The 243,793-nt window shown below is 40.9% G+C and overlaps 1 protein-coding gene across 7 annotated transcripts; it reads right to left on the bottom strand.

Annotated features, from left to right (window-relative positions):
• Positions 1 to 17,745: 17,745 nt before the first annotated feature.
• On the bottom strand, positions 17,746 to 197,497 carry RPS6KA5 (ribosomal protein S6 kinase A5). Of its 7 annotated transcripts, none has more exons than XM_047080216.1 (17): positions 197,120 to 197,497; positions 146,698 to 146,769; positions 125,248 to 125,466; positions 94,949 to 95,064; positions 91,911 to 92,018; positions 67,338 to 67,421; positions 65,296 to 65,399; positions 46,181 to 46,331; positions 42,559 to 42,720; positions 40,536 to 40,661; positions 39,539 to 39,672; positions 38,751 to 38,844; positions 35,049 to 35,219; positions 31,306 to 31,497; positions 23,301 to 23,460; positions 21,093 to 21,256; positions 17,746 to 19,585 (listed from the first exon to the last, which is right to left on the bottom strand). In XM_047080216.1, the coding sequence occupies exons 1-17, from the start codon at positions 197,217 to 197,219 to the stop codon at positions 19,346 to 19,348; spliced, it is 2,397 nt and encodes a 798-aa protein (XP_046936172.1). In that variant the 5' UTR covers positions 197,220 to 197,497; the 3' UTR covers positions 17,746 to 19,345. The 7 variants fall into 7 exon arrangements, with proteins under 7 accessions (XP_046936172.1, XP_046936173.1, XP_046936174.1 ...); XM_047080217.1 differs by lacking the exon at positions 197,120 to 197,497 and adding an exon at positions 196,769 to 196,785; XM_047080218.1 differs by lacking the exon at positions 197,120 to 197,497 and adding an exon at positions 196,738 to 196,783.
• Between the last annotated feature and the right edge of the window lie 46,296 nt (positions 197,498 to 243,793).

Genomic DNA, 243,793 nt, shown 5'->3' with positions numbered 1-243,793 from the left:
GCCTCGCAGAGCTGAAGTCCGAAGTCCATCTCACTGGTCCAAATCAAGCGATCAGCAGGCCTAACTCTTCTTGGGGGCTCGTGGGGAGGATCCGTTTCTTCACCCTTCCAGAGACCACCCCGCGTTCAGGCTTGGGAGCCCTTCCTCCCTCTTCAAAGCCAGCAGGGCACGCCATCTCCCCCACTCTCCGGCCTCCCACCCCTCTCATGGGGAGACACCACGACCACACGGGGCCTCCCTTGGACAATCCAGGACAATCTCTCATCTCAAGACTCTCACCCGAATCCCACCAGGACGGTTCCTTTACCACGTGAGGGGCCATCTTCACAGGGTTTGAGATCAGGACATGGCCGTTTTTCTGTCTACTACAGGGTGGGGAGCAGGAGGACAGACAGAGTGGCCTCCAGCTCAGAAGCTGGCACTTTTTGTGCCAGTGTCCAGCTTGGCTCATTCCCTGACTCAGCCAGGAGAAGCAGAAGATATGACTGCAGGGAAGCTTCTAGCACTGTGGGACAGTCCGGGCAGTGGAGCCGGTGGGGGTGGGGGGGGGTGGGAGGGGGCGGGGTGGTGTTCAAATGACAGCAGCCAACATCCTCATCCTGACTGAAACACAAGAGACTCAGATCCGAGCCAGGACCGTCCAGCTAAGCTGCTCCTGAATTCTGGACCCATAGGAATTGTGCAATAATCGATGGTTATTGCTTTAAGCCACTGCGTTTGTGTTGTTCCGCCGCGACAAGACGCTCATACGGGACCTGGGCTTCCACTCATTCCATCAACGGCTGCTGCCCCCAAATAATTGAATCGGGTCACTATTTCCTTGGAAAATCGAGAGAAGCTGGCCTTGAGGGATGGCAGGTGGGTGTTTCAGAGGATGAAGTGAGGGATAAGGGGCCAGAGGAGCCGGGGGAGAGTCACTTCTCACGGGGGGGGGAGGTCTGAGTCCCAGAAGATCGGGTGGGTGGTAGCAAGGAGCCCAGGGAAGCAGCTGCCAAGAGTTGTAGTAATGGGGGCGCTTGGGGGGCTCAGTGGGTTAGGCGTCTGACTCTTGATTTCAGCTCAGGTCATGATCTCACGGTTGGTGGGATCAAGCCCATGTCAGGCTGTGCTGACAGTGTGGAGCCTGCTTGGGATTCTCTCTCTCCCTCTCTCTCTCTGCCCCTGCCCCACTTGCACTCTCTTTCTCTCTCTAAATAAATACTTAAAAAAAAAGTTGCAGTAACGAAGGCTGAGGCACACCTCCGTTAACATCTGCTGGGGCTGGTTCCTTCTGGAGCCCCCAGGCCACATGACAGGGGTTCTAGGAGAAAAGTGAAGGTGGACAGGCAACCAGAAGACCAGACCTTTAGAGCACGCTGCGCAGAGAGAAGCTTCCACGCTTTCCAGAGGCTGCAGAGAGGAGCAGACAAGGATGGTTAAGGGAACTCGGCCTTCAGTTAGCGACACACGGGTTTAGCACAAGTTAAGGGGAGTCATTCTTCTAAGACATAGAATTATGGATATACACTGTTGTGTTTCTTTAAGCATCTTATTTAATGCCAAAAAAAAAAAAAAAATCCCACAGATCCGAATCAGGTGTTTGTACATTGACAAGATTTTTCTTGTCTTAAACCTTGGATAAATACATCTTTACACACACACACGTTGGTAAAAAGTAAACCCTTACTGCTTTGTTAAAAGTAAAACCCACACACAAAAAACTTTTCTGGCCAAACACCCAAAGTAAGAAAACATCACATGTCTACCAAACAGCCACGTTGGGATATGTGTATGCCTTCTGGTCGACACCACTCATCCAGACCTGCCCGAATAAAGGGAGAACTGACTTCAAGACCAGGAAGGGAAAACATACATGCCTCTTACAAGTGTTAAAGACAAGTAGCTGCGGAATTCTGAAAATTCCCAATAAATAGCTCATAGTATAAAAATTCTTAACTCCATATTGTTTACCTTTAACCAATGGCAGTACCAATTACCGCGACTCGTGAGTTCGAGCCCCACATCAGGCTCTGTGCTCACAGCTCAGAGCCTGGAGGCTGCTTCGGATTCTGTGTCTCCCTCTCTCTCTGCCCCCTCCCCCATTTGTGCTCTGTCTCCCTCTCTCTCTCAAAAATAAATAAAAACATTTAAAAAATTAATACTTGATGATTCTAGCCCAGCTAGAATTAATCAATTTTTTAAAATCTACCATAAAATATTATAAATATAGGATTCAAGAAAGCAGCTAAAAAAAAAGCTATTTACTAAATGCAGGAGGCATCAAGCAAAAAAAAAAAAAAAAAGAAAGAAAGAAAGAAAGAAAGAAAATGCTACTCCCTTGGGGGAGAATTAATACTATAGTAATACTAATAAAAATAATAAAAGATGGCATACAAGGCAGATATAAATCCTTGATGTGAGAATATTTCTTGCATTGTAAGAATTGGGTCTTCTAGAGAATTACGTCCTTCTAGAGAGACTTAGAAAAAAAGCCATGCAAATAAAATTCTAATTACATGCCAGCCGAGTGACTTTGTCAAAGGTTTGCCCCAGAAGGGTTTTTTTTTTTTTTTTTTTTCCAGAAAGGTCCCATTTGCCATCCAAATTGATGTTTACAACCAACACAAGACGTCACCAACTTCCAAAGCAAACCCTATCTGGAGACTTTGCTTAAGAGCGAACAAAGAGGAGTTTCCCAGATTCCCATATTGGAAAACTGAGAGAGCAGGAGAGAAAGACACAGCTGTGCAGGTCAAGAACCTCATTAAGTCAGGCAGAATTTGGGAGAGATCAAGAAGGGTGCAAGTCTCTGCAGGTTGACTAGTCCCCCTCCTCGGCGGGGAGTGAGTACTTGGTCCTAGGCAGGAAGGCTGCACAGGCAGCCTGGGAGTCTGAATATAATAAATGCTCCTCTCATATTTAGGGAATGATGCATTAGCTACTGCTTATCAGGCAACTAACGGAGCCAGAAACAAAAAGGTTATGAGGACACCTTCAGAAACAGCCCTTTGAAACTGGAAACGAGTTTTGGCCAGAGAATAACCCACTCCGGTCAGTGATTCTTCTGCCCCAAACGCCACCTGGGACTGCTACACAGCTGGTGTGGTTGGACAGCAAGCAGCTGTTCAAAACTGTCTAAAATTATTTGGCGGCTACACGCAGACAATCGCTGCTGCAGGGTTTAGAGTCTATGGCTGATTCATCTTAACGTGGTAACCTGCACTGAGCAAGATCAAGCACAGCTTCCCTTGGAAAGGTGGGAGGGGGCACCTGGGTGGCTCAGTTAAGCATCCGAGTTCCCCTCAGGTCATGATCTCACAGCTCATGAGTTCGAGCCCCACGTTGGGCTCTGTGCTGACAGCTCAGAGCCTGGAGCCTGCTTCAAATTCTGTGTCTCCCTCTCTCTCTGCCCCCTCCCCCGCTCACACTCTGTCTCTCTCTCTCTCTCAAAAATAAATAAACATTAAAAAAAAAAAGAAAGGTGCTAGAAAGCAGAAGTAAACTGTGGGGGGGGGGGAAGGGAGAGAGAAGGAGAAATGATAACCAAAAGAAAAGAGTCAAGTGATTTACTTTGTTGCCAGTTACAAATTTGGGCCAGTTAGCAACACTGAGGTACCCTCATTTCTCAAAGATGGAACAAAGGGTGGACCTGAAAGTCAAGGCTAGATGATGTCCCCACCCCTGACCTGCTAAAGGAAAAGTCAGCAAACTGTTTCACAGCCTTCCTACCCAGCTGCTGGGTCTACACTAGAAAGCCATGTCTGTTGGAAGTATGCTCCTTAGAAGGAAATACAGCCTTAGGGCATTTGGACACTCTTCTCTACACTGGGGTGTCATGGCTCCCCCTTCCTCAGAGCTCCTGGTATCGCTTACCAGGCATTTACCTGAAAGGAATAGCTTCTAGTTTTAAAGGACCTTTAAGTAAGAGACAGTAATCAAGCCAGTTGCCATGTAAGACAAGAACCAAAGTCATGATTTCAGTCTATTCTAAAAATAAACAACATGGGGCATCTGGGTGGCTTAGTCAGTTGAGCATCTGACTCTTGATTTTGGCTCAGGTCACGATCGCTGGGTTGTGGGATCGATACCCAAGTGGGGCTCCACACTGAGCATGGAGACTGCTTGAGATTCTCTCTCTCTCCCTCTACCCCTCTCCCTGCTTATGTGCACACTGTCTCTCTAAAATAAAAAATAAAAATAAAAAGGCGTGCCTGGTGGCTTAGTCGTTAAGCGTCAAGACTTCAGCTCAGGTCATGATCTCGCCATTCTGAGTTTGAGTCCCTTGTGGGGCTCTGTGCTGACAGCTCAGACCTGGAGCCTGCTTCGCATTCTGTGTCTCCCTCTCTCTCTGCCCCTCCCCAGCTTGCTGTCTCTCTCTCTCTCTCTCTCTCTCTCAAAAATACATAGCAAACATTAAAAAATAAAACAAAAATAAAAATAAACAATCATTGGGACACCTGGCTGGCTCAGCCGGTAGAGCATGCAAGTCTTGATCTCAGGACTGTGAGTTCGAGCTCCACATTGGGTATAGAGATTACTTCAATAAATAAACTTAAAAAAATTAAAATAAACAACCCTTCCCTCCTTGCTACCATAAATGCCAAATTGAAGACGGTACAAATAAGAAGGGAAGAGAATATTTTCAAATTATTAAATGAAGAGAACAACCTCATCAATGGGAAAACCATGAAATGAAAACCAGAAAATATTACAAACCTAGGTCCTTTAAGAAGATGGTATTCAATTAAAAATTTTAAATGCTCACATGTTCTAATGTAACACCTGACTAGTTTCAAGTTTTAGGAAATTCTTGAACAAAAGATACACATCAAAACAGCAAGGTATGGGGCGCCTGGGTGGCTCAGTCGGTTGAGCGTCCAACTTCGGCTCAGGTCATGGTCTCGCGGTCTGTGAGTTCGAGCCCCGCGTCGGGCTCTGGGCTGATGGCTCGGGGCCTGGAGCCTGCTTCTGATTCTGTGTCTCCCTCTCTCTCTGCCCCTCCCCTGTTCATGCTCTGTATCTCTCTGTCTCAAAAATGAATAAAACGTTAAAAAAAAATTAAAAAAAAAAAAAAACAGCAAGGTAGGAGCCTGCTCCCTTCCCCAAAGAATCCCCAGTAAGAGGCCCCACGAGCCCCCGTCAGTGATGGCACCAGAAGGAACCTTGCCTCTGATAGGCCCTGGGTGAGCTCTAAGGTTACTAAGCTCTAAGATTCTAGATAAGCTAAAAATACTGCTATGACGATAGTATGATCTGATCCACTATGTAGCCCTCTGAAATAAACAAAGTTGGCTCAAATAATAAGACCTTCTACAAATTAGCCCAGTGCTAATACACTTCAAACCCACACTCAGAACTATAATATACATTATAAATTTTTACTATTTGATGGCCCAAAACATTAACAATCTTTTAAATTAAATTTAATTTTTTTAATGTTTATTTACTTTTGAGAGAGAGAGAGACAGAGGGTGAGCGGGGGGAGGGGCAGAGAGAGAAGGAGACACAGAATCCGAAGCAGGCTCCAGGCTCCGAGCTGTCAGCACAGGGCCGAACACAGGGCTCGAACCCACGAACTGTGAGACCATGACCTGAGCTAAACTTGGATGCTTAACTGACTGAGCCACCCAGGCGCCCCTAAAAATCTATTTAATTTTAAATCTACCTATTCTCAGTTTCTATTTCAATATACTAATTGATATTCACTATACAGAACCAGGCAAAGACACTTTTAAAATTAAGTTGCTATATAATAGAGAGCCTTCATTATTCAACAACAGCTACATCTATGTTCTTCCCATCTTTGGGATCAAAGCACCTGATAGAAGTTTTCCTCTTCTTTCCATAATTTGGCTATTGCTGAAAGTGCTAAATGTCCATCAACTGATGCATGGTTAAAGAAATTGTGGTTTATGTACACAATGGAATACTACTTGGCAACGAGAAAGAATGAAATATGGCCTTTTGTAGCAACATTGACAGAACTGGAGAGTGTTATGCTAAGTGAAATAAGTCACACGGAGAAAGGCAGATACCATATGTGTTCACTCTTATGTGGATCCTGAGAAACCTAACAGAAGACCACAGGGGAGGGGAAGGGGAAAAAAAAGAGAGGGAGGGAGGCAAACCATAAGAGACTCTCAAAAATTAAGGATGAACTGAGGGTGGATAGGGGGGTGGGAGGGAAGGGAAGGTGGGTGATGGGCATGGAGGAGGGCACCTGTTGGGATGAACACTGGGTGTTATATGGAAACCAATTTGACAATAAATTTCATATTAAAAAATATATATATATGTGTGTGTATATATATATATATATATATATATATATATATATATATATAAGTTTTCCTCTTCTTTAACTGATCCTTCAGTGTGCTGGTGAGGCAGGGAAGGACGGGTGGAGTTATTCCCATTTTATGGCTGAAGAAATGGAGGCAGAGAGAGGCTAAGTGACTTGCTCAGATTGATCAAGTCTGTGGCCAGTCTGGAAATATGGGACCAACTTCCTGCCCACTTCCTTTCATAAAGCCATCAGCACTACTGATGGGAAGCGCCACACACAGTGCAACATGCAAAAACATAGCTGGGGGGCGGGGGGGCATGGACCACACCCGACCTGGATGGCGAGCTGTGCTCACTGCCCTGCCTCCCGGCACTTGGGTTCTCGCCAGGGGCTCGCTGCACCAGTCACTTTGCCTCTAACTTCACCACACAGTGTCTCCCGTGGTCTTGGGGCTTTTCCGAACACAAGAGATATAACTTAGTAACACGTTGGTTGATACAAGGAAATAAATACTACTTATTCAGTAACAGTCCTAGAATATAGACACAGAGCATTATGCCCAAGATTCATCGGCAAAAAAGTTAAGAATGGAAATTTCACCTAAAACTGTTCTTCAAGTCTGTGGTTCATGGGCAAATAATTAATTTCCAATGTCTGAATACCTTTAAAGGGGCAAATATTTATGTATCAGTTCAATCACAGGAAACCCGCCCACCCACTTGACTTTCCAAGTCAAGAGCCATATTTAACGCACATGTGCACGCTGTTAGCACGGCTGGTATCTGATGCCGAGGTGGGATACTGTACCTTAGAGTTTGCCGTGTGAGAGGCACATATGCAACTTTTATTTTCTCTGTATTAAAAATATTCATCTTTAAACAAAAATAACCAGTCACGGCACCTGGGTGGCTCAGTCAGTAGAGCATCCGACTTCAGCTCAGGTCATGATCTCATGGTTCATGGGTTCGAGCCCTGAGTCGGGCTCCGTGCTTACAGCTCAGAGCCTGGAGCCTGCTTCGGATTCTGTGTCTCCCTCTCTCTCTGACCCTCCCCTGTTCGCACTTTGTCTCTCTCTCAAAAATAAATAAACATTAAAAACAACAACAACCAGTCAGGCTCTTTTCAGTGAGGAACATTAACTTTGCAAAGCAATCACAATGAAAAGAAGCCTAGTGCTAGCAAAAAGTGCTAGATATGCTTGTCATTCTCTATATAAGATGAGTTTACTATGAAAAAAAAATTCCCTGTGATGCTTTGCTTAATTTCCCTATCTCCCAACATAAGGGAGTAACTCATACCAGAGAGTATTCCAGTACAGGTGGGGATCGCAGCAAGGCAGATAGATAATTTGAAAAATTATGATCCAATTATAAAAATTTGACATTGTAACTTAGACTTTAATAGTTCCCGGATATGCTACTATATTTAAAACAAAACCCTTTACTATAACCACCATAATGTGCTAACATTTGAAAAACGTAACATGAAACTAGTATAGAAACTAATTAAAAGAAAAATTCTACATGATAAAGACTATACATTAAGTATAATAGTCACAAATACTTATCATTTTCACTTTCATAATATACCTAGGACACAACTAAGTCATTTTAAACTCTAATTAGAATTTCTGAACACTCAACTTTTTCCCTGAATGTATCATTAGATACACCATTAGAACAAGTTTTCTGAATTTTTAGGTGAGTAGAATTTGATTATTCTGACTTTAGAAAGCCAACACTCTGGGGCACCTGGGTGGCTCAGTTGGTTAAGCATCCAACTCTTTGTTTCCCCTCAGGTCGTAATCTCACAGTTTGTGAATTTGAGCCCCACATTGGGCTCTGTGCTGACAGCATGGAGCCTGCCTGGGATTCTCTCTCTCCCTCTCTCTTTGCCCCTACCCCTCATGTGCTCTCCCTCTCTCTCTCTCTCTCTCAAAATAAATAAATAAACTTAAAAAAAAAAAAAGAAAGAAAGAAAGCCAACACTAGGCTCAAAAGCAAGGGCACTGAAACTTAAAAATTGGAATACTTTTACAGTGGACTTTACTCCCAAATCTAAAAAAGATATATTAGACTGGGGGTACCTGATCGACTGATAAATGGATAAAGAAGATGTGGTATACCTATACAATGGAATATCACAGCCATCAAAAAGAATGAAGTCTTGCCATATGCAGTGATGTGGATGGAGCTAGAATGTATTATGCTAAGTGAAATAAGTCAGTCAGAGAAAGACAAATACCATATGATTTCACTCACATTTGAAATTTAAGAAACAAAACAGATGAACATATGGGAGGGGGGGAAAGAGAAGAGAGGGAAACAAACCACAAGAGACTCTTAATGATTGAGAACAAAATGAGGGTTGATAGAGGGAGGTGGGTGGGGGGATGGGCTGGATGGGTGATGGGCATTAAGGAGGGCACTTGTTGGGATGAGCACTGGATGTTGTACGTAAGTGATGAACCATAGAATTCTACTCCTGAAACCAATACTGCCCTGTATGTTAACTAATTAGAATTCAAATTAAGAAAAAATTGGGGTGCTTGGCTGGCTTGGTCAGTGGACCATGTGCCTCTTGATTCCGGGGTTGTGGGTTTGAGCCCCTCATTGGATGTGGAGTTACTTAAAAATAATAATAAAATCTTAAAATAAAAATAAAAGCTGCATCAGCATCACTCAGTAAAATAATACTATAAACAAATATTTATCTTTCCAGTCCCTTCTTGTAAAACATATATACCATTACACTAATGATACAAAAAAATACTCCTACTAGCTCATATATTTTAGATAGGCTTTATTCTAACTATTTTAAGAAAGAATTTTCAATAGCTAGTTTTTATTTAAAAATATCTTCAAAACATTTACCATTCAAAATATATAAAAAGTACTGATATTAGTGTGCTATTATACTCACCACATAAAGATTTTAGGTGAAATAATCTGCAGTTTGAAACAACTTTATTTTACATTTGCCATAAAAGCATTTTGAAAATTTCAAAGTCTAATTATCTTTCTTCAGTACGGTTCGTCATTGCCAGAAACAAAAGCAGTTTCATGTGATGTCTCAGTTAGTGAATAAAAAAATTTATAAGTTCTCTCATATTGATAAAACTTTTACCTTTAATGAGTATAAATAAATTATCCAGGGGTGCCCGTGGCTCAGTCGGTTAAGCATCTGACTTCAGCTCAAGTCATGATCTCACGGTTTGTGGGTTCGAGGCCCGCACTGGGCTCTGTGCTGACAGCTCAGAGCCTGGAACCTGCTTCAGATTCTGCATCTTTCTCTCTCTCTGCCCTTCCCCTGCTGGCGCTCTGTCTCTCTCTGTATCTCAAAAATGAATAAATGTTAACAAAATTTTAAAAAAACAGAGAGTAACTGAAATGATTAGGCTTTAAAACAATTGTCGAGGATACAGATATTTTCACCATATACCGTGGAGTTAAGGGAGACAATTGACCTCTGACTACTTGGATGGCAAAGTCAAGAGTGATGTGACTTGCAGATATCTCAATGGCACTATGTTTGAGAGTAAGACAACTGCTCCAAATGATTTCATGAATGAATAAAGTAATATTTCAGCCAACCGCACACATGAACCAGCTTCTGAGAGAGAAAGGTAACATTGGTAAGGCAAGAGAGAGTGGAGAAAAATATTCACCAAAGAAAAATGTATGCAACACAAGAGTCTGGTGGCCCCATTAGGACAATGAAGCCAAAAGCAAGAGATAAACCTTTAGAGCGGAGATCAAAGTGATGATAAGCTGAACGAGACCATCGTCAAAACACACAGCATTTTGGTATCTACCGAAACGTTACCCAAAACTGGGAGGTGTCCCCTGGTAGGCTGCAGTTTGGGGGTTCTCTGCAGGCAACACATTCACTCTGTCCCTCAAAACTTAATTTCTCTTTTTAGCGAAGACTCTCCAGCCATAGTATTAATTATGCTTCAAACAGGCTTGTTGCCACTTCAACGACAGTGGAGATGGCTTTGTCGGAAGAGCAAGGTGTTAGCACTGACTACATCAACATGACTCCATCTTCTCTGGCTGATAGTGAGTGTGTGCGTGCGTGTGTGTGATTTTTTAAAAATTAGGGTAACGTTCACATAACAGAAAATTTCCCATCTAAAGCGTACAGGTCAGCGGTTTGTACAACCATTACCCTATTTAATTCTGAATGTGTTAATCACCCCCAAACCTCACCACCTACATGCATTAGCAGTCGCTCCCCATTTCTGTCTCCCATCATCCTCTGGAAATCTCTAATCTACTTTCTATCTTGATGGATAGGCCTGTTATGGACATTTCATATACAGGAGCTAACACAGTAAGTGGCTTTTTGTGTTTGGCTTTGTCTACTTTATTTTTTTATTATTTAAGAAAATTTTTAATTGTTAATTTTTGAGAGAGAGAGAGACAGGGTGTGAGCAGAGGAGAGGCAGAGAGAGAGAGGGAGAGGGAGACACGGATTATGAAGCAGGCTCTAGGCTCCGTGTGTTAGCACAGAGCCTGATGCGAGGCTTGAACCCACGAGCAGCGAGATCATGACCTGGGCCGACGTCAGATGCTCGACTGACTGAGCCAACCGGCGCCCCTGGCTTTGTCTATTTTAACTGGCAGTTCGTAAACCATTCCAAAAGGGTTGTAATTCCCAGGGCACCACATCACAGGTGTTCAAGATTCTCGGTCTGTTCTCATGGGTGTAGTCCAGCTTCTACAGAGCTACTATGCATGATGTTCTAGTTCCTGGACTGCCTTTTGATCGCATGAAAATGGATTACAATCGGAACTACAAATTACCATTCCCCAGAATATGTGAAGTTTCTAAAGTGGGGAAGAATAACAAAAAACAGGACTAAAATTCTTGATTTGATCACAATATCTTAACAGTAACATATGCTCAGGTTATGTTTTTTCTCTTGGTACCAGTGACATTTAAGCTATTCTGGAAGACTGGGAAAAGCAAGCCATATCTTTTACTATTTTCAGTATTTTTTTTAGCACTTAATAAGTGCTTTGTAGCATGTGAAATGTTTGGTAAAATCCAAAGTTAAAATGAGAAACCACAAGTGGGCTGACTGGATCACATATGGACACTCACGGAAGGATTCGCTTTCAGAGCTATGTTTGTTCTCCCTGAACGAGCTCCTGGAGTTTTAACTAGAATTGTCACTTACTTCTGCTCCAAAGTAAGTCTCTCAAGTGTTTGTCTTGTCCCTATGATGTAGAAACTCGCAGATAGGGAGGTAGGCATAATGCCTTAGCTTTTCAAAAGATTAACCCACTGTGAAGTGGGTTAATCTCTGCAGAATTTTTTAAAAGCCTAAAAATATTTTTATAAACTCGGAAGGCGTTGTCATCCTAAGGGCCTTGAGCTCCGTCTGTCTCTCATTCACCCACACACAAGAAAAAATCTTGAAATAGTACAACACAGAAACCCTTTGGGAGCAGTCCTTCTAGGAAATGAGAGGCTCTAGCTCCCAAAGTGGCCGAAATCTTATTTCCTGCTGTATTACCCATGTCGAGAATAGTACCTGGCCTGAGCAGGAGCTCAAAAAGACGTGTGTGAAGGAACAAATGAATAAACTGGGTTTCCTCCTATGTGAACCCATGACAACCAAGTTATCATTGCAAGAAGCCACTGTGGGGAAAATGACTTTGGTGACTGAAAATGATTACCATCAGATTTCTGCTCTGGGCCACAACAGAGTAGCTTGTGTGTTTATTCCAGGATGCAACATTTGAAAATCAATTACTGTAATTAATCACTAGATGAGAACGAAAGAGAAAAACCACATGGTCATCTCAGAAGAGGTAGAACAAGCATTTAATTAAAACTCTCAAAAAACTAGGAGAAAAAAAAACCCTTAATTTGGCAAGTGGTATCTATTAAAAAATTTACAGCAAACATCATATTGAATGGTAAAATACTGAGTTCTTATTTTGAGTTTATGAACTAGCCAAAGAGGTCCACTGTCACCATTCTATTCAAGATTTTGCCAGAAGTCTAGTCAGCTCAGTAAGGGAAAAAAAGAAAAATTGGAAACAGAGAAGTGAAACTACCATTATTTTTAGGAGATATGAGTGTATACATGAAGAAATACAAAAGAATCTATAGAATAAGTATAATTAAAGTGAAGTTAGTAAGGTTGAGAGATGCAAAGGCAGTATAGAAAATAATTATGTTTCTACATACTAATGAACAATAATTAGATAATAACATATAAATATCAAAAATCTAAAGATAAATCTAACCTCCACATGTAAATCTTAAAACCTTGTTGAGACAAAGTAAAGATGATTTAATTAAATAAAGAGATATACCATGTCTGTGGATTACAAAACTCAAAATTGAGAAAATATAACTTCTCCTGAAATTTATCTCTATAACTTAATGCCATACCAATTAAACCCTAATAGGTAACCTCCCCAAGGAAAACAACAACCTGTTTCTAAAACGTGTATGGAAGGGGTGCCTGGGTGACTCAGTCGGTTGAGCGTCCGACTTTAGATCAGGTCATGATCTCACGGTCTGTGAGTTCGAGCCCCGCATCGGGCTCTGTGCTGATGGCTCAGAGCCTGGAGCCTGTTTCAGATTCTGTGTCTCCCTCTCTCTCTCTGCCCCTCCCCCGCTCATACTCTGTCTCTCTCTCTCTCTGTCAAAAATAAATAAACATAAAAAAAATAAAAACAAATGTATACGGAAATGCAAAGGGTTAAAAATAGCCAAGACTATCCGGAAGAATACCAAAGTTAGAGATCTTACATTACCAGATGGGAACACTGTAAAAATTACAACTGCAATGCACTGAGATTTTCAAGACACTGTGCTAGGTCAAGTGAACACTCATGGAATAAGTAAACTTTTATAGTATCCCACACCATGCACAAATACGAGTGCTAGATGGATCACAGATCTAATGTGAATGATAAAATAAAGCTTTTAGAAGAATAAGAATCTTGGGGTAAAGATTTATGAAACAGGACACAAAAATCACTAACCATAAAAAACAGGTATACTGCACTTCACAAAAATTAGAACTTTCTGGTCATCAAAAGGACATCGATTGGAAAGTGAAAAAGCAAACCAAAGAGAAGAGATTTATAACAACACATCAGACGAAAACTTCATACCAATAAAATATAAAGAGCCCCTGCCAACCAATAGGAAAAAGACAGACAAGCGAATAACTATAACTTGTTAAGTGACTTGAGTAGGTGCTCAACAAGTGAGAATGTCCAAACGGCTAATAAAGATATAAAAGGGTGCTCTACTTGTCGCTGCTTCTCAGGGAAATGCAAATTAAAACTACAACAGAATCCACAGTTGCCAGAATGCCTAAAACCACAAGGAAATACAATTTCGCCAGAATGGCTACAACCACAAGGAAATACAACTTCGCCACTCACACATTGCTGGTGGGAGTGTAAATCGGTGCGACAGCTGTTGGAAACTATTTGGCAACATCTTTAAGCTAAATATGCATCCATCCTATGATTCAGTGAGTTTCATCCTTATGTATAAACCCAAGGGAACGAATGTACATATCCACCAAAAGTTACGCACGGGAATGTTCGTGACAGCTTTAGACAGAAAAGCTAAAAATTATGAACCCAAATGTCTATCAACATTAGAATGGATAAATAAATGGGGATATACTCATCTGATGGAATAATACACAGCAATGAAAAAGAGCCACTATGGCTGCACGCACCGACGTAGTTGAATTTCACGGATACGATGGTCATCAAACCCAACCAGACACAAGGGCAGGCAAACAAGTCTACGGGAGACAGAAGCCAGAAGAACAGTAGTTAAGTTTGAGTATGGAGTGGGAGCCCTATCTTGACTGAGGTGATGGCTATGAGGGTACATACATAAGTTAACGTTCACTGAGCTGTCCACTTAAGATCTGTGCACTTTATATGCTATACTGCATTAAAATTAGAAAAAAATTTGTTTATTTATTTTTGAGAGACAGAGAGAGAGAGAGAGACAGACAGACAGAGTGTGAGCAGGGGAGGAGCAGACAGAGAGAGAGAGAGAGAGTCACAGAATCCCAACCAGGCTCCAGGCTTGGAGTCGTCAACACAGAGCCCAAGGCAGGGCTCGAACTCACGAACTGTGAGATCACGACCTGAGCTAAAGTCGGACATTTAACCGAGTGAATCACCCAGGCGCCCCTAAAATTTTTAAAGAATATGATCACTACCTACATGTACCCTTAGTGCTCCATTTGGACTGGTCTCTTTGGCCACGGAACGTCAATGGTCTCCATGGCAGAAAGCAGTAGGAACAGTTGGAGAGGGAACAGGGAAAGAGAGGAGAAAGCAATCACATGGGCCTCCTAGCAAAAAATAACCATCTTACAAAGCCTGTATAGACATGCTAAATAAGTTCACCTACCGACCCAGTAGATACAATGATTAAAAGAGATTTATACACATGGCTACTGAAATGGCCTTTTTGTAAAGTCACTCTCTGTCCATGTTCATAGCAATAGTTTGTACCTCCGAGATGTAAAGCTGCTCATTTTCCCACAGGGCCAGTATTTCCCTTTTCCTACAGCCCTTTCATCCCCAAATGTTCCCTTCTCTGCCCTCATCAAGGATTTCTCTGATGTTAATTACAATCCATAAACATTAGTCAACACATGGGTGTGTTAAGAAGTGGGGAGTGAAGTATCAGTGTAGGGAAACGCTCACGTGTGCGGTTGTACCTTTGGAAAGCAAGAGAAAGTACAGTCGCTGCAGTCCGTGAAGACACCACAGATGGCGATGGGCGGAATGGCATTCGTCTGAGTTGTGTGACACCACTGTCCCCCTTAATCGTTCACACAGAAGAACAACAATGTTTCTCATCTTTTTATATCCCACTTACTTTCTAGGAAGACAAATTCTTATCTTTATGAAGGCTGTGGAAGAATTTACATAATTACGTGGATTACTGTAGCTTATTTTCAGCAAGTTTTCAATTCCACACCCAAGGATGCATACATACCCCTTGAGACAGAAGTACACCTGCTATCCGTTAAAATGCCAGTCTTTCAAAAATTTTTCTAAGTATGTTCGAATGTGCTTTCCTCTTCTTCTTTTTAAAAATTCATGCGGTAAAGTTCTTAGGGATATTTTTCAAAACTTCAGTACTAAAGCGTTACCTTTACATGTAATGTGGCACCCTCTGTATTTCCCTTCTTACTCATCAGGAGAATGAGAATTATTGTACACTTAATCTCTCCTTTTACTGGTGTTTATAACTTCAGCAAATAGGCTAGCACTACAGCACCTAAAATAAACTGTTATGAATGACCTAAGGTCTACACAACCAGAAGGTCTTTCATGAGGATAATTGTCACATATATTTCAACACGACAGTGCACATTTTGCGTGACCAGCCCCATAGAAAGTCAAAAATAAAACCGCAGTTAAGAATGTCATGTTCGTCAACCTTCCTGGATTTTAAACAAAGGAAACAAGAGAAACAACGATTTCCCCATCTACCTACAAGCAGGAAAACAAAGCTGTAGCATTGGGTTCATATTTAACTTACATTTCCTTGTCTTTTTTTATTTAAAAAAAACTTCTTTTTTTTTAACCTTTATTTTTTTTTTTTTTAATTTTTTTTTCAACGTTTATTTATTTTTGGGACAGAGAGAGACAGAGCATGAACGGGGGAGGGCAGAGAGAGAGGGAGACACAGAATCGGAAACAGGCTCCAGGCTCTGAGCCATCAGCCCAGAGCCTGACGCGGGGCTCGAACTCACGCACCGCAAGATCGTGACCTGGCTGAAGTCGGACGCTCAACCGACTGCGCCACCCAGGCGCCCCTTTTTTTTTTTTTTTAATTTTTTTTTTCAACGTTTATTTATTTTTGGGACAGAGAGAGACAGAGCATGAACGGGGGAGGGCAGAGAGAGAGGGAGACACAGAATCGGAAACCTTTATTTATTTTTGAGACAGAGAGAGACATAGCATGAACGGGGGAGGGTCAGAGAGAGAGGGAGACACAGAATCTGAAGCAGGCTCCAGGCTCTGAGCTGTCAGCACAGAGCCCTATGTGGGGCTCGAACCCATAAAACCTGGTATTATGACCTGAGCCGAAGTTGGACGCTTAACTGGCTGAGCCATCCAGGTGCCCCAAACTTACATTTTAAATGTAGGCCTTTACATAGTTTTTTTAAGAAATCAGTAGCAATATAAAAAAATGAAAAAGCAGCTTTTCACAGGTAAATGAATCTGCAACTCTAACACAAACAATCATGTTTGAAATGAACTCAGGAGGCTTGATTTTTTGTTCCAGTGGCTCATTGACTTATTATTTTATAGAGGTTTGGAAGAATTAATGAATTTCAAAATAGCTAATTTAACTCAGTCAGCCACAGGATCTGGCATAGTAGTTAGAAGAAATGGGTCTTTTAAAATTTATTTCCTCTACTACTTTCCTTTTCTTATTCTTGCCTCTCCATTAGCCATATACAGTTACAAAATATTTGAATCAGGGTCTATGATGGTATGAAAACGACATGCAATAAAATCAATAAGGGAAAAAGGAAGGGGTGATTTCGCCTTATCTCCAAAATTAATATTATAAAGAGAAATTAATGTATTTATATATTGGGGGCTTTTTTGGATCTACTTCTACTCTACTCCTAATACTAAGAAAGAGTTCATATGAAGTATTTTCATATAAAATATTTCTTAGTTTACTTCTGATGTGACTAAGTGAAAGTGTTGTGAATTTTAGAATACAAGTCACTGGGTGGTGACGGTCTGCACACAGTGTAACCACTGCAAACTTAGCATCAGAGGCTGTCTTTCTGGAATTCATAAGCAGGGTGGGGATGAAGGTATTTGACATGGGGCACCACCCCGAGTGCTTTTAGGTCTTTTCAAAAGCCCATTCTAGATTATTCAGAGACCCTCATTGCGATGGATTAGCTCTCCTTCCTTCCTCTTCTTACTCTGCCTTTTTACCCATTTCATTTTCTGCCAAGTCCTTCTGAAGAAGAGGCAATGAAAATAAATGAAAATGAAGCCCCTCAATTTCAACATCCAGGAGTCAATGACATCTTCAATCATTACACTGACCATTTTTCTAGATCGTTTTCCATTAGCAACAAAGTCCGTTTAGTTTATACTCTGCAAGTAGTATTTTCTACTAGGATGCACAGTTAAAAAAAAATGACCTGAAGAGCGAACTCAGACATTTCCAAATCTATTTAACATAACTATAGATACAAACGGACATTTTCTTGGTTATTATAATTCCGTGCCTGAGGAAATCACATTTTGTGAATTAGCTATATGGTGGTAATAATTCATGTAAGATTTCCCATCATTACCAGGAATGACCGAAAGCTAGGAGCACAAAAGTTTCATTGACTCGTGAGAATTATATAGCCATTTGGGCCGCTAAAAAGTATAAAAAGTCATTTCCAATAACCTTCACGGACAAAAATGTGAACAGAGTGATACAGTATTTTGAAAATATTTTAATATTTGCCATTTTTTGCCTGTGCTATTAATATGTACATTGATTTAGTAATAAATATACTACTATTACATAGAGTGCAATATTTTTAGTATTCGTAACTGTTTGAAATTAATGCTGCTATTATCTCAAGAAAGGAATAAATAAATATCATGCCCAAATTCCAAACCAATGCTCAAGAGATTATCACTAACAAAAATTATAAAATAAACATGTTGGGCATTATCTTTTTAAGCATGATTCTTGTAAACACAGCCAAGATCACTTTTCTCAGTCCTGACATTTCCTGTGATGGCTTTAAAAGAAAATACAACGTACAAATCCTATCTTTTTTTTTTTTCTTTTTGCATAGGGAATGAATTCATTGTATTTGAAAAGGAAGCAATCTTTTGGTGAAAGGTCTCCATCACATAGTACTTGCTTTCTGTAGGAATTCAGAACTTTGGAGCAACAAAAGGGCTCTGCGGAAGTTTATAAAATATGCTCTCTGCATTTAAAATTTAACAGAAAAATTTCAAGACAAGTCAGAGTCATGATTCTAAAATAGTATGTACATAATATCCGACTCCGGGAGGGCATGCCTCGCTGCAGCACAACGCAGTACACAGATGTGAAGCACAGTGTTTCATAGAATTTTCCTTTAGATTTTCTTCGCATCGGTGCCTAAGTGGATCGTGATTATGCCCATTCCGCTTGTCGCAGACAAGGTAGAAGGGGGACGTGAGGACAAATTTAAAGCGGATGATGGAAAAACGGGCAAAAATGCAGCACATGTGCTTTAAACGGTGCACTTTATAAAATAGTTTGCTTTATCCATAGTCTTTTACAAAGTGCAGTATTACTTAAAACAGAGACGTGTACCTCAATATTTGGCAATAACCATTAAAACAACCTGCCAGGAAAGAGCAGTGCGAAATTAAAACCGTACGTAGCTTAGCATGCATGTCAGACGGGTCCCCAATACAGAGTATGGGACCTTACGTTCCTGTATCTTTTTTTTTTTTCTTTTACTTTTTAGAAAAGGACTCATAACAACAGGTTACCATCGTAGGCAACCATAAAACAAAGACAATAAGTTAAAACCCTCTCTCAGGAAATGAGCGAACGCCACGCATCAAATTCACTACACAATCTCTGCACTGCTCCGCGGGGGCCCATCTCTTAAAAGGCCACACGGTCCCCGAGGCAAAGCAAAAGGCATCATCATCACCGTACGTGTGACTCCTGCGGGCGGACGTCTGGAACACCCGAGACTCGTTTTGTAAGCAGCTCGAACCTGACCCGCCCCTAAGTAGGTTTACAGACACCCCTGCTCTTTCAGGAACAGTCCTGTTGGCGTCACGCCAGGTCACTCAACAGTAAAACGTGTGCTCTGTTCACAGTAACATTCTCCGTGCAGTGCTTTTTGGACACGGGCAACCAGTTGGGTTTGCCTGAAAACAACTCCCTAAGAGGCAGGTTCCGCGAAGACCAACGGGGCACGTTTTTAAAAGCGCACGACGTCACCTCAGGCACAGGCTGAGGGCACGTGGGTGCGATGGGTCGTCGGCGGCGACAGTCCTGCCCTCCGCCCGCCCGCGCTCAGTCCGAGAAGTGGGAGAGGGTGTCCGGGTTGCTGCCGTCAGCGGGGTGGCCAGGCTGCAGTGTCTTCGTCGGGGTGGTCTTCCCGTGGGACTGGGAGGAGGACGAGTGGGAGCTTTCGCTCGAGCTGCTGCGCGTCTCTGTGCTGGTGCTGGTTTTCTTCATTTTCCTTCTCTTGGCCAGAGGGGCCTTATCGACATTCTGCAGGCAAAACCCCTCTCTCTTGTATTTGTTAAAGGCCTAGGGGAGAAAGAGAGGGAGCCTCTGTGAAGGCAAAGGGGCTGACGCTTTCCGGCACGTCTGACTTCTAGAAGAAGACAACTTTCGGTTGGCAACCACGGCTCCAAGTTGTTTTGGGAACAAAGTCCTTAAAACCGGTACTTGCCAACCTCCTGGCAGGACGCACAAGCTCAGGGGAAGAGTCCCCAGGGCTCCGCGTAAATCAAATCAGGAGTCCTGATTCTTCCTCAATCTTTTGATGAGGTCAGCGCTACCTCTCAGTGAAAAACACTAACCACCCCCCCTCCAACCCCCATTACTTTTACTGGTCCTGCGTCTGAGATTTAAATCCAACCACAGGGGCGCCTGGGTGGCTCAGGTGGTTAAGCATCGGCTTAGGTCATGATCTTATGGTTGGTGGGTCCGAGCCCCGCATGGGGCTCTGTACTGACAATTGATGAGTCTGCTTGGGATTCTCTCTCATTCTCTCTCTCTCTCTCTCCCCCTCCCATGTCTGTCTCTCTCTCTCTCAAAATACATAAATAAATAAACTTATAAGAATAAAATAAAATAGAATAAAATAAAATAAAATAAAATAAAATAAAATAAAATAAAATAAAATAAATTCTGACCACAAAACCCCAATACAGAGCAGACCTGATCCATTACGGGCCCCTGCTCTCCACTTCCAAGTCGGGGTAATCCGGGTGGATCTTGGACACTTCATCTACACAGAAAGGCTTGGCGCCACATGCCTCGGCCTGGTTACTCCTCCCAGCAGCCTGTCCCTACTTTTCTTGGTCTCCAGCTTGGGTGTCACTGGGGCTACTACTGATCACTTTGCCTCAAATACCACCGGGAAGATGGGCGACCATCTGCTACAACCTTCGCAGTCACTCCCTGCGCACCTCAATGGTATCCTCGTTCATTAATTTTTGAGCCACGTCTGCCGCTGAAGAAGAAACTGTCCTTTTTCCTCTCTCAAGATGATCCCTTCAGAGGTAATTGTACTTCTCCGGAACTCACCTATTCCTTATGCGATTATCTTAAAGCATTAGCAGCTGCTTGGTACAAATGCGTGTACTCTGACGACACATCCCCCGCAGCCTCGAGGATATGTGATGTGTCAATGGTTGTTAAGTGAACAGACTTTCACATGTGCCTTCGCTCCTAATATTTATTTATGGCTTTCAAAGAAAATGATTCAGCTTATTTGAGAGAGAAAAATTCCAATATGAAGCCTATTGTTTTCATGATCTCCCGAAAACTTTCCACTACTCAAATGTCACACGACTGCCCCATCTCACAAGCTCATTCTAAATGTCATATGAGTGCTTGTGGGTCAGCAGTGACTCTGATGCCCCACACACTTTGTGTTAATCCATGTGTTTATATCACGAAGGGATTTATAAAAACATACCTAAACTTAAAAAAAAAACAACCGCATTATTTTCAATGCACCACTAAGGATGTGTCTCTGAGGTCATGATTCAAACCCGCCCTATGTGTGCAGAGCCCAGGGCCTTACGTGGAAGGTGGCTTTCACACAGGTTTGCACAGCAGCCCCTGAAGATCCTAGAATGTCTGGAGTCATCAGAGGATTTGAGGACAGCTGACTGCCATCTTGAAGCCATTCATTGTGTCTCAAGCCTGACATTTTAAGCCTTTTATTTGGATCGACTGTGAGAAGTCCTATGGGAATAATTGAGATATTTTTATTTTATGATTTGTTGCTTCAGACATAAATCTCAATGAGGTTCACATGACACAATGGTTTCTATAAGGCTTCAAACTCCTACTAAGGTAATTACATTTTCATATACATTAAAATCTCCTAGTCGGGGCGCCTGGGTGGCGCAGTCGGTTAAAGCGTCCGACTTCAGCCAGGTCACGATCTCGCGGTCCGTGAGTTCGAGCCCTGCGTCGGGCTCTGGGCTGATGGCTCAGAGCCTGGAGCCTGTTTCCGATTCTGTGTCTCCCTCTCTCTCTGCCCCTCCCCTGTTCATGCTTTGTCTCTCCCTGTCCCAAAAATAAATAAAAAAAACGTTGAAAAAAAAAAATTTAAAATCTCCTAGTAAATGCTGGGTGCTAATTGATGATAAGGCCTACAACAGCCTATGTCTGCTGTAGGCTAACTGGCTTCTTGATCAGGAGAAAATTAGCACCCAACATAAAGACACCCACTGGCGAATGGGAAGCTCCAAGGGAACAAAGAGCACCTAGATGTACTTCATTTGTGTACAAACAATCCTTTTTTTAATGTTTATTTATTTATTTTGAGAGAGAGGGAGCGTGCACGTGTGTGCTCATGAAGGGGGGAGGGGCAAAAAGAGAGGAAGAGAGAGAATCCCAAGCAGGTTCTGCACTGTCAGCTCAGAGCCTGACGTGGGGCTCCATGGTGTGAACTGTGAGATCATGACCTGAGCCCAAATCAAGAGTCGGACGCTTCACTGGCTGAGCCGCCCAGGCGTCCCTTGTGTACAAACATCTTGTACAAGTCAGTAAGTGCCGTAAGGCAGGGGAGATATGGAGATGGAGACACAAAGAGGAGCTCTGAGCTGATGTACAGACAAAACCAACTAGGACAGCATCAGGCGACAAGCGCAACAGCAAAATCCCCAGGCACAGTGTGTTAGCCGCCCAAGGGAAGGGCTCTGACCAGAGAGTGGGGGCACCCCGGAAGGCTTCCAGAAGATGAGTCCTGGGGGGATGGGTACAGGTGGGCTCAATGAAGAGGGATGCCCCAGGAATTACAAAGCGCCAGAGTAAAGTCACACAGGAATCTGAGGGCCGGCACATTTGAAGAATTCAAAGGCAGAGTAAGGGTAACAGGAAGCATAGGCAGGCAGGGCCAGGTCACCAAGGACTTTGAATCTCAAATGCTCCCATATAGGAGTCTGACCTGAAGCTAACAGGGACTCTCTGAAGGATTTTTAACAGAAGAGAGGCATGAGCACGTCTGGATACGAGGAAGGTCGCTCTGCTGGTCGATAACGGACAGGTAAAGTCAGAGGAAGTGAGACAGGCTGAAAGGATGGTGTGGGATCTCAGGAGAGGAAGGATGGCAAGACCCGAGGGCGGCCATGTGAACCGCAGGAGGTGGTGAGGAGAGACACCGAACCTGCAGCACTGAGTGGCTGCGGAAGGTAAGGAAGGTGCGGGACGTACGGTGACGTCCAGGTTTCTGTCTTGGTAATTTGGCTGCTTGGCAGTGCAAGAGGGGGATGGGAAGAGGCATATTTGGGGGGAAAGGATAGTAAAATAGTGTCAGTTCATTTTGGAGGTGTTAGATTGAGACACTGCGGACCCTGTGCATGTGGGTAAGACTACTAAGGGACAGAGTTCTGATAAGAAAAAAAATAAGGCCGGGGCGCCTGGCTGGCTCAGTCAGTTAAGTGCTGGACTTCCGCCCAGGTCATGATCTCGTGGTTCGTGAGTTCTGGCCCTGAGTCCGGCTCTGTAGTGACAACTCAGAACCTGGAGCTCAGAACCTGCTTCGGATTCTGGTGTCTCCCTCTTTCGCTGCCCCTCCCTGGCTCACACTCTGTCTCTCTCTCAAAAATAAATATTTTAAAAAATTAAAAAAAAAAAAAAGGTTCAGTAGACTAACCTGGAAACCTTTTAGAACACATGTAAGCTCCATGAGTAATTAACAAATAAATATATGCACAATGAGTATGATTCCACTTTAATCACTACACATCATACAAAATGTAAAATTGCATCAGATTCTTACCTTGGATCAAATCTTTAGCTTCTTGGGATACATTCTTCCAGGCTTCTCCTTCAAAGGAGAAGTCTCCCTTTTTAATTTTCTTCATGATCTCCACTGCACTGGTACATGTCAAACTTTTGTCGTGAGATTGGAATGGGACTTGCCCTGACAACATTGTATACTATCAAGAAAAAAAGGGAACAGAACAGAATGTCTGCCAAAGTCATTGTCAAAGCCACTCCAGTAATCTCACTACTAACTTCATCAGCATAGTTTACCAAATACAATAACTAGCCTTACTGGGTTTAGAAGATTATGTAGACTTCTATCACTGAAGCAACAAACACATTTCAAAGCCTTGTAAATAAAGTGAGCCGGCTTATTATGATACCAAGATTTAAAGAGCAAGAAAAACAAAACAAGGATAATCCGGCTGCTTCTGAAAAAATAGTATTCGTGTTAACAGAGAATTGAGAGGGAGCAGAATGCCTCAACAGCTATTTTTTAATGCAATTGTTTTTAGTTTATGCATTTATTTTGAGAGAGAGAGAGAGAGAGAGAGAGAGAGAGAGAGAATAAGTGGAGGAGGGCAGAAAGAAGCAGAGAGAGATCCCAAGCAGGCTCCATGCTCAGTGCTGAGCCCAAAGCAGGGCTCGATCTCATGACTGTGAGATCATGACTTCATGACCCTTAACCTACTGAATCACCCAGGTACCCCAATAGCTATTTTTTTCTATTCAATTCCACACATCCTTTCCCTAGGACATTTTTTCTTTCTTTCTTTCTTCTTTCTTTCTCTCTCTCTCTCTTTCTTTTCTTTCTTTCTTCAACTTTAATGTTTTTATTTATTTTTGAGAGAGAGAGAGAGAGAGACAGAGTGTCAACGGGGGAGGGGCAGAGACAGAGGGGAAACACAGAATCTGAAGCAGGCTCCAGACTCTGAGCTGTCAGCACAGAACCCAACGAGGGGCTCAAACTCATGCCATGAGATGATGACCTGAGCCAAAGTCAGATGCTTAACTTACTGAGCCACCCAGGTGCCCCGCAAGATCCTTGTTCTAAGGAGGGAAATGCTAGGACACCTGAAGAACAATGCCCGAACAATCTAAGAAAACCAGAAACCTCCCTAAATCTTCTTTCCTTCATCCTTCCTGCACACCGGCAACGTTCACACTGCCGACGTCTTTTCCCGAAGTTTCCCTCTTCAGACTCCTACACTGGCTTCCCGACATTCACCGGGCACCTTTCAAGCTCCGGCCTCGTCTTCCCTCCTGGGCTCAGCCTCTGCAGTAGCCGTATTCCCACCCCCTATTCCGCACCGACAGTTCCTAGGCCTCCTGGACTGCGCACAAGCTACTCGGTCCCCTCAGAAGGCCATTTTCTTTCCTGAGCTGGCAGAGGCCCACCCACCCTTCGGTGTGACTTTCCAGGATGTGTAACGAGGGCCTCCGCCATCTGTCATAGTTACTCCCGAGAGAAGATAGGCGGTAGGAGGGGAAAATGAGCTTTAGCGTCAGACAGACCTGGTTTGCAACAACTGCTTTTTTACTTACTAGCTTCTGTTTTCTAGCTTTTTAGTTTACTAGCTTGGGTATGTTAGTTAACCTCTCTTAGACTTTTTCTTCATCTACACAACAAATGTAACAGGATCACACAACCCATTGCACGTGGTAACAGCGGGAGCCTGCTCACTAATATACCAGGCTTCACTCCGTTCTTCCTCCTCTTTCTCTGGCTGGAAGGCGGCAGGGACCCCATTTTCTCAACGGAAGGTGGGGAATCAGAACAGTGAGTCAGGCGACTTTACAGCCCCTTCCTAAAGGTCTGCTTTCTAGATCACTGGAGGCTCCAACACTTCAGCATGGGTTCCCCAGAGAGCAGAGTCTAAAGCAGAAGTGAAGACACAATTACATTCCTGAGCGGGAAGAATTGAGAACAGGGAACAGTGTACACACCAAAGGAACTGCAGGGATCAGCTGCCATGCTGAATGCGGTACAAGTCAATATGGTGCTGGCATCGATAAGCACCTATTGATCTGGTCAACAGATCGTTCTTGATCTCTATCAATAGGAAGGATCAAAGCAGTAGGTCTTCACATACCAAGGATAGCATTCACTGTCTTGCCCAAGAGCTGTGTGACCTCTCCTGCTCTGTTATAATATAGTCTGTTAGGACCTTGATCATCTCGACATTCTCAAGAATCCCATGCTGGCTCTCTATACTGATGTCTTCATTAAGTGAGACCTGGTGAGCAGGAACTAGCAGGTATCCCAAATGCCTTATAAGCACACGAATGTCAGAGGGACGGAGATGAACTCCATAAACGTTCAGGGGACTATCACATTGGTAAAGACTTTAGAGCTCCAATGGTTAGGGGCATAGAGACATTTCCCCTGAAAGATAAATTGCTGTACCTTGTCCCACTAAGAAAGAGGTGCAGGACTCAGTGGGCTTCCTTGGATTTTGGCGACAGTGTACATTGCACTTGAGAATCCTGCTCCAATCCATTTATCAAGTGACCTGGAAGGCTACCAGTTCCAAGCGGGGCCCAGAGGCAAGAGGGCCCTGCAGCAGGTCCTAGCTGAAACACAAGCCGTCCTGCTACCTAGGCCATAGGATTTGGTTGACTCGATTGTGTTAGAGGTATCTGCGAAAGGGAAGAATGCTGTGTGGAGTCTCTGGCAACTGCAACAGAGGAGTTGTAGAGCAGACCTGAAGGATTCTGTGTGGGGTCATGCCTTCCATGGCAGAGAACTACTCTCTGAAAAGCATCTCCTGGACGCTACTGGTTCCTAGTAGACTATGAATGCCTATAGAAGGGATACCAAAAGCAGTGCATCTTATACTATGATCAGCACTGATTCACAAAGCCCGAGCAGCGATCCAATGTACTATGGACACAGCACACTTAGAATCAATCCTAGGAAGTCCAGAAGGCATGAGCAAGTTACATTCACAGGTGCGTGCCACCTATCTCTGTTGCACCAGCACTTCTTCCTCAGTTCAAGCCAATGGCCTCATTGAGGAGGGGTTCTCTAGGATTTCCCTCCTCTATGGAGGAAGAAAGGAAATTGAGACTGCTCGATGGGTGGCCTGCTAGAGCGTGAAAAACTCAGTGAAGGCAGCTGCTCAGGACAATACCCCGTGGGGTTGGGGCTCTGTCCCTGAGGATTGTGTTGAACCACTGGCTGATCCATTGGTGCTGGATCCCCCACATCTGATTCTGTGAGTGGAGGATTATGTTTTAAATGGAATTAGCTGTCACCCCACAGGTATGTTAAATGTACCCGTGGGGTAGCATACGATCCTAGCCCATGTAAATACTGTGTGTTATGGACTGAATGTTTGTCTGCCTCCAGAATTAATACGTTGAAGACCCAACCCCCAACGCGCCTGTATTTAGAGACAGGGCCTTTATGGAGGTAATTAAAGTTAAATGAGGTCATATGGGCGGGGTCCTGATCCAATAGGATTAGTGTCCTTATAAAAAGAAACACCAGAGAGCTTGCTCATGCTCTCTCTCTAAGCATACACACTGAGGAGAGGCCATGTGAGGATACAGAGAGCAGGTGGCTGTTTACGACTCAAGGACAAAATCCTCACCAGACACCAGCACTGCTGGCATCTTGGTATTGGAATTCCCAGCATCCAGTCTGTGAGAAAATATATTTCTGTTGCTTAAGCCACCTAATCAGTGGTATTTTGTTATGGCAGCACCAAGCTAAGACACCGTGTAAGCTCTATTTTAATTAAAGTCCCGTATGTTTGTTTAAAAATTTTTTTTAATATTTATTTTTGAGAGAGACTGTGTGTGTGTGTGTGTGTGTGTGTGTGAACAGGGGAGGGGCAGAGAGAGAGGGAGACACAGAATCCAGGCTCCAGGCTCTGAGCTGTCAGCACAGAGCCCGACGTGGGGCTCGAGCCCACAAACCACGAGATCATGACCTGAGTCGACGTCAGATGCTTAACTGACAGAGCCACCCAGGCGCCCCAAAGTCCTGTAGGTTTCTGACAGGGATTGCATATCTATGAGGTAGACGGGGGTTGTAATCATGCCATATGATACTACATGATGCAGCTTCCTGGAGTATTTGTTTTACTCAATGGGGGTAATATAAATCATTTTCAAACTATAATAGCTACATTCATGTTTATTAGATACAACATACAAAAAGGCCATAGATTTCCTTTCTTTTTTTTTTTTGTTTTTATTTTGTTATTTTTTTTTTTTATAAATTTTTTTTTCCATGTTTTTATTTATTTTTGGGACAGAGAGAGACAGAGCATGAACGGGGGAGGGGCAGAGAGAGAGGGAGACACAGAATCGGAAACAGGCTCCAGGCTCCGAGCCATCAGCCCTGAGCCTGACGCGGGGCTCGAACTCACGGACCGCGAGATCGTGACCTGGCTGAAGTCGGACGCTTAACCGACTGCGCCACCCAGGCGCCCCAATTTTGTTATTTTTTTAAAGATGTTATTTTTAAGTAATCTCTACACCCAGTGGGGCTCAAACCCACAACCCCGAGATTAAGAGTCACATGCTCTTCTGACTGAGCCAGCCAGGCACCCCAAGGGCCACAGATTTCTAAGGCAAATCAGGAGACTCCAAATAAACTTTGTGCTTGTTATGGAATAACTCAGGCTTTGTATCTAGATCCTTTGAAGATATGCATTTATTCATGTAGAAAAGTTCACAAAACACTCTGGGTTTTTTTTTTTTTCACAGTTTAAGGTGTATACTAACATTCTGCATACGTATTTCATCGTGTATCTCTAAACGGCAAAGATCTTTTAAAAACCACAACAACACCATTATCACATCTAAAAAAAATTAGCAGTAATTCCTTTATATCATTCAGTACCCAATCAATATCCAAATTTCTCCATCTGTGTTATATACGTCGTATGTATCTATTATAATTATATCTGGATGACTTAGAGTTTGAACCTAATAAATAGCATTAAAATTAGAATTTGCTTGAATCAGAATTGAAGTAAGTGTAAATATTGTTTCCTAAGTGTCTTTTAATCTGTAGGGTCTCAGGCTCTTTTCTTTTTTCTGGGAGAAACTGGGTTGTGTGTCCTGTAGAACGGCCCATAGTTTGGATATTGTGACCGTACTCCTGTGGCATCATGTAAGCTGTTCTTTGCCCCTTGCTTGTCTTAGAAACTTGACAAGCAGATCTAGAGAGAAGCATGGCTTCCATCCGTGCTGTGACACACAGCTATTTCCATAGATGTGGCATTCGGAAGCTCTAAAACACTTGTCCACATCTCTAAGACTTTTTTGTAAAACTTTAAGGAGCATGATGATTAAAACTGACCTGTATTTAAAGTAAAGGCTCTTTTACAAGGGGTACTTTTATATTATTACTAAAATTGGAAAGCTCCCCTTTATTTAGACTAATTTTTTCAGAGAATGTTAATGAAAATGTAATCAGTTTAAGCCCTTAAACAAAACTCTCAAATCTATAGCAGTTCGTTGTTTATTTTTATTGAAAAAACCTTATTCATAAATATTTTCATTTGAAAATTATAAATGATGAGTTAAAATTGCTGAAATAAAAACCATATAAAGCTTAAAAATAAAAGAGGAACCATCCTGCAGGGACAACTGGTTAGCCACTGTGGGAGAATCGACACCAAAATAAATCCCAGATGGAGTGCAGATTTAAGTATAAAAATAAAATATAATTCTGGAGGGAAATTTGGGAGAATATTTTTATAATCTTGGGTTGGGGTAGGGGTGTGTGACAATCTGACATCAAAACCACATGTCACAGGGGCGCCTGGGTGGCTCAGTCAGTTAAGCGTCCTACTTCGGGTCAGGTCATGATCTTGAGGTCTGTGAGTTCGAGCCCAGCATTGGGCTCTGTGCTGACAGCTCAGAGCCTAGAGCCTGCTTCAGATTCTGTGTCTCCCTCTCTCCCTGCCCCTCCCCTGCTCATGCTCTGTCTCTGTCTCTCTCAAAAATAAATAAACATTAAAAAAATTTTTAAAAAACACATCATAAAGGAAAAGACTGATGTCTTACTACAGAGAAATAAAAAATTTCGCCATTTAAACCCTGAAACACAAGTGAAAATCCCATGATACTATAAACAAAGTTTTCAAATGACAAAATCCGAATAAAAACATCTCCACTATCAATGGCAGACAAAGGATTAAAGTCCTTCACAGAGCTTTAAAATGGGCAAAGCTCATAAACAGCAATTCATAAAAAAGAAAATACAAGTGTCCAAATACATGAAAAGATGCTCAAAACTGAATATTCATCAAAGAAATGTATGCAAATTACAACAGTAGAAAATAATTTCAGATTGAAATTGATAGTATCCGATGTATTCACATACAGTTGATGGAACATGATCTGGTAAACCTTCTAGAAGGAATTTGAGGCACAGATGTCAAAATAAAGATGTGTGTGCCCTTCTCGTAGGAGTTTATTCCAGGGAAATGAGACAAATGCAGCCACGTCTATTAAAAAATAGTCATTTGTGTAGTTTGTAATTAGTGAAAAACTGGAAAATGCTAACTGCTCATTATAAAGAAAAGGTTAAATGAAGTTTGGAGGCTCAAACTACATGTATAATATAAGCTCATTTGCTAAAAAACCCAAACAGCTGTACACGTAAACAGAAGAAGCAGAAAGCCAGAAAGCACACGTAATATGGCGGCGGCAGGCAGTGGGCTAGAAGAGGGGGAGCTCACGCACATCACCTCCACACAATGTCATGAGTGAGTCTGCTTGTTCCTCTACTCTTTCTGTATTGTCCGAAAATTTCTCCCTAAGATTATGCATTACAAGCTACATGCAGAAAAAGTAAAGCTATTTTGAGAAGAAACACGCCAAGATTATTTTTCTAGCTTAATGTTCTGTTTCTGATCACAGCAGCCCAGGTCATTTTGTGAAAAGCATGTTTACCACGATTACTATAAGTTACCATAAATATTTCCCGCTTTATCCATTAATTTGTTAACTTACCCTAAATCATTGTCTTTCATTACATTTTTAGTCTGAAAATCTCATAGAATATATATATGTGTGTATATGTGTACGTATATATATATATATAAGCTTATATATATATATGTATGTGTGTGTGTGTATATATATACACATATATATATATATAAATATATATATATGTATATATGTATTTATTTATTTATTTATTTATTTATTTATTTTGAGAGAGGGGGCATGCAGGTGTGCATGTGAGAGAGTAGGGGAAGGGCAGAGAGGGAGAGAGAGAACCCTAAGCAGGCTCTGTGCCACCAGGGCAGAGCCAGATATGGGGCTCAAACTCACAAACCGTGAGATCATGACCTGAGCCGAAACTAGGATGCTTAACCAAATGAGCCATCCAGGTGCCCCCTCATGGAATATATTTTTTATTTTTTACTTATTTCATTTATTTTTTTTAAGTTTTTTATTTTTTTATTTTTTTTTTCAATATATGAAATTTATTGTCAAATTGGTTTCCATACAACACCCAGTGCTCATCCCAAAAGGTGCCCTCCTCAATACCCATCACCCACCTTCCCCTCCCTCCCACCCCCCATCAACCCTCAGTTTGTTCTCAGTTTTTAAGAGTCTCTTATGCTTTGGCTCTCTCCCACTCTAACCTCTTTTTTTTTTTTCCTTCCCCTCCCCCATGGGGAATATATTTTTTAACGTTTTTCTATTAATAAATCACTTTGCTATTTTCATATTATATCTGATATGCATCTTTTGAAAATATACTATTGCGTCTTTAAAAAAAATACTATATAAATTCTTATGCATATAAAACGCAATACCTTAAATATTTCAAAATAAACCAAAATAAAAATTCCTACATTGTCTCCGATGTAAATTTTAAAAAAGGGAAATAGCCTTTGGTCAGACCTTTACTTGGTTGTGCCGAAAAGAAACCAATTTGTCATTATCCCCTGCAACTTTAAGAAAAACAGTAGGAAGAGATAGGTAAGAGGCCATCCAGGAACTGACCAGGTTTAACGGCTCTAGTGAAATGAACTCACCAAAATGACGCCCAGGCTCCAGAGGTCACAGGACTCGTCGTAGCCATTCTGGTTCAAGAGCTCCGGGGCGGCATAGTGCAGGGTGAAGCAGGGTGTCTTGAGAGGCTGGTTATCAGGCGGCTTTAAGCGCGCAAACCCAAAATCGATTACTTTAATTTCCAAATTGTCGTTTTCATCAGTGAACAATAAATTCTGCAAGATACAAACACGTAAATTAGTCTCCCGTGACAATGTCCTGGGACTTGGTGACACCATGTACATAACGTTGTCTATCTCTATGCTGATACAGGATTCGGACACGGAGAGAGGTCTGATGGAGAGGGTTGGGGAGCTGGACGACAGTGTACTGTTCTTCTCTGGCTTACGCTTGTTTATATTATTTCAATTTTACAATGTCTTATGAAACACTTTTCGATTGCACCACGCCTCTTCCTGTGTCAGAGCCTTTGTCTACATTTTTCGGATGGCGTTTGTCCTCTACCCCCTCCACCAACCTCGGTACCGACCAGGCCCACGTGCCCCTACTGCTTGCTTAGAGATACCGCCCTCACCCCCCCAAACGTGCCACCGCACTGAAGTTAGGACTTTTTCTATTTTCTCCTAGCATATTTGCTTTCCCTTTCTGGCACTTGGCATCTCGGCATTATTAGTCCACTGTCTTCTTCCTCATGAGTCCATACTTCTCTAAGGGCGGGGACTATGTGTCCACCTTATTTATGACTCTATTCCCCAAACCTGCTGCACTCATATAGTAGGTGCTTTGGTAAATATCTGCCCACTGAATAAAGTCATAAATAAAATAGCTGTATCCAGTATAGCTTATTAAAGAAGACACGGTAGGCTGGCTTCCAACTGGCTGGCTCAGTTGGAAGAGTGTGTGACTCTTGACCTTGGGGTCGTGAGTCCAAGCCCCACCCTGCATGTAGACATTGCTTAAATAAATTAAAAAAAAAAACAAAAAACCAAGAACCTTTAAGAAATAAAAACAAATTAAAGAAGACATGGTAAAGACATACATTACATTTCAGAATATTTTCTCCAAAACAGCTAAGACTTAAACATTTTTTGGATGCTTATGGATATTATTCCTCAATTATGCACACAACATTGTTCTCTTGAATCCCTCATCTGCCAAGCCTTCTCAGTCACTAAGCTTTTACTGTACTGTTTTCGTGTTTATCACATGTTTAATAAATGCTAACTGTACTGAGGCATGATCATCACTTTTATTAGTCTATCAAGCTAGTAGCCACGGTAAGCGAATCTGATTATACTGTCTTCAGACACGCTGACAAAACCTGTTATGTCTTTATGTTCATTAAATTATTCCTCAGATCTGGAACATCATTTTTTTTTTCGTTAATATTATTCCCGCTAAAATAAAAGACATCACAGAAGGCTTCATTCATACAAAGAAGAAAACATCTTCTACACCTTCCACCCAAAAGTTAAAAATGGGTAAAGTGGGGGGAAAGAAAAGCAAAACGATTAAAAAGTTTTCTTAAATTTTCTATCCTAGGATGCTTGATCCTGAACGTGTGATGGAATTAAAATGTGGATAAAATGTGGATAAAAACAGAAGCCCAGCTGGGGTTCACACGCCATAGCTCCGGGCAAGTCTTTCAGCGAATGACTTGTGAGCTCCTCTGCGGCGCAAGCACTGTGATCTGTACAGAGGACCGTGGGGCACACCTGGCCCCCGTCCGCACGGAGCCTGGCAAGTCTTGGGAGGTGGTTTCCGTTTATTCTCTGCGAGGACTTCCTTAACCGCAGTTCTTGAAATGAAGGAGAGGGGGCGCTCCCCCTCTCGGCTCTCCCGATGGGGCTGGGTGCGCATGGGCGGGAGTGGCAGGAAGCAGCCGCCTTTCAGCCTCCTCTCAAGCTCCACCCTGAAACTCATCGATGTCACTGGTCTCTCATCTCTCAGGATGGGGACCGGTTTGAAAAGCACAAAGCAGTCCACTAAGAATGTCAGCTAGCTTCTAAGTTTATCTGCTTCTCACCTAGAATTTAGGAGTTTGCCCATGCCGAAAGCAAAAGCCACATTAATATTGACCAAAAGATACACCATCAGGTCTTAAAATACATCAGTGGGAAAGGGATTACACTTTGGGCCTGGGAGTAACATACTCTGCCATTTAAAAGTCAAAGTGAAAGTCATTTTATTACGAAGATGTTAGTACGAAGGCACATTTTCATTTCTCCAGAATCTATGTTGATTTAGGACTATAAATGTAGTAGAATGTCCTAACTCATCTGACAGGTGTTCATTTCAAACGGCTACTTGAAAGAAAAGGTTGGTAACAAGAAGAACGAAGCTACAAGTATCTCTGTATCGGTAAGATGGGAAGGCAAATTTAAATTCTGTTGGAAAGGACAGTTGCATCATTTGAGACTCATGGGATGACAGATGGCCGGTTATCAAAGAATAAAACATGTGAAAATGAATTCTATACAGTCATGGAACAGATCTCTTCAATTAAAAAAATTACATGCTTGTTCCTTGTCTATCAAGAAAACATTTAAGTGGTGTGCTTTTGCATTTAAAAATAGATTGCTAATCTCCAATGTACAGAGCACCATACTGTCAGTGGGCGTTCTGTAGGAGAGTGAGAACTCGGAGGAAGGAAGCAGAGGGAGAGCTACCACAGTTGCAAGTTCATGAAACACAGTTCACTTTTGATTAATTACTAGTAATATGGATAACAGTAATAGGAAGTCCAGGGACAGAAGTTTATGTGCTTTAGAATCAGTTGATTACACTTGGATGCACAGAATTCCACTTTTAAAACACCCTCTTCCTACCAATGATCCAAGATACTTAAAAAGGCAAAAAAAAAACAAAAACAAAAACAAAAAAAACGGTGCTTTTGGAGACATAGTCTTTTGTGGTCTAACACAAAAAACAGACTCCAAATAAATTATTATTTTAAGAATATTTGAAAATGCTTTATCAACACGTGGTAATTACAAATGAATCTTTTAAAGAGGAAATATGTATAATTTTGCAGATGGTAAAGGATGAGTCACTGTTGTCCTTTTATAAATCACTGGGTTTTGCTTTTCAATTTTCATTATTATTTTGATGATTTCCTAAAAGGGGGGGATTTTCATATTTTTGATACTACAAAGGGACATTCTAGAGCTAGAACCTTCTTTACTAACCTTTTGACAGAAGAAATATATAAAAAGCTGCTACTTTTGCATGGCTACACAATTCTATAAACACAGTACATGAGCAAAGACATATAAGGTTGGTATGGCTAATTAAATCAAGACAATTCTTTATGTTTAAGTACTTAGAACAGAATTCTATACATTCCTATTCATGAGCTAATCAATTTGATTACAAAAATGAGAAACAAGCTTTCAAAATACATCATTAAAAAAATAAACCTCTAAAATGGTACACATATAGGAGGGATATTATTTTCTGCTACAAAAATTTCCATAGCTATTTTTAGCCCACAACTGTTGCATAAAGTATTTCTTCCATAAAAGGCTCTCACACTTACAAATATAACCTCAAGATGATCTGCTGGCAAAAAAAAAAAAAAAAAAAAAGACAAATTTATTTTAGACTAAAATAGAAAAGAAAAAAAAAAAATCCCAGAAACAGGATATCTGCAAGTATCTATTTAGCAGGAAGCCCTAAAAACAAAACAAGAAAAGCCCACACATACTCGGGGGGATATTCAGTAATGAGGCGAGGCTGAGTTACACGAGAGCACGTCACTTTATACCTCGGGTTTCAGGTCTCTGTGCACCACGCCGACATCATGCATGTGGCTTACAGCTGAAACGAGCTTCCGCATGATGTAGCTGGCTTCGGTCTCACTGAAGTGCTTCTTTTTCTTAATACGTTCAAACAGCTCTCCCCCGTTCAGAAGTTCCATCACCAGAAATGTGTGAAGCTAGAGAAGAAAAAAGATTAATGTGGAGGGCTTTCATGAAGAGAAGTGTATTTATGTATGAAACATTCCTTGACTATTAACTATCACCAATACATTTAGAGAATCCCTTGGTAAAATAATCAACAGCAGTCCGTAATATTTTAGAGGAAAGAATCGAAGGGTAATGTGGCTTTTTTAGAATTCTATTTTGGTAATGGAAAATTTCAAGTACTGCAGTGAAATCTTTATATATCCTTTCCTTGACTAATTCTTTCATTTGAATGCCATTCCAACCCTCTTGATCAAGTTTACATAGCTTTCTTTTTAAAGTGTGACCTGGCACTGATAATAATGTGAAACCGTCTGCTTTAAATAATATAGAAGATTAATGACAGAGAATGGGCAACTGCCCACGGGAGGCCTGACACACCCAATGAATAGCAAATTTATCTTTTCAAAAAGGTGTTTCATGATGTCACTTTGAACCTCCTGTCAGACCTCAACAGATTAGTTTCAGGGTTCCTTGTTAATACCCACGGCAAATACCCATAACTCACTGCCTTTTTTTTTTTTTAAATAATTGCTTTGGATACCAATGGCATTATCTTAAAGAGTTTAAAAAGTTACTTATTTACTATGCTTTACACACATGTCCATAAAGAAAATAACTCAGGAGCAACTGAAAAGCAAAAGAACTGTATCAGCTCTCAAATGAACACAAACATGTTGTTTAAAGAAGATAGCCAATCACTAGATTCAGGTGCTATGCATTACAGAACCAACATCACTTGACAAATATGTTTCTTTTCGAATTAGCAAAATCCTCCCCGGAAGAAAAAGCTTCATAATTATCCTGTACAAACTGGGCGAATTTTAAAAGGAGAACATTTTTAATAAGAGAATTGCTTCCAGCCTACCAGAGATCAAGCTAATTTGAGTTTCTACGTATGACAAACCAGGTCAACACTGAAGGTCTGTTACAAACATCTGCCAGTGACTAACAAACAATGGAATGGTTTAAAAGATGGGCTTTAGGGGTGCCTGGGTGGCTCAGTCGGTTAAGTGTCCAACTCTTGATTTGGGCTTAGGTCATGAGCTCCTGGTTCGTGGGTTTCAGCCCCGCATTTGGCTCCACACTGATGGTGTGGAGCCTGCTTGGGATTCTGTCTCCCTCTTTCTCTGCCCTTCCCCTGCTCTCTATCTCTCTCTCTCAAAATAAATGAATAAACATTAAAACATTTTTTTAAAGATAGGTTTTAGAATCAACCCTGGATCTGAATGCTGCTTCTGCTACTTACTTATGACCTTGGGGATGCTACTTAACCTCTATAACTTTAGGACCCTTGCCAATAAAATGTAGATAACAGTGAGAAAATGTTTATGAGACAGTTGACTAACGGCCTTCCAGAGATGTCCGTGTCCTAATCCCCAGAACCTGTGGATGTTACCTGATATGGCAAAGGGATTTTGTGGACGTGATTAAGGATCTTGAGCTGGGAGGACTGTCTAAATTATCCATCAGAGCCAACAGTATGGGATGGGACTATGGAAACAAGAGATTGGAGAGATATACAGAAGGGTCACGAGCCAAGGAAGGTGGGCAGTCTCCAGAAGCTAAAAAAGGCCAGCAGATGGATTGTCCCTTGGAGCCTCCAGAAGGAACCAGCCCTGCCAACACCCAGATGTTATACCAGTGAGACTGATTTTGACCTTCTGATCTCCAGACTGCGAGATTATAAATTGGTAGTGTGTAGGTATGTGGTAATTTGTTATAGCAGCTATAGGAAACGAATACAAATCATCGCACACAAAGTGAACTACATGCTGCACACCCAGAGGCTGAAGACCCACCCTAATCAATTTCACCCCTCCGTCGAAGAGAAGACTGTGTGTACTTGGGGATGATCTAGGCAACTGTGTCACCAACATGGAAAGAAATCACCCCAGGTATCAACAACTGGGCAGCAGAATGATTATATATTTGTACTAGTAGATACAAGGTCACATCGTGAGACAACTCACATTCAGTAACTCTTTAATATAAAAATAGCAAACAATAAATTTAACCTGTGGCATAAGTAACAAGGGAGGGATGCAGTTCCTGAGATCTGACATCCGCCAGAACATAAGAGCTGGGATGGAGCTGGGCCCAAGTGCAAACACCAGAGGGGGGTGTCGAAGGTCATCCACCAGTCCCTTGACTTGTTATGTGAATCATCTTCAGGAGGAGACTGTCCGGGCTCCTTTTAGGCACCTCCAGTGGATGGGGGACTCACTACCTCCACTGCAGTCAGGTGGCCCCATGAGGTGGCCGCAGTAGGAGCACGAGTCCTCCTCTCAAAGACCTGCCTTTTCTGACTACGAGAGCCAAAGAGAAAGGAGATGACGATGTTATTTTTGGGTGCTCGCTCACCTGCTGGGAGAACCGGGCCATGTTGCTGCCTCCCCTAAGGCAGCAGAGCAGAGTAATTAAAAGCTTGTTCTGCAGTCGGACTGCTTGGGTTCAGAGCCCGGCGTTACCACTTACAAGCTGTGAGATCCTGTTACTTAACTTCTCAGAGTTTCAGTTTTCCCACCTGGTGGAGTTACCTTATATAAGGACTGAATCGCGCATGTGGAGTCTGGGACGGTACCTGGACCATGTAAGGTATGCAATACTAAAGGGCGGCAGTCACTGCGGCTAAGCTGTATCATTCCAGTGCTCTGGGAACTTTCAGTGTGGTGGAGAACTGGGCCTCGGCCTACCCAGGACATGCTGTTACAGCAGCACAGTGGAGGTGGCCCAGATTTTCCCGACTAGATGCTTATGGCCCTGCTGTGTGACCATGGACAGGGCTCATGACCCTTCTGAGTCTGCTTCTTCTTTGGTAAAGCTAGGGTCAGCTGCATCCAGGACTGGTATCAGCTTTTGTGCTTAGCATGCTGTCTCAAGTAGGACTGTGTCTCCCCCCCCAGTCTCAGGGGGAAATGTGTCAACAATGGAGCAACTATTGTCATGGAGGTTGGCGGTGGAGGGGCTGAGGAGACACGGACTTGACACATTCCTCCCACATCCAGAGGTACGTGCTTCTGCGCGGGGTCCTATTGCAAAGCAGGACCTGGCCTGTGGTCTGAGTGAACGTGCCATCTGGAGAGGAAAGGGGGTACCCTTGCCCTTCTGCTTCATCTTTGTTCTGGAGCTTGCATTAACTAGGCTTAAACTCTAAATCCTATTCTAGAAGTGAAAAGAAAGTCAAAGGCTGATCGTTAACTGACTACTGAGAAGTCCAGGGATTAAGCTGCGGCAGGCCGCATCTGAGCCGGTGGGAGGCCCAGCAGCTGTGACCCACCCTGCCCTCTGCCCTTCATCCATGTCACATATGCCCATGACTGAGTGAGAAGAGCAGAAGTGAAAGCGTGCACTGGTTTTGGGGGTGGGTAAGAAGTTTCTCTGCCCTCTCTGGTGGCCGGGTCGTATCCCATTATCTCTGACTCTGACCCCGGCAGTTGCAACTCAACTGGAAAAAAGAACTCTGTGTGAGTCAGTAGGGACAGAAAAATAGTGTGAGATACCTGGTCGTGGAAAACTTCATGCAGCTTCACGATATTGGGGTGTCCTTCACAGAGTTTCAGGGCTGTTATTTCTTTCTGAGTATTGGCCTCCATCCTGCAGGGATGAAAGTGATTAGTCTCCACGTACGTACCTTCTTCACCAAGTTTTCATGTCCATATTATCCCAGCCCTAGTTTTGTGTTTATTTACAGCGTGTTCAGAATGTAAGTGTTCAAGTATCACAATGAGGTTTCCATGACAGTAATGAATCATACCACCCACCAGAACAAGTAATGCATTATTCCTGAGAAAATGATTACTTCTGAGTCAGAAAAGAGCCCATCATGAAGAAATGGGTGCCTCACTTGCCTGACATTTTGGTAGTAAGAATACACAATCATGGAAGTAATAATGAGTTCCCAAAACAACTAGCTGGCTCCCAAAAGCTGCCAGAAAATTGCTAAGTAATTTCAGGAAAAAAAAATTCAGATACACAACTATTAGGAGTGGCAACAGCTGTCGAAATGAATGGGGCAAGTCTGATTATCACTGCCACGGAAAATGTTCTCACGGTAGACTCAAAAGCCTGTCACGCCATGATTTACGTCCCAAATGGATTACTTTACCAGCAAACATCTATTAGAGTCAGAAGATAATGGATCAGCTAATGAGCTGAATGGCTACACCCAGGGTTAAAAAGCTTTGCAAGAAACCACTGATTTCAAAATAAAAATCCTAATTTACAGAATTCCTTGACCAGGATGAGTCCATACAAAAGAATGCCAAAGGATGCCAGAAATGGTCCCTACCTTTTGCTGATTATTTTGACTGCGAACGCTTGGTTACTTTTTTTGTGTATGCACTTTCGACATATTGAGAAACTTCCCTCTCCCAGCGGCTTGTCCTTCAGGTCTAGGTCATAGTGTTGATAGAATGGGGAGTCCTGATAAGAAACCAATATCATTTACCTTAAGAGAATACTAGGAACTGAGGCGCCTGGGTGGCTCAGTTGGTTGGGCATCTGACTCTAGATATCGGCTCAGGTCATGGTTTCACGGTTTGGGAGTTCGAGCCCTGCACTGGGCTCTGCACGGACAGCATGGAGCCTGCTTAGGATTCTCTCTCTCTCTCTCTCTCTCTCTCTCTCTCCCTCCCTCTCTCTCTGCCCCTCCCCGATTGTGTGCTCTCTCTCTCAAAATAAATAAAAAGAAACTTAAAAAAAAAAAAAGAAAATACTAGGAACACAGAGGGATAAATAACAGAGTAAAAGAACATTATTATTTCTTTTAATATTTATTTTTGTGTGTAAGAGAGAGAGAGAGAGAGAGAGGGCATGAGCAGGGGAGGTGCAGACAGGGAGGGGGACAGAGGATCTGAAGTGGGCTCTGTGCTGACAGAAGCGAGCCCAACACAGGGCTCGAGCGCAAGAACCACAAGATCATGACCTGAGTGGAGTCGGATGTTCCAGCGACTGAGCCACCCAGGCACCCCTAAAGAACATTATTAATGTTAATAGATATGCATGGAATATATTTATATGCTTCCAAGATTCAGCTTGCTTTAGATCATTTCTACTTTCATCTGTATAATTTTTTAAGATATATAATTTGCTATCACTGTAAAAAGGAGTTCATTGAAATGGATGTGACTAATTCTCTAGGGCAAACATTGCTATTTCCATTTATTCATTTCTTAAAATTGCACCTTACTCAAATGGTAAGCCTATTAAATTCATTGGCCTTGACAATGTTAATTAGCATTGGTATTTAAATCATAACTGTATCATTTAATTAAGCACATGTATACCTTCATCATTGCGCTCCTGGCGACACTCGTCACTCCAGGACGATCAACTCCTGTGTGGAACTGAAGAGGATCTATGACGGCCGCGTTCCGCTTGAACAGAATGGAAGGAGCGACAAAGGAATAGCCCTAAGAAAGAAAAGGAAGAGTAAGGAACAAGGGTTTGCAATTTTCCAGTTTAGCACAGTCCAGATTGTAATAATGTTTTTCACTCTCTGTGAAAAACATTCAAATATGTGTGGAGATGAATCTAATTTTATTTTATTTGCAATCTAAAATGCAAATCAATGGAGATTTCAAATCAATGGAGACAAACTTTTCCGAAGGAGATAATGCCATCTTCTGGTAGAATTAAACCAATTCAGAATTAAAGGCAGAAAAACCTTCTGTCCAATTCCACTCCCAATATCTGACTCAGAGATGGAGTTCTTTCGCATTGCTGATGAAAGTTCACTTAGGAACGCAACTAGCTTCTCAAAAAAGGTACAGTTAAGGTATGAAACAAAGTGGCCCAAGAGTTATCATTTTTCAAGCTCAAAAAATAGCAAGTTTCACTACAGCGAGTTTCTAATTTAGCAATTATTTGACTCTGATTAGATTTCCTTAGACTAAAAATTTCAAATGGAGTTTTGGAAAAGAAATAAAAATCAAATGGCAGAACGACGTGCCAGAATGAACCAAAAGTGGTATAATGACAGATGATAAATCTGCTCAAGCTAGAACACTCACTAGTTCAAAGAACATTTTTGAAACATCTACTATGTGCTCAGCCACGTGCTAGACATTAGTGTTATTAAGGTCCGGAGACACAGCCCAGGTGACCAGATGAAGCCATACTTATGGCATACTTATGGGGGTCCAGAAGTGAATCTCTGATAGCATTTAATAGTCTTTAATGGTTTTAATAGCTTTCTGATACCATTTAATAGTATAGGTCTGAGAAAGACCTTTTTCTCAGTATAAAATCTTCCCTAATTCTTTTTTAGGAGTTGGAAAACAGTTAAGATTTCTCACTGAAGATAAAGAATAAGATAACACTTTTTATGAACCGAAGACAATTTTATATGCTAGAGGTAAAATGAAGTAGTCTTGTATTTTTCTATAAAAGAAACTGAAGAGAAATAAAATTTCAAGTAAAAAAATCAACACTTCTTTACATAAAGAACTTGGAAATGCAAGCTGGTGCAGCCACTCTGAAAAACAGGATGGAGTTCCTCAAAAAACTAAAATAGAACTACCCTACGACCCAGCAATTGCACCACTAGGTATTTATCCAAAGGATACAGGTGTGCTATTTCAAAGGGGCACATGCACCCCAATATCTATAGCAGCACTATCGACAATAGCCGAAGTATGGCAAGAGCCCACAGGTCCATCGATGGATGAATGGATAAAGAAGATGTGGTGGATATAGATATAGATATAGATATATAGATATAGATACAATGGAGTATTGGCAATCAAAAAGAATGAAATCTTGCCATTTGCAACTACGTGGATGGAACTGGAGGGTATTATGCTAAGTGAAATTAGTCAGAGAAAGACAAAAATCATACGACTTCACTCATATGAGGACTTTAAGAGACAAAACAGATGAACATAAGGGAAGGGAAACAAAAATAATATCAAAACAGGGAGGGGGACAAAACCGAAGAGACTCATAAATATGGAGAACAAACTGAGGGTTATGGGAGGAGTTGTGGGAGGGGGATGGGCTGAATGGGTAAGGTGCACTAAGGAATCTACTCCTGAAATCAGTGTTGCACTAGATGCTAACTAATTTGGATGTAAATTTAAAAAAATAAAAAAATAAATGGAAAAAAAAAAACCAACACGTAAGTAATATCTACTATGTCACAGACCGTAAGCTTCAGTTAATAATTTGCAACATCTCCATATTTAATCATTTTGAAGAGATTAGAGAATCTTGCTTTTAAGACGCCAAGAACACTTATATGGGAAAATTGATCTTTTCTTTCACAGCACATCCGGCCGCCGCACAGGAGCGCCCTCTCTTGGAGATTACCTGAAACAGCCTCTCGGAGCTCTGGGGCAGCGCAGCAGGGGAGTACGTGGGATCCATCTCTGTGAACTCTTCTGCAAAGTTACTCACATCTAATTCATCTCGGATGACCGGCTTAAATGGGGCGGGCACTTTTTTGGCAGCTAGATCGTCCCAATTTATTTTCTGAAACAGAAAAAGAAAATGGGTACAAAGTAGAGACCAGCAGAGTGGAAATATTTTCTGAGACTAACACAGATGGATTAGGATTTTAATTAGTCAACAGGGAAAGGGCACATCTTTCAAACCAATGATTATAAATATGTTTTTTTCCCAAGCATGAGCACATTTTCTGACTGCAGTTTATTGCTGCATTCAATGCTATGCCTGAATGAGGAGGCTGCCTTCCGTCACTGTGGGGTCTGGCCGTATCCTCCGGGGGGCACCAGGATATCCTAATTCACCCATAGGGAAAACAGAAAAATTACTTTTGTCCTGAAGGTGTGAGGCCAGAACAAAATAAAACTGAATGATGACAAAGGGCTTTTCAATGCTCTATGAATATGAATGCTGACTCTAATATTCCTATTTTCTAGAGACAAAGTTAGGTAGCTTTCTTCCTAGACCTGCTTTTCCTCCTGGTCATCTGGACAGACTAGAAAATAAACTCACTATAAGTCATGCACTTGTTTACGTCTGTAAGTTTAAATGATCCTATCATACTGATATAATCACCCTTTTCTCATTTAAGTCTGTATCCTAGCTTTTTAAATACTGCTTCTTGTCTCCCCCATGGGATAATCCAAGCCCCCTCTCCCCCCATGCCAGACAATTGTTGTCTGATAAATAGAGGCAACTCTGTGCTCTATTTTCTTTGTGCTCCTTCTGTCACTTAAAACAACCTCAGATAATACTTATTGAATCAAATCCCACAGCTATTCTATTAACATATTTCTTCAAATCTAAGATGTCCTCATTCATAGTGAGATATGCCATGATTTCATGTACCATGAAGAAAGAAAAGGCATTATGAAGTAGAATGGTTAAGCTGTCCATTGTAAGACGCATTCTGATTTCAGATACAGTGGATGACGTTCAGGAAGTTTAATCAACTAACGAAAAAATGTTTTTATTATGCCCTCTTGTGGAGGCAATGGAGAAAAAAAATCATTAGATTACAGATCTTCAAGTTTTTCAGCCAGCGTGGGCTTTAGAGACCAATTAGCTCATCTCCTTTAGACCCAGATGGAAACTGAAGCCTGAAAGTAAGAACTAACCTTCTCACTTAAACATTAGCTCATGGAAGGGTCAGTCTCTTGATTTTCTCGTTAGCGCTCTGTCCTCCGTGTGGCTGTAATGTTTTCCATTACAAGCGTATGATTTGTGCTTGGCTATTTATACATACATTAAGAGAAACTTCTAGAGGAAAGGGGTAATTTAAAGAAATATATTGTTAGCAGGAGAATGTTTAGTATGTAGAAAATTGATCGCTGTTATGTTCCTCTCCACGTCCTCTCCATTTAGGTCTTTACAAGTTGGATTCTGGTCTTTCCTAAAGAGTCCTTGTCATTTAAAAAGCAAAGCCAGGGGCGCCTGGGTGGCGCAGTCGGTTAAGCGTCCGACTTCAGCCAGGTCACGATCTCGCGGTCTGTGAGTTCGAGCCCCGCGTCAGGATCTGGGCTGATGGCTCGGAGCCTGGAGCCTGCTTCCGATTCTGTGTCTCCCTCTCTCTCTGCCCCTCCCCTGTTCATGCTCTGTCTCTCTCTGTCCCAAAAATAAATAAACGTTGAAAAAAAAAATTTAAATAAAAAAAATAAAAAAAATAAAAAAGCAAAGCCATTAAAGAACCTAAAATTACTATTTCAAGCTATAGAAAAATTTCCGTAATATGAAAGACATATTGTAGTATTCACAAATATAGTGAACTGTAGTGAAAAAGATCCTAGGAAAATATGATGGGGGTATTTTGCTTGAGCACTTTCTTGAATTTTACATTGTTAAATTTTCAGCCACATTTCTCAACAAGGTATTTGAAATAGTTTGTTCAACTATTAATCTTTGTAAGCCATGCTAATTTATGAAATGTACACATTGAGAAGTTAATTTTATTCTAAATGTATTTGTTACTGAACTTCTGTAAGATGTGTGGTAACATATTTTTAAATGGGTTACAACTGAGAGACTGGTGCTCTTTTTTTGAGTATAGAAATACAGAGAGGGGGGCTCAGTTGGTTAAGCGTCCAACTCTTGATTTTGACTCAGGTCATGATCCCAGGGTTGTGGAATCAAACCCCCTGTCACACCCTATGCTGAGCATGGAACCTGTGGAATTGTCTCTCTCTCTCTCTCTCTCTCTCTCTCTCTCTCTGCCCCTCCCCGCCACTGTGCTCTGTCTCTCTCTCTCTCTAAAACAAAATTTAAAAATACGTCACACACAAAAAAGATAAGAAATACAGAGAGGTAATTCTTATTCTCAACCATTACTTGTTTTTCTAGATTTAAAAAACAATAGACAACACAGAGGTTACTCTAGGGCAGTTTTCTTTTGTTATGTTAGGCGTTTTCATTTGCTCTGGTGATAATACTGTAAAAGCTCAGTTTGCAGAATAAAAATAAAACCCAGATGGTCCCTTTAGACCATAAATATTTAAGTCATGCTTACTGAGGTGATGAAATTTTTTAAAAGTCCTAAGTTCAGGGTTTTAAAAACTGAGGTCATAGTATCCTGGGTTGACTACTCAGACTTAAATAGCTAGCCAACTCAGCCAATTTAATTCTTTTCCCCCAGTTATCTAAAATTTTGGAGTTCTTTTGTTCGTTTTACTAAAGTGAGCAAACTAAGTTAAGCAGATGTATTGGTGCTCTGTAGAATGGTCTCATTAGGTTTCTTCAGAATAAGCAATAAGTAAGTAAGTAAGTAAGTAAGTAAATAAATAAATAAATAAATAAATCTATGTTACAGATACGTAACTGAGAAATAGGTACATTTTAAATTTTCTGTGATTGCTCCCGAGAAAAGGAGAAAGCATGAAATCACTGTCTAAAGGGCAAAACACACTGGTGGGAATGGCTCGTGAACTGAGAGAAAAGTAAAAAATAAAAGCTTCTTCAGTCCATATGCCTAAATTTCAAGATCATAAATAGAAACCAATACTCAAAACTCGAACCAATAAGCATATGGAAGACTGAACGCCATTATGGTCCTCCCCACTCTCACTTCATTTAGGCAGAAAAAGACCATTTAGGTGTCTCTAAGTAGAATTCTTTTTTTTTTTTAATGTTAACTTATTTTGAGAGAGTGAGAGTGAAAGCGGGGGAGGGGCAGAGAGAGAGGGAGAGAGAAGCTCCCAAGCAGGCTCTGTGCTGACAGCAGAGAGCCTGATGTGGGTCTCGAATTCACAAATTGTGAGATCACGTCCTGAGTCAAAGTCAGACGCTTAACTGACTGAGCCACCCAGATGCCCCTCCAAGGAGAATTCTGATCCTAGGATTCCTACAGGGTCCCTGCTATTTAAAAAAAAAGGTACAGTGTATGTGAAGATAGGGAGCAAATGTCTCCAAAAGGGGCCATGTTCACTCATTTCATGAAGAATGCCAAGCACCCTGCAAATAGGCCATATAAAACCATCTGTTCAATAAATTTCACCTGAAAAAAGAGATGTTCTTTGATTTCATCCGCATCACGTGGACCACATCCCAATCTTTTCTTGGGATCTTTCATCAAAAGACGCTGAATCAGGTCTTTAGCTAAAGCACTCATTTCTTGAGGATATGGAGGCTCGCTTTTTAATATTCTCCTGTTGACAGATAAAACTTGCTATTAAAACAACCAGAGGATGAAGTTACAGTGACGATATTCTTAGCAAGACAAGTACTGTGCCACACACTTTGAAACTAAACTGTATGTGAAAAGCAGAGCATGAGTATTTAAAATGAGATGCCATGAAATCGAATTTCCGAAACTAAGCAGAGACAAAAAGCGTTGGATCATTTTTTCAGTGTAAGTCGCTCTTAATGGGGAACCACCACCCCAAATATTTAATTGGGGAAAAAAATGAAGGCTTGGGACAGGTTAGACCTTGACTCGACTCTCTGATGAAAGATTTCCCAATGGAAACAACTCCTAATAAACTCAGAGAAGTCAATCCAGCACTCAGCTCCAACCATCATACCCTTCTCTCTTCCCCTTCCCTGTGTGCCAGGGAACAGCTGGGCCCGGCGGGAATGGGGAGGGAAGGCAGGCCAACGCAGGTAGGGTCACAGCCACCGGGACATGGCTCCACTCCTAATATCTGAAAACGAGCACCAGACCTGGGGCTGTTCATGGGATGAGATCACCTGCTTCATTATCTCCCACTATAAAACAGTCAGGTAAGCCCTATAAGGAACTCAAAGGTAAAGTCTACTGTTTACTATGGAAGGTGAAACATTAAGATAATCAAGTTTCTTGATGAAATATTTGAATATATGCTAAGGTCATGGAAGAAATCAATCCAATCCAAATGTACCTCTGCCTCTGTGAAAGGGCAGATGAATAATGAGAAAGAATAATGAAAGGGACGGATTGAAATTAAGAAGCTTAACACGGTATACACGGAGATAGTTATTCCTTTATTCGGGTTTGTAAAAAGATTCCCTGTTGGGCATTAAAATATTAATAGCCGTTATGGAACAAAACCAGGTAACACATTTGTAACAGACAGCACAGTGTGGTTAAGCACACGGACTCCGGAGCCGGACCGATTTCAAACTCTGGCTTGCTGCTAACTGGCTGTGCGACTCTGAGAGTTAATGAACGTCTTCACACCACGGTCTCCTTAACCTAAAATGGGTATTATGATGCTTAAGTGAGCGAAGACAGTGCTTAGCGCTGCACCGGGAACATTGCAAGCGCTTGACCTGTGTGCCCCTGGCTCCCTTCGGCTACACCAACCACAGAGAAAACCACAGCCAGTAGCCACTGAGAACCAGTGAAATGACAGTGGAACTGTAAGTTTTCACTGGAAATTCTAGCCGTCTTGTTCATTTCAAAGCTAATCCCGCTTCTGGCACTCCATCCTGGGGATGCAAGAAAACCCGGACAGAACAAGGGAAAAAAAAGAAGTACGCTTTTTCTCTTTAGGGTTCTTTAGTGTTCCCCCAGGGCTCGCTGCTCGTCAGAGTTTTCTGCATTGGAGGGAATCCTCTCCTGGGACCAGGCACAGGCGTCTCTGAGAGACACTGGCAGCCCGGTTTCTGAGGGAAAGCTAAGCAGAGACTTTTCCATTTTCCCCACCTTTCATGTGCTTTTAGCAGGCAGGGACTTTTTGTGTGAAAGGATCAGGCAATAGATACCCTGTTGCTGACATTCACTTTGGCTGAGAAATAAGCACTTTGGCTGACGTCGTCGGAAGGTACTGATTCTGTAGGTCCATACACCTGAGTCATCGGCATTTGCTGGAAGTCTACTCCGCACAGGCACTTAGGGAAAGCAACGGTTATGCCAACCCTGGTGGTTCATCCACAAAAGGAGGGGCATCGAGAGAACAGGGAGCACCTGGAAACAGGGACAGACCCACTGAGATGCCAAGCTGGGAAGAGGGGCGGGAGACTCCGCGTACAACTTGGGGCGGAGGTCTGAGCACGCAGACAGCACTGGTGGGCGACCGATGGCCACAGCAGGTGCCACACGCAAGGAACTAGAGCGTGACATTGGAGTGAGGCAGGGAGCACATCAGGAAGAGACGGAGTGGAAATCTGAAGGGGTTTCTCGGAGCAGTACTGACAAGGGGACGAGAGGGACCACCAGCGGTGGCCCCAAAGCTTCCCTTTTTCCTGGCCGCAGCGAACACGGCCAGAAGCAGCCGGAGGAGGTTGGTCAGGCAATGGTGAGCACACACCCCAGCTCGCAGGAGTGAAAGCAGGGGCCACACAGGAGGTAGCACAGCAGGACCGCTTCTTAGGCTCCTTGTCGTCTTGGTAAACGGAGTGGCACGGGGCTTCCTCAGTACGTGGAGAGGTTCTGAAGCCTAATCCCGCGGAGAACCGTAGGGCCAGGAAGAGGACCAGAAATGGAGGTGCGCTGGTCAGGAGAAAGAGCCCCCAGCAGGCTTAAATCTCTTCTCCAGGGGAAGATGATCTCTTCCTCTTCTGCCTCCTTGAAACGTACGGGGCCGAGATGCATGTGCAATGACAGCTGTGCCTGGTTATCGCGAAGTCACCCCTGAGATGTGTGAGCAGACACGACTATTTAAAACTCAGAGAACACAAGTTTCTGGGTGTTGTCTCTTACCCCAAGGGTGTCCTTGGAAGGGGGGGAGCGGTGGAAGCTGTGCACAGAAGAGTAGTACGATGCAGTCCCGTGGTGGCCTTCCCATGTGGGGGTCACCCATCCACCTGTTCTCATCACTAATGGCTGAGTGTGCCCTCTGTGGGCTGGCCAGCCAGGCCTGGTGACTGCAAGGACCCCTGATGAAGAGGTGCTTGATGCTGTCATGCTGATACCCATGTTTCCTGATCTGTATCTCAGGAAGCTAAGTAAAACTGGTGTCAAATTAGAGCCTATTGTGACCTGTGAGTATGAATATCAGTCTGAAGTTCAGACCAGCGCAGTTACGCAGAATGCGCACTGCAGAAAGGGGGACGCAGGTGGAGGATGCTCATGGACCTTTAGCCATGACAATACCAGAACATCCTGCAACAAGGGCAGGGAGACATTTCTCAGGTGTTGTTGCCACTTGACCTCTTCAAATGTTCTAGATTTCTGAGTTGGCAATGACCCAGAACTCTTTCTTTTTAGCTCCAAAGGGAATCTGGGAAACTTGAGAAATGAACTGTAATGGGGTGGGGCCCAAACAAATCTTTTTTTTTTTTAATTAATTAATCTATTTTTTATACATTAAAAAAAGTTTTTATTTATTTATTTTGAGAGAGACACAGAGAGAGAGAGAGCAGGGGAGGGGTAAAGAGAGAATCCCAACTAGGGTGCACTGCCAGTGCAGAGCCCTATGCAGGGCTTGAACTCATGAACTGTGAGATCACGACCTGAACTAAAACCAAGAGTCAGATGCTTAACCAACTGAGCCGCCCAGGAGCACTGAGCCCAAATAAATCTTAGAGCTCTCTGGAAAATCAGAACAGGCTCTGAGTTGACATATCACATTAAAAACTTCTTGTGTTTGTTATCATTTAATCCATACAATAATCCTATCAATAGGCAGCCACTATTATCCCTGTTCTAAAGGTAAGGAAAGATTCCTTTCAAATCAAGACATACACACAAAATTTTAACTTGATATTCCAGAACATAGATGCTCCTAATATTTTTTTGCAAGAAGAAGCAAATAACAAAGCTAAGAAAATTTTGAAAAATAAAATAATTGGAAAAGATCTGCCTAGCCACATGTTAAAATGTATTATGAAACAAGATTGTAAAAGTGAGGTGCTAGCAAAGTAAATCGACAGCCAAATCACATGAACAGAAGAGACAACTTGAAAAACATCCAGGCATATACACAAACTTACATTGTTTTTGAAAAGGGACCAGCCAACATGGGAAATGCCACATTGTTTGACAAATGTGCTGGGGAAACCAGCTATTTGGGAAATAAACGAAGCAAGACCTTGCCCCATACCACAACCTGAAATGAATTCCAAATGGATTAGGAATTACATGAAAAAAGAAAAATCAAATAAAATTAAAACCAGTAATATAAAAATGAATATAAAATTTCTTTCTATTCATGAATGTTAAGTTTCTGAGAACCTCTGTGGTGAAAGAAATTCCCATCTGATTAGCTTAAGAATGTATGGATTGGGGGGCCTGGGTGGCTCATAGGTTGGGCATCCAACTCTTGATTTCAGCTAAGGTCTTGATCCCAGGGTCATGGGATCAAGCCCCACATTGGGCTCCATGCTGAGTGTGAAGCCTGCTTAAGATCCTCCCTCTCTCTCTCTCTCTCTCTCTCTCTCTTCTCTACCCCTCTCCCCACCTCATACACACACACACTCTCTCTCTCTCAAATTAAAAAAAACCAAATGTATGAACTAAAGAGTACTAACATCGAGATTAAAATTAAAACTATGATGGGGAGCAAGATGGGCAGATGGGTAGATATAGAACAAGCAAGGATCGTAAAATAGTCAGGTAGCATCATGGCAGTGTGTGGGCAGGTTTCCACTGTGACAGGTATTCGAACATTTTCATATAAAGTGTGGTGGAAAAAGTGAGCTCATGAAAGTGTGCACGTGTTTCTTATGATCACAACAATATAACAATACGGAACTGTCTCAACAATGGTGTTAGTACAGTGGGCAGTGCTCACCTGTCACCCCACTGAGGTCCTTGCTCAAGCGTCACCTTATCAGAGCAGCCTTCTGGAACCATCCGAACAAAAATACCTATTTCCCCACCTTAGTCATCCCTCTCCTTTCTTTTCTTTTCCTCCATGGCATTTAAAGACTATTTGTATTTACTGATTGGTTACTCTGATCTCTCCCAGCTAAAATGTAAGCTCTGAGGGAGGAGAGATTCGTTTTAAAGGCAATTTTGTTCAGTGCTTTTTTTCCTGGGGCCTAGAACACTGCTTAGCATACAGCAAGTCCTCAACATATATTTCCTGAATAAATTATTTTCCATTTACGATACCTTGCTCACTCAGGATCTTTCTTCCTCAGTTGCAACAGATGCCTGCAGATAACATCTTTGTTTTTTCACCAATAGCATATGCCTTCTCTTGGGGTGATTCTATTTGTCCTCCATTTCAAAGTTCACAATCTTTCCTATTTTGTGACTTAACATTGTTGATTCTCCCTTGCTGGTTCCCATGTGGTCCCAGAATTACCAGACTACTTATATGCCTGCCTGAGTTAGGAAGTTTTCAGTAAACTTCATTTACTCTAACTAGATAAGAATATTATGGTGCGTCTACTCAATGGTATATTACACAGCGATTGCAAAATTATGTGTACAAAGAGTCTGTATACATGAGAATGTGTATAACTTTAAGCAAAAACTGGAAAATATGAAGTTATATTTCTAGTATAAGTACAACATTATACAGATGTAAAAGACTAAAAGGAAATACATCAAGATATTGGCAGTGCTGGTCTCTGGGTGTTATTACAGTTTTCCCTTATGTACGTTTTAAACTATAGTGAACGTTACTTTTAGAACAGGAACAACAGAATGAACTTGATTTATAAGATCACAGACCCACGGAGACCAGCACAAGCCTGGCATGGGGGCTGGGAAGTCTTGAACCCTCTGTGGGTATTTCCCACTGCCCAAAAGGCCTTCTTTTCTACCTTCAGCCTCTGCAAGCCTCTGGGTCCTCCTGGCCCAGCCCATGCGGTCTCTCCATCATGAACGCTTCCCTGACACTCTCAGTCCCCAAGGGTCCATGCCGCCTTTGTATTTCCATGGCAGTCACCTCACCACTCCAATACTTCCCCAAACTCCTGGTATTATGAATTGTCATCCTTTTATTCACATCTTCCTGAACAGTATACAAGTTTTCTTAGGACAAGAATGTTGCCTCTGTATTTCTCCTCTGCCTTAGGAGGTAAAAATCACCCAGCAAATATTCCAGAGATGAATGAATCAATCACCCTGTTGTCTGGGCCAGTACTTCCCAATCCCTTACCTGAAATAAGCATTCAGCTCTAGGAAAGAAAACAGCAGCACAGAACCAAGTGTGAGCCATGGGACAGCATGAAGCAACTTTCCAGGAGTCATTTTGTACTTGACCCCAGTCCCAGCGCCCAGTTGCTCTGAGTTCTTAGGCAAGACAAGCCTCAGTTTCCTTGTCTATAAAACAGCACATGCAGCTACCTGTTTTCCAGGGCTGTAAGGATTCCAGGAAATGCTATGTGGGACTTCTCGGCACAGAGGCTGGCACGCGGCTGTGCCCCGGGGAGCCTCCCCCTCTGTGGGGCTACTCCAGGACTGTTCCTGCTCTCAGACACTGGCTGCCAGAGGGGACACTTCCCTTTGGCTGTTACCAAATCCTTCCTTGATCCACCTACCCTGTCTTTCTTTAGACATTGCCAGTAAGAATAATAAAATGAGATTCTTTACCAACTCCTGCAAAATCCGGGACTCTACTCAAAATCTCAGCCAGTAATCCCTGGGAGCCCCCAGGGCATGTCTTAAGTGAGCTATAAATACTCTTCTTCACTCTCACATAAAGCATCTCCTTTCCTTCTCTTGCCTCACAAGCCACCGGAGGGGTGCTCACTCCTGCCATGGCTTCTGGTGCAGAAGAGAGAACATTTCTGTTCCCCGTGAGGTTTGAGGACGTAAAGATGTATGCACGATCTTGTAAAGATTTTGGTAAGAGAGCTTTCTTTTTCTTTTCAACGTATAGCATCTTCTCCCTAAAAGTGATGGATACAACCTAGACTTGCCACCCCCCCCCCCCAGGGCCAAGGCCTCTGAGGACCGAGCTGATCTGCCTGGGCTCCTCCTCCTTGCACTCTCGTGCACTTAGTGTGTCTACCAGACGGCTTTATCAGACATGCCTGAATGTGTCTTAATCACGGGGTGGGTGCAGATTTAGGCTAAAGCTGGGACCCCACTACACTGACTCTGGTTTTTGTTGGCAGACCTCATCCCTGTCCCTCTTCCTTTCTCCCTTTTCTGTGACCCGGACGATGCTCACGAAGCTTTTACTTCACCCACTCCATTATCTCTGCTGGAGCACCTTTCCTTAATGGGCAGGATGAAAGGGATGCGAGAAGGTGGAGAACCACACCTTGGTGATGTAGGACCAAGTGGCTGCAAGGGACAGTAAACTAAAAGCAGTATTTCAAGTAAAGAACAGAGTAAAATGCAAAGAATTTCAAAGAGATTGCTAAAGGGAAAAGAGCCAAGGTCAGAGAAAAGAGCCAGTACAGAGCCAAGAGTGCTTTCGGGTGAAAGGTTTGAGGCCCCTCCCGGGAGGTGCTGGAGAACCATGAGCACCTAAGGAACAGTAAGATTACTCCAGAAACTGAACCAAATGAGTCACAAAGGCAGAAGGCCACCTCCACAGCCTCTCCCAGTACGGATGAGGCTGACCTTTCAGACTTCAGGTGGATGGGACCAGTGGAGAGCCGACTGGGTGGTAATGAGAGGTGGTGATAAGTACCTCCACAGAGCCTCACCGGGAACAACCCAAGGCCAGGTCTCAGGGGGAGCACTGACAGACTACAGTAACCATTCTAATAGCGCCTCTGGCGGGTCCTTCCCACAGTTGGAAGGATTCTTCCTATGTTCTGTTCAGGGCTCTAAGCCCTCCAGTGCCCTAGACAGTGAGTGCTTCAGAGGACAAGTTCATGATACAGCAGGATTCAACTCTATCCCCACACGTCATGCAAGGGCAGCAGGAGTAAGCCGAGCTGAAGGACGACGTAAGGCAGTTAAGACAGAAAGCTGAGGGCAGGGTCATGTCCATCCCATTCCTCTCCCAGCTGCAGCCTCCCAGCACTGGACTCTGCCCTCCAGCTGCTGCAATTGTGTCACAGAGAAGAACATGTAGATGAATCGCTATTGTGACACACGTCATCGGATTTGGGGGGGGGGGACTAGTCAAAACCACCTCAAGAAACACAGATGCTGCTACTGGGTACAAAAATACAGAAAATGAAGAAGAGAAGAAAAAAATGAGCAGCACACTGGGAATCAAGAAGCCTTTATAAAATACGCTGATAAAGGATTTTATCATGAAAATGTGAGAGAGACACGGAAGCCATGGGGGAAAAAAATGATCTCTTAAAACAGGGCAAGAAATAATAATGCTTGCCAAAGTTATTCTATGTGTAACTCTAAAAGCAAGACATTCGTAAACAGAACATTTAAAAAAATACAAATGAACTAATTCAAGGTGTTACTGACTAATCAGCATGCATAAAAGAATACAAGAAAACTACTACCTTAATTTTGTTTTAGAAGACTATAATAAGGCCACACAAAATCAATGTAATTCCCTAAAGACAGACAATCTTTCGGAGGACAAATAAGAAATTAATCACCTAAGGCAGAGGTCAGCAAACATTTTGTAAGGGCCCATGGCACGCAGACTTCTAAGATGGTCTCCAGTGATTGTGGTCTCCTTATATTCACAGCAATCTCCTTGGGTCATCCCCTCCCTTCAGATGTGCGTGGGACCTGGTAACTTGCTCATAAACAATACTATCAGTAAAGGTGACAGGATACCGCTTTCATGATTAGGTTACAAAACAGTCCAGCCACCTGGGAGACGCTTCCCGTTCCTTCCCGGTTTGCATGCCATGAGGAAGCAAACGGCCATGTTAGATAGGCCCAGGTGGCAAGGAACTGAGGGTGGTCTTTGGCCCACAGCCAGCCAGGACCGGAGGCCCTCAATGCAACAACCGCGAGGAACTCAATCCTGCTGACAAGCACACGTGCTTGGAAGCAGATCGTCTCCCAGGTGGGCCTGGAGACAACGACAGCCCAGCACTTTGCAGCCTGTGAGTGACCTGGAAGTGGAGGGACTGGCTGAGCTGTGCCCAGATTCCTCATCCCCAGGAACTCTGAGAGAGTTAATGTATGTTGTTCTAAGCCACTGAGTTTTCAGGCAGTTTCTCACTGGGCAATGGATGACGGATAACAAGTGGAAGGCCAGACAATAAATACTTCAGGCTTTGTAAGCTACATAGTCTCTGGGCCAAATATTCATATCTGCTGCAGTGGCCCCCAAAGCAGCCAGAGGGGATACCCCAATGAAGGAGCCCAGCTGGGTTCTAATAAAATGTTACTAATGGACAGTGAAACTCAAAATTTCATAGAATATTCACATGGCACAAAATATCGTTCATCTTTTGACTTTTTCAACCATTTAAGAATGCAAAAACCAGCTCCCAGGCCACAAGAGAACAGGCAGCAGGATGGATCTGGCCTGTGGGTTGTAGTTTGCTAACCTCCTGACCTAAAAGGTACAGCAAGAGCTCTGTTGAGTATTATTTTGATAACACTTACACCTGAATTTATAGAACACTATGCTATATACAACGAAACACACTAATAAAGCCAAATAAAACAGATAATGAAATGCCAAATAAACATCTCATGGCAAATATTTTCTACATTTCAGAGTCAGAGAAATTGAGGCAAAGAAACACCCCTGTCAGAGATGACGGAAGAAGTGCAAATAGAACCTGTATGTCCCGATTCTCAGGTGAGGACACAGGATTCAACTACCATGGGTAACAAAGCCCCAGTCAAGTAAAGAGGAGGCGAAGACAGAACTGATGGAGATACTGTGATCGGGTGGATCCCTCCCCACAGAGCCCAGGAGAAGTTCTACACAGAAGGGGAATAAAGGCTAGTGGGAGACACACATGGAAAGCACACGCCACATACATGAACTAAAAATAAGACACGGACTCAGAAAAGCTAATGAAAGGTTTATCCTAGATAAAACTATCTTCACTTCCCTAAAGCGACGTCAGGAAGAAACAACAGAACTACTCTATGTTCTTTAAATTTTTTTGAAGCTTATTTATTTATTTTTGAGAGAGACAGAGACAGTGCAAGTGGGGAAGGGGCAGAGAGAGAGAATCCCAAGCAGGCTCTGTGTTGCCAGCTCAGAGCCCGATGCAAGGCTTGAACCCACAAAACAGCAAGATCGTGACCTGCGCTGAAACCAAGAGTCAGAAGCCTAACCTACTAAGCCACCCAGGTGCCCCAACTAGTCTATGTTCTTTAGAGGACAGAACCAGGATTGATGGGCAGAGGTTAGAGGAAGCTTATTGCAACTTACGTTAAGGGGGCAGGATTTTATACAAAGTTGTTCATTAATGGAAGGGGCTTTCTTGAAAATACCTTATACAACTGTGCTCACTGCTCATGGATGGCGTTCAGACAGAAGGCAGAGGACTACAGGACCCTGTTGAAGGGACTCTTACATCAGGGAGAAACTTTTCCTATCATTCTTCTTCTTCTTTTTTAAAAATCTATTTGGGGGGGGGTACAGGCATGTGCAAGTGCACGCAGGGGAGGGGGCAGAAAGAGAGGGAGAGAATCTCAAGCAGGCTGCACGCTGTCAGTGCAGAGCCCAACACAGGGCATGATCCCACACACCGTGAGATCATGACCTTGAGCTGACATCAAGAGTTGGACACTGAACCAACTTGAATCACCCAGGTGACCCCTCTCATTCTTATTACATTTTGAAATTTGACATACCAGAAAAACATGCCTGCTCTCATTTTAGGCTATGTCTAGACAAGAGCAGGTAGATAACTTGGATAAGATGTTCTTTTGAAGCACCTCAAGTCAAAGCTCTAGAAAGTATACGGCATTCAGGGAAGATCACAAAAATTCAGGAATGGAAGGGTTCAATGATGAAGAAAGTCCTTGGCTAATTAATACAGGGGACAAGATAATGATATATTTATTTGAATGGTACATTTTTTTCCACTTTTTAAATTTATGTGTTTTTTTTTAATTGAAGTCAAGTTGACACCAAATGTTATGTTAGTTTCAGGTGTCCAGCGTAGTGACAAGACTGTATGTTATTCTCTGCTCACCACAAGTATAGCTACCTACATACATTATTACATTATTACACTATCACTATTACTACAACACTATTATACTACCATTTACTTATTCCCTATGCTGTGTTTTTTTATCCCTGGGACTTATTCTTTCCATACTCGAAGTCTATTATCTCCTCCCCCCTTCACCCATTTTGCACCCCCCCCCACCCCGCCACTTATCTCCTCCCCTCTGGCAACCATCAGTTTGTTTTCTGTATTTATGGGTCTGTTTCTGCATTTTTTGTTTGCTAGTTTGTTTGGCTTTTTTAGATTCCATGTATAAACGAAATTATATGGTATTTGTCTTTCTCTGACTTACTTCACATAACATAATACTCTCTAGGTCCATCCATGTTGTTGCAAATGGCAAAAATATCATCCTCTTTTACAGCTGAGTAATATCCCATTGTATATATACTGAATGGTGCATATTTTTAAAAGAACATACTATGAAAGACTTTATACCAGGAAGACAATCAGAATGATTACTTTGAAAGGAAAAGGTAGTTTAGGATAACTGAATGATGACACAGTTTATAAATTTCAGTAACAACAACAAAAACCCCCAAACCACGAAATCACGGGTCAACACTAAGCTTTAAAAAAAATTATTAATAACATGACCAAATGGATAACTGATTAAAGGGAAAGAATGTTATCTAAGTTCTTGAAAAATATTTTCTAGTTTTAAGAATTTAGACACTCTGATTCAGGCTCTTTCTCTTTCTAAAACCAGAATGTCAAATGATTGACCTAAAGGCAATAAAATCAATTTAAATTTGAGTATCACATGGCTCATAACATTCCTGCCATCATAAGCAGCAATATACCTCTCTGCAGGCAGACCTGTGGAGGAAAGGAAAACTGGAAAAAGGAGACTGCTTGTGGATGTGGAATCATAAAGTGGGGAATCAGTCAGAGGAGATACTATTTAATATCATCAGATTAAGGCTAGCTTTGCACCTGTCACCATGACAGGTATGACCTTGCAAAGGAACCCAAATTCTCAAGACCATGACCAAGGTTTCCTATAATCCTGAAGCATTTTCAGACTGTCAAAAGGACCATTTAAAATAAGCATAGTAATATTTTAAAATTTTAATAACAGGCATGACTTTAACTATGATTTTAACAAGAAATATTACTGATCACTTCACTTCAGTATTAAACAAATTGGAACAGTGAGAAATAATTTCCTTCCTAATCTGTCCTGTAATAAGCATGTTAAGAAAAATTTAAGTTTTACTAAGATAACGGTGATGAACAATAAGCTTCTGACATAAAGAGTGTGCCCTTTGGTAAGTTCTGACATATGTATACACCTGTGAAATCATTGCCACAAAGTAAGTGACATAGATAGCCAATCACCCTCCAAAGTTTCCTGGTGTCCCTTTGTCATCTCTACTGCCCTTCCCCAATCAACTGGCCTCAATGAATTCCCACATTTGAGCCAGTTTATATCCCCCAGAACCTCTTGAATGAAGGGAAAGATGAGTCACCTTAAGGAAGGACCCTGAAAATTTATACTGTTACTCTTTCTCCCAGCCTTCCCCAAAGGGGCCCACAGCTTTTTAATGGAGGAACTGTACATTGGTGAGAAGGAAATAACCAGACTTCTGGGGCCTACTGGACTCTGGCTCTGAACTGGCACTAATTCCAAGAGATCCCTGTGCCCACCAATCAGAGTAGGGGCTTATGCGGTCGTGAGTTCAAGCCCCGTATTGGGCTCCGTAGTGGCATAAAGCCTAATTGAAAAAAAAAAAGTTCCCACCAAGCAAATTAAAACAAACAAAAAACTTATGGGGTGCCTGGGTGGTTCAGTTGTTTTGAGCATCCAACTCTTGATTTTGGCTCGGGTCATTACCCCAGGATCGTGGGATGGGGCCCCCCATCAGACTCCATGCTCATTATAGAGCCTACTTAAGACTCTCTCTCTCCCTCTGCCCCTCCCCACCATTCATGCACGTGTGTGCATTCTCTATGATAAAACGAAAAAAAAAAAAAAGAGTAGGGACTTATGGAGATCAGGTGACCAATGGAGTTCCAGCTCCCTCTATGATAAAACGAAAAAAAAAAAAGAGTAGGGACTTATGGAGATCAGGTGACCAATGGAGTTCCAGCTCCATCTCATGATGACTTCAGTGGGTCCTGGACACCATCCTGTGGTTATTTTCCCAGTTCCAGAATGCATATTTGGAAGAGACATATTTAGCAGCTGGCACAATCCCATATTAGTTCCCTGACCTGTGGAGTGAAGGCAATTATAGTGGGAAAGGCAAAATGGAAGCCATTAGAACTGACTCTACCTAGAAAAATAGTAAAACCAAAAGCAATATCACATTTCTAGGGGACTGCAGAAATTAGTGCCACCATCAGAGACTTGAAAGATGTAGGAGTGGTGATTCCCACCCATCTCCTCACCGATTTGGCCTGTACAGAAGACAGATGGATCTTGGAGATGACACTGGAGTATCGTAAATTTAACCAGGTGGTGACTTCAACTGCAGTGCTGTACCCGAATGTGGTTGCATTGCTTGAGCAAATTAACACACAGCTGGTACGCAGCTACTGATCTGGCATATGTCCTTTCCCCACCACTGTCCATAAGGCCCAACAAAAGGAGTTTCTTTCAGCTGGCAAGGCCAGCAATATACCCTCCCTGTCCTACCTCAGGGGTGTATCAACTCTCCAGCCTGATGTCATAATTTAGTTCATAAGACTCTTGATTGCCTTTCTCTTCTATAAGATACACACTGATCTGTTACGTTGATGACCTTATGCTCACTGAACCTGGTGAGCAAGAAGTAGCCACTACTCTAGAGTGATTGGCAAGAGAGTGGAAAATAAATCTAACTAAAATTCAGAGGCCTTCTACTTTAGTGATTTCTAGGGGTCTAGTGGTGTGGAGTGCATCAGATACCATTTCCAAGGTGAAGGAGAAGTTGTTGCATCTAACCCATCCTACAACCAAAAAAGATGCACAATCCCTAGTGGGCCTCTTTGGATTTTGGAGGTAACATATTCCTCATTTGGGAGTATGGCTCCCGCCCGTTTACCAAATGACCTGAAAAGCTGCTGTTGAGGGGGGCCCAGAACAAGAGACGGCTCTGCAACAGGTCCAGGCTGCTGTTCAAGCTGCTTTGCCACTTGGGCCATATGTTCCAGCAGATTCAGTAGTCCTTGATGTGTCAGTGGTAGATACAGATGTGTTCAGAGCCTCTGGCCCCTATCAGTGAATTGCAGCACAAAGTCTTAGGATGTTGGAGCAAAACCCTGCCATCTTCTGCACAAAACTACTCCCGTTTTGAGAAACAGCTCTTGGTCTGCTACTGGGCCTTAACAGACACTGAACACTTAACTATGGCCCTCCAAGTTCCACTGAGACCTGAAATGCCCATCACTAATCGGGTGTTATCTGATCCATCAAGCCATAAAGTTGGGTGTGCACTGCAGCCCTCCATCATCAAATGGAAGCAGTATGCACCAGATGGGGCCTGAGCAGGCCGCGGAGGCACAGGAAGTGACATGAAAAAGTGGCCCAAATGCCCAGTCCCCACTCCTGCTACGATGCCTTCTTCCTCTCAGCCTGCATCTCTGGCCTCATGGGTTGTTCCCTAGGACAGCTGACAGAGGAAGAGAAGACTCAAGGTCTCGTTTACAGACTGTTCTGCATGACATGAAGGCACCGCCTGAGAGGGCCGGCTGCAGTGCTACACACCCCCGAAGGACATGCTGAAGGGAGATCCTCCCAGTAGGAAGAGCGCGGGCAGTGTACCCGGATGTTCATTTTGTGTGGGAGGAGAAATGGCTGGACATCCAACTTTATATTGATTGATGGGCAGTGGCCAATGGTTTGGCTGATGGTCAGGGACTTGGAAGAAACAAGATTGGAATACTGAGGACGAGGAAATCTGGTTGACCAAGATATCTGGGGAAGAGGCATGTGGATAGACCTCTCTGAATGGGGAGGAAAAAATGTGACGATATCTGTGTCCTATGGGAATGCTCACCAGAGGGTAGCCTCAGCAGGGAGGATTTTAATAATGAAGTGGATAGGGTGATCTGTTGTGTAGACAGCAGTCAGTCTCTTTCTCCAGTCAACCCTGTCATCATGCAGTGGGCCATGAACAAAGTGGCCATGGTGGTAGGGAAGGTTATATGTGGGCCCAGCAATGTGGACTTCTACTCACCAAGGCTGACCCGGCTACGGCTACTGCTGAGTGCCCAATCTGCACCAACACTGATTGTCCAAGATGGCACCAATTCCCAGGGTGCTCAGCCAGTTACGTGGTGGCAGGTTGATTACATGGGACTACTTCCATTACGGAAGGGGCAATGTTTCATTCTAAATAGAACAGACACTCTGGATGTGGATTTGCTTTTCCCGATGAGCTGCTTCTGCCAAAACTACCATCTGTGAACTTACAAAATGCCTTATGCGCTGTCATGGTATTCTACACAGTGTTGCTTCTAATCAAGTAACTCACTGCACAGCAAAAGAAGTGCAGCAGTGGGCCCATGCTCATGGAATTCACTGGTCTTACCAAGTTCTCCACTATCTTGGAGCAGATGGCTTGACAGGACAGTGGAATGGCCTTTTGAAGACACAGTTCCAGTGTGAGCTAGGTGGCAATATGTTGCAGGAATCTGGCAAGGTTCTCCAGAAGACTGTCAATGCTCTGAATCAACATCCAATATATTGTGCCTTTTATCCCATACCAGGATTCATGGGTCCAGAAATGATGGGGTAGAACTGGGAATGGCACCCCTCACTATTCCCCCCCAAGTGATTCACTAGCCAAGTGTGTGCTTCCTGTTCCCATGACTTTATGCTCTGCTAGTCGAGAGGTCTTAGTTCTAGGAAAAGGAATGCTTCCACCAAGAGACACATAATGATTCCACTGAGCTGGAAATTCAGACAGCCACCCAGCCACTTTGGGCTCCTAAAGCCTCTGAAGCAATTGGAGGGGGTTCTGTGCTGGTTGTGGTGAATGATCCTTGCTACCAAGGAGGAAATTGTGGACTACTACTCCCCAGGGAAAGTAAGGAAGAGTGTCTGAAATGCAGGAGATCTCTTAGGGTATGTTAGTATTACCATGTTCTGTGATTAAGGTCAATTGAAAACTACAATAACCCAATCTAGGTAGAACTACTAAAAGCCCAGATTCTTCAGGAAGGACTGTTTGGATCACCTCAGAAGGTGCTGAAGGCAAAGAGAATACAAAGCAGGTAGTAGAAGCAGGTAGTTATAAACACCAGCTATGACTCCATAACCAGTTACAGAAATGAGGACTGTGATTATTGTATTTCCTCATTTAGTTATGAATATATCTGTGTGGTTGTAAGTGTGCATAAATAATTTAAATGTATATATTTGTTACAGATATGTCTTTGTTTTCTTCCCTTTCTTATTCCTTTATCATGTAAGATAAGATGTACTGACTTTATGTCATGGTATTTAAGTATTGTTAATTTTTTTCACAGTATCTAATATGGGATTTCAAGAAGGGAGAATATCACTTAGGGGTTGTATGTAAGGGGTTAGTGGGTTTTGGTTGTATGAGGGATAACTGTATCACGTTAGGTGGAATTAGGACCTTGTTATTGCCTTTATGGAGACGAAGACAGTTTGAGGAGATGTGCATGGCTGCCAAACTGACGAGAGGGGGACATGTGATGGTTAATCTGAAGTGTCATTTGACCGGGCTACAGGTTGCCCAAATTAAACTTTCTGGGCATGTCTGTGAGGGTGTTTCTAAATGAGATCATCAGCATCTGAACTGGGGGATTCCAGTAAAGCAGAATCCTCTCCTCAGTGTGGATGGGCAGCAATGAATCCCTTAAAGGTCTGAGTAGAAACAAAAAGCAGAGGAAGGGAGGATTCAGTCCCCCTTGCTGCCTGCCCGCTTGACACCGGTCACTGGTCTTCTGCCACTGGACTGGGTTTTACACCATGGATTCCTCTCGTTCTCAGGCCTGGCTCTCCTGGGTCTCCGGCTTGCAGATGGCAGATCATGGGACTCCTCAGCCTCTATAATCTTGCGAGCCGATTCCACATAATACGTCTCCTTTTATACATACTTGCGTGCACATGCGTGCGCGCGCGTGCACACACACACACACACACACACACCCTATTGGTTTTGTTCCTCTGGAGAACCCTGATACAGTCTCACTCTCTATTTGTAGCCATTCTAGTGACTACACAGTGGTATCTCACTGTGGTTTAGTTTGCATTTCCCTAAAGACTAATGATGTTGGTCATCTTTTCACGTGCTTAGTTACCACTCATAGATCTTCTCTGGTGAACTGTTAAACTCTTTTGCCCATTTTTCAAAACAGGTTTTTTTTTTCCCCCTTGAGTTTTGAGAGTTATTTATGTATTCTGGAAGCCAGTCCTTTATCATATCCAGGATTTGTAATTTTCTCCCAGTCTGGGGTTTGTCTTTCCATTCTCTTAGTTTCTTTTGAAAAGCTCATGCACGCTATGTACTTAATTTTGAGGAAGCCCTATTTATCAGTGTTTTCTTTGATTGATTACACTTTTGGTGTCCTAAGAAATCTTTGCCTAACCCAAAATCACAAAGATTTTCATTTGTTTTCTTCCAGAAATTTTGTAGTTTTAGGTTTTACGTTTAGGTCTGTGATCTATTTTTAGTGAATTTTTCTATACAGTGCAAAGTATTTATTCAAGTTAATTTTTCCCCATATGATAGCCAATGGTTCTAGCATCTGTTGAAGGGACTATCTTTTTTCCACTAAATTGACGTTGTGCCTTTGTTAAAAAAAAAAATCAGTTGCCTATATTTCTGTGATTCCATGTCTGGGCTTTGTATTTTACCGATGATTTGTCTATCTTAATATGAACACCACAGTGTCTTAATTACTGTAGCCTGCAAACCTTGAAATCAACTTTGGTCTACTTTTTCAAAGGTGATGTGGCTATTCTAGGTCCTCCACATATCTCTATGCATTTTAGGTTGTCAATTTCTGTAAGAAAAAAAAAAAGCCTGCTGGGATTGGGATTGTGTTGAATCTACAGATCAGTTCAGAGAGAGATCACATCTTAACTATACTGAGTAGCTCCCAAACACATGTGTGTTTATCCATACTTCGCTGAATACTTTTGGGGTACCTTCTGCAAATCTCTGGACTTCTCTCTGGACTCTGCCCTGCAAACTCTAGCTGCCTGGTCTTCCTGGACTCTCACTTCCATCTCCTCAACTCTGCCTGGGTTTCCCCTCCCTGTGCTGCAGCCTAGATACTCTCTCAAGGCAGTAAGCTGGGCAATCATAGCGCTCACCTCGTTTATTTTCCGTCACTGTGTTCACTGTCCTTCATTGCTAGATGTTCAATGTCTTCAATATTGCTGTTGCATACATTTTGCCCATTTTAAAAACTGTTTCAGGCAGGAAAGTAAATCCGGGTCCCTGTTATTCCATCTTGGTAAGGAGTGGAAGTCTCAATTTTTTAATTTTTAATGTCAAATCTGTTCTCAAAGTTATAAAATTCAAGTAAAAACAGGACAAAAACATAACTAGTAATTAGTATAAAGTTTTATCACTGTTCGTTTATTTGTTCATTAACTCATTTCATTCCAAAAATATTTATTGAATTCTGCATAGTAAGCACTGTGCTAGCACGTGAGCATACAATGCTGAAGATCAAAGCCAGACATGCCCCTTGCTCTCACAGAGCTTACAATCTAGTGGGACAGACAGACATTAATCAAATAACTATGAACAAAAATGTAACACTGCAATTGCGATAACTGCTATGACGGAAAAGAATAGAATAATGCTATGATAACCTATAAGAGGGTGGTTTTATGGTATTTGTTTCTACTGAGAGTATGTAGCCAGGAGTTGAAGAGATCACTACTGTTTCTTTATTTGCAAAGAAATTACATTCAGTATACAGTGGGAAAAAAGTACCCAACAAATACAGTTCTCAATATATGATGTACTAGGTTAAGACAATATGCTAAGTGCTTTGGAGCACACAAAAATTTTGACACTATCCTTATGAGACTTAAGATCTAACTGGGCACAAAAAATATAGAGAAATATAAAGGCTATGTATCTACATTCTATGTGAATATAAATGAAAATTTACCACGAACGTTATTTTGTCTATCTTCATTAAAAACATTATCTTTTCTATCAGCCTATAATTGCAGAAATTTGGTTAAGTTCCTTTGATAAAACAATATATTTATTTTATTTTGTTAAGTCTTACCTAGATATCTCAGCTTGGGAATTCTTCTCTCCATCAACAGTGAAAGGAGACGCTCCAGTTAGTAACTCATACATTAGAACACCTAAACTCCACCAGTCAACTGCCTATAAAACAACAATGTCATTTTATAGAATATGAATATATATTTCATAAGACAAAATGAACAAAATAAAGCTATATATTTGGAAAATATTTTAACCAAAAGGTTTTGTATATAACTTTCTGTGTAAGGAGTATGAAATTAAGCACTTGCACGAAAGACATTTAGAGGACAAATATCGAGGTATCCTCACAAAAGAATGTAAACATAGTAAAGTCAATTAAGGGGCTAAAAGTGTTTTCATTATTTCCTAACTCATTAAGTAATAGTTTCAGTTTGGTTAATTTTTTTAAAATTTCTATTTATTTTTTAACTTTTTTTTAAGTTTATTTTGAGAGAGAGAGAGTGAGTGAGTGGAACAGAGCAGAGAGAGAGGGAGACAGAGAATCCCAAGCAGGCTCTGCACTGTCAGTACAGAGCCCGATGCAGGTCTCGAACCTGTGAACCGTGAGATGATGACCTGAGCTGAAGTCAAACATGTTAAATGAGCTACCCAGGCACCCTAATTAAAAAAAAATTGTAAATTTAAAATAAATTTTAAAAATTTTAAGTAAAATCTTTACACTTATGATGGAGGGGAAAAGGGAGCATTCAGCATTATTTATTTGTTTTTGAGAGAGAGAGAGAGAGGGCACATGAGTGAGCGAGGGGCAGAGAGAGAGAGAGAGAGAATCCCAAAAGGTGAAGAGAGAGAGGGAGATGGAGAACGGAGCCCAGAGTGGTGCTCAGGCTCACCCAATGCGGGGCTCGATCTCACGAACCAAACCATGAGACCATGACCTGAGACAAAGTCAGATGCTTAACCGACTGAGCCACCCAGGCGCCCCATTCAGCATTTTTATTGATTATTCTGCTCCAATAAGTATCATGAAATTCCTTGACCTTAAAGGGCAAAAATGAAAATGGTTGTTTTCATAACCACATAAATCAATTCCTCTTATAGAAACATTCACATACATCTTCATTTGTGTGAGCCACCTTTTTTTGGGAAGCATGAAGACACTTAATACAAAATAAAAGGAGATCTAAAAAAAAAAAAAAAGCAATCTAAATTGGAAACCAATTTATAAATGTAGTTACCTGAACTGAGAGCATACCAAATTATATATAATTTAGGAATTTTGATATATTGCAAATTAGTTCTTTTATAATTAGGCAAATCAAGATTTCAGTAATTTCTTGAACACACAAGCTTATACCAATGAGATATTAACTGGATGCTAAAATGTTTAACTCTGTGTCCCAACTTCAGGGCAAAGGTTTCAGAGATATGATGCAAAATTTATGAACCTAGAGCTATTTTAAAGAAAATACATAACCATGACATATGAAACATGATCAGGCAGACTGCAATCATAAAAGGAACAGTGTGGAGGCAGGTACGTTGATAAGCACTTTGCATATATTGTCACACTTAATTTAACTCAAAGTTGTCAAGCTGTTCCATGAATGGGAAAGAGTATTTATTGACTAGCTCTATTCTGGACCTCAGGTATGTAGGAATTCTAGGAGGTTCTAAAAGGTTTTCTTTCCTAAAAATTGGTTACTTAGGATGGGACTAAACAAATCTGTACCCTTTAATACAGGAAAAAATAGATTTTATAACAAAACTACTCAGAATGCTTCTTCTACAATCTTCGTTTTGCACATACAAAGGCAAGTGAGGTTTTTAGAGGGCTTAGGAAAACAGACTATCTTGAATCCTTGACTATCTCCAAGGATTGTTAGTATGCTTATTTCTGCTGAAGAGATAATCAACAGTCTTTTTCCTCTAAAACACTAGATACCATAATGTGTTCACGTATACAAAGCAAAGGAGAGAAAACAATGAAGGTAAGACAACACTAGAAAGAGGGCTCTGTTGAAGAGACTGTACTCAAGTTATTAACTAGGATTCTTACTGTACATTTTATAGAGATATATAAAGAAGTATGGAACATACCTTGTCATGTCCTGAATCTCCCCCTCTGACAATGTCTGGTGCCATGTATTCGATAGTTCCACAAAAGGAATATGCTCTTTCACCCTTAAACAATCAAACAAACAAAAAGGCATTTGATTTCAAACTAGTCTGACAAGTGACAAAAAAGGAAAGTTAATACTACATGTTACTGGTCAAGATAAACCACAGTAGCAAAGTAGTGGTAGAATCTGCTTGACAGACTCTCCCCCGCTTCTCACCAGGACAGATCATCACCTGTATAGTCAGTCCTGGGTGAACGTCCTGTTGAAAGACTTTGAGGCCTGAAATCTACCATCATCCATCCATCCATCCATCCACCCACCCACCCATCCAGCCGCCCATCCATCCATTCATCTATCTGTTCTTCTTCTTTGCTGTATGTAGTATATTTCAATTAGTGGTTTCTTGTACGATTCTCTTTGTAAAACTTCAAATAGTCCTAGTAGGGTACCAAGAACTGTCTAATACTTTACTACTTTATTTCCAGATCAGCAACATTGAGAAAACACTGGGAAACCTTAAGGAAAAAAAAAAAAAAAAAAAGACAGAGACCAAATGCTAAGAAGGGAATAGGGAGCCCAGAGATGAAAAATGATGAAAAAAATTCTTCCTACCTTATTTTTTCTAGGTTTGGCACTGCCAATCATATGCTCAGTAATGATGAGCAGAAGTGTTTTTATATAAAAAGACTGTCCTTAAAGACAGTTATTTCTCTTTTGTAGGGCTTTAAAAAGGTCTAGATTTGAAAACTAAATTTTTTAATGGATCAACTGTGTCATATGACTCATCCCAATGAAACAGAAGAAATATCTAAATTATTATACAGATATATAAAATAAAAAAAAGAACTCCTCTTTAATGGGACACAATTAATATGGCTGTACCTGAAACATTTTAAGGCACTTTGGTGCCATTAAAATATTTTAAAAAACTAAAGGAAGCTTTTCAATTTGTACTTTATTCTTCCTCCATCAGTAAGATTTTGAGATATAGGCATTCTTCTTATTTGCCAATTTCAAATGTAAAGAACATTACTCTAGCAATGTTACAGAATCAGCAGAAGTTCTCTATTTGTGTAAAGTTAAGCTCAAAGACAATACATGTAATGAATTGATATAAACACTTTGGTAACAAATATATTAAAACTACTTAATTGTAATTATATTAGATGGTTTAAGATTCATTTCTTTCTTTTTTATACTACATATGCTGAAAGATTACTATTCCTGAGTATAACGAAAATAAATAATTTACTTATGCTTAGATCTGCAGAAAATTTTCTTTTTTGTTACCTGGCAGAATATTGTCAATAAGTAGCTAATATAAAGCATATATCAAGTATCATTATCTCTCTGCTTCATCATTTCAGTACCAAATGCAAATTTTGTATCAAACTACAGAAAAATTAAAGCTAAATAAAATTGATTCCATTTAATTTACATATAAAAAGTAATGAATAATTTTAAACTTTGTTAGACATGCTTAGAAAAAATGTGTATATTAAGAAGCATTCATCTGTTCCTTGACTTATTTAAAAAGAAATACTACAAAATTACTCTTAAAAAAAATCCAAACTTCACAAAACCAGTGTTTGTAGTTAATACGCCATTTAGTATACAACAGCCTTTTTTTGGGTGAGCAAAAATCACTGTGTAGTTGACATAAAGAAACACGAAAATTACTGAATCATTGTATTTATCATTTGATCTCATCTAAGAAATACCTTTAAACCTATATCCTAAATCAAGTTTAGATATCCTGAAAAAAATATAAATAATACTCCAAACTGTTTTATGAGTAAAAAGAATGAGTTTGATTTATTGCTTCTCTAGATTTTATTTATTTAGAAAACTAGTCTTTTTAGCAAATATAAACTTTCACTGCCATTAATAGGCAGCTCCATGTCACAGACCATTTTGAAATCATGCACTTTTCCTTCTAAGTATGAGACAATGATTAAATTTTACAGAGTTATGAAAATATACACTCTCTTCTTCAAAATACTAGATATTCATGAAGTTTAGTGTTCAAAGGGTATAAGGCACATAGATCTTACTGATGAATGCCAGAAAGGTCTGACAGCCACCCCCACTTCTCATGTTTTACTTTCTCTGGCAATGAGAACTACACAGCTCAGCTCTTGAAGGTCTCAACAGAGAGGAAGCTCAGAACCATATTACGTGCTCAAAGATATCTCATCCACCTTCTCCGTATGAGTTTTGAGCTCCCTTTAAATCACTTTAGCTTCTCTGTTTTGTGTTTATTTGTTTGGGGGTGGTGGGTAGTGGAGGGGAGTAGGCAGTATCTACATTAATAAATAATTAATAATTACCTATTTGATCGAAATTCTAGGAGACAGAAAAATTAAAGCTTAAGTTTTGGGAAGTTCCAGTTACTGAGAAACGAGTGAAAAGCATTAGGAAAAGCATTTCTTAAGTTTCTCTGTTATTTTAAAACATTGCCATTTTAGCCTCTTGCAGTTCTGTACCTGCTTCCTCTTCCTCTGCCCCAATGGTAGTGTTACTCCCTCTGGGTTTTAAGTTTTAGTGTGTCAGCCTTGATTTCCTGAGAGTTTATCTTCTATGTGTAAAAATATCCCCAACTTACTTTTGAATTTGTATTTATCTGCTTAGGAAGATGCATGTTATCTGGAAAGTATACAGAATGCCTTTCAAATAATTCTATCAAGGAGATAAACTGATGAGGTATGACAGAGGAAGGTCTGCTGTGGGGGCAGGAAAGCATCCTAGGTAATATTTTATGAACTATGGTTTTATAAGGCTAGAATAACATAACTAAATTCTACTCATTACCATTTGTTCAAAATATCTTTACAGTATTATTTTAATATTTTAAAAAATACCCTAACCCTATTTAGGTCCACATTATTTTATAAATAATATTATTGATTAAAGCGAGCACAGAGTTAAGAGATTGTGAATGAGAATGTACTTAAATGTAAATATGGTAAAAGCAGTGTGCGTGTACCATTCTGGCAGATAAGACAGAGTGTTCTTGTGCTTAAGTGACCAGCTGATCAAGGAGGTTCCACTGTCTCTTGGAGAGAAAGATCAGATAGCACTGGACAAAAAAACAAAACAAAACAAAACAAAACAAAACAAAACAAAAACTGGCTCCCTTCTAAGAAAAAATCCAAATATAAACTTAAGTGACAAATTCTTAGGCATTTCTCAATAAACACTAGATTAAATCATTCTTAGCTTTTATTTGCCAATGTTTTATCCTGATCTTCTTTGCTTATGATAAATTTATAAATGCAAAATTACCAATGAAAAGTCTCATCCCCATCCTGTATTTTCTCCCATCCTAATTTTGTCAAATCTTGCAACAAATATCTAGAAATGTTTAATTTTAATTTTTAATTTTTAGTTTTTTAACATTTATTATCGAGACACAGAGAGACACAGAGCGTGAGCAGGGGAGGGGCAGAGAGTGGAGGAGACACAGAATCCGAAGCAGGCTCCAGGCTCTGAGCCGTCAGCACAGAGCCTGTTGCGGGGCTTGAACTTAGAAACTGAGAGATCTTGGCCTGAGCCGAAGTTGGACGCTTAACTGACTGAGCCACCCAGGTAGGTGCCCCTAGAAATGTTTGATTTTTAAAAAGAAGTAAATATTGCATTGCTAATCATCTAAGACTGTGCTCATGAGAAAGAGAGGGGAATCCCTAGATGCAAGCCACGAAGAGGGTGCCAAAAACCAGTGAGGTAGACATATGACCTGTGCTACAGCTGCAAAGGGAGGGCCTTTAGCTTAGAAAACAAATATGCCCCTTTTGAAATCAAATCCCAAGGCTTCTGCCTCTTGTAGACTTGAGGCCTGAATTTACTCTCCCCTCCTTGGTATGAGGAAGTGAGAAAATCTGGTCCAACGTGGTAATACTCTGGAACACATGACAGAACCAGACAAATTCCCACAATCCAGCTGGCCGAGGGTTCACACAGATAAAGCCCTGGAGTCTCAAAATTATTAAATAAGTGAACTAGACTCCCCAAACCAAACAGAAGGATTACTTGAAACACTAGAACAACATTCTATAAAAGACTAGTATATTGTAAAAGATCAAAGACATAAAGAAGGAAAATACCTATAAAATAATGTAGCGGCATAAAAAAGATGAGAAAGATATGAAAAGGAAGCAAACATTAACTATATAAATGAAAAAATGTACTAATGAACACAGGCTGATTAAACAAAGTAGACACAAATAAAGAGAGAATCTGAAAACCAGAAGATACACTTGAGAAAATATTGCAAAAGTCCCAAGCAGACTAAATAAAAATATATCCATGGGTGGCAAATTCCCATTCTTGAGTGATGGTTGTAAGTGTTTGCCTTATAAAAATTCCTTAACCCATACATTTATTTTGCTTTTGTTTTTACATATGTTTTATTTTAAAATAAAAAGATAAACTAGTCCATGAGTAGATATAGTCCATGACAGCTAAATTAACAATGAATTAGCAGTGCAAAATAAAGGCATTTTATTTGGGAAACTCTTTATCTCTCCTTCTATTCTGAATGGCAGCCTTGCTGGATAAAGAATTCTTGGCTGCATGTTTTTCCTATTTAGCACGTTGACTATATTCTGCCACTCCCTTCTTGCCTGCCAAGTTCCTGGGGACAGATCTGCTGTGAACCTGATCTGTCTTTCCTTGTAGGTTAAGGACTTTTTTTCCCCTTGCTGTTTTCAGTATTCTTTCTTTGTCTGTGTATTTTGTGAATTTGACTTTGATATGCCTTGGCAGTGGACAGCTTTCGTTGAATTTTAAGGGAGCTCTCTGTGCTTCTTGCATTTTGATGTCTGTGTCCTTCCCCAGATTAGGGAAGTTCTCAGCTATAACTTGTTCGAAGAAACCTTCTACTTCTTTTTCTCTCTTTTCATTTTCTGGGATTCCTATAATATGAATGTCATTCTGTTTCAGTAAGTCACTGAGTTCCCTAATACATTCATGATCCATCACTTTTCTTTTCAGCTTCATTATTTGCCATAATTTTATCTTCTTTATCACTCATTTGCTCCTCTACTTTGTCCATCCTTGTTTTTATGGACTCCATTTGGGTTTGCATCTCACAGCAGTTTTAATTTTGGCATAACTAGATTTTAGTTCTTTTATCTCTGCAGAAAGGGATTCTCTAGTGTTTTCTATGCTTTTCTCAAGCCCAGCTAGTATGCTTATAATTGTTGTTTTAAATTCTAGTTCAGACATATTATATCTGTAGCGATTAAATCTCTGGTTGTGAGATCTATTTCCTCTTCTTTCTTTTGGGGTGAATTTCTCCATCTTGTCATTTTGTCCAGAAAAGAAAAGAAAAGAAGAAAACACACACACACACACACACACAGACACAACAAAGAAAAAAAAGCAAAAAAAAAAAAAAAAAAGTAAAAAAAAAACCCAAAACAAAAAAACACTAGGTCCTGGGTGTGTTCTGGTCTGCTGGTTAAAAGAATCTAGATCCTAAATTAAATTAAATTAAATTAAATTAAATTAAATTAAATTAAATTAAATTAAAATTAAAACCATATATAAAATATTTTTAAAATAATAAAAAATTTTTAAAGGAATTAAAAAAAAGAAATGGAAAAAATAAAGAATGAAAATAAAAAGGAAGCTAGATTTGAATTCCCGTAGTAGACTTGGTACAAGCTAGTTGTTTGTGCTGGTCCTTCTGGTGGAGGTGCCCGTCGCACTGATTCTCATGTGAACTTGCCCTAGTGTAGACGCACCTCCAAAGTGCAGCGGGGTGAGACTTGGTAGAAGTGGCTTCAGCCTCTACTATGTGGCACAGTTTTGCTCCCTGAAGGCTTTCAGTGCTGATGAGGGAGGATGAATGTGGCAGCACCCTGGTCTCTAGCCCTGGAGCTGAACATTCGCACCCCCACTCCTCAGGTCACCCTCACAGAAGAGCAATCAATATCCCTCAGCTGTCGCCAGTTGCCATCAGAAGCCTCTGTTCACCCAGCCTGTGTCCGAGCTTTTTCATCTCAGGTGCGCAACTGAGTTTCAAAATCTAAATTTTGGGGACTTCCGCAGCACAGACCCACACTGTTCCTCTGGGTGATCACCTTGTCATGCTTTTGCAGTTTGCTGGCTGTGCAAGGAAAGTGGCTGCACAGGGGTTCAGACTTTATGGCAAAACAGAGCAAAAAGCCAGCACTCCAGCTCCCTGCCCTCAACAGGAACCCCCTGCCCTCCCCGTCCCCCACTCCTATGCCTGGAAACAGTGCAGCATGTTGGTGCCACCCTTTCTTCTTGAGACCCAGGGGACCCTCAGTACATGCTGTCATTCCTGGGACTCCACCCCACTAAGCACCTTTAAGCCACGCATGTCCCCGATGGTAGTGGACTTCTGAAAGTTCCAATTTTCCATTCCCTTGCTTATAATACTTTGCCGTAGCATCCATAAGCAGGCTCCCTCCCCACCACCTTACCCACAGTTATTTCTCCCCCAAGTCAACTCTCTGCACCTCCTACCTTCCAAAACGTGGTTGCTTTTCTACTTGTAGACTTGCAGTTTTTGTTCTCTCAGACCTCCAAGTGATTTCTTGGGTGTTCAGAATGATTTGATAACTGTCTAGCTGTGTTTGAGGGACGAGACAAGCTTAGGATCCTCCTACTCCTCCACCATCTTAACTTCCCCATAAAGGCATTTTAAAACAAACAGAATTTACTATTCATTAATCCTTGTTAAAAAGACCCCTAAAAGATGCAGTTCAGCAATAAACTGAACTCACAAGAAAAGAGTTAAGTTATAAGAAGCAATAGTGAACAGAGAAAACAGGTAAACATGTGAGAAAATCTAAACAAGTAGTGAATTTATAAAATGAAAATTACACAATAATGATTAATTTGGGGGAATATAATACAAGGTAGGGCTAAATACTAAGTAACAATAATACAGAAAATGAAATGGATCATTGAGGTTAAAACACTCCATGTTCTTGTAGTGGTCATGACAATTATAGACATAATTGTTAAGTCAGTATATAAGTTAACAGAACAGATATAACTTCTAGACCATTAGGGAGAAATGAAACAAAGAAATCCTAATAATCTAAATAGGAAAGGAGGGGGAGAAAGCAAAGAGAAATTGTGATAAAGAGAAACACATAGCAAGATAAGAGAAATAAGTAAAAATATATCAGTAATCATAATATACAGATTTAACTCACCAGTTAAAAGATAGAAACTCTCTGGATCAAAAACAAAATCCAGCTATATGTTATTTACAAAAGGCACACCTAAAACATAATGACAAAGAAATATTGAAAGTAAAGAGATGGAAAAAGATATATCAGACCAGCACTAGCCAACAGAAAGCTGGAGTATTTTATTAATAGCAAGAAAATAAACTTTAAGGCAAAAGGGATTATTAAAATTAGGTAGAGTCATTGAATAATAATAAAAGGAACATTTCACTAGGAAAATAATACTATCCCAAACCTCAGTATACTCAACATTTGTTGAAAAGCCTTAAAAAGCAAAAATGGAGAGATGTTTAAGAAGAAATGGACAAATCCACAACCATAGCAGGCATTTTAACATATCTTTTTTATAACTGACTAATCAAGCAGGAAAGTAATTAGTGAAGCTATAGAAGATTTACATGATGTTCCTGAGAATACCCCAAACTTTATATGTAATAGTTAGAGAATACACATTCTTTTCAGGCATATATGTCATATTTATAGAAATTAACCATGTAATAGATCACGAAGAAAATCTCCAATTCTACAGAAATAAAATTATATATATTTTGTTCTCCATACAGAAAGCAATAAAATTAGAACTCATTTACAAAAAGACAACCCAAAATTCCTATATATTTGAAAACCTAAAAACCCATTTCTAAATAATTCATGGCCCAAAGGAAAAAAAAAACCCACAATGCATATTAGACTATTTCAATAACAATAAATATCTTATATATCAGAACTGGTGAGATATATCTAAAAGTTGTTCTTAGAAATTATCTCATTAAAAATGGAAAGATTAAATATAGTGAGCTGGAGGTCTGACTCAAAAGTTTAGAAAAAGAATATGAACGCAACACTTGAAAAGTAAAAGGAACAAAGGAACATCAGCAAAGAAATAGAAAAAAATGAGAAACTTGACAAAAGCTGTTTTTTGGAAGAGATTAAAACGGACAAATTTCTAGCAAACTGATCAAGAAAAAAGAGAAAAGTTATAGATCAATAAAAAGGAAACTTTACTACACTCAAAACAGAGATTAAAATATAAGTGAATTCTATGAACAAATGATACCAAGGAATTTAAAAAGAAAAAAGATAACATTTTTCTATAAAAATACAACTTACCAGAGTTGACTGAAGAAGAAATTGAAAACCACATATAATTATACATATTTTTAAAACATTAAATAAGTATTTGAAAAGCTACTCACACTCGGGGGGGGGGAGAAAAAAAATTACATTCTGATAGCTATACATGTGCAGTAAGAGGAAATATTAAGAGGAATAGGATTTCTATCTATATATCTGATTCTAAATTCATTTCATGATGTTGGTATATAATCTTGATACCAAAATCAGACAAATGTAATATTAGAAAATTATATGTCAACTGGAAAATAAAGTCCAAAATAAAATATTAGCAAACAAGATCCAGCAAAGTGTAAAAAAATATATAATAAAATATAGAAAGTAAAGTTTTTTCCAAGAATTGAAAGATGGCTTAACACTCAACAACATAAAGTTATTAATATAACTCACAACACTAGGTGATTAAAGAGAAAAACTATAAGAATTTCTTTATATCAATAAACAATTAGAAACTGAGAATTCATCTACTAAAACCCTAAACACCATACTAAATTGTAAAACCCAAGACACATAGCCTTAAAGTAAACAAGCAAGAATACACACGAATAAAAGGGCAATAAAACCAAACCAAACCATCCATTCACAAACACACAGAATAAAAATAATGAGAATCACAAAGATATAAAACCATCATTACTGACAAACAGTGGTTCTGATTTTCTCTTAATATAGTCATATACTTAAAAAATCCAAGTGAATCTGTAAGTTACTGGAATATGAATTCAGCAACATTGCTTTGTACAAGATCAACATTCCTGTAGTGCCAAAAAACCCCATATTCTTATTTTTGTAAATTGGAATAAAACTTATAAAGTTAACAGAAATGAATCTAATGATATAAGTACAAGCATTACACAGGAAGTTATAAAGTATTATTAAAAGAAATAAAAGATAATAACTGGGAAGGTAGGACTATTTATTTATGGTAATTAATCAGAAGATTCACTATCCAAAGATCACAGTTATTTCCGAATTAATTTATCAGTTTAATTCTATAATTCACATGGAGGAACAAAAGACCAAGAATAGAGAATACAGAGAAGAGAGTGAAGGAAGATCAGATGAAAGGAGGAGAGAATGGCAGGGTAAGAGTGAAGAAGAGAAAGATCTCACCTTTCCAGATTTAACACTTACTATAAAGTCATGGCCTTTAAGATTTTTTATTTTGACTCAGAGAGAAGCAACCAGAAGAATGAAACTGAGTAAAGAGAAACAGAACAGAAATAGACTCACAGGCATGTATAGGAATTTGGCATATGACAGAAGGTACCTTTCAAATCAGCAGGGAAAAGATTAACTGACCATTCACTGATCGTGAACTATCAACTGGATTATCTATAAAAAGAGATAAAATAATATCCCCACTTTGTTTTATATTCAGAAATTAATTCCTATTAAATTAACATTTTAATGTGCTCATTTTTAAAAGAAAATAAAAGCAAATATCTTAGTGCACTGAGATAAAAAGAGATTATGTTTTTAAAAATTCAAAGAAATCAACAACCCAATTTACACCTCAAGGAACTAGAAAAAGAAAAACTAAAAGCAGCGGGAAAATAAATAAGTACAGCACAAAGAAATGAAACAAGAATAGAAAAACAATAGAAAAAAACTAACAAAACTAAGAGATGGTTTTTTGAAAATATCAACAAGACTGACAAACTCTTAGCTACATTAATAAAAATATTCAAATAAGTAAAATCAGAAATGAAAGAGAAGACATAAGAAAATGAAAGAGAAGACATAAGAAGCTACTATTGGGGTGCCTGGGTGTCTCAGTCAGTTAAGTGTCTGACTCTTGATTTTGGTTCATGGTTGTGGGATTGAGCCCCAAATTGGGCTCTGTGATGGGCATGGAGCCTGCTTGGGGTTCTCTCTCTCTCTCTCTCTCTCTCTCTCTCTCTCTCTCTCTCCCCCCCCCCGCCGCTCATGCTCTTTCCTTCTCTCTCTCTAAAATAAAGGAGGTAAAAATTTAAAAAAAAGAAATAACTATGAACAATTATACACCAACAAATTGGATAATCTAGAATGGATAAATTCCTAGAAACATAATTTATCAAGACTGAATCGTAGAGAAATAGAAAGTTCTGAACAGAACCATGATCAGTAAGGAGATTAAATCAGCAATCAAACACCCTTCCCCCACCCACCTCCCTCCCCGAATAAGCTCAGGACCAGATGGCTTGAAGGAAAATTCTAAAAAACATTTAAAGAATGTCCTCACTTTTTCAAAAAACCGAAGAACATACTTTTAAACTCATCAGATGAGGCCAGCATTACTCTGATACCAAAGCCAGCAAAAGATACTGCAAGAAAAGAAAACTACAGCCTTATATTTCTGGTGAAAACTGATACAAAAATCCTAACAAAATATTAGCAAACCAAATTCAACAGCACGCTAAAAGGTCTATGTAACATGATCAAGTGAGGTTTATTCCTGGAATGCAAGGATGGTTCAAGATTTCAAAGTTAATCAATATAATACACCACATTAACAGAATGAAGAACAGAAGAACAGAATGAAGAAAAATTCAAGTGATGCAGAAACAGCATTTGAGGGGCACCTGGGTGGCTCAGTCAGTAGAGCATCCAACTCTTGATTTTGGCTCAGGTCATGATCTCATGGTTTTGTGAGTTTGAGCCCTGCATCAAGGCTTCAGTGCAGAGTCTGCTTAAGATTCTCTCCCTCTCTCTGCTCCCCCCTCCCCCCGCCACTCACACTCTCTGTCTCTCTCAGGATACATAAATAAACTTAAAAAAAACACTCAGCAACAAAGTAGGAATAGAAAGAAACTACCTCAACATAGTAAAGACCGTATATGAAAAGCCTACAGCAAACATCCATACTCAATGGTGAAAAATGGAAATTTCCTCTAAGATCAGTAACAAAGTAAGGATGTTCCCTCTTACCACTTCTATTTCATACAGCACTGGAAGTCCAATCCAGAGCAATTAGGCAAGAAAAAGAAATAAAAGACATCCAAATTGAAAAGGAGAAAGTAAAATTATCTCTGCTTGTAGATGATATAATCTTATATGTAGAAAACCCTAAAGATTACACACACACACACACACACACACACACACACACACACACACATACTATTAGAATAAGTACATATAGCAAAGTTACAGGACAGAAGATCAACATACTAAAATCAGTTGCATTTCTTTACACTAACAATGAACAATCTAAAAAAAAAATCCCATTTAAAATAGCATCAAAAATAACAAAATGCTTAGAAATTAATACAACCAATAAGTCAAAAGACCTGACAGTGAACATTACAAAATACTGTGAAAGGAATTAAAGAAGATAGAAATAAAAAGAAAGACATCCCCTGCTTGTGGATTGGAAGACATAATATTGTGAAAATGTCCATACTACCCAGAATAATCTAAAGATTCAATGTAACTCCTATCAAAATCCCAATGGCATTTTTTTTTGCAAAAATTAAGAAAAATCTTAAAATTCATATGGAATCTCAAGGAACCCTGAATAGCCAAAATAATCTTGAGAAAGAAAGAAAAGTTGGCAGTCACACTTCCTGATTTCAAAACATATTTCAAAGTTACAGTAAATAATACATCTTTGTAGTGGAATTAAGACAAATATATAGAGCAATGGAACAAAACACAGAGCCCAGCAATAAACCTTACAGCGCATATGGTCAAGACCACACGTGAACAAAGGATGGTCTCTTCAACAAATGATGCTGGGAAAACTGGAAAGCCACATGCAAAAGGATGAAGTTGGGCCCTTACTTTGCACCAAATACAAAAATTAACTCAAAAAAGACTAAAGATCTAAATGTAAAATCTAAAACTATAAAACTCCTAGAAGAAAAAACAAGTTTCGTGACACTGGATTTGGCAACGATTTCTCGGATATGATACCAAAAGGACAAGTACAAAAGCTGACAAATGGGACAATATCAAAATTAAAAGCTTCCTTGCATCGAAGGAAACAAAGTGAAAAGACAACCTATAGAATGGGAGAGAAAATTTTCAAATCACATATCTGATAAGTGGTTAATATCCAGAATATATAAAGAACTACAACTAAACAACAACAAAAAGTAAATAATCTGATTTTAAAAATGCAAAGCGGGGTGCCTGGATGGCTCAGCCAATTAACTGTCTAACTCTTGATTTTGGCTCAGGTCATGATCTCGTGGTTCATGAGTTCAAGCCTCACATCAGGCTCTGTCTGCACCGACAGTGTGGAGCCTGCTTGAGATTCTCTCTCTCCTCTCTCTCTGCTCCTCCTCACTCCCCCCTCCTCTCAAAATAAATAAATAAACTTAAAGAAAATAGGCAAAGAATTTCAGCATTCTTCCAAAGATGATATACAAATGGTCGAAAAGCATACGAAAAGATGCTCAACATCACTCATTGCATCATTAATGCAAATAAAAACTACAATGAACTATCACTTCATGCTCATTAGGAGGGCTGCTATCAGAAAAGCAGAAATAATAAATACAGGTGAGAATGTGGAGAAACTGGAACCCTTGCACACAGTTGGTAGGAATGTAAAATGGTGCAGCCGCTATGGGACACATTATGGACATTCCTCAAAAAATTAAAAATAAAATTATCATGAGGGAAAATAAATAAAATGTTATAATCATATGATCCACCAATCCTACTTCTGGATATATATCTAAAATAACTGGTAGCATAATCTCAAAGAGATATTTGTACAACTATGTTCACTGCAGCATTGTTTACAATAGCCAATAAGTGCAAGCAACCCAAATGTCCCTTAGTGGATGAATGCATAAACAAAGTATGATATATACATATATTATAATATTATTTAGCCTTAAAAAAGAAGGAAATCCCAGGATGCCTGGGTGGCTCAGGCAGTTAAAGCATCTGACTTCGGTTCAGGTCATGATCTCGCCATTCCCAAGTTTGAACCCCGTGTCAGGCTCTGTGCTGACAGCTCAGAGCCTGGAGCTTGCTTCGGATTCTGTGTCTGTCTGTCTGTCTCTGTCTCTGTCTCTGTCTCTGTCTCTGTCTCTGTCTCTCTCTCTCTCTCCCCCCCGCTCACACTCTGTCTCTCTCTCTCTCTCTCTCTCTCAAAAATAAAATAAACATTAAAAAAAAAAGGAAATCCTGTCACTTGCTACAACGTGAATGAACTTTGAGGACATTATGTTAACTGAAGTAAACCAGTCACAAAAAAGATAAACGCTGTAAGATTCTACTTATACTAGGTATCTAAAGTAGTCAAACTCATAGATACAGTGTAGAATATTGGTTTGCAGGGGCTAGGGAGGGGAAAAAATGGGGAGTTGTTGCTCAATGGGTGTAGCGTTTAGTTGCAAGATAAAAAAAAATTCTACAGACCTGTTACACAACAACGTGAATATAGTTAGTACTACTGATCTACACTTAAAATTAGTTAAGATGATGGGGCGCCTGGGTGGCTCAGTCAGTTAAGCATCTGACTCTTGATCTTGGCTCAGGTCATGATCTCTTGGTTCACGGGATCGAGCCCTGCATCAGGCTCTGTATTGACAGCACGGAGCCAGCTTGGGATTCCCTCTCTCTCTCCACCTCACTCTGCCCCTCCCCAACTCATGCTCACTCTCTCTCTCTCTCAAAATAAATAAACATTTTAAAAATAGTGAAGATTGGGGCGCCTGGGTGGCGCAGTCGGTTAAGCGTCCGACTTCAGCCAGGTCACGATCTCGCGGCCCGTGAGTTCGAGCCCCGCGTCGGGCTCTGGGCTGATGGCTCAGAGCCTGGAGCCTGTTTCCAATTCTGTGTTTCCCTCTCCCTCTGCCCCTCCCCCGTTCATGCTCTGTCTCTCTCTGTCCCAAAAATAAAATAAAAACGTTGAAAAAAAAATTTAAAAAAAATAGTGAAGATTATAATTTTTATGTGTATTTTCTTTTTTTTTTTATTTTTTATTTTTTTTTAATTTTTTTTTTTTCAACGTTTATTTATTTTTGGGACAGAGAGAGACAGAGCATGAACGGGGGAGGAGCAGAGAGAGAGGGAGACACAGAATCGGAAACAGGCTCCAGGCTCCGAGCCATCAGCCCAGAGCCCGACGCGGGGCTCGAACTCACGGACCGCGAGATCGTGACCTGGCTGAAGTCGGACGCTTAACCGACTGCGCCACCCAGGCGCCCCTATGTGTATTTTCTAAAATTAAAAATTTTACATAATCAAATATAAACATTAAATGATTATAGTAAATTTGATTTTATTAAAATGTCAAATCTGATGATGGCAAAAATATCATTCAAAACAAGTGAAAGACTTGGAAAAGAAATATGTATAATTACAAATGACAGGTATCTAGAATATTTAAAGAACTTTAGCAAACCAATAATATCAGAAAAAAAAACTTCAATACTGTGATAAACACAGAAAGCTAAATGAATCTCAGTAGGATAATGGGTAAGTAAACTGGATAATTCGCATCAAAGAATATTATACAGAGGGTAAAGTGAATGAAATAGATTCATACTGATCAACTTGGATAAATTTCAAAAATAAGTCAAATAAAACAATTTGCATATGGTATGTCATTTATGTCCATTTTAGGAACACAAGCTAATAGTATATATAGTTTATGGATATACACATCTGAAGTAGGGGCACTAAAACAGGATTAAATTCAACCCACCATCTGCCTTTTGCCTGCACTTGTTAAGCAAAATGTGCTTGGAGTAAAACATAGAATCAGGTTGACCAATTTCACTTTAAATTCACGACTGTGAACCTCGAGCAGGCCTTTAATGCTGCCCAGCAAACGCACTCATTTCCTAATCCATTCATTCTCCCACGGACATGACTGCTTATTTTGTATCTTCTCCTCTCTCCTCAAACTCCAGTGTCTCCTTCTTTTCCCTCCTCACTTTCAGTGAGAACACAGAAGCAATCAGAAAAGACCCTCTATGAGCTCCCACTACCACATCTTGACAGCCACCTGCTTCTGTGCCCAGGAACTCACCCTTCTCTGTTCCTAAGGATGAACTGACAAAGCCACTAGCTAAGAACTACATCCCCACTTGTGCACCGAGTTTATCCCTCCCAAGGTCCAGCATCTCCCCCCCATCTCTTATTATTATATCGACCCCCCACTTCCTTTACAGGAATGTGTCAACCAGCATATGACGTCTGTCATTTCTCCCGCCTTATAATAAAGAGACCTCTTTTGACCCCGCTTCATCCTCTGCTGCCCTCTCCACACGATTTCACTATTCCTTTTTACAGAAAACCCCAAGGTTGCCTTTATTGGTAGAGGACAATATGTCTATTCCCATTCTCTCTCTCTTGAGGTTTAAATTGAGCCAATGATCAATCTCCTGTCCTCACCTTACTTGAGTAAACAACAGTATTTGACATAGTTGATCTTGTTCGTCCTTGAAACATTTCTTCACGTGGTTTCTAAGATAACACACTCGCCTGTCTTCTTCCCAACTTTCCAGTTTCCTTTGCTGGTGCCTCTTCCTCTCTTTACTCTCCATGTTGGAGTAGCCAGGGCTCAGAGTTTAGTCCCTTTTTCTCTTCTATCTGTACTTACCCTGCTGATATTCTCCTCAATTTTCATGATTTTAAATATACTGGCAAATTCCAAATCTGTATCTCTAGATGGGACTTCTCCCCCACACTCCAGACTCCTATGTCCTATTGCCTCCTGGACATCTCTGTAAGTCTAATAGTCATCTCAAAACTCAAGCTGCTCAAATGAACTCCTCCACTTACCCCAAATCTTCTTTCCATCTGAAGTCCACTAGTTGACGGAGACCTCATCCTTCCAGACTCTCTAACCAAAAAACTTAGGGCCCCCCTGATTCTTCTTGCTCTCTCACACCCCACACCCAACCCATCAAGAACTTTCATCATCTCTAATGTCAAAATATATCTAAACTCTGACTACTTATTACAACCTACTCTGCTAGCCCATGGTCTAAACTAGCCATTACCATCTCTTGCTGGGATTAATGCAAAAGCTTACTAACTGGTCTCCATGTCTCTAGACTTGTCCCACTATTAGAACAGCATGCTTGGCAAATCGAATTACTCTTCTAAAATAAGTCAGATCCTCTCCCTCCCCTACTCGAATCTCTCCAATGGCCCCCACTTCACTAAAAGAAGCCGTAGTCCTTACAACAGTCTTCGATGCCCTACATGACCTGTACAATCCTCCCTCTGTATGACTGCCTGAACACCCCGACTTTCTGCTACTCTAACCGTCAGTCATTTTACACACTTACACTGCACTCCTCTCTGTTCCACAAACAGCCCAGACATATTCCCACCTGGGATCTTTCACGCTGGCTGATCCCTCTACCTAGAAATCTCTTTCCTAAGATACGGACATGGTTCACACTCTCACTTTCTTTGTGTCTCTACTCAACTGTCACTTTCTCAGCAAGGCCATTCCTGATTACCTGATTTAAAAGTGCAACCTTTCTCACCCTGATACCCCCATTCCTCTTTCCTAGTGTACTTGTCTTCTTGTAACTTACTACTATCTACCATATTCCATACATGTTTTTACTCATTTTCCTGTTACTGGCTGCCCCCCTGTCTAGAGGAAAGATTTCTGTCCATTTTGTTCATTGCTAGATTTCAACACTAGATAGAACTCTGCCTGGATCACAGTAGACATTCAATTGATATTTGCTGAGTGGAAAAAAATACAAAATGTTTATAAGTGCATATGTGAATAGTGGGTGCACAGATTCTGTTGTATCACTTTTTTATATTTTTACTAGTTAAGTATTGCACAATGTAAAAAATTAAAAAAAGATATTTAAAAGATATAAACATTTATTCATCCCATTTATTCAGGGTTGATTAGTATTCCAGAATATTTTTTGCCAAATTCCCCTTAAGGGCTTGAAAATCCCTGACACTCAACATGGTTTTAAATAATTTTCCCTTTATTATGGTCTATTTTCAGGTTAATGCATCCTATGTTAATATAGAATAATGTGACTGCTAAATACAATTTTCAAGTAAATAAAAATTATATATATTTACCCTTATTTGAACAATGGAACACATGATAGAAGTTTCTGTGAAAAGAATCTCCACTCAAAAGTTGTCCCTGCTTGTTCTGTGATGCCATTTACATTAAACCTGTCCACTGAACTTATACATTGAACCTGCCTTATTTTCATTTTTTAAATTAAAAAAAATTTTTTTTAGAGAAAGAGCGAGTGAGCTGGGGAGAGACAAAAAATCTTAAGCAAGCTCCACGCTCAGCCCAGAGCTAGACACGGGGCTCTATTCTGCAATCCTGGGATCATGACCTGAGCCAAAATTAACAGTTGGACCCTTAACCGACTGAGCCACCCAAGTGCCCCAAACCTGCCGTAAAATAGATAGTATAACGATAAGTCTTAACAGAGCCAATAATTTTTAAAAATTTTTTAGTATTTATTTTTGAGAGAGAGAGAGACGGAGCGTGAGCAGGAGGAGGGATGGCGCAGAGAGAGAGGGAGGCACAGAATCGGAAGCAGCAGAGCCAATAATTTCTACTGTAAGAAAAGTTATAAAGCAATCTGTGCGGCAGACATCTAAGGGCAAAGCCCTATCTGTCTCCCTTCCCCTGACAGATACCTGACAGAAAAACATTGCAAAAACAATGGCTGAAACTAACGTGCTAGCATCTGCAAATTGCATAATACTGTTTGAGTAGAAGAAAAACTGGAGCAACAGAAAAATGCTCTGACTGGTTTCTAGGCCTCCTGTTTTCCCAACACTTCCATCTCAGTGTTGACCCTAAAATAACTAAAATTATCCTAAAGTCACTCAGCTTGGCAAGTGACTGACAAGACTTGCTTACAGAGACTTACTTAATACGTTCTTCAGGAGCACATGCCAATGCAAAGAATCGTGAACATATGTCACTACAAATTAGGCAGGAGGGGGAGAGAAGTAACTAGAAAGCTGCCTTAGAGAGGAGGGTTATCTGACTCCCAGTGCAAACATGCTCTTTATGGGTCCTGAACCTCCCCAGGCATCTTGTGATATATATGTCACAACAGCAGAATGCTGCAAATGACATTATTAACCAGGCGTTCATTAAAGATGTACTTTAAAACTTTCTTACAAATCAGAAAAGGGAGAATAATTAAGATTCTCATCTGTCTATTTTAATTTTGCTCACAGTAATCTAAAATTTGAACAGTATGTCCTACAAGTAGAAACTGATATTTATTTACTGCTTCACACATTAGAACATACTTTCATAAGCACCAACTCATTTTGTCCATATTATGATCCTATCAATTAGATATGACAGCTATTATTTTACAGATGAAGAAACTAAGACTGAGAGGGGTTAATGACTAAGTGGCTTGCCCAGAGTCACACAGCCACAAAGAGGAGAACTGAAAAAGATCCTCTTACTTTAGTACATGTTCCATCCAGTATATAAGCCTTTATATGTTCAAAAAATTAATTAATGAAGGGGCGCCTGGGTGGCGCAGTCGGTTGGGCGTCCGACTTCAGCCAGGTCACGATCTCGCGGTCCGTGAGTTCGAGCCCCACGTCAGGCTCTGGGCTGATGGCTCAGAGCCTGGAGCCTGTTTCCGATTCTGTGTCTCCCTCTCTCTCTGCCCCTCCCCCGTTCATGCTCTGTCTCTCTGTGTCCCCCAAAAATAAATAAACGTTGAAAAAAAAAATTAAAAAATTAATTAATGAATAACATCATTTTATAAGCGAAGGTACATTTTTCTATTTTCTGTAAAGAGAAAATAGTGATTAATCCACAGGCCTGTCCCTTTAAAGTATATTATAGTTTGGCAGTATGTTATAGTTTAGCTACTTCTATTTTAAATGTTGGGGTCCTCTGTCCCAAAAATAAATAAACGTTGAAAAAAAAAATTTAAAAAAAAAAAAAAAAAAAAAAAGGGGGCGCCTGGGTGGCGCAGTCGGTTAAGCGTCCGACTTCAGCCAGGTCACGATCTCGCAGTCCCTGAGTTCGAGCCCCGCGTCAGGCTCTGGGCTGATGGCTCAGAGCCTGGAGCCTGTTTCCGATTCTGTGTCTCCCTCTCTCTCTGCCCCTCCCCCGTTCATGCTCGGTCTCTCTCTGTCCCAAAAATAAATAAACGTTGAAAAAAAAAATTAAAAAAAAAAAAATAAATGTTGGGGTCATTATTTTTCTGCTACTTTTATTTAGCTACCTGTAGGTTGATGTTAATAACCTGTTGTGATATTTGTAAATGTTCAATATGAAATTATGAAAACATAGAATGCATGCACTATTTAAGTATAGGGTAACTAGGGGCGCTTAGGTGGCTCAGTCTGTTAAGTGTCTAACTTTGGCTGAGGTCATGATCTCATGGTTTGTGGGTTTGAGCCCCATGTCGGGCTCTGTGCTAAAAGATCAGAGCCTGAAGAATGCTTCAGATTCTGTGTCCCTACTCTCTCTCTACCCCTCCCCCACTTGTGCTCTGTCTCTCTCTCTCTCTCTCAAAAATAAACATCAAAAAAATTTTAAGTATAGGGTAACTAATAATACATTAATGTATCATTTTGACATTGTTTATGAAGAGGTAAAAACAAACCCCTTTTAAAAATAGTGTTTAAAAAAAATTTTTTAATGTTTATTTTTGAGAGAGAAAGACAGACAGACAGAGTGCTAGTAGGGGAGGAGCAAAGAGAGACGGAGACACAGAATCTGAAGCAGGTTCCAGGCTTTGAGCTATCAGCACAGAACCCAATGTGGAGCTTGAACCCACAAGTGGTGAGATCATGACCTGAGCTGAAGTCGGGCACTCAACCGACTGAGCCACCTAGGCGCCCCCCTAAACAAATGTTTTTGAAGTCTTCAATGTTAGAATCATACATCCGATACCTAGCAAATGTCTGACTTACATTAGGAACTCAACAAATGTTTACCGAATTGTACTCTCAAGAAATCCTCTGAAGGACATAGGCTAGCATACAGGTATTTAGAAATGTCTTCTTTTATTCTTAGAGTCTCAGGGGATTTATCAAATTCTATGATTGAGAAAAGAACATATCAAAAGTATCAAACTTGTAAAGTATTCATTATCATATAAAAGACTTTAAAGATTTCTAAAATAAATCAATTTTATCCTGTTTACAATCCAGTTTAGCAAACTATAATCTAGAAATAATTAATTATATGAATATTTGACAAATACCTCTCAATAGAGGCTCATCAGGGCAAAGAATTTGTTATGTTCCCCACTATATTTCCAGGGTCTAGTACAATACCTGACATACTGTACTCAATATTTGCTCAATTGTTAAATTAACAAATACACAGAGACATGAATATTACACCATGAACAGAAACTTTAAAGGTTATTTTAAAAGTACACATTTTTTATACTAAGTAAACTCCTAAAAATTAAAAAAGAAGTACATTTCCCAGACCAAATGAGGGCAGAATTTATAACACAAAATTGCAACACGCTGAAGGAGAAACAGATTTGGGTGGGGGGAAGACAAGCTTGGTTTTGGAAATGTTGAGCTTGAGGAGCTACAAAAGTGTCAAGTGGAAATACAGTAGAAGCATGTTAGGGTCTGGAGCCCAAAAGAGAGGTCAGAGTTGCCATACATATTTAAGAATCACCAGCCTAAAGGGAGAGAGTAAGGCATAGAGAGAGAAGAGCACTTAGTATTTAACTGTGAGGAACACTTGGGTAAAAGAGGAAAAGCCTGCAAAAGATAGTGAGAGAGATAAGGAAAGCCAGGGGACCGTGGTGTCACGGAGCCAAAGTAAGAAGCAATTTCTAGTTCAACATTACTAGGTAGTCAAGTTAAGAAGAGGACTAAAAAGTATCTAAAACTGAGGTCAATAGTGACCTTGACAAGAAGCTTACAGTCAGTTGGTAGGTGTGCAAGCCAAACCAGAGTAGACTAAGGAGTGAGTGAGATGTGGGTAAGTAAAGAGAGTGTGTAGACAAATACTGACAGAGGAGAACAAGAACACAAGAGCTGGCAGGGAATATGTAATTCTGAGATAGATTCTTTTTATCTACTAGTCAATCCGTCCATCCATCCATCCATCCATCCATCCATCCACTCTCCATCTTTAAAAGTTTAAGACAGGAGAGACTAAGCATGCTTAAATGGTAACAAAAGGGTCCAAGAGGAAGAGGTAGAAAAGGAGAGAGGTTAGTTAGAGCTAGAGCCATACAATCTCTCCCTAGGCACTGGAAACCTAGGAGGAGACTCCTTAAACTAGAGTTTAAACTAAAAACCAAGGAGGTAGAATAGGGATAAACAAAAAAGAAACTCACTCCAAGAAAGATACTTCAATATACGTGATTCAGAGTGACATGTGAAACCAAAAAGGAATGCTAGCTAATCAAAACAGAAATTGTTTGGTGGAAATATTTTTAAAGTGGAAGGAGTCTTAGGCAGGGAAATTGGCTGAATAAGTGGTAGGTGGAATTAGGGAAGCAAAGGACCACGAGATCCCGTTGTAGGGGTCTCAGAGAAGGGTAGTTCCCATGCCAGCCATGAGAGCTAAACCTGAAGTCTAGTGTGATGGTATGTCCTCTATAGAAAGAGGAAGAATGAGCTGGTAGTCTGAGGGGAAGAGATGAAACTAGAAAGCTTAATTATACAGACACTATCACGTAACTATAATTAAACGCAGCTAGGTTGTATTCAGTGAAAAATAAAATTTATACAGTATTTCTCCACTTCAGATAGAATCCCAGTATTTCATTTTTGCACCTAAACAACTAAGTGCTCAAAACTTAAGGCAGCCCATGAGAGCCCCCCTTGTGGAGGAGCGGCTGACATGACTCGCAGGACACACAAATCTCTCTTGTGAGGAGGGACCTGGCTGGTTCAGTCATACAGTCTTTCTGATTAATTTGTATCTCTGTATTAAAACTCAAGAACTCTGATCCATATTTGACTTTTGTTTATTTTGTTTTAGCTTCTGACATTTTGCCGTTGCCCAGGGCCAAAGTCTGCCAAACATTCAGCCACATGTACCTGTAAATACACGAGTCACTAAGTGATTCTTTTCATTGGTGTCTTACCAGAACCTAGCCCAATGTCTCCATGGAGAAGGCCCTCAACAAATACTTTGATAGAGGGAAGGAGCCAATTCGTGAATGGTCCCATGGAGAGAGGAGATGATGGTCACCAAATCTCCCTGCGAAGGGGTCCTTTACAAACCAAGGGCCCTTTGGCTGTCTGTTGAAGCCCACAGACCACTTCTCAGAATAGTGTTTTTAAATGCACAGTATGACAGAGGAAACTAATCATATTGCAATACAGACAAAAGAAACAAATTACGGTGAAATATACTGAAATCAAAATAGAAAGAGAAGTTGTGACATCATCACAAACATGGTTCCGGGGCACGTGCTGGGCTCGTCAAGTTCCAGACATCTCTGTAGAAAGATCTGGCCAGGCTACTTCACTAGCAACACCACCAACTGATAGCATCTGCAGGTTTTGTTTTCAGTTTCTCAGAGAGGAATTCTCCAAACTCCTGTCTGGGAAGACGTGTTCTCAGGACAAAGTGGCAGAAAGAGGCCGTGGGAGCTCCATGGTTCGCTGTGTCATTATTCACCCCAAGGAAACAGTAGTTTCCTTGTTGCGGCCTCACCTTCAGCCCCTCGTCCCTGAATCCAGTCTTTCTACTTAACCCTTTCAGTCTTCCTGGAAGGTAAGGGAAGCATGGCTGCCTGGGTGAATAGGGGAGACAGAGACCCAGAGGCTACCTGTTTCTTATATAGACTTCCAAACAACCCTCCTATGTCCCATGGCACCTGTGTTCCTACTCTGAGGGAGTCCTGAACCTTTCTGGGGGCCAGAAGTGCAAATTAGTTTGCCTTGGGGCTTCTCACGTTGCTAGCTTAGGATTCAACTGTGATCAGGGATGCTTAAATTGGCTACAAGTAGTATTCCTGCTGTCCGTCTTCCAAAATTTGGTTGCTATATTCTTTCATCTTTTCTGAGTACATACCTATTTTACTCCTTTACTTTTGTTTATGGGGTTTAATGAGGAAGCAACAGTAAATGTATTTAATCTGTCACATTTAACTGACATTGCCACTAATAGTTTTACAAAGGAGAAAAAGTCTTAAAAATCAAACTTTGAAGTAAATTCCTCAAAAATTCATCTATTTTATAACAATGGTTGTCCCATCAAAGATAATCAATATAATTATAACCATAACTTCATGAAGGCATCTTATTCACCACTGTATTATCCAGTACCTAGCATAGTAGAGGTGGTCAATACTTGATAAGTGAACTGAATGAATATAGATATGATAAAAAGTTGAGATCTTTAGTTTTTATGATTTCAGCACTTATCAAATTCACTTAGGACTACATGGGCAATATTCCAAAAAGCAAATGTTCAGAAATAGATATGCCTAATTTGGAATTCAAGACCAATGTGTTTTACAACCACAAAGTTCTTCACTACAAAAATTCCACTGTGATTCTGTATTCTAACTAATAATTTCTTAGATAAAAATGAATTGGCATTCAAATTCATCTAGTTATCTTGCATAACCAGTAGTGTAAAAATATAATTTTTATTACAGCTGCTACATGAGGAGTATTTAACTAGAACTAGATGTACAGTTTTAAATGTCATTAAATGCACCTGTAATAATAAAGAGTTCTACTGAAAGTGCAAGGTCCTCCATATTCAAAATCTGCACGTTAGCTATCAAATTTTAGTTCAGCTATCACAAATTACTTCAATAATTTTAGATTGTTGAAGAAGTAGGTCTAGTAGATCCTTGTCATTTTTGTCAAGTGAATTCGAAGGGCCATCATGACATGTCCTACTTTGTAAATATAATGTAAACTGTATGTCCTTTGTTTTGTAATGGTCCACTGGTTATCACCTAAGCCATAATTCTCCTAAAGGCCCAAAGGATTATTCAAAATTTTCAGTCATATTTTATAGGGAAAGTTAAATGCATAGTTTTGATTTGTTTTAGACTGGGGAATTCTGATATATTCATTAAATGTTTACTGCAATTCTAGCAAGATGGTTCCATGTTCCATGGTAATTTAAGCTAAAACTCTTTACAGTCATTCAGGTCAAGATGTTCCTCTAGGCAAACCTGCCCCAAAAATCCATAATCCATATGGTACTATCCTGATAAATGCTTCTTCTACAGCTCATTTTTTATCATTGTGTACATTCCATTGTTACTAACTTCAAATTAAAATATAATACTCACTTCTTCAGCCACAAACTCCTTACTCAGACCAAAATCTGTCAGCACCACGTGGCCATTAGAATCAAGTAGAATGTTCTCAAGCTTAATGTCACGGTATATAATCCCCAACTGTAAAAACAAACAAATATGCATTTTAAAATAACAGTTTCCAAAAAATAAATTAGGAAAGTCTTTGTCTATCTTAAAAACAAACCAAAAAAAGGATTCTCCTGCTCAGGATGCACTAATGGCTCTTAGTGACTGGCCATGGCAAATGTGAATTCCTCTATCTCAGGGCTCATCTGCTGGGCTCGCTGGACCTCTCCTACCTCCTAACTCTTCCTTCTTTGTGTAACGAAGGTCCATCTTTGTTGGCCCAGTTTCTGTGGGGTCTTTCTGTTGACTATTGCTTCCTCCTATCTTCTTAATTATCTAATCCTCACTGTACATGATCTTCTTCGGGTACTTTTAGCCAATTCGTGTCCATCACTTGCTAATGGATTCGGAGGCTTTCCTGACTAACCAGATTCCACACTGGTCATGTCTTTCTTTTTCTTCTTACAGCACCTACACATATATTGCACTTATCTAAAAATAACTGATATTTTCTAGGTGTTTCCTCCTTGTCTTGATATAACCATACTTTAACTCTATTCTTCACATTTATCTAGTATCTTGCAAAGCATCAAATAGATAATTAATAAAGGCTTGTTGAATAACAGGCTTCTAAATAAGCAACAAGTCAATTAGATAACATTTACATATCCCTCCATTTTGTTTTGCATGTGTTACAGTAAAACACTTCAGCTATTTCTTCAGCTAAATAAATCTACACAAGTCATATAAGTTCTTGATATATGTGCACTGCATATTTCATGTTATGTCAGCCTAAATTAAATGTTTTTAAACTTAGAAACCCTGCTTTCTACAACATTAAGTATATGAAAAAGCAGATTTGTACTAATTTCTTAAAATTGAAACAAAAAATTACAGAAGGAAACATGCTAGGCAATTTCCCTCCTGGAACTTCAGTGTTCTACACGAAAGAGAGGATAATATCTGCAGGCCGAGCAGACATTTGACTCGAAGCTTCATGAACATCTAACAGCCAGTGTGACCTTTTTTTCTTTGAAACAAACTCTTTGAAAACAATTTTAGAAATAAATTGTTTACTATCTGCTTCACCTCATCACTTCCAAGGAAACTCTCATTTTTTCTCTTCTCAGGAAACTCAATGTTAGCAGCTGTGTCAAGGTTAATATTCCTGGCTTCCTGTTGTATCTCTTTGTATTTATCTTTTTAGGGTAGTAAGATTAAGAGAAACTTAGCTGAGATCTGATTTGCTACATTACTTTCACTCTACATCAATTACATGTATATCCAGTATTCATCAGGTTTTCTACTTCTGATTACCCTGTTTTAATAATAACAGGTGTTCATGGATTTTTTTCTTTAATAAACAGAATTAACAGAATTAAAGATTTCACACAAATTAAAAACTGAATTTAGTAGCTTACCCATTGGAGCTTTGTATTTGTTTTGCTTGTTTCTACTCTGGTTATTTATGGTGATTTCTACCATCGTTTTTATATTATAAAAACTTACACCTAAGCATAAAACTCCAAGATTTTTTCAACCCATTCCTGGGCCCAATTTGGTTCATATATGAAGATGTCCTAACTGCTTTATATCCCACGGATACTCAACCAGCAAAAGCTGGCCACCCCAGGACAACTCCACCCAAAGGAATGTCTGTCAGCTCCCTTCCTGCTCCTCTGTCTCTTTGGTCCACGCACTGCAGCCCCACCCCCCATGCCCACCAGGGCCTTTTCTCTTTCCCTCCTATTCTTATACATTTTCATCCACTCTCCGTAAGACTCCTGCTCTGACCACCCCCACCCCCCCATCCAGTCCTGGCTCTATTCTGCTCTAGATGTCCCCTTTCCTTGATCCCCACCTTCTGTGCTTGTGTCTTCTCACCATCTTTTCTCACAGCCTCTGCCGTCCATTGCCTCCATCTTGCAATTCCAGTCTCCTTGCCACTTTAAAATTTTCCTCCCTCTTCCCTGCCTTTTCCTTCATCTCTCTCCACTCCTGTCCATGCTCCATAAACACCACTTTAATCCCTGTTCATGTCTAATCCAGTGCAGGATCTGAATTCACGACAAAGAATAGTAGCTCTACAATGCACCTGTCTCATCCTAATGTAGCGACTCAAGTCGTGATGGCCTCATGATCTCACACACTTTGATGAAAATTACTCAAATACTTTCTATTTCTGAGGAAATACACACACGCTTGGTCTACACGGCTAACTGCTTCTATAATAATCCGTCCTCATTAAGTTAAAAAAAATTTAGTCAAAATTTCTTCGATCAAGATTAATAGTATCTGAAATAATATATATATGTTTAAAGTTCGAATGGATTTTATGGAGTTCAAACAGCAGCACAGGCATGAATTCCACTTAAAGTTTTTAGCAACTGAGTTCGCGCTACATGGAGACAATGGAAGAGAAGGGACAGAGAGGGAACAAGAGGGGGACCCCAGGGGCAAAACAAAGGCAAAGGCAGACCAGAGTGGGACAGCGGGGTAGCTGGGTAGCGTGGCAGGCGCTTCTTTCCAAAAACTCATATTCTCCAACTTAATGAGGAAATATACCCTGCAAACAAACAGGCAGAGTCTGCAACGGAGTAAGTCACAACTAAGCAAATATAGATTATGACTTGTGGTTTTATTTCAAAGGTTATTTTAAGAATGAAAAGCTTTTATTCTAATGGTACTTTGTAATAAGCATTAGGATTTTTCATAAACAAGAACCAAAGAACTGCTCACATTCTATCTTTTTAATCCGTATTGCAGGAACTACCAAGAAAAAAAGATGATTTTTGAAAAAGGGAACTACAGAATTGAGAATATTGGCAACGGTGTGTAAGTGTGCTTTCACAATCTCCACGAAGACAATGACGTTTAAAACAGTAGCTCTTTAGCTCCAGCATTACCTCAGTTAAAATAGATTTTTTTTCAAGAAAAGAACTCTCAAAGACTGAGCATCTTACCTTGTGGAGATGTTCGAGGGCAAGCACAATCTCTCCAACATAGATCCGCACCTCGTGCTCTGTGAAACGCTCTCTTTGAGAAAGATGAGTAAAAAGTTCTCCACCATTTATATAATCTAAAAATGAAATATATTTTTTTCTTTCTTTGACTTGTATTCATAAACTTAAGGAAGTATTCCCTTTTAAACATTTTGGATTAACCACAAGGCACTGACTTTAATATATTATTTTTGTATAATTCGTTGTCTATAGTATATAGTTTCATCTAGAACATATTACTAAATACACATAGTAATACATTTCATAAGATAACGACTACCCTAAGCCACAATCAAATGAATGTGCATGGAGTATTGCCATTAAAACTATTACATGACATCTGTATATATTTAAATACATTTTTCCAAATGGCAGTGTATCAAAACCTCTGCTATCACCACATAATATTTAGCTTGCTGTGGAGTACCAAAACATCAGCCATTGCAACAACTAAGATAAAAAAAGGAACAGAACAAAACAGAACACAAACAAAACTCTCGGCTTTTCCTTTGTAATAGCTGCCAGTCACTATCTGAGCAGATTCCCTATTTTCTAGAATTTTCTATGTACCCTTTCAAAACCATGTTTCAGGTAGCAGGTGGCCTTCTTATTGCTCTATGCAGCCCATAAGTAAAAGTGGCACAAGGTGGCTGAGTCAAACACCTGACACTGAAAGATTCCTATTTCCCTCTTAATTTGCCCCATTTATCCCAAGAATAATGAAATTAGAGACAAAAAAGGCTACAGTGAGAAATACATAAGAGAGCTGAATAATAATAATAATATAACATAATAATATAATGTGATTAATAATATAATTACTAATTATAAATATAATTATAATATAGACAGTATAAATATAATTATATTTAATAATAATTACCACTATTATTTGTAAAAATTATTTGTTTGTAATTAGCTCTAATAAGACATTTATTGATAATCTGATAGTAGCTTCATCAGAAACTAACCACTGCTACCTGACCACACAACATCTACGTGTGAGAAACAGCATATACCTAGAAAATAGTCACAGATGTAATTTAAAGCTTTCCTCCTAAAAATTTGAGAAGCATGCATTCCAAGTATATTCATTTATCAAGTTCAGCAAAATTTGAAAAAGGAACAAAGCAAAATCTTCACGAACTTGCAAATTTTTGTTTCATCTTGCCTGGTTAGCTTTAAATTCCAAAAAAGCAGATGCAACAGAATGAAAGAACTCTAATGGTTGTTTTGCAGTGTGTTTTACAAAGCGCATGCCAATAAAAAGCATTGCCCTTCTAAGGCTTCTGCATTTTGCTCAGAGGTTTTAATTATATCTTAACACAAAGCTAATTATTAAAAAGGTGTAAAGGAACACAGCATTCCTGCCAACTAACAATGAATTTTTTCTACCTTTAAGTAGTTATTTACTTAAATCAAATACTGATGTTTATGCATACATGGTTTCCACACTTAGTCATGACACAGAAACAGACACCCACAGGTCAGCTGACCAACTGACAAACTCCTACCCATCCATCCTTGCATGTCCTATGCCATTTTCTCATCTTCAATAACCACTCCAGCAGCTGATCACTTCCTTTTTTGTTAGCCACTGTACTTATTAAAGACTTCTCCCACTGCAGTTATCTTACTGTATTGAAAATGTTTATTTGCACACTTGCCTTCTCTACTAAACTCTGAGCTTTCTACAAGTCTGGATCAATGTATTCATCTCTACAAACAGTACCCACATACAGGAAGCACTCCATAGATATATTAATTAAACACAGATTCTCTACAGTGGAATAAATATTAAGTATACTCTGAAAAAAATCACTCTGAAACTCAAAGGCAAGTGTGTTGTAAAAATAATCCAATATACTATCTTTAAGGGACCTCAATATAGGCCATAGGACCTGGGCTTTGTAACTCTCAGACTGGGATCAAACTGCGGTTTCACTGTGTCCTGCCTTGAGCAAATCAAGATTCTCTCAGCTGCAGTTTTTATCCATACAATGGAAATGGTTAACTACTGTGGATTATGGTTGCTTGGAACATAGAAAGTGGTTTATTTTCCATTTACTGGGGAGACAGAGAACAACTAATGACAAACTTAAGAAAACAAACCTAAAATAGCATCAAGTAACCTACTTTCTACTTTTGGAATCGCCCAAGAGCCAAAGGTGAAGACCTGACTTTCATAAAATAAACATGTTTTTTTTTAAAAAAAATTTTTTTTTCAACGTTTATTTATTTTTGGGACAGAGAGAGACAGAGCATGAATGGGCGAGGGGCAGAGAGAGGGAGACACAGAATCGGAAACAGGCTCCAGGCTCCGAGCCATCAGCCCAGAGCCCGACGCGGGGCTCGAACTCACGGACCGCGAGATCGTGACCTGGCTGAAGTCGGACGCTTAACCGACTGCGCCACCCAGGCGCCCCAAAATAAACATGTTTTATTTGTAGGTACATGGTTGCGTACTTTACAAAGTGAACAGCCCGCTCTACGTAGCGGTCCAGGTATCGACAGTGGTAAGTAGATACAGAAGCTGCCAAAGGGCTATAATGGCAGGAACTATGGTACAACTGAAGTGTCCTTATGGGTTAAGTACTTGTGCTAATCAGTGGCTGGGATAGGAGGTCAGTGAGAATTTCTATAATGTAAGCAGTTGGTACTCTCAGTCATTATAATTTTAGTTGTTCTGTTTAGTGTGTTGTGGTATCTCATTATGGGTTTAATTTGCACTTTCCTGAATCATAATGATACTTAGTATCTTTCCATGGCTTATTGGACATTTAAAAAAATATTTACTTATTTTTGGGAAAGCACAAGTGGGGAAGGGCCACAGAGAGGAGGACAGAGGGTCAGAAGCCAGCTCTGCACTGATAGGCTGAAAGCAACGAGCTCGATGTGGGCTCAAACTTGTAAGCCAGGAGATCACGACCTGAGCCAAAGTTGGACACTCAACCCACTGAGCCACCTGGGTGCCCCAGCTTATTGAACATTTTTATATCTTCTTTGGTGAAGTGTATTAAAGTGGGTTTTGTTTTGTTTTGTTTGCCTCTTGATGTTTATATTTTTTTAAGTTTATTTTTGAGAGAGAGTGTGTACAGGGGAGGGAAGGGGCACAGAGAGAGAGAGAGAGAATGGGAATTTTCCAAGCAGCCTCCACGTTCTTAACACAGAGCCTAACACGGGCTCGATCCTGCAAACCGTGAGATCGTGATCTGAGCTGAAATCAAGAGTCAGACACATAACTGACTGAACCACCCGGGGGCCCCTGATTTTCTTTTCTTCATTTGAAATATAGTTCACATAGGAGCACCTGGGTGGCTCAGTTGATTGAGTGTCTGACTTTGGCTCAGGTCATGATCTCATGGCTTGCGGGTTCGAGCCTGATGTCGGGCTCTGTGCTGACAGCTCAGAGCCTGGAGCCTGCTTTGGATTCTGTGTCTCTGGCTCTCTCTGCCCCTCCCCACTCATTCTCTCTCTCTCTCTCTCTCTCTCTCTCTCTCTCAAAAGTAAACATTAAAAAAAACTGAAATATAATTCACATACCATGAAATTCAAGTTTTTAGTATATTCAGTTATGCAACTATCAACACATTCAATTTTAAAACATCTTCATCACTCCATCCAATTTAAATTCCAATTTATCTTTTTTTTCTTTAGTTGCTTGTGCTTTTGATACCATATTTAAGAAACCATTGCCAACACCAAGGTTGCAAAGATTTACCCATCTTCCACTAAGAAATTTTTTCATTTTAGCTCTTACTTTTAATCTTTGAAACATTTGGAGTTAATCCATTCATGTTGAACAAAGCAGTGAAGGTGGATATTCTTGCCTTGCTCCTGATTTTAGGGGGAAAGAATGGCTCTTGATTTTGAGGAAGTTCACTATTCCTACCAAAAAGTAGCAGTAGGAGTGTCTTTATCACAAAGGAGTGTTGAATTTTGTCAAATGTTTTTCTATGTCTACCCTGATGATAATATGGTTTCTGTCCTTTATTTGACTAGTAAGGTATATTAATTGATTTTCACTTTTCCTTGCATTCCTGGGATAAATCCTACTTGGCCACAGTATACCTTCCTTTTAATATGTTGCTGGATTCAGTTTGATAGTATTTTGTTGAAGATTTTTGTGTCTTTATTCATAAGAGATATTGGTTTATAATTTTCTTGATTTATCTTGATATTTTTGTCTGGTTTTGGTGTTGAGGTAATACTGGCCTCATAGAATTGGTTGGAAAGTGTTTCTTCCTCTTCTATATTTTGGACATTTGTGAAGACTGGCATTAATTCCTTCTTAAACGTTTGTCAGTATTCACTACGGAAGCTATATGGGTCTGGGCTTTTCATTGTGGTTAGTTTATTACGTCTTCTCCTTCTTCAATTTACTTACTTGTTATAGGTCTATTCAGATGTTATATTTCCTCTAGTCAACTCTAATAGTTTGTGCCTTTCTAGGAATTTATTTCACCTAAATTGTCTAATTTTTGGCAGACAATTGTTCACAGTTTTCCCTTATGACCCTTTTTAATTCTGTAGTTAGTAGTCCCTTCTTCTATTCCTAATTTTGCTGACTTGAGCCTTCTTCCTGTTTTACTTGGCCAATCTAACTACAGGTTTGTCAATGAATCATCTTTTGGTTTCACTCATTTGCTTTACTGTTTGCACATTCTCTATTGGATTAATTTCTGCTCTAATCTTTATTATTTCCTTTGTATCTGCTTGCTTTGGTGTGAGTTAGCTCTTCTTTTTCCAGTGCCTTAAGGTGGAAGATAAAGTTACTGATTTGAGATCTTCTTTAAAAAAATTTTTTTTTCTTCTTTTTCAATTCAGGCAATTACAACTATGAATTTCCCACTAAGCACTACTTTAGCTGCATCTCATAAGATGTGGTATGTCATGTCTTCATTCTCTCTCATCTCAAAGTATTTTCTGATTTCTCTTTAGAGTTGTTCTTTGACACACTGGTTACATAAGAGTAAATTGTTAAATTTCACAGTTGTGAATATCCCAAATTTCTTTTTGTTATTGATTTCTAACTTCATTCCATTGCAGTCAGAGAACATACTTTGTATAATTTTAAACTTTTTAAAACTTATTGAGGTGTTTTTTAAAAAAGGTTTATTTAAGTAAAATTTACACCCAACGTGGGGCTCAAACTCACAACCCCAAGATCAAGAGTCAATGCTCTTTCAACTGAGCCAGCCAAGCACCCAGAGGTGTATTTATTTTTTTAGTGGCATACCATATGGCCTATCTTAAAAGAATGTTCCTTATCCACTTGAAAAAAATATGTATTCAGCTGTGTTTGTTCAGAGAGCTCTACAGATGTCTGTTATATCTAGGTGGTTTATCTTCTATTTCCTTGCTGCTCTTTTGCTTAGTTAATCTAAAGCATTATTGAAAGTGGAGTACTGTTGTTGAGTTATTTATTTCTCCCTTCATTTCTATCAGTTTTACTTCATGTATTTTGGGTCTACATTGTTAGATGCATGTTTGTTTGTAATTGTTATGTCTTCCTGATGATTTGGCACTTTGATCATTATGAAGTGTCCCTTTTTAATCTGGAGTAACATTTTTTGTTTTTGAGTCTATTTTGTTTGATATTAGTAAGCCACTCCTGCTTTCTTGTAGTTGCTGTTTGTGTGATTTCTCCTTTTCCATCTTTATTCTTTAATCTATTTGTATCTTTGAATCTACACTGTATCTCCTGTAAACAGCATAATGTTGATTCTTTTCTCCCCTTGTCTGACAACTTCTGCCTTTTGATTACATGGACTACTCCATTTACACTTAATGTTATTATTGATATTGTTGATGTCTGTCTGCTGTTCTACTTTTTTGTTTTCTATGTATTTTTTCTCTATTCCTCTTTTACTCCTTTCTGTTTCACTAAGTGAATATTTTCTAATATAACATTTTAATTCCTTTAATGAATCTCACTTTTTATTAGTGGCTGTGCTATGGCTTATTATATGCACATTAACATCAAAAAAGCTTCAGATATATACCAACTTAATTTCAGTGACACACACAAACATTACTCCTGTAGAGCTCATGACCTCTTCCTTTTTATGCTATATTGTTATACACAGTACAACTACATGTTACAAGCCAACAGAATATAACAATGATTACTTTACACAATTTTATGTCTTTCAGAGAAGCTGAGAGGAGAGCAAGTATATATTTATAATTTAGCATGTTAGCCTTATTTACATTTTTGGTTCTCTTTTTTTTTCTTGTGGATTCAAGTTATGATCTGATTCCAACTCCCTACCCCCACCAGAAGCATGTTTTTCTTTATTTTTTCTTTATTTAATAACTGAGTATTCTAGTGAGGTCTGTTTTACCTGCAAGAAGTCTCTGCTGCTGCTCCTTAGAGGACACAGCCTTGGGCATTCATAGAATGGTCTAGCAGGACTCTTTTTTTTTTTTTTTTTTTTACTTTCTTTAAGAACCTGATCTGTTAAGCTGTCTGACTCTTTCATATTATACCCAGTTGTTGAGCTCCACTAATTGCTGGCTGATTGATGTATTATTTTCAATTTATGCCCTGGGGCATAAGTTACTCCCCAGTCTGATCCAATAAATTCAGGCTTCTTTGTAGGGTTAGTTTCTGAGGCCAGTGTTTGAGATTTGTTCTGGCCCCAAAAGTGTTTTTCATCCTTGACTATTTCCCTGGTATTCTCATTCCAACAGTTTAGTGTGCGCTCTAATGGAGCTATGAAGCCTCCTCTTAATTGCTTACCACCAAAGTCCCCATTTTCCCCCCTCATCCTTAGGTTTGAACTTCTACATACTCTGCTTCAAATAAGTTCTTTTGTTAAGAACTTCAGAGTTCCGGGTTTATGCACTACTTCTCCCTCTGGGGAAATCTCTGATGCACTGCTCTGGGGCTGGGGGTGAGGACAGTGGCCCACTTCTCTCAGAGTGACACCCCTGCTTAATTAATAAGGTGCTACATGAAGGCACTAGTCCCTGGCCTTCTCAGTTTGCCTCTACCAGCACAGAACCCTCACCCTACAAATCAAGCAGGGCAAGAGCATCAGAGCTCCATATTCTCAACTTTCCAAGCCTAGAATAAAGCTTCTGCCCTAGGAGGGGGGGGGCTGGGTAGAGGAAAGGAGCTCCCAAACTCTCAGCCACAATTCTTTGCCAAGAATTTACCCTCTGTAGCAAGGAGCTGGGTGAATGAGAAATGCTTGGTGTCCTGAAATCTCCTGATGAGATACAGTATCTCTTAACTGGGAGCTGAGGGGAAGGGGACCCCAACTTCTTGGCTACCCCCACCCAAATGGAGTTTCGGTCATGCAGTGTGGGAGAGGGCAGAAGGTCATGGCTCAAGTGCCACCCACTTTTGCTGTTCTAACATTTAGATTTCCTTGAATAAATGTTTCTTCAACTGCTGTATGTATGCCCACCCACAGGCTAACCTCCAGAGATTTTAAATGATAACTTTTATTAGTTACAGTTGTTTCCCTGGAAAGCAGGTCCATGTAGCTCCTCACATGACGTTTCCCTGGAAAGCAGGTCCATGTAGCTCCTCACATGACCATTCTAGGAGCAAGCTCGCTTTGTTTACTTTTTAAAATAATTTAAAGGCATTCTTGTAGATTTTGGATACAAGTTCTTTGTCAAGTACATGTATGGAAAATATTATCTCTGAGTGGTTTGCTTTTAATTTTCTCAAAAGTGTCTCTTGATGAGCAGAAAATGTTTAATTTTTATTAGTTCAGTTTTCTCCTCCTCCTCCTTCTTCCTCCTCTTCTCATACTGCTTCCGTCCGCCTCCTCCTTTTGGTTACTGTTTTGAGGAGACTTTGCCTACACTAGTTATAAAGATATTCTCCTATGATTTCTTATAAATGCTTTATATGCTTAACTTTTATGTTTAGGGTCTGTTTCAAACTAATACTTGTGTATGGAGCAAAGTAAGTGTTGAGATTCACTTTTTTCATTGTTCTAGCACCACTTACTTCTTTCCCCATTGAATTGCTTTGTCACATTTGTCAAAAATCAAAGGGCTATAGAAGTGTGGGTGTATTTCTGGAGTCCTGTTCTATCCCACTGATCTATATGTTTCATGCCATACTGCCTTGATTACTGTGACTTAATAGTCATTTTTAAATCAGATCATTTAAGCCTCCCATATTTGTTCTTCTTTAAGACTGAACGAGCTATTCTAGTTCCTTTGTTTTTGCATAGGAATTGGAGTCAGTTTGTCAGTCTCCACCAAAAACCCTGCTTGGATTGTGACTTTGACAGTTTTCCATCTATAGTTCAATTTAGGGAGAACTGGAATGTGAACAACATTGAGTGTTCCTACTCATGAACATGGTACATCTCTCTATTAATCATGTTTTCTTTCATTTCTCTCAGCAATGTAGAATTTACAGAGTAAATTTATTCCCAAGTATTTTATGTTCAAAAAATTCCACTTTCCAGTTGTTTGATCCTACTATATAGAAATACACTTTTTTTTTCATTTTATTTTGAAACAATCATAAATCTAAAGACAAGTCTTAAATATAGTCATAAAACTTTTTTCAGGAACCCATCTAAGTGATTTGTCAAGTTGACAACCCATCACTCAAGCACACTTTCATTTGGATGCCATACCACGACATGATCATTTACAAAATCAGTATATTAACACAAATATATTGTTACCATCTAATACTCAATCCTAATGTCAAGTTTCCTTAGTTGTTCTCAAAGTATTACAGCAAAAGATTCCAGTTTAGAATCAAATGTTCAGTTTAGTCATCCAATTTCTTCAGTTCGGAATAGCTCCTCTCTTCCCTTGACTTTCATAACCTTGACACTTGGAAGATTACAGGCTTTGTACTTTGCACACTGTCCCACAATCTGAATTTGTCTGATGTACCTGTATGATCATACTCAGGTGAGCATCACTAGAGGAAATCATGGAAGTCACACTGTTCTTGGTGCATCGTCTCAGGTAGGGCCTGATTTCGATTCATCCTAGTATCAATGATTTTCACTTTGATCTCTTGATTAAGGCAGTGTCTCCTTGGCTTCTCTACCGTAAAGTTACCTATTTCACTTTTGTAATTAGTAAGTAATTTTGGAGAAGTACTTTGAAACCATGTAATTATCCCAAATCCCATCATTCAATTTATTTATTTACATCTGAAGGGACTCAGGGGTTTAGTTTATTCAATGAGTTAAAATTCGCTACCACCACTTATTTTTGATTCTGCAAGTGTGGTTCTTACTCTTATGGCCTGGCTCTTCTAGAATTCTGACAAAAGTCTTGTAGAGTTAACCAAGTCCCTATACCCTGGGAGGAATTTAACTCCAAACTGTCTCCCCGAAGGTGGGAGCTGCTGAAATCTTTATTGGGCTCTTTCAACCTTTCCAGCTTTTGTCTGGGCCACTTAGATGTTCACCCCATGCACTCATGCTGGGAAGTCAGTCCACACACAGAGATTTCTGAACCACCTCACCTGTGGTTCCCTTCTTGGCAGCGTCCTTTGCCACAAAGGAAAAGGGTCCTTTGCAGCCATTGTGTTGGCCCCAAACTCCAACTTTTGACTCCTCAGCCTTGTAAGACTGCCACTTCTAGACTACATTTTGACCTCTTATTTTATATATCTTTGGAAAGAAGTATTTTTGGTATTTAAGAACCTAAGTCTTTAGTGTCAGAAAATCCAAAAATCTTAGTGATACCATTCATCAGTTGTGTGACTTTGAGCAAGTTGCTTAATCTCTTTGAATCTAAAACCATAATTATAAAAGGAGAACAATATATTTCCCTAGGGTTTGTTCATTTCATTCAACAGGCTTTGAGCCCTTATTATATAACAATTACTTTTCTAGATACTGCACCCATATGCCAAACTAAACAGGCAATAATTTTCCATCCTAGTGAAGCCTGCATTCCAGTGGGAAGAGAGAAACATAAGTAAACAAGATACTATGAATACGTTGGAAGATGATGATTACTATGGAAAAAATAGCACAGCTAAAGGCAGATAGGGAATGCCAGGATAGAGCTGAGGACTGCATTTTATTTTTATTTTTATTTTTTTTTTCAACGTTTTTTTATTTTTGGGACAGAGAGAGACAGAGCATGAACGGGGGAGGGGCAGAGAGGGAGACACAGAATGGGAAACAGGCTCCAGGCTCTGAGCCATCAGCCCAGAGCCTGACGCGGGGCTCGAACTCACGGACCGCGAGATCGTGACCTGGCTGAAGTCGGACGCTTAACCGACTGCGCCACCCAGGCGCCCCAAGGACTGCATTTTAATAAGGGTGGTCGGTGTATGCCTCACCAAGGTGACTCTTGAACAAAGAATTTAAGAAAGTGAAGACATGAGCTAAACAGATGTTGGGGGGACCCGATTCCTGGCAGAAGTAACAAGTGCAAAGGCTTCAGGCAGGAGAGCCTGGTGCACCTAACAATTAGGAAGGAAGCTAACGTGGCTAGAACACAGTGAACAAGGAAAACGTAGCAGGGGAGCGAGGGTCACAGAAGTCACTGAGTTATGGGGGTGGGAGAGTTGTGCAAAGTCTTACAGACCATCACCGGGGCTGCTATGCATACCATGCACGGTACAACGTATTGTGATCCTCTGGAGCTGAGCTGGCCATTGGAAGGATCTCATCTTTCACTCTGAATGAGATGGGAAGCCTGTAGAGGATTCTGAGTAGAACAGTGAGGGAAGATAAGACTTGTGCTTTACTAGGATCAATGATTCTGGCTGCTGTGTTGAGAAGGGCAAGGGTAGAAATAAGGGGATCGCTTGCAATGAAGCAGGGTGAGAGAGGATGATGGTTAGGAGGAAGGCGACTGCAGTGGTAGGGGTACAGATCCAGTCCCACCGGAGCACCTGAAGAGATGGAGTTGGGGAAGGCTGCTGGAAGAACAGGTTTGGAGAGGATGACCCAGAGTTCACTTCTGGGGATAAGGAATACACAGTGTCTAACAAACACTGAAAGCTCAATACAAAGTAGTTACCATGATCCTCATCATCACCCTCAATTATTCAAAGACTGTTAAAGAGGTACAAAAGAGCCCTCTGGAACGTTTTGAGGGAGAGGAAGATAGACTTCTTATGGCTGGTTTTGGAGCACGAAGAGCAGGCTCCATGAACCATCCTGAAAGCGCTTCATGTAAATTCCTTGAAATTATGTGCAATTGTTTTCAAGCATACATAAGCATCTGTGCATTCTTCTGAGAAGAGAGGGTCTACAGCTTTTATCAGATTCTCCAGGGAGTTGGAAGCCAAAAACAGTTTAAGGAACATGGCCCCTACAACAACATTGTAAATTTGAGTGGAAAAGTTCCTATCAAGTTCTATTTACAAACAAGCCAATGAGTACTGGCTGCCAGCACATGGGAAACATCTGAAAACAGTGTCCTACAGGTCTCCAGCACCGCAAACTTTATCATCACGGCACACACACCTGGTTCCGGCCTCTCCGGGGCACTGAACTCACTTCTCACTGACTTCTACCCTTGCTTGGCATAGCTGTCCTGGGGATTATTTGTATTTAGGATTGGACTGGTGAGGTCCAGAGCTTTACAAAGTGAAATGGAGCAAGGGGTTTTCATTTTCAACAAGATCTCTGACTACTGAGGATGTGCTGGGACCGCATTCTGGTGTCTTTACATTGGTGTGTTTATCAAGAGATCTAGCAAATCTAATAGGGTGAAGTTGGGGCTTGCTTGCCCTAAGTAAAAACAATTTAGCCAGGGGGCGCCTGGGTGGCGCAGTCGGTTAAGCGTCCGACTTCAGCCAGGTCACGATCTCGCGGTCCGGGAGTTCGAGCCCCGCGTCAGGCTCTGGGCTGATGGCTCAGAGCCTGGAGCCTGTTTCCGATTCTGTGTCTCCCTCTCTCTCTGCCCCTCCCCCGTTCATGCTCTGTCTCTCTCTCTGTCCCAAAAATAAATAAACGTTGAAAAAAAAAAAAAACAAAAAAACAATTTAGCCAGGCAGTGAGACAACAATAACACAAATTTAAAAGACCGTAGGGATATTGTTAAATATGAGCTGAATTATAAAATCTTGACTCTCTTGAAGGAGAATACTGGAATCAGGAAAGCAGGCAGATTCTGGGACAGAGTTAGCAATGGCATGGATATGGTCAGTGACATCACAAAAACCCAGATCCTTACTGATATCTGGGAGGAAGATTCTTCTCAGCTTTATAAAGCAAGGAACCCCACCCTTCACCCCCATCCTTTCCAACTGAGCATAAATTATATTTCCTCCCATAAAAGACTTACTAAAAGCTCAGACCGAAAAAAGTCGCTGAGTGGAAACTAGAATTACCTCAGGTCTACTCTGCTTGGTCAGCTTTTGGCCCATGCCAACATGTCTACCCTGAGTAATAAGTTTCCTGTACAAATTATGGATTCATTAGATTTCTAGAAATTAGATTTCTCAGGTTTCTGCCAATTTCTTTCACAACAAATTGCAAGCATGAAGTTTGGCGTTTTTTGGTGGTTGGTTTGTTTGAAGCCAATGCTGACTGTTTTTATTCTGTTTATGATAGGGAAACTGTCGGAAACAGCATGAGAATGCTCCATTTTTACTGATATTCCTGAATCTTCTTGCCTCTCTGGACATAAAGTGGACCAAGTGGTACTGACTCCGTGAAGGCTCTTGTATGGAAGCCACATCTCTATAGCCTGTTAAGTCAGGGAAGCAGGAAAGGGCTGCTGACAGGTAGGAATTCAGGAACATAAAACAGGGTTTTCACTGCTCTCCTTTAAAATTTATTATCTCAACACAGCTCGCTGCTTTTGAGACCAGACAAAGAAGTAATAACAACTACAGACATGGGGCACCTTCTGTGTGCCTGTTCCACTTAGATATGACAGTGAATCTGACCCTTATCAACAGTGCTCTTAGGTACTATTCTAATAGTATGATCCCCAGAGAAAATAGGTACTCCGAAGAGAATAGTGAGGCTAAACAAATTATACAAAGTTGTATATCCTGTGAGTGGGAGGATAGGGATTATGAATATGGGCAGTCTAACTCCAAAGAGTGATTTTTTTATGCCGTATTGGAAATGTGCTTCACTTCCTCCAAATATGGTTTTACTGTTGCTTACTAACAGCAGCCTCATCGTGCAGCTGGTCTGGTTAATTCCTGTCCAAAAAACTGCCTTAAGATCAACTGTTCTAAAAAAAAAAGAAAATCAACTGTTTTGTCCTTCAAACATGTAAATGGCTTAGAGCCAATAATTCTATATATTTGGTCATAAAATTGTGCTATCTTACATGTTTTTCACAATTAAGTTTGACAAGTTTGGAGGGCTCATCTGAATGTCACAGTGCTCAAAAGTAGACATTCTTGGCGGGAGGGGGGGTTGCTACACAGAGGGTTTTTTTTAACGGCCACAGTAAACAATGAGTTTCAATCTCTTCTAAGAATGTACCAAGCTAAAATTATCACTGACCCATTTATAGCACATAATTTAAAAGAGTCAATTTATATCTTACAGGAATGGACTGGGCTGTTTTCTCAAAAAAAAAAAAAAATTACTTGGCCTTGCCTCCAGGAATATGTCCATCCTTGTGGAAGACTCCTTAATTTTTCCTAAGAGGTGATAACCTTAGCCCACCTGCCTGTTCAAGACGATGAACTGAATTTGGCAACACAGAAGAGCTACAGTCTAGGAGTCCAGGTTCTTTGTTGTTGTTATTGTTGTTGAAGTAGGTTCCACACCCAACATGGGGCTAGAATTAACGACCCTGAGATCAAGAGTCCGACGTTCTACCAACAGAGACAGCCAGGCACCACTACAGTCTCGGTCCTTGTCAGAGATTAGAACCTCAAATTGCCGGCAGTCGAAATCTCATCAAATATTTGGTTGTGAGAAATAATACATACAAAGGACGATACATGTAATTGTATCTATACCTCTTTCTGGATATGCCATAATGGCTCTGGCCAAAGTCAGAACAGAAGAGAAGTATAAACTTGAATAACACCATTTTGGACAAATTATATTCTAATCTTGTTCCTCAGGCTTACATTATATGGAATATTGACACGAAATGTGGCATCATCTTTAGTCAAGAAAGGCTGGTGAAAACTGTCATTACATCTGGGCCCTATTCGAAAAGTTTTTCCTAGGTCATCCTGCCTTGCCTTGGGCTTTATCTATTTATTTTTAAACTTATCTTGATATAATTTCAAACTTACAAAAGATATTTGCCAGAACAGTACAAGGAATCCCTACATAACCATGATGAAAATTCACCAACTGTTTACATTTTGCTTCATTTGCTTTAGTATTCTTTCGTGTTTTTATATATGTGCATACTCTTCCTGAGAATAAGTTGGAGACATCATGCTCCTACCCCTAAATCCTTCAGGGTGCACCTCCTAAGGAAAAAAAAAACCCACCCTTTTCTATAACCACAGTACAATTATCAAGATCAGAAACTTTATGATAAAAACACTATTATCTAATTTGCCCTTTACTCAAGTCTTGTCATCCGTCCCACTAATATGCTCTCTAGCTACTTTTGTTTCTAGCCTAGGACCTAGTTTATGATCACACAATGCATTGGAGATCCTAGGTCTTTAGTCTGGACCCTCAGTCTTTCTTTCTTTCTTGATCTTGACATCTATGAAGAGGATAGTTCAGTTATCTCATAGACAAACCCTCAATTTCATTTTTTTTCCCCCAGATGTTTTCTCATGATCAGATGCAGGTTATGCATTCTTGGAAGGAATAGCAATGACATGATGTGACCGTCTTAGAAAATATCAGGAAGCATGTGATGCTAGTTCTCCCAATATTGGTGTTAATTTTGATCACATGATTAGTGTGGTGTTTGCCAGGTTTCTCCATAGTAGAGTTACTCTGTTTCCTTTTGTAATTAACTGGCAATATATGGGGAGATGAATTGAGACTATGTAGAAATATCCTATTCCTCATCAAACCACTGTCTACCCACTTTGGATCCAATGATGATCTTCTAATTCCATTGCTCTTTCTCTTTGTTGGTTGGACGTACATTTTGTCTGGCTGGGCAAGTATAGATTAGTAGGACAGATTCATAGAGTTATACTGCAGAGCTATAACATACTTACATATTAAATTTTTATTGCTGACAATATTTTATAAGCGCTTTCCTCAGAAAGGCTTATAGGCACTCATACTCCCCACCAACAGTGAATGAATGCCTTAAAAAACAAAGTTCTCACCAACTCTTGATATCATTATTATGTTTAAATTTTTACCAAATATGATAGGCATTTCCAAAAATTTCCAAGAAATTGTTAACGTGCAAAAGAAAGAAGAGAGGAAGAAAATCTGAGAGTGTGCAGCAGCTGGAACCTATTTTATAGTCCATACAATGCAAGACCTTAAATGATGCTTGTATAGACTGCTGGTTCCTTGAGTAAACTAAAAGAAACTTCTTATATGCAAATGATTACATTTTAAGGGGTTAATATAAAAAATATATAAAGAACTTACACAACTCAACACCAAAAAATCAATCTGATTAAAAAATAGACAAAAACCCCAAATAAACATTTTCCCAAAGACATCCAGGTGGCCAACAGACACATGAAAAGATGCTCTACATCACTCCTCATCAGGGAAATACAAATCAAAACCACAGGTGAGGTATCATCTCATACCTGTGAGAATGGCTAGAATCAGAAAGACAAGAAATAACAAGTGTTGGTGAGGATGTAGAGGAAAAAAAAACCCTCATGCACTGTTGGTGGGAATGTAAACTGGTGCAACCACTGTGGGAAACAGTATGGAGCTTCCTCAAAAAATTAAAAACAGAAGGCGCCTGGGTGGCTCAGTCTGTTAAGCATCTGACTCTTGATTTCTGCTCAGGTCATGATCATGAGATCAAGCCCCATATCAGGCTCTGCTCTGACAGGGCAGAACCTGCTTGGGATTCTCTCTCTCCTTCCCCTGCTCACACATACTCTCTCTCTCTCTCTCAATATAAATAAACATTAAAAAAAAATTAGCAACAGGGGCACCTGGGTGGCTCAGACGGTTAAGCGTCTGACTTTGGCTCAGGTCATGATATTGCGGTTCACAAGCGTGAGCCCTGCATTGGGCTCCATGCTGACAGCTCGGAGCCTGGAGCCTACTTCAGATTCTGTGTCTCCCTCCTCTCTGTCCCTACCCCCTTGTAGACTGTCTGTCTGTCTGTCTGTCTGTCTCTCTCAAAAATAAATAAAACATTAAAAAAATTTTTTTAATTAAAAACAGAAATACCATGTGATCCAGTAATTCCACTACTGGGTATTTACCCAAAGAAAATGAAAACACTAATTTGAAAAGATATATGTACCCCTATGTTTACTGCAGCATTATTTACAACAGCCAAGATATGGAAGCAAGCAACTTAAATGTTTACTGGCAAATGGATAAGGAAGATGTGGGGTGTGTACACACACACACACACACACACACACACACACACACACAAAACACACACACACTGGAATATTACAGAGCCATTAAAAAGAATGAAATTTTGCCGTCTGCAACAAGAATGGACCCAGAGGGTATTTTGGTAAATGAAGTAGGTCGGAATAAGAAAGACAAACACCATAAGATTTCACTCATATGTGGAATCTAGGAAACAAAAAAATGAGTAAGCAAACAAAAGCATAATCAGACTTATAAATACAGAGCACAAACTAATGGTTGCCAGTGGGAAGGGGGTGGGGAGATGGGCAAAATGGGTCAACAAGCTTCCAGTTATGGAATGAGTAAGTCACGGGAATAAAAAGCACAGCACAGGGAAGACAGTCCATGGTATTTTAATAGTGTTGTAAGGGGACGGATGGTAACCATACTTGTGGTGAGGTAGCATAACATATAGAGAAGATGAAACACTATGTCGTACACCTGAAATCAGTGTAATATTGTGTGTCAACTACATGCAAATTTTTAAAAAATATTTTAAAAGGCAGAAGTTTCTAAAAAAAAATCACAATAAAGCCAACTTAAGATAATACAAATTATATCTCTGGGCTCTCTGGGTGGCTCAGTTGGTTAAGCGTCTGACTCTTGGTTTCTGCTCAGGTCCTGATCTCATGGTTTTGTGAGTTTGAGCCCCGCATCAAGCTCTGCACAGACAGTTTGGAGTCTGCTTGGGATTCTCTCTCTCCTTCTCTCTCTCTGCCCCTCCCCATTTGTGCTGTCTCTGTCTCTCTCAAAATAAATAAATAAAAACTTAAAAAAAATTATATCTCAATTCTTTTGTATTTGCTAAATGGGTCTTTTTGTGTTTAATGGCTCATATTCTCTATCTGTAAAATGTGAATATAAATAATTCCAACTCCCACATAAGATTGTCATGAGGATTCAATGAGCTACCAAGAGTTAAACGTGGGCCAGATATAATAAGCATGCATTGCACAGTGTTTATTGACTACTGTTATTGTTTATAGAGATCAATTACAATTTATAGGATTGAAAAATAATGCCCAGTTTACTTGTAATGATTTAGAAATAAAATTCAAATTCATGGTGTCCTGACATCTACTTTCTCAACGTAAGCATAATTTCAAGGCTTATAAATGTTTAACATATATTACCATCAAGTACTACTAGGGTATAATTAGTTTTAGTCAGTATTAAGCTAAAGAGAAATGTTCTTATAGAATTGGTATTTTAGTGCAATCAAGTTTTAAAGTTGCAGAGATATCTGATTTGTATTCAAGTACAATTAACTTGCTTTTAAAGAGTTTTATGTGATAGTAGTGGGGAGTGTTGGGTAAGCACTCTGATGCTGTATCTCTAAGAAGCATAAATAACTCAGAAATCACACAAATAATGTAAAAATTCAAAAGTGCAGCATCTCTGCCATTTTCAAACAATACCATCCTCCCTAAATCCTGCAGGTCCTCATCTTCTCTTTCTTCTTCCTTTGATGGCAAACTTCTTTAGAGGGTCTATGTGGATATCTGACTCTCCCTACCCTCTGTTTACTTCCTATTGTTGGTAATCAAATTACTACAAGAGTTGGTGGCTTAAAACAAAACAAATTTATTACTTTATGTTGTAGATCGTAAGTCTGACATGCATGTCATTGGGCTAAAATCAAGGTGTCAGCAGGGCTGCATTTATTCTGGAAGTTCTGGGGGAAAGTCTTGTTTCCTGGTCTTCTCCAGCTTCAAGAGGCTACCCACACTGGGGCTCATGGCCCCTTCCATCTTCAAAGCCAGCAATGGCAGTCAAGTCAACTGCTCACACCCCGTTACTCTAACCTCTTCTGTAGTCACATCTCCAGTGCACTCTCCTCTTTTGTTTTCCTCTTTCACTTTTAACCACCCTCCCCTGTGATCACACTGGGCCTGTCCAGGTAATCTGGGAAAATCCCCCTATTTTAAGGTAGCTGACTAACAATTTTAATTCCATCTGCAACCTTAATTCTCATCTGTCATATAACCCGACATATTCATGGGTTCCAAGGATTAGGCTGTGAGCATTTCTGGGTGGCCATCATTCAGCCCACCACAGCCTCTATTTACTGCTTAACACACTACAGAACAACGTCCACCTTCATAATAGCACCGTAGACTAGGGTTAAAAACAACCTTGTGTTACCAGACAATGGATGCTTTTCAGCCCTCACATTATTTGACTTTTCATCTGTACTTTGCAAACCAAGAGAAAGATTTCAAGGAGAGTAAAGTAAGACTGGGGAACCACGCCTGTGGGTCCAGCCCAAACTGACTTGCCCCAAAATGGCTGTGTTAAAGCCACTTAACTTGGGGTAGTCTGTTTCGCAAAACAGCTAATGGAGAAGACATTGGTAAGTTGTAAATCATGCTTAAAACCAAGGGATTTGCTTAAGGTGACACAAGTCCAACTGACTCCAAGATCTAAAAGCCCTGCATGATCTGACCTCACAACCACACAGCACAGGACTGTTTCCACTGGGTTCCCATTGACATTTTGGTAGCCCTCTACTGCTCCTATTTTCAGGCTACCACACATGCTGGGTGGAGCCCTGTGCCTGGAACATTGTTCCATATCCCCTCCTGTTGCTCACCTAACTTCTATTCTTCCTCTTAAATTACACTTTAAATGTCACTTCTCTGGGAAGGTCTTGCCTGACAACACAGACTAGACTTAGGTGTTTTCACGACTGACTTTCATTAGTGCCCTCTGCAACTCCTTCCGACTACTTGCTTCAACTAAGTACTCAGTTATGTGCTAATTTATTTAATGTCTGTCCCCCTTTTCGATTACAAGGCTCTGAGGGTAGAGAATCTTGTCTAGGTTGTTTGCTACTATTTCCAAGCACTTGGCACGGGGTAAGGAGGCTAATATTTGTAGCATGCATGAAGAGTTTTAGAATTGACAAAATCTTGATACAGTTCACCTCTTGTACCAAAGGGGTCAGTATCCCAAAGAGTCCTCCAGGAAACCTACATAATGAGCTTGAATTTGAAGGCACATATCATCTCTCCTATGAACCATCATTTATTCGTCTACTTTTGAGACCTGCAAGAGTCCCTATGCTTCTAAACTGGCTCAGTATCAGGCCCATGGACTGAGGAAGAAGTCTTCACCCAAAAGTCTGGGTGAAGTTTATGTCTAGAGAAGTAACAAGTTACAGTGTATAAGACTTCTACCAGTGGGCAGCAATTCTAGTACTGTGACACATTAATATGTCCTTGTAGAAAATAATTAAAAATAATTATAAAGTGCCAGATCCTTCACAGTTCCCATTAAAAGAATCTTTTTCTCTATTATGCTAGAATGATGTTCCTCTAATTTAGGTCAAATTTTTTTTTTCATACAAGGGATGCAATTTATGTCTTATTTCAATGACACTTAACTGACACAGATATTTAACAATAGCAAGTAGATTCCGTTTTGTTGTTGTAGGGTTACCGCATCCTCAATAATATTTCCTTCTTGGATTTAGGACAGCACACTCTGTGGTGTGGGTCTGTCTCTGTGTGTGTTTTGGGAAAAGGGGAGGAGATTGGAAGAGAAAGAAGTAGCCTTTAAGCTAGTACATTTGTTTTTTAAAAACAATGAACTAATCTTCAGAACTCGACCTGAAGATCCCCACAAAATTTCCAGGATTCCAGCAACTCCCTATGACAAATTATTCATATTTTTGAGACAATATTTTATGGGGCTCTCATTAACAATACTGTACCGTATATTTGCAAGTTGCTAAGAGAGTAGGTCTTGAAAGTTCTCATCAGAAGAAAAAATATTTGTAACTCTCTGAGGTGATAGGTGTTAACTAACTTAGTGTGGTAATCATTTCACAACATATAAACATATCAAATCATTATGTTGTACATCTTTAATATAATGTTATATGTCAATTACATCTCAGTAAGACTGGGGAAATATGGGATTAACATTAAAGTAAACAGCATCCGCTTTCAATCACAATTATTACTTTCTACGTATTATTTAATTTTTCCATTTCAAAACAAAAAAATAGGTACTCGAAGTCACTTCTAAGTATTTGCAACTTTTTCTGTTCATGCTTTGAGTATACTGTTGAGAAGTCATGCAACAAGAGCATTAATAACATGGAACACGTTCACTTTGTTGAGAAGGAACATACATTGCTAGTTGGTAGAGGATAGTTTCGCTGCTCAGACCCATGCACATCTGATGTGACTTACTGTTGAACGCAGAAACTCTCTGCTGTTCTTAGTTTATGTGCTTCTATTAATAGGTGGAGACACTGAAATCCACTCAAGATACTAAGTTTGATGAGCCTTCAAATGTTACAAAAGACTACAGAAACGACCTACACAGCACTATTTTCCCCTGAGGGTGTACAAGGATATCCATGGGAAGAGTTGGGTCAACTTTTGAAGGCTCTGTTTTGTTTATGGCATCTCATGGAAATCGGCTGGCAGGAGGGGAAGCAGAGCTAACAGACAAAACCAAGGGTGAAATCCTACATCTCCTGTTTTCAAAGGGAGATCTTCTGGTTCTACTTTCACTCTCCACAGATCTTCTTATGTCTGGCAATACTCTGACCTCTAGTCATTTAACCTTTTTAATCTCAAATCCCTTTATTTAGCATTTCTCTCTCATGTTTCCTCTTACGGTGGCACCCTCCAAAGAGCTATCTGCTTTAAGTCCCATATTCTGCCCTTACCACTACTCCCACTGTGCACTATTACTTGGCCTTCTTTTATTTTCTTCCCCTACAAATTTTTCTCTTGCTTCGGATTGGCCTCAAATACATGAACTCCTACACATTCTAGTTCTCATTTCCACCTACTCTTCCTCCTCCAGACCACCCAAATCTCTCTTGATCGCACCTCTTCTTGTCTTGTATCTCAAGTACAGTCTTAATATGATATACCACACATACCTGAAAATAATTTTTTTAATGTCATGCCAAAGTCATCTTCCTTTTTTTTTTTCTTTTGGTTTTAGCTCAACTTTCTAATAGCACTTCTTCATGAATGCATTCCAGCTTATCAAAATCATTATTAAGTTCTGACTAAGACCTCTCTATCAGTGTTGGAAATTAGTCATATTTACTTCAAAGCAAAGAAAAGGAAGTTCCTTCCATTACTGCCTGTTTTACCAAGTACTACAGACTGCAATGTATCATGATCCACTCCAACTGCTACCATCTCGGCAATGTCCTCGCCCTGCAAAGTGTGAGATGATATTAAGACTCAAAAGTGAAACTTTAATGCTTTCAATAACTTCAATTCATATTGAAAGGATGACTCATGATACTGTCTACAAGGCCGGGGTGGCATTCATTATTAACAAAGCTCCTTGGCATCACCTTTATAAAACCCTTTGTGATTTGTTTCTTCACTCTCTTCTTTAGTGTCTTAATTCTACTGATAAATCTGATAGTTTATACAGTCATAAATTAGCTGGTATTTTGACAAAATTACCATTAACAGATCAGAGAATACCAAAAGAAAAATTGTTTTTATAGATTATTTTCCACAGAGAATTCTCTCCCACTGTTAGTTAAAATGAATACAATTTTAAGAGACAGAGAGAGAGAGAGAGAGAACAAGAATAGATTAAAATATTTTTATATTTCTTGTTATAACCATACAGAGAGAGGTACAAAGAAAGTTATAAAAGGAAGTACGTATGGTTTGCATGTTATAAGACTTGGAAAGACTAAATAATTATATAACGGAGAAAACCCATTAAATCCATATGATACCATTAGATGTAAATTGCAACAGAGCCTAAGAAGATATTCACGATGTAGAATTAAAAAAAAAAAAAAACCCACAGAAATGCGACTTCCAACAGATGGAGTATACAGGAGTAGTCAACAAATTACAGCCCAGGAGACAAGTCTAGTCACTGCTACTGAGCCCTAAGGTAGAAGACAGTAAAACAACAGAAATGAATGGAAGACAATTACAACTAAACCAGGTGTATTGTAGGAAACAATCATACCTACGCAGTTCTGACAGAAACACTATACTCCATATCTGGCAAGTGTCAAGGGTAAGCATCTGTCAAGATAATACTAACGTTACAATAATCTTATCGTTTGGAGAAGCCTGTGCCAATCAGGCAAATTTTATCCCAAGGGAAGGAGACTGGTCAAGAAATGCCCAGTGAGCCATGAATCCGAGGAGGAATGGGACAGCAACCTAGTTGTGGGTATCCACGTCAGCTCCCAACACATCCTAAAGAACAGCAAGAATGGTAATAAATCTCATAACCTGTTCCTTCAGCAAAACTTAGAGACAAACCAGTCAGTGTGCCATGAGCAGGCTGAGAAAGAATAGGACGGGACACAAGTACCATGGAGGGGGTAAGAAAATGCAGTCAGACAGCAGGTATAAAATTAATGTACAAAGACTGTCAGCTCTCAGCTAGAAGATACAGTAGAAGAGAAGACCCCATTTACAATGGTGACACGTGGCAGATTATCTAAGATTAACTTAAGAAATGTGGGTGGGAGGAAAATGAGAAACGCTCCTGTAGGTCTCAGAATTCAACACATGAGAAAAGACATACCGTGTTCTTAAGCAGGAATAACCCGTATCATAAAAATGTCAATTCTCCCTAAATTTGTTTTAATTTAAAACGATCCCAATAAAAACACCCTAACAAGCTCAACACCCATACAGAACTCAACAATTTGATTCTAAAGTTCATGTTGAAAAATAAACAAACGTGATGGCCCCCCAAAAGGTTCTGAGGACCAGCCTTGCCAGGTATTAAAGCACACTGTAGAACTCGGATAAACTAAAATAGCATGATTATGGCCGGTGATTCAACAAACCAAACAGAGCAGAGAATCAAGAAATAGACCCTGATGTATATGAGAATTTAAAATATGGGAAAGGCAGAGCCTCGGGTCATTGGAAATTTGGACTTTTTTTACTAAATGGTACTGAGAAAACCAGTAGTCATATGAAAAAGATTAGGTTGGATACTTATTTTATGTTATACCCAAAGAAAAATGCTCCATGTATCAAAGTACTCAATCCAAAAAATAAAACTATATAAGCACTGGAAAAAAACATCACTGAGTTCTTTTATAACCCTCAAATTTGAGGAGATCTTTTATGAGGATTTTTATGACTGAAAATCTGTAAGCCATAAAAATAGTTTTAAAATAAATTCCACTACACATAAATTTAAATTGTTTACCTGGTAAAAACATCGTAAAGTCAAGAGGCAAATGGAAAGCAGGGGAATTTTTACAATGCATATTGCAAATGGTTCCTCTCTCTAAGAGCTCCTCAAAAATTAAGAAAAAAATGAGCAAAGGGTACAAATGATTTTCAGAAAAAAACCCCAGATGACCTTTAAAACATAAGCAAAGATGTTCACTGTCACTAACAAGACCGTACATTAGCTCTATACTGAGATGCAACTCCTCGCCTGTGAGACCAGGAAACACCCACGAGTTCAATCGTGCTCCACAGACAAACAGGCACTCGAGGACAATGCTGGTGGGAGTATAAAATGATGCAACTGCTATGGAAGGGTATATGCAAAATACAGACCTAGAAAGCCTATGGTTTTTTCCTACGCAAGTGGGAAATTACATGTGCAAAGTTGTATCTGAAGCCTCAAAATAAGATTAGAACCAGCCCAAAGATCCAGTCATACAGAACTGGTTGTGTACACCATAGAACAGAATGGCATTGCTACAAAGGAAATTTAAAAGAATGAGATTTTTTTTTTTTATGATTTTAGTTTTAAGTAATCTCCACACCCAATGTGGGGCTCGGACCTACAACCCCAAGATCAAGAGTCACATGCTCTACCGACTGAGCCAGCCAGGCATCCCAAGAATGAGAAGATCTTTATGAACGTATGCAGGGTGAGCTCTAGGACACACTTGTAAGTGAAAAAGAGAACAATCAGAACAGTACACGGGACAAGCTACCTCTGGTTATGACTGTTGGTAGTTGATATCAGGCACCCTGAAATACAGGCCTACTGGAGTTTGCTTTTTAACGTCTCGCTTTGAATGCAGACAGTTAAAGGAAATGATTCTTGCCTTTCCGTTAGAAACCGTGTCTCAGGGTAACCAAAGAATTACAGTGGATGACAGAAAGCCACACTTGACGAAAGAATGCCAGCCAATAAACATAGAAGAAATGATAGACGTAGAAAATCACCACTTTGCAACTCATAATTCGTTGATTTTAGCAAGTAATTATCAAGTATTAATTGTTAAAACCATATAGTGCCAAAACATCATGCAAATTATTTTCACTAATAAGGAAAAAACATAATTCTGTTATAAAGGGATCAGACTGTCATCTCTCTTAGTCTTCACATTACTAACAACCAGATAATGGGTTTCTCCTGATGCGATACAATATGAAACATGCAACACCACCTACGATTTATTCCAGCTAAAATAGTGAACGTCAATCTATCAAGACCAGATCTAACTTCCCAACTACTAGAATTCAGTAGAGAGAGGGATAAGCTAAAAGATACTACAAGATAATTTCTCAGACCAGTAAGCCATGGATACAAAAAAGGGTAGGTTCCAGATTAAGAGACTTCAAGGACATAACAACCAAGTACATGTTCCTGGACTGGATCCTGGTTTGGACGAATCAGCTGAAAAAGATACTATGTGACAATTAGTGAAATGTGAATATGGCCTTGTGTGGTAGATGGCCACCAATTATTTGTAGTCCCCTCATCAGGAAGTGAGGTCTTTGGCGAGCATGTGAACAGGGACCCTCCTGCACTGTGGGTAGGAATGCGCCCTGGTGCAGCCACTGTGGAAGACAGTATGGAGGTTCCTCAAAAACTAAAAATGGAACTACCATATGATCCAGCAACTGCATTCTGGGTATTTTTCTGAAGGAAATGAAAACACTAACTTCAAAAGATATATGCTCTCCTCCTGTGTTCACTGCATCATTATACTTACAATAGCCAAGATATCGAAATAACCTAAGCGTCCATCAATGAATGAATAAAGAAAATGTGGTATACATACACAGTGGAGTATTATTCAGCCATAAAAAAGAATGAAATCATGGCATTTGTGACAACATGAATGGACCTTGAGGGCATTATGCTAAGTGAGATAAATCAGAGACAGAAAGACAAATATCATATGATCTTACTTATATGCCGAACCTTAAAAAAGAAACAAAAGACAAACAGAAACCAAGCTTATAAATAGAACACTTAGGTGGTTGCCAGAGGCAGGGATGAGGATTAGTAGGTGACATGAGTGATGAGAGTCAAAAGGTACAAACTTTTTGGGGCGCCTGGGTGGCTCAGTTGGTTAAGCGACCAACTCTTGATTTTGGCTCAGGTCATGATCTCACACTTCGTGAGTTCAAGCCCTGCGTCAGGCTCTGTGCTGATGGTGTGGAGCCTGCTTGGGAATTTCTCTCTCCCCCTCTCTCTCTGCCCCTTCAGAGCTCTCTCTCTCTCTCTCTCCCTCTTTCAAAATAAATAAATATACATTTTTAAAAAAAGGTACAAACTTTCAGTTACAAAACAGGTCATGGAGATGTCATGTACAGCAGGGCAACTAGAGTTAGTAATATTGTGTTGCATATTTGAAAGTTGCTGAGAGAGTACATCTTCAAAGTTCTCATCATAACAAAATTCTGTAACTACGTGTACTGAGGGACATTAACCAGATATACTGTGGTGATCATTTTGCAATATATACAAATACCAAATCATTATGCTGTATACCTAAGACTAATATAATGCTGTATGTCTATTAGATCTTAATTTAAAAAAAAAAACAAAAAACTAAAAAAAAGGTGGAAGGGAGTTTATTTCTCTACCCATCAAATCCAGGCTGGTCTCAGGTCAAAGGGGAGGCTGCATGAGTTCTAGAGCCTGGCCTTGGGAGGCCTTGCAGCCTCTACCTTTGCCCTCTCGGCGGCTGCCCTGAGGCTGCTGTGCTAGGAAGAAACTGATCTACTACCCTGGAGGACGACAGGCCACGCAGAGAAGAGAGGTGCCCGAGACAACTGCCAGCACTCGCTTTCGGACACGAGAATGTAACCATCTTGGCAGTTTAAGGCCAGCCAACCCTGCAGCTAGCTGAGCACCATCCCACGAGCAGGTCTGGGCTCCACCGGCAGAGCTCCGCCCGGCCAACCCACAAAATGACGAGAAAACAAATCCTTGCTGAAGCAACTACTCTGTAGAGCGGTTTGTTATATGCACAATACATCACTGGTACCACTGGGTATTAAATGAAGTGAAATTTTATTAACCAGGAAAAGCAGGCATCATCAGCTGAAGAAAGGATGTTGGGTGCAAACCGAAGGTAGCACGGGACCACCTCATCTGACAAAACGTGCCTGCATGCGGACACATGGACAAAAAGATCTAGGATACACATACTAAGTAATAACCGAGCGATATAGAATGAGGTAAACTCCCAGTAGTGAAAAGGTTTTCTTATTTTTGCTTTCTGACATCTTTTATTTCTTATTTTTGCTTTTCCGTATTTTCCATATGCATATATGTGCTTTTACAGTAATAAATAGTTTTAAAAATATATTATTTTTTTTTAAAAAAGGTCTATAATATTTACTTCAGACAAAAAGGTCAGCTGGGCAGGCATCTGGGTGGCTCAGCTGGTTAAGCATCCGGCTTCGGCCCAGGTCATGATCTCACGGTGCACAAGCCCACGCTGGGCTCCCTGCTGTCAGTGCTCAGCCCACTTTGGATCCTCCATTCCACGCCCCCATCACTGCCCCTTCCCCACTCATGTGCTTTCTCTCTCTCAAAAATAATAAATTTTAAAAAATTAAAAAAAAAAAAAAAAAAAAGGTCAGCTAGGTCCCTGAAGAGCTCAACATGAAAATTCTTGCTATCTCTAATCTATAAACTTAACAGATAGTTATGGGCTGAACTATGTCCTCCCTGCCTGCCCTAAATTAATATATTGAAGCCCTAACCCCCACTACCTCAGAACGTGACTGTATTTGGGGACAGGGTCTTCAAAGGTAATTAAATTACTAAAATGAGGCATTCGGGGTGGGCCCTAATCCAATCAGATTCGTATCCTTATAAGAGGACTATTGAACACATAAAGCAACATCGGGTGTGATGCACAGAGAGGGGACTGTTGGAAGAGGCAGCAAGAGGACGGCCATCTGCCAGCCATGGAGAGAGGCCTGGAACAGACTTTCCTAATGGCCCTCAGAGGAAACCAACCCTACCGGCACCTTGATCTGGGACTTCCAGCCGCCACAACAGTGAGGAAAACAGATGTCTGTTGTTTCAGCCCCCTGTCTGTGGTATTTTGTTACAGCAGCTCAAAGGGACTAAGATGAGGACTAAGTGTATAGCACAACATTTGGAAAACTGGCCTAGTGTGCATTCTAAGCATTGCAAACTGAACCATAAAAACAGTTGATAATAAAGCCTTGCTCAAAGATTCTGCAAAGTTTTGATTTTAAAGCCAAAAAAACAACTATTAACATGCACAATGAGAAATTATGTTAAATACATCAACACAGAGAGGAAGTAGAGGGCATGCGTTCCAAAGGTACTGCCTCACTCATGATGGAGCCAGCGTGCTATTCTAGTCCACATTCTACTCCTGAGATGGCTCGAGAAACAGGTTTTCTTGTTTTCTTCTGTATTTATTTATGGGCCACTAACAAAGAGCAAAATTAATGGAGAACCAACAGCTAAAAAGCAATACTATTAAAGACTATTGTTTTGTTTTCCTTTGTTTTTAAATGTTTATTTTTGAGAAAGACAGAGTGCAAGGGAGAGAATCCGAAGCAGGCTCCAGGCTCCGAGCTGTCGGCACAGAGCCCAACATGGGGCTTGAACCCACGAACTGTGAGATCATGACCTGAGCCGAAGTCAGACGCTTAACGAACAGAGCCACCCCGGGCACCCCAAGACTATTGTTTTTTAATCAAATACAAAATCGTCCATTCATCTACTTCTAAATTAAAAACATGATTTACCAAACTACACGATTTACAATAAACAGTAAAAGAAAAGACCAAGTCCAGTTATGGTGCGAGAACAGGAAGAAGAGGAGCGGAAGAGAAAAGCTGCTCTGCGGTGGTGCAGAGTCTGGGAGTGTGGCTGCTTGCCACGTCAGGCTCACACTACTTACATGATCTTAGGCGCATGATTTCACTTTGATGAGCCGGCTCTTTATAAGGGGAGAAGCTTAAACAAGATAATTACTTCTCAAGCAGTGTTCATGGACTTCCTAAAGCTTCCCTGGAGATTCTTGTAGGGTGGGTATAGAAATAAACTGGCAGGACTTTGTGCCCTTGGGCTCAGATTCAAGCAGGGGTACTCATTTCTATTTGTTTTCCATTTGAATGTTTGCGTCGTCACTTGAGGGAAGAGTTCTCCTGCCATAAGTGTTCAAAATCATTGTACGAAAGTGCTCTGTGCCATATACCTGGGATACTCCGGGAATACGTATTTAAGAATCAGTAAGTAACAAAGCTGAGCAGGGAGACCCAGGAGGCAGAAAGAAGAGCCAAATGATAACTGACTTGCAGGAACACCGGGTAGATGATGATGGTAACAGGGGACCCTGACAGGGCAAGGGAGAGTGTGACCTCTACGTATACAAGATTTAGGACTGTTAGTTGACGGTAAGCATTCCAAACTGAGCCTGAAGTGTAACTTCATGACTCAAAAAGTGAATGCAACTTTAGGCGTCATTGATAAAAGTATAATTTCCAAAATAAAGGCATTTGACAAAATTGTCAAATATATATTTAAGAACCTACCTGTCTGTACTACCAATAATCAAAGAGTATAGGCAGCACTGTTTGGCGGACTTTGAAATGAGTCAGACCCGAGTTCCAATCTTCATTCTCAAGTTTACACAAGATATGTAACTTCAGGAGATACAGCTTCTAGAACCATCAACATCACTAATGAGGGGATTCTAGCGGCACTGTCGTGAAGGGCTAGTGATCACCATGGATAATACTTGGCACGTAGCATGGTGCAGGCACACCATTCACACTCAAGAAATAGGTGACACTTACAGAGCACGATGTGGACTTCTATCTCCTCTAACCCTCAGAACAGTTCGAGAACCAGGGGAGCATAGCACATAAATGCAAATTATCACAAGGGTGGGACTAAAGTGGAACAGATGAAATAGTCAATGAGGACAGAGTACAGCATCACCATTTATCATTAGGAGAACAGAAAACGCTGCGACTTTCCCGCGAGGCAATCTGGTAACGTGTAACAGAGGACATTTCCAAAGTTCATACATGATGGGCCAACTCTGGGAAAGGAAAGGATTCAGAAAGTGTCTGTGGGTAGAAATGAGAGTGCCCCCATTGACTGGCTGGTGAGCATCTCCTTTAAATGCAGATTTTTCACCAAAAAAGCAAAGCATCTCCAAGAATAGAAGTCTCCCTTTTATCTTTTTCCCCAACTACCAGTTTCCACAAATATCCCTTTTTCAGCCCGAAAGTGGAAAGCTCCTGAGAACTCCTGAGGCAGAAACTGTGGCCCATGTCACCATTCCAGTCCTCACATTTGAGTGGAAGCACAATGCCCAGGGAAGCAGACCCCGCCTAATGACTCAAGTATTCCTTAAGACCAATAAAGGAACGTGGAATAGAAGTATATAAACCCCTTCAGGGTGGGAGGTCCCAAATCCAGAACAACTCATGGTGTTCAAGGAACTGCCGTCACAGAAAGAATGAGAGTCAAACCGTTTCATTTCTTCTAAGTCTGAAGGAGGCGGTCCTTTGAGTTCATTGCGACTCAAGACCCAAGGGAAAAAGTGTTCTGGTAAAAAGAACAACTGACAACCAAGGGCCAATGGACACTTACCTAAAATGAGATGAAGTTTGGTTTCTGTCTGGAAAGCATAGTGCAACGTCACCAAAAATGCTGACTGCCTGATGTGCTCCAGGACTTGCCGCTCTGTCCTTGTGTGCTCTGTGGTTTTGGCCTTTTGAACTATCGTTGCCTTTTTCAGTACTTTCATGGCATACAGCTTTCCAGTATCGTGACCGCTGATTTTACGAACCAGAAATACTTTTCCATAAGCTGAAAATGAAAAGAAAAAAGAAAAAGAATGAAAATACTACACAGAACGGTAATCTATTGGCAGGTGAAAGTTACGAGATGCGCGACGAACTTTCCTTGATGAAAAAGTACCTTCATTGCAGTTTCAAATAAAACAGCTTTGACAGATTTCTTTCGTTGTAGGCCAAATATATTTCTAGGTCTAAACCTTGGTATTTACATATTTCACCACTGCTGACAGCGTTATGTTTTCACTCTTTTACTGGTATTTTCTCCTCAATATTTTTAGCTGTAGGGAACTAGCTGCTATTATGGTCAATTAACCACAATCTGATTCTGGAACAACTAGGACATTTTAGACATCAGATAAAATCTTCAGGTTTTGCTGCTGATGTAAACAAATGACAACAGTTCTTAAGAATCTCATACACATAGAAACCTAGCACCTCGACTCTCCCTCTATATTTAATAAAAAAACTAAAGAAACATAAGCTGACATTATATAAACAAAAGAGATCTTCAGACTTAGAAAACACTAAAATACCTTAACTTGTAAGCATCCTGACAGAAAGCCCCTTTACAGCTTTGGGCAGTAATTCATGGCTCAGTAGGTCAACCTCAAAAAGTTTTCCCTAAGGGCTCAGTTGGACAAATCCTGTGTGTGGTGCCACTCCCCCAGATGGAGGAACTGGGGCCGAATGCGCAGGTATCTGCATTTATTTCCCTAGAGAAAGGCGAAGAGGGCAGGAAGGGGTAGGAGGAGGAGGGTGAAGGAAAGGCAGACAAAAACACTGTGAGAGGGAAGGGGTAGGTCCCCAGTGCATCTCTACAGTGTATTAAAATTCTCTTTCCTTTGAAACACCTCCTGGGTGGGTAAGCCCAGTCCCACTTTTGAAGTTCAGCACTTTATTTATTTATCTTCAGAGAGAAAGAGCACAAGCAGGGGAAGAACAGAGAGAGAGGGAGAAAGAGAGAGAGAGAGAGAGAGAGAGGGAATCCCAAGTGGGCTCCGTACCATCAGAGCAGAGCCCAATGCAGGGCTTGAACTCACCAACCGTGAGATCATGACGTGAGCTGAGGTAAAGAGTCGGACACTTAACCGACAGTGCCACCCAGGCGCCCCAAGTTTGATACTTTCATCAGACCGTTCTGGAGTTAGTCTGAGTTCTGACCCAGACCTTCCCTCCAGGGCCTCCCTGCACCCTGCCCACACCTCTCCGGTATTTAGCCCATAATTCTGTTCTGATCCACTCACTAGTGTGAGAGCGCTTAAAGGGAGGGGCTCCTGTATACTCCACGTTATTCAGGTCAGTCCTTCGAGAAGTAAATTAGTACCAACACATGACAGACATATACATATGGATTGGTGAAAGGCTGGAATACTCCTGAGGAGGACGCTTTCTAAGGAACTTGCTTATGCCAGGCTCTGTGCTGAACACATTCCACACACTGGTTCACTTAATCCTCGGAACAGCTAGTGAAGGTGGTACTTTTAGTAATTGCAAGCTACAGATAAGAAACGGGTTCCAGGACCGTAAGGAACTGGCCAAAAGACTTGGGTAAGCGGTGGCAGAATGGATACAAACTTCAGGGACCATGCTTTAGGCTGAAAATGAATTTAAGAGATGATTCTTCGCAAATACTAGAAATCAGATGCTCTGGTTTTAGTAAAATCACTACCATAATCATACTGAACACATTCTGGAATACAGAGAAAGTGCATAAAGGGTTTGTGTCCTACCCCATTGTAAATAAAATGATCACAGACTGAAATTTTAGTGAGGTAGAGGTGAACAAAAAAAAACAAAATGACAACTTTCCGAAGCTAACAAATTAACCTAAAGTATAAAAATGAAAAAAGCTCATCTATTCCAGAAGCCCTGCCAGGAAGCTGGAAAATATTCTGATGAAGCGTGCTATATCTTCCACAGAGTCAGCCATGACAGAAACTCGGGAGGAAGTCAAGTCCTCTACAAGTATGGGGCTTTTGTGTTCCCTACACACACAGCACCCGCCCAGACCCCCCCGTTCTCTGAGACTCCCGTCTCCAGAATGCTCCGGTCCTTAGAAATTATGTGTGCTGTCCAACAAAGCAAATCTTCCCAAGACATCACTGAAAGATGGCTGTTCAGCTTATAGGTAGCTAGTCTTTCAGCCTAAGTGTTGACCGTGTGGCTGACAGACGGTAGGGTGTTAGCACTTAACATCTGAGTACTTGCCAGGCACTGTAGAGGTATATTAACTCATTCAATTCCTACATCATCCCTGTAAGTAGGGGAGAAGGATTACCACACTGAGAAACTGAAGCATCGAAGACCACACTTGCCCACCTGGCCCTGCGTCCCACACGCTTAGCTCTGCTCCATCCGCCTCCCTTCAGTGGACGACCTCACAGGCAAATAAATAGGGAGTGAGACATTAAACAGAAGTCACGATAGAAGTAAGGTGGGTTTTTGGTGTGATGGACACGGGGCCGTTAACTTTTATGAGGAGAAAGTCTTGCAAAGTAGCCTATTTTATTGGTGGGGAGAAGGGATGGAAATATTAGAAAATGTTCCTTTTATCGAGTGGACACAGACCTTTTTTAATAATATTTATCTGTTGGTCCTTCTATACCTTCTGGACTTACAAAAAGAGTATTACCCTTCCCTGTAAGATCATTTTTTTAAATACTTAAAAACACTACCATGCCATCTCACCTATGCAAAATGTCCTTAGTCCCTAAGCCAAACTTAAAGTAAATGATTTTGAGACTTCTCACCACTAGGAGGTTCCACTGACGTACTCTGTGAGTTACAAATATTTTTTCTTTGATTTCTTTCCTATTACTTTAACTCTTAAAAAAATTTTTTTTAAATGTTTATTTTTGAGTGAGAGAGAGAGAGAGCAAGCAAGGGAGGGGCAGAGAGAGAGGAAGACACAGAATCCAAAGTAGGCTCCAGGCTCGGAGCTGTCAGCACAGAGCCTGACGCGGGGCTTGAACTCACGGACCATGAGATCATGACCTGAGCCGAAGTCGGCCGCTTAACCGACTGAGCCACCCAGGCTCCCCTCTTTCCTGTTACTTTAAAACTATGTTCTATTATATTGGGGAGCCTGGGTGGCTCAGTCAGTTAAGCGTCTGACTTCGGCTCAGCTCATGATCTCATGGTCTGTGAGTTTGAGCCCTGTATCAGGCTCTGTGCTGACAGCTGGGAGCCTGGAGCCTGCTTCGGATTCTGTGTCTCCCTCTCTCTCTCTCTCTGCCCCTCCCTCACTCATGCTCTGTCTCTCTCTGTCTCTAAAAAATGAATAAATGTTAAAAAATTTTTTAGAAAGTCCTATTATGCTAAATATGAGGTAGCACAGGATGCTAATGTATGTGGTCAAATAATATAAAATCATCCTGCTGCTACATTATATACTAACTGTCAAATAGTAAACAGCCATCCACCTTGCCATGTGATGAGATCCAGAAGCTTACCAATAACATAAGCTAAAGACTGCATATATCCTGCCAATACAATTATTTTCCCTATCAGAAAGCGTCAGGGAAAAGAAAGAAGGATAAAGCTTACAAATCTTCTGTTTTTACTTTTACAGTTGCCACGATTAACTAAGGCTACAGTACTTTTATCACATAGTAAGTGCCAAAGGTGTTTATGTCAACAAAATTCAACAAGTGCCTTACAACATTCCACACAACAAACATTTCAGACAAGTAGGATCCTAGGAGCAGGATGCCTAACTAAAACATAGTTGTGTCCAAACAGCCTTGTTTTTGAAGCACCCATAAGGCTGCTTGTCACACTGCAGAGGGGAAGAAAACCCAGTCGCTACGCCCTCCCTGGGTAAACTGGGTTGCAGATGAGTACAGAGAGAGAAAGTAAAGCAGCCCTTCTGGTGAACAGTACCATCCACTCCAGAACCACCTACATGCATTCCAGTGTCTGAAGAGGGGACACGAAAAGTGGAGTTGATGGAAGTATTGTATCCTTTTAGTTCGTAACCAGATGAATGACTGCTTGCCTTCTAGTGCAGCCAACAACTAACTGGCTTTCATTCGGTAAGTGGTGTGCCGACCTCGTTAAAGAATTCCTATTCTGAAAGCATCGTCTGGAACCTGCAAAGGCTACCAATGCTGACAACCCTCCTGGCCATAAAAAATGAACAGTACTTCCTGCTCACATGGAGCCCCTAAAATGGATGTTTGGCCACACATCCGGATTTGCTGCTTAGGTAGAGACTAAGCTTCCTGCTTCAGCATGACTCTAATTTTCACATCGACACGCAATGGTTTCAAAGGCTTTATGAGCAATCCTCACGGAAGTCTTGTGTACTGCTGTGAATCTTATCAATTTCATTAGCATCAGCGCCTCTTCAAGATACTCTGTCAAGAAATGTGAGAAAAAGAGGGCACGGAGTTCACTGGGTTTCCAGAGGACCAGTCTAACGGCGCTTGACGGAGAGGTAGAGGTTCTACTTCTTTTGAGACTGAAGGAAAGTCAATTCTAAGAATGCATGACAAGAAGGATTAGTTCCTGACTTTAGCTTGATAGACATCTGGGACCAAATGAAGGAAGTAAATTCTTCAATTCTAGGCCCAACAGACGCCATTTTGGGTTCTGCTTAAGACCGGAGTGCTCTTCAAGCAGCCATTTCAGAGGAGAGAACTGGATCAAGACACATAAGTAAACTTCTCCACAAAGCTGGAGAAAGAACTCCACAGCTGGGAGGAAACCAGCTCTCTTATGAAGGTTAGTTCTGTTCAAAGTGAAATGCGGATTTAGAATTCTATCCTCGCTGACACAGACAGCAGTGTTGGCAAACCTTGTTGACAACGATCTCAATAGCTTGAGGATAAAGCAAATAATATAAAATGAACTAAAACCAAGCACCACGGGGAAATGTCTAGTTCCTTGGAGTACGTCTCAGTTTGCTTTTCCAAGTGCGGGAATCTTACTCCACTTGCCACGATTAGTATTATCAATCAGGTGTTTAGTGCTTGTTGTCATAATAAAGAAAAGTTAAAAGTGACTGACGGTTTGAAAACAAGATGACATTCATGCTGCCATATCAAAAGCCACCACACAATTTCAACTACATTTTCAAGCTAAACAAAAGCAGCCTTCTTGCTGAAATTTATTTTGAGCATAACTGAACCGATCTTTTTGCTTTATTTGTAAAATGTGAATTCATTAAAAAGTTTTAGGAAGTAGCATCTAATCTCATGATAATGAGATCACAATTTGTTAAAAAATATTTTTACAGTCTGTAAAAGCAATCACTTTACAACGCCATACAATTAAATGCATGCAAAATGTGCATATGTTTACATGCATTATTCTGGAGGAAGAGTTAGTTAGGAGCCATTGTTCTAGAAGGTCTCTGGTTTATTTACTTAATTGCAGTCCTCACCTAGGACATGCCGCTCTCACTGGGACCCAAATGGCTCAAGCACTGTGAGATCACTGTTTCCCAATTTTTACTAATGCTATTGAAAACTGTGTGCCTTGTACACACTGCTTATCAGTTATGCCACACTTTGGGTTCATACCAAACTCCTAGCAGAAACTACTGTACTTGAACCATGGCTTTTAAAAAACTGCATGGCAGAAATTGTTAGCGACTTCCACTTGGACCAGGAATACGCCCCCCTTTTCCTCTGTACAACACACTGCTGCACACTGACTGCCTAGGACGGGTTCACCCATGCGTTTCTGTCTCCATGTAGCTCAGCTGTCTGCTTCACACCAACTCGTGGATACTCACTCGTGGCCTCACCCATTTACTCCTGTTATTGTTATTATATAATTTAACTACATGTTACATAAACCACTGAAATGTAAATGTGAAAGAAAAATGAGGTTGAATACTTTGGAAGAACTGGATAGAAGCAAGACACTTAAAAAAAAAAAAAGGAACTGCTGAAAAGCTAGGTGTGGGTGGAACACTATAAAAGGCTTGGGGGAAAACTGTGGAAATCTAGAAGGATTCTGGACTCAGAGTATTTCAAATGCTGCTGGTTCCCACTCTGCTTTGAAGAATCCGAAACTTAATTTTAGATGATGCACTACAAGCATCACTACAAGTGATTTATACAAAATAAACTATTGTTTAAGAAATTATTCTCGGGGCGCCTGGGTGGCTCAGTTAAGTGTCTGACTCTTGGTTTCGCGTCAGGTCATGATCTTGCGGTCTGTGAGTTCAAGTCCCACATGGGACTCTGCGCTGACAGCGTGGAGCCTGCTTGGGATTCTCTCTCTTTCCCTCTGCCCCTCCCCTGCTCGTGCTCTCTCTCTCTCTCTCTCAAAATAAATAAACTTTAGAAAAAAGTTTAAAAAAAATTATTCTCAAAGAAAAGGTCCCATGCCTACATCCAAAGACTGGCAAGTGGGGGTACCTGACTGGCTCAATCTGTAGAGCATCTGACTCTTGATCTCAGGGTGGTGAGTTCAAGCCCCATGCTGGGCATGGAGCCTACATAACAAACAACCACAAAGACTGGCCTCACTGGCAGATGAATATATATTTATCTATTTTAAGTGAAATTAATATGTTCAAAGCACATATTTATATATATCCTTTTAAAGTGATTTTCCACTTCAACCGTTTTTTTTGATTAACAAGTACCAGTCATGTCATTACGAGAGAGGATCTTGTTCATTGGTGTTGGAACCCAACCGTCTCTCCTCCTTCCAGATTAGTGGAATCTCGTTAAAGGGTGACTCGGCCATCAACCACACTAACTATGGCTCCAGCTTGCTTTCATCCTCAACCTGGCAAGCACAGCTTTTGTGGTACCATCTAAATTGCTGATAAAAAATATAACCCTTCTGGCTCAAATCAGTTGATGTCCAATTGCCCTTAAGATAAGGAGAATACTTAATATAATTAAATTATCTGGCGTCCACCTCCCTCTTTCACCCTTCTGTCTCATTTAGCAGACTCTTTCAGACCTCCAGCCTTTTCTGACTTCTCCGACTAGCACAGTTCCTCAAATTTTATGCTCTCATAACCACCATGCATTCTTTGTCACAGAAATGATCAGAAACATGACTTTTCACTGATCTGTGTGACTGCTTCACTGTCCACTTCCACAGGACTGGAAATTCCACGAAATCATACACTGTGATTTGACTCCTTGTATCATCAGCAAGTAACTGGAGACTCAATGCTAAGTGCATGAAAAAAAAGAACAAACAAGCTAGCAAACAGGAGCAGACCAAAGAAAGAGCTCCGTAGCGTATAGCCAAATACCCTCTTCTCGGCTGATAATTTTGCTCTAAAGTTGAAGCTGAGTCTTTAACAAAAGAAACCAGTAATGCAGACCAGTGGTACCGAGCTACCCCCAGCCAACTCTTTCCCTCGGAGGAAGGAACAATCAGCTTTCGTGAAGCAATCCCTTTTAATTTGGGTATTAAATTTGATTCCTGGCAACATTCCCTGGTGAAAGTGAACTCAGGAAACTTAGGAGCCACCGTTCTAGAGCAGGAAAATGTCTTAACATAGTCCATTTATGGCCACTGCATTATGATCTGCCACAATCACTGAAGAACGAATCACAATGCCTGGCCACATCCCTTTCTCAGATATAATTTAATCTGGGGAAAAATTTCTGTCTTTCCACATGTGATATGTCCTGGCACTGACCAGCAGGCCACCTGCCTTCCCTTCCTCCTTCCACTGTACAACTTCACTGACCCCAAGACAACATTGTCAGGAATGGAACCAAACAAGAAATACACTCATGGAATTCTGAATTTCACTTGTCCTGCCCTTGGAAACGAGATCCTTGTCAATAGGCGAGTGGAACGTACGTGGTGAGTAATGCCAGAGTGGTGTGTATGAAGCCCCAGAAAACCCACCATCATCCATGTCAGAGAAATAGCCATTTCAGTGTTCTTACAGCACAATCAGCCACAAAAACACACACTCACGAGTCCAACCGACTAACCGTAATTTGGTACTTCTAAAAGATCCATCTGAAACATCTGATTAATTAGACCTTAGCATCAAAAAGAAACATTATTGTCCAAAAGACAATGTTTTTCCAATAATATTGACACATCTTCTGTCAAAGATGCTGTTCTCATGAAATCATTTAATGTTCATGATATAGGAACCATTTGATAACTTCAGCACTTGTTAAGTCTCTCTAGGCCAGTTTTTGGGGGCACCTGGTGGCTCAGTCGGTTAAGCATCCAACTTTTGATCTCATGGTTCATGGGATCAAGCCCTACATTGGGTTCTGCACTGATGGCACGGAGTCTGCTTGGGATTCTCTCTCTCCTTCTCTGTCCTTTCCCTGCTTGTGCGCGCTCTCTCTCTCTCTCAAAATAAATAAATAAATAAATAAACAAACAAACAAACAAACAAACTTCAAAAAAAAAAAAAGTCTCTTTAGACTGTTTTTTCCAAACAGTGGGCAGTGGTATCAATTAGTGGGTCTAAACAGCATTTAAAAAAAATAAGAGAAACAAATACACTAAAAGTGTTTCATGAAACCCGTGCTTCCTCTTTATAAATGCATGCCCACGTGTATGTATATATGAATGTAAACAAATCTGAGCACACGGGAGGGGAAAAGAGAGGGGAGTACAGAGCAGCAGCTAAACACAAAGACTCTGCCAGATTGCCTGAGGCTGAACCCTACATATGGTATTTAGTAACTGTATGACCTTGGGTAGAACAGTTAAGATAACAGTGTCTCAATTTCCACATTAGGGAGGGTAATAGTTCCTACATCTTACTTTCTGTTCCAGGGATTAAATAAATTAATGTAAGCATCCTGGCAGATAACAAACACTATAGAAGTATTAGTGGAAGAAAAGTGTGTGTGTGTGTGTGTGTATACAGACATAACATAAATACACATACTGAGTTGCAATATAAAAACGTGCTTATTTCGTCCTATGGGAAATAGCCAAAACAGCTTGAAAGTCACTGTTCTAAATAAATTTATATGCCTTTCCTTTAAAAAAAAAAATTATGTAAGCCACAGAATTTTCTCTTTTATCCCTACCTCCTAATAACCTCAGAGTTAAATTTAAGACTCAATTATAATGCCTATCTCACCCCAGATGTCTGTAAAATCTATTTCACTTTCCTTTTATCTGGCTTTCACTTATTTTTTTTTAAGGTTCTCTCTTTTTTATCTTGAAAATGCCCTTAAATCTCTTTTTGAAAGAAGGTAAATTCCAAAACACATTTAAAATAAATGCACTTGACTTTATATATTTATCAAACAAGCATTGATTCCTAAATTCCTTTATACAACAGGTATCTTAACTGTACACTAAATTCCAAATATTAAAAAATACATACCTATAAAATGAAATATTTCAAATTTTAAAAGAAAAAATGTCTAAAGAAAAAAATTTTAAAGAAATAAAATTTTTAGAGAGATAAAATTGTTAGAGAAAAAAAAGGAGAATCTGAGCCATTTCATATACCTATTTTGTAAAAATTGGCCACTGCTTTGATTTGTAAAATCAAAAACACCCCAAATTTCTAAAATTAATTAAGGCAGACTAAAATATTCTAAGATATAAGGAAAAGCTATGAACCCCAAACATGATTAAATAAATAGATGCTGTAAGTAAACAAAAGAGACACAGTAAAACCATATGAAATCATAAGCAGTAATTTTTATAAAAGACACTGAGGTAGGCCATTTGTTTGGGGCATAAACATTTATATCCTCCTGAAGATATGTAATACAGAGGATCTGGATGAGACATAATAAAAGTGCCAGCATTCTAGATTTAATCCAATTGTAGTTTTTAAACTAAAAACACGGCCATTTGACCCATTTGCTTAACTACGTCAATGGTCAGAAACAATTGTACAGCTGAATCAGGAACACAAAACAGTACATTTTCTTATGGATGGTGATAGCGTCTAAAAAAGACTTAACATGTACAAAGGTTGAAAATAAAAATAGTCACAGGAATAACTATCTATGGCTACCATTTGTGCATACTGCATTAGCTTGAGTAACTAAAGACTAATTGTGTAATAATTTTCTAGATCAGCACTTTGTAAGTTTCAGAGAAAGCACTAAGACACTACATGCATGAAGCCAGCTCATAACTGCATATATGTAAGTGGGTGTGGCCAACTCCTGCCTATCTCCACATGAGTGACCCATTACATCACAGGCCATATCTTATCCCTGGTGCCAAATGACTTGAAAACCAAAGATTCTGGTCCAGCAGGAAAGAAGAAAAAGCTACAAAGGAAACCATGTCCAACTTTGAGGTCTAGACTTGGAAATGACTGCCCAAGAATATGATTATCAGAGAATCTTACTAAAAGAAACATCCACAAGAACAAGGAAGTAAGAACAACCATTACTTGAAGCACTTTCATAAATCATTCTCTTTATACCTCAACAAACAAGCTGTCTGCTTAGCTACACAGTTATGTCTTATTGGCCAGTGTTAAATACCATCTGTAGTAGAAGTGAAGGGTGCTCTGCCAGTGACACTTGGACAGGCTGGTATACCCATACACCAGAGCTGCTGATAATCCACAGCTGCCTCCTTCTCAGGAGAAAGGCCTAAGGTAGACAGACCATTCCCTAACCCGTCCCAACCCAAGCAGCCTACAGCCAGTGACTAACATAGGTGCAAAAGGCCTGCCTCCTTACTTTTGCTCCAAAACTTCCCATGAGTCCAGGCTGAATCTAGACCCGAGCTTAGACCACATGCTACTTAGGCTCTTCCCCTGCTCCTTCTGCTTCCCTCACTCTCTCCTGAGAGCATTCCTGCAATTAATCACATGCACCTAAATCCCTGTCCTGGCCTCTGCTTCTAGCTGACATGACCTATGACAGCATCAGTAATAAGTTGTATCATGTCAATGTCAACCAACATCTTCCTATGGAATCATTTTATGATCAAGGCATAAATCATTACAAACATTTAACTTCTAAGGCTTCCATAAACACTGTAGGTTTACACTGAAGCATAAGGTACAGTGGATATATACAGATGAAGAATTATAAACTTTTTTGAATAACAATTTTGACAATTCATGAATACATGCTTGGAAAAGTACTATTTTAATAGGGATATTTTCCAAACACTTAAGGGAATAAAATGACAAATGATGACTAAGTCAGCATACTTTATAAAATAGTCTTTTACATGATTCAACCAAAGTTTTATTCCCCTTTATCCTGTCACCAAAAAGTAGCTGTCTTTAAGTTGCCTAGTGTAATTTCTAGCACCCTCTAGTGGCAAATTACCCAAGAGAAATAGAAATCTGTCTCATTTAATAAAGAAAATGTGCTTCTGAGAACGCTGAAGTATAAATTAAAAAAAAAAAAAAAAAAAAGGCTGTCCCATCAAGGATGATTTTCATAGAGTCTGGGAAAATGAGTAAAGAACACCAGAGTCACCATTTCAAGGATGGCACTTAAGATTGGGGTAAGCAACCAAAAGATGGTCTCTCTACTGGATAAATAAGTATTTCCATGCAACAGCTTGCAAGATCTGCTATTGATTAGATGACCCCCCCCAAAAAAAAAACACAACAAGGAAAAAGTTATCTTCTCATGAGGGCACCAGGGGCTGAGGTAGGCACAAATGATAGTTGCCCACTAGACATTCCTGGAGGTAAGGCATTTTGAATTTCTGTACTTTGCCAGTACTCATTCTAAGGTTTCATAAGCTCAGGAATAATTCTATATTAAATGACTACATTAAATGCCTAGATCCTTATTATTCAATTTGCAGATGTGTATGTAATCTATCATTTTTTTAATACTTCCTACTCTAAGCCCAGCACCCAAAACAGCACTTGCCTCTTGATAAACACATGTAAATGAGTGAATCCCAAGAGCAATGGGAATGAACTGAAAGTTTATTTTTAGTATTTGAGAAAGAGAGAGAGCGTGAGTACGAGCTGGGGAGGGGCAAAGAGAGAGGAAGAAAGAGAATCCCAGGCAGGCCCCATGCTGTCAGCACAGAGTCCAATGCAGGGCTCCATCCCACAGACCGTGATATCATGACTTGAGTCGAAATCGAGTCAAATGCTTATTAGTCAACTGAGCCACCTAGGTGCCCCTGAACTGAAAGTTTCAAATAGAGAAGTGGCATGTCCAATTTTGCACTTAAGAAGGATCACTAAGGCTGTGGAGTGGATAATGGACCAGAAGAACCAGCCTGAAACCTGGAAGATCTTTGGTGGCTCTATTCCTCTCTTGCTGGACATATTTTAGGCTGTACCATAAAATATTTGTTAAAAAATGACACATATCAAGCTCATGTGAGACCTCGCTAATGCATTATATTATCTCTTTTAAGAAGCTGGGCTTCTTTCTCTTTTAGTTACATAACTAGTTCGAGTTTATACAGCAGTTACTATGTGTCAGGCACTCTAAATGTTTTATTACTCATTTTCTGCATATTTAAGTATAAGATCGCCAACCTAAAATAAAAGGGTGTTCAGAACCTAAAATGTCTGTATAGTTAAAAGAAGAAAGCAGAATAAGAAACACAATCCTTTCATTTGATATGTTATTTTTAAGGTAATAGACAAATCAACTTCTTAGAAATGTTCATCAAATTTCAACTACCAATATCTCATTTATGAAGCAGTTTTTCATTTGTTAGACTTTTCTTATTAGAAATATAACTTCCGTTGAAATTGCTCCCAGATATGCTAACATATCTATACGAAAAAACTAATTATCCTTATGAAGAAGTCCCAAATAATTTTGTTTTTCAAATTTAGGATATAGCTTTACAGTGGAGTTTCCTATTCAATAAACAACCACAACTGATGGTTATCCAGCAACTGGCACTTCGTATCCATTATTTCATTAATCTTATAACGACACTGTGAGATGGGTATTATTGACTTATGCCAATAGGGACTTAGGCTCTCAGAGTTCAAGTGATTTACCCAGGGAACACAAGTAGGTAATGAAAACATCAAGATTCAAGCCTGAATTTCATTGAATTCAAGCTATGTCATCCTGGATACGAAGTACTTCACAGTTGTGAATGCACTAAAACTGGAAGAGGAAATCAACTCGGGGGCACCCTTTGTGGTCACATGGCAAACTTTATTTAACTTTTGGGGAGGCGTAATGACAAAAGATCTCCAAAGTACAGGATCATGTATGATGAATAAAGAAAATGCAAGAATACTAAAGTTTTTTTTTTTTTATCTAAAACCATCATGCTCCATTCCATTAAGCATTAGAAGTACTAAGAATGTACACAATGGGTATGCTTAAAGACTTTCTTCACCTCTACTTGGGCACATGTCTCAGAGAAAGCAAATGGTTAAAAGTAAAGCAGCAGAAAAGGTAAGGAGAGAAATGAAAACAGAATCAGTATTCGCACAAACAATCTAAAATTTCATCATGAAACAAAATACAGTTGATCCCTGAACATGGGTTTGAACTACACAGGTCCACTTACACATTAATTTTTTAAAAATAAATACAGTACAATACCGTAAATGTATTTTCTCTTCCTTATGATTTTCCTAATATTTTCTTTTCTCGGGCTTTATTGTTAAATGCACAGTATATAATGCATATAACACACAAAATATGTGTTGAACAGTTATTTATATTATCACTAAGGTTCCCAGTCAACAGGAGGGAAGTTAAGTTTTTGGTGGGCCAAAAGTTATGCACGGATTTTCAACTAGGCAGGGGGTTGGCGCCCCTAACCGCCACACTGGTCAAGAGACAAGTATAATTCTAAAAGATGAACCAAAGCTATTTCCTGGACTTGGACGTATCAATCTCAAGAATCATGCTAGAGACAAGAGCATGAATTATATACTCGTTAGACCGTTATCATCTCACACTGTTGTGAGCTATGGAGATGGGGCAGGGCTACAGAGTTGGACAGATGTATAAAGATGATCTTAAGAGCTTACAATCTAGAAGGAAAATAGCAGAAAAGAAGGAAAATTCAGTGAACCACTCAGTGCTGTGTTCTCTGCAAAGGAATTTCAGCACCCCAGTTCAGAGAAGGAAGGGATCTAGGCAGGATTTGGACGGGCAGAAGAGAAAAGGAGCACTAGGATTATGGGAAAAAAGATAAGGCAGAGCATCAGAATACGGGAAAGTATGCCTAAATGTAGGGGAGTAAAACAAAAGTAACCAGACTAGAAAGTAGGTGGAATATCAGGGTAACTGGACAAAAAAGACAGGAGAAAACAAAGCTAAGTGTGAAAACAAGGCAAAAGGATTTGGATTTGAATTAATTAACTGGGGGAGGGGGAGGCACTATAAATTCTGAAATAGGAGAATAGCGCAGCAATGTTGAATTTTAATGAGGATGCATACCATTTATAACAGAATATAAGTAAAATGCATAACACAGAAGAGAGAACTTGCAGAAAAGCAGACCAGTTAAGAAAACCCTAGCAACAATCCATGTACAAGGTAATATCTATCAGTGATGGCACAAGGAACAGAAAAGGTCAATCCAAGGGTCATTTCTTTTTTTTTTTTTTTTTTTTGCCTTTCTTTTTTTGAAGTCTGTTTTTGTTTTATTTTGTTTTTTTTTTTATATGAAATTTATTGACAAATTGGTTTCCATACAACACCCAGTGCTCATCCCAAAAGGTGCCCTCCTCAATACCCATCACCCACCCTCCCCTCCCTCCCACCCCCCATCAACCCTCAGTTTGTTCTCAGTTTTTAACAGTCTCTTATGGTTTGGCTCCCTCCCACTCTAACCTCTTTTTTTTTTTTTTTCCTTCCCCTCCCCCATGGGTTCCTGTTAAGTTTCTCAGGATCCACATAAGAGTGAAACCATATGGTATCTGTCTTTCTCTGTATGGCTTATTTCACTTAGCATCACACTCTCCAGTTCCATCCACGTTGCTACAAAAGGCCATATTTCATTTTTTCTCATTGCCACGTAGTATTCCATTGTGTATATAAACCACAATTTCTTTATCCATTCATCAGTTGATGGACATTTAGGCTCTTTCCATAATTTGGCTATTGTTGAGAGTGCTGCTATGAACATTGGGGTACAAGTGCCCCTATGCATCAGTACTCCTGTATCCCAAGGGTCATTTCGAAGGAAAAATTATAAGACTTTGTAAGAAATAAGAAATAAAAAGTAGAGAAAAATCAAAAATTACTTCCAAGTGTCTATCTTAGGAAACTGATCGACAGACTAGTGATAGACCAACAGAAACAAGGTAGCTGGAAAGAGAAATAAACCAACAGTCTGAGTGAAAGAGAGGTTTTGAAACAAATATTACATGCATTTAAGTATGAGATCAAAAAGCAAATCTTTGATATTTTAATATTCCACAAAGTCTTCAAGATATTGGGTGAATAGCATTTTATATAGTTCAAAACACATAAAAATTAATTCATCAGAAGAATTTTCAGTTTCACTTCCAAAGAAAACCTGGCTTGACACCTAAAGACATCTGATGAGGCTTTTCTATTATTCTAGGTGGCGTTGGAAAAAAATTATCTTAAAAAGGTAATGAAACTGAAAGATTAGTGGTGAAATTTTTGAATAAAAATTGAGATTTTATTATATTCATAAGAAAAGTTTCCACCTACTCCATTTAGTCATCAAAAATGTGATTTTAAATACAGAAATACCTACAAATGACACCTTAGTTATTCCATCTTCTCCTAAGAGAAGTAAGAGTATAATTGGTAATACGGCAACGAAAAAGCATGAAATGAAAATGCCCAAGTAAAACGTTCTTGATAAACTCATTCCTCACCTTTGCAGAGTTATCTTAAGGACCTGGAATCATACCACTCAAAAAGTTGAAGTAGGTAATGCGACAAAGTATTAACTGTGTTGAAAGAAAACATACCCCAGGTTTGATTTCGATAAATTCGCTATTAAAAATTTCACACGGATAAAACTGGCCTATAATTTTCCTTCCTCATATTCTCTTTGTGGTTTTTGAAATCAAAGCCATACCTCAACCAATGAACTGGAAAAAAAGAATCCCACTCTTCTATCCTCTGAAAGAGTTTGTGGAAGATGAGAATTATCTATGGGTTGAATGTTTGGCAGAACTCATTCTTAAAACTCTATCAACTATTGTCCTGGCAGGAAGTTTTTGCTTACTAGTTTTCTTAACAGTTACAGAATATTAAGGTTGACTGGTCTTTTTTAATCAGTTTGGAAACTTACACACTGAAAGATTCATGCGCATGTTAAAGTTTGCGGAATACTACCTCAGAACACTAACTCCTATCACCTCCCAAACTGTATGCTATTTTTGTCCAGTGATTCAGTTTTCTTTTTTTAACCCCACAATTTCAACATTACAGCTATGGTTGTTTAGATTTTCTTTAGATCCAATCCTTTTTGCATCTTGGAAACTCTCCTGAGATTACTTTCCTTTTTCCCTACAACTAGGTCTTTTAGAAATTCTTTTAGTGAGAACGTGTTGGTGGAAAACACACTCAGCTTTTGTATGTCTGAAAATGTCTATTTCACCCTCGCTTCTGAAAAATAGTTTTGTTGGGTATACAATTCTAAACGGACTTATTTTCTCCGGGCATTCTGGAGATATTTGTCTACTCTCCCTTGGTTTTCATGGTAGCTGTTGAAAAGTCATCTGTTTATCTGATCATTGTTCCTTCATAAATAAGTCTTTTCTCTCTGGCTGCTTTTAGCGTATTTCTCTGGTGATCATCACTTTCTCTATGATGTATTCATGTGAGAATTTCTATATACTTGTCTGCCTGGAATTTGTTCTGTTTCTTCAACCTGTGAATTCACATGTTTAATCAATCTTAGTAAATTCTCAGCTAGGATTTCTGATCAGACAACCTTGTACCTTCTCTCTGTCCTCCATGTCTTAATCTCTCTTTTACAGTGTCTTTTTTTTTTTTATTTTTATTTATTTCTGAGAGAGGACAAGCAGGGGAGGGGCAGAGAGAGGGGTACAGAAGATCCGAAGTGGGCTCCCCACTGACCGGCTGACGGGCTGACAGCAGCAAGCCTGATGCAGGGCTCAAACTCACTAACCAGCTCGTGGCCTGAGCTGAAGTCAGACACTCAACCAACTGAGCCACCCAGGTGCCCCTTAATCTCTCTTTTATAAATGCCATCTCATTTTCCTCCATTTTATATTCTGCAATTTTATATTTCCTCAAACCCATCTCTCAACATGTTAATTCTCTTTAGCTACATCTCATGTGCTAGTAAACCAACTACTGAGTTTATAATCTGAATTACTTTTTCAACTTCTAGAACTACTATTGGTTCTCTTTCAAATCTGTCCATTTTGTAGCATGCTTTTTTTCCTTAATATTACCATCAAAGCTCTGTTTAATTTTAAAACCATATCAACATTTATATCATATTTCAGACCTAATAATTCCAACAGTCTCTACAGGTCTAATTTTGCTATTTGTTGTTTCCACGTCTTTCACTCACGGAGACTTGCTTCTTGGATGTTGTGATCATTGACAATTAAGACCATGTCTGTAAAACTTTCTTCGGTACTTCTTTATGGTCTAGATAACAGTTTATTCTTTCAAAGAGGATTTACATTTGCTTTTCCTAGGCACCTGGGAATACTACCAACTCAGTACGACTGTAAACTAAATTCCTACCTATTTTTTGTTCTTTGGGATTACACAAATGTGTACAAATTCAAGCTGCAAACCCGCATGATGCCTGGCTTATGTTGTGAATGCTCAGGGAACGCTTTTATTTATTTATTTTTTCCCTTCACCCAGAGCCAATGCTGAGGCAGAAAAATTTCCTCTGCACCTCCCTTTGCAGACTGGATTTTTTTTTTTTTTTTCTTATTTAGTGGTTTGCTAAGCAGTAGCCTTTTCTACCTCTCGGGAGTCTTAGATGATGTCCCTCATACCAGGCATGGAAATGCTAAGTCCAAAGAACCTGCTCACAATCTACTGGTACATTTCCCCAGAATAACCTTTGCCTTCAAGGGGCTTATTTATTCTCTAGATTCCTGTTCTGTTTTCCTTTTGGATTCCAAGGATTTTTCTTCTTCTTACAAGCTGACCTATACTATTTAGTAGACTTTCTTTAGAGGTTTTTATCCAGCACTTTAGGGGTTTAAAAATGAGGAAGATTTTCCAAGATATGCAAGCTGTCATCTTATCAGAAAGAGAACATAAACTGCCTTTCTATTTCTACTTATGTATTTGGAATATACTGCCAAATATAAAATTGACAGATCAAGGAACAGAATTAGTTTCATGGTTTTTGTTACATGTTATAAAATTCAGCGATGAAAATTAATTAATATTACATGTTAATAGTGGCTTGAGGAGATCTGTAGTTTCCATGCCTATTTTGCTTCAGAGAGGTTATCTACTAATATTAAATAAAAGTTTTTTGGCTTTGACCATATCTGGAATAAAACACGATCTTAGTCTGATTTTCATAACTTATTTTCTAAAAGAACAGCTGCAAGTGTTGATAAGGTTGTGGAGATATTGAAACCCTCATACACTGCTGGTGGGAATATAAAATGGTGGGAATGTAAAATGATGTGGCCATTTTAGAAAACAGTCTAGTAGTCCCTCAAGAAATTAAACATAGAATTATCACATGGAATAGCAACCCACTGCTAAGTATGTACCCAAGAGAAATTAAAACACATGTTCACACAAAAACTTATACATGAATGTGCACAGCAGCATTGTTCATAATAGCCAAAAGGCAGAAACAATCCAAAAATCCCATTGACAGATGAATGGATAAACAAAATGTGGTATATCCATATAGAGGGATATTATTAAGCCATGGAAAGGAAAGAAATACTGATACATGCTACCACATGGATGAATCTATAAAACATTATGCTAACTGGAAGAAGCCAGACACAAAAGACCACAAATTATATGATTAAATTACATGAAATATCCAGAACAGGCAAATATAATGTATAGAAGTAGGTCAGTGGTTGTTTAGGGCTGGGAGGATGGCAAGCTTGGGAAGTTATAGACAAAGGGTTCATAGTTTCTTTCTGAGGTAAGGAAAATGTTCTAAGACTGGCTGGGGTGATGGTTGCACAGCTCTGTAAATATACTAAAACCACTGACTTGTACACTTTAAATGGATGGACCATATGGCATGTGATTATACTGCAGTAAAGCTATTAGAATAAAAAACATGCAGATAAAACAAATTCTGTGGCTATAACATAAATTGACCTGAAAAAGCCTTTGACAAAATGGCACAAACTATTTCTAAGGAAATTCAGTCACCATACAGTTGTGACCTTTCTTCTTCTTCGAGGAGATACTGCCTTTGAAAGAGGAAACAAATGTTAAGAATAAAAGACATTATTTTGATATTTTGCAAGCATGATTTCTTAATGATATGGTAGGGTGAGGCTAGTTTGTTTTAAAAATACATCTTTACAAATGATCTGATGGAGAGAATGCACAGTAAACTCTCCCAAGTTGACAATTATACTAAACTCTTCCTGACAATAAAATATTTAGCTGATGAAAATAAATTATAGGGCTTATGCACTGGCAGCTGTAAAGGCTGGCTCTATACAATATGCTGAACTACTCAGGAAAATCATGAAAAGCTTATATGGCAAGGCCCTAGGCCTGACAGCTCAATACCGAATGACCTAAAGACAAATTGCATACGTGGTATGCGAGGGCAGTGGCTGGAACTGATCCTGGAAGCCCAGGAGAAAGGACTTTTCTCCTGCTAAAAGGCTTGGCACTTAGGAATCTATGGGCAGATGCCTTCCTGCGGACAACGGCAGGTAAGAGGCTGGGAATCTAGGAAGGCATACAGGCCCCTGAGAGCGTGAAGCTAAACTTTAGTGGAGAAGAAAAATAGTCTGTTTTCTGAGGCTCTCCCTCCCCTTCCAGGAAAGAGACAATAGGGCCTGTTGAGACTGCAAAAATAAAGAGTTAAAATCCTCCTTTTCATCCCTACCTCAAAGATGGAAAATGAGAGTCCCAAGTTCTCACAGTGGCATACCTACAGAGCAACACATCCCAGAGAGAGAGCTGAAGAGACCAGGTGCGTTCCTGGCAAGACCAGCTGTGTAAATGGTGGGCCGACTGCAGAATGACAATGTGGGGTGCCCTGTTCATGAATTACTTAGAATCTCAGGACAGTGAAAGCAGAGCATTAAACCTAACATGGGGCTCTTCTGAGTGTGGGGGTCTCTGCAACTGCACAGGCTGTACGTCCAAGAGGCCCTGACTCTTGAGCAGCAAGCGTGGCAGCAGCAAAAATCCAGGAGGCACAGAAATGTATAAGCAGAAAACCAAGATCATCCAAAATCCTACCACCTGGGACAACCACTGTTATCATTTTGGTGATTTTCCAGAGAATATTCTATATTCACATATACTGCTGACCCTTCAACAACAGAGGTTTGAACTGCATGAGTCCACTTATACATGTAATTTTTTTTGATAAATACAGTATAGTACTGCAAATATATTTTCTATTTCTTATGATTTTCTTAATAACATTTCCTTTTCTCTAGCTTTCTTAATTGCAAGAATACAGCATATAATACATATACAAACTATGTGTTAATCAACTGTTTATGCTATCAGTAAGGCTTCTCGTCAACAGTAGACTGTATTACTAGATAAGCTTTGGGGGAATCAAAAGTTACCCACAGATTTCCAACAGTGCAGGGGTTGGCACCCGTAACCCCCTGCATTGTTCAAGGGTCAAGTGCACATGTAGACATTGATTCATACAGAAATGGTATGTTGCACACTCTCGTCTGTAGCCTTTTTTTGAGCTTATTAAGCTTCTTACATTATGGAGAATTTTCAAAACTGTTAAAAACACATCATTTCAATCCTATTGTCTAAATTACAAAACATAAAGATCCCTGTTCAATTTAACCAAACTCAAACCTAACTTTTGTTAGGTTTCTGAAGGGTCTTGCGTTTTTCGTTACTAACAATGATGACCAGTGGATATGAATAAAATGGAGTGAGGACTGAATGAGTTAATCAGCATAAAGTATTTCACAGAGTACTTGGCAAGTAACAAGCTCTCTATAAATTTTAGGGATTTTAGTATTGTGTCCTATGTAAAGACTGAACTAATTTACATTCCCAACAGCAGGGTAAAAGAAATTGGTTTTCCTAAATCCCTGCCAATTCTTCCAAATTTTTCCTTTTGTATTTTTTCTATGAATCGTTTGTTTGTGCTCTTTGACAGTTCTCCCACTGGATTCCTTACGCTTTTAAAATTTTAACTGATTTCTGTATTGGAGATACCAATCCTTTGTCATAGGAGTAACAAATGCTTTTTTAAGACTTACCTCCAGTTCCTAGGACCTTGAGGAGCTCAAAATTTTCAATCCCCACCTTCTCAGCATGTCCTGTTAAATTAGCTAAAAAAAGAAAGAGAAAAAAGAAATAATTAAGGGGGTCAGGAACAGGAGGGGGCCCTTGGGGGCTTCTGAAATACCAGCAATATTTTATTACTTGACTTGGGTAGTTAAGCCAGGGTTCACTTTATAATTATTTGTTAAACTACACAGCTATGTTTTGTATACTTCTCTGTATGTTATATATTACAGGAAAACTTTTAACATGTATTTATTAGAGAGAGAGAGATAGAGAGGGAGAGAAAGAGAGATAGCACAAGTGGGGAAAGGGCAGAGGGAGGGAGACAGAGTATCTGCAGCAGGTTTTGCACTGTGAGCACTGAGCCCAGTGTGGGGTTGGAACTAACCAACCGCGAGATCATGACCTGAGCCAAAATCAAAAGTCAGACCTGAATAAAATCTAAGATCTCTGCCAGCTCTAAAATTTGTTTGAAAGTATTAACTCTTTAAAAACGTATTCTGGGGGCGCCTGGGTGGCTCAGCTGGTTAAGCATCCGACTTCAGCTCAGGTCATGATCTCACAGTTCGTGGGTTCAAGCCCCACGCAGGACTCTGTGCTGACAGCTCAGAGCCTGGAGCCTGCTTCAAATTCTGTGTCTCCCTCTCTCTCTGCCCCTCCCCTGCTCATGCTCTGTCTCTCTCTCTCTGTCAAAAATAAATAAACATTTAAAAAAATGTTTAAAAACTGGTTAAAGTGGTAAATTTGATACGTATATGATACGTATTTTACCACAACTACAAGAAAGAAGGAGCTCTGTAAACTGTGGGCTTTGGGTGAAAATAACATCACAGAATTGGCTCATAGGCTGTACCAAATGAGACACACTAATGTAAGATGTTCAGAGGGGAGGCTCTGGGAGAAGGTGGAGGCGGGTGCTCTGCAGGAACTCTCTGCACTTCCTGCTCAATTCTCTATAAATTAAAATCGCTCTAAAAAATGAAGTCTTCAGGGGCACCTGGGTGGCTCAGTCGGTTAAGCATTAGACTTCAGCTCAGGTCATGATCTCGCGGTTTGTGAGTTTGAGCCCTGCATTGGGCTCTGTGCTGACAGCTCAGAGCCTGGAGCCTGCTTCAGATTCTGTGTCTCTCTCTCTCTGCCCTTCCCTCACTCATGCTCTGTCTCTCTAAAATAAATAAATGTTAAAAAAAATTCTGTCCTAGATAAACAAAATTAGGATATCTTACAAATGAGCATTTTCCAAAATATATTCCATTGATTCTGGTCCTATACTACAAGATGTTAACAGGTGTTATGTTTAGGGGGAAAAGATGCTTTCAAGTCAAATAAACCTGAAATGATCGGCTTAAACAAAGTTAATCAGGTTACAGGTTTCTTTACTGCTGAACTTCATAGATTCTACACCATGAAAATCTGCATGTGAATCTAAAACTCAGATACTGTATTTACCAAATTTATTGGATCACAAAATTATTTTTTTATGGCAATACCTATTAATATTGTGCCAACCAGCATTCTATAGATGTGGTTAAAGGAGGCCTAAGCTAAATTCTATTTTTACCACTTAAAAGCCATGTGACCTTGAACAAATTAATTAACTTCTCTGTGTCTCAGGTCCCCTCTAGTGTAAAATGAGGATAATAAAAATATCTACCCTCAAAGCATACTGATGTCTGCAATTTGCTTTGAAATGCTTAAAAAAATAAGATGGATTAAGGGGTGAATAGAGGTATGGACAGATATGTGATAAAGCAAATACGATAAATGTTAATTACAGAACCTAGACAGTGAGTGGGAGGGTGTTCAACATGTAGTTCTTCCAAATTCTCTGTATATTTGAAAATGCCCATAATAAAATGGCAGAAAATAAAATAACACCTACCTCATAGGGATCTGATGCGGATTCAAGGAGTTAAATTTATACGGAGCTTGTTGTGTGCCACAGAGCATCATTATAAGTGTTTGCAAATAAATAATGCTCTGGGCCTCCAACTTCAAGCAAATCAGACCCAACTGCGAACTTCTAGAATTAAAAGTTTCAGGGGGATAAGTGACTTCAGTGTCCTTCCAAAGTTTAACTAAATGCATAATTAAAATATTTTAATTGTGGTCAAACCATGTAACATAAAATTTACCACCTAAACCATTTTTAAGTATATAATACAGTGGTGTTAAGTACATGTACTGTGTTTGCAACAGATCTCTGGAACTTTTTAATTTTGCACACCAAACCCTATATCCATTGAACTTAACCTACTGACAATTTAATGAAATTGTTGAGATGGCTGGATTTGGATTTACCATTTTATTACTTGTTTTTAACTTGCCTCTTCCCTTTATTTAAGTAACCTCTACACCCAACGTGGGGCCCGCACTCACAACCCCAAGATCAAGAGTCAGCCAGGCGCCCCTTAGCTTGTTCTTTCTGTTTGTTCCCATGTTTCTACTTTCCTGACTTAAAAACAACAACAACAACAAAACATTTAAATGGTTTTTAGAATTTCATTTCAATTTTCACGTGGCATTTTAGCTCTACTTTGTTACATTATTAGTGCAGTTGTTGCCCTAAGGAGTACAGTGTACATCTTTAATTACCCACAGTCCTCTTATAATTAATACTGTTCCATTTCCCTAAAACTGTAGAAACTTTGTAATCGTTCTTTATGGAATATTGATATATATTAAATGGAGTTAATATCTTCTATATATGCGATTACGCACAAGACAATGCTATCAGTTTTCCTTATGTGATTTACAAAGAAAGAGGAAAGAGAGAGACTTCTGCATTTCTGTAGATATTTATCATTTTTGATGATCTTTCTTATCTTTTCCAAGGACCCAAAATTTCATCTGGTGTAAGTTTTCTTGAGCCTCGAAGAACTTCCTTTGACATTTCTTGTAGCGCAGAATTCTCCAAGTTTTCTTTTATCTGAAAGAGTCTTTCTTACCTTCATTCAAATCTTTTTATTGAGATATTCACATTCCATAAAACTCACCCTTTTAAAGCGTATCTGTCTATTCACAAGTTGGGTCACTGCTGCCACTAACTAAATCTAGAATCCTCTTCATTTTTGAAGCATATTTTTCTTCGATAAAGAATTCTGGGTTGACAGGCTTTTTTCTTTTCTTCCAGCACTTTTTTTTCCTGCTTATTTATTTATTTAATATGAAATTTATTGTCCAATTGGTTTCCATACAACACCCAGTGCTCATCTCAACAGGTGCCCTCCTCAATATCCAGCACTTTATATAAACATGTTCTTCCATTCTCTTTTGGCCTCCATGGTTTCCCAGGTGAAGGCAGTAATTTAAATGTATCATGTTTCTCTTACTGCTTTCAACATTTGCTTTTGAAAGTTTTGCCGTGATGTGTACTGATGTGGACTTCTTTGGGTTCAGTCACCCTGGTATTCACTAAGGACCTTGTATCTGTAAGTTTCTGTTTTTCATCAAATTTGGGGGGTTTCAGCCTTAATTTTTCAAAAGAAAATTTTCTATCCCATTCTGTCTCTCCTCTGAAATTTCAATTATGTCCATATTAGATTGTTTGATTCAACCTGAAAAGTCCCTGAGACTTTGTTCATTCCCCCCCATATGTTTTCTCTCTGTTCTTCAAATTGATTTCTATTGCTCTATCTTCAAAGTTCATGTACTTTTCCTTTTGCACCTCCATTCAACTGTTAAATCCAGCTACTGAATTTTTATTTCAAATGTTGTATTTTTCAACTCTAGAACTTCCATTTGGTTCTTTTTCATTGTTTCTATTTTCCTGATAGGATTTCTTGTTTTGTTATTCACTAAGAGCATGGCGTTTTATTTCACTGAGGATATTATAACAGCTGCTTTAAAAGTCTTGCCTGGTACAGCCAATATCTCGTTCATCTCAGGGTAGAATTCAACTGATTTTCTTCCTCTCTGATATGTTCCATTTTCTTGATTCTCCATATATGGGGTAATTATGGACTGTAGAAATGTTAATTTGTGGAGATGAGAGATTGTTTTTTTTCTCCAGTGACAGTTGTTTCTTTCATTTAGCCGGCAAGTATCTTGGGTCGGCTTGAACTGTAAACTATTTTTCTTAGGAGGCAGCTCCAGTCCAGTTGAGATTTTTTTGTCTTTACCCGAGTTTTTCTGAGTCCACTGTACTCATGCAGGGCTCAGAGGGCAGTCAGAGATGTGTGCTCACAAAAGCTAAGGACTCCCCCTCCTCTGGCTCTTCTTTTTCTGGGATTTCTCCCCTATCTTCAGTGATCAGGGTTCTCTGGTTTCAGTTTTCTAGTCTCCCTGGCCAAAGAGACTACTGTTTTTCCACCAGAGTCCCCAGAGTACAGACTGTACTTAGCCTGAAGCTAAAATCAGTGAAAAGGCAAAGTTACTTCTTATAGCTCCCTCCCTTCCCTCCTCCAACTGTGTACTCCCCAGTAGAGTCTATCTGCTTCTGTTCACTCTCCAGTGCCTTAAATAGTTGCTTTTTACATTAAATCCAGGTTTTACAGCTGTTTTCTACAATGGAATTCTCCAGTAGACGGTCTTTTTGTGAAATTATGAGAAAGAAAAGTCTTCCCCTCATTACAGTCAACATCATGAAGGGGAGCAGAACACGCCCCCTCCAAATACGCCACTTTGGCATACTGGTTCTTTAGAATTAAAGTTCCTTAAGACACAGCCAGTGAAAGGACAGTGACCTCCTGGGTCTACCCTGAAGGCAGCAAATAAATCTCTCATTTGAAAGGTATCCTCCCTGTACTAGGAGGGTAGAAGGCTCTTATTATCAGAAATAGGGGATTTAGGGCCAAGAAAGCTATATAAACAAGCTGTTACTGCCTCCCTAATTTGATACCCAAGACTAAACCCTTTTGTCAATTCTTCACAAAGCTACCTGCTTTGGTCACTTCTTTCAGTCTTGTATTTCTTTAGGCTCCTGTACATACAAAATTAAATGTGTTTTTTTTTTCCCCTGTTAACTTGTGTTATATCAATTTAATTATTAGGCCAGCCAAAGAACCTAGAAGAAAGGAAGGGAAAGGTTCTCCTCCCCTACAATTACAGAGTTTCTACTTTACTCCCCTCGCAAGTTAACTTCAAAGAGTAAAATAAAATTAAAAAGGTAATTTGATATAAGCCCAACTCAGGGATCTTGAACTTAATATCCATATAATTCTTTTTTTAAATTTTTTTTTTTCAACGTTTATTTATTTTTGGGACAGAGAGATACAGAGCATGAACGGGGGAGGGGCAGAGAGAGAGGGAGACACAGAATCAGAAACAGGCTCCAGGCTCCGAGCCATCAGCCCAGAGCCTGACGCGGGGCTCGAACTCCCGGACCGCGAGATCGTGACCTGGCTGAAGTCGGACGCTTAACCGACTGCGCCACCCAGGCGCCCCTCCATATAATTCTTTTACATGACATCTGTTAGGCAAAGTGAGTAATCAGACATATGGAAGCAAATTAATAGGAAGCTCTATCAATATTTAGGCATGGGGAAGAATTTATCAGTTATAAAGACTTTTTTCACTGTGTTAACAATAAAACGCATATAGACAAATGGTAAATATGATACTATATATAGAATCCTAAGAACCGACAAACATATTTGGGCATGTGAGTCTAGGTGTCTAAATGGTTCTCATTTCTATGCTATTGTCACTATTTAGAAGCCTTTGAATATGAAAGTCTAAAACTATATTTCTCTTAATTAAATTATTAAGCCAAGATCAAGAGCTCCAACTTCCCAGCACAATACCAACATTTATTAGAACAAGACTTAAAATATTTACACATTGTATTTCACCCTGAAGGTAAAGTAAACATCAGCCAATCACAGAAATCTGCATTTCTGAGTCATTACATGCCTTAGTAAAGTCCAAAATGTATGCTGATCAGGAGCTACTCCATGCCTGGGGCCAGACCGTACCAGAACCGAGCATTTAGAACTGAGAGACAGAACTGTCCATTGTTTGCCTTCCTACGTGAAAGTAAATGGCACTTTATTGTGCTTGCAGGAGCTCCTTTTCCTGTGCCAGACAAGCCTCTGCCCACCCCCTGTCTAGTCCTACCCACAGGTAAGAGCAGTTACTAATCTAATTATTCAAGAGTCCAAAATCCTGACTGGGCACAGTTAACAGTAGGTGGGGTCACTGTGTTAAAGCAACAGTCTCCACACAAGGTTTGTTTTATTGCCTCCAATTCCTGGCCTGGCCTGACCTCCTGGGGCCCAGTGGCCATTCTCTTGCACTTCTCCTTCACTATACAGCAGTCCCCTTATCCACAGTTTTACCTTCTGTGGTTTCAGTTACCCACAGTTCACCATGGGCCGGGCACAGATGATCCTCCTTCTGACCATCCTCAGAAGGTCAATAGTAGCCAAACGCTATGTTACAATGCCTACATCATCCACCTCACCTCAGCTCTTCATCACACAGGCATTTTATTTTCTCACATCATCACAAGAAGGGTGAGTACAGTTCAATAAGATAGTTTGAGAGAGTGACCACAGTCTCACAACTTTCATTACAATACACTGTTGTAACTGTCCTGATTATTAAGTATTGTTGTTAATCTCTTACTGTGCTTAATTTATAAAGTAAATTTTATTATAGGTATATATGTATAGGAGGATGCATAGTATATAGAGGGTTTGGTACTATCTGTGGTTTCAGGCATCTGCTGGGGGTCTTGGAATCGATCTCCCGTGGGTAAGGTGGGAGACTACTGTATACAATAATCAACTAAGCAGATTCAGAGGTTCTTTTGGGACTTGGTTCACTTACTAGTTTGTTCTCCCCTCCAGTTTTTTTTTTTTTTTTTGAGAGCGAGAAAGAGAGACAGAGAAAGAGAGAGAGAGAGAGAGAGAGAGAGAGAGAGAGAGAGAGAGAGAATCTTAAGCAGGCTCCATAGTAAGTGTGGAGCCTGACATGGGGCTCAATCACACAACCCTGGGATCATGACCTGAGCCAAAATCAAGAGTCCCATGCTAAACCGACTGAGCCACCCAGGTGCCCCTCCCCTCCAAATCAAACACTCATCTCAACATGCTGATTGAATGTGATGGGGTAATTGGTGATTGGATGAAGTTGGAAGGGAAGCAGGAGTCCTGACATAGGCCTTAAGCCCAAACTGCTTGCACCAAGGCCACTGTTAAGGAGACTTCTACACTGATGTGCTGGAAGTTTACAAGCCTTTATTAATGTGGCACCTCTGAGTCCCACTGGCTACTACTGTTCCTTGCAGACAGTCCCCTCATGACTCCCAAAGGATAAGAGTAGATTGGCTGGACAGAGGTTGGGCATTTCTGGATTTCTGGCTCTAATAACTTAATGGCACCAAAACCTTACCCTCAGCTCCCAAATCCTAACTAAAAGGATTAACTCCTTCCCACAGAAAGAATGCCTTATGAAACCTCTTCACAAATATATAAAATAACAAAGAATATCAACAAACTATTTAGTTGCTACATAAGCTATTAATTAGTACATAATAGTACAACCATGTCAGTTATTTGTGTCTAGCAGCTATTTCAATGCCTATCTCATGAGTTGTTAAATATTAGTAAGCGCAGACTAAAACAAAGAAAATATTTTTAAACCTTTCAAGATCTATGTTAGGCCTATCTCTATTGTTAATCAGCTCAGACAGTCTCTTCTCATCAAAAGGATTTTTTTTTACATTAATGCATTACTCAGTTTATTCATTTAGAAAAGATAATGCTTTCATAAAGCAATTTTCACCAATTTTTTTCTTATTAAGATATTGGAAACTACCCCCATTGAAAATCTTTCACTTCTTCATTAGTGTTATTATCCTATAATGCATATTTCCTGATAAGGAAATCACTTTTAAGGGTGAATTTCATGAGTTCCTTTACAAGAAGTCAATGGAACTTTACAAAAGATTTGCCAAAACTTAAACGAATTTCAGTTGTTTAACTGATTCTCTTTAGAAAACAGTCTTGACTTATTAATAGCTCTTAAAGGAAAAATCTTGTCTTACACAATGAATATAAAGTACTTGGTGTTTTACACTACAACTGGATTCCTTTGGTTCCTTGTATAATAATATGGTTGTGTGCCTGTGTAGGAAAATATGACTGAGGTATTTTCTTAAATAATAAATTTAGACAAACCAGATAACTGTCTTTTCTCCCAAATTTAAATAACTTTGTTGTTTGTTCTATTATTATAAAATAATCCTGGTTTGTGGCTTAAAAAAAAATAGACAATATAAATAGGTCTAAAGTAAACCTTGAAAATCTCCCATATTCCCAGCAAAGATACTATTTGTAATCCTTGGCACCTCCTTCCAGGATTTGAGCCATAAACTTATGATTGATAAATGGCTTCTTAACCCAACTTTCTAGGCAATTCCACCAAAAGTAATTTGTAACGCATCTTATCTATGACCATTTCTTTTAACTTGAGATGTTTAAGTTGGAACTTTCCAATCTCATGGAGGAAAACAATCAGGAAAAACACATTTTTCATTCTGTTGCCATAGTTTCTGCTAAGCTGCACAAATGTAATTGCTCAGAGCATGTGCCGAAATCATTTGATTAGATCCAAGAATTCACTTGTGTTAAAGCTAAGAAAAGGCTTAATTTAAAGCACTTTTACAATTAAAGTAAAAGTAAAGAAAAAGAAGAATGCCTTTGAAGCCATTTCAAGTAAGTTGTTAGTAAATGAGTGAGGTACTCAGATACCATTTTATTCAATGGATTAATCACTTAATAAACTTGCAATAAACTACAAGAAATGTAATTTATTAGAAAGGATTATGGAGTCTATGGATATTGGGGGGGATATCATTGTCATGTAAAGCTACTTACAAATGCTCACTGAGAATACAAGTTCTCATTTACTCATTTAACAAACATTCACTGAGTACCTACTGACACATGAGCCAGCTGTTAGGTCTTTAAGAAGTATATGATTTGAAAATAAGAGATCAGCTAGGGAATTCTGGGCTAGAAGAATATCAGGAGCAAAAGCATAAGTAGGAATAAGTCTTTTCCTAACACAGAATAAGAAGAGGATTGTTCTAATTAGCTACAATGGGCTTATGTGGGAAAAACAGAAAAATGTTACATCAAGTAGGAACAGGAAACTAGGGGATTCAAAACTTTGAATGCCAGACTGGTTTCAATTGAATCCATAAACAATAATGGCTCTTGACAAGATGAAAGTAAGGTTTTAGAAAACTGCTTTGGCAGTAGTGTGCCATGTGGAAAGCAGCAAGGGGAAGACTAAAGCTAAAAGGTGGTGAGGTTAATGCAATAAACCAGATGTGTGCTAACAAGACTCTGGTCTGAGTAGAAACTAGAGCAAAGAGGAATGAGTGAACCTAAGAATCACTGCAATATTCAGTTCAAGAAACATTTGCTGAACCCCTGATTTGGGTGCTGAGACCACAAAAAGCAAACAGGACAGGGTCCCCACTTTCAAAAATAAATAAATGAAACTCTGTTCCTCCCTCTGCCCTTTGGCCCCATATCTAAAGTACAAGAAATGAAAGTCTGGTGAATGGTAGTGTTACTGGTGAATACTGTGGAAAGGGGAAGTTGAACGGGGAAGTTTTGGGGTTTCAACACTGATTTTGGAGGGACAGCTAGGCATTCCGAAAAGGCTGCCATGTAGACAGTTCTAGACAAGGAACTGAAGTTTGGCAGAGACAGCACACTGATGGGGTTCAGAACATGCCATCCACCCACCAAACACAGCACCTTGGCATGGTGGATATTTTAAACTGAAGTAATCTCAGAATCAACAGCAGGTACAGGAAGGAGTTTCTGACCTTCCCCTGAAGCAAGACCTCCTGTGAAACGTACCCTCCCTGTACCAGAGGAAGGAGCTCCCTATCTCTTTTTTTCATTTTTATTTTTTATAAAAAAAAAAATTTTAGTTAATTTATTTATTTATTGAGAGAGAGAGAGAGAGAGAGCACACAAGCAGAGGAGGGGCAGAGAGAGAAGGAGAGACAGAATCCCAAGCAGGCTCAGCGCCATCAGTGCAGAAGTCTGATGCCGGGCATGAACTCATGAACCATGAGATCATGACTTGAGCCGAGATCAAGAGTCCAATGCTTAACTGACTAAGCCACCCAGGAGTCCCATGAGCATCCCTATCTCTGTAGACAAGGGACACAGGGAGGAGTGTGAACAAACAGGCCTTGCTAGGTTTCTCTCCAGTTACCACACTTACCTCATACCTTGGTCCTCTCTTACTCCTTTTCTACAACTTTCCACTCCATCAAACCTAACACGATAATGCACAGGTTTATGTCTCCTGGGTCTTCCTTTCCTTATGAAGGCTCCCATGTCACGTAAGACTTTTTACATAAATTTGTATGTTCTTCTCATATTAATCTGTCTTTTGTTCCAGAGGTCCCAAAGAACTTAGAAGGGCAGAGGGAAAACAAGTTATTAGGAGAGGAGCAAACACTTTAAGAAAAAAGTCCTCAGGAACCACACAAAAAGAAGGGCAAGTCTTGCTGACAATCAGGAGTTAGGATGCAGGAAGAAAAAGAGCCAGAGAAAAGGTGGGAAAATGAACAGTGTACAGAATCCGAAGAAAGAATGCCAGGAAAAAACAAAAAAACAAAAACAAAAAAACCCAACCCTCATTAACGATGAAGTCAAAAGGCGGTACAACGGGAAATGTAGATTTGGTCTTTGTCGAGGCTCCCAGCACACAGCTTCTAGAAGCTTAGGAAATGTCCAGAGTGGTAAGAGTGTCTTTTGTATGCTAAAATGACTGGGGGCTAAGGGCCCCAGAGAACTTCAGGTTGGGGACTGGTTGCTAGAAAGACCTAGGACTTTCAGCCCCACCCTCCCCTCTGTCCCCTCCAGGGAAGAGAGAGGCGCTAGGGATTAAGTTAATCACCAATGGCCAGTGATTTAACCAGTCATGCCTACATCATGAAATCTCCAGAAAAAAACCCTGAACACTGGTTCTGAGAGCTTAGGGCTGGTGAACACAGAGGTGCTGGGATGGTGGTGCTCCCTGACTGGGCACGCGAGTTGCACAGTTCCCTGCTGCTTCCCTATTACCAACACCTTGTCCTGAGCATCTCTTCCAGTGGCTGTTCCTGAGTCATAGTTTCATCCCCAAGTCTAGGCTGGGAGGTCAGGGTATATGGCTGGGGAGGGGCAAACAAGACAACAACCTTAAAAACCATGGAAACACTTCATTCGATTTAAGGATACGAAAGGAAGGAACAGAGTGAGAATGGGAAAAGAATTATATGAAATATTTTTCCAACTCAGCAGTCAGATGAAAGAGAAGGCCTGTGGGCAGAGAGAGTAGATCCTTCAGGAAGGGATAAATGATGGGATCCAGGACAGAAAGAGAGAAGGACTAAAAGACAGAGAGAAGAATAAGGCTGTGTTAAGGATGGAAAAAAAGATTATCCGTGGTCTTTCTACTCCAGGCGGGAGTACCAGAGAAGCAATGCATTGAGTCAACAGCAAAATGCCTCAGAAATCAGCTTGGCCAACATGCACAGGGGGATGAAATGAGATCTCTAAAAAGTCACCTTATGCGACAAAAACCACTATAAACCTAGAATCTGAACTGTCGAAACTATAGAAAGAACTAAGATATTTAAAGAGTGGACAACAAAAGGTAGATGGGAAAAAATGAACACTAAAAAACAGAATGCCAAATGAGGTAATGTGTTTCTAGCACTTTCCAGGGGACACCCTGATCATTAGCTTCAAATACCAGGTCCCCTAGGAAGCAACACCCCTATCCCGGAGATGGCCATATTGTTCTCCTAAGCCTTTCTCTAGTAGAGTACACAACCAACTCCCTTTTTTTCTAATTCCATGCTTTTCAAGCAGCCCTATTTTACATTGATAGCCTTACCCAAAAGGAAAACATGCACTCATCAAGCAAACACAAGTGTTTCAGGTAGTTGTTTGTGTTTCCCGCTCTAAATTGGTCAAGTGTCATCTGAGTTGATACGTCAATCTTGTGAGATTGTAATTATAGCTACATGCATGAAACCCGAGCACGAGAAGACACAAATGACAGAACAATCCAGCATCAATCTTGTCACTATCAAGAACACTTCAATAACAGCAATAACTATAAGACAACATAGTAGCGTACTGTGACCTTGTCAATGGTTTTGTGACTTTTTTCATCTCGGAAGAAAAGGAGAACAATTACAGAAAGCAGCATTGTGAGATTAGCCGCAAGTGCAACAGGAAGTAGGGCAACAGCCTGTCCCCGCTGAAACCAAAACAATTAAGCCATGATTTATTATAAATCTGTGATCTACAGAACACCAACTTAGAAAGCTTAAACACTACTCGTCTTACACAAGAGCTTGCCCAACTTTCAGGCACTTAACAGGTTTATTTTCCTCTCTGAGACATTATCTCATCAATTTTAAAAAAAAGGGTGGGGGGACAAAGCCTAACAAGTCAATAAAAAAAAAGTTCCTGTTTTTGGTAAAGAAAGGAGTTTCAGTCCTGGCTCAAATTCCCTATTCCTCAGTAATTACTTTCACCTTCCCCTTTCTAGCACCTTCAATGTTAAAGAAATCAACACTGACCTCTAATTTCCAAGTACTGGGGAGAACAAGATCATAGCACGATATTGTAGACATTTCTCTCTTTTTAGAACTTTTCTTTTATCATGAACTGTAACAGAAAATGTCTCAGAGGTGGCAGCAATTATAACCCCACCATCCTAACAGTACTAGCTACTCTCATCTTGTACATTCATTTCCACTTTTTTCTCATGTACGTATCCTAGTTACTGGCTGGGGCTTGCCAGCTCAATAATCTAGACCAAAGGACTCACACTGGCAGAGCCAGGACTTGTGCTGGTCCAAAGCCTTTCCCTCCCCTCCAAGGCTTCTCTCAATTCCCAGGAGAGCTGACATATCCTCAGTGCCCTCTGAGATCCTCAGGTACCTCTGCTCCGCACTGCTCGATCCCTGTGTGACAGGGGCTCCTCCCGAGTTCTATGAAAGTAACAAAACCCGAACACAGGCAGAAAGCATCCCTTGGTAAGAAAGGCTTTGGTGGAGACTTCTGGAGAAAGGCAGAGATTTCTGGCACACAGGGCAGCAATGAAAAGGGAACCAGAAGGAGGAACAGTCTTAATTTCTCACCGTCTTCCAGTCTTTGAAGGAAGGGGTCTTTACCTCACCTATTCCCTGGCTTCACAAGGCTTTTCCGACTTTCCTCCTTTTCTCTCTCTCTTTCTCTCTGAGGAGCAAACCCAACAAATCTGTCCCCGTGTTTCCTGTCAGGCAGCTTCCTCTACTTCTGACCTCTCAGCCCTAGCTAACACCCATACTCCCATCCCTGAGCGAGCTTGAGGTCAAGGCAATACCTGCCTGCAAGGCCACTCCCTCCATACAAAGAATTCTGGTGCCCATTGCTGTGATAACACATTTCCCTCCTCCCTACCTAGAGCAAACGATACTAAGTGAACAATACTCTGAACGCTTACTTGTATCCAGGATTGTGCACACCAGTGGCAACACCGGAGTGGACATCCTCCCTGATGCCAAGCAGCTCAGGGGCCAGAGGAGGTGCTCAGGCAAGTGAAGAAGCCACAGGCACAAACACCACTGCAGAGGCACAAGGCACGCAGAACACCCAGAGGACATCTGACCACATCTGAAGGTTTGGGGAAGTGAGGCACCGATGGGGGAAAAAAAAAGGCCTGCATGTCCGAAGAAAACACAAAACTACCATGATGACAGAGAACACGGCATGTCTGGGAATCAGCAATTAGCGCGGACAGGCAAATGCAAAAGAAGGAAAAGGCAGGAAGGCACGGCCAGACTTGAGGCAGGAACCAGCTCGTGAAAGACTCTGATTTGAAAAGGTACGTATTTTGTTCTACAGGCAACAGGAGCCAATGAAAGCTTTTAAGCAGAGAATTGAGATAATCAGTTCTGTACCTTAGAAAGACCAGCAGCAGCAGCAGCGTGGAAAATGAGTTAGAAAGGAATTCACGTGGAAGACAGCGAAGCCGACGCACAGGTTGCTACAATGGTTGAGGCCAGAAACGACACAGGCTACACTAAGGCGCTGAAGTTAGGAAAAGAGAAGAAAAGTAAATTCCTTAGTATGTTATTTATTAATACTCCTAAGCACAAAGCCAAAACATCAGAAATTACTAAAATTACAAAATTCTGAAAAGCTGTAGTACAATCCCTTCAATTCAAAATGGTAATCCATCAATGACCACGAAATCACAAAGTACTTGGAATAAAAGACAAGATAAATCTTCAAAATGTTGTACATGAACTGTATTCATTTGTTAAAACTCAGAACTGTATGCCAGTGAGAGTGAATTCCACTGTATGTAAGTTATACTTCGATACAAAAATATGAGAGCTATGAATATTTTTTTTTTGTTTTGGGGGGTTTTTCCCATGAAAATATTTTCTAAACACAAATGTTACATAGAAGAGATTTTCAGATTCAACTACAATTTTCTTGATATGTACTTGGTTATCGTAAGATACAGATGTGGGGGGGTGTCTATAGATTTGGTAAACATAAACTTTGTGAGTTAAAACTATGTGAAATGTCTGTGGGATTTCCAAATGAAGATGAACAATACACAGTAAAGAATTTTACTGTAGTAAGATGATTTGAAAATTCACAATTATTATAAAACATAGAGCTTTACAAGAACAGTCAACTTGAATACTTCATTTCCTGGCCATGTCGCATGACTGAACTTAATACATACAAAGATGTGAAGACAAAGATAATTTAGGGAATACAGCACATCAAAAGGATTGTGTAGACGTTTTTAGAAGACTTCCTTTCAAAAGTAAGCTCCCTCAGTGTTAGTTTATCACTTAGTGTTAATTTATCAGTCATTAGCTATCTGACGGACAATTTAGAGACAACTGTGCTCTGAACTTGAATCTGGATAGACAACAGAACCACGTTACTGACACTCGGCACAGCTTTCCTTATTCTTAAGGTATATGTTCATTTGCGATGGAAATCATGCGGCAGTATTTTGGTAGGCAAAAAATTAGCCAACTTACAAATGATAAAAACCTTAAACCGTTATAGAAGGTAAATACTCCAGATTCCAACGTGCTACCAAAATTATTTTGGTATTTGTTGACATACTTGAAATTGTACCTTCCACGCAAGATATAGTTTTCAAATAGTCCAAAGTATTATTCCCAAGAGTCAGATTTCAATTTGATGTAAGAAAATACAGCAGCACTTTGTTCCTCCCAAGCCATACCTCATTTTTCCACTGCAATTCTAGTGTCGCCTCTACGTTTGATTCTATTATGAGAAAGTACTTTACCAACACCCTTTCCTTTTTCCATTTTCCAGAGGACATGCTGCTAATAGTGCCAGTTTGGTTTCTATTAGCACTTAAATGTAGCAGCCTTGCATCAGATCAGTTTGCAGTAATATGTGCCTATGGCTATAAACTTCCAGAGGGGCTACCACCAACCGGCTTCTCAACAACAGTTCTACTTACAAAAAATATCAATTTTGACTCCTAGTGAATGAACTAACTTCATGCTTATGAACACTGGGGACCGGACAGACTAAATTCATCCCGTCTTATCCCATCCTTCCTCTATCTCAGTTTTAACGGTCTTCTCTACCACAACCAGCCTCTGCACCAAGTCTGCATTTTACTTACTCGTTTTTATTTGTTATTTGTTAAAGTTTATTTATTTATTTTGAAAGAGAGAGTGTGCGTGCTCCAGGCTCCATACCATCAGCACAGACACCAACACGGGACTGGAACTCACAAACTGTGAGATCATGACCTGAACTGAAATCAAGAGTCGGATGCTTAACTGACTGAGCCTCCCAGGCGCCTACCAAGTCTTCAATTCAGAAGAAAAGGTCAGAGAATATTCTAGAAGGACTTACGGGCCGGCACTAGAGCTCTGTAGGACCGTGCTCCTGTGCTGTCCCCTCCTTTTTTTATTTCACACATGAAGCATGTAACCCATTCCGCTGAAACCAAGTCAAGCAATGAACGCTTCTGATTTTATGACAAGGGTATCAGCACAATGGTGTTGCCAGTGAAAATGTTACAGAACTTTCATGCCTCTTAAACACTATTATAGTGCTCCCTGGTCACATGAATTTTTTATTTTATTTTAAAATGATTTCAAAGTCTAAAGTTGCAAAAATAAGGGACAACTCTCATATTCAGAATCACGAGTGTTTACATTCTGCCACACTTCTCTCTTATTCGTACACTCAACGTGTATGTACACACTCTCACATGACTTACTTTTTCTGATCTATTCACAGTGGTTTGCACATGTCATGCGTCTTTGCCCCTCAATATTTCAGTATGCATTTCCTAAAAATGCTTTTAAGTAACGTCAGCGTAGTTATCAAATTCAGAAAATTTAACACTGATAAAATACTTTAATCTGTGGTTCCCATTCCGATCTGTCAACTGTCTGATGTTCCTTGTGATGGTTAATTTCATGTGTCACCTTGGCTGAACTACACAGTGCCCAGACATGTGGTCAAACATTATTCTGGGTGTTTCCATGAGGGTGTTTTTGGATAAGACTAATATTCCATCGGTGGACTGCTCTCCATAAAGCAAAATGCTCTCCATAAAGTCAGGTGTTTACAGAAGCCTCCATCATCAAATGGAAGTGGTAATGTGAGCTTGGGGCTGAGCAGGTCCTGAAAGCAGACAAGTTATGTGAACAAGTGGCCCAAATGCCCATGGTCCCCGCTCTTGCCACACTACCTTCATTCTCCCAGCCTGTAGTTATGGCCTCATGGGGAGTTCCCTAAGATCAATAGACAGAAGAGACAAGACCCAGGCCTGGTTATAGATGGCTCTGCACAACATGCCATCACCACCTGGAAATGGACAGTTACAACACCAGAGCTCCTTTCTGGGACATTCCTGAAGAAATGTGAAAGCACCATGTGACCAGTTACAGAAATGAAGACTGCAACACACGTTTCTGTGTGTGTGTGTGTGTGTAAAATAAATATCTTTGTTTTCTTCCCTCTCTTATTCCTTTATCATGTAACATATATGATGTATTGACTTTATATCGTAGTATTTAACTTACAGGATGGATACCAAGGAGAAGAATAAACATCACTCAAGGACCGTGAATCCTCTTCTGAGAAAACAGCATGTTTTCTGTTGTACACAGGATAGTTGTATCATGTTAATGGGAACCTTGACCTTGTTATTGTCTTTACTTGGAGATTAAGTATGATTTAAGGAGATATACACAGATATTTGGTCAAACAGTCAAACGTTATTCTGGGTTTCTGTGACAGTGTTTTTGATTAACATTTAAATCTACGTACTTTGAGTAAAGCAGACTGCCTTCCACAATGTAAGTGGGCCTCATCTAATCAGTTGAAAGCCTGAATAGAACAAAGAGACCAGCCTCTTCTGGGGAAGAGAGAATTCTCCAGCAGACTCCCTCAGACTAGACTTGGAACATCAGTTCTCTTCAGCCTCCAGCTGCTAGCCCACCCTTGTACATTTTGGATTTGCTAGCCTCCATAATCACGAGCCAATTACTTAAAATAGATCTCTTTAGACACACACACACATACACACACACTTTTGGTCCTGTTTTTCTGGAGACCCTTGACTGATACATTCTTTAACAGCACTTCTTCCTTGAGTCTAGAATCTAGTATACAATCACATATTGCATTTATTTTGTCATGTCTCTTTAGTCTTGTTTAAGCCAAAAGATTTCCTCAACCTTGGTCTTGTATAACTGATGTTTTTTGAAGAATATAATTTTTTTTAAATTTAAACAGAATTTTGTTTGACTGAAGTCTGCTCATGATTCAGGTTGTACATGCCCAGCTGGAATACTACTTAAGTGATGCGTGCTTCTCAGGGTATCACAACCAGAAGCAGACAATGTCAGTCTCATTGGTGGCATTAGTTTTATTTTTTCTTTCTTTCTTTCTTTTTTTTTATGTTTTTTATTTATTTTTGAGAGACAAAGTGTGAGCAGGGGAGGGGCAGAGAGACAGGGAGACACAGAATTTGAAGCAGACTCCGGGTTCTGAGCTGTCAGCACAGAACCCGACATAGGGCTCAAACCCACATGACCTAAGCCGAAGTCGCTTAACCAACTGACCCACCCAGGCACCCCCATTTTATTTATTTCTAATCTTAAGTAGGCTACATGCCCAACATAGGGCTCAAACTCAAGACCCTGAGATCAAGAGTCACATGCTATACTTGCTGAGCCAGCCAGGTGCCTTGGCAACGTTAGTTTTGATCACCAAGTCAAGGGGCTGTCCAGTTTCTCCATTATAAAGGTACTAATTTCCCTCTTGCAATAAGAAATCTGTGGAGAGACACTACAGGGCCGTCAAAATATCCCATTCCTCATCAAACTCCCACACCTAGATTTAGCATCCATTGATTCTTGCCTAAACCAATCTTTGCTATAATGGTTACAAAATAATACTTTTTTATAATAATAATTTTCCACCTCTTCCATGCCCCTCTATGTCTACCAGTTAGCACTGTATTGCAAGAAGAGTCCTCCCTTCTTCCTATCTATCTATCATCAGACAATTCGTGGATTACCATTTTTTCAGTGCCTTAAAATTCACTCCTGTCAATTATTTTCCTGCACAAATGGACCCAGATTTGGTTGGTAGAAGTATCTGCAAGCTGGCTTCTGTGTCCTGACATGACCCCTTCATTTATTTTCTTCCTTTCTTCTTAGCATTTCTTTGCTTTCTCTTACAAGTAGCCTTGATTCCTTTTAATGGTAAATGGCATTAGAAGCCAAAATCTGGGTGCCAGGTGTGCTCACTGCTACTAGAAGATCTTGCCTTCTAGGCCTTTTCACAAACAGAGCTGGGGAATGTATATTTATGCCATTATATATATATTTAAGTCTTCCGTACATATATTTATATACTTATGTTCTATATGGACTTATGCTGTACATGGACATAAACTGTATACACATGTGGTATGTGTTCCAAAATACTATAAGAGATGCCTCATTCAGTGGGTGTAAACTATTTGCTTACAATTTGCTAATGTAGAAAATTATTCTATATGAAATTATTTGACCTTAAATTTATTTACTGGTTTAAGTCATCCCAAATGAACCAAAACGCATATGGCCAACTCACCCAGAAATAAAAGAACATGATGAGTACAAGAGTAATGATCTAATGCTGAATGATGAAATCCAAATATTATAATGTTGAACCAATGGAATGTGAAGTACACCAATGATGTCCTTGTATCTAGATGGTCTGCCATATGCCATTACCAAGCCACTTCCCAGCAAACAACCTGAATGCTCAAGAAATGTCAGAACGTCAGCAACTAGAGGATACTTGGTGTGGAGGCTGAAGCAGAAAAAGAGGCTGAGCAATTTGAGGAGGCAGGTCCTACACCCCTTTCCCACCACCTTTTTAGCTTGGAAATAAATACTTGAATCTGAGAATGTGTACATGGTTTGCATGGTTTCTTAGTTCTGCTTCTGCGTGTTTCATTGTGAAAAACTAGATTTTTTCTGTAATGTCAAGAAAAATTGAAATTAAATCTAAAATTGGAAACAAATATGTTCACATACCTATGCTCTAAGCGTTCTTAGGTGATACAAATTACAAATAGTTATATACAAAATAAAACTTTAAGGTTCACATGCTTTTCTTCTATCTGTGGCCCCATCTTGTTTCAGTCTCAGCTCTATAAATAAATATTATGGGCTCTTCATCAGTCCTTTTCCCCAATCTACTTGGATGAAACTCAATCCAACAGATTCCTCAGGAGGACCACTTGTGTAGGTATTCTCTGAGTTCTTGCATACTCAAAACTTTCTCTATAGCCTCAATCATGAAGGCAGTTGGTTGTATATAATTCTTGTTTGCACTTCCTTTCCTTAAGTAGTTTTCTCTTTTAAAAGTTGCTCCAGAGTTGCCATGCCATGTGCGTTGCTTTTGAGAAGCCTGATGCCAGCTAATTATCCTACAATTGTGTAATTTATTTGATCCTTTGGCCTGAAGCTCTGAGAATTTTTTTAATCTTTAAAGGCTAATGGTATTACTAAGATATGTCTCAGAGCTGTTCACTATGGGAGCTGATCATTATATCATCAGTTTTTCCCAGTAACCCAGTGGCCATTGCAATGTGTAGGCTCAAGTATTCTTTGGAACTATGTTTCCTAGATAGTTCATTTTTCTTCTCTTAGGACTCTAGTTGAACATGCTACATCTTCTTTGTCCTCTATTTCAACTACTTTATCTCTGACCTTTTTTCTTTCTTTATCTAATTTTTAGCAATTTGTTTCCCTGCTTCCTTCAATACCTCCTATTAATTTTCATGTGGATCTATTCTTCTTTGGTGTTTTTATTATTTAGTCTTCATTTCCAAAATGATTTTGTCTTTTCCTTCCTTCTTTTTTCTTTTTTTTTCTCCCTAAGTTTGATCGACTCTCATTGCAGTTCCCCCTAGGTTTTTTGGTTTTTGTTTTTTTGCCCATTTCTTGTTTTGTTTTTGAATATATGATTTAAGGTTTTTTTAATATCATCTAGTGCTTTTCTATGGATATTTATTCAGTTAGGAGTATTGTATTCTGTGTTTCTTTTGCATAGCAGCTGGATTTAGGGGGGACTGCATCAGTAGGAATGTTTTGATTTACATTTTCTATTTTCCTTTTATAGTAGTTTTGTATTCTTTTTTTTTTCTATTTTTAGGTATTTGGTGTACAGGGTTCCTGGTGGTGTAAAAGAGGCCTATAAGTTTAGTGGGGTCCACCGTGTAATGGATGACAGCAAGGCACTGGCAGGTTAAGTTATATTGTTTCTGCAAGGTCTGTTATTTTCTCCTTTTCTTTCTTTCTCTTCACTAGCCACATTCCCAAGGTGCTCACTTCTTCCTTATCTATTTTCCTATAGAAGCAGTTCTTTAACACTGCCACTTCTGATCCTCTTCACTTCAAGCCCTTTCTGTGGCCAAAGCTGTGAGCTACCAAGCACCAGGGTTGGGGATCAGTATTTTGCAACATACTGTTGACACTCTCTTTCTGAGAGCGATTTTTTTGCCTGTGTTTTGCTTCGGTTTTCCGTGCTTCTTTTTTTTCAGAGTCTCTTAAGACTCCCCTCTCCCACTCTATGCCCCACAGGATTGCTGTTGCAAGAGCTCTGCTGGAATTTGGTGCTATTTTTCCTTCCCTCCTTGGATATAATCTGAATATTATGGTATTCCCTATCTCCCAGCAAAGCTGAAGATAAGCATCATAGGTGGTTTTATCTGAGCTTCTAGTTAATATTATGGGGTGTGGGTTTTTTGCAGGAGGGATGTATAATGGAGATTTGCAATCAGACAACTGTCATTATCCTCCAAACCTAAAAGATTTATCCTTGCTCATGGTTAAAGTGTCATTTCTGAAGTCCTCCCCCTGCCCCCCTAAAAATTCTTCAAGGCAACTAGGAAGTTTCCAGCTTGGTCTGGGAGTCACTTAGAGGTGTTCCAAAGTTAAAAACCTTCCAACCCATCTCCACCTGACTCTCAATGTAAAGCTAAATGTCAGCATCCTTTTCCTGTTAAAAAATGGTGGATTCTTTGCAGCTTTATAGTCTTAAAAAATTCTGAAAGCCTTCGTATAACACTTTCCCTATAGGAGGTTTTATCACTTAGAATCACCTAAATTATATTGCCATAACATATTATCCTGAAATTTCAGTGGCTCAAAACCACAGTTTATTTTATTCATTTTTCATGTGCATCATGACTTACCTAGGGGCTCTGTTCCATATCTTCTACTACAGTACCTGGGATCACAGAGAAGCCACCATCTAAAGTACTGTCAGTTGCTGAAGCAGTGGGAATAAAAGCTTTGAAGGGTGTCATACCGGTAATTAAATACACAGGTCTGAAGTCTTACCTGTAACTTCTGATCAATTTCGTTGACCTGAACTAGTCACATGACTCCACCCAACTACAAATACACCTGTCTTGTGCCAGCAGGATAATCAGAAATCTCTACAACAGAAACTGCATCTTAAACCTAAAATATGCCCAATACTGTTAACAGCAATAAGACAATGTGCTTCTTAGTATGTGAAAACTAGATTGACTCTTAATATTAAAATTAAAGAAACCATAATCTAATGAAATTCAAATGACATGCAGTAAATCCAAATAAGCCTGTCCAATACATGCAATATCTTAGTTGACCAAATGACGGAAACTAAAATGCTTTATTAAGAATTCCCATTAGGGGCACCTGGGTGGCTCAGTCGGTTGAGCGTCTGATTTCGGCTCAGGTCATGATCTCGCGGTCCATGAGTTCGAGCCCCGCGCCGGGCTCTGTGCTGACTGCTCAGAGCCTGGAGCCTGTTTCAGATTCTGTGTCTCCCTCTCTCTCTGCCCCTCCCCCGTTCATGCTCTGTCTCTCTCTGTCTCAAAAATAAATAAATGTTAAAAAAAAAAATTAAAAAAAAAAAAAGAATTCCCATTAAATAAGGGTGCCTGGGTGACTCCGTCAGTTGAGCATCCAACTCTTGATTTCAGCTCAGGTCATCATCCCAGGGTCATAGGATCAAGCTCCACATTGGGCTCCACACTGAGCATGGAGCCTGCTTAAGATTCTCTCCCCTCCCATCTTTTTGCCCCTCTCCCCACTTACATAAGCACACATACTCTCTAAAAAAAAAAAAAAAAAAAAAAAAAAAAAGGAAAGAAAAAGAAAGAAAAATTCCCATCAAACAGATTTAGCTATTGCCAATGCAAGCCTATTACAAACTTTCAATTATGGAAGATAACAGTATCCATAATACCCTTATGAAGAGAATTACATGATTTTAATAAAGGAAACCGCTAATATATGCATACATAGGTTGACATTCATATACCCAGAGATCTTTATCTACATATAGATTTAGATGTTATTAATTACCTGCTTAACATCAGTATATCTGAAGGGGTAATAAAGGAAAGTATTTATTTTATTTTGGATTTATAGTTGTTCTTATTTGGGGCTACAAATCAGGAAGATAAACAGGCAAATTCTAAAGTATCTAAAATATCTAGACAACAGTGAGTTGATAAGCATAAACTCTTTTTTTTTAAATAAGTCAAGGACACCCATGGTAAAAGAAGATTAACCACTGATGAAGATTTTTCCTTTCTCTGCTATGTGCCTGCAAAAGGGAACTTTAAAGGAATATTACAATAATTAAAAACTGAATACCCATAGACTCCTTGTGGGAAGTGACATAAAAAATTCTATTCTGCTTTCCTATTATTTGCCTTATTATAGCCTTCCATTTCAATAGTTACTAAAATGAAGATGAAAAACATACTAGCTTTTAAAAAGGCCTTTCTACTTTGCTAAGCTGCCCTTATTTATGATACTGAAATTGACTCCAAAAAAATGGAAAATAAAAAGATTAAGATTTCACATAAAAAAGCATAGCAACTAGGCAATAGCTAAGCAAAAGCATACCTATAAACATATCATTCTAATTAAAAAATTAAAACCCAGAGTGTACTTTAAAACACTTATTCTACAAATATTTAAACACTTGTAATTACAAGTAGCTATCTAGAACAAGAGGGGCTTAGAGTCTCACTGTACAGATTAGAATACACGCTCCATTTGCTAGCAATGCATGCTCAGACAAGTTGCTTAACCCCTCTCTGTATCTCTGTATCCTCATCTATAAAATGAGAATGCTAATAGTACCAGCCCTGTAAAATTTGTCATGGGATAGAAAGAGCTAAAATATTTAAAATTCTGAATAAAGTCCATGCACGGCACAAACCACATATTGTACAGATTAAATAATGCATGCACACACTGGTGGTGCATACATAGTAAGTGCACAATATAGGTTAACGGGTTGCTATATAATTCACTGAAATGAAATCATTTATTGACTTCCAATTTCAAGATGGTAAAGACCTTTCTACAGCCTAGTTTTTCCAAAAAACTGCTCCCAAACAAGGTAAACAAGGAACAGAAATTCACTTTACAATTAATAATACCCAAAGACATCTATAATCCTGAACTGCAAAGTGTGAGGATAGAAAATATTTGAAAGAATAGTAAAGTGACTCAGCAGAGTGGAGAAAGGTGAAGTCTAAATGCCTGCAGATGAAGCTATTCCTGAGGAAGCTGAATTACCCCCAGGGGACCCCAAGAAGGCTTGGGATACGGAGGCTCAGGTAACAGTGGACAGCAGAGGGCTGACCAGGAGGAGCAAAGTGAAACACGAAAACAGGGAAAATGTCTGAAAGCCTTTTTTAAGTTTTACTCCCCACGTCCCCACACTCACACATGATACAGGATTAATAATTTGGGGAGGAAAAGAACCAGATTTGGGGTTATAAGACATAGCGATGGGGAAGGATGAGATAGCAGACTGAAAACAAAAAATTAAATACAAGTCCACATATTTCCTGCTGGCTCCAAAAGCACAGGGCCAGGCTAGTGCTCCCCAAATAATAGTCTGGAGGATCCTTCTCTGGAGAAATGGATAATCTTGAGTAAAAGCCTAACTGATATTGACATATATAGTTCCCAATACAAAAGCTCTACTGTATAAGCCTCCAACTAGCAAGCGACATATCCCTCACAAAAGAGTTTCTAACCAGTGCTTTAGTGTCTTACTCAAGTTACCAGTCAAGGATCACAAGGTAATTGAGAAAAATCCCTACAAACAAGACATCAAATAAATAAGAAAAAAGGGAAATCAGAAGAAAGAGTGGTAATTCAAGGTACAAGAAAAATAAAACTTTATAGAAAGTACAATCAAATCCTTAATTCATTTTAGCCATGAAACAGAAATGGGGTACAATTAAAAAGGAATAAATTAATGGGGCCCTTGGCTGGCTCAGCCACAGGAGCATGTGACTCTTGGTCTTGGGGTTGTAAATTCAAGCCCCACATTGGATGTAGAGATTACTTCAAAAAAATAAAATCTTTTTTTTTAAAAGGTTATAATAAATTAAAAAGTAAGCTCTTAGAAATTTTTAAAATCTGGGAATAAAAGTTGTATTTTGAAGATCTGGATGATAAAGTTAAAGAAATAAGCCAAAAGTAAAGTAAAAAATGGAAGGAGATGAACAATAGGAGAGAAAAATAAGAATGTTACAGAATATCTTGGAAACCTAACATCTAAAAGAATTCTAGAGGGGCGCCTGGGTGGCGCAGTCGGTTAAGCGTCCGACTTCAGCCAGGTCACGATCTCGCGGTCCGTGAGTTCGAGCCCCGCGTCGGGCTCTGGGCTAATGGCTCCAAGCCTGGAGCCTGTTTCCGATTCTGTGTCTCCCTCTCTCTCTGCCCCTCCCCCGTTCATGCTGTCTCTCTCTGTCCCAAAAATAAATAAACGTTGAAAAAAAAAAAAATTTAAAAAAAAAAAATAAAAAAAAAAAAAAGAATTCTAGAAAGTGTGTATAAAAGAATCAAGAGGAGGAAATTATCAGAGCTATAATTCAAAAAATACTCCCAGAACTGAGAGTGTTTTAAGAGGTACACTCAATGTTTAGCATACTGAATAAAAAAGTATCCACATGCAAATATGAAATTTCTATTTCCGTGTAAATGTTTAAGTCCAAAATTCCAATCCAAGGATAAAGAGAAGATCCTAAAACCTTCCTGAGATTAAAAAAAAAAAAATTATGTACAAAGCACTGGGAATCAGAATGCATCAAACCTCTCATCAGCACCCTTAGAAACTAGAAGACAATGGGACAAGCCTCAAAATCCTGAGTGACAATTCAATCTGGAATTCTGTACCAAGCCAACCTATCACACGTAAAAGAATATAATGAAGACATTTTCCGATTTGAAAAATCTTTAAGAAATAAAAGCCACAGGATCCAGGAAATAGGAATAAATAAGCACACCATTCCCAAGATGATAGTGAAGTAAAGTTCCATGGTAACAACTATGCAGTCACAGAGAGACCAACAAATCCCAATGGAAAAAGACAGAAAGCTCCAGACAGAATGTCATCAAGAAAAAAGGAGTGCTCATGGGTTATCTGATCTACAGAAAATCATGTTGAAAATTATTTTAAAGAGCTATTAAAACCATGTGGGGACACCCAGAGACTTGAAGAAAATTAAATAAATGAAAATATTGGGGTAATTTAACTCCAGGAAAAAAAATTATATAATGAAGAAAACAAAAATATGAGACACTTAGCTCAGCAATGGATATTTATATAGCTATTAAAGGTTGAATATGGATTCCACCAAAATTGTAACGTAACTCCATTATTGTAGATGAGCAAAGAAATAAAAGTCTAAAACTAAGGACTCAAGAGCTCTTAAACGTCACTAACCACTGGTAGACAATATTCTAAGAGAGTAGAAACTGGAAATGGAATATCAGATGAGGGTCAGGGACTGCTGATTTTGTTTTGGTGTAAACCTTGTAGTGGTATTTGACTAAGTACCTACATGGATTAATTTGTTGAATATTCTTTATGGCAGACACTACATGTTGGTCCACCTAACACAAATCTCCATCACCTTGTTCCTTGTCTAGAGAGGTTGGGAAGCTAGATATTCAATTTCACAGCTTCCCTTGCAGAAAGATGGCCATATGACACCATGTGGCCCAAACACAGACAAGTCTGTTGAACATAAAAACTCTACAAGCATTGTTAAGCAGAGTAGGGTCCCAGCCAAATGCATAAAATCAGAAAGATTTCTTTACTGATCCAGCAACACTCAGAAACCCAAAAGAAAAAGTGACTTTGGAAAGTTGTAGTTCAGAAGGTTTAAAGATAACTTATGTTGGTTTACAATAACACATGCCAGTCTCAAAAGCTTATCATCACTACTGACAGGGTATAGCAGTGCTCACACTAATCTGGAGGTTGAGCACATCCAACACCCAGAGTTCAAATACAAGCCCCCAACTGAAAAAGATGGGTCTCCAAGATTTGAGAAAGTGGCTCCTCACAGCACAGTCACTTCACAAAAGACAATACTAATCCTTAGAGCCTCACTTAGATAATTTTATCTAAAACCAGACAACAGTGAAGCAAGAATGAAATATATGGCAAGCATCAAGAATGGAAACAAGAAACAAAGGAGGAAAAAGGGAATACTATAACAAGTAAACAAAATAGCTCTAAAAAGCACAGCAGCCCAGGACCATTGAGTATGGGAACACCAACAATCTCATACATCTTCAGCACTGCTATCAAAACACAGCACAGGGGCGCCTGGGTGGCGCAGTCGGTTAAGCGTCCGACTTCAGCCAGGTCACGATCTCGCGGTCCGTGAGTTCGAGCCCCGCGTCGGGCTCTGGGCTGATGGCTCAGAGCCTGGAGCCTGTTTCCGATCCTGTGTCTCCCTCTCTCTCTGTCCCTCCCCCGTTCATGCTCTGTCTCTCTCTGTCCCAAAAATAAATAACTGTTGAAAAAAAAAATTAAAAAAAAAAAAACACAGCACAATAAATGTGGTTCACAGTCACTATTAAAAAAGAAAAGGTTAAATTATATCCAGAATACTCTGTTAAGAAAGTTAGGGATATTAGTTTCATGTGTAGGACTCAGTGATTCATCACTTACATACAACACTCAGTGCTCCTCAGAGCTAATATTACACGGTATGTTAACTAACTGGAATTTAAATAAAAACATGGAAAAGAAAGAAAGAAACTTAGGGATACAAGGCAGGCAGCATAAAGAACTATGTTTACACAAAGAGAAACAATCCAATAGAAAATCCAGTTTGGAAGGGGGCAAGGGACCAGAATGACAATTTCATAAAAGAGGAAAACCAAACGGTCAATAACCTGTAAAATCTATCCGTTTTCAGGGAATTGCTAATTCAGATAGAATACACCCATCAAATTGATAAAAATTAAAAACCTGGTAATACCAGGGGTTGGCAAACAAAGTAGAATTAATTCCTGCGTCACACTGGCAGGGATATGAACTGGTACAATTTCAAAAGCAACTTGGCAGTATCGAGTGAAGATGAAGGTGTGCCTACCTACAACTCAGTGATTCCATGCCTAGGTATATGCCACAGATAAACTCCTGCACATATGTGTGTGAAGACATACAGTGCCACAGTCAACATTACTGCATGAGAGCAAAAAATTAAAAACCTAAATGTCCATCAACAGGGCAACAGATAAATTATTATATAGTCATACAGTGGAATACCATACAACAGTGAAAGTCAATTTTAAAAAGTTATAGCGGTCCATACAAACAACTCTCACTTACAATGTCAGCAAGGAAGGATATAGGTGCTATAGGCAACAAGGATATGCATACAGGTAATAAAGATGTGTATATAACATAATGTCCTTTATGTAAAGACAAAGACATGCAAAACATCATTATGTACTGTAATTTACGGACATATACCTATACAGTAGAAGTATAAAAGCGTAATTGGGATGGCAAAAACTAAATTCAGGATAGCGGTTACTTCTGGAAAGGAAGACAAGGAGGAGAATGGGATCAAGGAGGGGCACAGAGGCTTCAACTGAATTAGCAATGCTTTGTTTCTTGAAAAACAGATACGAGCTCCACATCACAAAACGTTAAAATTGGCTTTTTTTTAACGTTTATTTATTTTTGAGAGAGAGATACAATGTGAGCGGGGCAAGGGGCAGAGAGAGAGGGAGACACAGAATCCGAAGCAGGCTCCAGGTTCTGAGCCATCAGCACAGAGCCCGACGCAGGGCCCGAACCCATGAACTGTGAGATCATGACCTGAGCTGAAGTCAGACGCTTAAATGACTGAGCCACCCAGACACCCCAAATATCACAAAATTTTAAGATTACATAATGCTAGTTGGTAGGTTTATGGGTATTCACTCTTTACAGCTATCAGAAAAGATCCATGCTTTTAAAAGTGACCTCTTAAAACAATAAATAAAACTAAAGTAATGAGAACTGACCAGTTTCTAAAGATACAAAAACAGCTTGCCCTTCCTGGCTCGTTCACCACCCCTAAGCTTGCACCACCCCGAATTTGAAAATAAATAAATGAATACACAAAGGTATGTTCTTCTCAGGCAGGGTGAAAAATCAGTTGTGGAAAAGGCGTTAGGTAGAGCAGTTTCTGGAGTCCAAATATCTGTCCAAATATTCATACACAGTTTTGCCACTTGCAGTAGGTGTAAACTTGAGCAGAGCCCTTAACCTTAGTCTCATCTTCTGTACCAGAGAGACAGTAACAGCATTTACTATACAGGGCACTTAATGACTTAATGAGAATGCATAGATAGAGTACCTACCTGAATTACACTACTAATAACAGCAATCAAAACTGATTAATGGTATAGTAAATTTCATGCACTACCTCAAAAGAAAAGAGAGGTTTGTTCCAATTTTTTGAATGGCTCGTAAGTGACGCTGACAAAAATAAGGTCAAATGTCTTCCTGTAATGTCCACCTGAAATTAAAGTGTTTCCAAAGAAATTGCTCCACAAATCTAGCTTCATGTGGCTTACTTTGTATTTCTTTTGAATAGAGCAAAGACAGCCAAAATACAGAATGGTACAATTCAAAAATTATCTTACAAATAGTAAAACTAAAGAAAATGATCTTTTAACAAAAAAATATTGGAAAGAATGCCTATAATTATGGCACACAAATTTCAGATGACTATCCATCCTGTTCCTTTCACTCTTTTTCCTTATTAATTTCAGAATATGGAAAACTAACAAATGTATTTTCTGAACAAATTCATTTAAAGAAATAAATTTCCCTTCTGACCTGTACATTAGTAAATCAATGCAGTACAATGTTGACTAACACCTGCTATTTATAACAATATCTTTCTACAGGGAATTCTGGATGAAGTCAGGTTTTTTTTAATCCCATGAACTGCAATAAAGTTTTATATATCTCTTATTTAATCTTCCAAAATTTTGTCTAATTTTTATGTATAATAATCATGGCCCACAATACCAAATGAAATACTGTAGGTAACAAATGGATTAAATGGATCTCTTAGTTTGAGAAGAAATTGCTCCCTTTTAAAAAAAAATGTTTATGTTATGAAAAGTTAGGTCAAAAAAACCAATTTCTATCAATAGAATATTTAATAATTTTTATGTAAAGGGCCTGAATTGTCACAGTTTCCTTAAAGATATATATTCATATTGTCAAATTCTTTATTTCAAAACCAGTTATAGAAAAAGCACAAGTCAGATATCAGCAAAGTGGTAGAAAGTAGCAATAACCGACCATGTGATGAGATTCTGGGACACCTACACCCGAAATTAATCAGGCAAATGGAGCCTTGGACATTTAAGAACCCAAGTTTGTCTTTTCCATAAGTATGGAATTTTAGCCATGTAACACATAAAATATTTCCTGTATACCAAAATGGTAAAAAGACACTGATACATTAAAATGATCCTTTAAAAACATTAATTTTGCCAAACCTTTTCATAGTCTTTTTAAAAAAAGAACAAACCATGAATAATTTCATATTCTAGAGTTTTAACTAGTCAGCAATATTAAAGGCAAAGAAAGGTATATATGAAAGTCATTGAAACTTTATTAAATTTGACAATTAACATTATAAGCTCAATGGGAGAGTGTTATTTTTACTATCTTAAATTTTAGTAGTATTATAATATAAACCTGATCATTATTCAAATTTTCTACTTATTTATCTTCTTTTAAAACTGAAAATCAGGAGCACCTGGGTGGCTCAGTTGATTGGTCATGCAACTCTTGATTTCTGCTCAGGTCATGATCCCAGGGTGGGGGGATCGAGCCCCACGTCAGGCTCTGCACTGAGCGTGGAGGCTGCTTAATAAAATTCTCTCTCTCTCTCCCCTGTGTCCTCTCTCCCCCACTCACACTCTCTCTAAAATAAAAAAAATTTAAACAATATGACTTAAAAATATTCACATTATTCATAGCTGATAGAGGTGGCATTCATCAACTGACAGTTTCTATGCTGCTTTAAGTAAAGTAATCTATTTAGTGGGTACCTACTATGTTGACACAACAAAGAAATGTGGTCTGTCGGTTTAGAGATAGTCACAATTTGATGGGGTGAAGGGAAACACAAATATATGATTACACTGCAATATAAAAATGTACCTATTAGAAGTAAAAGTAGTTAGGAGCACAAGTAGTATATATTTGAGCATGGAAACTGGAAAACTATAAGGAAGATTTCAAAGAAGAGAAGAATGTAAAGTCTAAGCTGAGTGTTTCAAAGTACAGAGAAACTTCGGGTTAGGAAGATGATAAAGGCTTCCTGTTCACCCCCCCAAAAAAATAAAAACCACCATAAAACCAACAAAGAGAGGAAATAAAGCCACATGTGACCCATGCCTTGGGCAGGACCAAGGAATACCACAACCTTCAAATGACCTGTACTAGAAAAACAGACCAAATTCCAACCAAGCTCCTGCCACTCCCACAGCCAAGCCTGCAGGTTTGGAGGCAGGGAGGGACACCTATGAGGCACTGAAAAGAGCAGAGGAGAACTGAGGACTTAGACAAAGCAAGAAAAAAAATCATGCCCAGAAAGGGCCCAAGATAAAAGCCCAAAGACTACACATAGGCCAGCACTTTACTTCAAAACACTAGCCAGGAAAGAAGGTCGAGGGTCAGTGGGGTTGGACACAAATGGCAGCCTTGGAGACAGAAGCACAACTTCTGAGGGCAAACCAGAGACAGAGAGAGAAGGAGATGTACCCTTGGGAACACAAGAAGTGGAGAGAAAGAAGGGAATAGGAAAAAAATGAAAGATCCCACAGAAACAAAAGACAAACAAGACATGCCCCCCCCGCCAACACCATCCATAAAAGAAAGTGCACAGAGGAGGGTGCTACAGAACTCTCCAAGTAGGGAATGAACAGATACACAGAAAGAGCAGGTCACAGACACAGAAAAACTACTGTGAAAATCAGAAAACGCTAAATAAAAGCATTTCAGCCAATGAATCCCTCCCCCTCCTTTTGAAAAGACACAAAGCTGAAGAAAATGGCAGCACAACCCTCCAAATGCAACTTAAAATCTTCAAACAAGCATTTGGGATATGAAAAAAAAAAAGTCCTAAAACAGAAATACAAAAACTAAGAACAGAAACCAGCAAACAAACAACAACCGAAAAAAGAAACACAACAAGAGTTGATCTCAGAAAAGAAACAGAAAAAGTACACTTTTCCCAAACAGACTGTGAGGGGTGCATCTCCCTACAATAAAACACAAGGAAAGGAAAGGAACTTATTGGCACCAACTTGCAGACCAGTGAACTATGAACAACCCTATGGACAAGCAGGTAGAGCCAGATCACTAAGGACACTGAAGGACCAGCTAAGGTTTCCTGATTTCATCTTCAAATGTGGGGAGGCAGAAAATCAAGGAAGAAGAGCACTGCTGTGTTTTGGCTTCAGATGAATTCAATCTCCACCGGTTACTAAAGCTGCACTAAGAAATTATTCCTATCCCTCTAAGACTCTTATTTATAATCTGTGGTTGGTTGGTTGGATGGATGGATGGATGGGTAGGTAGGGAGACACAGACATACACACACACACACACACACACACACACACACACACACACACACAGAGTTGTACTTGTCTGAATCTAGATTCCTTCCAAAAACAGAGCATCACAGAGGACTTGTATAGAGACAATTTAATTGGCAGGAGAAAAAAAGGACCACAGAGGGTGAAACTGGAAAGGAGCCTGAACCAATACGAGGATGCTGTATTGAGATGCTCACTGCTGTGGGCAACTGGAGCTTAATCTTACCAGACTCTCTGAAAATGATTAGAAAGCTGTTAGAATGGCCTGTGCAAAGACAAGGAGAAGCATTTCTCCACTGGCTCCTACTCCCTCTAGTTAAGGGTTGTCCTAGAGGGTACATTAACTTCCAGGCATTTCCAGTCTGAATAAGCCTCTGCACCCTCCCAACACTATCTCCTGCTGGGTGGTGGACCTTGAAAAAGCCCTGGAGCCGAAAGGAAAAGACGGGTGGTGAGCATACTTGAGAGAAGGCACTGTTAGGGCAAAGTGAGTCAAAACCTGATTGAAAGAGTTTGAAAATGATGTGAGGCGCTGCTTCAGAGGCAACTGATAGACTATAGCTCAAATTCCCTCCCATCTCTGTCACTGAACACACGTGTACCAAATCATTCCACTATACACCTTAAATTTACACAATGTTACATGTCAATTATAGCTCAAATAAATCTGGAAAAAATAAATTAGTCACTGAGTCTTTCGAGGAGGAGCTGGTTGCTACCATATAATGGTGACAGGGAAGAGCTTATCTTGAACTGAAGGAATTTACTAGGATGTTTGTTGGTGCTTCTGTGCCTGGTAAAAAAGTGAAGAGGCATCTGGAGAAACCAGAGTCCAAGGGCAAGTGAAGGCTCAGATCCCTCAGAGACGAAGGTCTTAATCAAGTTAACATCCTGGTTGGTTGTCCACCTTTTTTGGTGCCATTGCCACAGATCTCTGCAGGTCAAGGCACCCTGAATGCTACTTGGCCCATTATGGTAATTACATCGACCTTGCCCCTGATGATAAGTACCACCATTTGGCTTTTGTGTCTCCAGAATCCTATCACTTCTATGGACACTAGGGAACCCCATTCCATGGTAGCACCTCCTATCAACCCGTCTGTTTCCCGTCACCAGTGCATTCTGGATTACCTTGTTGAGTGAAGTGTTTTCTTTGGACCCTCCTAAGGAACATATCAGATAGTATGTTCTCTAGTCTCATACAATAAAACTATTCTAATATTCTTTCTTCTTTGAGACTTCTGACTTTGATACTCTGCCAAAGCTGTTCTTGCATATTTATCTAAGAACATATTTATCTAATTTACTGTAAGTCATATTCATGTCCAAGCTTCAAGAAACTATCCCTGCAGTATATCAGGACCAGGTTACCAGGATATTAAATCCTGAGTTATGAATAGTGCTCCCATGTTAATAAATTCTCCCCCATCCAGCCTTATTATTCTGCCACTCCTGGCCCAGTACCTTCAAGATCCACTCCCCCACAAACTCCTCCTGTTCCTATTGGTACTTATTAGCCGGCTCCTGGAATTATTTGTCTGAGTATTTCCTCCCAGAACAAGAATATCCCTGATTAGATTACGCAAAGATTGCATCTAGTTGTTCTAGAAGAAACAGGGGTAGAGGGTGGGGCAGATTCTAAAGAGGACAAGCATCATTCTGGGAGGCATGAACCTCAACAAGATCTTTGCATGGTGTCCAAACAAGGGAGGGCTGTTCTGTTCTAACAAGACACTGATTCTGCCTGTCCCGAGGATCAGGGAAATTCAGGGGTCCAAAATTATCAGGCTCATCCACCCAGATGTCCTCATCAGAGATCTGAGGGTCCTACTCCTTCCATCTGAGGGTGCTGACTTTGACTCTAAATACCCTAGGTATGTATTCAGGTGTATAGAAGAGGCAGGGTGTATATATGAACAACATAGAAAAAGGACTTACTTAGGGATTTGATCCCACACACGTATGAGAGTTCAAGAGTCTACGTAATCCTGCTGCTTCTCTGTCTGGAGCTGAGTCTGAAGAGAGCAGGGCAAGCAAGTGGAAAGGAAAGGTGAACGTGAAGTGGGCAGGAGCAAGGATAGACTGTAATCCCAAAGACAAGCTGGAACCCATGAAGGTAAGTAACAACCTGTCTGTCTCTCATACCTTCCGCGCCTCCAACTTTGATGACGCAGGCACCCTGGGGAAAAGCTGCACATTATGACCAAGGATTCTAAGCAGTTGATGGAGGTGAACCAACAGGAGCTAAAAGAGCTACAGGCCTGGCGGTTAAAGCTGCATGCCAACAATATGACACAGCAGATTGGCAACGACGTGTGGGAGCCGCAGCAGTGCCTAGTACCAACCTTCACATGTAAAAGAAATACGGCTGCTGCTTCACTTCTGCCTTTAAATCTTGCTCAAAATATCTCTGTGGCCAGTGCTAACCCAGAACCCAGAGGGGAGTTCCGGGAAACGTAATTCTCAGGTTAGCTCAGCCGCCGCGGTACAAACCTACCCAAGAAGATATACGGCTTTCCCACCCTTAGGATTAAATCCAGGGCCTGCTTCCTTAGCATCAGCTGTCCTCTGGTTGCAGACAATGACAATCTTTTCAAATGCTGCCATGGAGGCTGTCTTTTCACAGTGTGTCCTGCAATGATAGCTGGCTGGCCTAAGTCTGTCAGTCCCTCATTTTCAACGTTTCCAAAGGTAAAAGAGGTCAGTCAACTCCAGGGTCCTTTTATAATTACCACTGTCCCCATACCACTCAAGTCACAGAGCTGCAACATGACCCAATGCTTCGCCTTCCATTCAATGCCAGTCCCAATGCCTTGCAGGTCGGAGTCTCAGTAATTGTTCTGTCACACATGACAGGGGTTACCGCCAGCAATGGTGTCCCTCCCCGTTGCGATGTCACCAGTGGGCGACCCACTCCGATACCCCATCTGAAGTATGCTTCCTAGAGCCAGTGAGGTAATGTCTTAGCTGGGGCTCACGGGCACATAGTTTGTTTGGAAAGTAATCCCAGTGAGAAGGAGTGAGGAAGAACTCAGGAGAGTGAATAGGGAAGAAGGAAAAGCCAATACAAGGATGCATTATCAACTCAATCTAATCTGGACCTGGACCTTTTGAGGAACATATGGAATGCCCGTCAGAATTTTCCACTCTCGGATCAATACAGAGAAGCATTTATTATCAGCTTCCATCATCCCCCATTAGGTGAGGGTGGCCCCAGTGGGACATTCCCTCTGTACATTTCTGGAATACGAACTTGTGCTTGCCGAGCCAGCTCCCACTAGGGTCCCAACCCTTAAAGTCAAAGTCCTGGGGCAGAAAGTAAAAACGTTCAGCACGTATACCTGAAATTTGACACCATCAAACTGTAGTGAGCCGAAGCCCACACAGAACTCTTTGCTACGACTGAACTCTAGAGTGAGGCAGATAGAAAATGGGCTTGGGCACTGCGGGTGTCAGAGACAATACTAATCACATGTGTACGTTTTCAGAATTCAATGAAACACACAAAATGCTTGGCAGATTTCCTAACACACACAAAGCTCAATAGATGATAGGTATTACCATCAGGTTAGACACTGATCTAAGACTGTGGCAGTGGCAGTGGGGGAGCAAGAAACAGATAAAGGAGATACTGCAGACTTATAAACTACACAACGGGGAGAGTGAACGGGTAGGCAGGGAGAACGTAAGGTAGAGGAGGAAGTCCAGGATGGTTCTAGCTAGGGTCCTGGAGGGATGGAGAATGACAGTCCCACGAAATACAACATGGAAAGCTGGAGGAAGAAGCATTATTCAACTTGAGAGTGTAAGGTACCTGTGGGCTGCCTGCCCGTTTTCTGTTCGGTAGGCAGTTGGGAATAACTGATCAGAAACTCAATGAAGACAGCCATGCTGAAAATAGACTTGGATAGTAGTTCAGGCCACGACGATGACTGATTTCCCAGAAACAGTATGCATATTTACAAGAAAAGAGGGCTGACGATGGATTACCAATATTTGCGAGACACGCACAGCGATGGAGGCCAGGGAAAAAGAACCAGGAGGAAGGGCAGAGCGTCCCTGGGTGAAGGGAAGTCAGTGCCAGCACCTGAGCACCAGGTGCTCTGAAAGAGGTTAAGTAAAACAGACATTTCCACCGGATCAGGAAAACAGGGAAACCTTGGTGACTTCAGAGGGTACCGTCATGCTGGACAGATTGGGACAGAAGCCCTCTGCTGCAGCACATCAAAGAATGAACGGGAGATAACAAAGTAGAAACAGCTGTATAAACTGCTCTTTCAAAAACTGGTGGAACAGAGAACGACAGCAAAGACTCGAGGGCCATAGAAGATTTTTTTTTTCTTAACAAGACGATTCAAATGTGTTCGTGGGAAGGAGAGTTTGAGGATGAGGGAAAGGGGAGGGAGAAAATGGGAGTAAGTTCTCTGAGGAAGTGGAAGATTTCAGAAAGAGGTGTGAGAGCACGATCTGACTCAATCATCTTTATTTAATATGCTTGGCTTTATTTTTAATATGCCAACTAGGAAATATGTATTTAGCATCTAATTTGCTGAGACCAACCTAATAAAGTTATAAAATAACTTTTCTTATGAAATCTTGCTTTTTCTTATTCAACACTACAAAAACATAAGCTTCTTGGGTTAATTTTAGTTTCAGTCAAAAGGTGACAATTGTATGCAGTGAGAAACAAATCTTCCTCTGCTGTTTTAGTTCTTTTTTTCTTTGTGTCAGGGGGAACTAAATTATTTATGAAACAATTTATCAGATAAGCTCTGTGTGTCCAGCGCAGTATTGCCAGCACATACATAACTCTGAAATCTAGAATCTTTAACCTCTGTCAGCAGGGTCCAATTAGCCCAGTTCTAGGGAATATACGAGAGCCGGAAAATACGCTAAATAGTTAGCACATCAGGTTCCTTTTAACTGCCAGGTGGTAAGCTATTCTGAAGCTGTTTAGATTTGTGGTTGGGCCTCCAACCATGTCTCTGGACAGCGTTCTGCTGGAGGCAGAACAAAGTTATATTTAATATCTGTGTACTTTAAGACAATGCTGCCCACTTTTCTCTTACTGCCAGGGTCACTTACCTTGAAGACTCACTGTACTTTTGGTGTATAAAACAGTCATGTTTACTTATCCAGCTGATTTTGGAATGGCACGATTGGGCCAGCATGAAAATGGAGTCAATAAGAAAACAAAATGCTTATAAAGCAGTAACAAACAGCCTTTTTTCCAATACGCGTACCAAATAAATTTAACTTAGAAGAAGTGAACTAAATATAAAACACTTCAAAAAGAAGAAAAAGAACATTATGCTTACTAAGAATTTTGGCATGATCCAGAGAACATGTTCAGAGAACTGACCTCTGGGAGAGCACAGAAGCATTTCAATGGCTATGCCTGAAAACCTCTTTTCCATAAGCGGTTCCACAACGTTCTGTAAACTTTCATCTTATAGCAGGCACATTCTGTGTCAACTTTCTGGGTGTTTTTCTAGATCTAAGAATTTTTAAAAGACCAGAGTAACAATTTTTTTTTTTAAACGATGAAGTTCTTTTTCTCTTGTTGAATACAGAATTGCCTTTGCTTCACAATTCATAGAGGGGAAAAAAAAAATACAAGAGCTCAAAACTCCCATATCTTCCTGCCACTAAATCAACAAATGCACCTGTATCCTCTCCCTCTTCCCTTGTATTATCCTAGAAGCGGTGGCATTCTCTTATCAGAGGCCAATCTCTGCTTCCACTTCATGTCCCCTTCCTCTAAGGGACCCTGCTGCTATCAGCTATCTGCTCGCACTTGTGGAGTTTTGATCTCAATCTCTCTCTCTCTCTGTAATGGATTCAGACTCGTGGTATCTAGCATGTTCTAACACCACTCACATTAAAATAACCAGAAATACCCACCTCGAACCCCCAGGTTCTGTCTGGCTAAGTCCCTCTCTCTAATCCCCTCCAGAACCAAGTCTCTCAAAGTTGTTTCCCCTTGCAACCATTCCCTCAGCCCATCCGCTCTGGCTTCTCCTGCCAACTCGAGGCCATGGCCACTCTAGATAAGGTGGTGAGTTGAGCAGTCGGACTGGACATGTGCCCATGAAGCACCATTCCACCTGGGCTTCCACAAGGTTCTTTCTTGGCTTTTCTTCTGGCTGTTTCCCCTCGGTGCCCCTTTGTAGCACCTCCTTTTCTACACATCCTCTGAACTGTCGAGTTGTTCAGGGCTTGCTTCTGAGTCCTCTTCCTCTCTCGATTCTACAGTTTCTCCTAATTTGATCCCATCTCCACCTGGGCCTTCAATGTCACCTAAATGCCACCGATGCTAGGATCACTGCCTGCAGCACAAACATCTTTCCCAAGCTTCAGACCCACACCTTACTAAAGAACTAAAGCACGGTGATTTAGATGGGACTTGGGCCAGACTGCCTGGGTTTCAAAACTAGTTCTTCTACTTACTTCCTGGGTAACCCTGAACAGGTCAGGGAACCTCTCTAAGACTCAGCCTCCCCGTGTGGAAAACTGGAATAGTAATAGCACTCACTTCATAAGGTTATGGTGTGGATTAAATGAGTCAATGAAAGCACCTACCTACTAGGTGGCACACAGCAAGCTTTCATTACCCATGATTACTCTTACCATGTATGTTCATTAGAATATGTCAAACATATCTCAAACTTGCTTTGATCCACGTAAAACTGGATCCTATCTTTTCTGCCCACTCCCATATATGATTTACCATCTGTGAGTTCTAAGGCAGAGGTCTAAGATGAGCCCGTCATGAGGCTCTGCACGATCTCCTGCCCCTTGAATGAATGAATCTGGTAACACCCTTGCAATAAAGGATTTTTGCAGATGTAACTAAGGTCCCAAATCAGTTGGCCTTATGATGAGCAGAGTAACTAGGTAGAACTGACCTAATCACACGGGCCTAGAGATCACAGAAGAAGATCTAAAAGTCAGGGAGTCAAAGACTTTCCGTTGCCTAAAGATGGAGGGCCAAATGAGAAAAAATGCAGATGGCTTCTACCAGCTGACAGAGGCCCCCGGCTCACCGCCAGCGAGGAAGTTGGGACCTCAGGCCAACAACTACAGGAACTAAAATCTGCCAACTACAAGAACGAGCTTGGAAGTGGATTTTTACCCAGAGCCTCCAGACAAGAGTAGTATGGCTACTACCTTGATTTCAGCCATGCTGGGAGGGAGGACTTTTAACCCACCGAACTATGAGCTAATAAATGAGTGTTATTATGATTCCTATATTTGTGGTAATTTGTTATGCAACAATGGAAAATTAATACATCATCTGAACAAAGAGCACCTTCAAACACACGTTTGTTCCAGCCAGAAAACCCTCTATGAATACAACACTAAGTTCTGCTGAGATTCTATCTCCTAAATACATCGCAAACATATTCACAATTCTTAATCTGTTACCTAATCCAAACTGTACGTTCCATCTGAACTTCTGCAACAGCACTTAACTAGTTTCCCTTCATGCAATCTTCCTGCCTATTCTCCTCACAAGAGCAGGAGCCATTTTTTACAGTGCAAAACTAATCTCAGAAAAATCCTTCACGGCCTCATGCTGCACTCAGGATAACACCTGAACACCTCATCATAACCTTCAAATCCCTGCACAAAATGGCTCTGGCCAGCTTTTCCGCCTCATTTCCTGTGACTCACCTGCTTGGATATGATGTCCGAGGGACAGAGGCCTGTCTTCCAGTAACCCTGGTGTGCCAAACCATGTCCCACATTAGGACCATCTGTGTCACTTCCCCCGACTCACCACCCTGTGATGGCCAGGGCCTCGGCTGAATGTCACCACTTCACGGAAGCCTTCTCTCACCCCTAACATGATGCCAGGCCCTCCTGTCAGACTCTCTCACAGAACCCTGTATCTTTTTTTTTTTTTAATATTTATTTATTTTGAGAGAGAGAGAGTGCGAGCAGGGAGGGACAGAGAGAGGGGGGGAGAATCCCAAGCAGGCTCTGCACCATCGGCACAGAGCCCAACGCAGAGCTTGATCCCACAAACCGCAAGCTCACGACCTGAGCCAAAATCAAGAGTCCAATGCTTAACCAACTAAGCCACCCAGGCACCCCAGGACCCTGTATTTCTTCACAGAGTTATCACAATTGCAATCATATGGCTGGTTGTATGATTGTGTATTTAAGGTATTTCTCTCAGCTATAGCTCAGTGAGGGCAGGAGCCATACAGTTTGTTCCTTGCTAAAACCCAGCATTTGGTACAGTGCCAGACGCACTGTAGGAATTCAACAGTCCTTAATGAATGAATAAAACTGTGGCTGTTTTGCCCAACTTATACATGGCAAAATTAGGTGATGAGTTTGATTTGTGTGTGTACCATAGATTTGCCCTAATCCAGCCGTAATTATAATGCCTCCTTACGAACAGATGATATAAATACAAAGGACTTATGGGGGCAAGTTCACAGGAAAGTGTCACTGCAATTCTGCTAGGATTCAGCATTCATGCCCTCTTAAGGCAGCATCATATTTAGATCTGAGGTGCAACATTATCCTTATTGCATATTTTGAATAGTTTCTCCCTTAGGAAAAACATATAATTCCACTCCAGTATTGATGTGGTCAGAGGACAGAGTGCTTCAGTTGACTGAATTTTCCAGTTGATGAAGGGATATTCCACTAATGTAGAAAACTGCCTGGTACAAAGACAGCCCTGTGTATGCTCTCCACCCTTGTGCCAACAGAATTCATTTTTAAAAGTATGCCTCTATTTGATTAATTTCTCATTATTTCTCTCATCTTTATCATTTGTATAAAAAAACAAAAGTGCTATTAGTTAATAAAGACCTCACTTTTTTTCTTTTAGGAGAAATATAAAAATAGCATGAACACCATATGACAAACATTTTATTTAAGAAGCAAAACACTGAAGAGAAAGTCAAGTATCTTCCCATATTGCCAATATTATTTATGCTTTGTTTGTATGTGTTTGAATATAAATGCATTTAATTACATATTTACCTAATCCTTCCTCTGGCCTAGAAAAGATTCAAGGCAAATTACTTGGATGAACTAAAGCATAAGAACAAAAACAGAAAAAGAAGGCAGATTAGAGACAAAAAAATGATACTAGAAAGAGACTTAAAGATGCATGCCAGACCACAATTTTATGTGATACAGGCTTGAGTTGTGAAGCTTTCTAGCACTAACTTGATAAAAGAGGGACCCATTTCACAGCGTTCCTAGGAAAAACAGAACAGCTGGTCAAAAGCAGTTCAGCTAGGGTTGGTACTAACATCAGAAAGGAATGTCTTCTTGGGGATTCCTTAGAGAGGACACCACTCTGCTTCTACTAAGAAAAACACTTGTTACCATTTTCTACTAAAATAGTTGCTTCAATAACTGCCTGCTTCACATTGTTATCATACCCAGTTATCCAGGCTTGGGGCAAAATTATCTCTTGGCTCACCCAATCTTAAGCAAGGTTTAATAGTTTCCTATTATTGCTGTAAAAAGAGAAAGAAAAACAACCCCTAAACTTCATGGTTTATTAACAACCCAAACTTGTCTTCTTAGAGTTCTGGAGATCAGAAGTCTGAAACCGGATCTTATAGAGCTAAAATCAAAGTGACAGGAGAGCTGCCCACATTCCTTGGCTCATGGCCCCCTTTCAGCAATGGCATCACTTCAAGCTCTGCTTCCACAGTCACATCCCCTTCTCTGACTCTGACCCTTCTGTCTCCCTCTTATAAGGACCCTGTGATTGCATGAGGCCCACTTGGATAATCTGGGATAATCTCACCTGCAGGGTTTCTTGGCTTTGTAAGGAAACATTCATAGGTTACAGGTTAGGGCATGGACACCTTGGAGGACTTGGGGTGTCTTTATTCAGCCTGCCACACAAGACTCCACCATTTACCTATTTGTACCTACCTAAATTGTGAGGATGATGTCAGAAAACAGCAACGTAAGGCCAAATCTACAAAGTAATGGTAAAGCTTACCAATGGAGAACTTAATCAAAAGGGTTTTTTTTTTAATTTTTATTTAGTTTTGATAGAGAAAGAGCACAAGCAGGAAAGGGGCAAAGAGAGAGGGGGAGAGATGATCCGAAGCAGGCTCTGCACTGACAGCGGTGAGCCTGATGTGGGACTCGAACTCACAAACTGTGAGATCATGACCTGAGCTGAAGTCAGATGCTCAACCGACTGAGCCACCCAGGCGCTCCAATCAAAAAGTTTTAATTCAAGAATTAACCTCAGACTTCTTTTAAGTAGCAAGTTCACCTTCTATATCCTAAATAGTTTGATATACAAAAATATTATTTACACAATTTTTTGTCAGGAACACACTGGTTATAAAAAGAAGCACACCTACACTAAAACTTGAGTGTGAAATAAAGTAACTGCAATACCAAGTACTGTACTAAAAATTGGGAATTTTACCTCCCTATTCTGTCTGCAGTCACAGGGGAGAATGCCTACTGAATGTTAAAAAAAAAAAAAGTGAGATCATCAGCTCACTCAATACTTTAGGAAGGTATTAAGCCCAGAGAGCTCACTTGATTTTTGGAGGAACAACCATAGCTGAACCCAAAGGGACATTGCTAGGGACAAACATAATGAGGGCAAGATTCTATTTCAGACCCTATTCATCTGCCTTCACAAACCAGAGGAATGTAGGAGTGCTCACACCTTGGAGGTGCATAAAGAGATCTGTAAATCATTATGGGAGCTCAAAGGAAATAACTGTGACAACCCCTCCCTCCCACTGCATTCTGGGACTGACATCTCTCCATGGTGGATTTAATTGTGAAGTTTCAATCAACACATGATGTTATTATGTTAGATTTTTCCCTAGAGGGGTTTTCACCAAGCATCAGCTTCTTTTTCACAGGAAGAATTCAATCCTGCCCACCAAACCACTTATGTCTCCAGGAAGCTGAGGTTTCAAGATTCTTTCTTGCTCTGGAGTAGAAGATTAATGTTGGGTCTGATACGACAGGAGACTTGCCACCGGAGAAGGCTTTTCTGCCCAAGATATACTTGAATCCCTCTTGACTTAAGGACTGAGGACCAAGTGAGATTTATCCCAGGAATGTAGGATTGGCTTAACACCTCCGAATTAATGTAATATACCACACCAATAAAACAAAAAAAAAAACACCACATGATCATTTGCATAGGTGCAGAATAAGCATCTCACAAAATCCAATGCCTTTTCATGATCAAAAAACAAAAAAACAAACAAAAAAACCATCCAAATAGACTAGGAAAAGAAGGGAACTTCCTCAACTTCATACAGGGCATCTATGAAAAACCTGTGGCTGACCTCATACATAATGGTGAAAGATGGTAAAAAACTAAATCTTCCCCCCTAAGATCAGGAACAAGACAAGGATGTGTACTCTCACCAATTCTACTGAACATATCATACTAAAGGTTCTAGCCTGGGCAATTAAGCAAAAAAAAAAAAATAATAATAATAATAATAATAATAATAAAAGGCATGTACATTGAAAAGGAAGAAGTAAAACCATCTCTACTTGGCAGATGACACGATCTTATAGGTAGAAAATCCTAAGACATCCACTAAAAAACTATTAGAACTAATACACTAGTTCAGTTGCAGGATACAAGATCAATATACAGAAATAAATTATATCTCTACATACTTACAATGAACAGAAATTGAAATAAGTAAGAAAACAATTCCTTTTACAATAACGTCAAAAAGAATAAACTATTTAGGAACAAAGTTAATGAAAATATACAAACTTATACTCTGAAAACTACAAAATGTTGTTAAAAGAAATGAAAGGAGATCTAAATAAATGGAAAAACCTTCCATGTTCATGGATCAGAAGACTTACTATGCTAAGATGGAAATACTCCTAAAACTGACCTACAGGCTCAATGTGATCTCTAACAGAATGCCAGTGGACGACTTTGCAAAATTTGACAGGCTAATCCTAAAATTCATACGGTTCCTCATGGGACCCAGAATAGCTAAAACCATTTGGAAAAAGAAAAACAAGATTGGAGGACTCACACTTCCCAAGATCAAAACTCACTAAAAAGTTACAATAGTCAGCACAATGTGGTACTGGCATAAGGAAAGAGAGTCTAGAAATAAATCCATACATCTATGGTCAATTGATTTTCCACAAGGGTGGAAAGACAATAAAATGGGAAAGAATAGTCTTTCAACAAATGGATCAAAAACCCAAATACAACCGCTAAGACCATAAAACTCTTAGAAGAAAATAGGTATAAATCTTCTTGAACGTTGGATTAGTCAATGGTTTCTTAGATACAATACCAAAAGCACAAGAAACAAAAAAGATAAATTGGACTTCACCAAAATTAAAGGCTTTTGTGCCTAGAAGGATGCCATCAAAAATAAAAACAAAATGACAACCCACTTCATGGGAGAACATATCTGGTAAGAGACTTGTATTAAGAATACATAAAGAGGGGCGCCTGGGTGGCGCAGTCGGTTAAGCGTCCGACTTCAGTCAGGTCACGATCTCGCGGTCCGTGAGTTCGAGCCCCGCGTCAGGCTCTGGGCTGATGGCTGGGAGCCTGGAGCCTGTTTCCGATTCTGTGTCTCCCTCTCTCTCTGCCCCTCCCCCGTTCATGCTCTGTCCCGTTCATGCTCTGTCTCTCTCTGTCCCAAAAATAAATAAACGTTAAAAAAAAAAAATTAAAAAAAAATTTATTAAAAAAAAGAATACATAAAGATTCACATTCCAATAATAAAAAGACAAATTAACCAATTAAAAAATGGGCAAAGGATCTGAAGAGACAAATATTTCTCTCAACATATGCAACTGGCCCATGATCACATGAAAAGATGGTTAACATTATTAACCATTAGGGAAACACAAATCCAAACCACGGTGAGATACCACCTCTTACTAGGATGGCCACAAGCAAAATGATAATCACAAGTGTTAACAAGGATGTTAACTGGAGCCCTGTACATTGCTACTGGGACCATAAAGTGGTAAAGCCACTTTGGAAAACACAAAGTTAAACACAGACCTACCATGGGATCCAGTAATTTTACTCTTGGAATGTACACAAAAGAAACAAAAACATAGATCCACACACAAAAAGTTGTACACAAATGTACATAGCACCATTATGCACAATAGCCAAAAGGTGAAAACAACCCAAATGTCAGTCAACTAATGAACAGATAAACAAAATATGGCATATCCATATAATGAAATGGTATCTGTCAATTAAAAAAAATAAAGGGCAGATACGTGCTGTAACATGGATGAATCTTGAAAACACTACATTCAGTGAAAGAAGCCAGCAATACAAGGCTACGTATTGTAAAAATCTATTACATGAACTGTCCTAGGCAAATGTAGAGGCAGAAAGAAGAATTAGCAGTTGCCTAGGGTTGGGAATGGGTGGTGAAAATGCGGAGTGGCTGATAAAAATGGGCAAGATGTTTCTTTTCAGGGCGATGGAAATGTTCTAAAATTAGATTGTGATGATGGTTGCAGAACTCTATAAATATACTAAAATTCACTAAATTGTACAATTAAAACAAGTGTATTTTATGGTATGTAAATTGTATTTCAAAAACTCTGTTTAATAAATACTGCTGCCTCCACCTTGTTCTTTTTCTCCAATTGCTTGTTCTGGGGAAGCCAGCTGTCATATCATAAGGACATTCAAATAGCAGTATGGAGAGGTCCCCATGGCAAGGAAGTGAGGCATCCTGCCAACAACATGAGAGAGAGATGCCTTAGAAGAGGACCCTACAGTCCCAGACAAGTCTTCAGGTGACTGCAGTCCTGGTCAACATCTTGACTACAATCTCACGAGAGATCTTGAGTCAGAACCATCAAGCTAAGCAACTCCTAGATCTCTGACTCACTGAAATCATGTTGTTTTAAGCCACTAAGTTTTGGGGTAATTTGTGACACAGCAATAGGTAACTAATATCCCTTCCTTGACCCTCTCTTTAGTGTTGGGCTCTCTCTCTTAATGCAGGACATCTGAAGAAATGTCTTCCCAGCAACCCTTCCTCTTCTAAGAGTTTGGTTTCACCCCCATCCACATGTTCACTACAGTAGCTGTCATGTTAGTCAGTCATGATCCTATTCCCTGGCCTTCACTGAATGATCTGAAAGTGGGCATCTGACCAAAGCCAGGTCAATAAGGTCCTTCCCTGAAATTTTTATTCCTGAAATTGTGCAAAGGGCAGTATCTCTCCAATACCTACAGCTGTAAGATGTAAAACTTGGGGTCTGTCAGCAACAATGATCTTTCCTGTGTGGGAAAAGGTAGACAGCAATGGATAAGAAGGAAGCCTTCACATAAAAACAAGCAAAGATTTGGGGTGCCTGGATGGCTCAGTCGGTTAAGTGTCCAACCTCAGCTCTGGTCATGGTCTCACAGTTTGTGAGTTTAAGCCCTGCATCCAGCTGTGTGCTGACAACTCAGAGCCTGGAGCCTGTTTCAGATTCTGTGTCTCCCTCTCTCTCTGCCCCTCCCCCACTCATGCTCTGTCTCTCTCTCTCTCTCTCTCTCTCTCTCTCAAAAATAAATAAACATTTAAAAAAGCTTTTTTTTCTAAGAAACAAGCAAATATTCAAGATGGAGGGAGTACAAACAATATATGTCTCTGGCTCAAGGATTTTTGACGTGACTCTGCCCTTCCAATGGCAAGACCATATCTATCTTGTAACCCCACCATCTAAACCAGCAGTCAGGACGTAAGAGGTAATGAAATATTTATTGAATAAATGAGTGGGTAACGTAATCCAATATCCTTCCAATAATCCCTCCCTCTTTTTTTGTTGTTGTTACTGTTCAACAGAGAGATTTGATTATTTGAAGCCTAAAGGTCCTAACCTTTTCTTTGCTGCTTTTATACTCTGTATATCCCTCTGTTGTTGTGATTATGACAATATATCCTAATTACTGGTCCACATGGTCTCCTCCCCTATTAGAGCGCAAAACATTTGCTTATCATTTTTGGTATCACCAGTGCCATTTAGCCTAGAAAACAGAAAGTGACAAGAAATGCTTAACTGATTCAAGCAATCATTTACTCCATTCTTCAGTGTTTATAATTAATGCCATCAATTTATCAACCACTTAACATTTACAAGATACTGGGAAATACAATCAACTATTGGTTGTTGCTTGGTCCTGGATTCTCATCCACTCAATGAATTCATTCAACAAATACTTGAGTCCATACCATACACCAGGGGCTGAAAATGGACAAAGGACATGGTGTCTGCCCTCAAGAACCCTACAGTCTAGCACAGACAAGTAAATCCATTATTACAGCGCTGTGTGTTAAATGTTACTGAAGTGATACACCCAGGCTGCTAAGCAGTAGCAGGTATCATGGGGAGTTTCCACTCTACTTCAGAAGGCAAAATATACCCAGAAAAAGAGGAGAGCCAGCAATGTGACATAGGCTAAGCCTATGTCACATAAGTGATTTATTTTCTTGGTTACATGGGACTAATGTGCACACTTTAAGAAAAGATACTATCATTAAATGATTTTCAGATTTACATGCAACCAACATCTCCAGAGTGTCTCACATGTGCCAAGCAAACTGCTTAGCACTTTTTCAGCAGGGTCTCATTCAATTCTCCCATTTCGTAGATGAGAGAAGTGAGTTCGAAAGAGTTGAAGTGACTTGCCCAAGCAAGTAAGCGGCAGAGCTAGGATTCAGAAATAAGTCTTCCGATCCCATGTCCACGTATACCAGGCCACTCAATCTACACAACTGGAACACCTTCCATGTCTACACAAGTGGAACGCTTTCCACGTGACTGTCATTGCCTTTTCATTCATTCTACAGCATACAACATGGTGTTGGACACGAATGGACAGTCACCAGCTGCTGACTTGATACGGCTATAATGCTTGTCCACGTTGTGAGAAGCAAAGGACCACATCAGATCAAATTACTTTGATGCCTATTATAGCATCATGTGCTGACAAGGATGCAGTTGGCTATAGATGAGCAAATCTTCAAAGTTATATTTTAACACTATTTTTGACCACTATATCCGGTCAGTTGTTCCAGTGTTCAGCAGTAAATCAAAATGACTGTTCATTTCCTTTGACAGTTAACAGTACTAATGAATTCAGGATAATCTCACCATCTATCAGAACAATTTCTAAAATGCAAACTTGAAGGTGATGATTCACGGGGTTAGCAGAGAAGAACTAAAGCAGCACTCACTGTTTTCTATAAAACTAGCATTGTTTGCAAAACCCAGACACTGAGCAGTTGGTCTACTGCTAATAACAAATAGGTTGCTCTCTGGTCACTTAGCAAAAAGCTGCTTGTTGCACCATGGCCAACAGCTGAGGAGTGCATGTAGCTTTTGTGATACAGCACAATTCTACATATATAAATCAGTGAATTGTTACATAAGATTTAAAAAAAAAAGAAAGAAGGAAAGAAATTCAAAATCTCCACACCAGAAAGCACCTGATACTGAGCCTGCTGGCACAAATCAGATTTTAATACTGAATAAATGTTTAGTGAAAAAAAAAACTGACTTCATGGCTCTTTCAAAACATAAGTTGTCTATTAAATTGAGAGAGAGAAAACAAACCAACCAAACCCACACAGGTTATGTTAGGAATTCAAAAAGATTTGGGGTAACTAGCTCAGGATACATAAGAAATTCACAATGACCAAAAAAAAAAAAAAAGTTCAAAAATGTTGAAATAAGTAAACATGCATTTGACATCCCTCTTCAATTAAGTCACCACACTGGCACGCAGTGGAATGCTAACCAGCAATCTCCTTAGAAATAACAAAAACTAAAAGAACAGGTGACAGATGTTAGCTTTACAGTCTGTTCAAAATGGTAACGAGGTGTACCAGGTATGCACCTGATATCTGCTGTATAAGCTCTGTATCTACATCTTTATATGCCAAAGAAACTGAATCATAACCCTTAATAAATGCTCACGAGAACATTTAATAGTAATAACGAACTCGTTAAATGTATTAAAATGTATTGTCCAGAAATGAAAAAGTATCTCTAATACGAGACCGGGCTCCACAAATCTAAACCCAAACTGTCGTGATTAGCCAAAATAACCCTTTTCCAAAATGAGCCACTCGGACCCACACAACGAATAAAGTAATCTCACAAGTATGAAGCTTGGGACAACTCAAGTGATCTCAAATGTTAGAACATTACAACGTGAGCGCTTAACCAGGCTGGTTAGTCGCTTCTACTTAGAGCTTTACATTTACAGAACCTTCTTCGCAAGCGACCTTTGAAAGACTTCAAGGCCAAGTATAGTATTTCATGATAATTGCAAATAAAAGCACTCAGATCCTGAAAGCCCGCGATCCCTATCTACCTCACAAGACACTGGACTCGTGAAACACCCCGGGGAACAGCCACCCTTTACTCTGTACAGGACCCCGGGGCTTAGGGGATGGTTCCACAAACCCCCACCGGGACCACCGTTAGGGAAGGACAGGAGGGGAGGAGAAGCGACTCAGGCTCCCAAACACACCGTCGTTCACCCCACACTCAGGAAGGCGCACCTTTCGCCCCGGACAGGATGCAGTGACAGATGTGTCACCTGTGAGGGAAGGGGGAGCGAAGACATCCTCAGAGATGAGTGCCAACAGGCAGCAGTCCGCCGCTCCGCCGGCCCCAACGCCCCGCGCCCGCCGCTCATTCCCGGGCTCGGGAAAACTTTCGGCCCGCGCCCCCCTCAGGGTCGCCCCCACCTTCAGGGACCCCGGGCTCCCGCCCCGCCCGCGAGGCCCCGCCCCGGGCCCGCCCCCCACGCCCACTGCCCGGCCCCGCGCCCCCGGCCCGTGCGGGCACCCGCGTGCCCTCAGGGCGCGCCCCCGCGCCGGGCCCGGCCGCCAGAGGGCGGGGTCGCTCACCCGTCCGCAGCTCGTGCTTGACAGTGAGGAGCTGCTCTCCCCCGGCGCCGCCGTCCCCGCTGGTCCCCGCGGCGCTGCCGCCGCTGCCGCCCTCCTCCATCTTCTCCCTTTTCCGATCCCGCGGGGTCCTACGCGGGAACCCGGGAGACAACGGACGCCCGGCCCCTCACGGCTCGCGCTGCAGCTCCGGGAGCCGGGATGCGGCGGCTCCAGAACTCGGACGCAGCGACGAGTCTCTTTCCCGCTCTGGCCGCACGGCTCGCTCCTCCGCCTCCTCCCCCTTCGGCGGGCACCGCTAGTACCGCGCAACCAAACCGCCCCCTGCACCGCCGCCTCCTCCTCCTGGCCGCTCCGCCCACAGTCAGCAAGGTAGAGAAGCCATTCTAGCCGCCATCGCTTATTGGGCACAGGGCGCGCGCATCTGTGAACGCCGGCTCCCATTGGGCAATCCTCTCTGATGCTTCGGGGCCCGCCCCGCCCAGCTCCTCGAATTGTTGTTGCTTGGCGGGGAGGCAGGAGAGGGAGAAACGCGACCACTCTGATTGGTGAGACCTGAGATCCTGCCCCGCCCATTTCCGCTGTTGCGCACGCGCAGTCAGGACCTTCCCTTCCCTCACCTCCCCAGAACTGTCACACCCCTTATTCCCCAGCTTCCATCTGTTAGTAAACAGTGTCTAGTAGTCAGGAGGCGCTTGGAGTCTGTGATTGGCTATTGCTGAAAGAGGCGGGGAGGGCTGATTGGAACATTTGGTCCGCCAATCACAATGGACAGAGGAGGGGCCTAGAGGGAAGAGCTTCTCACACACGTGTTTGCGGATACACCTGAGGGGTCCAGCAGCGACCCACGGACGTGTGCCCAGCTGAAAGACAGCGTGTGTTAAAAAAGATGTTACTTGCCTTAGTGTGCCCTGTACAAGTTAAGTGGAATTTGTGCGTAAATGCAGGTAGTTATTAGACATTGCAAAAATTCACAATCCCAGCTCTCTCGGTGAGGACTTTTGCAAAGGATAGACATTCCCATTTTGTACAAGATACTCCAAGTCATCAAAAGGATACAGAGATTAATAAAACAATACAATACCTTCCCCTAAGCAGCTTTCAATAGAACGTGAGAAACAATCCGTATATACACAGGAAATATAAAGCAGAGTGAAACAAAACAGTGGTACAAACTGTTAGAGAATTGCACAGATGGCAATAATTATTCTCAGTAGGGGAGCAGGGAAAGCTCTTAGGGCAAGAAGGAATTTGAGATAACCAACTTAAAGGATGGGTTAGATAGAAATACCAGCAGCAGACATTTCATGCAGAAATGAGCTGTGACGTTCAGCCTGGAAGTAGAGAAGGCAAGGGTGGGTTAAGTGATTGATAAGACTGGGTGGAAGTATGACCTAAGAGAAACAGCTAAAAAAAGGTAAGGTGCTTAAAGACAATGGAGAACCTTGACTACCATCCTAAGCAGTGCGGATTTCGTACTGCACTGTAGTCCAGGCTGGGGAGTCTCAAAGAGTAGTTATAATACCAAAGCTGTTCTCTTGGAAGTTAGCTTCAGTTACAGTGAGAAGGATGGACTGGAGAAAAAGAAAAATAACAGGGCAAGAATACTGTGGCAAAGATAGAACCGTTAACCTAAAAAAATAAAATAAAATAAAATAGCCATTTATTTTACCAGCAAAATGGGTTTATTTAGGAATATCAGAGAATTGCAACTTGAGAGGTGCAAGCTATGGAAAAATCATAGACAAGTCCAATAAACAAAGGAGAGGAGTTTTTTAGTGGAAAAGGAGGAAGTTGGCAGGGGTTGTTTTGAAGGAAAGTCCATTGGAGAAAAGCAAGAGTTCAGGGTAATGATGGGTTCTCATTGGCTGAGTTGTAGAGACAGTCAATTTCTTATCAGAGATACAATGTACATCTTTTCCTAGCGGATCCTGTAATTGACCATTATTTCCTCTTGACTATTCACTTATTGGAGTCTGTAATTGCCAATTTCTTCCTGTATTTGCTGTGGAGTGGTAGGCTCCCCTTTAGTGAGGTGTCCCTTTTTTGATTTTCACAGAATTTATGGGGCCTAATTTCTGGCAGTGGACCTGAGAATAGGAAAAGGGGAGGATTAAAGATGGCCTCTTGGATGTAACTCACATAGAAGTGACTTCTTAAACTCAGCATGGATTAGATCTGAGATTAGCAAACCTTTTCTGTAAAGGGCCAAGTGGTCTCTTTCACAACTACTCAACTTTGCTATTGCAGTGTGAAAGCAGCCATAGACAATAAGTAAACTAATGGATATGGCCATGTTCCAATAAAGCTGTATTTAAGGACGTTGCAATTAAATTTCACATAATTTTCTTTTTTTTTTTTTAATTTTTTTTTTCAACGTTTATTTATTTTTGGGACAGAGAGAGAGCATGAACGGGGGAGGAGCAGAGAGAGAGGGAGACACAGAATCGGAAACAGGCTCCAGGCTCTGAGCCATCAGCCCAGAGCCTGACGCGGGCCTCGAACTCCCGGACCGCGAGATCGTGACCTGGCTGAAGTCGGATGCTTAACCGACTGCGCCACCCAGGCGCCCCAAATTTCACATAATTTTCATGTGACACAATATACTCTTCTTCTTTTAATTCTTTTCAACAATTTAAAATGTAAAAACCATTCTTAGCTCTTGGGCTGTAAAAAGCAGTCAGTAAACTAGATTTGGCCTGCAGGCCATAGTTTGCAGACTCCTGGATTAGACTGTCAGGGAAGAGAAAGCGGAGAAGCTTTGACAGCCCATTCAGGTTGCCTCAGCAACCTGGGCTTACCTGCCTGGAACATTTATCCCACTAAACCATGACTGCCTACTTACTTGCCTTTCTCCTCCACAAGCAGTGTGCTAGCTGGAGCCAGGGAATGACTGTGTGTAATTGTTCATTTGTTCACTCAACAACTTTTACGCCAATTATATAGCAAGTAGTGTGATAGATGCTGGAAACAGTGGAAGCAAAACAGATGTAATCCTTCTTGCTCTCATAGAGCCTACAGTTTAGAAAAGGAAATAAATATTAAATAATCACATAACAAAAGGCAAAATTTCCATTGTGATCATGCTATAAAGGAAAATTATAGGCTGTTACAATAAAATATATCAACCTAATTTAGGCTGGAGGAGCTCAAAGGCCTTAATAAGGAAGTATTATTTTAGCTGATTCTTTAAAGATGAGTAGGTTTTAACCAGGATGTGGCAGAAACTGGCCTGGTGCTCACCAATCTCATTTCCTCTTCCTGGACACACAGGAAAACTACTTTTTTTCCCCTTCGTAGTTAGACTCAGGTCATGTGACTGTGATCTGGCCAACGGGGTGTGGGCAAACATGATATGTGCCATTTCCAGGCCTGCCCAGAGACCCCCTACATAATCACCTACACTTTCTTCTCTTTCCACAGCAACTACAAAGGCTAACTTTCGAATATGGGATGCCACAATTTATAAGAACCCTGAACCCTTGAGTCTCCACTTGAAGAAGAGCCTCCCTGACCTACATACAAAGTGATGTGAGCAATAAATAAATCTTAGGCGTAAGCTACCAAGATCTTGGGGTTGTTTGCTACCAAAGCAAAATCTAGTCTACCCTGACGATTTCACAAGTGAATTGTTGGCGGGGTGGGAGGAAATTTTAGGAAGATACAGATGCCAAGTCCTGAGGCAGGTGAAGAGTCTATGTATGTTAGGGATTGAGAGAAAGCTGGTGGGGCCCGAACACAGTGAGCAAGAGATTAGTTAATAGAGGGAGACGGAGACCCAATCACGAAGTATGTGGTAAGCCTTATTAATATTTTTGGAGTTTTTCCTGTGTGAAGTCCAAAGCAATGGAAGGAATATAAACAGGAGAACGATATAATGGAATATTATTTCCAAAAGGTCACTGTGGTTAGTGTTTGTAGCCTGGGCTGAAGGAAGCAAAAGGGGATAGAGAAAGACCAGTTGGGAAGTTATCACTATCGTATAGGCAGAAGATGACAGTGGGTGCAGGAGATATAGTAAGAAATGGAATGTTTCTGGATATCTATTTTGGATTTCATAAAGGATTGGACTTGTTGGGTGAGGGAAATGGGGTACCTGAAATGACACCAAAGTTTTTAACATGAGCAACTAGGTGGATGGGAGGGGATGATGGTATCATTTAATGAGAGGGGTGAGTTAAAGGAAGAACACATACCAGAGTGAAGATCAAAAGTTTTATTTTGAGACATCCAAGTCCAATATTAGGTAGATATGTGGATATATGAGCCTGGAGCTCTGCAGAGAGTTCTAGGATAGAGATATAAATTTGGGAATCACTGGCAGATAGATGGTATTTGAGGTCAGAGGTACGAATAAGATCACCTGGGGCAAAAATGTGCAGAAGGAAGAAAAGATGAGCCCAGGACTGATGTCTAAGGAATTTCAACATTGAGATGTTGGAATGAGAAGGTAGAGCTGGAGGTGTAGAAGGAAAACCCATAGCTTCTTGGAAGCCAAAGTGTTTCGAGAAGGAGGGAACGGTCAGCTGAGTCACATGCCCTAAGAGGTCATATAAGATGAGGTCTGGAAAGATCCCATGAATTTGTCAACTTGGGTGCCATTGGTGACAATATCCAGAGTGGTTTTGGTAGAGCAAATGGGAGGTGAAGGGGTAGAAACAGCATGTGTGGACATATTTTTCAAGGAGTTTGACCCAGAAGGAAAATAGAGAAGAGAAAGCCCTAGCTGGAGGGACCCAGGGAGGTTTTCTTGTTTTGTTTTTTACTTTTTATTTTCAAAAAATTCTTAAATTGCAAAAGAGTTGCAAAAACAGTGCAGAGTTTCCACATACCCTTCACTCAGCTTCCTCTAATGTTAATATGTTACATACCATAGTTCAATCATTAACACTGAGAAATTAACATTGGTACAACATTACTAAATTACAGACTCTACAGATTTCACCACTTTTTCCATAAAAATGATTTAATTTTTTTTAATGGTTAAAAAAGAAGAGTATACCATGACACATAAAAATTATGTGAAATATAAATTTCAATGTCCATAAATAAAGTTTTATTGGAACACAACCATGTCCTTTCTCTGTGCCAGTATCCAATTCAGGATCCTACATTATATGTAGTTGTCCTGGCTCCTTAGTTTCCTCCAGTCTGCAGCAGTTTCTTAGTTTTCCCTTGACTTCAACGACCTCAACTCTTTTGAAAAGCACTGGTCAAGTATTTTGAAGAATGCCCTTCAACTTGGGTTTGTCTGATGTTTTATTATGATTCAATTGAAGTTATGCATCTTTTGGCAAGAGTAACACAGGCGTGATGTGCTCTTTGTCAATTCTCCATATCAGAGGTACAAGAAGTTTATATTCTTATTACTTTTGGTGTTAACCTTGAACACTTGGTTAAGGTGGCACTTGCCAGATCTCTCTACTCTAACGGTGTTATTTTTTCTATTGTAATTAATAAGTATCGGGAGAATGTGTGAGGTACTTGTAGACTATGCAAGTACCTGGTTTCTCCTTAAACTTTCGCCCACTAATTTTAGCACCCATTGGTGGGTCTTGCCTATTGCAGTTATGACTGTGATAGTCTAATGGTAATTTTCTATTTGACTGTCTTTTAAGATAAGAAATACTGGAACATGTTTGAATGGTCATGAGATAGGTGGATGGGGCAGAGGTAGGAGAACCAATGAAAAGAATCTCTGAAAAAGTGAGTGGGGCTGGGAACCTGAGCTCACTGAGATGTTTGCCTTTGAGTAGGAGGTCCTTCATTGTGAAACCTAGTCCTTCATTGTGGCTGGACAGAGGGAGGAGGGACTGGAAGCAGGCATGGATTAGCTTGTGGGCTTGGGGCTCTCTTGGGCATCCATCTCAGTATCCCTGGCACCTAGAATGGGGCTTGAACCTTGGGATGTTTTTTAAAGGTCCCCAAGGGATTGTGAGGTAGAACCAGTTTTGTAATGTACAACCATTAGAGTAGAGGAAGATAAATAAGGACATGCTGGAATTCTGAAACAACAACAACAACTTCTCATAGGCGATAATGATGCTAGGTATGGTAGAAAGAAAAATTATAAATCAGTGGCTGAAAACACCAAAAAAAAAAGTGTGGGAGGGGCTTAATTAACGAGACAGTGATATGAGAAGATGGCTTAAAATCCACGGAGGAAGCTGTTGAAGGCATGTGAGACAATGGTTGATGGGCTGGATGTAGCTGCTGGAATTAAGCAAAATATCCCTGTTCCTTCTGGCCTTGAGAGATGAGCAAGTAGCCAGGGCAAGTCTGTCTGGGAAAGGGAAGGTGTCATGTTTCTGCTAAGGCCCAGAAGAGTAATAGAGAAAAAGCTTGAAAATATGTTTGTTCCCCTTAGAAACTGCCTTTCACAAGGCTTGCTGGCTCCTGGTGCCAGAATGAGGGCACCCAAAGGTGTGCACACCACCCCTTTATCTTGCGGGCCTGTGTCTATGGCACCATGCTGTGGCTTCACTTATCCTTAGCATGAGTGGAAGGGTGGAAGCAAAGTGGAGGGGGACCTTATTTGGTGTGAGCCATTAGGGCTCAATGATCTCATTTTTCCTGCAGTGTGAGAGGGAAGCTCCTCACCTTTGGATTTATAAGATTTAGAGAACACCAGAGGCTTACCACATCTTGACCCCCTCTAACTGACTCTATCAAAACACTCAGGTAAACACTCAGAGAAGAAAGAACTTCTTTCGAAAAGTCAAAAGTGACGTTGTCAACATCTTTCACCTGGTCAGAACCTCCTCTGTGTGATATAGATGTAGCAAATTTAAGAGAGTCACTGCAGGATACAGAGACCAACAGTTAGGGGGTGTAAGGTTCATACTCTCTGAAGACACCTATCCACTGCTAAAGCTGACATATGGCCACTGTTCTCAAAAAGGATGTTGGGAAGGCACACACACCTTGAGTCCACAAAACGGGAAGGAAGTTCTGTAAGGGGACGGAAGCATTAAGGCAATTTCACACTCTCCCTTCTGGTATCCCAGATAAGTACCTACAAGCTTAGAAATCCTTGAGTGTGGCAGATGTGGAGTGCTGGGCTGAGTTGGAGTATCTGGTCTGAGCTCTGGCAGCGTGGAACTGTGCCAACTAGTGCACAGTGGGAGAGAGGCATGCACATCACATACAGATCCAGTGAAAGATAGTAAAGATATTTCTACCTCCGACCTCCCCAGACCCCACACACACACACCAAATCTGCTGGAAGCAACGAAAAACAAAACAAAGCAAAAACACAGAAAAAGCCCCGTTTTTAATGAAACAAGGAAACTCTCAAAACCTCAAACCACAAACCATGAAGTTTGCCTGCCAAATACTGTAAAATCTGCACTGAAACTGTTAAAATGCTGAGAGCCAATATACACTGTCTCCAGCCTTGAGCAGGAAACACCTTTTCTTAGATGTTAGTGTCACAGTCCCAAGGGACCAAATCATTGATCCTTGAATGAGAGTGGGGTTTCTCAAAGGCAAGGAGGCCTTGTATTACTTGGGGAACAGGAAATAAGTTTAGGTGGTGCACGGACAGTCATTTGATTATATCGAATAACATAATGAAAAAGCTATTTTGAGTTCTCTTCCACTTGTGATTACATCAGGAAGAAAGTCTTGGCTTGGGGCCAATGGTCTTCAACTTATTTCTAATTTGTAATGATGCCTCTTTCTAACCAGGAATATGCAGCCCTCAGACTCAGCTTCCAGCAGACAACTGTGTCTAGGTAGAACATACTATCATTGTTCTGTTTCAGCATTTGCCTTAATAGTTACTTCCTATTTATCACAAATGATACTGGCTTTTCATTTCTGATAGTGATATGCCTCCTCTTTAAGTAATAATTGGGAATTGATTCAAAGAAGAACATTGATTATAATAGAGGTGATATTCAGATGAAGCAAAAATTGTAGAAGTGGCGTCCGAATAACTGAAATTTAGACTTGAGTAATGAGATCCAAGGACCTCACAGGAGAAATAGTGTTCTTGCAAAGGACCAGGATGATAGCAGGGAGGGCCAATGCCAAGGAGAAGTCAGGTGGATGCTCATTTTTTTCTGTGACCTGGCCTCTATGCCAAGGGAGTCTCCCGGAGATGAGAGAGTAAGGGATGGAGAGGTGACTGCTAGATTGTAATCCAGAGAGCTTTATCCCAAAAGAGGCTTGCTGGAGACCTCAGTAACCCCCTCAGTGCCCAAACCTGAGAATCTAAGAGACATTCTCTCATAGAGAAGAAATTGACAGATTTGGAAACACACCAAAGAAAGCTGCCAAGTGCCTCAACATTCTTCTTCCACCCCTCCCGTGTTATTCTTTAACAAAGAATGCCCTATCTCACTGGAAAAAATTACAAAATAATATTATAAAAATTACAGGAAAAAATCTCAAAGAGGACTTCAGGGGTACAAATAAAGAATTACATAGCAATAAAAGACAATGAAACCAAGTGGCAAAGCTCAAGAAAGGAAAGAGAGGAAAGCAACTTTAGAACCAGCCAAAAATTGGGGGACCTGGGGGGCCTAGTCGGTTAAGCATCTGACTTTGACTCAGGTCATGATCTCACGTTTCATGAGTTCGATCCCCACATCAGGCTCTGTGCTGATGGTGCGGGGCCTGCTTGGGATTTTTTCTCTCCCTCTCTGTCTGTCCCTCCCCTGCTTGCTCTCTCTCTCAAAATAAATAAATAAACATTAAAAAATATATTAAAAACAGAATCAGCCAAAAATAGAATGGACACCAGTAAAAACATAATGGAACAATATGGAAAACAACATTAAAAATTATAAAATGTGATAGTTATGGAAAAAAAGCAATGGAGATCCAGTATATGAGTAATTGGCATGCCTGAAGAAATGCCCAGAACAAACAGAACAACAGAAGGAACCTAATTGGAATGAAGATTGAGTCAGCATGTAGAAAGCACACACTGTCAAGGTAAAATTTGTTCAGAGTCATCAAAATATAGCAGATAAAAATAAGCAAAAGCCACACCTAATATTAAATGACAATAAAGCAAGGTCTACAAACGTTAGGAGCATGATGGTATGATTCATAAATTTTATATTCTGCCAAGTTGTCCATTAAGCATAAAGGCTATTCCCAGTCTTTCTCGAACATGAGACTCAGGGTTTCCACATTCTTGAAAAAAGTCTTTTATACTGAAATCCAGTCAGCTTTTGGATGAACCCAAGTAAATCAAGAGAAGAATTAAGGATTTTTAAAAATACTGAAGATCAGTTTTGAACATTTTTAAATTTCTTTTTTTCAACGTTTGTTTGTTTTTGGGACAGAGAGAGACAGAGCATGAACGGGGGAGGGGCAGAGAGCGAGGGAGACACAGAATCGGAAACAGGCTCCAGGCTCTGAGCCATCAGCCCAGAGCCCGACGCGGGGCTCGAACTCACGGACCGCGAGATCGTGACCTGGCTGAAGTCGGACGCTTAACCGACTGCGCCACCCAGGCGCCCCAGTTTTGAACATTTTAAATACAGAATTAAGACGAAACAAACATGGAATTTATTGTTGAAGAACAAAATGTAAACGCTATAGAAGTAATTACATACCTAACAAAAATGAGGGAAAAGTCGCAGCAGAAGGACCGGAAGGATGTACATGTACTCATGTTTAATGGCAAGGAAATAATCACTCTAAGAAAATGCATGGACTGCAGCTTTTTTAGGCAAGCAGGATTCTAACTTCTTGATGATTTTTATATTCAGTTTTTCTTATCTTTAAAGGGGATATTGTAAGAATTTTTGTGGTATCGAAACATTTAATTCAAGTTCAACAGCCTTTATTTTACTTCCATTTCTTTTTCTGTTAGATTAATTTTTTAATATTTTTTTAATGTTTATTCATTTTTGAGAGAGAGAGAGTGCATGAGCAGTGGATGTGGGCAGAGAGAGAGGGAGAATCTGAAGCAGGCTCCAGGCTCTGAGCTGTCAGCACAGAGCCCAATGCGGGGCTTGAACCCACAAACCAGGAGATCATGACCTGAGCTGAAGGTGGATGCTTAACCGACTGAGCCAGCCAGGTGCCCCTAGATTAATTTTAATCATTTTACTTAAAAGTAATCTGCAGGGGTGCCTGGCTGGCTCAGTCGGTGGAGCATGCAACTCTTGATCTCAGGGCTGTGGGTTTGAGCCCTGCATTGGGTGTAGAGATTACTTCAAAATAAAATATTTTCGAAAAAAAAAAAAAAAGTAACTTGCAAAGTAAAATCCCGCTGTTGTCTATCAATCTGGCTGCTTTGGTTCTATGCACAAGGACCTGTTGAGATGATCATTCCAAATGTCATTTCTGGTGAGATTTAGGGTGCATTTTTTTGAAACTTCCTCTTTGAACTGTTCTATGTTATTTTTTATCATAAAACACATCAAATATAAAAATAACAGCTATTTTCTGGGGAGTGTGGTAGAACAATAAAATGGCCCTGTGGTCTTTGTCCTTGGGTGTTGCTCCTGGGATTATGTCATGTTAGACAGCAAAAGGATTTTACCGATGTCATTCAAGTTACTAATTAGTTGACTTTAAGATTAGGATGATCTGTGTGAGTCCAACCTAATCATATGAGCACTTGAAAAGCTGAGAGTTTTCTCCAGCTGGTAGCAGAAGTCACAGAGATTTGAAGCATGCAAAGACTTCCATGCAAGAGAGATATCCCAATGTTGGCTTTAAAATAGAGGGCACCATACGGAAAGGCCCTGAGAGCAGCCACAAGGAGCTATAGCAACCCTCTGCCAAAAACCAACGAGAAAACAAGACCCTCAGCCCTACTCCTGCAAGGACCTAAATTCTGCCCTAAGTGAATAGGAAGGAGATTCTTTCCCAGAGCCCCCAGCTAGGAACCCCACCTGGCCTGCACCTCAGTTTCAAGTTTATGAGACCTTAAGCAGGTAACCTGTTTGATCTGGCACGTTCTGACCTACAGAACTGTGAAATACTAAATGGATGTTGTGTTAAGCTGCTCAAGTTTGCAGTCAGTTGCCACCCAGGAATAAAAACTAACAAAACTAAAGAAGGTAGTAGACATTTTTTGCTCCGTGCCAGACTTACAGAATCACAATCATCATCATCAACCTCATCATCCTGCCCATGCCATCCTCACCCTGTTGCACATCCTCGTTACTTTATCTGCAGAGCTCAGAACGTTTCCTGAAGCCCCCACAGACGCTGTGAGAAAATGGGGACTGTTTTATGTGACAGCTGGAAGACTCTAGTTTGGGATGGGATGTTCATGGAGACTTTGAGTCAGATTATGCCTTTTGTACTAGTTGACTTTTTAAACCAACCAACCAACCAACCAACCAACCAACCAACCAATCAACCAAACAAACAAGCAAAGGTTTTAAATGAATAAGTAGACAAGATGGGGCCAGAGAACTAGAGACGAAGGAGAGAGGGAGGCAATGGGTGGGGAGTGGGTAGGAAAGCAACATGGTGGGGGGCTGAGGAGACAAACATAGTGAAAATATCTCTGCCCCACCTCATCTTTTTCTTGGTCCTCAGAAATAATCATTTTTATCTCTTTCTGTTATTTCTTCTGGTGTCATCTCTATACCTTTAAGTAATTTGCTCTTATCACTATTGATTGTTTTATGCCTCCTGTATTTTCGTCCTTACATGATAAATGAGGATTGAACACATTGTCACCCACACCCACTCTCCTCTTTATATAGGTACATAACTTTGTTTTTCTATAGGTTTTCTGTGTTACATTAATGTACCTTTATTTCTTATTCCATCAACTAAGGGTAGTTATCTCCTGACTGCTCAGAAAAAAGGATGAAGGTAACAGCATCTCTACACTTCTCTTTCATGTCTACCTCCAAATCTCTGCCATATACAATTTGAAGGATAAGAATATTTGCATTCTCTTCTTGGTAACTAATTCTCCCACAGACTTATCATAAAACATGAATAGCATTTAAACAGCATTTACATTGTTGTGACTCTATAAATACTGTTTTCTGAAGAGGCAAAATGTTTATGAAGATTGTTCTTCTTTTTGTGGTACAACGTTTTTTCCTCTTGGGTTTTCTATTTGTCTTTCTTTTATCTTGTTGCATTTTTCTTTATTACTGCTCTTTTTTCCCCCAGCTTCTTCAACCAATCAGGTATTCTGTTGAGTTTTTAAGCCCCCACCCCCCTCCCTGAGGCCCACCATCCTCATGCAGTGCTCACATGATGGGATTTCCCTTAATGGCTTTTCTGGGTCAATTCTAGATTTTCCAAGGTCAATATCTTCTTACTTCTTAGATTATGTTTTTGTTTTGCTGTAGCATATTTTCAAGTATCCTCCAAAGAAATGGTGTGTGAGAGGTTAATTTTCTGAGCCCTGTTTGTCCCAGAAGATCTTTATTCTGCACCCACAGTAGGCTGATAGTTTGAGTACAACGTCATAGATTGAAGATCGTTTTCCTACAGAATACTGAAGGCGTTACACTATCGCCTTCTAGTCTCCAGGGTTGCCCATGAGAAATCTGTTTTATTTTCATTCCTTTATAGATGACCTTTTTTTTATACTGGAAGTTTTCCAACTGTTCCTTTAACTTTGATGTTTAAAATCAGATTATGTGACTAAGTGGATTTTTGTTTCAAACTCTGTGTTTACCACTCAGTGGGCCCTTTCTGTCTAAAGATGTGTGGCATTCAGTGCTGGAAAATTCCCCTGTCGTATTTCTTTGGTACTGTCCTCCTCCTTGGTTGTCTTTGCTCTCTTTCTCTCAATCTACTATTAATTGGATATTGGACATCCTGTATTTATTTTTTTTTCCTTTTCCTTACCTTTTTTTTTTAAATCTCTGTCTTTTGGTTCTACTTTCAGAGAGTACCATAATTTAACTCTGACACTTTCTATTGATTCTTTTATAACTGTAACAGGCATATTTTTAATTTGTAAGAGCTCATCTTATTTTTTCTTTGTCATAGCATTCTGTTCTTTTGTGGACGAAATAGCTTCATGAGTCTTTCTGAATATATTAACCAGAGGTTTTTTGTTCGGTTTGCTTTGATTTGGGTTCTCTTCTTAAAATAATTGATTGTTTCCTCCAAGCTTCTTGTGTTTTCCTATTTACTTTCATTCCCCCCTGTTTTATTGAGAAATAATTGATGTACATCACTGTATACATCACTGTATAAGTTTAAGGCATACAGTGTGACAGTTTGATTTACATATACGTGAAATGATTGCCACAGCAGGTTCAGCTAACATCCAGTAGTTTCTCTCTTTCATTATTAAATCTTTTCCTGAAGTGTCTGGAGATTCTTCATTGTCCATTCTTAATTAAGAATGAAGCTCCATCGGGGTGCCTGGGTGGCTCAGTCGGTTAAGCATCTGACTCTTGATCTCAGCTCAGGTCATGATCTCACAGGTTCCTGAGTTCAAGCCCCACATCAGGCCACACGCTGTGGGCCTGAGCTTGCTTGGAGTTCTCTCTCTCCCTCTCTCTCTCTGTCCCTCTCCACTTGCTCTCTCTCTCAGAATAAATAAATTAATTTAAAAAAAGAGTGAAGCTCCAAAAATCTGGTTAGTTCTGTGTGCCTGGGCTTGTAAAGGCTTCATGTAAATGCCCAGCAGTCCTACAATGTGCTGACTTTCTCCCTCCAGAGGTACTGATTTTTTTTTTTTTTAAGAGTGGAATCTGGGAGCCCTTAGGTGGCTCAGTCAGTTAAGTGTCCAACTGGATATCAGCTCAGGTCTTTATCTCAGGGTCATTAGTTCAAGCCCCATGTCAGGCTCTGTGCTGACAGCTCGGAGCCTGGAGCCTGCTTCAGATTCTGTGTCTCCCTCTCTCTCTCTGCCCCTCCCCCTCCCCCGCTCACATGTGCGCTCTCGCTCACTCTCTCTCTCTCTCAAAAATAAAATAAACATTAAAAAAAAAGAGTGGAATCTGATAGTACCTTTCCTGGGTGATAGAGACCTTGCTTTAGGGATAGGGGGTGAGATAGGAAGGCCCAATTGTTCCATATTCAGACTTTCAATTAATTCTCTTGTCTCCAGCCCTGTGTCTCACATCCTCTGTGGCATTTGATGTTTTCACATCCTGGCCTTCTCTGAGATTCAGCTAGGAAGCTCAGCCTCCTGTTCCTCCATGTGTACCCCAAAGAGTGGTCCCCTGCCATTCCTTGGATTCTTGTATGCCACTTGGGGAACCATCCTATCTAAACCATGACTTTTATTTTCCCCCCTGACATCACAAAGCTCATGAATGCTGGAGCTAGGGCTCAAACCCACTCTCTGATTCCAAAGCTGAGGTGCCTGCCACTAACCATAGCATTCTAGGAACTACATGCTTAAGGACTGATAAAGAAGGGTGAGAAATTTGGGCCTCTTTTTCAACAGATATCATAGATTTGTTCACTATTCAGTGCTTATATGCCTTAGGATCATATTCTTTGCTTCACAAATTTCAGACTTAAACATTTACATAGGCCAGAGAGGTAAAATGAAGCAGCCACTGGGCGTGGGGGTACGTGGGGGGGATGGTGGTGGCAATACACATACCTCATTCAAAGTGGCAGTCAGTCACTCGTCAGCTGCTGCCGCGCCGGAATGCTGGCCAACCACAGCCCAGTCTTGTGATTTTTCAAGAAACATCAAAATCTAAATTATTATTATTTTTAAAGTTTATTTCTTTCTTTTGAGAGAGAGAGCGTGCACGTGAGTGGTGGAGGGTAGAGAGAGAGGGAGACAGAGAATCCCAAGCAGGCTCCATGCTGTCAGCACAGAGCCTGAGGCAGGGGTCCATCCCACAAATCACGAGATCATGACCTGAGCCAAAACCAAGAGTTGGACTCTTAACTGAGCCAACCAGGTGCTCCCAAAATCCAGATTATTAAGTAATATTAAGTAATGATTTTAAAGGTTGGCAAATAATGCAAGTTCAACTGTGACTGTAGGCCAGCTGCAGCAACTAGTTTGCTGCCTCTAGAAGTTGCTTGTGGGATAGAAAACCTGAAATGAGATTTGTAGAGGGAACAAAAGTAAAAGCCATCACAGGACCCCCCCACCCCCCCCACCCCTACCCCCTGCCTATCCCAGAAGCCTGTTTTAAACAAACCCAGGAAGTGTGTCTTCTTTGAGCCAGACACTTTCTAGAGTGGATCTGGTGATCATTTCCTAATTCTTGTAACATTCACAACTCCACTGCCTCTCTTAGATCCTAAACCAGCTGGTCTCTCTCCTTTTCTTCTCTTAAGTCATTTGGGCTCAAAAAAATCTTCTTCCTTTTGGATGACAGAGCCAACAGCACATATGAAGGACTCATGAATACTATATTCAGGTATCAAAGGGCGGGGCGGGGGGGGCGGGGACTAAGACCAGAACCCCCATGAGTGAACCCGTGCTTGAATAGCTGATCTGCTAGGTTTGCATACTTTGGTGACAGGGGCCATTTTTAGCCAGAGGCCTGCCTGGAAACTGGGAAATGGACCAGAAACCATTTAAATATCATTGAGCCTGAGCTTCTTGCCTCTAATAAACTGAGATAATAAAAATAGCTGTTTGTACTTGAGAGTATTGTTCCCAGAATCAAATGAGATAATGTGCAAAGTGGTGGTATTGTGATTGCAAACAAACTATCGCCTCTGTTGGAGAAATTAAGAATGCATTTGGATGGTACAACATGGGGGCAGGAAACAAACCTCAGAAATATCCCAAGGTTACTCTGTGATGAAATTTCCAGTCATTTCGAGGTTGATGTCATCCTGTCTGATGAAATGGGCTGCAGTTTATTTTATTTAATTAAACTTATTTAAATAATCAGACACCTGAGATAACAAAATACATTAGAAAAGAAAGTGAGCCTCTCATCGGAAGTCCTTGGAATATGCTGACTCCTGTATCCAATGATGACCTACGAAGAGCATTTCTGGAACACATGCATCCTTCTTAAGTTTTTAAGAACTCCGTTTATGTGCTGGTCTCCTCCCAAAGAATCCCTTTTACGAGTTGCAGTCTTTTGGGAAACTGACAGAGAATTGTGGTGTCATGGCCACACTCAGTTCTAAGACAACTCAGCTCCCAGAAGAAGAGCAGGCACTTCTAACTTTCTTTTGGTTGGGAGATTATGGCCAAGACTCAAACAGTGTCTGCTTTGTCACTCAGTTTCATCATTATTGTGTACCTTTCATATTGAATGACACGAAGGTTCATGTACAATATGTTCACTGAAGCAATCTTTACAAAAGCAAACAATTTGAAAATGACATGTTTGCTTAACAGTAAGAGAATGGTTAAATAAAACATATTTTGGTGATGAAGGATCAGGAAGCTATTAAAAATATATTTGCACACTGGTTCCTATGAGGGAATGGTTAACAACACAGATGTGGTTCTGTTGGACTGGACCAAGGCAGGCTGGGAACATCCACTTCTGCCCAGCACAGGCCAGCTGAGAGCAGACAGAATCATGACTTGAAATAACACAGCACAGCTGTGCAGTGTGGACAAGCGTCTGCAGCCTACGGACAGGTGAGGTCTGCAGCTGTCAGAGGTGACGCTGTTCACACCAGGCAGACACATCTGGAGCGTTCAGGGGAAATGAACGCTACAGACCCTGTATACTCTGTGCACACTTGCATCTGGGAAATTCCCCAGAAGCCATTAGTGTATATTTTCTGAGAAGGCTGCATATGGGGACACTGCCCTCATTGGCCATGTCATCTGCAGTGAGAGGAGCCAGGTCACCAGGACAGGGAACAAAAGAACGAAGAGGAGCTCAGCAGTGTGTATCAGCAGAAGCCGAGCTCCGTATGCTTATTCTAAGCTGTTATTTAATGCAAAAGCAAGTTGCAATTAAATCATTGCTTTTATTCTTGACCCTGGGACATGTGATAGTTGGGGGGATGTTACTTCAAGTCCAAGTGAATGAGTGGGATAAGCTCAACAGAGAACTGTTTTCAGAGGAGCCATTAAGCCTTCCAGAGTGAACATCCCAGAGGAAAAAGCAGCCCAGCCAGGCACTAGGAAATTTCTCTGATAAGAATGTCAGGGTCGTTGGAGAAGCAGGGTGGTTCTAAAGTTAGTCTCCAGGCGGGGCCTTTGAGGCTTCTCCTGGTTCGGGCTCTAGTGATCTTTTTGAATTCTGTAGCGTGGGGGCTGACATGGAAGGATTATATTACCAGAAACTCTTAAACATTGGGCCATAAGTAGATTGCTCTAGCGCCCCTCTAAGTGGACTGTAGACAGGACAAGGCAACCGCCTCCCCAAGTCATCCCAGATGACTGAGCAAACCACTCTGATATCACAGGTGGGGTCTGAACCCAGGGCACCAGCAGGGTCCATGGTGCCTGGCTGGACAACGGTGGTGCCCAGCAGGCATGGGCTTCTAGGAGTGGGACCCCTAGCAGTCATGAGGGAGGCTTCGACAGGGACCAAGATGCTCTAAATGAGAAGGTGGGGATGAATACCAGGAAAACTGGTGACTCCGTCTCTGCCCACAACATGTTGAGGCTTAGAAACCGTGTTACATACAGATGGGGTAAGTGAGGCACAAAGAGGCCAAATCACTTGCTCAAAGGTGTAGAGCTGTAAAGTGACAATCCAGATTTGAACCCAGATCTTCTTGACTTCTGCTTGTTCTACTAGACCATGAGCACTTTCAGGAGAAATCAGAGAATGTCCGAGGAATACCAGTAATCCAGTTGGATGGAAAAAAAAAAAAAATCATCAGAGGAACAGCAACAATCAAAGCTGGAAAGGTACTTGGGCCTGTATTGCGGAGAAGTTTGCACTAATTTGGGCAATAGTGGCACAGGGGATCGGCAAACTATGGCCTTCAGGTGGAATCTACTGTCTATTTGGGGGCCACAAGTTAAGAGTGGTTTTTACAGATCTGATGATAGGGAATACCAACTTTGAGCCCCAATGTCATAGGTGAAATATTATCCTATGGGAAAGAATTCCATTCTTCTCATTAGTAGTCTGTTATGATAAAATATTCAATTATTATTATATTTTGACCTCAATAAAAATTTGTGAAAATTTGTTATATGATTCTCTATATAATTTTCTTGATTTTGCCTCTTGGCCTACAAAGCCTAAACTATTTACTATCTGGCCCTTGACAGAAAAATGTCACCCACCCCTGGCATAACCAATGATTGAAGAAAGTTATGGAATATAATTATTTTTGTTGTATACTCTCACCAAGAAAAAGTTTGGGCGTGCACATCCTTTACATGCATATTACTTAATATGTATAATATGCAATGGAATACTATGTGGCAATGAGAAAGAATGAAATATGGCCTTTCGTAGCAACATGGATGAAACTGGAGAGTGTGATGCTAAGTGAAATAAGTCATACAGAGAAAGACAGATACCATATGTTTTCACTCGAATGTGGATCTTGAGAAACTTAACAGAAGACCGTGGGGGAGGGGAAGGAAAAAAAAAAAAAGGTTAGAGAGGGAGGGAGCCAAAACATAAGAGACTCTTAAAAACTGAGAACAAACTGAGGGTTAATGGGGGAGTGGGAGGGAGGGGAGAGTGGGTGATGGGTATTGAGGAGGGCACCTTTTGGGATGAGCACTGGGTGTTGTATGGAAACCAATTTGACAATAAATTTCATATTTAAAAAAATAATAAAATAAAAATTAAAAAATATGTATAATATGTAGTAATACACTACATTACTAATGTCTACAAGCAGTATAGTCAGGGCTATGAATACAGTTAGAGCTATCCAGTCAAATTGCCTGAGTTCAAATCCCAGACCTACCACTTACTAGCTTTATGACATTGGACAAATTTCCTAGCCTTATGCTTCAGTTTCCTCCCCTGAAAAATGGGGATAAAAATAGTATCTATTTTATTGGATTGTTTTGAGAATCAAATTAGTGAATATATGTAACTTGCTTAGAACAGTCCCTGAAACACAGTATATAAGTGCTAAATAAGGGTTATTAATAATGGTATAAACATTCTATCATCATTCGCGCACGACAAAGCAGAATTTAAAACAGTGGGATGATAACAAAAGTCCTAAACTTTTCTTCTGAGCATGCTCATGTGATCTGTCTCATCACCCCTGGGGTGTGCACAGAGCAGACCCCAGGTAACTTATCAGGGCACAGAGGCAGGTTGCAGAGGGACTAATCAGGAGGGGGGGAAGGGGCAAGGGCTTCAAGCCCACTAGGAGGGGGAGGGGAAACTTCACAGGGATGGCCATACTAGGGTTAAGTACCGAAAGACGTGTGGGCATGGGCAAGGGCTGGAGAAGGCATTCCAGGCAGACAGAGCAGAAGAACAAAAACAAAAAGGCACGGCACAGCCCAGGAAGTTCTGGGGACAGCAAACGCCCAGCGTAGTGAGGCTACATGTGGGGAGGGCGTCATATACCAAGCCCTGGGGCCATGGCAACCACGCAGAGCTGGGGAATCACTGATGGCAGAGTAAACAGAACAAAAATATATAAATTTCTTTTTAATAACCTCCTGCAATACAGACCCTGCTGATAGAGTCTTTGTGGTGCAATAAGCATTGGTGGGCCTTAAAAAACTAACTATTTTGTTTTGATTATTATTATTTTTTTTTATTTTTTATTTTTTTTATATGAAGTTTATTGACAAATTGGTTTCCATACAACACCCAGTGCTCATCCCAAAAGGTGCCCTCCTCAATACCCATCACCCACCCGCCCCTCCCTCCCACCCCCCATCAACCCTCAGTTTGTTCTCAGTTTTTAACAGTCTCTTATGCTTTGGCTCTCTCCCACTCTAACGTTGTTTTGATTATTTTTAAAGGCAATATCAATGTCCGTAAAAGTTACTTTGGATGGTATGCTAGTGACCAATTGAACTCAAAACTGAATTTAATAACCTTGACCTTACATTTACTTTCAAGGGACTTGGTCGTCTGCTTTTATACTGAAAACAGAAACTTGTGGTTTTAGAACCTAATTTTTCATGGTGAGGTTACAGTGGGGGAGAATGAAACGCTTTCCTCCCCCCCCCCCACCCCCCGCCCCACCCGCAGTGGGTCTCCTCCTTGGAGTCCTTTTCTTTCTCTGTCTTTTCACCCATCCATTCACTGACAGATATGTATGCGTTTCTGTGGACAAGCCTATGCCTCTTTTGGAAAACACTAGATTGACCTCAACAACTAGGATTAAAGTAGCAGTTGTTAGAAAAGAAGACAGAGAGTCTTGTACCAGGGAGGATGTGGCAGACGCCCAAATAAGCAAGGACTATGCCACACTGAAGTTTTGGGGCTTGGGACATTTTTGGGTTTTGGTTTCTGGTCTTTAAAGTAATACAGGCTCTCTGAGGAAAACCAGAGAGTACAGGGAAGTAATTAAGAGATGGGGGGAAGTAACCTTCTTTCCAATCATGTAGGGGCAACCTCTGTTACATTTTTTTTTTTTTTTTACGTTTATTTATTTTTGAGACAGAGAGAGACAGAGCATGAGCGGGGGAGGGGCAGAGAGAGAGGGAGACACAGAATCGGAAGCAGGCTCCAGGCTCTGAGCCATCGGCCCAGAGCCTGACGCGGGGCTCGAACTCACAGACCGCGAGATCGTGACCTGGCTGAAGTCGGACGCTTAACCGACTGCGCCACCCAGGCGCCCCCTCTGTTACATTTTAGAGTACTTTCTCCTAATATTTTTCTTATATAGGTTTGTAATTTTTTTTTCAGATTTTTTTTTTAAGTGATCTCTACCCCCAAAGTAGGGCTGGAACTCACAACCCTGAGATCAAGAGTCACATGCTCCACTGACTGAGTCAGCCAGATGCCCTGGGGTTTTTTATTTTGAACATACCTGGGAATCATACTAAGCACAATAGTATACTCTGCCTTTTTTAAAAAAAATTTTTTTAACGTTTATTTATTTATTTTGAGAGAAAGAGAGAGAGAGAGAGAGAGAGAGAGAGAGAGAGAGAGTATGTGTGTGAGTGGAGGAAGGGCAGAGAGAAAGGGAGACAGAATCCCAAACAGGCTCTACCTTGCCAGAGCAGAGCCCAATGCAGGGCTTGATCTCACAAATCCTGAGATCATGACCTGGCCAAAAACAAGAGTCTGACGCCGAACCAACAGAGCCACCCAGGCACCCCTACTCTGCTTTTTTTTTATCTTAACATTATATTATAAGCATTCCTTCGTGTCAGCAAAATCTCTTCGTAAACATGACTTCTAAGGCCTGTCCATACTTTGGACACATATTAATTTCCTAACAAATCACCTGCTAGTAAACTATAAGGTCTTTAGAATATTTTATAATTAGAAACAACCATGTGGTAAAGAGTCTTCTGCAAAAAAAAAAGGGGGGGGATGCTTGCATTTCATATTACTACACTAGAATAACTTCAGAGAAGAGATTTGAATGTTTTTTATGACTTTTTAAAAATTCTTTTAATGTTTATTTTTGAGAGACAGAGAGAGAGCAAGTGGGGTAGAGGCAGAGAGAGAGGGAGACACGGAATCCAAGCAGACTCCAGGTCCTGAGCTATCAGCACAGAGCCCAATGTGGGGCTTGAACCCAGGAACCATGAGAGCTGAAATCGGACGCTCAACCGAATGAGCCACCCGGGCGCCCCTGTTTTTATAACTTTTAAAATTTGTGGTAAAATATATAAAACATAATATTTACCATTTTAACCATTTGCAAGTGTGCTGTTCAGTGGCTTAAATCCATTCACCATGTTATAATAGCCATCACCACTATCTACCCCCGCCCAAAACATTTCATTAACCCCAACACAAACTCTGTACTCATTCTACAATAATCCCCTGTGACCCCCCTCCTCCAGCCTGTGGTAACCTCTACTCCACTCTCTGCTTTTATGAATTTGTCTCTTCCAGGCACTTATCATATAAGTGGAATCATATGATATTCTTCCTTCTGTGACTGGCATATCTCACTTCGCATGATGTTTTCAAGGGCCATCCAACAAATGTTCGTTTTGCTTTTATAGCTGAGTGGTGCTCCATTGCCACTATCACACATTTTGTTTATCCATTTATCCGTTGGTAAACATTTGTGTTGTTTACACCTTTTGACTGTTGTGAACAATGCTCTTATGCACATTGGCGTACAGATGTCTCAGTCCCTGCTTTCAACTCTTTTATATACCTAGAAGTATGTGATTCTATGTTTAACTTTTTGAGGAGCCTCATGCCATTTTATAGAGACCCAACCTGGAAATAACAGATGAGGTTTGTATGTTATTTAGGCAAGCGTGACTAGCAGGAACTCCTATTAGCGCACACACCAAGTCCTTGGTCCTCCATCAAAATTTGGTGAATGATTACACGTTTATAAATGTTTATAGAGAAGGTGTTGCCATTTTTAATGGTTTCCCCCATTTTATTCAACCAGTCCCAAACTCATACAAAAGGTCTTCAACTATAGGGGCGCCTGGGTGACTCAGTTAAGCGTACGACTCTTGGTTTCAGCTTAGGTTATGATCTCATGGCTTCATGGGTTTGAGCCCTGCATCAGGCCCTGTGCTGGTGGGGCGGAACCTGCTTGGGATTCTCTCCCTCCTCTCTCTCTGCCCCTCTTCCACTCACACTGTCTCTCTCTCAAAATAAATAAGTAAACTTAAAAAAAAAAAGCCTTCAACTATAAGTGTGAAACCAGTGCCAAAAGAGGGGTCCTGGGGAAAATGCTTTAAACTTCAGGAAAATGATCAACAAATATATGAGTACCTTACGTGTGCTTCGTGCAGTGTTCGTTCTCTCGAGAAATGCAAAGAAGCCCAGGGAAAAAATAGTTTATTTTTCACTCACCAAAATAGGTAAAGCCCTGCTCTGTGTTCTAGAAATGCCGTATCAACTAACCCAAGGGACATGCCCAAGATGAAAATGGGAGGCCCATCCCACAGCAGCACGGTATTAACTTTTGAATGCCTAAATAGCAAGTAATAGGCATTCATAAACTAGCACAGTCCTTGAAGACCTCAGGTCTGGGCCTACAGAACCTTTCCAAAGGTTGGAGGATTTTAGCTGGTGTGTTAGTTTCCTTTCTGTTGTAATACATTGCCACATATTTTGTGGCTTGAAACGACACACATTTATTACAGTCCCAGAAGTCAGAAGTCTGGGTCTTATGGGCTAAAATCAAGATGTTGGCAAAGCTGTATTCCTTCTGGAGGCTCTAAGGGTGAATCCGTTTCCTTGTCCTTTCCAGATTCTGAAAATCTGATTTTACATGCTCTTTCAGATTCCAGAATCTACATTCCTTGGCCCATGAACCCTTCCTGTGTCTTCAAAGACTATCTGTCCAACCTTTATTCCCATTGTTGAATCTCCTCTCTTCTCCCTGACCCTCCTGCCTCCTTCGTATAGGGACCCTGTGATTACATAGGACCTGCCTCAAAAATCTGGGAAAATCTCCCCATCTCAAGATCCCTAGCTTAATCTCACCTTCAAAGTCCCCTTTATGTGAGGGAATGATGTTTTCACAGGTTACAGCAATCACTGTGGACATCTTTGGGGGCCATTATTCAACCTACCACAGCTGAGCAGCATCTGGAAAAGCAGAAATGAGGGAAATTGTGCTCAAAAGAACATGTGAAGGGTATTTGTCAGTTGGACCACCAGCATGCAAAAACCCTTTCATATTTGGGAGGGATTCCAAGATAAAGTGTGAGACAGGCAACCCTCTTCCCGTGAAAGAGGTACACGACCCAGGTGTGGCCCATGTGATGTTCCCACCTACCATTCTGACCAAATCGGTTTGCTTTTACTCAGGCTCTTGGCCTTGATTTAGGGACCTTCTAACAAACAGCCACATGGAACTTGTTATTGTGGTCACTTCAGGGACACTGTTGAGAACCAAGTGCACCTCATCACACCCTTCACGAAGGGAAAGGTTTCTTAGGTCTCAGTGCCAGGGAGACCAGCAAATCTTGTGAGCATATGACCTACATTTGACTTATTGAGGTTGTGACTCCTGTAATTCAACATTTCCCAGCCCTCAGTGTGGAACTCTGGTATTCTATAAGATTGAGGCCAGCTCCTAGAGGTTGGAGGGTGACAATAAACCACCCTTCCTGCCTTCAGTGTTGAAAACGAGTGTAAGGAAGACTTAAGGATCCCAGTGAAGCTCAGGCTCGGTGTAGACTCCATCATCCCCAACAATGGCTTTGGTTAACTTTGTTGGAGCTCTAGGTGGGCATCTTTCATTCTGAAAGAGGGCAGGCATCGTGTGCCCCACCCCTACTTTCAACCCTAAATCTGCATATGGAGAACAGCGTAGAGGAGTCTTGTTTGCGAGCCTGCTCTAAGCACATTTACACCTCTACCACACTGAGGGTTGTGGTCTGCCTCACTCTTATAGAACAAAGTGAGAAAGACCCAGAAAAGAGTGGGTCTCCATATGTCCAATTGTGGGCAAGCAAGAACAGAAGGAGAAGGGAGAATATGCTCCTTGAAGCTCCTTCCTGGGGAATGGGGATGTCTCCTTGCTTCCATGTCAACTTAAGAACGGGCATACCAGCAATGTTTACTCTTAAAAAAATTTTTTTTAGTATGTAAGAAATACATGTTCCTGTCTTAGAGCTCTAGATGCTCTGCCTCCAGACTTCCCATAGCTCACTGCTAACGCATTGCTCAGGACTCAGCTCAGCTGTCTCAGCTTAGAGTGGTTTCCATGACCCCCAAGCTTCCCTCCACCCTGTCCCACCCCCGTCTCTTCACCCCCCGTATTGTCTTCCAAGCCTCGACCACTAACTAGATGATCTTGCTCGTGCATTTATTCGTTTGTTGGCTGCCCATCTTCCCCCCTCTCAAACACAAGTTCCATGCAAATAGGAGGATTGCTTTTGCGGGTCTTTGCTGCATGCACAGAGCTTAGCACCGTCTCTGGCTACAGCAGCCCTAGTGGTACATACTGTCGGATGAGGGAGGGGTGCTGCCTGGACCAAGGGCCTGAGCTCCTGCTTGCCCCCCATCCACTCAGCTCCACGCTTTAACAGTTCTCTCCCCCATCACCCATCTCGAGTCCCTCTCTTCCTCTCCGCCCTCCCTAACCCCCAGCACTAATGTTCAGCCCTAAAGACAATGGCAGTGGTCCTCCCTGCTCTGTCTGCCGCAGTTGCTGTCCCACCCTGCCACCAAGGGCTCCCCGTGTTTCCCCGTATACAAGCTTTGCCTTCGCTGCCACCCCGTGCAAACTTGTGCTGTCCAGCGCAGAGGGGGGCCTTACCAGGCGGATGCACTGAAGCTGGTGGTGAGATTGAGGATGTGGACGTGCAGATTGAAAACAAAGCTGTGCTTCCTCCCCGTAGCTTTGCTTTGTTCTATACTTACAGTATTTAATTTTCTGTATCAAATGTTAGGGAAGGGCCTGCAATTTTGTGCTTCTCAAGGAGGCTGGGGTGTGGTTTTTAAAACTAAGGGAGCAGTCAATTGCCCTGCCTCCTAGATAAGTTGGGAAATCTCACCCCTTCACCCTGCCCTCACCCAGGCAGGTCTTCCCTCCCGATCCGTGCTTAGGAAACCCTTGCTTCTGTTCATGGGCCAGTTCAAAGGGCTTTTCTGTGATGCCTGCCCACATATTTTTCTTCTTCCTCAGCCAAGTGGACTGCCCACTCCCTAAGCTTCAGAGCACTGTGTCCACAGTTCTGACGGGTAATTATTTTGTACTTGTTCAGATTCCCCGTCACTCAGTATCTTACTTAGCCAGCCCAGGGTACCATAACAAAATACTGTGGACTGAGTGGCTTTGGCAACAGAATATGATTTTCTCATAGTTCTAGAGGCTGGAAGTCTGAGATCAGGGAGCCAGCATGTTCAGGTTTGGTGAGAACTCTTTTCCTGGCTTGTGGGGTTCACCTTCTTGCTGTGCCCCACATGGTAGAGAAAAAGAGAAAGAGAACAGGCTCTCTGGTGTCTCCTTTTTTTTTTAATGTTTTATTTATTTTTTGAGAGAAAGAGAGACAGAGAGAGCATGAACAGGAGAGGGGCAGAGAGAAAGGGAGACATAGAATAGGAAGCAGGCTCTGTGCTGACAGCAGTAAGCCTGATGTAGGGCTCAAACCCATGAACCACAAGACCATGACCTGAGCTGAAGTCAGGCATTCACCTGACTGAGCCACCAAGGCACCCCTCTGGTGTCTCTTATAAGGACACTAATCCCATCAGCCCAGGGTTCTACCCACATGAACTCATCTAAATCTAATTACTTCCCCAAAGCCCCATTTTCAATGTATGAATGAGAGGTGGGACAGGGGAACTTGTGCAAACATTCTGTCCATAACACTCAGTAAGGATTTTTCAAAGTTAGTTAGTTATTTTTTGGGAGAGGGCAAGCAGGGGAGAGGCTGAGAGAGGGGGACAGAGGATCCGGAGCAGTCTCTGCACTGAGCTCGAACCCACGAACTGCGACATCATGATCTGAGCCAAAGTCGGACGCTCAACTGACTGAGCGACCCAGGTGGCCCAGCATTTTTAAATAAAGAAAGAACCTATGCTTCCTTCAATTCCCCCTGACTAAGGACAGGACTGATCCCAGGGTCCAAAGCAGGTGCAGTTCACAGGACCCACCTTGGAAAGTCAGAGTCACAGACGGAATCTAGCAATTTGCTACAATGTTGACATAAATGGATCTTGTCACCTGATCTCTTTGTCACAGAGTGAGAAAGTCAATCCCCAAAGAAGTTCAAGGAACTGGGCCATTGTCTCATTCCTCTGATTTGTGCCTAGAATCAAACATTGCTTGCAAAATCATCTTGTCCATTCAGAAAAGATTTATTGGTCACCAACCGTGTGCCAGGAATTGTGTTGCCCTCCAGAAGTAGGAGAGACAGACCCACAACCAGCCACAATAGTGCGGAATGGTCTGGACCTTGAGACAGCCCTAGGCAGGAGCCGCTAGCCCAGCCTGGGAATTGGAGGAGGCGTCCTGGAGAGGGGACACTTGAACGGGGTCTCCCAGGACAAGGAGGAGTTAGGCAGGCAAAGGGTCAGAAGAAGATGTTCCAGGCAGAGAAGGCAAGCCGGAAGCCGGGCAGAACAGGGCCCCATTGGGAACTGCAAGTAATTACTGAAATTACTGAGAATTCAGTGTACATGCCAAATGCTGTTCCCAGCTCTGGGGTTACCACAATGTGGAAAACAGAGGCCCTGCCCTCAAGAATTTACAGTAAAAGATACATGAAAAGTGAAATAAGTAACAATTCGAAGCACGACTCTCAGCTTCACCTCTCCAGGGGTTACTTAATACAATGAGAGTTTGCACTCTTTTTTTTTTCTTCTTTTAAAGTAAGCTGCACACCCACCATGAGGCTTGAACTCAAGACCCTGAGATCAAGAGTCACGGGCTCTACCAACTGAGCCAGCCAGGTGCCCCAATAAAATGACAGTTTAAATGTGCTTCTGAGCCCCCACGCTATTGTTTGGAGAATGCCTTTCCCCCCTCTTGGGAGTACCTCGATAAATCCCACAATCCCAGGGCCTTCCTCGGTCCACGAGGGCATCCTAGTGACTCTGCCTCTTGGAGAGAAAATCAGAAAAGCTGAGGAGCCCCCTGGGGGGTTGTGTTCTACACTGTTATTGTTGCTGCTGTTGCTGCAGTGCCTCTGCTGACACACGGGGACCTGGGACAGAGCTCATCCGGGGCAGAGATGTGGCCTGTAGTCAGGGAGAGAGGAAGGGAAGAGGCCTCCTTTCCATTGAGTCGCGCTCAATGAGGGATGCTACATGACACAATGGACTTTGACCCCAGTGCCTCAGGTCCTGTGGAGACAGACACACACACACACACACACACACACACACAGGCACAGCCTCGTGGGCAGGGGACTTCCAAACTAGAGCCACATGCATTCTGGGAACCAGCATCTTTCCCCAAGAATCCCTCCCTTGAGCAAGGAAGCCCCTCCCCTCCTGCTCCAGATCAAATGACATCGCTCTGGGGGACTGAGAAGGAATATGCCTCCTCTCTGGTACATAAATGACAGACAAGTGATCAGATGCACGCCACGGGGATCATTAATAACTACTTGAAGTTGTCTGTGTTGGACACTGAAGGGATTGTCTATTCTACACCTTCTCTCCTCTAAAAACTGCCTCTTCCTCCGTTCTGTCTCTGGTTGCCCGGAGAGTTACAACATTCCGAAGCCTCCTGGCTCGCCTGCCCACAATGTGGCCATAAGTCCCTGCCTTGGGACAGTTTCACACTTGCACCTGAGAACGTTGGTGTCCCTTTGATGATGGAAGCTGTCAAATGTGCAACTCAGGAGCTGGTGGCAGCTCTTGTCACAAAGACAAGGACAGTAATGCAGAGAGAAAAGGCAACAGAAGCCTCAGGGAAAAGCAGGACAGACAGCGAGGGGTCATGTGGGGTGCAAGTCCCTGGTTCCCACTGTATCCGACTGTCACGCGGACGTGACCACAGAATGTCACTTTGCTTAAGCTACCTTGTGTGCTTTATGTAAGCCTGTCCCTCATAACTAGGACGACCAAGGAATGTACTGTCCAACCCAGGACACTTTAAAAATGAAAGACGCCACTAGTAATAATTACCCTGGGACAACGGATGTCACCTGGGGCAGTCCCAGGCGGGCGCTCCCTTTAACCCACTAATATGATGATTGGGGAAATCAGTCCGTCCAGCATTGAGGTGTAGTGGGCGGGCCCGAGAAGATGGAGGGGGTGCCTGATCCGGTAGGTATGGAGTCGGCAGCTGCAGAACTGTGTGCCCACGTAGCCTTTCCTCCCTCCCCACTGCCTGGCCACACTTTCACTACAGCGCAGAGAGAAAAGCACCTTGTTCCCGGCGTTCCAAACTGCATGGGGTTCTTGTGGGGAGACCTCCACAGATTAGGAACTAGACGGGTCCCGGCCCCAGAGGTGGATCTTAGGAAGGATCATTTACTATCCACATACCCCACTTTTCTCAACCCACAAAAGAAGAGGGGAAGGTAGGCTGTTGAATGGCAGGGATGCTGTCCCCACATGCTCCGCTCTCCTGTCTCAGATGTCACTGCCTCCTGAGCTACCACCTGCCTGTGTGTTTTTTTAAAACTTCACCTCCCAGGTACTTTGACCATGAACATCACTCCTCATCCGAGCTGAGGACGACAAGATGTTCCTGAGGGTTGGGTAGTGTCTCCTGCCTAGGCTCTGGGGGAGGAGGGGGCAACCCAGTTAGGAAATTAGGAGCCACTGGCAGGAGATTGCTGGTGTTAAGAAAGAGAGTCCATTGATGGCCATGGAGTGCATGATCCAGTGCCCCAGCCCCCCCAACCTGGTGCCATTTGAGGAATCACACAGGTCAGCTCTCAGGACAAGTAGGAAGGGGGAGGTGCCCATGGCTTCTCGTGGAGCCAGGCTGTCTGCTGTCTGCTGTTCTGGCCAGAATCCAAGGAAATGTACACGCTGAGGGTGGTGAAGGCCCCATCCTCCAAGGTCACTTAGGGTGAGCTGTCAAAGACTATCAAGGGTTAGCCCCAGAGGCTGCATCCTCAGGTGTAAATCCGCCAAGTACTCTGGCTTCTCTAAACAACCCTCCCTCTTAGCCTTCCACCTTTGCGCTCAACAAGAGTGGGTGAAAGGTGTGGCCAGTGTGGACTTTGCCATGTGAAGGGCTATTGTTCTAAGGAGTGTCAAGTATGGGAAGATATCTATAAAACCAGCTTAGCAAATTTCCAGTCCATTTATCCATTCCCGGGGGGCATAGGTCTTTCCCCAAACCTTGAAATAATGCAAAAAGTTCTGGCAGCTAAGCAAAAGTCCATAGCCTGTCTGGGCAATTCAAATTTGCATGTCTAGGGCAGAAGATGGTTGGTACACAGGGCAAACACGTTCAGTTCCTGTCATAAGAGACCACTATGAGGACCACTATGACCTGGTGGCTCAGTTAGGTAGACATCTGATTCTTGATTTCAGCTCAGGTTATGATCTCTTGGTTCATGAAACCAAGCCCCGCGTCGGGCTCTACACTGACAGCTTAGAGCCTGCTTGGGATTCTCTCTCTCCTTTTCTGCCTCTGTCCCACTCTAAACAAACAAACAAACAAACAAACAAACAATCAAACATTAAAAAGAGAGAGAGAAAGAGACACTATGGGTACAGACTCCTGTTTCATCCCTGGTGGAGTCTTTGTGATATAACTGCAGCCTGGAATAAATGTCCCTGAGTCCCCTGAACCCATCCCTGGCCCCCGGCTCTCCTGCTCCAGCCAGGCTGAGTTGCCTGTGACACACCTTTGGTTCAGCCATCTACAGCACTAAAACTTCAGGGCTTTTGGTTGCCCATCAGTCACCCTTGCAACTCTGGTGCTCTGTCCTCTGACCTCCTCATCATAGGAATTGACCATGTCTCCCAAATCAGACCCTGGACTCCAGGCAAGCCAATACCCATCCTCCCATATCCTCACTTTCTTGTTCATTCCCATCTCTACCTGCTTGGAACCCCCTGCCCCTTTTTTTAAAATTTTTTTTTTTCAACGTTTATTTATTTTTGGGACAGAGAGAGACAGAGCATGAACGGGGGAGGGGCAGAGAGAGAGAGAGACACAGAATCGGAAACAGGCTCCAGGCTCTGAGCCATCAGCCCAGAGCCCGACGCGGGGCTCGAACTCACAGACCACGAGATCGTGACCTGGCTGAAGTCGGACGCTTAACCGACTGCGCCACCCAGGCGCCCCATGCCCCTTTTAAGCTTCCCCTGTCCTTTAAGCCAGATGCTTCCTTGAATCCTTTCCTGAGGATATCAGCCCCCGTTGAGTTTATTTAGTATCCATCTGGCTAATTTAACAGCTGATCTTGATGGGGTTGAGGGCAGGCTGCCCCAAGGTGTGCCATTCCAGCATATTGATTATTTTGAATTAAAGTTACTTAGGAAACAGCCAGTGTAAGGACACTCTGAACTTTCTCTGTCCCCCTGAAAGCAGAAAATAAACCCCCCATGCAAAGGTACTCTCTCTGCACCTGGAGTGTAGAAGGCATCCTTATCACCAGAGAGAAGGAATTCAGGGCTGAGAAGGCCGTATAAACAAACCTGTTACTTCTTCATTCATATTCTACCCTCAAACCCATACTTCTTTGTCCTGTCAACTCTTCACAAAGGTATTGTTTCTTTGTCTAAAAAGTATGAAAGCTGCCCACTTTGGTCACTTCTTTGAGTCTCATATCTTTGGGACCCCAGTACACACAAATTTAATTTTTTTTTTGTTAATTTCTCTTTCATTGCAGGGGGTATCTCCGCCAAGATCCTGGAAGGGTAGAGGAAAATGTATTTTTTCTTCCCTACAATCTTGTGCAGACATTCTCCACTATTGCACTGCCCCCTGGATCTAGTCTTCTCAGTTTCAAAGTGTGCAGGACAGAAACTACCTTCTGCTTATTCATACTCCCACTCCCCCACCGTGCTGCTTGGGATAGTACCGAACTCGCAATAGATGTTCAATCAACTCTTGTTAATGGTTTGATATTCAGACTAAGAGGAAATGCCTTGGTTCCATTTGGTTTCGTTGTGCGCTGGTAGCTTCTGACCTTTTCAAAGTCAGGAGGACCTCCGCCCGAGATGAATGGTATTGTGAGTTTTGCTGGACTGAGGGGGCACATGATGACAAATGCTTTGGATGACTTATCATTTATTCATCCCAACAGCGACTAACACATTTGAGAAACAGTCATGCCATGCAGCAGAGTAAGAGTGGCCACTCAGCACTGGAGAATGTTTGCTGCAGACACGGTTCAGGAATTCTCTGCTGTAACTGGGTAGCAGAGACCCTATGACTCCGTGGCCTACAGATTGGGAACCTCTGGGGGATGCATTCAACACCATGCTTATAAGTACCTAATCCGTGCACCTTCTCTCTCTGCTGTCAAACCCTGATTGCGTTTAAGATATGTTATAAAACAGGGGCTCCCAGTCACTGAGTCAGTTAAGTATCCGACTCATGGTTTCACCTTAGGTCATAATCCCACGGTTCGTGGGATCAAGCCCTGCGTTGGGCTCTGTGCTAACAACACGGAACCTACTTTGGATTCTCTCTTTCTCTCCACACACACCCCCCAAAATAAATTAATAAACTTTTAAAAAAGATATTTTGTAAAATACATGGATGGATACTACAGAAAAAGGGGTTAGGAAGAATTCATAGATTCATAATGATAGCATTAATAATTTATTGTTGAGCACTAATTGTTGGATGCTTTGGGTCATTTTTTAAATGTTTTTCTTATTCTTGAGAGAGAGAGAGCATGAGCAGGGGAAGGGCAGAGCAAGAGAGGGACACAGACTCTGAAGCAGACTCCAAGCTCTGAGCTGTCAGCACAGAGCCCGACGTGGGGATCGAACTCACAAGCTGTGAGATCATGACCTGAGCCAAAGTCAGACACTCAACCGACTGAGCCACCCAGGCACCCCAGGTCATTTTATTTGTTATGTATGACTTACCCGTCATAGAATTCTATGAAGTATCATTATTCCCAGGAGCAAACTGTGAGTGGAGGTCATTGTGGAAATGGAGGAAGGGCCCAAGCTTTGCATGTGGGTAGATGAGATACAGAACAGCAATGACAGGTATGCAAAGTGTGGTCTATCCATGCAATAGAATATTATTTAGCCATAAAAAAGGAACAAGGGGCTGGTTCACACTGCAACGTGGACAAACTTTGAGGTGTTTTGCTAAATGAAGGAAGCTGGACACAAAAGGCCACACACTCTATGACTCTATTTACATGGAATGTTCAGAATAGGTAAATCCATAGAGAGAGAAAGCAGATTAGTGTTTGCCAAGAGCTGTGAGGGGGTGGGGAACTGTGAGGAACTGCTTAATAGATATGAGGTTTCCGTTTGCAGTGATGAAATATTCTGGAAGTAGATAGTGCTAGTGGTTGCACAACACTGTGTATACACTTAATGCCACTGAAGTGTTCACTTTAAAAGTGGTAAATTTGGGGGCACCTCGGTGGCCTAGTCGGTTAAGCGTCCGACTTTGGCTCAGGTCATGATCCCACAGTTCATGGGTTCGAGCCCCACGATGGGCTCTGCACTGACAGCTCAAAGCCTGGAGCCTGCTTTGGATTCTGTGTCTCCCTCTCTCTCTGCCCCTCCACCTCTTGCCCTCTCTCTCTCTCTCTCTCTCTCAAAAATAAATAAACATGAAAAAAATTCAAAAAAAATAAAAATGGCAAATTTTATGTTACGGGCATTTACCACAATTTACAGCAACAACAACAAAACAAACAAAAATAGCAACAGTAGCCCGCGTGGAGACAGGGTCCCAGAGATGGGGTGACCATTCAGAAAGAACACTTTGGGAGCCTATAGACACAGGTGGGATCACTTGGAGATCATAAAAACAGTGATGATTGTTAAGAAATTAATCAGTCACTGCACAAAGAACCTCCAAGAGTCCTGGCTGGGAAATGCTGTCCCCTGGAGGGCACAGGAGGGTCGGGGGGGGGGGGCTGGTTCTCAAGATCCTCACAGAGTACAGACATACTTCCAGCTTATACTTGTTTATCTCACCTCCCGCCACAACAAGGCAAGTGGCCAGTAAGAGCGTGCTCACCGCTACATCCTTGCGCATGAAGGAAAGTGAATATGTGATGCACTCCATGTTCTTTTTTTCTTCCAAGGGAGTGTTTTTTCCTAATGGAATCCAGACTCTTTAAAAATATATATATTAAAAAAAACACAGTTCAATCAATTTCTTTTGTGAATTTCAAAAGATGTTTTATTCAGTTCAGATACGTGGCAACAGCAGGAGATCAAAGGCAAAAAATAAATACTTGCAATTATTTGTCATGTGGATGGGAGGAGAGGACAAAGACTGTGCAAATAACAGAGGGAAAATGGTGGCTGAAGGAACTAGATGGGATGGAACGAACGCCCCATATTTTTCCTTAAATGTAGGGACCTTTCCTTTCTACATCTCTTCAATGGTACTCTCCACTGGCCTATTCTACTCTCCTCACTTTCTCATCTGGACCCATCTTTCCCCAAAATATACCCTCTTATCTTTATAATCTAGAATGGTCACTACTCCTCACCACTTCAATCCACACCTCACATCTCAATGTCCCACTGCACACAGGATCCAGTCCCTGCTCCCCAATGTAACATCTTGCTGGCTTGAACCACCTGACCCCAGCCCACATCACAGGAACCTTTCTTGTAGCCTCTGGGGATGATGGTGCAACTCAGAGGAATGACAGGGATTTCAGGCACTGTTGTAGGCTGGAGATGGGCATTTATTTTAAGATAGGTGAAGTCTTCGTCATGCCCTCAAGTTATACTGCACAAGTGGCCACCTGAACCAGTGGAGTGATGCATTGTTGGAAGTAGGAAGTAAGACCCTCTTTCCACTCCTCCTGGGGCCACCAAGTCAGTGATAGAACAGTTTGTACAGCTGTACAGGCTTTGGGCTTTCTTAGAAATGTCTGAAGACTGACCACAGCACAGTTCTCCAGAGAGGCTTGTCAGCCCTTAGAATGTTTTGGGTGTACAGTTACATCAGGTCACACCCAACATGAGTAGCACCCTGGCTTGCTTCTTTGAATTCCTCAACTATCAAGATCGCAGCTTGTTACCTCCAGCCTGAAGCTATCTCTAATGACAACTCAGCTCACCTGTATGAATTTTTCCTCCTCGCTCCCTCCCAGGGAAACCAGTTGGCCCACTATGAGGGGGTGAGTCAGTGACAGTCAAGAGGCCATTTTATCAAGCTCACACTGGGAAAATCAGGTAAATTACTGACTGGCACAGGGGCATGCAACCCACGAAACACTCTCCAAGATTAACTCATAGTTTCTGGTTTCTGTGTCAGCTTAAAAAGAAAAACAACAACACTATAAATCTATAAAGGCAGAGAGTAGATTAGTGGTTGCCTAAAATTGTGGGTGGGGAAGGGACTTGGGGGGAAATGGGGAGTGTCCCCTAATAGGTACCAGAGTTTCTTTTCAGGGTGATGAAAATGCTCTAAAGGTAATTGTGGTGATGGTTGCACCACTCTGTGAATACACTAAGAAGTCATTGAGTTGTGCCCTTTAAATAGGCAGTGTATGTGAGTTAAATGTCAATAAACGGATTATTGAAACAAATAGCCTCATCTTTCCCTCCAAAGACAATGTTGACAATCCCCTCAAGACAGGTATGGAGGCAGATTAACCCACCATTACCCCTCACCCCATCTCTCTCCACTTAGCATTCAAGGACCGATTGGAGCCACTCCCTCCGAATGTTCTTCGTTCCTCATTTGGTTCCTCTACCTTATACTATGTCACTTTTATGCAGCGGTGTGCTACTACAGGGTTAACAACCAGCTCTTCAGGGAAGAAAAAACAACCACACCCTAGTTTGTAACATTTGATGATTTCTGGGATGTAAATACTAACACCATACCTGAGCTACAGTACCTGACTGCTGAAGCAGAGTTGGGAAGTGCCTGGCAGGACACCATTAGGTAACATTTCTACCATACAGATGCAAATTACCTCAGGATCATGGCAAAACATCCTAAAACAGTTGGGAAATGAAGACTTTTGAGTGCACATCAACTTTGAGTGTGTTTCCATCATCTTTGTGATGAGCTTTGAGAGTGTACCTCTGTCTTTTATTTAGTTAATTGTCAGTTTATACAACTTAACTTGAAATAATGGCTGTGTTTAACCACCAGCTCACAAAATCCCTGAAAAGTTAACCATCAGCTCCTACAAGCTTGTATGAGCCAGCTCTAGCATCCCACCTGGCCAGGCCTGCCCTTTTGCCAGAAAGACATCATTTCCTAGAACGCAGCCTGGACGCTCTCAAGAGCAGGGACAGGGCCCATGCTTGTTGATCATGTAATCATCCGTGGGGTTCGGTGGCCAACAGTTACAAGGCATGTTCAACACATGCTCGCTGACTGACAGCAAGAGGTTATCTTTGAACCACCACAGCAGTTAAAGACTGGCAAATAATAGGCTTCTGAACAGCGGAAGATAATGAAATAAGAGAAAAATTAATGCAAATCGGTTTTTAACCTATTCATTTTAATAAGTTAAATATAAGTGAAAGATGTCTGTTCTGTGCTGGGCACAGAGCAAGATCTCTCTGCATGTGGAGCGTAATGTTACAGGAAGATGATGGAAGATGGAGACCAGAGGAATCTGCTTACAGGAAGTAGTTTTAGAAGAATTAAGGCAAAGAATCTGGCTTACCTTCTGACCTACTAAATGAAAGATTAAGCAGGAAGGTGACATGGCATAAGGTCAGTGTTTCCAAACTTTTTTGAACACATACCCTTCACTGATTAGCATAAAAAATGCCCCCTTTTCCTCAGAGATTGTGATCTGTCCCCCTAGGGAGTAGAACCATTGCCTTTGAATGACAATCTCTCATACTCAGAACTCCTGGGTCTCCCCGCCAGCCCAGGGGATTTGCAATTTTATTTATGAAAGCATAACGGTTTTGGTCGATTGGGCTGTTTTTTTTTTAATTTTTTTAATTTTTCAATATATGAAATTTATTGTCAAATTGGTTTCCATACAACACCCAGTGCTCATCCCAAAAGGTGCCCTCCTCAATACCCATCACCCACCCTCCCCTCCCTCCCACCCCCCATCAACTCTCAGTTTATTCTTAGTTTTTAAGAGTCTCTTATGCTTTGGCTCTCTCCCACTCTAACCTCTTTTTTTTTTTTCCTTCCCCTCCCCCATGGGTTTCTGTTAAGTTTCTCAGGATCCACATAAGAGTGAACACATATGGTATCTGTCTTTCTCTGTATGGCTTATTTCACGTAGCATCACACTCTCCAGTTCCATCCACGTTGCTACAAAGGGCCATATTTCGTTCTTTCTCATTGCCATGTAGTACTCCATTATGTATATACACCACAATTTCTTTATTCATTCATCAGTTGATGGACATTTAGGCTCTTTTCATAATTTGGCTATTGTTGAGAGTGCTGCTATAAACATTGGGGTGCAAGTGCCCCTATGCATCAGTACTCCTGTATCCCTTGGGTAAATTCCTAGCAGTGCTATTGCTGGGTCATAGGGTAGGTCTATTTTTAATTTTCTGAGGAACCTCCACACTGTTTTCCAGAGTGGCTGCACCAATTTGCATTCCCACCAACAGTGCAAGAGGGTTCCCATTTCTCCACATCCTCTCCAGCATCTATAGTCTCCTGATTTGTTCAGAAAGACAAATAAAGAAACTGATCCCATTCACAATTGCACCAAGAAGCATAAAATACCTAGGAATAAATCTAACCAAAGGTGTAAAAGATCTGTATGCTGAAAACTATAGAAAGCTTATGAAGGTAATTGAAGAAGATATAAAGAAAAGGAAAGACATTCCCTGCTCATGAATTGGAAGAATAAATATTGTCAAAATGTCAATACTACCCAAAGCTATCTACACATTCAATGCAATCACAATCAAAATTGCACCAGCATTCTTCTCGAAACTAGAACAAGCAATCCTAAAATTCATATGGAACCACAAAAGGCCCCGAATAGCCAAAGTAATTTTGAAGAAGAAGACCAAAGCAGGAGGCATCACAATCCCAGACTTTAGCCTCTACTACAAAGCTGTCATCATCAAGACAGCATGGTATTGGCACAAAAACAGACACATAGACCAATGGAATAGAATAGAAACCCCAGAACTAGACCCACAAATGTATGGCCAACTCATCTTTGACAAAGCAGGAAAGAACATCCAATGGAAAAAAGACAGTCTCTTTAACAAACGATGCTGGGAGAACTGGACAGCAACATGCAGAAGGTTGAAACTAGACCACTTTCTCACACCATTCACAAAAATAAACTCAAAATGGATAAAGGACCTGAATGTGAGACAGGAAACCATCAAAACCCTAGAGGAGAAAGCACGATTGGGCTGTTTTTTCAATGACCTCTCTCCATGCTCACCCCGCAGGCTGAGAATCAGGAGGTGATGGCCCAGGGCTGGCAGGCAGCATACCTGGCTTCCAGGTCTGCACCTGCCATTTGACTTACTGTGCCACCTTCACAGGTCACTGCCCCTCTCTGGGTCTCAGTTTCTTCACCTTTAACTCTCCCATCTTTAACAAGAAAATTAGATGGTTTTAAAGTTTCTTCCCAGCTCTAACATTTCATGAGCCCAAGTTCATTTTTCATCCTGACCTAGATTTTAAAGATAATGTACTTAAAATATTACAAAATGTGAAAGTGATCAGTTATCTCCTCCGCTTGGCAATGTCATCGCTGGAAGTGCATTGGTGGGCGTTGGGGGGGCTATTTTGGTGCCTGGATGCTCAGAAGAGGAGGAAGAGAGGGTGGAGAGATTACCAATTCAGTAACCTCCTCACGACTTCTGAGGCCAAGTCGATGCTTGTCTTGAATGCCTAATCCAAATAACTATGAGTTGTGCAGGTGTGTTAGAATAGTGATTAAAAATAGCTGCCACTTTCTTTTACTGACTGCCTACTAAGGGCCTTGGACTTGACATGATTTCTCTCTGATTTTCAAAACAAGTGCACAGTATGATCCCAATTTTATAAGTGAGCAGTGAAGTAACTTGCCCAGGCTTCCATAGCTCGATGAAACCCAGATTCAAACTCGAATCTAACGCCAATCAATGCCTATCTTCTTCCATTATGCCGGCGTTATAAAGTATGGCTTCCAGAGCAGCAGCATCTTCTGGGAGCTTAGGAATGCAAATGCCCTAGGTCTACTGAATCAAGAAGCCCTCCAGGGGATTCTGATGCTTGTTCACATTTGAGAACCCCTGTATGATGTTAGGCTGTCCCTTGCCAGTAGCTTGGTCAGCAGTCACACTGTGGAGATCTTCAGAGAGCCAACATTTCCTATGCCCTTACAATGATTTGACCAGGACAGTGAAAACCATCCACTCTCTGGTTTGGGGGTAATATCCTGACATCATGGGTGTTCCAAATGTCACAGAAACCATAAAGTTGGCTTATTGAATCATTCTTGAATCAAGTCAAAATAAGCTGCCAGAGATCGTTTTTCTAATTTGACTTCCTGGCTCCAAAAAAAGTGATCAGCATTCCAGAATGCTCTCTAGGGGAAGATGGGTGGATTCCAGAAGGAGGTGTTGGGGTGAATTGAAATTTCTCTCATTGGAATTTCCTTTTGTCTCGTGTCTACTGGAAGCCTTGCTTCATTTGAAGACGAGCTGATCATAAGGTATAGAATTTTGCATGTTGATTCCTACATGGAATCATTGCTCATATTTGCTGTCCCTCTCACTGGGACTGGGAACAGTAGCCAAAAGGAAGGTGTCCTTGGAAGTGGGGGGCAGACATGACTTGCAGAGGAGCAGGGGCATCACTGGCAGGATGTGGAAGGTCAGTGGACTTTGGCTGCAGCTCAGTGGAGTAGAGTCAGGGCTCACAGGTGCATGCACAAAATGTGGACTTGGAGGACGGGGGACAGGCTGGGAGATTTGTGCACCTGCTCCTGGGGACGAAAGGGTGCTGTGCAACCCCACCCCAGTTCTTGATCTTGAAGGTGCACATTTCCCTCTGGCTAAAGGAAGAACAACCAAATGTTGAGGCTTGGCTCCGGAACGCTGCCTGGGGGAGCTACTGCCAGGGACCAGAGGCCTCATCCACCTGCTCCACGCTGACACCAGCACAGATGAGGTTACTGGAGAAAATCCTTACACCACCATGGGCTGGCTTCAGTCCAAACTCCTGGTCTCAGACTGCAAATGGGCTATCAACACTGCCTCTTCTCCTTTTGGCTTGCTTTGCTCCAATGCAAGTATTGGGCCTTTTTCTCCCTCCTCCACCCCGCTCTCCACCCCAGCTCTGCTGCTGACCCAGCCGCATGTTTGGTTGGGAAAATAGAAGCCAACAGATGGGAACTCCCTCCTCTTGCCGCCACCAAATGCACACACCTTCCTACATCTACTTCTGCAACAGGCCTCTCTTTCTTCTCTTACACTGGAGCAAGTGTCCCCACTCCTTTCAAAGGCAAACCCCTCAGCTCGTGGCCTGGATCCTACTCCTTCTTGTCTATCCCAGAAAATCACATCTCCTCTCTCTCTCTCTCTCCCTCTCTCTCTCTCTCTCCTTCATCTGCAAATTTTCACTCTCCCCTGGACCAGCCTATAGACTTTCTCTGCTCTCTCTTATACGTACATAAAGAGTTTTAAACTTTAACATATAGTATTAATATAAAACACATGTGCATATGTTAAAGCATAATATACATGTAAAAATAACTCCTACGTGTAGATGTATGTGTTATGTATACATATGTGTATACACGTATACATATATGTATACACATCTACATGTATATATACATACACATCTATATAAAACTCTTAAGTATATATGTGTTTTAAAGACAACAACAGATGTCCCCCTTGGCCCTGCCTCCCCCCTCGTTTCTGGATCTCCCCTCGCACCTCCTGTTCTCTCCTCTCCTCACTCCAATCCAGCTTCTGTCCCCATGAGACACTTGGCACTGTCTGGAAACATTTTTGGTCCTCATGACTCAGGGGAGGGGTCCACTGGCACCTAGCAGGTGGAGTCCAGAGATGCTGCTTAACGATCTACAATGCACAGGACAGCCCCCACAGCACACAATTATCTAGCCATAGGGGCACCTGGGTGGCTCAGTCAGTTGAACGTTCAACTTCAGCTCAAGTCACGATCTCACAGTTCGTGAGTTCGAGCCCCTCGTCGGGCTCTTGATTCCCAACTCTTGATTTCCAACTCTTGATTTCCAAGAGTTCCCATGATGCCTAAGTCTGAGAAACTATTTTCCATGCTCGACACACTCAGCCATTTTCCCTTGAACTCTGTGATGCTTCTCTTTCTTGGTTTTCACCTATATTTTGGGCCATTCTTTTCCATGTTCCTCCTCCACCTGACTCAGTTCTGGGCTTTCTTCTTGTATTTCTCTTTCCCTTCTCTTCCTATTGGCCCATCCAGTGACTTCCTATCATTTGCACGCTGGCTCTGGTGCCAGCCTGTCTGGTTTGAGCGCCAGCTCTCAGCTTCCCAGCTGTGTGACCGTAGTAACAATTTCTTCTCAGAAACTTGGCAGCCTTTGTTTCTTCTTCAGTAAAATGGGGATAAGAATAGCACTTAGTGCACAGAGTTGTAATCACCGAATGGAGAAAACCAAGTAAATCTCACAACAGAGAGTTTAAACGCATGTTAATTGTTATTATTGGTGTTTACGACTCTTTGACATGAAAACTGCATGTCTTTTTAGTTTTTACCAGAGAGCCCAAAAACAGACACTGAGGACTCACCAGATCAAATCAAGACGGGTCAAGCCAATTAAAAACAAAACGAAACAAAAACACTGCTTGAGCATGAGCTGTGTGCCAGGCACAGCTGGAAATTCCTGCCCCAGAGAGCTTGTTTGCCGGGAGTATACAGGACAGAAACCCAGAAAATACAAGGAAGTAATGGCTGGCATACGATGGGTGCCCAACTACTGGAAGACAGTGATTTTCAGAAACCTGTTCATCAGGGACACTTCAAGTAGGTGGGTCCTCAAATTTTTGAATTCAAATCTCTATTTTTTTTATTGAGGTATAATTGACCCATAATATTAGGTTTTAGGTGCACAGCTAAAACTAGAGATTCAGTATTCAAATTTCTGTTTTGAGGTGTATTTTAAACTATTTTATTTTATTAAATTAATGATAAGATTTTAGTAAAATTTATTAAGTTTTTTAAAAAGTTGTTTTAGGATTTTTTTTATTAATTTATGTTTAAGTAATCTCTACACTTAACATGGGGCTTGAACTCATAACCCCAAGATCAAGAGTCACATGCTCTACTGACCGAGCCAGCCAGGCACCCCTATTTTAAACTACTTTAGGGGCGCCTGGGTGGCTCCCTCGGTCGAGCGTCCGACTTCGGCTCAGGTCGTGATCTCGCGGTTTGTGAGTTCAAGCCCCGCGTCGGGCTCTGTGCTGACAGCTCAGAGCCTGGAGCCTGCTTCGGGTTCTGTGTCTCCCTCTCTCTCTGCCCCTCCCCACTCACACTCTGTCTCTCTCTCTCCTTCAAAAATAAATAAACACTAAAAAAAAATTTTTTAATAAAAATTTTAAAAAAACTATTTAAAAATTATAATAGGGGTGCCTGGGTGGCTCACTCAGTCGGTTAAGCATCTGACTTCGGTACAGGACATGATCTCACAGTCCATGAGTGTGAGCCCCGTGTCAGGCTCTGTGCTGACAGCTCAGAGCCTGGAGCCTGCTTCAGATTCTGTGTCTCCCTCTCTCTTTCTGTCCCTTCCCTGCTTGCACTCTCTCCCTCTCAAAAATAAATAAACACTAAAAAAAATTTTTTTAATTGTAATAAATAAGAACATACTTATGACAGGTTACAGGCTAAATTTCAAGATGGTGGAGAGCATCGACACAGTAAGCTTGGTTTCAGGTTGATAGATTTTCATCCAGACTGTGGGGAAGTGTCTCCTTCCACCTCTATTTCATAGAAGAAAATCTTCATTCATCTAGAGATTTGCAAGGGGAACAATTTTGTTTTGTTTAACAGCTTTATTGGAGATATAATTCACGTACCATACAATTCACCCATTTAAAGTTTGTTGTTTTTTAATAGTTACAATTTCAACTGCGTATCTTGGCCAGTCAAGATTCTCTTGAGATTGTACCAAGAAAATGCAATATGAAGTAAAATAAGAGGGGCACCTGGGTGGCTCACACAGTTGAGTGTCCTACTCTTGATTTCGGCTCAGGTCATGATCTCATGGTTCACTGGATCGAGCCCTGTGCCAGGCTCTGCACTGATAGCATAAAGCCTGCTTGGGATTCTCTCTCTCTCTCCCTATCTCCCCCTTCCCCACTCACGCTTCCTCATGCGCTCTCGCTCTCTCTCCCAAAAGAAATAAACATTAAAAACAAAATAAAACAAAATGAGGATGCTGTGTGGTGAGGCCAAGTGTCCCTAACATCAATTTTCAAATTTTTATGCTCAAGTGAACATAAAATATTTCCTTCAGCTGCCTAAGTAATTATATAAATTTAAATGTAGAAAAGTATTTCGTACTAACTAAAATCTTCATTTATCTGCTTTATGTGTTGAGGCTGCACATAGGAGTTAGACTGAAGAGATTTAATTTGACAAACATAATTGAATATGTGCCACACACCGGGCCCCGTTCCGGACTCTGGGAGTCAGCCATGGGTCATCAGGCCCTGCTCTCATGAGGCTTAGATTCTAGTACAGGAACGGGCGAGAAGTAAACAAAATGATGCATCAGATGGTGAGAAATGCCATGAAAAAGTAAAGCAGGTCAGGAACCGGGTGGGGGAGGGTGGGAGACAGGGAACAGGCCCCTGAGGGGCTGCTACAAGTACAGGGCCCGACCCTGTCCTTACGTGAAATTTTGGTATTTTGTTCATCGCGGGGGTTTTTGGCATTCATTTTGATTTTTTAAGATCGGTGCTTTTGGTTACTGAGTTCTTTGGTGCCCTCTTCAATTGCACACTGGTTTCACCCTGGTTTCAGCCCCGGAAGCAGGGTCTGTGTAAATGTGGTCACAGTCACCAGAGGAGGGCTTCGGATGCTTTGCTAAGTCTTCAGAAGTTCCTCTGTGGTCTTTGGAAAGGCCACTAGAGGGTCTTGAGCAAATAGATGATGTGACCGAAAAAACCACCTGGGGACTGTTGGTCTAGAAGCCGTGTGGAGACCGAAGGGGAGTGAGCCCAGCGCCGGGACCAGTCAGGAAATGTATTGTGACAGTCAGGCCCGGGGCTGCTGGAAGAGTAGGCAGCAGAAAGGAAGCTTGGTGGCCCTGTGCCCCTCACGTATTTTTGCCTGCCCCCAAACCACCCCCAGAAGTCAACATCTCCCAAACAACTGAGCAGACACAATGAATGCCAGCCTCTTGCCTCTTTCTGTTTTTAATATGGTCGATTTGTGCAAAACAGGAAGTTCTGCTGTGACAATGGCATTATTTGTGGCCGAGCAACGTACTTTTGAGAACTCTAAAAACCATGGGTCCCTTGTGCCGCTAGCTCAGCCGTGCTTATGGAATCTCCCGTCGGGTGGGCCCCTTTCCAACAGGGGCCGTGATTTCCCTCTGCTCTGCCAGCAGAATGAACTCAAGAGCCGCTCTGTTCCTAAGACAGGGGACAAGGTTGCTTAGCCTTTCGGGAACTCCCAGCTGTGTGGGGCCCTGGCACTGCAGTGGAGAGGGGCTGGCTGAGTGCCAGGCGGGCACTGTGAAGGCAGGGAGATTTACTGGGAGGTCACAGGAAACCCTCCCCCCGCCCAGGCTTTGGTCCCAGATAAAGGGTTCAATGTGAGGTAGTGGCCGCAGGCTGGGGAAACTCAGAGGAAAGGTAATTCCCGGAGACAGAGGCAGACAGGACTGTGCGGTCGGTACCAAGCTGGAGTTGGGAGGCCAGACCCTTCAGCAGGAACTTCCAGTCTTCTGTTCAGCGGAAATGAAATTGCCGGTTCCGGTTCACCCTGGTGGCCTCACTTGCTCACACATCTCTAGCCATTTTCTAAAATGACATTTTTCACTGGGCCATGAAGACTTTCTTTTGGAGAGTGGTCTTTTGGAATCAGAGTCCGGTTTGAAACCTGACTCTGTGGCTTCCTAGCTGGGTAGCCTCACGTAGATTGCTTAACCTCTCTGAGCCCCAGACCCTCCATGGAGTTTGTGAGACGAAACCCAACAATAGTCAAAACCCCACTCTGCCACATGTTTGTGTGACCGTGGGCAAGACGCTCAGCCAGTTTCTCAGAGCTTTGGTGTTTTCATCTTCGGTGCGGGAATAACAATAGTGCCTGCCGACCCCAGAGCCTAGTTGTCAGGATCAAATGAGACAAACCCCCGAATGAGATAAAATAGGAACATGGCATACAGTAAGAACTCAATAAATGGTTAATATAATTGCTGCCATGGTTGGAAATGGTAAGCTGTTCCAGCCTCCTTTTGGAATAAAGTGCAATAACATGGGTGCAAGTTGAATTTCAGGACCCCAGTGAAATTATTTCAGAACTCCCTTTCCATCTCCTCTGGTTCCTTTTGACCGACTCAGTCAACAAGCATTTATTGAACATCTACTCTCTGCCGGTCACTGTTAAGAATAGGAGACATGGCAGCCAGCAAGACAGGCATGCGTCCTACTCTCGTGCAGCTTAAGATCTAGTGGGAGAATCAGACGATCAAATAATTTTATGGATTTAGAGCTCCCTAAGGTAATGAGTGTTTTGAAGGAAATATTTGGCAGTTATGAGAACTTATATAACAGGAGGTGCCAGCTTGGCCTAGGGGGTCAAGGAGACTTCTGGAGGAAATAAAGTTTGATTTGAGATCTGCGGATGAGGGAAGTGATTAAGTCCACCCCCGTGTCCCTCCCTCTGACGCCTGGAGGTCTTCACATCTCAGCTCCCCTATACTCTGGGAGTCTCACCCGCCAGCTGTAAGGCACAAACTGTTACAGTCACCTCCCTCCCTGTTTTCTCCTCAAGAGGTCAAGCAGACTGGAGATCAGAGGTGCAAATGTGCTCTGCAGAAAGGGGAAGTTGTATGAAGCCCGCGAAGGCAGAGACCCAGCTAGAGACCCAGCCCGAACGGAAGACAGCTGGAAACCAGAATCCAAGCCCTTCCCAGCTACCTCCGTGGACTCGGCAGACGGGGACTTGGATCTTTCCTGCCTAACGGATACTTCCTGGGCTGCTGAGGGGTGCTGGCTGCGGGCCGATGGCTTGTGGTTTCTCCTTGAGGTTTCCGTGGAGTCAAAACAACACATGGACTTTGATCTCTCTTCAGCAGTTGGCAGAAAGCTCAATTCCAAGCCGAGGCCAAATCAACTTTTGAGGACTAATCCCTCAGCCTCCCCACTGTCAGGGACAGCCACTTCTGGAAGCTTCACATCTAATTCAGGCTGCAAAAAGCAGCCTTGAATTCTTATTTCTATCACCCACTAAATCCATTCAACTGCCTTCCCTTTTCTTAACTTTGAAATAGCTTCAATTACCCGGCATACAATAGTCACCTGGGTTTAATTTTTTTTTTTCTTTTTTGAGGGGAACTCATTTTAGCTAAGCAATTACAAACAATAGCTTGATTATATTTCTAAATGCTTTTGACACAAGCAACTGCTTCTTTTCCAAAGCATGCACTGAGCTATCGGAATATTGTAATATTTCCCTCCCCCAGCAGTTTTGCCTGGATCTCACCCACTGAAGAAACCAACTGTAAATATTTGACATTCCTTGTACTTCTGGTAGTCCGCACTGTTTAGCCTTCTGGGGCTCTCCATTTCAGTTTTAAGCCTCAAGGGAAAATGGAAAGAAAAGGCTGGGGTATGTTTTAGGCCCTGAAACTTTGCTTCTTTATAAATAGTCACCCCTTGGGGCACCTGGGTGGCTCAGTCGGTTAAACATCAGGTCACGATCTCATGGTTCGTGAGTTCGAGCCCTGCGTTGGGCTCTCCGTTGATAGAACAAAGCCTGCTTCAGATTTCCTCTCTCCCTGCTCCCCCTCCTGTTTGCACTCTCTCTCCTTCTCTCAAAAATAAATAAACATTTAAAAAATAATAAAAAATTGGGGCACCTGGGTCGCTCAGTCAGTTAAGCGACAGACTTCGGCTCAGGTCATGATCTCATGGTTTGTGGGTTCGAGCCCCATGTCAGGCTCTGTGCTGACGACTCAGAGCCTGGAGCCTGCTTCAGATACTGTGTCTCCCTCTCTCTCTGCCCCTCCCCTGCTTGCACTCTGTCTCTCTCAAAAATAAATAAACATTAAAAGAAATTTTT

This window comes from Lynx rufus, unplaced genomic scaffold, assembly GCF_022079265.1.
Source record: "Lynx rufus isolate CCGP_SWC_20201006 ecotype Redwood Valley unplaced genomic scaffold, mLynRuf1.p SCAF_17, whole genome shotgun sequence".
NCBI classification, from domain to species: domain Eukaryota; kingdom Metazoa; phylum Chordata; class Mammalia; order Carnivora; family Felidae; genus Lynx; species Lynx rufus.
Note: the sequence above shows the minus strand (reverse complement) of the source record. Positions and strands in the feature narration are given on the sequence as shown.

What these genes read in the sequence shown, in the direction of transcription:
- RPS6KA5 (XM_047080216.1), bottom strand. Translation starts at nt 197,219, where the DNA reads ATGGAGGAGGGCGGCAGCGGCGGCAGCGCCGCGGGGACCAGCGGGGAC. An exon ending in CAAACTTCATCTCATTTTAG is followed by an intron (nt 95,065 to 125,247) that starts GTAAGTGTCCAT and finishes TTTCATTTTTAG; the next exon opens with ATTATATAAATGGTGGAGAA. An exon ending in GTCAAAATAATCAGCAAAAG is followed by an intron (nt 38,845 to 39,538) that starts GTAGGGACCATT and finishes TCATCCCTGCAG; the next exon opens with GATGGAGGCCAATACTCAGA.